General features: G+C 40.4%; 1 long non-coding RNA gene across 1 annotated transcript; it reads right to left on the reverse strand.

The window, feature by feature from the left end:
- Positions 1–84,981: 84,981 nt before the first annotated feature.
- LOC122465587 lies at positions 84,982–219,757 on the reverse strand. Its single transcript, XR_006290530.1, has 3 exons — positions 219,348–219,757; positions 86,249–86,782; positions 84,982–85,422 (listed from the first exon to the last, which is right to left on the reverse strand). It is a non-coding gene; the product is annotated as an uncharacterized LOC122465587 (long non-coding RNA).
- Between the last annotated feature and the right edge of the window lie 68,601 nt (positions 219,758–288,358).

Raw genomic sequence — 288,358 nt, forward strand, 5'->3', positions numbered from 1 at the left:
CGGACCTCAGTTTGTGAGTTTTCTTCAGGTGCTGTACGCTTCCACGGAGTGTCTGGTTAGGCTCAACTGGACCCTGACCAAACCGGTCAGCTTCGGGCGAGGAGTACAGCAGGAGTGCCCCCTCTTGGGCCAGCTGTACGCTCTGGCGATCGAGCCCTTCCTCTGTCTCCTCCACAGGAGGTTGACGGGGTTGGTGCTGTGGGAGCCGGAGCTGCGGCTGGTCCTGTCGGCTTACACCGATGACGTGCTCCTCGTGGTCCAGGACCCGGGGGACTTGGCACGGGTTGAGGCTTGCCAGGCCATCTATTCAGCAGCCTCCTCCGCCCGAGTCAACTGGGTCAAGAGCTCTGGCTTGGTGGTGGGGGACTGGCAGCAGGTGAGCTCCCTCCCACCCGCGCTTCAGACCATCCGGTGGAGCGCGGGTCCACTGCTCTACCTAGGCGTTTACCTTTCTGCCACGCACTCTTCTCCACCGGAGAACTGGCAAAATTTAGAAGGCGGGGTGATAGAGCGGCTCTGGAAATGGACGAGGCTACTCCGATGTCTCTCCCTCCGAGGGAGAGCACTGGTGCTTAACCAACTAGTCCTGTCCACGCTCTGGTACCGGCTCAACACCCTGGTCCCGGCCCCGGGTTTCCTGACCAACCTCCGGACATCGATTCTAGAGTTCTTTTGGTCAGGAATGCACTGGGCCCCTGTTGGGATTCTTCATCTACCCCTGAAGGAAGGAGGGCGGGGTCTGAAGTGTCTGCACACTCAGGTCCGTGTCTTCCGCCTCCTGGCCCTGCAGAGGCTCCTTTATAGTGCAGGTAGTTCGACGTGGAGCATATTGGCGCACGCCTTCCTGCGCCGCTTCCAAGGGCTCCGATACGACCGGCAGCTCTTTTATCTTTGTCCAAGAGGTTTTCTGCGAGACCTCTCCGGGCTACCGGTCTTCTACCAGGACCTCCTCCGGACCTGGAAACTGTTTTCGACGACCAGGTCCGTGGCGGCCACCGTGGGAGCAGATCTCCTCGCGGAGCCCCTACTACACAACCCCCAGCTCTGTGTGCAGGCGGCGGAGTCCCGCTCGGTGCGCCAGAGTTTGGTCCTGGTGGAAGTCACGAGAGTCGGAGACCTCCTGGACTATGACCGGGGAGACTGGCTGGATCCCCTGACGCTTGCTCGGTGCATGGGGCTCTCCAGACCTCATACCCCCCGGCATGTACTTCAGGAGGTGAAGGCCGCCTTGATGCCCGCTGCTCGGGCTTATCTCAACCGAGCCCTGCATGAGGGCGCACCCCGCCCACCCTCTACCCCAGGCCCGCCGGACCTTTCAATTGGGCCCCTACCCCGTAGATCCCAACAAACCCCTCACCCTTTCACTGCGAGCCGGCTGCATGAACTGCAACCGGTCAGCTTCCAAATCGCGCCACGGAAATATCTATACACACTCACGCTTCACACCCTGGTGTCCCGCTCCGATACAAAGTGGCGGGACCTCCTGCCACCTTTGGAGGGTGAGCAACCCCAGTGGGCCAGCCTGTATTCCACCTTGGTCCCGAGGCCCATCGGGGAGATTAGTTGGCGGCTCCTTCATGGAGCTGTGAGCATGGGCGTGTTTTTGACGCAGTTCACCCCCATCCCGGATACTTGCCCTTTTTGCAACGTGAAGGAAACCCTGGCGCACGTATATTTAGAGAGTGCCAGGCTGCAGCCCCTTTTTCGGCTCCTCAAGAATATTTTATTATGCTTTTGGCTCCACTTTTCCCCTCACCATTTTATCTACACACTCCCCATCCGTGGCCCCACAAAATCGTGAGATCTCCTGGTTAACCTCCTCCTAACCTAGCTAAAACAGCCATTTATAAAACCAGAGAGGGGAGGTCGGCTAATGAAGCGTCCTGCGATTGTAGGGCCGTTTTCCGATCCTCAGTACATTCACACATCAGGGCGGAGTTCCTCTGGGCAGCGTCCACCGACTCCCTTGACGCCTTCGAGGAGCGGTGGGCGCTGGCCGAGGTTCTCTGCTCGGTGACCCTGTCCGGTTCCCTCCGTCTGATCCTTTGATTGAGGGGAAGAGCGAGAGACCCCAGCCCCAGCTGTTGCCGCTGTGGATACCATCACTGTCACCTAGGAGGGGTCCTATTACGCGTGGGTGTACGTCCCCCCCCCACCCCTAAACCGTCACCCCACAGCCGTGCCCATCTTGTCGGGCACTCTCAGGAGAGGGATAATCGGTGACACTGGGCGTGGCACTAGGTAACTCGAGGGGGTGGAAGACCACGAGTGTCGAGGAAGACCCCCCGCTCTGGGCCCAGGCTAGCCTGAACACTTCTCCCTCCTGAAGGCTGCTGTGTTATACCTTGTGTTTGCCTTTGTTTTGTTGCATAGTTTTGCAACTTTTTGGTGACTCTTGTAAGTGTTACACAAGTAAAATTCTTTTCTGCTTCAAAAACAAACAAAACAAAATAAAACAAAAGCTTCTTGAGTGGCTGCAGGTGTTCTAATCAGCCTATCTGCCTTAATTGTTTCCAGAAAGATCCTGATTGTTCTGGAAACTTCCATGTGACCTTACCCAGGGAAAAGGGACCTGTAGTTCTCTGGCCTAGAGGGAGAGGGCTCCTTCTCCTCCTCCTGCCAGGCCCTAGGCTCTCCCTGCTGCTACTGTTGTTGCCGCCGCTCTAGCTGCTCCCGTGGCTGGGCCAGACGCCATCCCCCTTCTCTGCTTCCTGGTTGCTGGCTGGCTGCTGAACCCCCCACCCTCGGGTGCTGCTACTGCTCTAACTACAGCCCCTTGTGGGGGCTGCTGGTCTGCTCCCCAGAGGGGGGGAGTGAGGGACCCCAGCCCGAGCTGTTGCTGCTGTGGACACCACCACCACCACCACCTGAGAGGGGTCCTTTCTGCCTGCCTGGACCACCACCTGGAGCTGCTGCTACGGAGCTTGCTGCTTGGAGCTGCTGGAACCTGAGAGAGGAGGACGAAGAGGACCATCTACCAGTGGGGGAGCGCCTAAAGATTTTGCAGACCACCGTGGAGGGAGCCATCATGGACTGAGTATCTTTCAAACTGTGCTCTTGTGGTGGGGGTTTTGACTGTGTTTGTGCGGACACAGGGGGTGTGGCATGGAGCTGCCTCCAGATCCATCTGCGTCCCCCCAATTGCTCCCCACCACGACTGCTGCCCCCTCCACCACCCCTACTGTTTACCATCTGCCTCAGCTCCTGCCTCTGGACTCGACTACTTGCTTGGCTTGCAACGCTCTGCTTACACCATTTGGGCCTGAAGCAGCAGCCAGCCCACACTGACTTTGTGCAGGTGCACGTGGGCGCACGTTTCCCTCCCAGAGCTTTGCCCCTTGCTACCTGCCCCATTTACCCCTTGCAGCCTTCTGCCCCTCCCCTTTGCCCCAGCCCCCCTTACTAGCTTCAGTTTGCTTGCCTGCCCCGCCCTTTTCCCTCTAAAGCTTTTGTTTGTTTGCCCCGCCCCAGCCTTTGAAGCTAGCCCCTTGGTTTCCCTGTCCTACCTCCAGCCTGATTAGCTCCTCTCTCAGGGCACCCATGACCCCTCCCATGCACTTGTGCCCCTCCCCATTTTAGTTTGACCTTAAAAACTTCTAGGGAAGGAGATTCCACCACCTCCCTAGGTAAAGCATTCCAGTGTTTCACCACCCTCCTACTGAAAAAGTTTTTCCTAATATCCAACCTAAATCTCCCCCACTGCAACTTGAGACCATTACTCCTTGTTCTGTCATCTGCTACCACTGAGAACAGTCTAGAGCCATCCTCTTTGGAACCCCCTTTCAGGTAGTTGAAAGCAGCTATCATATCCCACCTCATTCTTCTCTTCTGAAGACTAAACATCCCCAGTTCCCTCAGTCTCTCCTCATAACTCATGTGTTCCAGTCCCCTAATCATTTTTGTTGCCCTCCGCTGGACTCTTTCCAATTTTTCCACATCCTTCTTGTAGTGTGGGGCCCAAAACTGGACACAGTACTCCAGATGAGGCCTCACCAGTGTCGAATAGAGGGGAACGATCACGTCCCTCGATCTGCTGGCAATGCCCCTACTTATACATCCCAAAATGCCACTGGCCTTCTTGGCAACAAGGGCACGCTGTTGACTCATATCCAGCTTCTCCTCCTCTGTAACCCCTAGGTCCTTTTCTGCAGAACTGCTGCCAAGCAATTCGGTCCCTAGTCTGTAGTGGTGCATTGGATTCTTCCATCCTAAGTGCAGGACTCTGCACTTGTCCTTGTTGAACTTCATCAGATTTCTTTTGGCCCAATCCTCCCATTTGTCTAGGTCTCTCTGTATCCTATACGTACACTCCAGTGTATCTACCACTCCTCCCAGTTTAGTGTCATCTGCAAACTTGCTGAGGGTGCAATCCACACCATCCTCCAGATCATTTATGAAGATATTGAACAAAACCGGCCCCAGGACCGACCCCTGGGGCACTCCACTTGATACTGGCTGCCCACTAGACATGGAGCCATTGATCACTACCCATTGAGCCCGACAATCTAGCCAGCTTTCTATCCACCTTATAGTCCATTCATCCAGCCCATACTTCTTTAACTTGCTGGCAAGAATACTGTGGGAGACCGTGTCAAAAGCTTTGCTAAAGTCAAGGAACAACACGTCCACTGCTTTCCCTTCATCCACAGAGCCAGTTATCTAATCATAGAAGGCAATTAGATTAGTCAGGCATGACTTGCCCTTGGTGAATCCATGCTGACTGTTCCTGATCACTTTCCTCTCCTCTAAGTGCTTCAGAATTGATTCCTTGAGGACCTGCTCCATGATTTTTCCAGGGACTGAGGTGAGGCTGACTGGCCTGTAATTCCCAGGATCCTCCTCCTTCCCTTTTTTAAAGATGGGCACTACATTAGCCTTTTTCCATTCATCTGGGACCTCCCCCGATCGCCATGAGTTTTCAAAGATAATGGCCAATGGCTCCGCAATCACATCCGCCGACTTCTTTAGCACTTTCGGATGCAATGCATCCGGCCCCATGGACTTGTGCTCATCCAGCTTTTCTAAATAGTCCCGAACCACTTCTTTCTCCACAGAGGGCTGGTCACCTCCTCCCCATGTTGTGCTGCCCAATGCAGTAGTCTGGGAGCTGACCTTGTTCGTGAAGACAGAGGCAAAAAAAAGCATTGAGTACATTAGCTTTTTCCACATCCTCTGTCACTCGGTTGCCTCCCTCATTCAGTAAGGGGCCCGCACTTTCCTTGACTTTCTTCTTGTTGCTAACATACCTGAAGAAACCCTTCTTGTTACTCTTAACATCTCTTGCTAGCTGCAACTCCAGGTGTGATTTGGCCTTCCTGATTTCACTCCTGCATGCCCGCGCAATATTTTTATACTCATCCCTGATCATTTGTCCAATCTTCCACTTCTTGTAAGCTTCTTTTTTGTATTTAAGAGCAGCAAGGATTTTGCTGTTAAGCCAAGCCGGTCGCCTGCCATATTTACTATTCTTTCTACACATTGGGATGGTTTGTCCCTGTAATCTCAATAAAGATTCTTTAAAACACAGCCAGCTCACCTGGACTCCTTTCTCCCTCATGTTATTCTCCCAGGGGATCTTGCCCGTCAGTTCCCTGAGGGAGTCAAAGTCTGCTTTTCTGAAGTCCAGGGTCTGTATTCTGCTGCTCTCCTTTCTTCCTTGTGTTAGGATCCTGAACTCGACCATCTCATGGTCACTGCCTCCCAGGTTCCCATCCACTTTTGCTTCCCCTACTAATTCTTCCCGGTTTGTGAGCAGCAGGTCAAGAAGAGCTCTGTCCCTAGTTGGTTCCTCCAGCACTTGCACCAGGAAATTGTCCCCTACATTTTCCAAAAACTTTCCGGATTGCCTGTGCACCTCTGTATTGCTCTCCCAGCAGATATCAGGGTGATTGAAGTCTCCCATGAGAACCAGGGCCTGCGATCTAGTAACTTCTGCGAGTTGCCGGAAGAAAGCCTCGTCCACCTCATCCCCCTGGTCCGGTGGTCTATAGTAGACTCCCACCATGACATCACCCTTGTTGCTCACACTTCTAAACTTAATCCAGAGACTCTCAGGTTTTTCTGCAGCTTCATACTTGAGCTCTGAGCAGTCATACTGCTCCCTTACATACTGTGCAACTCCCCCACCTTTTCTGCCCTTTCTGTCCTTCCTGAACAGCTTATATCCATCCATGACAGTACTCCAGTCATGTGAGTTATCCCACCAAGTCTCTGTTATTCCAATCACATCATAATTCCTTGACTGTGCCAGGACTTCCAGTTCTCCCTGCTTGTTTCCCAGGCTTCGTGCATTTGTATATAGGCACTTGAGGTAACCTGCTGATCGCCCCTCTTTCTCAGTATGAGGCAGGAGCCCTCCCCTCTCACGTGCTCCTGCTCGTGCCTCCTCCCGGTATCCCACTTCCCCACTTACCTCAGGGCTTTGGTTTCCTTCCCCCGGTGAACCTAGTTTAAAGCCCTCCTCACTGGGTTAGCCAGCCTGCTTGCGAAGATGCTCTTCCCTCTCTTCGTTAGGTGGAGCCCGTCTGTGCCTAGCACTCCTTCTTGGAACTCCATCCCATGGTCAAAGAATCTCTCCGACACCACCTGCGTTGACTTCCATGTTTCGATGGTCTCTACCCAGGCCTTTTCCTTCCACAGGGAGGATGGACGAGAACACCACTTGCACCCCAAACTCCTTTATCCTTCTTCCCAGAGCCACACAGTCCGCAGTGATCCGCTCAAGGTCATTCTTGGCAGTATCATTGGTGCCCACGTGAAGAAGCACGAAGGGGTAGCGATCTGAGGGCTTGATGAGTCTTGGCAGTCTCTCCGTCACATCACAAATCTTAGCTCCTGGCAAGCAGCAGACTTCTCGTTTTTCCCGGTCAGGGCGGCAGATAGATGACTCAGTCCCCCTGAGGAGAGAGTCCCCGACCACCACCACCGCCCGCCTCCTTCTCTTGGGAGCGGTGGTCGTGGAACCCCCAACCCTAGGACAGTGCATCCCATGCCTTCCAATCAGCGGAGTCTCCTTCTGCTCCCTTCCCTCAGACGAATCATCTGGTCCACTCTGCACATTAGTACCTGTGGAGAGAACATGAAAACGGTCACTTACCTGTATCTGCCCTGCTGGTACATGGACATTCCCCTTTTTTCTTCTCGAGGTCACATGATGCCAAATTTCTTCACCATCCTTCTGTCCCCGATGTGTAACCTGCTCTGAATCTTCAGAACCTTGTGCCCGTAGAAGCCTATCCTGACATCCGTCTAGGAAATCTTCAGTTTCTCTTATTTAAAGCCCCCCCCGCCTGCTGCTAAGTCATCTCTCCCGCCCACCGCCTCCGCTACCATCTATAGCGGCCAGGGCCCCTTCCCAACCTTGACCAGGAAGCACGGCTTCCGTTGCCTCCTGGTACCCACCTCGCCCCACGTGGAGACCTACGTGCAGGTGTTGGCCATCGTGGCGGCCTCCAAAATGTATGGAAAGGTCGTCTTCTTTTTAGCATTGGAGGCTGCTGGTGGAGATGGTGGAGATGGTGGAGAAGGGCCTGGCGGGGGGTGGAAGGTGTTCGTGCCCCTAGAGGACCTGGGCGTCCGACTAGTCCTGACCTCTGTCCCTCCCTTTCTTCCCAATGTCGCCCTGTTACCCGCCCTCTCTACCCTGGGGAAACCCATTTCTGTTGTTAGCCCTCTTCCATTGGGCTGCAAAGACCCCGCCCTCCGTCATGTCCTCTTGTTCTGCCAGCAGGTGCAGCTTCAACGGCGTGCAATGGAGAGGCGTTCGAGGGGTCTTTCCTGGTCCCCTACCAGGGGGTCCATTACCAGATGCATTATTCTACGGTGAAGGCCTGGTGCTACCTCTGCCAGGCGATGGGGCACGTAAGGAGGGACTGCCCCTTGGCCTGGCAAGAAGGGACATCCAGGACCCCTGAGCCCTGGCAGGGCACCGGCCCCCTCATTGCCGGCGCCCCTGGCTACCCAGTGCCCGAAGCCACCCCTCCTCCTTCCCAGGCCACCACTGCTCCTGCTCGGGCCCAAGGGGCACCTCCCCTACTACGCCCAGATGAGCGGGAGAGCCCCACCTCCGCTGCACGCAATCTGGCGGAGCCTGTGGAGGAGGGTGTGGCAGGGATACCGCCAGGCATGGGAGAGGGCCCGCCCCAAGGGGAATTTCCCTCCCTTGTGCTGCCCCACCACTACCTCTCCGACTCCCTGAGCCAATGCCCCTGCCTCCCGACCCCTGCTAGCCAGCCCCCAGATGATGCCATGGAGGGGGAAGCGGGACAAGCAGAAGGCTCGAGCTCCGCTCCTTCCATCAGATGCGGAGGCTCCCTGGAAGAGCAGAAAGGGGGGCACCGATGCCGAGTCTTCTGCCTTGCCCACAGGTGCGTTCCATCCACCAGTACTGGCTGGGGAAGACTTGGCAGCACCGGGAGGGCAGTATCGCCCCTCCATGGGAGACCCTTCCCTCCAAGGCACCTGATGGAGCCCCTCCTGCCCCGGTACTATCTGAAGCCCCTGTGAGCCGCAAGGCAACCATCACTTCAGGTGCAAGTGGGGAGAACCCCGGGATGGTGGAAGGCAATCTCCCCTCCATTTATGAGGAGATCGAGGCCCTGGGTCTGACCCCGGTCACCCAGGGGGAGAACGACCCTTGCCAGCGGGCCTCGATCTCTACAACCTCACTCCGGCCCCCGTTTCCCCAGGCTCCCTCCCCCTAACTGTTGCTTCCGCTCCCGCCTCCGAAGAGCCCCTGGACTCTTCCGTCAACCCGGCCGCAGATGGCACCCCACTGACAGCTGCCAAGCCTGTTGAGACAATAGCCGGTGCCACGCGGCCGGGACCTCAGCCACCAAGGGCACCCCTCGTTGGAGTGGAGCAATCGACCTCCTTCCCAGGCAGGGGCCCTACAGAAGCCAGTCCACCTTCTGATGCCATGGCTGCCAAACCCACCATGGAGCCTGCGCCAACATCACTGAGAGCCCCCTCCCCACCCCCCGAACCGCTGAGCCAGACTGGGAGGTGCAACCGCCCTGTTGCTCAGCTTCTGGAGCCCAGAATCTCACCCCTGCCCCTGTCCCTGACCCCAGCCCTGCCCCTGATGCCAACCCTGTCCCTATTCCTTCCACCTCCTGTGATGTAATTGCCACCCCTGGGGCTGTCTCCTTCCCTTTTCCAGCAGATGACCCCCAGGGAGCAGCTTTTGTGTTTCCCTGTCCTGACTCACTAGGGGCTGCTATCTTCCCTCCGCCGCCCCCTACTGAGCAAGGGTTTGAGGCAAGCCGAGTGGCACCAGCCCATCGGGCATGACATCGGGGGTCCGCACCTTGCTATGCCAGGGCTCCACCAGAGGATGGTCAGGAGCCAGTAACCCCACCCCACCATGCGCTGCGAGAGGAGCTGCGGGAGTTTCTTGAAGATGCCCGCATCTCCTGCAACAAGGTACAGCTTGCTCTCCAGTGCTGGGGGGACTTTAATCAAATCCTGCAGGCCACAAGGGCCCTTATGGGGGAGGGTAAAAGGACCAGGAAGCAGGCCACCACAGCCTACCAGTGGGTCTGCGGCTTCCATGACTCCTTGCTTATCTACGGGATAGGTCGTGGTTTGCTGCATAACCCAATGGGAGCCGCGAGCATCCCTGAAGGTGAGGATCTCCCACCGCCCTCCTGATGGCACCTATCATCATCGAAACATTGAACACCCAGGCCTGTAGGATGGGTCTCCGCAGGTCCCAGGGACTCTCCTTCCTTCGGGAGGGGGGGTACTCTGTGGTTTTCCTGCAGGAGACCCATACGGATCTGGCCACCGAAGACAACTGGCGGCTGGAATGGGGGGACAGGGTCTACTTTAGCCATCTCACAGTTTGTACGGCTGGAGTGGCAACCTCGTTCTCTCCTGACCTATGAGGCTGTGCCGGGGAACCTGGAGACCCATATGGAGAGGCTCGTGGTCAACCTTATTAACATCTATGCCCCGACATCGGGCCCGGAGCTGCTGCGATTCTACCAGCAGGCGTCCGCATTCCTTGGCACCTTGGATCCTCGCGAGTGCCTGGTCCTGGGCGGGGACTTTAACACCACCCTTGAGGAGCAGGACCGCTCGGGGACCGAGCAGTGCCCAGCCGCCGCGGACGTCCTCCAGGAGATGTCCACCAGGGAGTGATGTTCGACTATCTGGTGCAACCACCACCCGGATGACATCAACGTTCACCTTTGTCCAGGTGGAAGCCCATTGGTAGCGTCACTCCCGGTTGGACAGCATCTATTTATCATGCTTCTACCTTTCACACCTTTTCTTCTCAGACCCCCTGCTCCAATTCAACAGTACTGACTCTCTCTTCTGCTGGTATCACAGATGTATGTGAAACTAAAGATATGCATTTTATATGCTGACAATTATATCATTAAAAATTCTATTGCCCGTATTTAGCTCATGTCCAGGCAAACATATCCTGACAGTAGAAATTTGCAAGCACAATATAGACTGATGAAGGGCCCATGTTTGGTCCATCCACCTGCAAACAGTCAGGGCACACCCTGACCGTTGTGAGGAGCAACACATTGCTCCGTCCAAGGACGAGGACCAGATATGAACCCTGGGAACTTGATTAAAGGTGGGAACTTGATTAAAGGACAGTAATCGTGGGAAGCTTCCTTGGCTTGGCCTTAAGGCCTGAGAATTAGGATTGTAGTAGATAGAGGCTTGAAAAATAAGAATATTAATCAATGTCATGCATTCCTTTGCGGTGAAAGTAGGTAATGTGCAGGGGGAGAAATAGAATAAAGGAGAAGGTGGAAAGCTGACAGGCAGCAGCCCATTTCAGCTGACCAGCTTGCTTACTTGAATAAATCTGTGTTCTGTCTCATCATTGAACCGCCACAGACTGAGAAGGATACTCTCCTTATTTTCCCAATAGGCTAATTTATGTTTTGTAAATGCATGTATTTGGAAGACTGTTTTGCTATCTTCCTTTGCTCACATTTGCAAAGTCATTTCTAACTTCTTCACTTTCAGTAATTAATATAGTATGTTTCTCTCTGATTAAGGGCCTCTCGTGCATTTCTGCATTTTTCTTTTTTGAGGGATTTGATTACTGGTTGTAAGATCCTGAAATGCAACCTTTTGCCTACAAGGCAGGGGGAATGGGGAAAAACAGACAATTGGTGGGAATTTCCTGGTAAATTGTTCCCCCCCCCCCCCCCCCCGCCATAGCAGGGTCTGAAAAACCAGTCTACTGGGAATAAATACAGTATTGTCAGTTGTGTGGATGGAATTACATTTGTGTCTATTTCCTCAGCTACTACCAATGCCTTTAGTACCAATAGCAGATTGTGGCCCTGAGAACATGGTAGTACTCTCTAGGCTACTGTCTTTATCAAATAAAATCAGAAGAAATGGTCCAATAAATCTATATTTTGACCAGCTATCTAGCAAAGATAGAGTGCACAGTGTAACTATTAAAATTATAGTGAGGTCTTTAGAACTGACTAACTTTTCTCTTATAATAAAATAGAAATTATGACTTGCATAATTGCATAGGGAAATGTTTTCAATGCCTTAATCACAATGAAACTGACTGAAAACTTTGAATTCCATGTGTCTAAGTAAGAATTTAAATAGAAAACATTAGGGCGGGGGAGAGAAAGAGTGGCATAGTCATGACCAGCTGCATGAAAGCCTGAGTGATGATAGCTCCTTCCTCCTGTTCTTTCAATATCCAAGAAAACAGCAGTAAGGACAGGAGCACTTTCACAGTTCCTCCTCATAGTGGGAACCTGCCCTACCCCAGTAAGTAAGGGGTTAACGAATGCCTCAGGACACAATCAGCTCCAACCCAGTGCACCTGTGGGTACATCTACACAGCCTGCAGCAGCAGTCCTCCCAGCCCAGATCAACAGATTACGGCTTCTGCTACTGCTATAAAAATACCAAGATAGGTGTGTATTATGCTAGAGCTCAGGCTCTGAAGCCCACTCCAAGCTGTAACTTCAAATCACAGTCTACACAGCTCTTTTAGAACTCTAGCGTGAGCCCTACAAGCCTGCGTCTGACAATCCAGGCTGGGGGCGGGGGGCTCCCTGTTGCAGGCTATGTAGCTATATCTTATGAGTTCTGCTGCACCTGCACCTTAAAATGGAGGATCCAAGCACTATGAGGGCTGGTACTCAGAGGGAAGTAGAGCTAGTTCACAGAGCTCTCTGAACCAACAGGGCTTGGGAAGTGCTGAAGATCCTCTGATGCCTGGGTGCTGTGGACAAATAAAGGGATCTTCTTTACCTTGTCTTTCTTCTTTTCCTTGAGTCCAAGAAGCTTGGATGGGACTTGTCAGACTGATAAGGGGTTAGAAAGCCAGTCCAGCTCAGGGACTACTGACCTGGTTACCTTGCAAGGAAAGAGATGAACCTGGATTGCTTGTGGGCTGCAGGATTGTTCTGTTTTGCCTTTTGGTTTGGGACTATTGTTAACCCCCAGAATGGGGAGCAGGAACTGCTACCCTGATACTTGTAGCTGGTGGGACAGAGCCTCTCAAGATCTAATCTACAGCAAGCCCAGCAGCAAGCGAAAGGCACTCTGGACAAAAGAAGCACTCATACTCTTCCTGCTGCCCCACATAGGGTTCCAAAGGTAAAGCTTATGGCCTCCTTTTCATTTTACTATACTTTTACCCTTACCCCAGTGCCTGAGATTTCAGAAGTCATTCTCTTAAAGAGAAGCTTACAGGCAGACTGTGAAATAGGCACTAGAAGAAGTCCACCTGACTTCTCACATGAGGTCAAGAGTCAGAAAATTCATGTTTGATTCCCATCAAAAAATGGTTTCAAATGCAATAAACTAAATTAGAGCTCACGCAAGTCACTGAGCTGTACAGAATGTAGCTGACTGAGGGCTCTGCAGAAAAGTACCTACCCATTACATTCCTCTTTCAGACTGACTCCTAACATCAAACCCAGAGCAACACATAATCATGATTTTGAATGTTGCTGAGGGCCCACTCAGGAACCCAAAGAAGTCAACACACACTGGGAAAATAGTATTTCTAGGAGCTCCCCTCTTCCCACTGTATGAAGGAAATTCCAGGGAGGCCCCATTGAGAATGCTGCCTTAACAAAACAAGGAGGTGGGAGACTGTTTTTTTTTTTTTTTCTTGAGGCATAGAACATAGGATTTCAGATGAGCTTCCATTTGCATACAAAATGTGGGATATAAAATAGGGTTTGCTCAAAGTTCAAGAGGCTAACATTTACGAAGGCTGTCACTTTACTCACCATGCTCCCCTAAAATTTCCATCAGACAAAGGAAGTAACTGCTTTGGCTCTAATTTTGTTGTAACCATTTCAGTTAGCGTTTGGTGGTTTCTTTTATCAGATCTAACAGAGTGTAGAGAGAAAAGGAGTACTGGTGGCACCTTAGAGACTAACAAATTTATTTGAGCATAAGCTTTCGTGAACTACAGCTCACTTCATCAGATGCATTCAGATATGATTTTGGAAAAAAAATACAAATAGAGAGGAAATTCAACCCCTGCATGAAGTCTGTAGATTTATAGAAACTTCTGAACAAGCTGGCACAGATCCACTGAGTCTCCATCTTTAAGATTTGTTTTCTCAGCGGAAGGTTAAAAGGCTTACTAGGAGTATGAGCTTACAAATGAATACATTGTAGGCTGCTGCACCTACACTAAAGAAGGGACAAATAAGTGAGTTGTAGGCTTAGAAAAGGAGAAAAAAATGTATAAGCCTGAATGGTTCATTGGTCGTGTGCCTGTTAAACTCAAATCTGTGCACAGATTTGAATCTTTCCTTCTCATTTCAAATCTATCTGCACAATTGTGTCCAGATCACATTAAACTTTTCCTTTAGTATTAATTGAGAGTCCTTCAGAAATGATGAGAAATATAAAGGGAGAGAGAAATGTGAAAGATTATTGGTGCTATTGGTAAATTTTTTCAGCCATGTACTTTATTATAAATGTAGCTTTTGCTTCAGTATATTTTCACTTTGAAAGGTGTAGTAGTGTTTGTATATATTATCTAGCTAGCATTCACTGCACAAGTCTTGTACATATATAAGCACAGTGTATTTTTACTTTGAAATGTCTAGAATCTTTTTTTTTTGGAATCAAAATGTATTACTTGTGAGATTGCTACTAAATTCTTCACCTTCAGTGTACTAATCGCAGTAAATTAAGATATCCCAGGCTTCCTTCTGTTTTTCTGCTAAGGTTTTGCAACATCAGCCCTTTTGCATATGGGACAGTTTTGCAAACCCTTATTCATTTGAGTAGTCCTTACTCATGGAAGTAGGATGATCTTGTGGTGAAGGTAAGGAATTGGGGGTATGTCTACATGACAGAGCCTGTGCCAGCATAGCCCCCTTGTTTAGACATAGCCTAGACCAAAATAAGGAAGTTTTTGGATCATCTCTCTTAACAACCAGAGCTAGGTTGACAAAAGCGCTCATCCACTGTCATAGATGTATCCACAATGGGGATTTGTTTTGTTGGCATAGCTATGCTGGTCATGTTTTGTTTTTGTTTTTTTTTTCACACTCCCGACTGATGCAGATATGATCATATAACTTACTTGTAGGCCAAACCATGAACTCAGGAATCTGGGCTCTAGTGTGAACGAGGAAGTTAATTATGTCATACCACTGTTATAATGATTTCCATTTATATTTGTGTGTATGTATGTGGGAATGAATACATGTATTTGTATATATGTGAGTCTTTCTAATTTTATGAAATGCAGTAACTACTTTCACCCAGGAAAAGAGGAGACCGTGTCTAATGAATAATCAGATCACTTCTCTTTAATCTTAGTATTTTCCAAGGAAATGGAACTGAAATATTTATTGTAGGGCTTTAATGATATTTTTAAGAACTTGGCAACAGCATCTGCTTGCTTGCCCTAGTGCTGGGAAGAATCCTAGATATATAGTGCTAACTAATATTTGTGTTCATCTACTGTAAAAATGTGTAAAATGTTAATAAAAAATTTGCTTTTCTGTACTGTGGTAGTCTAACAGATGCACATAGGGCTGCAGCAAAAAAAAAAGTAGGGACACTGGTTAAAGACTTAAAGAGCCATCTTTTCATAATTCTGCAACAGGAACGTTTGTATTTCCTGATCAGAAAATAGCAGATTTATCAATATTTGGATGCATATATAAATAAAAACATCTATATATAAATCATATTTCTCAGCATTAAATTTTGCTGGTTATGTTTTGAACACAAAATTCAACATAGTTGAACTTCACGGATGAAGGATGGGGAGGAATTTGAGCGATAGTTGGTGCATGCTACTTTCATGACTATGGTTCTCCCATGTATCTGTTGTTAGTTTAAGTATTGTTTTGTGAACGCTTTTACAGATATTTAAGTGAGTGTTTTATTGAAAAATATTACTAAAGACCAAATATCAAAAAGTGGATATGAAATTATCTGATGGGAGAGATGGAAGGTTCATTTTATAAAGAAAGAAAACTATGTGGTTAATTCCTCTCTCTCCCTTAAATAAGGGCCAAGAAGCCTGCAAATCTGTTTGAAACATCATGAGCTTCAGTATTTGCTATTTAAAAAATACATCAAAACATAAACGATACATCATTTACTACAGGTGAATTTTGGCAATGGTGAGGCTTAAAAACTGGAAGCTTTGCAACTTGTGTAGACAAGATCTGTCTGTTTTTTTCCCCCCGTATTTTTTTTTTCAGTGTCACTTTCATATTTGTGACACACAGATTAGGAAACCCCAGAAAATCCTTGAATTTTGGAGACCTCTTTGAAGGCCTGAGAAATTCACTGCAAATCCTGAGCATAGGCAGCTATGTACACTTGATTATTCTGTGTCCTCTGATTTCCTAGTAGGGTACTTAGAAGCATGTATTGTAAAGACACAGGATTTTTCTATTTGCCAATCCTTTTAAACATGTCATACAGGGGGTATAATTTGTACATTACCACTTGAGTTGCTATGTACAGTTAAATAGGATTTCAAACAATGAAAAGACCCATTATTTCTGTCTTGGCACCATATATTTTAAAGTAGAAATATAATTCAAGAATGTTGACACAACAGTCTATATTGGTATCTTATTAAAAGCAGTACAGTTTTCACATTTCCTTTAAAAACATTCAATTTGAGTCTGACAGAAACCTAAGAAATAGATTTAAAAACTGAAAAGCAGTCACACAGTTGCTAGGTATGACTTTTTTTTCTGTGCACTAGACTTTGCCTCAACACAATTGAAGACTATTCAGTGAGTGAAGTCGTGAAGGAATGAAGTGGGTGTTTCCCAGGTACCAGTCCATAGAAAAATGAGAAAAATACTAGCTGACTGCTAGTGTGTAGGAGTGAAGGATGGAAGAGTGAAAATGAAATGGCAATATACATGGTGTAAACATCTGCTAAGGTTGTTAAAGTAGTTAAAATACTTTTTTAAATCTTATGCTTTATAAGAGCAAAAAACTGCGTGAAGTAGACTTTTTTTATTGAACCACCTACAAAATATTAAACTCCACGTTTGTAACAAATTCTTCTTTCATATAGTCAATTTGTAGCATCACAGTATATATCTGATTGCTGTAGAGCTGAAATGCATTCATGATGTTATAAGGTTGGCGTTTTAATGGACAAATTTTGAGAAGCTTGGAAGGCCACTACAGTACTGGTGCCAACTTTCTGATTTCCCCGGGGGGTGTTCTGCCATTGCTCTGCCCCAGGCCCTACCCCCACTCCACCCCTTCCCACACCTGTTCCGCCTCTTTTGTCCCTGTCCTCTGAGCATGCCCCACCCTCACTCTGCATCTTCCTGCCTCCTCTCCACCCCCTCTTTCCCCAGCGCCTCCTGCCTGTCACTGAACTGTTGATCAATGGTGGGTGGGAGACACTGGGGGCAAAGGGCTGGAGCTGACTGACGGGACCCCCCCGCCCGTGAGTGCTGAGCCCTCACGGAGTCAGCGCCTATGCACTAAAGCAGGGGTCAGCAACCTTTCAGAAGTGGTGTGCCAAGTCTTCATTTATTCACTTTAAGGTTTCACGTGCCAGTTATACATTTTAATGTTTTTTAGAAGGTCTCTCTCTGTAAGTCTATAAATTATATAACTAAACTATTGTTGTATGTAAAAAACAAGGTTTTCAAAATGTTTAAGAAGCTTCATTTAAAATTAAATTAAAATGCTGATCTTTCACCGCTGGCCCGCTCAGCCCACTGCCAGCCTGGGGTTCTGTTCACCTAGGCCGGCAGCAGGCTGAGCGGGGCCCTGGCTGGCAAGGGGCCGGCAGCCAGAACCCCAGACCGGCAGAGGGCTGAGCGGGGCTGGCAGCCGGGACCCCAGACCGGCTGTGCACTGAGTGGCTCAGCCCGCTGCCATTCAGCCTGCTGCCCGTCTGGGGTTCCGTCCGTTGGCTCCTGCCAGCCAGGGTCCTGGCTGCCAGCCCCACTAAGCCCGCTGCTGGTCTGGGATCCTGGCCCTGCCCACATAGAGTGGGTACCTACCTTCTCCCTGGTTCTAGCCCATTCTCTTCCTCTCTCTCTCTGCACTGAGCTGAGGGTGGGAGTGCACTGAGCACAGGACTGGGGGTGAAGGCGCAGGCTGGGGGTTGGGTGTAGGGTCTGGCCAGGGGCTAGAATGAGGGAGGGAACTCAGGGTTGGGGTGGGAGGTTTGGGGGTGGAGTGCTTACCTGGGCAGCTCCCATTTGGTGCGAGGGGTGCAGGTGGGAATGTGGGGGGTGCAAGAGTCAGGACATGGGGTAGAGGGGCTGGGTGTGTGTGTGTGGGGGGCGTGCAGGAGTCAGGGCAGAGGTCTGGGGGCATGTGAGGGGGGTGCAGGAGTCAGGGCTGGGTGTGTTTGAGGGGGGTGCAGGAGTTAGGGCAGAAGGCTAGGGTTGTGGGGTTGTGGGGGTGCTCTCAGCCCCCTGCCCTGATCAGCTCACGGCAGGGGGCTGGAGGGGATATGCCCTGATTCCACCCCACGGCCCGTCCCCACCTCTTCTCCGCCTCCTCCCCGGAGCAGTGAGCTCGCTGCAGCTCCACTTCTCTCCCCCCTCGCAAGGGCCATCAGCTGATCGGTGGCAGGGAGGGAGAGGAGGAGGGGCAGGAACCCAGCATGCTGGGGGAAGAGGTGGAGGAGGGGGGAACTTGCCTGATCTGCAGCAGGAGCCGGCAGGACCAAGCTTCTTCACCCTGCCCCCCGGGGGCACAGGATTTTTAATGGCACGCTGCTGCCTGCCGGTGTCTCGGCCTGGGTTCGGCAGCGGGCTGAGCTGGGCTGGTGGCTGGGACCGGGCTGGTGGCTGGGACCTGGCAGGCAGCAGCGTGCCATTAAAAATCTGCTAGCGTGCCATCGGTTGCTGACCCCTGCACTAAAGATTACATGCTTACCTGAATCTATGGACTTAAGTGAATTGTAAAGGGCCACAAGATATCTAAAATTTATTATTTTGACATTAATAAGTAAAACAAGTGCAGGAAAGGCAGAGCGACGGGGGACTTTAAATAAATCTTCCCACTCATTGCTCAAAGGCTGATGCTAGAAACAAAGCAGGGAGATTAAGTTTCAAAAAGGGGAGTTTTTCCACATTTAGCGTTAAAAAGGAATTCACGATTCAGCCTGCAACAGCTGACAACTGAACTGGAATTCTACTACCTTCTCCTCCTTGAAGCCTATGTCTTCCGTAGCATGTACAAGGAATCAGCCAACCAATGATAGCCAAGTTGTGCAGCCATCAAGGATATTGTTTTTATTAATATAAAAAAAAATAGGGGACAGGTCTTAGAATCATAGAATATCGGGGTTGGAAGGGACCTCAGGAGGTCATCTAGTCCAACCCCCTGCTCAAAGCAGGACCGATCCCCAATTAAATCATCCCAGCCAGGGCTTTGTCAAGCCTGACCTTAAAAACTTCTAAGGAAGGAGATTCCGCCACCTCCCTAGGTAAAGCATTCCAGTGTTTCACCACCCTCCTAGTGAAAAAGTTTTTCCTAATATCCAACCTAAATCTCCCCCACTGCAACTTGAGACCATTACTCCTTGTTCTGTCATCTGCTACCACTGAGAACAGTCTAGAGCCATCCTCTTTGGAACCCCCTTTCAGGTAGTTGAAAGCAGCTATCAAATCCCACCTCATTCTTCTCTTCTGAAGACTAAACATCCCCAGTTCCCTCAGCCTCTCCTCATAACTCATGTGTTCCAGTCCCCTAATTATTTTTGTTGCTCTCCGCTGGACTCTTTCCAATTTTTCCACATCCTTCTTGTAGTGTGGGGCCCAAAACTGGACACAGTACTCCAGATGAGGCCTCACCAGTGTCGAATAGAGGGGAACAATCAGGTCCCTCGATCTGCTGGCAATGCCCCTACTTATACATCCCAAAATGCCATTGGCGTTCCTGGCAACAAGGGCATGCTGTTGACTCATATCCAGCTTCTCGTCCACTGTAACCCCTAGGTCCTTTTCTGCAGAACTGCTGCCGAGCCATTCGGTCCCTAGTCTGTAGCGGCGCATTGGATTCTTCCATCCTAAGTGCAGGACTCTGCACTTGTCCTTGTTGAACTTCATCGGATTTGTTTTGGCCCAATCCTCCCATTTGTCTAGGTCCCTCTGTATCCTATCCCTACCCTCCAGCGTATTTACCTCTCCTCCCAGTTTAGTGTCATCAGCAAACTTGCTGAGGGTGCAATCCACACCATCCTCCAGATCATTTATGAAGATATTGAACAAAACCAGCCCCAGGACCGACCCCTGGGGCACTCCACTTGATACCGGCTGCCCACTAGACATGGAGCCATTGATCACTAGCCGTTGAGCCCGAAAATCTAGCCAGCTTTCTATCCACCTTATAGTCCATTCATCCAGCCCATACTTCTTTAACTTGCTGGCAAGAATACTGTGGGAGACCGTGCCAAAAGCTTTGCTAAAGTCAAGGAACAACACGTCCACTGCTTTCCCTTCATCCACAGAGCCAGTTATCTAATCATAGAAGGCAATTAGATTAGTCAGGCATGACTTGCCCTTGGTGAATCCATGCTGACTGTTCCTGATCACTTTCCTCTCCTCTAAGTGCTTCAGAATTGATTCCTTGAGGACCTGCTCCATGATTTTTCCAGGGACTGAGGTGAGGCTGACTGGCCTGTAATTCCCAGGATCCTCCTCCTTCCCTTTTTTAAAGATGGGCACAACATTAGCCTTTTTCCTGTCGTCTGGGACCTCCCCCGATCGCCATGAGTTTTCAAAGATAATGGCCAATGGCTCCGCATCACATCCGCCAACTCCTTTAGCACTCTCGGATGCAATGCATCCGGCCCCATGGACTTGTGCTCGTCCAGCTTTTCTAAATAGTCCTGAACCACTTCTTTCTCCACAGAGGGCTGGTCACCTCCTCCCCATGCTGTGCTGCCCAGTGCAGTAGTCTGGGAGCTGACCTTGTTCGTGAAGACAGAGGCAAAAAAAGCATTGAGTACATCCTCTGTCACTAGGTTGCCTCCCTCATTCAGTAAGGGGCCCGCACTTTTCTTGACTTTCTTCTTGTTGCTAACATACCTGAAGAAACCCTTCTTGTTACTCTTAACATCTCTTGCTAGCTGCAACTCCAGGTGTAATTTGGCCTTCCTGATTTCACTCCTGCATACCCACGCAATATTTTTATACTTATCCCTGATCATTTGTCCAGTCTTCCACTTCTTGTAAGCTTCTTTTTTGTATTTAAGAGCAGCAAGGATTTCGCTGTTAAGCCAAGCCGGTCGCCTGCCATATTTACTATTCTTTCTACACATTGGGATGGTTTGTCCCTGTAATCTCAATAAGGATTCTTTAAAACACAGCCAGCTCACCTGGACTCCTTTCCCCCTCATGTTATTCTCCCAGGGGATCTTGCCCTTCAGCTCCCTGAGGGAGTCAAAGTCTACTTTTCTGAAGTCCAGGGTCCATATTCTGCTGCTTTCCTTTCTTCCTTGTGTCAGGATCCTGAACTCGACCATCTCATGGTCACTGCCTCCCAGGTTCCCATCCACTTTTGCTTCCCCTACTAATTCTTCCCGGTTTGTGAGCAGCAGGTCAAGAAGAGCTCTGCCCCTAGTTGGTTCCTCCAGTACTTGCACCAGGAAATTGTCCCCTACATTTTCCAAAAACTTCCTGGATTGTCTGCGCACCGCAGTATTGCTCTCCCAGCAGATATCAGGGTGATTGAAGTCTCCCATGAGAACCAGGGCGTGCGATCTAGTAACTTCTGCGAGTTGCCGGAAGAAAGCCTCGTCCACCTCATCCCCTGGTCCGGTGGTCTATAGTAGACTCCCACCACGACATCACCCTTGTTGCTCACACTTCTAAACTTAATCCAGAGACACTCAGATTTTTCTGCAGTTTCATACTTGAGCTCTGAGCAGTCATACTGCTCTCTTACATACAGTGCAACTCCCCCACCTTTTCTGCCCTGCCTGTCCTTCCTGAACAGCTTATATCCATCCATGACAGTACTCCAGTCATGCGAGTTATCCCACCAAGTCTCTGTTATTCCAATCACATCATAATTCCTTGACTTTGTCTTGTAGCTGAATAAAGGAGACAGAGATATGCAATTCTTTTTTTCTTAACAGACCATGTTATCCCAAATACTGGTGGGAAGGCTTGGAATTTGTAACAGCCTCACTTGCCTTTTAAGGCAAGCTGGGGTCAGTCTTGCTTTGCCTGTGACCTACTAGCTAGCCACAAGCTGATGATGTTATGGCAACTTTATGATTAGTGACCCTCTGCTGTGAAAGTCAGAAAAAGCTTATATAAACAGACTGGAGAACTCAGTTAGGGAGAGGAGACCCAGGAGATAAGAGTCAAAAGAGATTTTTTGGGAAGGGCCTGGGGAAGTCAGGCTGGAAGAGACCTACAGAGAGTACGAGTGTACGCTGGGAGGAGCCCTGAGCTAGGGCTTGTAAGCATTAGGGAGATTCCTGAGGCAAACTGCCAGAAGCCCTCGAGAGGGGAAGCAGCAGAGAAGGAACTCTATAGGAACAGGTTACACTCCTCTAGCGGAAGCTCTGAGGTGGGGCCTACAGGAGAAGGGAAATTCCAAAGGGAAACTGCCACAGTCTCTGGGAAGGGGAAACAGTAAGAGAACCTGCTAAGAGGAAGGAGCATAAGTAGGGGCCAAGAAGCAGATCTCTACTGTAACTAGAGGGGGAAAGAACTATTATTTGGATATTTGTTTGGATGTTCAGTTGGACTTTCTGTTGCCCCAGAAGGGGCCTGAACTTTTGGATGACTTCGCTAGAAGGCCATACCACAGGACACCCCGAGGGAGACCTGGGAGAAAACACAGACTGGAAAGGCCATCACAGGGCCAAGGAAGTGGTTGCTGAGGGCATCAGAGATGAGGACCCCTGCATTGCTGCCTTTAGGCATGGGGGCACACTATAACTGACAATACACACACACACACACAATAAATGCCTCAGTCAGGAACCAGTTCCTTTTGATACTCCAACATCACATTCTCCCACCTCATACGTTTTATTATACCAGTCAGACATAGGCACGAGGATGAGGCTTAAAGAGGACTGAGTTCTCCCAAGCTAAAAAGCACAGAAGGGGGAACTCCACATATTCTCCATCTTTGTGGCTGTAAATTAATAAACAAAAGGAAAGGTAGAACAAAATGTAGTTTTGGTGGAAAAGAATAAAATACATTTGAATGAAATTTGAAACAGCTGAGCAGTTAATGAAGCAGAGTGATATAGGAAAGTTGATCCATATCACAGAATTTGCAGAGCAGAAATTATTTGCATCTAGAACTGAGCAGGGCGCTTCTGCCTAGCAGCAGCAGTCTACCAGAAGCTACACATAGTGGTTATGGGGTGGGGAAGCCAAGCCCTCCCATTCCAGGGGCCCTCTTGAGCACTGTAATGCTGGAGTCAGCTACCCATGGCTGGCTAATGCTCTTCTCTGGGTCTCTTCATACTGCTCTGTTCCTTCCTTTGGGGCATGTCGTGGCTGTTTTCCATAATGACCTGGTCTGCAGGTCTCAGAGGGGTAGGGAGCCTCAGCTCTGTGCAGCAGCCCTCCCTCTGGGAATGCCTTCCTGACATAGTTCCTTTGCAGCAGCGAGTGGAGGTCTGCCTCTCTCCACCCACCAACCTGCTATGCTAAAAAGACTCCTTTTTAAGTCCTTCTACCAACAGGAGCATGCCCAGCAGGCCTGTCAGGGTGGGGCTTCTTGAGCCCAGAGTTGTTCCTGCACTCTTAGCTCTCCAGTGTATGGTTCATCCACCCCCTTACAAGGACATAGAGGATTCCAATGCTAAGAAGAGTAGAGTGAAAAAGTGTAAGACATGGGCTGGAAGAAGTAAAAATATTGTTTTAGAAAGAAGGGCAGTAATTTTAAAATGAATGGTGAGCAGTGGATTTGTGCTAGCATTGGGCAATGTGACCATGCTTCTTAGTAAATACTAACTTCTGAGCTGAAATTTCTTTGCACTTTTCCTAGAGACTATTGATCTTTAGCCAGTCAGAGGTAATTGAGGTTAAACAGCAGTTGTACATTCACAAAGTAAAGCTTTCAGCTGACCCATAAAATTGTGAATCAGATCATCCTGATACTGGTTTTAGTATATTTCTGTATATCAATAGCTCCCCACTTAGATATTGATAAAATTATTGAAAGCAGAAGAAATCCCATCTCATTTCAAATGAGGAGAGAGCTGCAACTTCACTCTCACTGATAGTGCTATCTATCTTCTGTAAGCTCTAGGACCAGTTGCCAGCACTTATCTTCGCAGCAACCACCCTCCTAACAGATCCACAACAGAGCCAGCCTTGCCACAGAGAACTTTCCTACAGCAGTGACTGGCAGCGCTTTTTGGTACTGAGTCCTAGTGAGGTTGTCCCTGAACCAGTCCAGGTTCTCTAGAGTGCAGCCTGTCTTGTATCTGTGTAACATCCTCAGCAGATAGACATCTCTGCCAAGTGCAGCAGGAATAAGTATAGGAAAGATGTGATGTTTCCTCACCTGGTAAACTAGTATTCACATCTATATGTGACAATGGTGAGACAAAACAATGAAAAATGGTCTAAGAGCTCTTTGTCCCCCCACCCCTTTTTCATAGGAAGACAATAGTCTCACATCCCAATTTGAGCTGAACTGCAGCCATGCTGCACTGCTTAATCATCCTCCAAATCTTCAGCCAGGGAAAAGTAAAAGGACACTTTCCTCTCTGCTCTAGGAAAGTGTTAAAAAGACAGCAATTTAAAGACGAGGAAAGGAGGCTAGTTAAGTACACATTATTCATACCTTATCACATGCATTCACCTATTTCTTTTTTTTTTTTTTCCAGGCTGGGAGAGACTATAACATTAAATGAGACTGGCCCAGTGTCATAAAGGAGTAAGAACTGGATTTTTGCACCCTCCCTCTCCAGAGTTCCCTTAAGTCCTTCCCTTTCTAAGAGGTAAAAAGGAGGGGGGGGGGATAATATTAATTTGAAACAATGTCATACTTCCATTTATTAATTTCATCTCATTACTCCTAGTTTTCACCGATCTGAATTAGGAACTTTTGGAACACAGAGGCCAAACACAACTCTAAACTCAGTGGTCTAAGAATGACCAACCCATTCCTGTTCTTAAAAGTGCTATTGTTCAATTTCTGCTCAGGAATAGCTCTAAGTCAAAACTTTAGGTGAGGCTTTAGCCCTCTTTAGCTACCCCTGAAGGGTAGATCCTTCTCCTATCAAAATAATGGCAAAAATCCTGTTGATCTCAATGGGACAAAGATTGAGCCTTCACTGAATTAACTGATGAAGATCAATTCTGAATGTCTTTCAGTTCTTTGGTTGTGGCATGAAGGGTAGACCCCTGATTAGCCTCTGCTTCTTTGGAGCTCTTTTTTCTGAGATAAGCACTACACAGTCTGGGATACATAGATCATTCATGACACTGACAAAGTGTGACATGTTCAGTAAACAGCTATGAATGACAGGCAGAATTGGGATGATGATAGATGTATTGTGTCCTGATCTTTGTCATTTATATTCTTTAGTGAGGCAGTAACCCAGGTGCCACAAAAGCAGAATTACCACTGCTTCTAAACTGCACTTACCTATGCAGCTGCAGTAAAAGGAAGAATTAGCAACAGCAGGAGTTACCAGGCAGAATGTGCTGGATGATTGTCACTTAAAAGCTTCCATCACTACCCATAGGCAATTGGGGAGGAGGAAGCATGCCAGGGGTCAGAGTTTTGACTAGGATTGCAGGTGCTAATCTGCAGGAAAAAATGAAGGTCTCATTCACAGAGCAGCCTGTGTGTGTAAAATGAGCAGATCTAGAATACAGTATATATTGCCAGTGGGAAACTTAACTGGCCTACTATCATAAGAGCATCGCTTCAACATTACATTTTTGGGTCAAATGATTGATGGATTTTAAGCTTTAAGTATTCTCATTGCAAAATAAGTATGTGTCAAGACAGACCAAATCTCCTCCTCACTTACCCACTACATAAGCTTTCATAAATTTCTATTTTTCCAAAGGGAGGGTTTTGTATGTGTGTATATTATTATATATATATATATTATATGTGTACACATTATTAGCTTTTTTTAAAAAAAATGTAAAAACTTTGTTACACAATTATTAGGTTGAAAAGTCTAGCACTTAAGTTAGGAAATGCCAGAATTAAGGTTGCCTGCACAACCGAAAGTCAGCCCCCTCCTGCATATGCATTATGATACAGTCTTTAATTACATGATCACATACCATTTTTCACCTTTTCAAACATAATGTTCTTTTAATGTAACTTCTTATGCTTAAAAAAGTGGAACAAACTGATTCCGTCATGTGGAACCATATTGGCTTCCAGGTTGGGTGATCAGCAGGATTTTGAATTTAAGATTACAGCACAGACAACCACCACTCAATCTAATGAAGTAACTTGTAGCAGTAGTAGGATGTTATCTGCTGTGCTAGCTAGGACAACTTTTACTAATGGGTTTCACAGCCATTTCTGACCACAGTGGAATATAGAGACCATGGACTCTGAGCTCAATTCCAGGTTCTGTAGGGCAGTGTGCTCTAGTGGTTATAGATAAATCTGACATCTTGTCTGTAGTCTGTAACCTTCCCCTTTCCAAACCTCCCGCATCTCTTGGCTTCTGCCCCCATCTATCTAACTATGTGAAGTTCTTAGATGTTCGCTATTACTGAGGGTCTCTCAATCATTAATTCATTTCTCCTCTCAACACCCCTGTGAGGTAGGGAAGTGCTATAGTCTGTCTATTACTGATGGACAACTGAGGCACAGAGAGGCAAAGTGACTTGTCCAACATTACAGAGGAGGTTTGTTGTAGAGTAGGGACTCGAATCTGGCTCCCTGGGTCTCAGGCTGGTGCCCTAACTACTGCACCTTCCTTCCTCTTCCCCTCCCCTTCTGCTCCTATCTGCCCTAGTTATTGGTGTCCTCTGCACCTGTATGCCTTCCCAGACTCATTTGCTCCTACCTACTGCATCCACCAGCTCCTGTCGCCCCCGCCCCGCCTTTTTCTGCTTTCCTTCATCCTCTAATTCCTGTAATCTCCTCCCCCACCACTCCATTCCTCAACCCTTTGAATTCCAGTGTGACTAGCTCCTTCACCTCCAAATTGCCTGGGCACCAGCTGTCAGTTACACTGCTGTATGCCAAACACAACAGTCGGGAACAGCAATTGCAAGGAAAGTTCTGTTCAGTCCCTGCAGGCCCAGACTATGGCATGCTCATACCTGTCATGCGTAGGCTCTTGGAGGTAACCTGTAGAAGTTGCGAAGGGCTGGAGCATGCTCAGTGAAGATGAGCTCTTCAGGAGAACTTCTCCTTACAAACTCTAACATGTCTCTACTGAGCATGTGCAAACTCAAATGTTTCAAAAGGCTTATAACTTTGCCAAATTTGGGCAGATTTTTGCAAGGACAGCAAACATCGACTGAACTTCAAATCCCGGCCCCCAGACATGCGGGGCACTAGAACTTCTCAGTGAAACAATTAAAGATTTTTTTCATATGGGCAAAATAACGTTTTCCTCTAGTCTTAATCTTGGAAATGATAAATTATTTTAGCTGACACTTCCCCCCCAAAATGTTACATAAAACAGACATGCAGTGTGGAAAATTTTAGCCCAAATGTTTAAAACTTGGTAATGTTATAAACTACTTAATCACAGTAGAGACAGAAAATGTTGGGACCATGGGTCGAATATCAAATTTAGAGTTAGGAGACCAGGGCTCTGTTACCGGCATTGCCACTGACTTTGCGTGATCTTGGACAAGTCACTTTAACTCTTTCTCAGGTATTCATTTTCTAAAATAGGAATAATAGCTATCCATCTTTGTAAACAATGAGATCTCTAGATGGAAAAGACAATATAAGTCCTAAATATCATTATTGCATTAGTAGTTCCCCAATTAATGGGGAAATCCAATATTTTTTATTTTTTTGGAAGATTCATTGGAATCCTTATGCTTCGTATGAGATTCATGTCCCACAAACCATTTGTCGCTTGTCTGAGTCCTGTATTTTTTGTAAGGAATTTACCTGGAAATATGGATGTACTTTCTCCACCCCTAAATGGAAGAAGCCCCCAAAGAGGGGTTAAATACATATTTTTCTCCTTCTAGTTGTAGTCTGTGTCATCAAAGGAGGTTGATGTTTTGCCATTTTCACTTCTTGTTACAATCTTTGTCATGAGAATGAGTTGTCAAAATTTTAATGTCATATACCCTGTGAATTATAGTATGCATGCTCAGTTTCTTTTTTACTGTATTTTGATTGACTCTGTCCATTCCACTCCTTCTCCAGGTTAAAGCCTCACTAACCTGTTGGGTAGGGGTGAAATATACAGCCACAAAACACAAAATATTTAAAGGTCAAAGTAATAAAGCTCACAGTTATCTTTCAATAAACTGTATTAGGTATTACAGCTCAGGCCCTACCTAAGATTGCATCAAGATACGGGAAATGTATAAATTTAATGCATTCTTAGTATAGTCGTGCCAACTTGGGATTCACCTTCTATACTGTATTGAAAGTTAATGACTTGTTGCTTTGTAAAGCTTTTTTGAGGAAAAATGTGTTTGGCATCTGTCATGGAATTTTTAAGGATCGTGTCTATATTTAAGTACTCTATCTTCAATTTTAAAATCCCACATCACAGCTATCATTGTTCAAACCAAAATAAAGACTTCTTCCAGAGCTCATTGACAGAAATTTGTGTCACAACAGTTTTGGTTTGTACTGAATAGTGCAAAACAATGCTCCTGCTGCAATTGAAAATGTTATGTTAATGAGGTATGGTCAACAAATGTAGGTTATAAGTGACTAATTTTTAGAACCCTTGGAATTACACTATTCTTACTGAAGACTGATGGTCACTGTTAACCCTAGGTATTTGCATATGTACTGACATTTGTGATGTTTGCATAGGGGTGGTGAAGCTTTTAATCTTACAATCTACCCCATAATTTGTAGTTAGTCTATATCAGAGGGCCTGCCATTTTGTTTTTATCTGTACTACAAAGAGGAATGTGAATATTGTATTCAGAAACAGGGTTACTTCCCAATCAGTGTAAAAGAACTAAAATTACAATTTGTTAAATCTCTGAGCTCAATCGAACATTGAATAATGCAAGGTCAGGTTTCAGTTGAAGCCTCAGGAAATTAGATATTTGTGCAACTATGGTCTGAAGTGCATATGAATTAATTGGCTTATACAGTCCAAGTGATTCAAAGACCTAATGTGCTTTATTTAAAAAAAGCAAACAAACAAACCAAAACAAAGCAAGCACCCTAGTCATTTTGGAAAACTTTTCCAGCAAGTTTTTTATTTAAAAAAAAAAAAAAAAAGCGCCTTCTAGCCATAAATGTTGGCATTCCAAAGTTCATACAAATCCTGCTATTTATCAGTTCAGTTTGACCTTGAGATGTTATCCTGAGTACAGCTAAAAATATTGTAGGCAAATAAAAAATAAAATGGAGGAAGCAGTGGAAAATGCGTAAGAAGAAAAGAAATAAGAAAAATGTTTTTTTTTTTCCTGGAGAGCTTGAGTTATAAGATTAGATTACAGCCAGCAGAATCAAGGGTACATAGGCCTGGCACATGATGATTATGATTTATGGGAGCATTATAAAGGAAGAAAATCAATATATATTTGAAAAGTTCTATTTTACTCAGATTAATCTAAATCCCCTCCCCAGATACATGAAGACAAAGGAAGGCTGTGTTAAAAACTCCCCTTATCCCCCCCCAATAGTTTAAATAACCGTTAATGTATAAACCCTGCTTTAGAAAATGAAACTCTAAACATTTATAGCATTTTCATTGTTTAAAAATAAAAATCAGAAGGCAGACTGTTCCATAAATTGCATAAACTGTCACAAAGATAGGCTGTGGCTTTAAACATGCACCTTATTAATGAACATTGTGATTAGCTACATAAATGAAGTATATGTTGGGTGAAGGCATTATTCCTTCAAACGATTAATCTCTTTGCAAAAAGAAAATTTTCCACTTCAGGTATTCTATCTAAATATTCGTTTTGTTGCAATGCATGTTGAAAATAAATCTTTTCAACCAAAGGTCTATTTGTTTTTGCACCTATGTTATACCAGGTGAGTCAGCCTACTGTATATCTAATACAAGCTTGTAGCAACTTTAGAAATAAATTATAAATAAGTTATAAAGTGTGTCTTTTTAAGTATGGTATGCATTGATTTGATACAGTTCACTAAATTGTTGTCTGGATATGATTATTAGAAAATTAGAAAGGTCAAGGCACAAAATTAAATTAGCTAGAGACAAAGAATAACAAGAAAACATTGTACAAATACATTATAAGCAAGAGAAAGACCAAGGTCAGGATAGGTGCATTACCCAATGGCGGGGGGTTAGCAGGGGGAGAGACAACAAAAAATGTGGAAATGGCAGAAGTGGTAAATTACTCTCTTGTTTCAGCTTTCATCAAAAATTGTAGTAGCAATTGGACATCTACCTTTGTGAATACCAGTGAAAATGATGTAGAATCCAAGGCTAAAATAGTGCAAGAACAAGTTCAAAATTACTTAGACAAGTTAGATGTCACATCACCAGTGCCTGATGAAATACATCCTCGACTACTCCAGGCACCAACTGAGGAGATATCTGAGCCATTAGCTATTATCTTTGAAAAGTGATGGAAGATGAGAGAGATTCCAGAGGACTGGAAAATGGCAAATGCAGTGCCAAACTATAAAAAGGGGAATAAGGGCAACCTGGGGAATTACAGACCAGTCAGCTTTACCTGGAAAGATAATAAAGTACATAATTAAGCAATCATTTTGCATACACCTACAAGATAAGGTGATAAGTAACCATCAGTATTGATTTGTCGAGAACAAATCATGTCAAATCAACCTAATAGTTTTCTTTGCCAGAGTAACAAGCCTTGTAGATGGGGTGGGGTGGAGTGTAAGGTGTGGTATATCTTGACTTTAGTAAGGCTTTTGACACTGTCTCCTATGATCTTCTCATAAATTAAGTTAAATAAAACCTAGATGGAGCTGTTATAAGGTGGGTGCATTACTGGTTGGTTGGAAAACTGATCCCAGAGTATCAGTGGTTCAAGCCAAGCTGGAGTGATCTGGACAAACTGGAGAAATGATCTGAAGGATGAAATTCAATAAGGACAAATGCCAATTACTCTGTTTAAGAAGGAACAATCAGTTGCACTATTAAAGGTCTAGAAAATGACCTATGAGGGAAGATTCGAAAAAATTGGATTTTTTTTTTTTTTAGTCTGGAGAAGAGAACATTGAGGGAGGGGACATAAGTTTTCAAGTATGTAAAATGTAGTTGCAAGCAGGAGAGATAAAAATTGTTCTCCTTACCCTCTGAAGATAGGACAAGAAGCAATGGACTTAAATTTCAGCAAGTGCAGTTTAGGTTGGACATCAGGAAAAACTTCCTAACTGTCAGGGTAGTTAAGCACTTGAACAAACTGCCAAGGGAGGTTGTGGAATCTCCATCATTGGAGATTTTTAAGAGTAGGTTAGACAAACATCTGTCAGAGATAGTCTAGACCAGTGGTTCTCAAAGCCAGTCCACCACTTGTTTAGGGAAAGCCCCTGGCGCGCACCGGTTTGTTTATCTGCCGCGTCCGCAGGTTCGGCCGATCGCGGCTCCCACTGGCCACAGTTCACCGCTCCAGGCCAATGGGGGCTGCGGGAAGGGCGACCAGTACATCCCTTGGCCGGCGCCACTTCCTGCAGCCCCCATTGGCCTGGAGCAGTGAACCGCGGCCAATGGGAGCCGCAATCGGCCGAACCTGCAGATGCGGCAGGTAAACAAACCGGTGCAGCGCGGCAGGGGCTTTCCCTGAACAAGCGGTGGACCGGCTTTGAGAACCACTGGTCTAGACAACATTTAGTCCTGCCTTCAGTGCAGGGGACTGGACTAGAAGGCCTCTTGAGGTCCTTTCCAGTACTACACTTCTATGATTCTCTACTGTGGTTTGTTTATGCTTAAATGACAGTATAAAAGTCCATATTTCTAATGATCTAATTTCAGTGTTTTATGAAAAAACTAATAGAATAATAAATAGCTAAACTTAAAGTCAAGAAGCCTAATCTGTGGTCCCAATCCTACAAACTGATGTCAATGGGGCAATTTATATTGCAGGACTGAGGCTTATATGAGTAACAGCTAATGCTCTTCTTACATAAATAGACTTGAATGCTTTGACCTAGGAACACTGAAATACAGTATTTATTTTTTGATGGTGCTTTGATAATACTGTGTTGGGGGAGGGGGGAACTCTAGCAGCAATATAATAAAATAGACAGACAAATGGCCATTTCACTGCAGTAGTTTTGCACCTGTTGGACTAACTTCTAGATACTCTGGAGTTTACAAGGAAACATCTGGCTGAGTATCTGAAGAATTACTTCCTGCAAGGCAGTAGCCAATTAAAGGAAATTTCCAAAGGACAAACAAATGTCAGTCATAAATCTACTAAGAAAGCACTGCTATAGGATTTCCTAGCAGAATAGAATTATCACTCTTCTTACATTATTCATAGAATTTAAATTTTTGTTTATTTTTGTACATTCTGTTAATGTCCTATTGACTCCTCTCTTCCTAACTATAATAATTATAGAAAAACCCCACTAACAAAAAAACTGAAATCTAAACTGTTTGCTAAATAATTCTCCACTTCCAAAAACAAACAGCTCTGAAAGAATTATCTAATTGCCAATGCTTGAAAATGAAAAGACTGAGAAATTCTCACAAAGTGTCAAATTCCATTGAAAACTCTTAGAATACAAAAACAATAATAGAGTACTTTGAACTAAATGATATAGCACTTTTCATCTGTGGATATCAAAGCATATCATAACATCAATTATTTAAGCCTCTCAACACTTTCTTAAAATAGTTTATTTTGCTATTTCTCCATCTTACCTAGCACATTGGTATCAAGTGAATTGCAATATGCAACATGGTGAGTCAATGGCCGAATAGGGGCTAGAACCAATGGGTCCTGACTGCCAGTCCACTCTCACAAAATAATAGTTCTTAGATGCAGAGAGTTGCCATCTGTTAGTAAATTTTACAACTTAACTACTAAACTGTTAAATGTCAACCAGTCATGACAAAAATTAACCCTAGTTGTATGATTGTTTTATAATTGTGAGAGATCAATTATTTGAAGCATTTTTTTATTTTTTATCCATGTTAATTTTTGGTTGTGTGATACATTGCAATTCAAAAAGTTAAAGCTTTATAAACTGCTAAAAACAGATTTTCAAAATTGTAAAGTAAATATCCTTATATCAACAAATACATGTTCTTACTATTCTTTCACTATTCTGTTTGTAACAAGCCTAATTCAAAAATCTAATTCACTGGATTGTGTCCATAAAGTCTTACTTTGCCTGCAAGTAAATTTCCATTATTATGGAAAGAAATATGTTTCAGTTGGTTTGTGTGTGGATCGTGAAATTGTCATAAACTGATAAAAAAAATTAATTCCTTTGAACCTACATACATTTTGTGATTTCACGAGATTACAAGTTGTAATGCTATTGTATACCTTTACAGTAAAACATGAGCTGGGGTGGGAGTTGAAAAGTGTATATAAACCAGTAGCATAATTAAGACAGAAAAGGACAGCTCATGCCCTAATGCATCTCTAGACTGCTAGTGCAGCTAGTAAAGGATGCCTTGAGACAGACGTGCAGAAGGCCACCCCATTTCACAGTCAATGTGCAGCTGAAATCACAGTAAGGTAAATCTAGTCAAAACAGGCAATTGGCAGGACACTTAACACATCTTTACTTTTTTTTTTTTTTTTTAAATTGCACAGTAGAAACATATTCATTGTGCGAATACGGGAAGAAAACATGAGTCCCAAATTAGGAAACACAACTGATTAGTGTTCTTGTGCAATTCAGAACCATTCTGCTGGATCAGCACATTTTTATTTAGAACATTGAAGGGCTGGGAAATATATATAGCATGTAATGTCTAAGTACTTAAATGCCTCCACCTTTCGTAGCTGAGCGTTTCACAGATTTTAATGTGCTTATCCTCGGAACAGTGTCATGATCTTGAAAAGTAGCATTCTCTCCAGAGGATCAGATTTGTGAAGATATGTAGGTGTTGCTTCACTAAGCATTGCAAGGCCTAAGTCTGTGGCTAAGGACCATTTCAAAAGTGACTTAGTACTACTGACTTTCAATGAAAGTTAAGCACTTTTGAACATATTACCCTAAATGACTTAGGAAACCAGGGGCAGATTTTTAAAGGTATTCAGGAACCTTAATATGCAGATAGGTATCTAGCAGGGTTTTCTCAGGTGCCTAGATACATTTTTTTTCCCCCAAAGCACCTACGTGCATCTAAATACCTTTGAAAATCTGGCCCCAAGTTACTTTTGAAAAATGGGACTTGAACTCGTAAGTAAAATTCAGGGCTTCTGATAAAATTTCAGGACTACCTAAGTGGCTTTCCCAAGATGACACAGGAAGTCTAGAATAGCAGGTAATTGAACCTGGGTCACCTAGCTGCCCTAACTACTGGGCAGTCCTTCATCTCATACATAATTAATGGTTTACTATTTATTATAAAACTATCTAACATCTCCAACCAAGATCAGGGATCTTTTTCAGTAGGCATTGTACTAATACCTAACAGTTCCTTGCTGGAAGAGTTTGTAATCTAAATAATCAAGACGGGGGAGGGCTGACAGAATACCAGATGTGAAGTGACTTGCGTAAGATCAAACAGCAAGTTGGTGCCTATGGCAGGATCAGAACCCACATCTCCTGTCTCCCACTGCAGTGTCATAGCCACTAGATCATAGTAATATGATGTTAGAACCTATAGGCCCAAATCAAGGATCAGGACCCCACTGTACTAGGTGCTGTTCAGACAAGTAAGAAGAACACAGTCTCTACTCCTGAGAGTTCAGTCTAAGCTGATGTTGAGATGGATTAGGTGGATAAAATAGAGAAAACAAAAACATTTCAGAGATGTACAAATGACCCTAGGATGAATGCAATATGGATTTGAAATTTCTTGAATATCCTCACCAATGTGCATAATTTTGGGCTGGTCACATTAATTTGAAGATGTTATGTAACAGATTCCCAGGTATCACTGATTCATAGTCGGTCTTTATTTTTGGTCATTTCATTAACATGATTTTTTTTCCTAATTGATATAACACTGTTCTTAATGTGTTTAAATATAAAAGTCCTAACAAATAGATACACCTAGATGACTAAGAAGGACACTTTTGTGCATGGAAGGAGCATAATTAGGCAGGCCCAAAAAATTGCGAAGAGCAACTAACAAAAGACACACACAAACATTCAAAAACCAGTTGGAGAACACTTCAGTCTCTCTGGTCACTCGATTACAGACCTAAAAGTGGCAATTCTTCAACAAAAAAAAACTTCAAAAACAGACTCCAATGAGAGACTGCTGAATTGGAATTAATTTGCAAACTGGATACAATTAACTTAGGCTTGAATAGAGACTGGGAGGAGTGGATGGGTCATTACACAAAATAAAACTATTTCCCCATGTTTATTCCCCCCCCCCCCCGCCCATTGTTCCTCAGACGTTCTTGTCAACTGCTGGAAATGGCCCACCTTAATTATCACTACAAAAGGTTTCTCCGCCCCTCCCCCCGGCTCTCCTGCTGGTAATAGCTCACCTTAAGTGATCACTCTGGTTACAGTGTGTATGGTAACACCCATTGTTTCATGTTCTCTATGCATATAAATCTCCCCACTGTATTTTCCACTGAATGCATCTGATGAAGTGAGCTGTAGCTCACAAAAGCTTATGCTCAAATAAATTTGTTAGTCTCTAAGGTGCCACAAGTACTCCTTTTCTTTTTACACAAACTGACAGCATCTGAAGTAAGAAGACTGCTAAACAGTGGGGCCACTGGACAATCAAGTTGCTAATGGAGCACTCAGGAAAGGAATGGCCATTGCAGAGAAGTTACTTTAATTCTTTGCATCATTCTTCACTGCAGATGATAGGAGAGAGATTCGAAAACTTGAGCCATTCCTTTTAGATGACAAATCTGAGGAACTGTCCCAGATTGTGATGTCAGTAGAGGAGGTTGTGGATAAATTAAACAGTAATAAGTCATCAGGACCAGATGATATTCACCCAATAGTTCTGAAGGAACTCAGATATGAAATTGTAGAATACTCACAGTAGTATGTAACCTACGTCTTAAATCAACATCTGTACCGCATGACTGGAGGACAGCTAATGTGATACCAATTTTTTTAAAAAGGCTCCAGAGGCAATTCTGGCAATTACAGACCAGTAAGTCTAATTTCAGTACCAGGCAAATGGGTTGAAACTATAGTAAAGAGAAAAATTATCGGACACATAGATGAACACGATATGTTAGTGAAGAGTCAACATGGCCTAGGTACAAGGAAATCATGCATCATTGATCTATTAGAATTCTTTGGGAGGGTCAACAAACATGTGGACAAAGGTGATGAAGTGGATATAGTATACTTAGAATTTCAAAAGCCGTTGACAAATTCCTCCCCAAAGGCTCTTAAGCAAAGTGGACAGTCCTGGGACAAGAGGGAAAATCCTCTGAAGGATCTGTAACTGTTCTTAAAATAGGAAACAAAGAGTAAGAATAAATGGTTTTCTCAGTGGAGAGCTGTAAATAGCAGTGTCCTCCAATGATCTGTACTGAGACCTGTGCTGTTCAACATTCTTAAGTGATCTGGAAAAGGGTAAATAATAAGGTGGCAAAGTTTCCAGATGATAGAAAATTACTCAAGATGGTTAGCTCTAGAGGAGACTGCAAAGAGTTACAGAGATCTCACAAAACTGGGAATCTGGGCAACAAAATGGCAGTTGAAATTCAATGTTCATAAATGCAAAATTATGCACATTGGAAAACATCCAAACCATATATTCAAAATGATGCGGGGTCTAAATTAGCTCTTACCACTCAAAGATTGTGGAATCATTATGGATAGTTCCATGAAAACATCTGCTCAGTGTGCAGTGGCAGTCAAAAAAGCTAACCAAATGTTAAGAACCATTCGGATACAGATAAATAATAATACAGTAATTATCACACTGCCACTATATAAATCCATGGTACACCCACCCCTTGACTACTGCGTGCAGTTCTGGTTGCCCCATCTCAAAAAAGGATACATTAGGACTGGAAAAGGTAGAGAGAAGGGCAACAAAAATGATTAAAGGTATGGAACAGCGTCCATATGAGGAGAGATGAAAAAGACTGGGACTGGGGAAATTGTTCTCCTTAGTCTCTCAGGAAAGAAGCAATGGGCTTAAATTGCAGCCAGGACAGTTTATGTTAGGAAGTTTTTTCTAATGTCCAACTGTCAGGCTAGTTAAGCTTGGGAACAAATTGTCTAGGGAGGTTGTGGAATCTCCTTCATTGTCTAACTTGTTCTTAAACTCCAAACACCTGTCATTAATGATATAGTAGTTATTACTTAGTCCTGCATTCAGTGCAGAGGGATGGATTAGATGACCTACTGAGGTCTCTTCCAGTCCTATAGTTCTATGATTCTATGACTGTTCAGTTTGGGAAAGAGATGATTAAGGGGCGATATAATAGAGGTCAATAAAATCATGAATGCTGTGGAGAAACTGTATTGGGAAGTCACATAACTGAAGAACCAGGGGTCATGCAGTGAAATTAACAGGCAGCAGGTTTAAAAACAAACAAAAGGAAGTACTTCTTCACACTACACAGTCAACCTGCAGAATTAATTGTCAGAGGATGTTGTAAAGGCCCAAAGTATAACTGGGTTAAAAAAAGAATTGGACAAGTTCACGGAGGATAGGTCTATCAATAGCTATTAGCAAAGATGGTCAGGGGTGCTACCCCATGCTCTGGGTGTCCCTAAATTTGACTGTCAGAAGCTGACACTGGCTAAAGGGATAGATCACTCAATAAATTCCCCTGTTCTGTTCATTCCTTCTGAAATATCTGGCACCAGCCCCTGTCAGAATATAGGATACTGGGCTAGATAAGATGAGCCATACTGGCTCAGATCAATTTTTTATGTTCTTATTGTAGTCCCTATTTAAACCCACAGAATTCCTCAACCTCCTTCCCCCTCACCTTCTCTGGAGAGGTATACCCAATCACGTGACACTTTCAAGCTCTCTGGACAAATTAGTTTAACATCTCTGTATTTTGGAATACACTCCTTTCCTGCCCTGTTGGAAGGGATGTTGTTGCTTAATTTGGTGTGTGCTGTGACCTAAAGGCCTAATTACCATTACAGCTCCTTTCCAGTTTAAAAGAGCAAGAAAGAGAATGTAAATTAGATTTAGCCATGTAAAGGGGACTTTAGTGTAAATGAAACTCAGGGCTTAATTTGTTATCCCTTATGTGTGGGCAAGAAACTTAGTTGCTCTTCAAAAGATTTTCCATTGAGATAATGAAAGATCGGGTTATTGATCTGGTTTAAGTCGCTCGTCTCAATATTTTACTCAGCCCAGCACTCTGAGATGAACAGATAGACTTTGACATTTTTCTTATAAACTTTTTGTAGTTTTCCAGTGCCATCATACATAATGGCATACAGCATTCCAACTTACAGAACGTGCCTATTCTGTCACATTTGTCATAGTTTCATGGGCTGGTTAAAAAATTACAGTGGGAAATGTAAATCAACAATGAGTTTTAAGAGCTGAAATAGCAGCTTTGATAAAATGAAGATGTTAGTTAAACAATAACTCTGTATGCCATAAAGCTTTACTACTATTTTACCATTTACATTAATCCTGTGTTTTGTTTGCTCTTTGTAGATCATGCAGTGTTTATTTCTTTTTGGGATTGCTCTACTGTACATTAAGATAACTAGAAAGAAAACACTTAAGTCTCATGTCATTAATTTTTTAGTAACAGTTGGCATAAATTGTAGGCTAAACATTTCAGTTGTAGAAATAATAAAAAGCAAAACAAGACAGTGCCATAGTAAATATCTGCAGTAATGGCTCTCCTGCCTGAGTGTTACTATCATTGAATATCTCTTTTCTTTAATTTTTGAATCAAAGTAGTGCTTGTGAAAGATGCTGAATTCATATCACTGAAGATACTCTCTCTCTTACCACAGGAAAAAATACATCACAAGCAGCAGCCATGCAATCCAGTTGCATTACCAATGTGCCTCAATTCACTTATAATGTAGATTTTTTTCATGTCACATCAATCCTTGGTTCCTGCTCAGACTGCCAAAGAGTGTGTGCCAGTTGTGAGAATGCTGTTTGTCTAGACATCAGTTTAAATGGAAATGGATGGAACAACACACTCATTTGACAGACATTATGAAAAATACATTGGCCTAATTCAACTGCCATGAATGAGAACTCCTATGAAATTATTTTTGGCCACTACAAACTCGGACCTGAAACTGAACTGGTGACTTATAGGTGCTTTAGGTCTTTATTCCTTTAGCAATCTCTGCAATTCCCCCATAAATATTGTGCAGCTTTACATACACAGTATCTGGAACAAATATAAATCGATAGTAAAACAAAACAATAAAAATGCAGAAGATCTGCCTCTCAATGACTAAATATTGAAGCTGGACAATATTTTTTCCAAGTTTGCCAAAAATTCTTGCCATTCTTTTTTGAATCTTTTGTGAAAAGTTTTTGCCATTTTTAACAACTCAGTATTGTGTACTGTGTCATCAACATATGGGCTACTTGCAATCTATAGTCTAAAAGAAGAAGAATTCTAGAATTCTGAAAAGAATGAAAACAGAAATTGAATACTAGAGTGCTTGTTTCTTAACTGAAGCAGTGGTAGGAAGCCAAGGATGTTGGCATGGCCTGTAGCACTTTGTTGATGAAATATCTGTATTGCTTATGAGGCAGGAATTTCACACATGGATTCAACACCACATTAGGAGTCATATCCTCCTATCGGTTGTTCTACATTAAACACGGTGTAACTCTTTGTCTTCAGTTTTACCTGAGTAACTCAATATAATGTCACACATGCAAATGAGAGCTGAATATAGCCACAGAACACTGGCTCATTCCCAGTGTTTATTTGAAGTACTGCACTCAGGAGTGCTATATTGTTACAGAAACTGTCCATGGGGAGAAAAATTAAACCGAGGTATCTTCCATGTTAAGTCAAGAGTAACAATTAGAAGTTGAAGATCATATTATGGTTTCTAAATTAGCAGAATATAGTGCCAGCGTTCTGGCCAACATTAGCTTTATGAATAAAGCAAGTAGTCACAGATTGTATAAGAGCCATTGATCAGTGTGCTGTGTTATGACTGTTGCTTTTAGGACTCTAATTATTGCACTGCTGGGTATAAAAAGTATGATGTATGCATATGCACTGAACACTTTCATTTTATGCTACGAGCACCTGATTCCAATTATGTACATTTGCACTGTATTAAAGTGTGCTACATGTCTAATCTGTCTTCAATATTCTGGATTTTATTATATAAAAAATGAAGCTGTAAATGATTGTCTTCTATTGTCCAAACTCTTAAGGTCCCATGGGACAAAGAACCAAATTTTGAATGGTCCTGTCTAGCTTTGAAACCCAGCCTTTTTGATTTGTTTCACTGTTTGACTGGCATAGCATATTCAAACATAATCATTTTTAATAGGGATTGGGCCAAATCCTATGGCCTGAAGTAATGCTCCAGAGATTCTAAACCTGGTTCATCTACGTTGGATAGATTCCCATCTGTAAAGGCCATTGTTCCATGCAGATGGATTATGGTCCCCTTGTACACCATGGAACAATGCTCCATGTGGCAAGTGGTTCCATGCCACTGCTCTAGGGAAATGTCAATGATTCACAACTACATGGATTGTCTGGCCAACACTCCATATGGAGGGAAAGGATATAGTAAATTAACACTACTGCAGTCTCAAGATGATGCTTTATAATGTGTGTACATGTGCATGTGGTTACAGGCATGCATGCAGGGTATAGTAAGATGGTCATAGAAAATTAGGCCTGCAAGGGACCTCAGTAGATCATCTAGTCCAGTCTTCCACACTAAAGCGGGACTAAATATCACCTAGACCATCCCTGAGAGGTGTTTGTTTAACCTGTTCTTTAAAACCTCCATTGACAGAGATTCCACAAACTCCTTAGATAATTTGTTACAATTAGGAATTTTTTCCTAATGTCCAACCTAAATTTCCCTTGCTCAATATGCCCATTACTTCTTATCCTGTCCTCAACGACTAAGGAGAACAATTTATCTCATTACTCTTTTATAACTGCCTTTTATGTACTTGAAGACTGTTATCATATCCCCCCTCAGACTTCTCTTAAGATTAAACAAAAACAATTTTTTCAGTCTTTCTTGGTAGGTCACATTTTCTAGAACTTCTGATAATTTTTGTTGCGCTTTTCTGGTCCTTCTCTAATTTGTCCACGTCATTCACAGAGTGTGCCCAGAAGTTCACACAATACTTCAGTTAAAGCCTTATCAGTAGTAATTAGAGTGGAAGAATTACTAATCATGTCTTGCTTACAACACTCCTGCTAATACATCCCAGAATGACTGCTTTTTTTTTTTCCCCAAAAAAGTATTACATTTAGTTTGTGATACACTATAACACCCAAATCCTTGAATCATTAACTATATCATTTCATTATCTGTCACCTAGGCTGCCTTCTACCTTCAAATTCTCAACCAGTGCCTCCTTGTTTGTCAGAATCAAATCTAGAATAGCCTCTCCCTTAGCCACCTTCTGTAATAAAATAGAAAAGGAGTACTTGTGGCACCTTAGTCTCTAAGGTGCCACAAGTACTCCTTTTCTTTTTGCGAATACAGACTAACACGGCTGTTACTCTGAAACCTGTAATAAAATATTGTCTCCAATGCATTCCAAAGACTTTTTGACAGGTTTCAGAGTAGCAAGTGTTGCCTTGTTTATCAAAGATGTATACACTTGCACTGAGGTTGAGATAGAGGTGGGAGGCAGACCTGTTGAAAGTTTATCCCTAAGCATGAAAGTGGTTGCTGTGTTAGTCTGTATCCACAAAAAGAAGAGGAGTACTTGTGGCACCTTAGAGACTAACAAATTTATTTGAGCATAAGCTTTCGTGAGCTACAGCTCACTTCATCAGATTTTATATACACAGAGAACATGAAACAATTGGTGTTACTATACACACTGTAACAAGAGTGATCAGGCAAGGTGAGCTATTACCAGTAGGAGAGAGATGGGGAAAAAAAACAACAAAACAAAAAACACATGTTGCAGTGATAATCATGGTGGGCCATTTCCAGCAGTTGACAAGAACGTGTGAGGAACAGTACGGGGGGAATAAACATGGGGAAATAGTTTTACTTTGTGTAATGACCCATCCACTTCCAGTCTCTTTCAAGCCTAATGTAATGGTGTCCAGTTTGCAAATTAATTCCAATTCAGCAGTCTCTTGTTGGAGTCTGTTTTTGAAGGTTTTTTGGTTGAAGAATTGTGACTTTTAGGTCTGTAATCGAGTGACCAGAGAGATTGAAGTGTTCTCTGACGGGTTTTTGAATGTTATAATTCTTGACATCGGATTTGTGTCCATTTATTCTTTTATGTAGAGACTGTCCAGTTTGACCAATGTACATGGCAGAGGGGCATTGCTGGCACATGATGGCATATCACATTGGTAGATGTGCAGGTGAACGAGCCTCTGATAGTGTGGCTGACGTGATTAGGCCCTATGCTGGTGTCCCCTGAATAGATATGTGGGCACAGTTGGCAACGGGCTTTGCTGCAAGGATAGGTTCCTGGGTTAGTGGTTCTGTTGTGTGGTGTGTGGTTGCTGGTGAGTATTTGCTTCAGGTTTGGGGGCTGTCTGTAAGGAAGGACTGGCCTATCTCCCAAGATCTGTGAGAGTGATGGGTCGTCCTTCAGGATAGGTTGTAGATCCTTGATGACGCGCTGGAGAGGTTTTAGTTGGGGGCTGAAGGTGATGGCTAGTGGCGTTCTGTTATTTTCTTTGTTGGGCCTGTCCTGTAGTAGGTAACTTCTGTGTACTCTTCTGGCTCTGTCAATCTGTTTCTTCACTTCAGCAGGTGGGTACTGTAGTTGTAAGAAAAAACTTGATAGAGATCTTGTAGGTGTTTGTCTCTGTCTGAGGGGTTGGTGCAAATGCGGTTGTATTGTAGAGCTTGGTTGTAGACAGTGGATCGTGTGGTGTGGTCTGGATGAAAGCTGGAGGCATGTAGGTAAGGATAGCAGTCAGTAGGTTTCCGGTATAGGGTGGTGTTTATGTGACCATCGCTTATTAGCACTGTCGTGTCCTGGAAGTAGATCTCTTGTGTGGGCTCGTCCAGGCTGAGGTTGATGGTGGGATAGAAATTGTTGAAATCATGGTGGAATTCTTCAAGCCTTCTTTTCCACGCATTCAGATGATGAAGATGTCATCAATGTCGCGCAAGTAGAGTAGGGGCATTAGGGGACGAGAGCTGAGGAAGCATTGTTCTAAGTCAGCCATAAAAATGTTGGCATACTGTGGGGCCATGCGGGTGCCCATAGCAGTGCTGCTGATTTGAAGGTATACATTGTCCCCAAATGTGAAATAGTTATGGGTGAGGAAAAAGTCCAGCCACCAGGTTTTCCGTGACATTATCGGGGATACTGTTCCTGACGGCTTGTAGTCCATCTTTGTGTGGAATGTTGGTGTAGGGGGCTTCTACATCCATAGTGGCCAGGACGGTGTTTTCAGGAAGATCGCCAATGGATTGTAGTTTCCTCAGGAAGTCAGTGCTGTCTCGAAGATAGCTAGGAGTGCTGGTAGCCTAGGGCCTGAGGAGGGAGTCTACATAGCCAGACAATCCTGCTGTCAGGGTGCTATTGCCTGAGATGAGGGGGCGTCCAGGATTTCCAGGTTTATGGATCTTGGGTAGCAGATAGAATACCCCTGCTCAGGGTTCTAGGGGTGTGTCTGTGCGGATTTGCTCTTGTGCTTTTTCAGGGAGTTTTTTGAGCAGATGGTGTAGTTTCTTTTGGTAACCCTCAGTGGGATCAGAGGGTAATGGCTTGTAGAATGTGGTGTTGGAGAGCTCATATTCCGACCTATTCATGATGACGACAGCATCTCCTTTGTCAGCCTTTTTGATTATGATGTCAGTGTTGTTTCTAACGCTGTGGATGGCATTGTGTTCTGCACAGCTGAGGTTATGGGGCAAGTGGTGCTGCTTTTCCACATTTCATCCAGTGCACATCAGCAGAAGCACTCTATGTAGAAGTCCAGTCTGTTGTTTCGACCTTCAGGAGGAGTCCACCTAGAATCCTTCTTTTTGTAGTGTTGATAGGGAGGTCTCTGTGGATTAGTATGCTGTTCAGAGGTGTGTTGGAAATATTCCTTGAGTCAGAGATGTCGAAAATAGGATTCTAGGCCACCACAGAACTGTATCACATTCGTGGGGGTGGAGGGGCAGAAGGATAGGCCACGAGATAGGACAGATTCTTCCGCTGGGCTAAGAGTATAGCTGGATAGATTAACAATATTGTTGGCTGGGTTAAGGGAACCACTGTTGTGGCCCCTTGTGGCATGTAGTAGTTTAGATAGTTTAGTGTCCCTTTTCTTTTGTAGAGAAGCAAAGTGTGTGTTGTAAATGGCTTGTTTAGTTTTTGTAAAGTCAGGCCATGAGGAAGTTTGGGTGGAAGGTTTTTTTTTTTTTTTTTTTTTTTTTTTTTTAAAACGAGTATCCAGTTTTGAGAGCTCATTCTTAATCTTTCCCTGTTTGCTGTATTAGATGTTGATCAGGTGGTTCTGCAGTTTCTTTGAAAGTGTGTGGATAGTCTGTGCCCTGCTATATTATTTTCCCAACTGATGTCTGGGTAGTTGAAGTCCCCATCACCTGTGTTTTGGATGATTTTGTTAGTTGTTTAAAAAAGCCTCATCCACCACTTCATCCTGGTTAAGAGGTCTATAGTAGTCATCTGCCATGACATCACCTTTGTTTTATGACCACTTTCATCCTTAGGGATAAACTGTCAACAGGTCTGCCTCCCACCTCTATCTCAACCTCAGTGCAAGTGTATACATCTTTGATATACAAGGCAACACCTCCTCCTTGTTTCTTTGCCTGTTCTTCTTCCTAACCAACTGTGTGACTGGGTGAAAGGCATAGACCACAATGAAAATGCCATACTCAGGGCAGCCTGAGAGAAATAGGGCAGACAATCCCCAAAGTTGGTGGTTTACTCTAAAATTAGATTCCCTAAACCAGCAATAAAAAAAGCATTTGTGATTGGCTTCTGATTAACCAGTATGGCAACACAGTCCCCTTTAGGCATTCCAGCCCTTGGTTCCCATCAAGGTAACCCAACCTAATAAAGTGTGAAGTTAACAAAAACATATGTGAGGTTCTTTCTAATCCAAAAGGATCAGAAACATATCCCCAAGTCAATATGAATCTCAAATCAAATCCAAGTATCACACTGTCAACCATTCATTAACTAACTAAAGATGTAATAATAAAAGAAAAGGAAGACTTATAAATGGTTAATAGATCATATACATACAAATGATTGCAAAGTCTTTATGTCAAGGTTTTAGCAGTGATGGAATGGTCTGCTGGCTTGTGAAGTCTCTCTAGTAATTTCCAAAAGATTGGAAGGTCCTCAGTCCATAGTTCAAGATGCTCATTTTAGTTGTAAATCCACTGTCCAGAGAATTGGAGCAGGAAAGAGGCAAAATGGAGGATTCTCTGAAGTCTTTTATATCCTTTGCATGTGCATGGAAATTTACTGTCCCAAACAAAGACCACAGCCTCTGTATGTGGAAAATTACTGGCCCAAGATGGAGTCTAGGGTCACATGAGCATTTCACAGCATCATGTCAATATTTATCACTGGAATTCCTGTGATGCCAATTATGTCATAATTATAATTCAGTAGCTTTTTCTAGGTCTTCCTGTTTATTCCCCATACTTCTTGCATTAATATACAGATATCTAAGATATTCATTAGATTTTTACCCTGTATACTGCCTATTGTTTCTTCTTTGTCCTTGGTATGATTGCCCATGTCTCCCCCTCCCCACCGCCCTTGCATGCGTGCACACAAATTCTGACCCTTCATGCAGGTCTCAATGTTTTGGATTTACCTCTGGGCTTTTGTCTCCTGCCTCTGTCAGACCTAGTGTAAAGCCCATCTCACTAAGTTGACCAGTCTATATATGAAGATACTCTTCCCCTTCTTTGATAGGTTAACCCCCTTTCTGCTCAGCAGTACTTCTTCTCAGAACAGTATCCCACAGTCAAGGAAGCTGAAGCCCTCCTGGCAACACCATCCACAAAGCCAGGCATTCACCTCCAGGATGCATCTGTCTCTGCCTCAGCCCCTACCCTTGAGACCAGAAGGATCAATTAGAACATCACCTGCACCCCCAACTCCTTCACCTTCATTTCCAGAGCCTTATAGTCACTTCTGACTTTTCCCAGGGTCATACCTTATAGTATCATTAGTGTCTACATGGATGAATAGTATGGGGTAGTAGGCAGAGGGCTGGATGATCCTTAGTAATCCTTCTGTGATGTCTTGGATATGGGGCCCAGGCCAGCAGATGGATGTCTCCATCCTGCTTTGAAGGGAGTTAATGACCACCACCATCATCCTTTGTTTCCTCTTGGGAGTTGTGGATGCAATCTTCACAGCAATGGAGGTATAGGAACTCCTCACTTAAAGTCGTCCCAGTTAACACTGTTTTGTCATTACGTTGCTGATCAATTAGAGAACATGCTTGTTTAAAGTTGCACAATGCTCCCTTATAACGTTGTTTGGGAGCTGCCTGTTTGGTCCACTTGCAGTAAGAGCAGCCCGTTGCAGCTAGCTGGTGGGGGTTTGGAACCAGGATCACAGAATCATAGAATATCAGGGTTGGAAGGGACCTCAGGAGGTCATCTAGTCCAACCCCCTGCTCAAAGCAGGACCAGTCCCCAATTTTTGCCCCAGATCCCTAAACGTGTGGGGGGGACATGACAGGGCTCAGGACAGCAGGAGCTTCTGTCGCAGAGGGAGACAGAAGCTGCTGCCAGGAAGCTCCCTCTGCGAGTCTGGCCAGTTGCCTGTTTAGTGGGTCAGGAAGGATTTTTTTCTCCCAGGGGCAGATGACCAGGGAGATTTTTTTTTTTTTTGCCTTACTTGCAGAACCTTCAAGCCACAGTGCTTAGTAGGAATGTGCTTAGTACCTAACTGAGGTACTAGGATGGAGTTATTTACTTGTCACAACTTGCGTCCAATTCCCAGTGCAGTTGACAGAATTAAATGAGGTTAAAGACCTAGGATTTTGGTGTTGGGCCTTGGGCTCATGTGATAGGGTGAGACCTTGCAGCCTTTGCAGGCCAAAGTCAGATCTTATGGCTCTCATGGAACAAGGTCCTCACCCTGCTGTACCCTCTGTCACCCTCATTGGCAGGAGGGCCCTAGAACTCAAGAGAACTGAGTCCTGGGGCAATGAGAAAAGTCTATCACACATTATGGGTTCTACAGCAAGGAGCTCTGTAACCCTGGTGCCAGTTATGGATTATATAATAAGGAGCCCTTGAACCCCCTCACTGGAACCAATTAAATGCCTGGTATAGAAAATGTGGATCATGGGTGGGTAGCACCCCACCCCTGTGTTAAAGTTTAATAAAAGTTGCGGCTTGCTGTTTAATTACATGCATGTGTCTGTCATCAGTTTGCTGCTGTGTCCACATCCATGGACCTCATTTCTGCAAGAACAAAACTCTGATTTCAAGGAAACAAAACCCCTTCTTGTAAAGCCAAGTTTTTCTATTTATGTGAACAAAAATATACAATCATAGTTCTTAATAACTGGGTGAATAGCATATGGTGTTAATGTACTAAGTCACTGCATGCCATCACATGAGATCTAGGAGAAAAATAAACTTGCATTTCCTGCTGGTTCAGATAGCTCAGTCAAACTGCAATCTCCATCTGTGAGGAATAAAGTGGAAAAAAGCCGCTTCTGAGTTAGTCACATATGAAGGGCTCAGTCAGTAAGGGACACATAAGAAAGCCAGATGACTTGCTCCATATGATGTATCCCCAGGCTTGAACCCAGGGTGTACTGCAAACAGCAACTTGATAAAATATAGAGCTATCCATACAGAACACAAAAGGCAGCAAGACGCTTTCTGGAGGCTTTGTGGAAATGAACACAATTTGAGCAGAACACTTCTAGTTGGCAGATGCAGCTTCTGCATAAAGCATGGCTACTTTCACAGTTCAAGTTAAACAGTGTATACAGCTCTAGTTGTAAAGAAACAATCTGCCTACAAATTACTGGCCCATCAGCTTCAAGGATTCAGGTTAGAATTTCAAAATGCAAAGCCTGTACTGATCATTGATTGCATTTGGTTGATATGAACTGCTTGTTTATAGCAAATTAAAGCTGCCTTAAAAGTAAACATTGTTTTTTATTTTTTATGAATTATTAAAATTAATAAACATAAGGCATCTTCTATTAGGCTGCTACCACATGAAGCAGCAGACGTCTCCAATCTGAAAACTACAAGCCAACAAAGATAATTCACAGAAAAAGAATGGAAATATGGCTCACATAAAATTTTGGAAGCCTTATGATTTCTTTAACTTCCCTCCTACAAGCCATTCCCATGTATATGGTATTGGTCTTCCTCTCCCACACTAGTTGGGTTGTGGGTGAATGTGGTTTGAGAGAGAGTTGCGGGGGAACCAAAGTTCTTTTGGTGGGTGGTGCTGACTGTCTCCGGTACAAGGGGAGGAAGGCCAATGCTGTGTTGGGGTGGTTTTTTTATTTTATTTTTTTTTATTTTTGCACAATGTGGTCTTGCCTCATTCTTTCAGATACCTTTGATGTTATGCTGGTGTCAGAATTGCAGGGTGGTCCTGGGATAAGCCCTTGTGGGCAAGGAGAAGCAGAGTATACTGAGCAGCTGCCTCAGCTGCAACTGGGAACATCCAAGAGGGACTAGGCCAGAACACAGCCAGGCTATAAAGAGAACAGGAGGAAGCAGAGACAGGAGCCTTTCTGAAAGGTGAGAGAAAAAACTGCAGAGCGGGAGGAGGGGGGGGGGAATCACCCAGCAATTGAGAGGGTCAGAGAGGAAATGGGGCAGGGATACAGTCCACTCCAGTGACAGTAAAAACAGTGGAGGACAGCAGTGACCCACATGAGGCAGAAGGCACCCAGATTAGATGGGAAGTTGAGCTGGGAGACTTACCTTCTATTTCAAAGTATCAGGTAAGTTGAACTGCTGGTCAGAAAAGAGGAGGCATACTGGCCACAAGCCTGATGGGGGCAGCCCTGCCAGTTTTTGTGCTTGTCAGCCTGGCTAAGGGTTGGATTTTCCAGGCCCTGTGTAAGGCCTGTGCTATTGGGTTTCAGGTGGAGAAGAAGACAGAAGTTGCTTGCATTCATTTCTGGAGATAAAGTAGAGAGACAGCTCATGTTCCCCAAAATTCACTGGGGATCTGGAGAAGGTGTTCTAGAGCTCTGCAACCTAATGCAAACCAGAGAGGACCTGTCTGCAAGTGTCAGGCCTGGAGTGGGTGGGAAAAACAACTGGATTCTCTCAGGCTCGGGTCAGATCAGGTTTGCTCAATCTCTTCCTTCTCTTGTCCATGGTGATAGCGTGCCCTGCTCCTGCTGAGCACCACCACTTCACTGTACTGTGTATGCTGCAGAGTGAGTGTGGCAAGGACTCACAGCACTTCTCACTCCACAGTGCAGCAGGGGGCAGCAGCTAGCAGGAACAGGGCATGCAGCCACTACCACAATGACACCACAGGCAGGAGGAAGAGGGCCAACTCTCCTCCTCCTCGGCAGGAGGTTGTGCCAGTGTTGACTCAGTATTAGGGGGAAGGATCAGGGCAGTTTGGAAAATGACACAACTCTCTTGTGTTCAGCTGATCAGTTTTAGGTCCAATTCTGGTGCAGTCTAGGCTTAAAAACTGGGCCTGAACAGACCTCTAGGTAGCTTATCCAAACTCCTCTGGGAAATGATTGAGCTGAGGTTGCTGGAACAGTTTGTGATGGGCTTGATGAATCATATCTGTGGATACAGGTGAAACTTGAGGGGTCCTTGTGATGGGTTATCAACCTGGGGTGCAGTCTGGGAGCTGTGGGAACCACAGCACCCCCAATCTCTCAGATGGGCAGGCCTCTCTTACACTGCTTTGCTGATGATTCAGCCAACATAACAGCAGGTGGTGCCACACTCCCAACTGAGCTACTTGAGTGCTTTTATCTAAGCCACTCAAGGACAGACATCCAATTTCCCAGCTCCCCAGTCTTGTACCCTCGCTGGAATATAAACCCAGAATTATACAGTCTTACACTGCACAGGGATCTGTACAATGCAAGCTCATTAATATATTTGCTTCCCCCTCAGTGTGGGAAAGATATGCAACAGCCTTTGTACAGAGCTGAGATTTTCCCAGACACTTCACACAAAACACACTGGTTATGATAACACATAAAAACAACTTTCTTAACTACAGAAAGATTTTAAGTGATTATAAGTGATAGCAAACAGATCAAAGCATTTTACCTAGCAAATAAACAAAAAACTGCAAACTAAGTCTAATATACTGCAGAGATAGGACTTGAATTCACAATTTCTCACCCTTACTGATGATACAAGCAGTCCACCAAGTTTCCATATACAGGGTAGAAATCTTTTTAGCCTGGGACCAGCTCTTCCCCTACAGCACTTCCCGCAGGTCAGTCTTTGTTCCTTAAGTGTTTTCAGGTGTTCTCTTGTGTGGGGAGTGAGGCCCTGAGAGGATATCACTCCTCACCTTATATACCTTTTCCATATGGCAGAAACCCTTTGTTCCAAACTCAGTTCCCAGGCCAGTCTGTGGAAAAATACAGGTACCAAAATGGAGTTCTGTGTCATTGATCTGGTCACATGTCCTTGCATGCCTTGCTGAGTCATAGCAGCCATTATTTAAAGTCATAGCAGCCATTATTTATTATTTATGTTGTCTGGTGTGTTCTCATGAAGGTTCACCAGGTGAGGAATAAGCTTCTTTTAAGGTCTGTTGTTTCCCCAAATGGCCCATTACCTTGAATAGACCCTTCACAACCAGCTGTCTAGACTGGAAACATCTTGCCTAGTGGGTTGGTCACCCAGGTGTAACTACATTTGAAATAAATACATAGTCAATATCCCTAACTTCAGATACAAACATGATACATGCATATTAATAGGCTAATTATATTCAGCACATCATAACTTTTCCATAGATATCCAACAAGACATATCTTGTACAGAATGCATCATAATTGTCATGATCATATCATAATCATAAACTATAAAGAATACGGGATGCAGTGTCACAGTCCTAAATTCCTGAAAGAGGCCTTGTGAGCAGCTCTGGAAATGGAAATAGTGTACTTGGCTGAGAGACAAGTTGGGACGCTGAGACTGCCTGGGATATAAGGACTGGACTCCAATGAAAATAAAAATCCATTAACCTCTTCAAAGATTAAAATTAGGCTAATTATGGTAGTACATGGTTTTATTTTTTCTTTAGCTTGGTAAACATGTCTGGAATGTATTGTTCAGGTTTGTTTAGCATTAGATACCGTGGCACAAATTTTCAAATGTTGGCAGTTTGGTTATCTAAATCCTACATTTCGATGCTCAGATCAAAATGTGCGCTCGCAATATGAGCATTTATATTCCAAAGCGCCAATATGGGATTTTGGCAGAGTCTTCCAGTAATATTAAAACAAACCAGCACCAATCCTTCTGGCTCTTTGAACCTTTAGCCTTGCTATCTAAAATCAAACAAATGGTCAAATATGGTTTCTTTTTGCTGGCTCTAATTATGTCTCTTGCATACATAATTTTCCAAAGGATTTCATTACAGTTCTACTTTCCAGAAATGTTTCTGTCATGTATTTGGAGTACCTCAAAGATCAGTGCTAGGGTCACTTAATTTCATTCTTTGTATTACTGAGCTACTGAACAAATGACAGAAATCTAAGCTGTTTATGTATGCAGATCACACTGTTCCTCTGTTTACTGCAAATGGTATTTCCTCTCTCCCAAGTACCTTTTTCTCCAAACTGGCATATGTGATCAACTTGCTAATCACCTTCTTTCAGTTTAAAAAAAAAAGTGTAACATTTTGTCCAATGTCAAATTCAGTCCAACTAATTAGTGTTTAGAATGATGCAGGTGTTTTAGATTATTATATGCCATACCATGGTTCTCTTTCTCTCTCTCTCACACACACACTCTTTCTCTTTTAGGGAAATATTGATGACTTTATCAGAAATAAATGTAAGATAAAATTATGATCCCCTTCATCATATCACTCCAATAATTGTCACTGGATTGAATAAGTATTGCATATAAAGATTGATTTTTATTTCCTCTTTTCCTGACATCCAAATGGTCTCAGCTTGGAAAATTTAGGAAGAGTAATCATTAAATTAAAGGTTTCAGAGTAGCCGCCGTGTTAGTCTGTATTCGCAAAAAGAAAAGGAGTACTTGTGCACCACAAGTACTCCTTTTCTTTCATTAAAATAAAGTACTTTGATAAAAAAACAGAGAGAAATAAACTTATTGTTGGATCTTTATTGTACCATCCATCTTGAGTATTCTGAATAATGACATCATATCTATCCAACAAATTTTAAAGATGTTAATTGTTCTTATTAGTTTGCTAAAATAATACTGAATGTAAATATAATCCTGTTGATAGAATATGATTATAGGCTGAATTAAACAAAGAACTGGAAATTACTTCCACCTAACCAAGACAAACAGTGGGCCATTGTAGTTTATAGATCATTGAATTACTCGTTACTTTTAACTTTTGACTTTTAAACTGAAAAAAAAATCACAAGATAAAGTTTAAATCAAAACCAACACCTTTATATCACAAAATATGCTAATGTGATCAAGCATAGAAGAATGTTATCTTCTCTTTGATCTGTGTAATCTCAAGAAATTTGTTTAGGCAGATCTTAAGCTGAGTGCAGCTGGACCTTAAATCATAAATGTGGTATACATGCTAAGATGCTGGCAAATGGTCATTATAGTCATTTTCGTTTTGGAGTGTTGTGTTCTGAAAATGTTTTATAGTAATTCACTTGTTTACATTGCAATCAATTAAATTTCTTGTATTTTATTTTGAGCAAGGGAAAGAAATGCTCTTTAAAAAAAAAAAAGAAAAAGAAAAAAGAAGATTTCTCTTAACCTCCATAACCTGATCACAATGAATATACAAAAGCTTTGTGGGCAACCATAATTTTTGAATTTCATGACTATTGTTACCAAGCTCTCAATGCTTAGAATTTATCTAGTGGTTTACAAAGCACTTATTCAAGCATCCTACATCTTCTAGAAGTGTAAAATAAGATTTTCAAAAATAGGTACTTAAAGTTAGCCTTCCAAGCCCATATTTGGGCACTTAAATAAGATGCCTGACTCCAAAAGTGCTTAGTGACAATCACTAGGTGCTCAGCACTCCTGAAAGATGATCATCTTATTTAGGTACCTAAATATGGTTTTAGAAGGCTAACTTTACAGACCCAATTTTAAAAACAGAATGTCTAGCTTTGGTATAAAATATTTGAAGTTTTCTTCATATTTAGTTATTTGTAAACTTTTTTGCATTTTACCCAAATACCAAGGAAACAATACTGAGAATTTCTACAGAAGTTTCAATAGAATTTCTATCTCATTGATGTAAAAGAGAAATACATAATCAAAGTGCAAACAATATGATTTTTACATGAATTGTACTGTAAGTGAATACTAATATACACACTATGATGAGTCTGATTGGTATTTTTTGTAATTGTTTTTCCACAAGCATATTGAGTTCTGAGCATAGTAAAAAACCCAGATGAATTCACAAAAAGCTTCCATATCAGCTGATATTAGTTTTTTCTCTGTTAATACCTCTATTCAAGCAAAGATAGAATACATTTCTTTACCTGTTGCACTTAGTCTTGTATTGATAAAATGTGATTAAAACAAATATTAAAAGTAAATTGTATTGACTTCCATTGCATTTCTTAGACAATGGTTTTGCAGTGAGCAGTGACTTTGAAGGATCAGGATCTTAGGGTATGTCTATACTGCAATCAAGAGTGTGGTTGCAATTTGTGTAGACAAGCCTGAACTAGCTTTGATCTAGCTAGTTTAAGATATAGTGGAGGCAAAACAGCACTGGATTCAGTGTAGACTAGCCACAAAATTGATTACCCATGGTTCTGGGTAGGCTTGTACAGCCCACGATGAAATCACGCTACAGTAGATTCATTGTGCCAATACCTGAGCTAGCTTGATTAACTACAGTCACATCCCATGATTGTAGTGTAGACATATCTTTAGACTGTAAGGATATATCTACCTGTTCATCTTCATGTAATTTCCAGGTGTGTATTCCGCTCAGGTGTGCATGTGATCAGTGCACCAAAGCCAGAGAACTTTGCCTAGCAGGATCTGTAGAGGCAGTGCTTGTGACCTGTGGCCCTTAGCTTCCAACCCTCCTGCTCCGCCCCCCCGGCTATTTAATGGCAGCATCGTCATAACTCACCGTTCATTTTCATCACTTACTGCTAGAAAAAGAACATTCTGTGTGGTATTTACCTCACACTTTTCTATCTCAGTCTTTCTGGGATTTTGTTGTATATAATTAGTTAGCTTAGTGGTACCTTAGTTTCAGTTTAGTTTAGGGTTAATTAGGGTAGACAATTATCCTGGTGGGATGCCCCACCAGAGTTTCTGTCATGTAGGCTAGCTAGTCCAACAGTAACCCCACATGATGCTTATGGCTGGGAGAAGAGCACATTAAAGACAGGAGACATAAAAGACATAAAGACATAAAAGACAGTGTTCTGTCTGGAAATCTCTCAAGAAAAGAACACAGGTGGCCAGGAACTTGTGAAGCAGGCCACAAGGCCCAGTTCAGCACTGGGGACCTCTGTGGATCATTCGGCCCCTCAGACAAATTTGGAGCTGGAGCAAACCAATATTCCTTGGCCAGACTCTGATGTCTTCCCCAGGAGGAGGAAACAGTGTTCTCCTTCCTCCCAGTGAGGTAGCAACGCTGAGCACACTGGTGTGGCTGCTCTCATTGGGAGTCTATATTCCTGGCCTTGGGATCACCTGGATAGACCTGTGCTTGTGGATTGGCTGAGCCCTGGTTGATTGATGTGGATCCCACAGGTAATCAGGCTGAGGGATGACTCCTCAGGCTCAGCAGCACTTATCAGACTCAGCCAGCCTGTGGTATCCCTCACGTCAGCCACCTGTGCTGCAGACTCAAATGGAAGCTTCTTTCTCAGAGCAGGTAAGCCTGAGCTGCTTGTACAGGGATCTGTGCTGTTGCAGGACTTTCCAATGGCTTTGCTTCTTACATTTTCCTCATTACCAGATGACTCTGTGGTACCAGACTCTTTCTCTGAAGTGGCTGTGGATTTTAAGTCACATCAGGATTTCCTAAGGTGAATGGCTTTAGCCTGGGATTTTTAGGCAGAGTTTTTGTGCAGGAAAATATGTACAACTTGCTGGAAATTCTTCCATCCTCAGCCCCGGTAAGAGTAGCTCTCCCTATAAACGAAGCACTGTAGAATCTGCTAAAACTTTTTAGCATATCCTAGCTTTCCTTGATTCCTACAGGAAGCATACTGACATGCAGCCTTATATTCCTATGCAAGGTTTTGAGTGGTTCTTTTCCCATCCAGCCCCTAATTCTCTCATTGCAAAGGCAGCTAATGAGAGACTGTAGCAAATGAAATACAAGTCCACACCCAAGAACAAAGAGAGAAAAGTTTGGTCTACACCTAAAAAGTTAGGTCGATAGAGCTACATTGGTCAGGGATGTGAAAAAACCACATTCCTAGCCAACATAGCTATGCCGACCTAGCCCCAAGTGTAGATGAAGCTATATCAGTGTAAGTCACCTGAGTGGAATACACATCTGCAGCCATTCAAAAAAGAAAATAAAAGAGTACAGATAAATAACTGTTGTTGCTTGAGAAGTGGGTGCAGCTGTGTATTCAGGGACCTACCCTCCATTCCCTTTCCATAGGAGTTTCTACTCATGACATTAGGTGCAAAGGAACAGGGGAGATGGAGGCAGCACCTCCCTTAAATAGCCTGGGGAGAGGGTAAGGATCACAGGATGTGAATGCTGACTCGTTGGCAGCTCTCCGACTTTGGTGTTTTGGGCGTGAACACAGCTGAGTGAATACACATCTACTCACATCTTGAAGAACAAAAGTTACCGTACAGAGAAGAGACTTTTTTTTCTTTGTACAGTGAATAGCACAATGGATTTCACATCTTGATGTAGGCCTCTAGTAGTAGATTTAGCCTTACTATAATATAAGTAATGAATGATAATATTTTGAATATGTTTACCTTGCTTTACCTTTTACTTGCAAGCAGTACAGTTAATAAAATTCAGTATTTACTGTTTTATTAAAATATGTGGGATAATGCCAAATTCTTACATTTTGCAGATAGACTTCCTGTTACTGTATAAGGAATTTACTTCACAAATGCATAAGAAAAGAAATAGGATGTTTTACAACAGCGTTTTAATAATAATCTAAGTAATATTGCAGAATTCTTGAAAAATATACTGCTTTTCTAGTCATTAGATAAGCAACACTCCATTTGACTTCACTGAGAACTTTGACCATATGGACTGTAGGATTGGGATAATACTAAATTACGAAATTTGAAACATGGTCTAGATTATATTGAAAACAGAAATAATTGAAACACAATGTTGTTCTCACTGAGAGATTTGTTTAATTGTTTCCTTACTGCATATGGTGAAAAGCGGTTGCAATTGGGGGCTGATAAACATATTGCTTTTACTCCAGCTGGACTAATCTGTGGATCTGCATTTATATTAAAAATGCAAACATTTTCTTTGAGAATCAGCTCAACATTATCCCGGGAGCTAGAAATGTTTTTTCTAGGTTGATTTTGCTGCTTCATTTTTTTTCTGTGCTCCCCTGAAGTGTTTAACTGCAAGTTAAGGAACTATTTGTGCACAGTTATTTGGGAGAATGAGAAATTTACACAGATCTTTTGAGTAAAGTTGTTTTTAGAAAAGTCTAACCTTGTTTATTTGTAGCCAAAAGGAAACATAAATGTTGCATAAATATTTAAGTGAATCCAGCTTGAGAAAACAGATGTAAATTAGTGAGACAAATTGCCTTTGTTATTAAATACTTTTTTCCAAAAATATTTTGAGTGGCTCATTAAAAATACCTTGCAGGTACATTTTCTGCTAAACCAACATCCTTCAAACAATGGCTAAAACAAAAACTATTTCAGAAGTTCTGAGCTTCTTCATGACTTTTCAAGTTCAAATCTCTAGCTGTAGCATAAATCTGTATGTTTTGAATAATTTATATATTAATATGTTGTTAGAAGAAAATAGTATTTGACTGAACTGACTTCATCTCTATTATTTATGACTATGTTAAATTCCACACCTGAGAATATATTCTATTTGAAAGAGTTTATTGACAGTACTCCTACTACATAGTATTTAGCTGTCTTTGAATAATATAGTAAACGCAAAGAATGAGTAGAGTGGCAAAACAAAGGAAAAAATTGTGGACATTGTGAATAAAGCGTAGTGTCAGTGGACTGATGATGTCCTTATCAATGGGCCATCTGTTCCACAAGAATAGACTTAGATCTGCCATATTGCTGAGAACTTGAATGGCAAATATGTAACAAAGAGAACTCCATTTACATTCTGTTCTCTCTCTAGAGGGATTAAACTAATAATTTCAACACCAATAACTGTCTCCCCTTCTTTCCACACAAGTCTCTGTGAGCAGCACTGCTCACCATGGAATGGAAGACAATTATAAGAGCCTCATCACTGATAAAGAGAGAATTCGGTACTGTAATATATTCACCAAATACTGTTTTCAGTTATTCAAATGTATAGTTGGTAAATGCTCTTAATTGAATCATATTTAATTAATATATGTGAAATTCAGTGAATAACGTGTTTACATAATAACCATTCCGTTCTAGCTTTGAAATTGGTGTAACTCAGTTGTCTTCAATGGGTACATGCCAATTTTATATCAGCAAGGAATTTGAATTGTACTCTTTTCTTGTATTCAAACATCTCCACCTATTAATTATGCATTTGCCATGAAAAAATGAGGAATTCCTATTCCAAAAACAAACGGTGAAATAACGTTTGATATATATGTTTGAACACACTAAGTGCCTATTACTGTTCCATTGCTGATGGAAATTTGCTATGTTAGATGTCTTTTGAATGGATAAAATTGATTAAATCCTTGTGTTTCTTGCTAAGGCGCCAATCTATCAAAGCTCTTTAGCACTGTCATAAATATAAAGGGAAGGGTAAACACCTTTAAAATCCCTCCTGGCCAGAGGAAAAACCCTTTCACCTGTAAAGGGTTAAGAAGCTAGGATAACCTCGCTGTCACCTGACCAAAATGATCAATGAGGAGAAAAGATACTTTCAAAGCTGGCGCGGGGGAACAAAGGTTCTCTCTGTCTGTGTGATGCTTTTGCCGGGAACAGAAAGGAATGGAGTCTTAGAACTTAGTAAATAATCTAGCTAGATATGTGTTAGATTCTGTTTTGTTTAAATGGCTGAGAAAATAAGCTGTGCTGGAGGGAATGTATGTTCCTGTTTTTGTGTCTTTTTGTAACTGAAGGTTTTGCCTAGAGGGATTCTCTGTGTTTTGAATCTGGTTACCATGTAAGGTATTTACCATCCTGATTTTACAGAGGTGCTTCTTTTACTTTTTCTTCTATTAAAATTCTTTTAAGAATCTGATTGTTTTTTTCATTGTTCTTAAGATCCAAGGGTTTGGGTCTGTGTTCACCTATGCAAATTGGTGAGGATTTTTATCAAGCCTTCCCCAGGAAAGGGGGTGTAGGATTTGGGGAGGATTTTGGGGGGAAAGATGTTTCCAAGCGGGCTCTTTCCCGATTGTATATTTGTTAGACGCTTGGTTGGCAGCAAAAAAGTCCAAGGTACAATAGTTTGGGGGAAGTTTTAACCTAAGCTTGGGGAAGTTTTAACCTAAGCTGGTAAAAATAAGCTTAGGGGGTTTTCATGCAGGTCCCCACATCTGTACCCTAGAGTTCAGAGTGGGGAAGGAACCTTGACAAGCACATACATAACTTTTAGAACGTGTACTCTCATTGACTTCATCTTAAAGTTAAGCACACACTTAAGTGCTTTGCTAGATCAAATATAAGCTCCATATTCTACACTTCTTATTTCAGCAAACCATCCACAAAAGTCTCTTGGAAACTCCGCATAAGTTTTTGGTCTCAGATTTTTGTCTAGGAATTTACTTAATTTTAATTTGCGTCTTAAATCTCCTACATGCACACTTAACAAAATGTCCAAGGAGAATTCTGCAATGCATCCTTTTAAATGAATGAAAGTTATTGCTATTATTATTATCTTATTAATTATAACTTTTTAAGGACAGTTTCACTGGTACAGTAAACCAGTGCCCACCAGTTAAGCGAACAGAATGCTGGGAATTATTAAGAAAGGGATAGATAATAGGACAGAAAATATCAGGTTGCCTCTATATAAATCCATGGTATGCCCACATCTTGAATACTGCGTGTAGATGTGGTTGCCCCATTTCAAAAACAATATATTGGAATTGGAAAAGGTTCAGAAAAGGGCAACAAAAATGATGAGGGGCATGGAACAGCTTCTGTATGAGGGGAGATTAAGAAGACTGGGACTTTTCAGCTTGGAAAAGAGACAACTAAGGCGGGATATGATAGAGTCTATAAAATCATGACTGGTGTGGAGAAAGTAAATAAGGAAGTGTTATTTACTCCTCCTCATAACTCAAGAACTAGGGATCACCAAATGAAATTAATAGGCTGCAGGTTTAAAACAAATAAAAGGAAGTATTTCTTCACACAATGCACAGTCAACCTGTGGAACTCCTTGCCAGAGGATGTTGTGAAGGCGAAGACTATAACAGGGTTAAAAGAAGAACTAGATAAATTCATGGAGGATAGGTCCATGAATGGCTATTAGCCAAGATGGGCAGGGATGTTGTCCATAGCCTCTGTTTGCCAGAAGCTGGGAATGAGTGACAGGGAATGGATCACTTGATTACCTTTTCTGTTCATTCCCTCTGAGGCACCTGGCATTGGCCGCTATCAGAAGACAGGATGCTGGGCTAGATGGCCCTTTGGTCTGACCCAGTATGGCCGTTCTTATGTTAAGGTGGGTTTTCCCTTTTTGAGCATCACCAGGGGAGCATAAAACAGCAGACACATACTGATGAATCTGTCTCTTGTCCTGGACACACAGAAAGAAAGACAAGATATGAGGAATGTGATTTAATTAGGCTGCAACTTTATGAACTCACCTGGGACCTATCTGGTAATTAGTCATACGGTGCAGGTCATCATTCCTTCCTCACTCATTTCCACTTACCTCGCATAGCCCCCAGGCCCTTCTCCCCAACCTGGTTCTAGCCCACTGCTGGAATACACCACCCTTCTTAGTGGTAAGGGGCTGGGAAAAGGGGGTTGTCTCCTCGCTATACTAGAGCCTCAACCTGTTCTTCAAGAGTTGCTTCTTCTAAATCCACTTCCTGCTCCTGGTATCAGGAAACCAGACCCCCATGGAATGAGTGCCTGCATTGGATAACTGACATCTGCTAAGTTGCAACATCTTGAACCATTCCTCCTGAATTATCCAGCTGGGTGGCTGATCTGCCATGGGAAGGTGAAAAATCTCACCCCACTCTGGCCAATCTGGTAGTGAGGGAATAATTCCTTACAGGTCTCAAAAAATGTGATTAAATTTAATCACATCCCACAGAAGGCCACAAAATCCAGTCCTATTCTAATCTGGGGTGGGATGGTCTGGGCTGCTGATCCAGGATTAAGAGAGAGCTCTTAAGGGACAGGGCATATAAAGCACTCTCCTCCAGGTGTGCAGAAGCTACTGGTCTCCCTGGGAGCCTCCAGCCAGATCCCGGATCAGGTGGTGCTCCTCCATCCCAACCCATGGGAGGAGGGGAAACCCTTAAAGGACCCCCAACACTTCCTTCCTGCCGATCAGACAACCTCCCATATACACCTTTGAGGTTTCAGGGAATACATTTGCATTTGCCTTACTGGCTTAGATAGTTCTGTTAATGAAACTAGCACTGTGTGACTGGGAGGCAGAGAGAGCCGAGTCTCTGAGTATCTATATAGGTGTGGTGTAAGGGCACCTACTGTACTCCTGACTCAGTTTCCCCAGAAGTGCTGCCTCAATGTACAGTGGAGTTAAGGCAGCAGTGCCATGGTGATCCTTTCAAACACTGATGCCCAAAACTAATATGCAGCCATAGAATCTTAAAGGAGCAATGTCAGTCCAGCCAGACCATCTACCTAAGAGAACTCTTGATATGTTGCTAATAATTTACCAAAATTTGCAATTTAATTTCTTCAAATATGGCATACTGTGCAGAAGATTTTGATTAATTTTAACTGAAACTTTGAAGTCTCTGTATTGTTCTGTTAAGTTTATTCTGGACAAAGAAAAGGCTGACAGATTCTAAATTTCTTAAAGAATCTAGTTTTTAATTATTTTAAACTTATAAAGTAATGGATTTACTTGTAAAGTCAGATAATTTATTTTCTACACAAAATTACAGCTGTAAATTTGGGGCGAAAACACTGTAGTTTTGACACCAAAGTTAGGTTGAATTCCTGCTTTACGTGCAAAATGAAACATAATCCTAACTATGGAGTATGGCCATTACTTCCATGATAATAGATCTTCTCATTCTGTAATATTATTCAGATGTATAGTGTGTCAATGCTTTAGACCTCGTGCAGGGAACACAGTTTAATATTGCCTAAAATATGCATGATCAGAACAATATAGATGGTTATTGTTGTTGAAATTTTAAAATTAATCAAACAATAAGCCATCTATTTTTTTTCCAGATAATGGGTAGTTTTTCACCCTTTAAAAATTATTCCAGCATTTTTTGTCTATCCATAACCAAAAACTTCTTGGACTAAACATATTCAAACTATTTTTTCAACACTGTTCTCCCCTGAGAATTAAAACCTATATATAATTATCAAAGCCAGTCAAAAAATTTCCTGAGAACAGTTTTTGGCTGAAAATTGGGTTTTCCACAAACATTTTTTTTCCCCTGAAAAGTGCTTTCCATAGATTTTTTTTTTCCAATAGATTTTTTTTTAAACTCTACTTTAAAAAAATATGGACAAAGTTAAATTTTTCCATGAGGAAAAAAAATCTGATTAGCGCCAAACCAGTTTAAAGACCATAGATATTATATTCAAGATACAGATGGGGGCTCTCTGATATACAAATAATCAGGAACAACATAGTGATGGGTATCTAGGCTGATAAACCAATCCTATTGAGACTGGTCAAGACTTCAATGCAAGCAGAGTAGGGCTAACACTGAGCCCTTTTGAAAATCCCTTCTACCAAAGAACTCTAAAGGACAAAGGACTTGGTTGTGGAGAGAGAGCCTGGGAGAGAAGGAAGGAATTGTTGACAGCCTGTTTCTGTCAGAGAATGGGCTTTGACTTCCAGAAGCGTAATGTATTTTCCTTTTATTATTCTGTAATTAAGCAAGTGTGCCTTATTAGGTTTAGTTTATGAGATGTCCAATACATTTGTGCTTTCTACCATTTTTCCTCTATTTTTAATTAATCTTTTTTACTAAAATGAGTTGTAGGCGGTTGCTTGTATAATTACGTGCAAGCTGTACCACAAAAGAACAAAAGCCCTCAACCATGAAAGAGATGTAGTGATGGGTAAAAGGTTTGTACAGCCTTACTCTCAATATAAGGCCACGGTCAAGAGGGGACAGTTAAACCTAGTAGGTGTTTAATAGGAGGCTGCAGTCAGACCTACATAACAGGAAACTAAGGATCAAAGAAGAGACATGGGTTGGCAGACTAGCTTATGACAGAAGGTTCTTGAGGTATCCAGCAGTCAGGGAAGATCTGGCACCACAGACCTAATTGAGCCAAGCTACCAGGTGGCTGGAAGGGGATCAGTGCACTTTCTCCCTCAGTGCAAGAACTCATATTTTCTGTGTGGAGTTTTTCTCCTTCTGGGCTGATTTGTCTGACTGGACTTGTAATATTTTAAAATGCATTTATTCTTTAGCACAAGATGTGAATATTATCATAAACTTAAAATCCAGGACGCAAATTCCAGCCAGGATGCAAAACTATAAGCTCCATTTAGGGAACCAGTGACCAAACGTAGTATTTTCGAGTACAATTAGCTAATATTTATATTACAGGAGTGACCAGAGACATCAGTCTGGATTGGGGGTCCTAGATTTCTGACTATTGATTTGTAAATGAATCAACAGGAGAATACATCTCTCTCTAGTTCAATTCTTAGTGAGAATAACATAATAGTTGTATATAAATAAATGTTTTTAATGAAATAATTGATAAGAAAATTACCTAAATGGAAATTAATTTTAACATGCTCCAACCCAAACACACTCAAAATATTTAAATTAACCCCTGAATTTTGGTTAGAGGAAGACTTTCAAGATCATGGGGGAAAAAAGAGAATATCTTTCTAATAAAATTTTAAGAAATGCCTAATAATCTATTGAAACAACGAGGAGTCCGGTGGTACCTTAAAGACTAACAGATTTATTTGAGCATAAACTTTCGTGGGTACAAAACCACTTCTTCAGATGCAATTAACTCTGCATCTGAAGAAGTGGTTTTTTACCCACGAAAGATTATGCCCAAATAAATCTGTTAGTCTTTAAGGTGCCACTGGACTCCTTGTTGTTTTTGTAGATACAGAATAACACGGCTACCCCCTGATACTTAACAAACTATTGTAGCACAGTGAAGCAATAGGCAAGATTAAATACGTTTGTAAAATGAATTTGCGAGGACTAGGTGCATAAGGTATAAGAGAAGGAAATGCAAAAGTGCAAAATGACTGGATCAATGAAAAATATTCCCCTTTGGTGGTAACGTATTAAAGATATAAAGAGGTGATTATTAAAATGTCAAAGTATACCTGAAATACAATTGATTTAAATTTCTAACCCTCTTGAGAAGAGAAGAACAAAGGCTGAATTGACTTAGTTTGTACAGCATAATAAAAAAATGAATGATATTGAGAGGAGCAGTGTTTGCAATCTTGATACTTGATATTGGTCAAAAAACACTTAGAAATTATTGGTCTGACAGTTTTATTTCTTTTTCAGAGTGTTTCATGCATATCTCTGAGTTGTTTGTAATTAATCAGAAAGTGCTGACCCATAATCCACAAAAATAGCATAAATAATAAATTCCAGTTTAGTGTATCTTGTCCTGGCGACAAGCTTTCGTGATAATATATGTATTATATTATTCTGTCCTCTTCATTACCCTGTCAGTTTATGTGAACAAGCAGCCTTAGTTCTTCAAAGCTCCAAAGCACTACTTACATTAGTACTTCTACAGCTATCCAGGTCTCTAAAGTATTTCAATTATTTATCTCTGTTCAGTGGGGCAGAGAATGACCATCATATATCTTTTGTAGATTTAAATAATCACAAAGGTCAAAACTTAGTCTGTCGTAGACCAGCAAATCTGCTAACATACAATTGTTGTTAGATTTAGTGATGCCTTCTGATCAATCTATAACATCTTTTATTCAATGTGAAGTCTTGCTAATATTAGGAATTGTAAAGATTCATTGTGAAGGAGGGGACAGTCTCCTTTCAGAAATTAATTTACAGTTTTTTGTCATTTTCCCTTATAGTTACAACTCATCTTTCTTAGTATGTTTTTGAAAGGCTAAGGCTAACACTTTCATATTAACATTTGTGAATATGGTAGTGTGTCCCATATTAGAACTTTTAATAGAAATAAAATATTCAAAATAGAATATAGTAGTCGATATTGCAATCAAATCATTGTATCTCATTACAATAAAATTATATCACTATGTTACACACCAAGAGTAAGAGAGAATTGAAAATTATTACTTTGGACCTTTGAAGATTTATGCACATGCTTAACTTTAAGCAGCTGAGTTATCCCATTGATGTTCCTTCAGTGGGACCACTCATCTGCTTAAAGTATGGGTGTAAATCCTTACAGGATTGAGACTCTCAAATATGCATACTTATCTTTAATTGTTTGCCACAAGAAACATTTCAAATACTAAAGAGTGAAATGTAATAGGTGAATATAATTTATCATATAATTTATCATATTATTTACATAGTGAGTTCACCCCAGGAAGTCTTCAAATGTTCTGCCTATGTGATACAACTTTAGAACTATCTAAAACATTAAAACGTTCTCACAGACATTTGAAGTGCTGAAAAATGTGTTCTTAATTTTCAACGAAGAAAGTAATAAAACTTTCAAAGATGTATGGTACTTAGCTATAGGATCTCTGGGCTTTCAGAACACTATAATATTCTAATTACAGGAGCTTCTAAAGAGGTATATTCTGAGTAACTCATATAACTCCTACTAATGTTGACAGAAGTAACATACATTAAGGGGAGGTAAAATGTATCTTTTAAGGCTTTAACATTAGCAGCATACATCAGGATTTACTCTGAGACATTCCACAACATATCACTTCAGAATAAAATCTAAACGTTTGGATATTCATTGGGATGAAATTCTGTATTCAATCAGCCTAGACAAGTTGGACTAAATAAATCTTCAGGTGTGATGAAGCTCTGCTCAGGGCAGCTGAGAAAAGAGCAGTGGCCAAGGTGGTTTTAATGTGTTGCCACCAATCCCCAGAATAATTTAGAATAGCCTCAAGGCTGCTCAAATTACACCTGGTTGTAATAGCCCATAAGGTTCCATTGTGTTGTCCAAAGACCACTGAGGCACTGGTTACAATAGCCCTTTCGCAGCACAAACCCTTATACTGGGGGGAGTCAAGAGTGTTGGGTAGGGCTTGAACTATGCTAGCTTTATAACTGAGTGTCATACCGGTGGCACTTAGGGCACCTTTAAACCCTTTTTTTTGCCACTGGAGCAGTGGAAAGGATCACGATGTGGGCTAGGATCTGTCTCATTTAAGAAGAAAACTATTGCAAATGGTTTTGCTATTTTAAATTAGAATAGCCATCACTACTGCCTTCTGTAGTTTCTAGGGCTTGGTTTGCCATTGAATTTATTCATTTTTGAGTAAATAGCTATGTGGCTTTTGCACTTTTGAGATTGCTGGTACTACTAAGCCAAGTTCATTAGTTCTTTCCATGGGAGATCAACTCCAGCTGTAGCCTTGTTGCATTCCGAACAAGTGCATCTCCATATTTGTAAGCAGTCTATCTGATGACTACAGATACTGTGTTCTGTCACCTAAAAACTGTCAAAAAGTTGCTCTGCTCCATTTTATTTTGATATTTATTTATAGGGACTTTGTCATGTGAGTGTATACAGCACCTAGCACAGCTCTATGTGCTGTTGCAATGCAAAGTAATAAATAATAATAAACTTGGTCATGCTCTATATTAACTTCCGCTTATAAATAGTTTATAAGAGTTAAAAGACATGAAAGACATGTTACATACGTAAGCTGTATGGGTTATAATTGGTTATAAGCACATTAGTAGATTGTTAGTAGATAAGCCATTGTTATAACCATATATTAACTATTTAGTAAAACATATATTAATCATTTTAGGAATTGTTTAGAAATGGAACCTTAATATGAGGTGTGACAAAAATAGTAATGAGTGCCCACTGAGTGAGCTTTAGGGAAGGGAATTTGGGGCTGGGTAGTCTGTAGAAGCAGTATTGCATTTTTTTCTTTTGGTCTGTAAAGTTCTACTACTCACAAGGCCTTTGTGCCAGGAGAGGAATTTGTAACATCCTAAGAAGCATTTTCAAGCTTACTGACCAGAATGGTGAAATAACCAAATTCAAGCTGTTTGTTTGGTTGTGATTAGTCTGATAAATCACGTTACTGTGTCTGTTCCATATACATAACTGTTATAATTGAGTTTCTGGTCCAAATGCTCATGAAGACATTTAAAATTAAGTTTGCAAGGACATTGAAAAGTATTGCATGAAAAGTTCATTTTAAGAATAAAACTAAATCACAGGAATGTTTGCGGAAAATGAGCACAAAAGAAATGTGCATACTGCTGAAATGAACTTACTTAACACTTCAAATAAATATTTGCAAATGTATTTGACTTCAGTGGAAGCTACCAGGTACTCAGTACTTTTGAAAATCAAGCCATTTATTTAGCTGCTTAACTATGAGCTTTGGAATCTAACTTTAATCACTGATGCCCAGATCCACAAAAGTATTTGGGCTCCTAATTGCCATTGATTTCAATGGAAGTTAAAAGCCCAGATACCTTTGTGGTATGGGCCCTACTATTTAAAGATTTGGCTACAGTACATATGATATCAGTGTGTGTTATGTTAAACAAAGCCATAATGTTTTATCATGCAAAAAGAAGTAAAGAGTTGCTGCAATAATTTTATGCAAAGTCATATCCTTAAAAGCTAGTTTGAATATCCAAATGAACTCTATGAGACTACCCGCTCATCAATTTGGCCTTATAGTCCTTGAGATGCAAATACAAATTACACAGAACTGAAGTATAACATTTATAAAGGGAGTCATAGCAGAGCCAAAAGTTGGCCAGAAAAGCATGGAAAAATATATGCTAGCTTTTAGAAAAAGAAAGACAGTAAACAATGGACAAGAGAGCAAACCAAACTGAAGGATTTTTTTAAGATTATGAAAAATGTAAGGTCCTCACTTAGCAAGGTACTTAAGCATGTGCCTATTTTTAAGTGTACAAGTAGTTTCACTAAAGTCAGTTCAGACAGCATTGGTCATATTGCAGGAAAATATGGGAAACCTGTTTATAACTGAATTGAGTGGTTATTGGATGATAGACCTAATAAGAAACACTAGAAAGGTCTTTAAGTTGAGTTGTTTGATTAAAAGGTGTTCATTTAAGTTGGTATTTCTGTAAGTGTTTGTGTGACTCTTGCATTGCTGCAGAATTACATCCTATAGTAAAAGCAAGTAAAAGTAGATACATTTCAAAATGGTATAAATAGCTGGCACTTCTCTGATACATGTACTAGTAATTGCCCAACAGAAAATGGATGATTATAACTTTACTATAGATGATTGAAGTTCACTAATAATTCAAATGCTTCTGATCTGGTCACTGAACTCAGAAAACACTTAACAGTTACTCTTGACTTGATTTATTGCTGTGTTTCAGGTGGAAGCAACAACATATAAAGTTTTATCAACTGAAAAAAGAAAGCAATAAAGCTAAGCAAACCAAACATACGCAATGAAAAATGTCCGTTTGATGTTCATTAAGCAGAAGTAACACATATTGCTACATGACCTGTTTCACTTGTAACAACAAATGTCTATCACTCTTCCTTCTTTGTTTGTCTTGGAAGTTGCTTTCATTTAAAACATGGTCCCGAATTAAGACAGCTAAAGTGAAATTTAGTAGATAGACATAATATACAATACAAGTTTGATGGAAAATAATTTCTATTAAAACTGAAACAAAAAGCATATGAAACACCACATCATATTCAATAAATCTCATGATATTCCCATGAAGCTTGGAAACCAATGAGCCAGCATGTAATGTGAGCTTCTCCATTAAAGCAGAAAATTGCATGGAAAAAAAAATGTTTCTGCTCCAATGCCAGAGTTTCACGTATGATGGATTACTTTGGATTTCTACTGGCAAACCTAATGTTGCTCACTCTTTCAATGGATATGAACTCTGATATTATTGTAATTAAAAGTCATGGTTTTATTATATATGTACATATATTTGCAAAGGCTCTGCTAACTTTATAAATTCTTTCCCTTTCTCATTATAATCATCGTCATGATAACAGATTCATGGTTTATCATTTCCTGTTCTTGTTACAATCACTGTCACAGAAATAAGAGTAGAAATTTAATGCATATAGAGTCTTAGAAACAGTAATTGGCTGTACTAGTGAGTCATTTCAATATTATGCATTAAGATTACCTGGCCAGACATTTTCTCTCAGGATGCCAAAGGTATAAAAGGGACTAGGAATGCCAATCATAGTGTAAAACACTGAAAAAAGCAGTAGAGTTTAGTATTAGTACAAGAGGCACTAACTTTCTAGTACTTTCTATTTGTGAAAAAGAAAACAAAACAGAATGACATACCATGAGCCAATTTGTGTGCTAATGGACCAACTTTTCAACACTTTGGCAAAGGCCATGTTGTAAGTGTTTTAAGAAATAATAGTTAAACATAAAAATAACTTAATCTCTTGTGTAATGCCAATTACATTAATGGAGTTACACCACAAATTAATTTGGCCCATTAAACCCAGAAAATCAATGTTTTCACAATAGTCTCTAGCCTCTTCTGAATACAGTAAACATCAGAGTCATTTTTAAAAAAAATCTTTGCTGCACGGTGAGTGGACATCTTTGCTGAATTATCCTCATTGACCAGAATGGAATAGAAGCCAATTACTAATCAGTGACCTCTTGGGATATGCCTACACAACAGCCATTAGCACACTTCCTGGTGCAGGTAGACAGACGTGTTCTAACTCTGCTTGAGTTAGTGCACTAAAAATAGCCTTGTGGCTATGGCGGCATGGACAGGACACCATGAGTACAATTCCATCCAACCCCCTGTATATGTACTCAGGTGGCTAGCCCAACCTGTTGCCCATGCTGCCACCCATGCAGCTGCAACCATGCTGCCGGTGCATGTCTGTGTGTGTGCTCCCATCTGCTATGTAAACATATCTGTAGTTACTAGGGTTGCCAACCCTCTAGGATTGTCCTGGAGTCTCCAAGAGTTACAGATTAATCTTTAATGAAAGATTATGTCATGTAATGCAACCTCAAAAATACGTCCAACCAGAATTGGCAGCCCTAGTATTTACATGGGTGTAAATTCACAGTAACTGTCTTCTATGAAGTTTCTCCACTGTAACTGATACCCAAGTTAGACCCTGGGTGCTGGGGTCTCACCCTCCCTAAACTCAATAGCAAAAATCCCATTGTTTATATGGGGCTAGGATTTTACCCCATGTCCTTTCCCACAAGAGATTACTATAGCCAATTTAGAATCCCTCAATGTGCATAAATAGTTTCAATAATTCTGCAGATATGCTATACCCGGCATTTGTCTACACTATATGTTAGTAGTAGTCCCCTTCTTTGGAGTTCAGCATAATCCTGCCTAATCTTCACTATTCAAAATGATTTTGCATTGTCTGCAAATGTTCCTACCTCACTCTTCACACCATCTTTTAGATCTTTAATCATTATACTTATTAATCTTGAAATCCTGGATCACGTCACTAAAGCATCATACTCTAATCTTACTCTTCAGAATCTGATGGAGTTCCAGTTCTCTATATTTCATACATCTAAAGGAATAATTCCTGAAATGTTATTGATGCTATTAAAAAGATATTATCAGATTTAATAATGTAATTGTCACAAATAAAATGATTGGAAACAAATGCTTTATTCTCTAGCATTGTGTGAATTCTTGGATAAAAGGGGAGAAAAAGACATTTAGAAGGAATCCCATGGGGTAAGTTATCTACAGATAAACCCGCTGTGATGTCCCCATCCTAATCCTGGGTGAAGATGAAAAATTGAATGGCATTTTAACTGTGAGTCTGTTGAAACTAATTTGACAGCCATCTCTAAGAAACAACAGATGGTGGAAAAATACTCTAAGGTGGATTCTTTCCCTCCCCACAGTACATTCTTTGATTCCAGTGAACAACTGGTGTAGAAAGGAAATTCATGCCATACACTACTTATTAGAATTATTAAGTTCTTTCAGGGACAAAAAGACACACTTTTTATTATTATGAGCCAAAACCAGGAATTAAGTGTAAGGATAAGGGACTGTGTTTTGACAGTTCAAGTCTGAGGTACTGTACTCCAGGTATGTGTAATATATTTGATTCCTTTTTAAAGTTTCAAGGAAGTGGAAATTTATCTTGTACAGCTGAAAAATTAGTCAGTGAAATGGGGTGATGATACCAGAACCTAAAAATAAGATGCATGTTTTTATTTAAAACTTCAGCTATCTTCCAGAAATAATGTGCCAAATATAAGAATAAAACAGGCTGACATTTGTTTTTCTCTAACCATGTAACATCTTAGCAATAATATTAGAGAGATAACCCCCCCATTTTATGCTAAAAATATTAATCTAAGTTTTTAATATTTGAATGCATTGGATAACAATGTATTTGCTAATACTGTATATCGTATGTATTGCTTTGTATGTATATACTTCTGAGGCAAAACATGAATTAATGATGAGAAATATCATTTTTCCCATAAACATAAAAGGATATTTTGGGAATTGAAAGTGAAACCATGGGAGGGAGGAAAAAAAACAACCCACTATTGGCACCAATTAAAATGTTTTTGGTTAGCCAAAATCAGCAGGCTCCATTGCAAGCCAATGTATTTTGGGGCAAATGGTAGGCTGAGGAGTGGTCTGAACATTTTCAAAGAATCTCTGAGTCAAAGATTTGTGAGAACTTGAAAAAGCTTTTCTTTCATAGTGCGACACCAAATCAGGTGAACTTTGAATCTTTCTTTGTTTTGATACAAGACTTTCCTATAGTGGTTAGAAGGAGTAAATATATCTATGGTTCCAGGAGATGGCTTACAGCCAGACAGGAGTCAGGCGACTTCAGTAAGATTGCTTATGTAAATATAGAATCATTAAACTGGAAGGGACCTCGAGAGGTCATCTAGTGCAGTCCCCTGCACTCAAGGCAGGACTAAGTATTATCTAGACCAGGGTCGGCAACCTGCGGCACGCATGCCAAAGGCGGCACGCAAGCTGATTTTTAGTGGCACACTGCTGCCAGCCAGGGTCCCAGCCGCCGGCTCCGCTCAGCCCGCTGCCAGCCTGGATGGACGGAACCCCGGGCTGGCAGCGGGCTGAGCAGGGCCGGCAGCGGGGACCCCGCCTGGCAGGGGCTGGTGGACAGAACCCCAGACTGGCAGTGGGCTGAGCAACTCAGTGCGCTGCTTGTCTGGGGTTCCATCCGCCAGCCCCTGTCAGCTGGGGTCCCGGCCGCCAGCCCTGCTCAGCCCGCTGCTGGCCTGGGGTTCTGTCCATCCAGGCCAGCAGCGGGCTGAGCGGGGCTGGCAGCCAGGACCCCAGACCGGCAGCGCTGGCGGCAGGTGGAACCCCAGACCGGCAGCATGCTGAGTGGGGCCAGCGCCCGGAACCTGGGCTGAGTGGGGCCGGCGGCCAGGACCCCAGACTGGCAGCAGGGTGAGCAGCTCAGCACGCTGACGGTCTGGGGTTCCATCTGCCTTCCGCGCTGCCGGTCTGAGGTTCTGGCCGCCGGCCCCTGCCACCGGTCTGGGGTTCTGGCCACCAGCCCCTGCCAACCGGGGTCCCGACCGCTGGCACCATTCAGCCTGCTGCCAGTCTGGGGTTCCGTCGGCGGGGGAGGGGGGACTGTAAATGTAAAATTTATTACTGGGACGCGAAACCTTAAATTAATGAAGACTTGGCACGCCACTTCTCAAAGGTTGCCGACCCCTAATCTAGACCATCATGACAGGTGTTTGTCCAACCTGTTCTTAAAAATCCCCAATGATGGAGATTCCACAACCTCCCTAGGTAATTTATTCCAGTGCTTAACCAGTCTGACAGTTAGGAAGTTTTTCCTAAAGTCAAACCTAAACTGCTCTTGCTGCAATTTAAGCCCATTGCTTCTTCAGAGGTTAAGAACAACAAGTTTTCTCCCTCCTCCTTGTAATACCTTTTTATGACTTGAAAACTGTTATCGTGTCCCCTCTCAGTCTTCTCTACTCCAGACTAAACAAACCCAGTTTTTTCAATCTTCCCTCATGGATCTGTTTTCTAGACCTTTAATCATTTTTGCTGCTCTTCTCTGGACGTTCTCCAATTTCTCCACATCTTTCCTGAAATGTGGAGTCCAGAACTGGACACAGTACTCTAATCGGCATGGAGTAGAGCGGAAGAATTGCTTCTCATGTCTTGCTTAAAATTCTCCTGCTAATACATCCCAGAATGAAGTTTTGCTTTTTTGCAACAGCGTTACATTGTTGACTCATATTCAGCTTGTGTTCCACTATGATCCCCAGATCCCTTTCTGCAACTGATTGTTCCTTCCTAAATGGAGTACTTTTCATTTGTCCTTATTGAATTTCATCCTATTTACTTCAGACCATTTCTCCAATTTGTCCAGATGATTTGGAATTTTAATCCTATCCTCCAAAGCACTTGCAACCTCTCCCAGCTTGGTATCATCCGCAAACTTTATAAGTGTACTTTCTATGCCATTATCTATTGACCAGTGAGAGTTATTGGGTCACAGTCTGGTCCATAGAATCACAGAAATCAGTAAAGATGGTAAAATAGCATTCATCAAACAGAATCCCCCCTCTTCCCCCATTCACAAATCAATCCTGGTAACTGTGAATGTACTCAGAATTCTTAAGTATTCAGCAAATTACTCAAATGAATGTTATTCATATGATAGGTTGTTCATGAGATGTTCTCTTTGATTTTTGTTGTTCTTTATCGCTGTTTGTTTGTGATATTGTTCCAAATTACCAACTAGCTGTTTGAAACTTTTCACTTCAAGACAAGTGAACAGCAAACAATAAATAGCACAGTGTGTTCTTCTACCATGAGTTTATTAAACTTTCAAATTTCACAAATATATTCATAAACACAGCAGTCATCAAAACATTCATGGATAGTGAATAGTAACAAATGGTATTTCAGGAGCTTAGTCGTGTATGTGGCCCAATTCAAGCATCGCTATTCAGGACTATGATTAGCCAGAAAACAAGAGGTTCATTTTGCAAAAAATATCAAGGTTTCAAAATTTGATTTTGTTCTGACTCATAATACAAACAAAACGTTTTGATTTTTTTTTTTAACAAAGAAAAAAATGCCTGAGAAATACCTCTACCCAAAATAACCAGTCCTGGTGCTTAGGAACTTCCTTTGGATGTGGGAGGCCAAGGTTAAAATCCCTGCACTGCCTGAGTCAGAGTTAGTGCCCTAACCACTGGGCTGTTGATTATCCTGGGGTCAGGCTCACTCTCATTCTCCTTTTGACCAGAAGTTCCATCCTGTGCTTAAGAATTCTTCCCAGTGAATTTTTTTTGGTCAAAACCAATACATTTTTGTAAAACATTTTGTTGTTGATGAAATGGCATTTTTCCTTGAAAAAAGTTTCCTTGTCAATTGTTTTGACCAGCTCAGTTCATAACTGCACTTAGATTCATAGATTCATAGATATTTAGGTCAGAAGGGACCATTATGATCATCTAGTCTGACCTCCTGCACAACGCAGGCCACAGAATTTCACCCACCACTCCTGCAAAAAAACCTCACACCTATATCTGTGCTATTGAAGTCCTCAAATCGTAGTTTAAAGACTTCAAGAAGCAGAGAATCCTCCAGCAAGTGACCCGTGCCCCATGCTACAGAGGAAGGCGAAAAACCTCCAGGGCCTCTTCCAATCTGCCCAGGAGGAAAATTCCTTCCCGACCCCAAATATGGCGATCAGCTAAACCCTGAGCATATGGGCAAGATTCACCCAGCCAGATACTACAGAAAATTCTTTCCTGGGTAACTCAGATCCCACCCCATCTAATATCCCATCACAGGCCATTGGGCCTATTTACCATGAATATTTAATTAATTACCAAAACCATGTTATCCCATCATACCATCTCCTCCATAAACTTATCGAGTTTAATCTTAAAGCCAGATAGATCTTTTGCCCCCACTGCTTCCCTTGGAAGGCTATTCCAAAACTTCACTCCTCTGATGGTTAGAAACCTTTGTCTAATTTCTCGTCTAAATTTCCTGGTGGCCAGTTTATATCCATTTGTTCTGGTATCCACATTGGTACTGAGCTTAAATAATTCCTCTCCCTCTCCTGTATTTATCCCTCTGATATATTTATAGAGAGCAATCATATCTCCCCTCAAACTTATCCATACTGAAAATACCTCTCCTGATGCATCCCAAGACCGCATTAGCTTTTTTCACAGCCATATCACATTGGCGGCTCATAGTCATCCTATGAGCAACCAATACTCCAAGGTCCTTCTCCTCCTCCGTTACTTCTAATTGATGCGGTAGCTTATAACTAAAATTCTTGTTATTAATCCCTAAATGCACTTCTCACTATTAAATTTCATCCTATTACTATTACTCCAGTTTACAAGGTCATTCAGATCCTCCTGTAGGATATCCCTGTCCTTCTCTAAATTGGCAATACCTCCCAGCTTTGTATTATCCGCAAACTTTATTAGCACACTCCCACTTTTTGTGCCGAGGTCGGTAATAAAAAGATTAAAAAGATTAGTCCCAAAACCGATCCTTGAGGAACTCCACTGGTAACCTCCCTCCAGCCTGACAGTTCACCTTTCAGTAGGACCCGTTGTAGTCTCCCCTTTAACCAATTCCTTATCCACCTTTCAGTTTTCCTATTGATCCCCATCTTATCCAATTTAACTAATAATTCCCCATGTGGCACGGTATCAAATCCCTTACTGAAATCTAGGTAAATTAGATCCACTGCGTTTCCTTTGTCTAAAAAATCTGTTACTTTCTCAAAAAAGGAGATCAGGTTGGTTTGGCACGATCTACCTTTTGTAAAACTATGTTGTACTTTGTCCCATTTACCACTGACAAAGTTTTTAAAAAGTATAGAAACTCTGGCAACTCACAGAAGCTACTAGATCGCACGCCCTGGTTCTCATGGGTGACTTTAATTTTCCTGATATCCGCTGGGAGAGCAATACAGCGGTGCATAGATAATCCAGGAAGTTTTTGGAAAGCGTAGGGGACAATTTCCTGGTGCAAGTGCTAGACGAGCCAACTAGGGGGGGAGCTTTTCTTGACCTGCTGCTCACAAACAGGGAAGAATTAGTGGGGGAAGCAAAAGTGGACGGGAATCTGGGAGGCATGACCATGAGTTGGTTGAGTTCAGGATCCTGACGCAGGGAAGAAAGGTAAGCAGCAGGATACGGACCCTGGACTTCAGGAAAGCAGACTTCGACTCCCTCAGGGAGCGGATGGGTAGGATCCCCTGGGGGACTAACATGAAGGGGAAAGGAGTCCAGGAGAGCTGGCTGTATTTCAAGGAATCCCTGTTGACGTTACAGCGACAAACCATGCCGATGAGTCGAAAGAATAGTAAATATGGCAGGCGACCAGCTTGGCTTAACGGTGAAATCCTAGCGGATCTTAAACATAAAAAAGAAGCTTACAAGAAGTGGAAGGTTGGACATATGACCAGGGAAGAGTATAAAAATATTGCTCGGGCATGTAGGAATGAAATCAGGAGGGCCAAATCGCACCTGGAGCTGCAGCTAGCAAGAGATGTCAAGAGTAACAAGAAGGGTTTCTTCAGGTATGTTGGCAACAAGAAGAAAGCCAAGGAAAGTGTGGGCCCCTTACTGAATGAGGGAGGCAACCTAGTGACAGAGGATGTGGAAAAAGCTAATGTGCTCAATGCTTTTTTTGCCTCTGTCTTCACTAACAAGGACAGCTCCCACACTGCTGCGCTGGGCATCGCAACATGGGGAGTAGATGGCCAGCCCTCTGTGGAGAAAGAGGTGGTTAGGGACTATTTAGAAAAGCTGGACGTGCACAAGTCTATGGGGCCGGACGAGTTGCATCCGAGAGTGCTAAAGGAATTGGCGGATGTGATTGCAGAGCCATTGGCCATTATCTTTGAAAATTCATGGCGAACGGGGGAAGTCCCAGATGACTGGAAAAAGGCTAATGTAGTGCCAATCTTTAAAAAAGGGAAGGAGGAGGATCCTGGGAACTACAGGCCAGTCAGCCTCACCTCAGTCCCTGGAAAAATCATGGAGCAGGTCCTCAAGGAATCAATCCTGAAACACTTACACGAGAGGAAAGTGATCAGGAACAGTCAGCATGGATTCACCAAGGGTAGGTCATGCCTGACTAATCTAATAGCCTTCTATGATGAGATTACTGATTCTGTGGATGAAGGGAAAGCAGTGGATGTATTGTTTCTTGACTTTAGCAAAGCTTTTGACACGGTCTCCCACAGTATTCTTGTCAGCAAGTTAAAGAAGTATGGGCTGGATGAATGCACTATAAGGTGGGTAGAAAGTTGGCTAGATTGTCGGGCTCAACGGGTAGTGATCAATGGCTCCATGTCTAGTTGGCAGCCGGTGTCAAGTGGAGTGCCCCAGGGGTTGGTCCTGGGGCCGGTTTTGTTCAATATCTTCATAAATGATCTGGAGGATGGTGTGGATTGCACTCTCAGCAAATTTGCAGATGATACTAAACTGGGAGGAGTGGTAGATACGCTGGAGGGCAGGGATAGGATACAGAGGGACCTAGACAAATTGGAGGATCGGGCCAAAAGAAACCTGATGCGGTTCAATAAGGATAAGTGCAGGGTCCTGCACTTAGGACAGAAGAACCCAATGCACAGCTACAGACTAGGGACCGAATGGCTAGGCAGCAGTTCTGCGGAAAAGGACCTAGGGGTTACAGTGGACGAGAAGCTGGATATGAGTCAGCAGTGTGCCCTTGTTGCCAAGAAGGCCAATGGCATTTTGGGATGTATAAGTAGGGGCATAGCGAGCAGATCGAGGGACGTGATCGTTCCCCTCTATTCGACATTGGTGAGGCCTCATCTGGAGTACTGTGTCCAGTTTTGGGCCCCACACTACAAGAAGAACGTGGATAAATTGGAGAGAGTCCAGCGAAGGGCAACAAAAATGATTAGGGGTCTGGAACACATGACTTATGAGGAGAGGCTGAGGGAACTGGGATTGTTTAGTCTGCGGAAGAGAAGAATGAGGTGGGATTTGATAGCTGCTTTCAACTACCTGAGAGGTGGTTCCAGAGAGGATGGTTCTAGACTATTCTCAGTGGTAGAAGAGGACAGGACAAGGAGTAATGGTCTCAAGTTGCAGTGGGGGAGGTTTAGGTTGGATATTAGGAAAAACTTTTTCACTAAGAGGGTGGTGAAACACTGGAATGCGTTACCTAGGGAGGTGGTAGCATCTCCTTCCTTGGAAGTTTTTAAGGTCAGGCTTGACAAAGCCTTGGCTGGGATGATTTGATTGGGGATTGGTCCTGCTTTGAGCAGGAGGTTGGACTAGATGACCTCCTGAGGTCCCTTCCAACCCTGATATTCTATGATTCTATGATTCTATGAAATGTTTCAAAATTTTCTGCACAAATTAATGACTGTTTTTCAAACAGCTCTTGGTGGGTTTTGTTTGTTTGAGGGGTGGAGGTGCTGTTGTATTCTTTTGGTTTGTTCCCCTCCCCCAGCATTCAGACAATAAATTCATGGTTGGTTTTAAATATCATGGTGGGTTCTCTAAATAATTGCTATGTATACTGATCATTATTAAAATGTTGGATTTTTTCCACCAAACTGTTTCCATACAGTTATATCTTAAATACTATATATATCCTATTTTAAGGATAGGGAAACAACATGACTTGACCATGACCACTATAATGGAATGCAAATATTGACTTTTTAATGGATAACTTTATGAACATGAAATATTTACAGATGTCTGTTTGGTCTTGTATCCTCCCTGTTTGGTTTTTGATTTAGCAAAGCTATGCATAATTAATTATTTTAATCACACTTGATAAATCAGCCTCTCCAGGCTGTTAATTAATTGTGATGATCTTCCTGGAACTCCCTACAATTTTGTAACATTTTCTGCTGTTGAGATGCACAGAAATGTGTAATTTTGCCAATGCTACATAAACAGAAACTATTAAGCTGCCTGACCCATGATATAATGCCTCTACACAGGCAGCCCAAAATAAATGGTGGCTTTCTTGGATCTAAAACCATAGAATATTTCTTTTTAAAAGGGCCATTGTGTTCAGCCCATATGGTACAAATGACATCTAAAAATAATTTTGTTCCTGTTGTCCTTTTTAATAAATAAATAAATAAATAAATAAAAGTACTCTGATAAGCTGCTATGGTAATTTTCCTCAAAGTCAGTCATTTTTTATATATAGGTTGATATTTCTTCTGATTTCTTAGGGTAGACAAAAACTGGAAGGTAAAAGCATTAAAGAGGCAGTGTTACTTCCTTAACATTAATCCCTGTGAAAACTTGGAAGTCTCTTTATGGTTGCTAATGGACACTAAGGGGTTGAAAGTGGTGAGTTTGAGTCTGGGAGGACCAGCGGGCAATGTACCTCTTTAAGCCATGCCTCTGTGTTCAATGGAAGAATACATTGGAAACTCAGGGAGGGCAAATGTAGTTTCCTCTCCTCTATGTAGGAGCAACTCATATAATGGACAATAAATACATCCTACACTGTACAAAGAAATATATGCTCAAAATCTCACTTTTATGATACACACAAAAGTGAGAACACAAGGTCTTTATTTACCATGGATTTTTCTATTAATAGGGTTTTCTTCTTCTTTCTTCGGGTATTTTATTATTTTTTTATTTGTACAATAATGTTTTCTGGTCCCAGCTGTGCGAGGCACAATACATACACCTAGTAACAGACAGTTCTTTTCCTGATGAATTTACAATCTAAAATATAAGCTTGTTGGGACAGGGATCAGCTTTTTGTTCTGTGTTTTTACCATACCTTGCACAAGAGGCCTCAGTCCATGACTGGGTTTCCTAGCTATGTCTGTGATACAAACAATAAATAACATTTCCTTCTTGCACTGCTTATCTGCTAGGTTTATCACCATTTTATATATGGTGAACTGAAGCACAGAGTGGTAAAGTGATTTGCCCAAGACTACCCAAGAAATCTGTGCCAGAGTCAGGAGTCAAACCACAGATTTCTTGATGCCTCAACTATAAGATCATCCTTCCTTCTTCAGTGTCTATAAACCCTAAATTTACCTCTATCTATATATTTATCTTCACTTTTTCACTATTCCCATCCATACCCCAAACTTGTTGTAATTGAGACAAGTGAAATAAAGCTTCCATTTGACCATTAGCTTACCTGACATTTTTATCATGACACTGTATCAATCATATATTGAATATATGTTCCAGTGGTTTCATAGTTTAGTGTCTTTACACTTGAGGAGAACGAAATCACACTAACAGATTTACCAACTGTTCTTGCTGTTATCTCAACTGGTTATAGTGCTCAGCAGGGGATTGCGTTCCTTCATGAATTATGAAACACTAATACAACCCATAGTGTTGTACTGAGATTTTATAAGAAGTGCCAGGTGGTTTCTCTGGTTTTATCTTGGTGCTTTGGTGGTTTTTCTAAGAACCCACGAGTGTCTAAAAGTGTCTGATTAATTACAGCCTTGGAAGCTGATGACCTTCTAGGCCTCAGTAAATAAACCCACAGAGCCTAATCTAAAAATGTTGTATGATCTCCTATGACACATAAATATATATAGTGTAAAATAAAGTGTTACTCTTCATTCAAAACCCTATTTTTGCCTGCTGTTGTACTTTGAAAGCAAGGTTTGAGTTCATGACTATTTGAGTATCTCTATTTACAGGGTGTGTGTGTGTGTGGTGGGGGCGACTATGTCTACACTGACTACTGGATTGCGTACCTGACTACTGGATTGCTTCATGCTTGTGCATGCTCCCCATACCTGTGCTGGACACAGATATAATGCTGTGTACACACATCTACTCCCATCTATACTGCCACTCATGGATGGCGTATATAAGAGACAAATGGGGCAAGAAGCGACAGATATGTCACACTGCCTTTGGAGTGCCGCCGCCGGAAGCTCCCGAGAAGTGGGGGGACCACCAGTGCCCAGACTATGGCCCTGCCTACACTCCGCCTCCTCTCCAGTGGCCCTGCCTGTGCTATGCCTCTTCCCCTGAGCTCCCCACTCCCGCCACTCATACCTCCCTACCCCCTCCTCTGAGACTCCCCTACCTGCCAGAACTTTAAAAAGTGGTTCTGTCTCTCACTGGTTGGCCCAGCTGTGGGACTCCTGCTGTGCTGATGCTGGAGCAGCTTTGCTAAGGGGTGAACGGTATTGGTATTGCCCCATGAAAGCTGGCTACCCTGAGAACTGTAGGTCTATTGCTAAGTGCTTTGGGGTTGAAAAATCCATAGCTGAAGTTATGGTTTTGTAGATTTGAGTCAAGTAACACCCTAGTTTTCCCATGGGTGCTTGGCCTAAGAAAAATTCCAGAACTACTAGCTTTATTCAAAGGCTGGGGTTTCTGAACTGTTCAGGAACAATCAATGGCACTCATGTACCAATAGGTTGCCTACCACAAGGTGTAAGTGAATATTTGAACCAAAACGTCCATCCTTCTTCAAGGCTTAGTGGATCACAGAATGGTGAATACTATCAGTGTCACCATTGATTAGAGCGCAAAATCGCACGTTTCACTACTACAGGTACTTTACCCAGGAGGCTACATAACAGTATTATAAGGATGGGACTGAAGATGTTACTTAAAATCGAAATAGTATACAAATAACTGCAATGCCACAATAAATTGATACAAATATGAGAACAACTTTCAGTTTTACCATACTCCCAGACTCCTGAGATTGGTGGAAAACAAAGATAGAAGACTAAAGCTGGTGGAGTACATCATAAATGAGATGTGATGACCCAGTTTATACCACCTTCTGGACCTTGAAGTTACCCAACTAAAGATTGGACAACCACATATTTTATGTACCTTTTTGATTCCACATGTGTGTCCAGGACCATATTTGATGAGGGTTCAGCCCTTGCCCAGGTGTGGTATTCTGGGGGCTCATGTTTGGTATTCCAGCTAACCATAATTAACCTTCTGACAGCTAGTACCCCTATTTGAGGCAATTTATTTGCTAATAATTTTGAAACAAAATGAGGATAGTACCACAGTTACCTTATTTCAAATCTTGCTTTTTATTCTTTGTTTTTTTTTTTTTGTTTTAATTTTTTAGACACAAAGCACATATTACTACATTTCATGGCCTTAGAACAAACACTTGTGCTAACTTAACATGAGGTGTACATTGGTCTTTGTCTTCTGTCAAGACTAATATTGACATTATTTTTGCTTTCCTACTTGCATTACAGGTTTAACAATGTCCATTCCCCTCTGTTAATGCAATTTCAACATTTCTTTGCATATATCTTACATTTTAATCCAAAATCTAAACCTTCCAAGAGCATGTCACAGGTCAACAATGGGGAACACTGAAAAGTTTTGTGATGCCAGCATGTGGATGAAATCGGGATTGTACTTGAAGTGCGAAAAAAGGACTTTATTCCCCAGAAATAAAATTGTTCTATATAGCATGTCTGGGCCACATGTTATTTTGGGTGACTCCCTCCCCGCAAATCTGCTCCTGTTTTGGCTCATAGAACCATACTCTGACATCAGTGGCCTTAGAAAAAGGGAATTCAATTTCAAGGTATGCAGCTGCAGAATGGTCATGAAATACACATTAGATAGGCTACAAACCTGTCTGGATGCCAATGTGGCAAATGCCATTTGTATGATTGGGGCCTGGTGCACACTGAACAACATTTGTGAAGGTATGGTAAAGTATTTTCATCCTAAGTGGGCTTAGGACACATCTGGTTGGCAAACTCTGTACAGACCACCAGGTCCTCCACATGAGCACAGTGGTTCTGGGTCCCAGCAGGCAAGGGAAATTAGGGGTGTCATATGTGCACATATCCTGGCACAGCAGGGAGGCAAGGGATGAAGTCTGCCTTGTACTTATGCTGAAGAACACTTTCTGTGAAGCTGCTTTAAATGAACATAATGTCATCTGTGTTCCCTGTAAACTGCGCACTTGTGGGGCTGCCCAGGAGAGATTCAGATCCTGCCCAGCTGATTAGTAGAATATGCACAGCCGGCAGCATGTGTTCAGGTGCCCCTCCCCCCACATTGCTCCATCCTGCAGCTGCTGCCCTCCCGGGACCCTCCTGCTGGCTGTGCAGAGTGGAAGAGTGGGAGGGTGCTGATGTCAGGGTGCCCTCCCCCCACCTCTGTACCCTATCTCTGCAGGGCAGAGGGTGGAACAGCCTGGCTCAGGACTCGGAGCTGCTGTGGTGAATGGTGAGTGACTGAGCGCCTTTCTTAAAGAGTGCACTGTTTCTGAGATTTCCCCAGCAGCCAGCTCACATAGTCTTGCTGTCTTTCTTCCCGTCCCCATGCAGCCCACCTCTGCAGAGTGGGGAAAGGGAGACAACAGGGCTCAGGACAGAGCAGGAGAACTTTCAGTGAGTGTCTTAAAGGGACAGTGCACAGCATCTCTCAGAAATGTCCCCAGCAGCCAGCACACGCACAGTCTGTGTCTCACACACACATTTTCATGCAACATACTGTCAATTTTCATGCAACGCACTGTCAACCTCTGGAACTCTTTGCCAGAGGGTGTTGTGAAGGCCAATACTACAACAGGGTTCAAAAGGGAGCTAGATAGATTCATGGAAGATAGGTCCATCAATGGCTATTAGCCAGGATGATCAGAAATGATGTCCCTAGCCTCTCTTTGCCAGAAGCTGGGATTGGGTGACAGGACATGGATCACTTGATGATAACCTGTCTGTTCATTCCCTTTGGGGCATCTGCCATTGGCTACTGTCAGAGGACAGGATACTGGGCTTGATGGACCTTTGGTCTGACCCAGTATGGCCATTCTTATTGTCACACTGTCCCTGTGTCACACACATATGTCTCTTTCACACTCCCCTTCCAATACATGTATTATAGTACTTCCTGCAATGCACATATATTCTCTGTAATTTTATTCTTTCAAAGTGTGTTATTTTAGTGTTATGACTGGTCTATGCATTTCATAATTTTTATTTCTCTTATTACTCAAAGAATTAAATTTAAGTGTGAGTTCTAAAATGCCTAACTTGTCCTGGCTGGAGTAATTATCCCTATGGCAACTTTTTAAAAATATATATTATATCTAGGTTTTTTGTTTCTACTGGTGGCGCACATACCTCAGTGCACATAACAAAATTTATTCCCCACATGGATGGAAAAAATTAGAGGGACTATTGGATGTAACAAAACTACATACTTAGGGGGATGATAGCTTTGCAAGGCTTTCATTTCCATTTGCTGTGCTGCAGCTGAAGTACCTTATCCATTCCTGTGTATCACATGGTATGCATTAAAGCCAATTACTTCTGGGTGCCTACACTGTGTTAACAGCTTGGGGTTGGGTTTCTGCTGTGGCAGGTGGTGACCGTGTTATGCACACATTGTTCAATGTGTTTGTTCTTCTCACTGTTGACACCTAAATGTAAGCCAATTCATCTATTGTGATTCATTTTTAAAAAGAGTGGGGTAGATCTGATGATGGTAAAGTATCGGGCATTGCTTTTATATATAACTTTTTTCTGATTTTGCATTTTCTTAACCCTGTTTACAACTCTGTGGGGAACTCCACTTTCCACAATCGTTTCTGGTTTTGCTTTGAATGGGTGAAGGACGCATTTGCACTTCTTTTGTGAAATACTGACTTTCAGAGTACTTACCTGAATAACACAATTCAATGCTGAATGGAATCTGTAATTTCAGCCTTTCGAGAACCATTTAAGATGTGTTCTCCCCACACCCCCATCCCATCAAGGCAACAAATACTGTCATTAGTGTACCTGCATAATTTTCAGTACCTTAAGCATCTGACACAATTCACACCTGTTTTGAAATCCCTGTTTGAAGCACTTAGTTTTTAATGTGTTTGAGGCATTGCTGGATGGGATATGAAGTAATTGTGTAAATTTAGTGCTTTATAACAATCAATTCACAGCTATTAGAGACCACTAATCTCTGGTCTGCTTGAAAGTGCTTAAAGGTTTGGGGTGGATTTTTTGGGGGGGAGGGGAGATGGGCAGGGATTCATTATAATGTACTGGCAGGCACTGTGTGATTGCCTGTATATTTTTTGTTATTTTGGTTTGTTATGTTTCATAAAGGCATTTAGAAAGACAGTTATCCACCCTTTACTGCCTGTGTGTAGTAAGACATCTGATATATTGAAAAGCAGTGGTGATTTTCACAGCACAGACAACGTATACTCCACTCATCCCTCCAGGGTATCCATAGGACTTCAGATATTGCTTAACCTGTAGGGAGACTCAAAAAGATTTCCACTGTCATAGCACCAAAACTTCACACACCACTCAGTTACATGAGGTGTGAAGCATGGGGCTCATTTCCACACCAAAACACTTTCAGTTTAACTGTGTGTGTATCCTTCTTCCTAAGTATGGTAAACAAATTATAACATTTACTCCAATTGAGAGGTAGGTTTATTTCCTGGAAATACATAACCAATTAATCAAAGAACAATTGAGGCAAGATACATACAAAATAAACTGTTAACTTCACTTTGGAAAATTTTTTTTAGAATATGTTTTAATGTCTTTGTTCCCATCTCCTTCCCCACCTCCATCAGAAGGGATGAACAATAGGGGAAAATAGCTCTCAATGAAACTTAAGAATATTTCCTGCAAGGGGTTTTGGGAGGGCAGTACATGCAGGTCTAGTGTTTGTCCTCTGGCTGGTCAGAGAGGTACTTAATGAGGATTTCCAGGCCCTAAAGAAGCAGCCAGAGGAAGAGGAGGAGGCAGTTGATGGGCTGGTTCTGGGACCTCAGCCACCAATCCAATTAGCATTTCATTAGGGAATGTTCAGGTTCTCAATGTCGTATCCAAGAATTGGTCCAAAAGCCTCCTCCTGCTGAGGAGCGACCCCTCATCTCTTGCCCTGAGGAACTCAAATTGCTCCTGGTTTCGCCTCTTCTTTAAACAGGTCCTCCAGGGCCCTCTTCCTCCTACTCCTTCCCTCTCTGGGGTGTTGATTCTGCCATCTTGCTGGCATGGTTTCACTCTCACAAGCTGAAGCTCCTGCCAATTCAAAGAGAAGGAGCATTATATTTTGTGCCTTTGTAACAAGCTGAGAAATGCCCCCACAGGATATAACTTTGCTGTAGAAGGGCACAATTTTGATGTTTTTAATCATTTGAGGGATTTAACTCTCTGAACAGCCTCATTTTTCAGGAACCTGTTGCAGCCCTTGAGGAAGGAGCAAAAAAAGTGAGAAAAATTTAGCAGTATTTTTTTAACAATTTAAAATGTTTATCCTGTTTCGAACAGGTAACTGGGAGGCAATTACAATTAGCATTCTGATCTAGGTTGAGGAGATTTCATGCAAAAGGTGATCTGAACCATGAAACTCCTCCCCCTCATCCTGCCCTCAGCTTTACCAGAAAATCCTGCTCCTGTGCCCGCCTAACAATGGGAATGAGAGACACACCATAATTTTATTAGGTTTCCTGAAAATCCAGCTCAGCACCGTAAGCCTTTACCTCAGATAACTGGAGAGGAATATTGCACTGCATTTTTATGACTGTGATACTGGACCTGTTTCCCCTGCTGTCTCCTCCAATTTATGCAGTTCGGTTCTCTGTGAAGTCAGGTCGTAGGAAGGCAGGGGCTAGACGGAGGCGGGGGGTTGGGGGGGGAGTTCAAGGAATTTGGTAAGGGGATAGGATATGACAATGGGGTGGCTTCAGCACTGCACTTCACACACACACAGCCATAGAACAATGCATGGCATGTAATCCAGGGAGGAAAAATAAACACACATTACTTCAAATGCCTGGGATCTTAAAATTGGGAATTTAGCATCACAACAGGAGGGGATACTGGAGGAAAGGGCATTGTAACTTACCAGCCTGGGGTCCTGGTTCCTGCTGTAGCACCATGTCCTCCTGGAGTTGTTGTCAGAGGTTTCTGCAAAGTGGACCTCTGGGTAAAGGTGTAGAATAAATTGCTCTTCACCCTCTGTGTTTTCTAGGAGAGTCTTCATGGTCCCTGCTGCTTCCTATTGGACAATGAGGCCAGCTCCTTTTATCAGGGCAGTGTGAGACACTTCAGGCTCAGTACTGCTGGCTCTTGACAGCATCCAGTCAAGCTCCTAGTAGAAGAGGCATGTGTGATGAGCCCTCCTGGTCTGACTGATTCTTTCACCTTTCTGTATAGGAGCCTTAGGCTCTTCAACTGTTCCTGGCACTGGGACAGAGCCTGCTGAATGCTCATCAGATCCAGCCTTCATAACATTTCCTGGTACACATGAAATTTCCTGCTGCTTCAGCTGAAATCATGGAGGACAATGTACTCCACCCAGATGTTGATCAGCACCCAGGTATTCTTGATGTGACAGGCAGCTGCTTTTGGAGCTGTATCCATTGTCACCTGTATTCATCTGTAAGGAGTGCAACAGAAAGCTGTACTGATGTGGTTAGTGCAGCACGCTACTACTGGTGAAAATAAGGGACAGGACCTATATAGATTGTGTAAGGGTCAGGAAGAAAAGAGTTCAGTGCATTGTGGGAATGGGGCTAGAGCACTATTGAAACTGGACACCTGGGACCTGCCCCTTACTCCAAGAACAGACTGGACTAACTCTCCAGTCTGTATGGCCTGCAAAACTAGACAAATTAATAATAATAAGTAAATATGTGAAAAAAAATCATGACATTCTTATATATTAAGACACACACACACACACAAGTGAATTATTCATCGAGCTCTAAATACTGGGTGAAGAATGAACATAAGGTATTAAAAAAACCTCACAAAATTCACTGAATAAATGATCGCTGAACACTACATAACCAGCTTTAATTCTTACTTTTCTTTTTGTTCTCGGCCTCTCTCAATCATTCCTGAACACGTATGTGTGCATCTTGTATGTTCTTCTTAAAGGACCATTACCTCCCAAGTGAGTAATATCCCACACTATCATTACAGAACAACAACTATAAACATGCGAACATTAGCCTCAATATTTATGCTAATATTTAACATGTCTTACTAATTACTGCTCCTTTCAATCTGTTTAAGGCAATTTCTGGAACATTTTAAGATAGACTACATCTTCTGGTATTCAAACAACCCCCCAATGTCCCCAAGTTCATAATCAGAAGCAAGCTCCCCACAGATCAGGACACGCCAACTCAAAGTGGCACCAGACCTTGGTAGAACAACAGATGCAAAACCTACAGACATATCTCCACTGCTGCAGTGATCAACACCCCCCCCACAACACACCTTTCAAGATCTATGGATCTTATACATACTATCATTACATATGGTGTACTTCATCCGGTTCACTAAATGTCCCAATAGCAACTTTGTGGGTGAAAGCAGACAATCGCTACACTCAAATGAATTCTCATTGGAAAATGATAAAAGACAAACACCCTATTACCTGTGGGTGAATACTTTTCACAAAACAATTGCTCTGTATCTGACCTTTCGATCCTGACCCTCAAAGAAAACATGAACAACACTTTCAAAAGATGAACATAACTTTGGTAGACACTAAAAATCATGGACTGAATAGAGACGTTGGATTTATTTACACTAATCTATAACCCACTAGTAATGCCCCACCCACCCACCCACCCACACAGCTGTTTCCCACTCCCCCTTCCTTTCCTTTGTGTGACTGGGGAGTTGTTAATGGGCCACTTCACCTTGAATGGTCCCTTGAGATGTGTGTTAACTACTTATGCTAAACAATCTGGTCAACCTTGTATTTAGCTGTGACACTCTAAGGTCATGTCTATATGTGCAGGATGCAGTGGCGCAGCTGTACCGGTATAGCAGTGCCGCTGCAGCCCGTGGTGAAGATGCTCTGTGCCAACAGTAGTGCTCTCCTGGTGGCATAAAAAACCTACCTCCACGAGTGGCATCAGCTATGTCATCAGGAGAAGCTCTCCTGCCGACATAGCGCTGGGCACACGAATGCTTACATCAGTGTAACTTATGTCGCTCAGGAGCATGTAATATTCACACCTCTCAGTGACATAAGTTTTGCCAGCATAGGTTATAGTGTAAACATAGCCTAAGTAAGGTCTCCTGTATGCCACAGACTTATATCGTTTGAACTGCATCATTCAGGGGTGTGAAAAATCCACACCCCTGAGTGACATAGTTATACTGACCTAACCCCCTGCATAGACAGCGTGATGTTGGTGGGAAAGCTTCTCCTGCTGACATAGCTACTGCCTCTCAGGGAGGTAGATTAACTCTGCTGATAGGAAATTATCCCCTGTTGGCTTAAAGAGTCTTCATTAAAACTGTGCATCTGCACCAATGGAATATTTTAAGTGCACACTTGCCTGAAGTTTCCCAGACGTGAAGAAGATCTCTAGGTAAACTCAAAATCTTGTCACTCTCACCAACAGAAGTTGGTCCAATAAGCCACCTACCTCACCTGTCTTTTCTCTCTAATAGGCTGGAACTGACAGGACTACAACAACACTACATACATAGCCATGGTCAATTAAAAATGTGAGGATGTTTAACATGAAACAAATACGACAGCTTTTTAATAAACATAGGTCTGAAGACTAGTGCTGGGAGAGGAACAAAAAGATATGGGGTAGCGATGAGATAAACTTAAACTTAAGTTTTGGAGTTTAAATTCATTTTGCATAAATTTCTGAACATTTGGATATTCTTGAATCTGCAAAATTAGTGGAGAAATCTTGGGGCAACAGGATTCTTGAAATAATTCCAGCTTTCTAATTTTGTTTTCTTCTCTCTTTTCCAGATTATTTTTAAAGTCATTCTTTTATGCTCTATGCTTTTTCTAGGCTTTCCATCACTCTACAATTATTGTGACTAATTCTTTTTTATAATATGGGTTATCTATGTTGAAATAACTAAATACATAATACAAATGAACCATGGCCTTAGAAAAGAACTGGAAGAAAAGAATTTCTGAGTTCTAATCCTTCTCTGACTCTGATTTGTTGCCAGTATTGGGTTTAATTCCACGCTTTGCCTAATTCTTCTTGTATGACCTTTTGGCAAATCAAATAGTCTCTCTGTGGTTTTGGTCCCCATATATAATATGTATGTCTCAGCTTTTCCTTTTATAAACTGGGAATAATGGTGCTTCCCTACCTCATCAGGGTATTGTAAGAATTCATTAATTAATATGTGTAAAGTGTTTTGAAAATGAAAAGTGTCAAGCATTGTTAATATACTAATTACAGCAAATTATTAGATTAATTTGGCAAATTGCCAGCTGCATGAGTTGTTCCTGTAACACTGTGCTTATAATCTATTTCAGCAAGTGGTAATGCTACTTATTTAACCATCCATATGGATCATTTTTGAGCAACATAAGACATTCCCCTTGACCATCATTGCCCAGCAGTGATACAATATACTAATTATACGGCACTCCCAGTTTTCATCGGCCTCTGGCATAAGTTACCTGAGAATGGAAAGTAGGTTACCAACTGCTCCTGGCAGTGCTGATTTTGATTAATAAGTCACTGGGCCAAAACTGATGTTTTTATATTAGTCATTTCGATTTTTGTCCATAAAAATGTAATGTGATATTTCTATTGTGGTTTGTTTTCTTCAGAAAAAACATTTGATCACAGTTATTTGTAATGGTAAAAAATAAAACACCCCAGAAAAGTCGACTTTAACCTGTGATTATGTCATACTAACAAGCTCAGCATCTACGTTTTTCATTTACAATCAAACGCTTAGCACATCCTGTCTATGTTTTGTAGTTGTTTTCACCCCTTCCCTATTAAACACTCCATTAAACTCTGAACCTGCATTGACTTTATCCTCAGTCAAATGCATGATAATTCTGACCTGCTACTACAGCAAACCTATAGATATTCGAATGAGAAGAAAAAGGTAACGAGGTTTTTAATGAAAACATAGCATAACTTGAAACCTTTACCTCTCACACCAAAAGACAGATACCATTGCAGGTTATGAATATTCTTTTGCCGTGGGCCTGATCCTGCCATCAAGCTGCCATCTATGGTACCTTTGACTTCAACTGGTGTTCCACAGGCAGAATAACAGAATTGGAATCTCAGCCGTGGAGGGAGCCACATGTTGTTATTGTGCAACAAGAAGCTAAAAAACCCAACCACCACAATAATTCTGAAAGTGATCCATAGCTCAAGGGTGAAATCCCAGCCCCAGTGAAATGGCAAAACTCTGATTCACTTGAATAAGGCCAGAATTTCCTCCCCACCTCCAAGAGCTGAAACAAAATCAGGAAAAATCAGGAGAGAGGTGCCACCTCGGCGACTCAAAGTTTAAAGAAACACTGAGCAAAAGTGAGAAACCCAGCTTGCTACTCACGCACAGTCCAGGAACAAGAGGAAGCTCATCAGATAGATCAATAGATAAAGTCAGAAAATATTTTAAACCACCCTATTTGTTTTAGCAGTAAAAGAATACAATGAAGTTTGAACAAGCAAGGACAAAATAAGTTGCTTGTGCATATATACAAACATGCACATTCACCAAGCAATACAACCTAAGGAAACAGATCACTAAACAGATGGCGGAGGCCTGAGCAAAGCTGGAGAAAGACAAGGTATTCAAGCGAAATGAACAGACCTTGTGATATGTCCAAGCTCAAATAGACTCAGTGATACAGTGAGGCAAAAATACTTAGTGAAAGCATGCAATGAACTCCAGATAGTTCTCCTGACCCTGAGGCTGCTTACTACTGTTGTCACAGCTTTGGTTGAATGGGTTTTGTTTTGAACCTTAAACATAAGTTCAGCCAAGAAATGGAGGTTAGAAATGCACTAAGATGATAGCTTTTCAGATATAGCTCTGACAGGAACAGGCTGACCTAATATGTTGGTAAAAGAAAGTAAAAGTTGCTTGCAGTTTCGAAAGAACTCAATTACCTTATAGCTGAGTTCACTTGATTGTACAAACCAAAGTGATTTCTAACAGAAAATTAACTTTCAGGTAAAGACTTTGAGAATGTATGAATTAGTCATATCAATGGACTTAGATCAGGTTCATTTTAGGTAAAGATCTGAAGAACAGGAAAGGACTTCCTTTGTCCTATAAATGGTATGGGCTCCTCTGGAAATACCTATTCTTCATCTCCCTCGTTTGTACGATTTTTATTCATTCTCCATTTTCTTTCACAAGGTCTCTCATAATTTTAAAGTAACAAGAAAGACAGAGAATGGAAGGGCTTGGGCATTTTCCTCAAATCAATTCAATTGAACATCTCTGCATCACCACATAGTTATAGTCCGTCTCTCTCATTCTCTGTCTCCAAAAAAATGGCTAGCTGTCCTCTACTTTCATTCATAATTGCTTTGCTTACTTAATATGACACACTAATCCCATGTGTTACAACTTTAAATGAAATAGTTAAAATTTAAATAACTAATGTAATTTAAGTTAATCATTTATATATTATGTGTTCAGGTTTCCTAAACTTTCACTAGGCTGTATGGTAAGTATGCATATTCATTCATAAGTATGAATATTTCTAGTCAGTCGTTTAGAAGCTTCCCTTCTCATGTGAGAATAAGTGATCTCTTTAGCCTTTCCTCATAAAAAGGTATTTATAAACCTGGAAGCAAGCTCCTGCTGCATTGAAGTTAATGGCAACATTCTCATTTTCAAGCCCTCCTCTATGGGGACATGCAGAGATAATTTAAAGCATGCCTGCATTTGCAAGAAAAGAGTCCAGAAAGTATTGTTTTGAGGAGTCTTATGATTTCAAACAAGATACACTGATTTATAAAATTCTGCAATGTCACCACTGTAAACCCAAATATTTTGATATGCTCTAGTTATTGATATAATATAGCAAGATTGGAAATGTAACAAAAAAAAAATTCTTCCAGGCCAATTGTCATTATAGCTGTGTAAAATATTCAAACAAATTAATAATATTTGAAATTTGCCTAATTGTGAGCCTCTTTGCTAAATGTGAAAGTTTGCATGCCAAATTTGTTCTTGTTAGCAGTGGGGGAGGTTTAGGTTGGATATTAGGAAAAACTTTTTCACTAGGAGGGTGGTAAAACACAGGAATGCGATACCTAGGGAGGTGGTAGCATCTCCTTCCTTAGAAGTTTTTAAGGTCAGGCTTGACAAAGCCCTGGCTGGGATGATTTAGTTGGGGATTGGTCCTGCTTTGAGCAGGGGGTTGGACTAGATGACCTCCTGAGGTCCCTTCCAACCCTGATATTCTATGATTCTATGAAAAATATCTTTGAAATTGGAATAACAATTTGGAGCTATTACATATCCATGGACATTTTAATGCAGTTTTTCATAGGCATCTTGAGTTTTGAGCCAGGACTTGTCAGGAGATGAAATGTACATGGCATTTCTTCTGTTTCCCTGATTGATTAAGCGATGAGAAGTTTGTAAAACTTGATTTTTAAGGTCCAAAAGAGTAGTAATCCAAATTAGATAGTAGAGTGGGGGGTTAATTATTGTGTTCTTGTACTTTAAAAATTTCAAGCTTTTCATTTTGCACAAAGTGTGCTTTTTTAGTAATAATCTTGTAAGAGTATAAGGGATTTTTATAAATACATGCTTATGGAATGAACCACCAAGCATAGGGATTATGTTTTATTTAACAAAGTCCTCATGGTTTTCCTCCTCTGTTTCCCCCTTAACACATAATATTTTGCAGGGTTTGAGAAAAATCACAACAATCCTGCTTTCACCCTTTTCTGTGTCACTGTTGAGGTACAGAGGTAGAGCCATATAGAGAATCTTGCACAGATGCTGCCTATTTACAGGTACATCTTCTGTGGCTAAAGAAAGGAGTTCAATTTCCATCTTGTTACACAGCAATTCAAGTTTATTCAAACAAATAAAACATCTATTACTACTTTAAAGGCACTTTTATTGTAGAAAAATATCTTCTTATGCATGCAGTACTGTTCATCTACTGTACCTTTAATAGTAATAATCTTGTAAATGGTATAGTGGTACTACTTCTATCCATGCCTTATTATTTAAAAATCTTATTTTAGCATGAAAACTTCTTGAAAAAAGATATGCATAATACATTATGAACAAGCTGAAGAAATCTCTCATGATTTCCAGCATCAAAGGTCATCTATTCTTATGAGATTTTTTTGACCTTTAAATTAATTTTCTATTTTATGAATTTTTATGAATTACTTAGTAGTGTGGAAGAGTGCTTAGATCACTGTATTTTGAGTTAATTTAAAAAAATTAATGTCCATAAAACATTAGTAAATATTAACCTAAGGAATTATTTTGTTTGTAGTGCATATTTAATACAAGTCAGAGCTGGAGATGTGGCTCATTGAGATTACCTGTTACTTGGATAGTCAGAAATAGAGACATGGCTAATATTTGTTAGGAGAGCAATACATTTACCAAATTGCAAACAGATTGAGTACCTATAACACTACTTTTTTGTTAAACTAAGCATAAATGTGAATAAAAGGAAAAATGTAAAAAACACTGTCATGATCACAAAAAAACCAACAACCCCACAATGCAAAAGAACTTATCTTAACTATGCAACCCAGGATTCAAAGCATGGTAAGGAGGAGAACAAACCACAAATCCTGTTATCTAAGAAATTGCAGAGACTAGACTGTATTGAGTGCTAATTAATGTACTTGTGCTACAAGTACAAGGCAAAGGTGTGCATTTATCAGCGTTAATGTTTTTCATTGTCTGAAGTGTTTTAATGCATTTACAAAATGAGCATGTAATTTTTTAAAGGTGATATTTGAACTTTTGCCCCAGTTTTTATGTGACTGCTGCCAACCAGACTCTATAGGTGAAACTGAGGGTAGAATATAGGAACAGACTTATTATTTATTGCATAAGAGGGATTCCTTCTCCAAGTATGGCCTATGTCTGGTCCATACACAGCTCACAATATCAACAGTTCTCCTGCTGGTAATAGCTCATCTTAAGTGATCACTCTCCTTACACCCATGTGTATGATAACACCCATTTTTTCATGTTCTGTGTGTATATAAATCTCCTTACTGTATTTTCCACTGAATGCATCCGATGAAGTGAGCTGTAGCTCACGAAAGCTTATGCTCAAATAAATTGGTTAGTCTCTAAGGTGTCACTAGTACTCCTTTTCTTTTTGCGAATACAGACTAACACGGCTGCTACTCTGAAATATCAACAGTTGTTTACTGTTTGTGCTTGGATGCAAAACTCATTGACTTAAATTGCAGTTGGATCTGGCCCTGTGACAGTCAGCTGTTTATAGGAAATATAACTACCTTGGTATTATAAAAGATTTATTATGAAAATGAATGCTGCCTTATAAGAACTCAGAAGCTGATGAGCAATATGCCACAGATTACTGTTGCATTTACTGTAGATTCAACATTTTAAAAGGATAAAGGGCTGGATTTTCTCTCACATGGGTTTTACACTAGTCTATCTCAATTGATTTTAATAGGGTTATTCTTGATTTATTACAGTTAAATCAGGCCCAGCATTTTTCAGTTTTTAAAAATTCATTCATATGAAGAATGCACTGAATTGGGGATTGTGTGTGTGTGTGTGTGTGTATCCACACACACACTGCAAAACCTGCACTTTCCAGCACCATCAAGACAATGAACTTCAGACATTCCTATTGAAAACAGGACAATAATTAAAATAAAAATTCAAATTACAGATGTTGGAACTAGTACACCTATCTCTCCTCTAAATTAGACTCTCAGTGCAATATGATCCCTCATCAAAGAAATAGGTTTTAAAAGATATAAAACTCCCCCGCCCTTTTTTTAAAATGACTATTTTGTGAAGACAGAAAAGGAACTGCACCCAGGACTAGGAGGTTTTATGACAAAGAGATGGCTGAATGAAAATATAAAAAAATAGACTGCATGCGAAGGAGTTCTTTTCTCTTAAAATGAGATCATTATTGTTCAATTCTTCCAGCTTTAGATCTATTCTTGAAGTGTATGTCTTCTTTAAAAAATTCAAAAGGCATTTCATGAATCTGTAACAAAAGCAAAGTTTAAAAAATTAGACTCTCTCAAATGAGCATCACAAACATGCTTTAATCATGAAGGAGGCAAACTACTGAAGAGAAAAATGCAAGAAAGGCCCACAATAAAATTGAAAATAAACTAACAAACAAAACGATATTCTAAGAGGGGAAAAAAGGCCATCAGAAATGAAAACTAAAATGTGGCAAAGGAATAGAGATTGAAGATAAATATATTTAAACCCGTGGGATGAGATGACAGAAATTCAAAACATAATGAGTCATGAGCGTCCTTAAATGCTTGTTAGAAGTTCTCGATGGAAGAGTTGAGAAAATCCTGTGTATAAAATAATGAACTGAAAAACAGAAACTTTAAAGCAGCCTTCACTGTTGTGAAGAATTCTCCCACTCTGCCAGAGATCTGTCTGCTTTCCTAGTTTTCATGGGGTGATATAGTTTCCAAAAAGGTAATAAAGTATGGCTTCTATTCAGCAAACTTCAAGCTCATTTACTATGATGGAATCTAAGGATGTCTCACTTTAATCACATGTGATCCAATAGAAGTGAAGTCCCAGTAAAGTTAACTCAAGGTGAGTGTAACTACTTTGCTGACTCAAACCCTTATCCTTCTGAGTCTTTTCCTCTTTTTATTTGTTTCCATCAGTTCTATATAGTTTTCCATATTTTCTCCATTAAATAATACATACAAGATGTGCTAAATGTGATCATCATATACTCACCTTCTACTTTCTTATATTTATTCAGAATGCCTATCTTTAAATACTGTAAAAACTGCAAGAGATTAATTTCGTCTAATTTTGTTCATTTTCAGTCATCCTAGGAACTCTTTTTCATATAATTCAGCACCAGTTGTAACTCTAAGGCTGAAAGCAACCTTTTCCACTGAGTAATAGTGTCTGAACCTGTGTAGAGAGTGAACAAATCTCCTTAGCCTACAAAAAGGCATCATAGACCTTTAAAAAAAAAAAGTTAAAATAGATGCTCCCAATAAGACTTTCTACAGTGCCATATTTTACCATATAAAATTGAAGTAATGGAAACAAGGTCAAGGACCTCAATAGCTACCTAGAGAAAGTATACTCATCTGTAATAATAGCTGTTACAAAATCACTGCAAAAGGCTCAGCTAGTAGCACATATTTTTTCCATTATATTGTATTTGCATTTATATTGCATGTTTTATATACTGTGTCTTGAAAGTACTTTTAAGTGAATTTCCTGCACAGGATAGATACAAGTTGTGACTGTCATATCTTTGGTATTAGGGCAAATGTATTAATCCCAATAAAAGTAATATTCAGTGAGCACATGAGTGACCCATATTTATTGTGGCTATCTATATTTGAAACATGCTAAGTATCTTTAATATACTACTAGCAGCTAAAGTACTTGGAGGTCAGATGTTTTATCCACAGAGAGTGAGAAGTTTTCTGTTTTGTACTGACTACAGACAGTTCTTTGTACCTTTAATTAAAAATATAACACCCATAATTCTTTATAAAACCAGTCTATATTAAACTTTCCTTATTAACTTTTGTGACTTCACCCAAATAAAGGTAATTTTTATCCCAGATTTTCCCTGTCCTTGAAAGTTACCAAACAAAACCCAATACATCACAACCTTTCTGCCCTTTCATTCTACCATATCTAGATTTATCATTCTGTCTTTTGGCACATGTATGAAAGATTCAGCAGTCCTGGATTTGCAAACAGCTCCAGGGTTACTCTGCAAAGACAATTTTAAAGTGAATCACTACCTTGGTTTCAGATCTCTGATCTTGAGACGTTACAAGGCATCAGTGACCTAATATACAATTCAAAACTTTCTCTTCACTCACATTTTTCACAAGACAAGTTTGATAATTCGGGTCTGACTTTATCTGGTTAAAAAGGTCTTTATTACAGTACCTCTAGAAAGTGAATCAGTTACACAGGAACAAAGTTGAGGCAATATAATTTATCATTACAGTAAGACACACATGATGATATAATGGTCATATTATATAAGTAGTATGGATTTAAAGTCCGTACAACAATTCAAATACCTCAGCTCAGTGTCCAGCTATGATGTGAATGTGAGAAGTAGCATGAAGAGCACTTGGTGCAAGCTGAAGGACTTCTCTGCAATAAGAATATGCTAACTAAACTAAAGAGAAAAGTTTAAGATCATGATTAGGCCAACCATGATATACAGTTGAGAATGCTGATGTGACGTTTCCCAGGGTTGTGAGGCACCTAGCTACTACCTTCTCTTGGAGAGAAGAAGTCTTGTCTATGCCTTCCTGGAGTCAGCTTCCCACTACACCAGACACAGGCAACACAAGCGTTACCTTGTAGGCCTTGTTCTCTTTATATAGATTAGCAATAGGCACACTCGAAGCACCGAGTCCTCCAATCATTTCCCTGTATCTTCCAGCCAGTGTTTCACTGAACATTATCCTAAGGAATAGTATATCAGCTAAATTCCTTCCATGTTTACTTTGGTTATGTCTATACTGCAATCATGGTGTGTGACTGCAGCTCATGCAGACATACCCAAGATAGCTTTACTTTAGCTAGCTTGGGTACCAGAGCAGTGAAGCCATAGCAGCACTGGTTTCAGACATGGCTTTACTGCTCTGGTTCCTGAGCTAGCTAGATTATAATTATGGGGTATGACTGCAGCTTGTGTAGACATTCCTGAACTAATTTTAATGTAACACAGATTAGTTTTACCTCTAAATGTACCCTTCTGCCTTTATCATAGTAACATTTTGGTAGTTCATGTTTTAATACACCTTAATGTAAGGAATTCTGGACTGTTTTCAATCATTTTTATGTGAAGGTTACTTTGTTTATTTTCTGTCTTGACCGATCCTTCTCAACATTGGAAAACAACCACAGTATTTGTTATGAAGTCCAGCCCATGTATGTGGAAAGCTCTCAGTAAATGTAGGTAATAATTTTTGTATACTTCACTTTACCATACTTCTTCTAAGTATCATACAGGCATTAATTCATGAATTTATCATCACAATACTACTTTGTGGTAGATAAATATTACCCTTATTTGTTTTGCAGATGTGGACATAAAAACACAGCACAGTCAAATTGCTTGCTGAAAGTCACACAAACTGAGATGGGATTAGATTGTGAGCTGCAGTCTTTGATCAGTCTACTAAACTAATACTGTGAAAATATTACATAATTGATTCTAGGAGTGACTATGAAACCGGAGAGGATAAGTGTTTGTATTTTAACTGCGGAAATATACTTTTGAGCTCCAATTTTCATTTCATCATGTATAATGTTCAGTTTTGCTCATGGAAAGGAGTTATGTCTTTTCATTTATGTCTAAGTTCGGTAATGTGAATCCTTGTTTCTTAGAAAAAAATATGCTATTATTTTGCTCCTGTCAGAATATTTATGTTTGTTATTTTCAGCAGATATTTTAGAGATAAACTGAATGAAATCCAAAACTTATTTTCATATATATTGGCACTTCAGTTGTTTTACTGTGTGTGCAATAATTTAACAATTCTTGGAAGAATGGGATGATTATAATAAAACAGTAGATTCATTCTAATATACATAAAATTTTTGGCATGGCAACAGAGCCAATACTATACTTACAAACAAAGACTGATCATGAAAAGTCTTTGAAAAAAGTACTTGAGCTGAGACTCAAAACACATTCATTTTTTCCCCAAAGATTTTGTTCTGGAGGAGAGGATCTGAACTTTTATCCACCTACAAAACACCCAAGCCAGCTGCAGAGACTTGCTATGACTTTATTCCTCCGATCATTTGTAACCAGATCACACAGTAATTTGTGTCTGCCAATTTCTAATTTGCAAATTTTAGGCATTCAGAGTGACTACTACTAAAACATACAATAATAAACAGCATCTTTTTTATAAAAAAAGGTCATGCTAAATAAATACTGCTGGTTGGTAGTGATGATGGGGGTGCACTGTTGAAGAACTGTGTCACTTCTCTCCAAAAATGAATGGAGCGGTGTGATCTCTGAGACATTTTCTATTCATTTAGCCACATTGCTGGAAAGCCAGTCATTCCAAGAAAGTGGAAACAGCTAAAACAACTCTGGATAGTTTGTCTGTCAATCATCTTTTACCTATGATATTGATAAGGTGCCTCTGACTGTTGTATTAAGTATGAAACTACATTCAGCATCGGTATAATCCTGCCCAAAGGCACCTCAGTTTACTCTTTCTCCAGGTTCCAGGCAGTTTTTTTCATATTTTCTTTTCTTCTTCCTTCCAGAGCTCCAGTGGGGGCCATGGCTTTCCTGGAGAAAGACTTATCAAAGGGGGAGTCTTGCAGTAAGATCTGAACTTGATCTGATCTCTAAGTCAGCCTGATCTCTGGTAGTGATCCATACTACAGCCATGTCCTGTCATCAAGTATGCTCTGTCTCCCATGACCAAAATTAGAACTACGTTTAGCTGCAATGGCCAAGTAGAGTGTCCAATGTCTTGATGAGTTGTAGACAGATAAACAGCCTCTGTTATAGAGCACTCCTACTAGTAGCTCATCTAGCGCCCTTAAGCATTCCGATATCTTGGTGGTAAGCATGGAATAAGAATCTATATAGACATTATAGATTAGGTGAGATTTTTTTAATTCAGTTCAAACACAGAGAAAACAGTGGTAGATAAAGGGCACTGTTATGTACTCATGCCAAGTTTTTGATAGGACATGATATTCCAGCTGTAATTTCCACGTGTTTTTAACCTTCATTTTCAAGTGAGTTGCATTGTTACTTTAGAAACCTTCAGATGACAAGGGCTTCCAAGAGGACACTGCCTGAAATTGTGATGAAGTTCATGAGACTTGGGAGACCTTCCTTAAGCTTGGATGATGCTTCTGAAGCGTCAAAACATCCTTTCTAAAGTCTCTATTTTAGGTTCCTGATTGATAATCTCTGGACAGCTCCCTCCTTCCCCCACAGAGCGGACCATTCTTGAGCTGGATGTGGACAGAACATACATACACCCACCCTCTTTTTATCAGAACAATTCTCCTCCAGGAGGAGATTAATGCTCTCCTTTCAGAGGCAAAAGGAATCCATCACCATGATTCCTCCACCAAAAACTCTTGAATCCTGCCAAATTCCAAAATTTTCATATTGAAGATTCTACCTAACTAAGAGACCACGGAGTAGAAGAATTACTGAGGCACTACAACCACTCCTTGACTACTACCAGTAATGCTGTCTCACACCAAATTCTCCTCTCCCACCCTACTTCCCATAATTCGTGGATGACCTGCTAAAAAAAATGAGTAAAAAAATGAGTGGTGGTATTGAAATATGTTCTGATACAGACTGACTCAGAATTTTTACAAACCTATGTTATTTCCTTGAAAGAAGCCTACCTCTCCTCTACTAAAGAGTTAGCAAAGAATTTTTGGACTTTAAACCACTTCATAAACCCAGAAATCCTCAATTCGCCTTCAGGCACAGCACCCTCTGCTGCAAGAAACAATCATCTTATTTCAAAGAAAAGATCACTCAGACTTCATAGTATACCAGAAAAATGAGTCAAGCAACACTACCACCTCGTTTCTAGAATCCGGCCCCTTCACATAAAAAGAAATCATAGAAGCATTACTGGCAATCAGGACCACCACTCTGAGTCTCACCCTACTCTTCTTGGATAGAACATGAATGTTCAAACACTGTTTTTGCATGGTTTGACCAGCTCTAGTTCATATTATCGTGTAAAGACTCAGGCCACATCAATATGTTTAAATGGACAGTCTTTTTACAATAATTTGTCTCACAACTCCTTGTTTTCATTGTGGCTTGCTTTGGTCTTTAAAGAGACTATACAATATTACAAAAGTAGTATTTTAAAACTGTTCCTTCACATGTATGTCAATTGATATTTCTTTCTTTTTGACAACAGAGTATAGTGGCTACTGTACTACACATTTCTGAACCACAGCATGCTAGAAAAATTATATCAGTTTAAAAAAAACCTGTTTAATGAAACTAGTATTCTGGAATGTAATTACTAATGTGCCACCTTTAATAATTATAATATTAACAGAAGAAGATATGAAGTGTATCTACTGTTATACATCAGTTCACATCACTGCCCCACTAATTTATAATATAAATCCATTAATTGTAGAATTTGTGTATAATATTACTGATCTCTGATGAGCCTTGCTAATTAATGAGTATCCCAATATTTAAAATGCATATGCATTAATGGTTGATTTAAGCGATATACTTTATCATCTAATTTCCTTTGATGTTTAACTAACTGACTGCAGTTTAGGCTGTGTATTGTCATTTACTAATAATCTGGCAAAGATGAGAATCTGAAATGTATTACACTTAGAAAGGGGGAAAACACGTCATAAATTTATTAGATGAATTCAGCCTTTTAGCTTGAATGGAAATTGTTTATAAACAGTGTTTTTTTTTCAAATGTATTTACTATTGGATAGGTGCATGTGTGTATGATTTGAATTCTGGTTTGTTTAGCAGTAGAATTTTGTTATGTCTTATGGTCTCCTGCACTGCGTGCTATGTAAATAGATTTCTTATGGAAAACTGATTTAATTTATAATTGATTGGATTCTTTAGCTATCACATCTTTTGATTTGTTATTGAATTAATAATCTTTTGAAATTATGAACATCTACAGGACTTTCAATGAGATTTAGAGAATCCCAAGTACCTAAGTGACTTTTGAACATGGGAAACAGGCTTTTGAAATTTTTACCCTAAGAGAAAAATATAGTCCTCATCGTAGTTTTTACAGAAAAACACTCTGGTATAAATAAAAAAATTCAAAAGTATAGTCGTTGTACAGTCTAAAGCAATATAAAATCAATTCAATTTATTAAAAAAAACATAAAAGAGCAGTAATGAGGAAACTGATATACAGATAAATACATGACATATCTCTTCAATATTTAATTCAATCTAGATCCATAAAATATGCATCTTCACAAAAAATGTGAAAATTAGTCTGAAATGTACACTTGGGCAACAAAGTACATGAAGCCTCAACAGCTAATAGGCATTTCTGTTGGCAAAGCACACTCACCTAGTGAAGTATGCAGCTCAATTAGCATATATGTGACAATGCAACTTCTTTAACAAGCTGCATATTTCAGAAAGCATTGTAAAATTCAACAGTTAATGTGTATACAGTAGCTCAATCTAGAAAGTGCAGGCAACTGAATCTTTAAAAGAAGAAAGGGATCAACAGAACATGGATCTTCATTAATAAAATATGCAAAATAAAGTAGTGAATTATGCATCCTGATTATTAAAATATGTAAATTTTGATCAGCAGCATGCATAACAATTTGACTAGAAAAATATGTACATAAGTCACTGAAAAATCAGCAAGCTGCGCAACTTGGAATATGCATTATGTAACTTGGTCACAAAAGTAAATGAAATATTAACTACCAAATGCATTATTTAGTTGAATCATTAAAGTAAACCAAAATTATTTAGGGCCCAATCCCGAGAAGTGCTGGAACTTCCAATGACTTCAACAGAGGTTATGGATATTCAGAACCTCAAGGGTTTTATCATGGGTGAAATCTTGGCCGCATTGAAGACAATCGCAAAACTTACATTACTTTCAATGGGTTCAGGATTTCACTTCATAGCTTTGAAATTACCTTGCTGGTGTGTTGAAACCAGCATTTGGTGAATACTAGAGCAAGATGCATAGCACATTTATTTGATTTAGCATTTGTTTTCGATTTTCTGTTCACGTTTAGTTCTTCATTTTCTGTTTGTTTTTAATATTCCTGATGTGTCATATGTAGTTATTGTACAGTGCATACCTGTTATGAATGTGTGTGTTATATATATATATAATTTGCATTTCTGAAGAAAATAAGCTCCCTTTACTATAAGATGAGTTGGATGTGGACCATTCTGAGGGAACAAATCCAGTGTTTTCTCTTCTTTAAAGTTACCTGGGTCTAGATTCATAAGGAGGATTTAGGCACTTAACAGCCACTTTGAGCATCTAATTCCAACATTTAGGTGCTACTGGCATTCACAAAACCAACACTCAGCTGCTGCCTAATCCTGTAGGCGCTTAGAGTCTTTAGAGTAGCAGCCGTGTTAGTCTGTATCCACAAAAAGAAAAGGAGGACTTGTGGCACCTTAGAGACTATCAAATTTATTTGAGCATAAGCTTTCGTGAGCTACAGCTCACTTCATCGGATGCATTCAGTGGAAAATACAGTGGGGAGATTTATCTATAGAGAGAACATGAAACAATGGGTGTTACCATACACACGGTAACGAGAGTGGTCAGGTAAGGTGAGCTATTTCCAGCAGGACAGTGAGGCGGGGCGTGGGGGGGGGGGAACGTTTTGTAGTGATAATCAAAGTGGGCCATTTCCAGCAGTTGACAGGAATGTCTAAGGAACAGCCGGGGGGGGGGGGGGGGGGGAGGAATAAACATGGGGAAATAGTTTTACTCTGTCTAATGACCCATCCACTCCAAGTCTTTATTCAAGCCTAAATTAATTGTGTCCAGTCTGCGAATTAATTCCAATTCAGCAGTCTGTCATTGGAGTCTGTTTTTGAAGGTTTTTTTGTTGAAGAATTGCCACTTTTAGGTCTGTAATCGAGTGACCAAAGAGATTGAAGTGTTCTCCGACTGGTTTTTGAATGTTATAATTCTTGACGTCTGATTTGTGTCCATTTATTCTTAATTTGAAAACCGGATACAATTAACTTAGGCTTGAATAAAGACTGGGAGGGGATGGGTCATTACACAAAGTAAAACTATTTCCCCATGTTTAATCCCCCCCGCTCCTGCTGTTCCTTAGATGTTCTTGTCAACTGCTGGAAATGGCCCACTTTGATTATCACTACAAAAGGCTCCCCCCCCATCCCACTCTCCTGCTGGTAATAGCTCACCTTACCTGACCACTCTCATTAGAGTGTGTATGGTAACGCCCATTGTTTCATGTTCTCTCTATAGATAAATCTCCCCACTGTATTTTCCACTGAATGCATCCGATGAAGTGAGCTGTAGCTCACGAAAGCTTATGCTCAAATAAATATGTTAGTCTCTAAGGTGCCACAAGTCCTCCTTTTCTTTTTTTAGAGTCTTTAGGTTCCTAAGCTTCCACTGATAAAGACCCCAATGTACTTAAATTTCAGTGGCTGAGTATGCGCACAGCTGCCTAAAGCCTGACACCATCCAACAACTCAGCACCTAAACTCCAGCTGTATTCACAAATTAGGTGTTTCCTTGCCTTTAGAGCCCAAAGCAATAGATCTCCTCAGAGCATACCTAAACCCACACAAAATGCACTATCAGAGGAGTACTCATCCAGGCCATGGGAAACCTGGGTTTGAACCCCCAACTCTGCCTGCTCTGGAGCAAGGTCTTGAACTTTATCTCCCATCTACCAACTGGGCTCTCTCAGTCTCTCTTGTTGAAGCTCTTCCACTGTATATAAATACTGAAATATTCATTGGCAAAAGGGGACTATAGACCAGGAGTGTCTCACCTCCAAAGTGAGGTGCTGTAACCACTGAACTGTTGAGTCATTTTCTCTCTAGCTCAGTGGTTCCATGGGGGTAGATCCCAGTGCCTAACATGTAGGTTCACTTACCATAATGTATGAAGTCTTGCCTTGGTCTTTACATAGGCAGTGGAGTTTGGCCCTAAATGACCAGCTTGGGTTTTTATACTTATAAATACACCATTAACCTATATTCACAAACCAGAATAAATGTAAAATAGCATATCCCTTGCTCTGCATAGTTTATAATTGACTTTCCTTCCTTATGGAGTCCAAAATATATAGCTTATAAATTAGTGGGGCAGTGAAGTGAAACAGAGTTTCAAAGATTGGAATAAAACTGAACACTTTATATCTTCTCTCACTATTATGATCATTACCAAAGATAGTTATTAAATCTCAAAAGATTACTTTAATTGAATTGCTTGTATAATGATAATTTACTGTTTCTAGAATCCCATAGTTTTAAAAATATTTAAAAAATGCACCGCAGCTTTTTTTTTAATCTAAATTTAGCTGTAGCATTGAATTTTCACACAAACAAAATCTTGTCTCTGTTATAGTCAGACTAGAATCTTGTGGTAGCCAATTGTTTAATACAGTGTGGCAGTTTATTTATTACCATTATCTCTAAAGTAGTATAAGGTTAATGCCATTTTATTGCGTTTAATGTAGTTGCCCATTTGTTGATACCAGCTTGAGATGTGACAAATGGTTTAAAAGCAGCAGCACAGGGAAAATCTGCAAACTGATCATCATATTTAAAAAGGCAGTTGAAGAAGTTAAGTGTGTTTCAATCTGGCCTAGTCCTCTCTTCTAGACAGGCACCAGTCTGTTGTAAGTGAAACCAATCCTGGGTCCCACATGCTTCTAAACCTGCTGGGGCTGGATATGGGCCAGTAACTTTCTGACTCTGGTTTGTACAGTGCACTGCCAGACCTTTTGTCTGAGCCCTTCCTTGGTTTATGGGCCTTTAAAGACTAGCCACCCTAACCTCTGTGAATTCACAGAACTCCACCTGGCTGTTGGTACTGTGCCTCTGTGGGTACTGTGCCTTTAGTTTAACACCTTTGAGGGACAACATGGCAGAAAAACAAACACAGGATTCGCAAAGGAAATTTTTAACTTCCCTCATTTTACTTTTAAAAAGCACAAAAGAGGTATACATCTTTGAAAACAATAAAAATCCTGACACACATTCTGCCCCACCTGTCCTTAGTCTGATCTCATCCCTTCCATGACTCCGAGGTCTAATCTATTATTCAGTTTCGGCAGAGTTTCCTTTCTTCAAGCCCTTTCTTCTGGCATGTGGTGATAGACTTACCTCTCCTTCACAGAGATCATTCCTATAAATACAGCCTTTCACTATTTTTGCCAGATGCCCAGGCAAAAATCTCTACCCCTTCCTCCAGTCAAGGCAGATGTACACTTAAAACAGTGTAGCACTGCACCACTGTCATGTTTCAGTGAAGACGCTACTATGCCAATGGGAGAGCTTCTCCCTTTGGCATTGTTAATCCACCTACATGGGAGGCAACTGCTATGTTGATGGGAGAAGCCCCCCCCACACACACCCTCCAGGGCTAGGTCTGTATAACTGTTACTCAGGGGTATGGATTTTTCACACCCTTGAGCAATGTAGTTATACCAGTGTAAGTTTGTAGTGTGGATCTGGCCTTAGTCTTCTGTGATCCATGGGGCTGGACCAGCAGTCAAGAGACACATTTGATGGCCCTTGATTGCACTGTGATGGCTTCTTTCTCATAGTCATTCAAGTAGGTGTCACCACCTTTCCTGGATCAAGCATCTGGAATGAACATAAGACTGAACTTTTCAAGGTCACACAAAATGGTGGTCAGCACAAGATACAAAAGTGGAAATCATAATTTGATACAAAGCCGTGGTTCCCACTAACTACCCAAGGGAAGTCCTTTCATATGCTTCTTAGGTAAAGCATCTGCCATTATATTGGCATGCCCTTTAACATGAATCACCAGCATGTCATAATCTTGGAACACCAAATTACATTTTGCTATTGACCCTTTCATTTGATGTAACCAGGTAGAGATGAGTGGTCAATGCCAACAGTAAAATGTTGCCCAGATAGATTTGGCTTCAATTTCTTAAGGACCCACACAATGGCAAGACACTACTTTTCAATAGTTGCCTATTTTTATTTCTTGGGTGAACAATTTCTTGCTCAGGTACAGTATTGGATGCCTCTCACCCTTTGCATAAGTTTGTATCAGCACAACACCTAGCCCAGTGTGAAAATATTGAAGGATATGCAAAGTGTGGGTTTAATACAATTAGGTGTTTATTCAGGGTTTCCTTCAGTTTACACAAGCCCCTTTAACACTATTCAATCCAATCCACTTTCTCAGGCTTACCCTTTTTATGTAGTTCAGTGAGGGGAGCAGCTATGGAGCTAACATGAGGGACAAATCTCCTGTAATAACCTGGCATTTCAATAAAGGATGGTGCCTGTTTTCTGGTCTTGGGAGATGGTCAACTTCTAATAACCTCCATCTTTGCATATTCTGGCTTGATACAGCTAGTTCATACTGTATGGCCCAGATAGATCATGTCTGCTCCTTTACAGTCAGTTCTGCAGTCTGAATTCAGTTGAGCACTCTTCCACCTGGGAATCATGGTCCACCCAGATCTGACTAAAGAGATAGATATCTTCTATATACAGTGAATAAATTTCTCCTACAAGCAAAAGAAGCTACAGTGACATAAGCGCCAATGTGGACTTTGCTATGTTGGTGGGAGAGCTTCTCCCGCTGACCTGGTTACTCCCGGGGCAGAGTAGCTTAGCTGACAGGAGAACTCTCTCCTGTTGGCTTAGAGCAGTTACACTAGAGAGCTTACAGTGGTGCATCCCAATGTGGATGGATTTAAGCCTGGCATCAGTATCCAAAGGCACTGCAGATATCCGTTTGCAAAGCCAATAATGGTAAGGTATTGAGCACCCCCACACATACTTGTCTAGTACCTTATCGATCCTACAAATGAGACACGGGTGACACATTGTGATGACAAACTTTCTATAATTCACAGAGACTCTGACAGTCCCATCCTTATTAGGTACCAGCACAAAGGGTAGTGCCCACAGACTGAATTATCCAAAACATCAGCATATCTTCAATTTCCTTCTTGAGGTTCTGAATGCCTTTCCCAGGGGTTCTGAAAGGAGAACTACAAAAGGGAGCTTTGGGTGCCATTTCAACCCAGCAAGTGAGGTGTTTCCAGGCTTACTGGAGAACAATAATTTGTAAGTCTTCAGCCCCCTTCTGATCAATGATTATTGTGCATACGTCAAGTGTTGAGAATGGAGTATGGAGTCCAATGAAAGACTGACCCGTTTCTAACACCAGATCCACTAGGGGATCCTCTTCCCATCTCCCAGAACCAGATATAGTGCTGTGGGGCTTGAGAACTTTAAAAATACAGTTATGGCTACTTCCAGAGATGTAGCAATATTCAGATGGACACAGAACTTCAAATTCAAAGTTTCTCTCCTTTCTACATACTAAATTTGGAAGTTAGCCATGCTCCTTCTGACACTGATCCAAAGTGCCCTCAAACTACAGTGCTCTCTCTAACACCTTGACTACTCCAAATTCCCTCTTAGTGGGTCTGCCAATAGTATCTTTCAGTAGTGTGATACACATGAAAGGTGGAATGTCATTTGAAATAGCTGAAACCACCGAATTTGGATATGTTTCAATGTGTCTTCTTTTCCCTCATTAAAACAGCAGTAGATGAAAAAGAAATAAAAGCAGATTAACAGCAGCACATATGACATAAGTAATCAGAAGCTTAGTTAATGGACCATTGCAAATATGATCCATAGACACATTATTGGCATATAAACTGGGCACAACAAGGATTTTAATGAGACTTGATAGGTTAGTTAAATCTGATTCTTGACAGGTTATCCAAATGCATTCAAGCTGAAAAAAATCTGGCATCAAAAAAGTTATCACAACATTTATGACGGCAAATAGTTGGAATTAATAAAACATGCAAATACTAGAGCACATAGCTATCAAAACACTTTTCTATAATGAGAATTACATCTTCAGTGGAGAAGAGTTCTGTTAGAATTGCTTCTTCTCTTTATTAAATATGAGCTTCACAATGTGTACTTTAGTAGCGAAAGGAGAGTGTGTTGTAAATACTGGAGAAAAACTAACATGCATTAGGTATCTGTGGCGCTCACCCAATTCCTTATTCGAAAACACATTTTAGCCAGAGGTCATATAATAAATAACATCACCTCAAGAGATGAACAATAAGGTAGGTGATAGTACCTTTCTGTATGTGTGAGGGACAAGGAAACCAATAAACTAAGGAGCATGTATCCCAGGCAATCAAGGCAGTTTAGTAAAATAGTGGTGTCATAGGACTTGAGTCTAGTGCATTTCTCCATTTATGTTCATCTGTCAGCACAAACTAGTAATTACTTTCCCCATCAAAACTGACATCAGGATTTACAGTCATATGCTTTATTCTCAGAATTAGTCTGATTTCCCACCTCGCTAATTTTTATATTTGTTATCCATCTTTCTTTCTTCCTGTGACATATAATCATAACTTGCTTCCCCTCACAGAGTGTGTAAATTGCTCCCTGGCATTTACATTGCAGAAGTTCAGAACATATAAACTCAAAATTGTTGAGTCATAATTCAGCAGTTCCTCAAGCTGAACTGGAGTGTGATGTCAAATTGTCTTTGCTTTGGCCAGCAACAAAACTTCTGTTTTCTATTATCTCTTTTCTACTGTCCATGTTTGCTATAATGACACAGGAGACCCCAGGGAGAGTGATAAAATTGGTATTGACTAGCTGAGCCGTATATATTGCTATAGTAAAGATGGCCAACAAAAAGACCAAACAACCTCCCCTTTGAAAGACTCTCTCAAATAATGTGAATATTTCTGTCAATCAAATGATTGAATTTGATTCACTCTTGATTCATTTATTCATTTAATTAAAAAAAAATGAGTGTCTGACAGGTGTCTAATTTAGATCTTTATGGGAACTGAGAAGAGAGAAGAGTATTGTCCTGCCTTGTTAGTATTTCAGTGTGTTTATTGTGTACACAAGTCATTAGAAGTGTGAATTCTCATCTACACTACCTGGAGCAGATTACCCCCTTCCCTTATCCTTATCCTACGTAAGGGATGTGATGTAATTGAGCTGCAACTTTAATAATTAATCCACAAATAACCCAAAACAGTGCAGGCCATCATTTCTTCCTTAATTGTTTCCACCTAGTGGAGGGCTGCCTTAGCCCACTGTTGGGATCCCACCACCATCTCCTCACATGAAGTTTGAGGTTTAGGGGGAAAGGGTAGCCTCCTTGCTGTATCAAAAATTAGAAGCCACAATCCTGTTTTCCAGCTTCTTTAAGGGATGCCTTTCCATAAATCCATTTCCAAATCCATTTTAATCAGTGAACCAGACTCCTACTGGCCTGCACAGGACATCTGACACAAGTAGGCACAAGAAATTAACTGGGCTGTGTTGCCTTTCTGAAGTTAAGGACGATTAGAGCTTGTTGAATAACAGGCTCAAATTGGAATTATGTAATCAAAGATTGTCAATCAGAGATTAGGACCACACTATACAGAATACAGAAAGAATACATACATTGCCACCGTTGATGTAAGGTAAAGAACTGGCTCTGTGTCTCCTCTTTGCTGTAACTGGTGGGATGCGCACTTTCATTTAAGTTCCATAACTTCTGTCATTATACAAGGCTTTTAGACAAAGATACCCCTATTTGTCAAAAATACTCTCCCACAACCATATATTCTGATATTACTTTGCTATTACACACACATGGTCCATTATTACCTTTATGCAATTTTCCACAGCTGAGTCCACAAGTCAGCCACATTTTTTTTACAATCATCCCACAATTCAAGTAGTTCCTTATAATTAATCAAAGAGACAAAAGGAAAGGACTAAAAGGGTTAATATTTATTAACAGATGCCTCCCCTGTCCCCTTAGCCAGGTTTCCAGATAGTTAACAATTCCTCCCTACCATCAGCCACAAATATATCTGCTCCCCATATCTCTTGAATAACTCATATATCAAATAAATTTGGTGTGTAATTATCAATCCTCCCTCTTCCTGATGATTCAGGCATCTTCTGGCCTTGCCCATCTGTAGAGGTCTGGTGGCTACCTGCCTGTTGTAAAATGATCAACAGGGGTTAAATGGGTTATGCAGCGTTATGAGTTGGAGTCATACTCCCCTTCTCCTTTATTTCCTGTTTAGTTGGTGGGTGCTTTCCTCCACTCTATGTAGTTGAACAAAGTAGCATGTTCTAAGCCCGCACTGCACTGCCTTCTGCAATGAGCAGCCCCTTTGCAAAACAGCCATACCCTCTACTCCAGCATTTCAGATCAGTTTCAGTCAGTCATCCCTAGGAAAAGGTCTTGGATGTGACTCTGTGGCCTGACGATTAAGTGAATCCCCTCATAAGCCCACAATGGCATGGCCAATAGCTCAGGTGAATCATAGAATATCAGGGTTGGAAGGGACCTCAGGAGGTCATCTAGTCCAACCCCCTGCTCAAAGCAGGACCGATCCCCGACTAAATCATCCCAGCCAGGGCTTTGTCAAGCCTGACCTTAAAAACTTCTAAGGAAAGAGATTCCACCACCTCCCTAGGTAACGCATTCCAGTGTTTCACCACCCTCCCAGTGAAGAAGTTTTTCCTAATATCCAACCTAAATCTCCCCCACTGCAACTTGAGACCATTACTCCTTGTCTGTCATCTGCTACCACTGAGAACAGTCTAGAGCCATCCTCTTTGGAACCCCCTTTCAGGTAGTTGAAAGCGATTATCAAATCCCCCCTCATTCTTCTCTTCTGAAGACTAAACATCCCCAGTTCCCTCAGCCTCTCCTCATAAGTCATGTGTTCCAGTCCCCTAATCATTTTTGTTGCCCTCCGCTGGACTCTTTCCAATTTTTCCACATCCTTCTTGTAGTGTGGGGCCCAAAACTGGACACAGTACTGCAGATGAGGCCTCACCAATGTCAAATAGAGGGGAACGATCACGTCCCTCGATCTGCTGGCAATGCCCCTACTTATACATCCCAAAATGCCATTGGCCTTCTTGGCAACAAGGGCACACTGTTGACTCATATCCAACTTCTCATCCACTGTAACCCCTAGGTCCTTTTCTGCAGAACTGCTGCCGAGCCATTCGGTCCCTAGTCTGTAGCGGTGCATGGGATTCTTCTGTCCTAAGTGCAGGACTCTGCACTTGTCCTTCTTGAACCTCATCAGATTTCTCTTGGCCCAATCCTCCAATTTGTCTAGGTCCCTCTGTATCCTATCCCTACCCTCCAGCGTATCTACCACTCCTCCCAGTTTAGTGTCATCTGCAAACTTGCTGAGGGTGCAATCCACACCATCCTCCAGATCATTTATGAAGATATTGAACAAAACCGGCCCCAGGACCGACCCCTGGGGCACTCCACTTGATACCGGCTGCCAACTAGACATGGAGCCATTGATCACTACCCGATGAGCCCGACAATCTAGCCAGCTTTCTATCCACCTTATAGTCCATTCATCCAGCGCATACTTCTTTAACTTGCTGGCAAGAATACTGTGGGAGACCATGTCAAAAGCTTTGCTAAAGTCAAGGAACAACACATCCACTGCTTTCCCTTCACCCACAGAGCCCGTTATCTCGTCATAGAAGGCAATTAGATTAGTCAGGCACGACTTGCCCTTGGTGAATCCATGCTGACTGTTCCTGATCACTTTCCTCTCCTCTAAGTGCTTCAGAATTGATTCCTTGAGGACCTACTCCGTGATTTTTCCAGGGACTGAGGTGAGGCTGACTGGCCTGTAGTTCCCAGGATCCTCCTTCTTCCCTTTTTTAAAGATGGGCACTACATTAGCCTTTTTCCAGTCATCTGGGACCTCCCCCGATTGCCATGAGTTTTCAAAGATAATGGCCAATGGCTCTGCAATCACATCCGCCAACTCCTTTAGCACTCTCGGATGCAATGCATCCTGCCCCATGGACTTGTGCTCGTCCAGCTTTTCTAAATAGTCCCTAACCACCTCTTTCTCCACAGAGGGCTGGTCACCTCCTCCCCACGCTGTGCTGCCCAGTGCACTAGTCTGGGAGCTGACTTTGTTCGTGAAGACAGAGGCAAAAAAAGCATTGAGTAATTAGCTTTTTCCACATCCTCTGTCACTAGGTTGCCTCCCTCATTCAGTAAGGGGCCCACACTTTCCTTGACTTTCTTCTTGTTGCTAACATACCTGAAGAAACCCTTCTTGTTACTCTTAACATCTCTTGCTACATTTCCCTGGTACCTTTCCTTCCCATTCACAGCCACCCCAGGGAAGGACCCTTAAAGGAGCCATTGCCCTTTTTTCCTGTGGATTCAGACAAATACACCACCACCACCACCCATTCTACCTGCTTTCAAGCAACTGGGACCTTCAGGAGTGCTTGCAGGGCCATTGTTCCACAGCCATGTTTTAGCTTGTCTCTACATGAGGCACTAGAAGGGTAAGGAAGCACCATATTTACCCATATAGGGTTTAGCCAAAATCTGGACCTTCAGCCTGTTTTATTTACCATCCCCCAACGTTACTGCAAATAATCAATGGAAAATAGCACACAATGTTGACATCAGTGCAGATTATTTTCATTATGTAACACAGAGTTAAACACGGATGCAGTAACGTGATGTTTTCCCTGAATGTGTATGTAAATAAAAAAGGAAGTTTTAATATCATGCGTGGTCAGTAAGGAGCTAAGCCTGAGACCATAAGACATTTATTCTGACTCTTGGTTGGTTTTGGAGGATTATGTTGTTCATTATACATAATTCATGGGATTTTGCCTGTGGAGTGCAGATTGTAATGTAAACATTTTGTATATTGCATGTGCAGTCAGTGAACTTCAGTGGGAGATTTGCCTGAGATATGTAGGATTTGTTCCATTGACTCTTTGGGGAAAGGAGTGTCCTTCCTGTTCAGTGTTTGTACAGTGCCTAGCCCAATAAGATCCTGGTGTGTGACTGGGGTTCCTAGATATCACAGACATACAGATTAATAAATAATAATGATAGCAGAATTTGTCCATTGCCATATAAATAATAACCTAAAACCATGTTTTTGTCTTCTGCTTGATTTCTACAACATTATTAGCAGGCATAAAGTTTTTAACCTTTCTTAAATGTCAGAATATGAAAAATAGGCACTATGCTTAAACACATGTATACTATTTGTCCCTGTTAAATATGCTAGAGAGAAGTTTGGTTCAGTGGTGGGACTATCAAGGAGCCATAATGGAGACAGCCCTGTCCCTGAGACCATTTAGAGCTGCTTCCAGGCAGCTCTTAGTTTCACCACTGCCTTAGGATCGATTAAGTCAACTGGAGGGAAGGTTCAGATAAACAGCACTTTGCCACACTCTCTGCAACACCTGACACATCCCCAGACTCGGGGCCCAGCAGAAGCCTGGATGTGCCAAGAGAGCTCCCAACAACAAGGCAATTCCTCACTGACAATTTCCAGCTGGATTATGGACCCTTGTGGAATAGTTTAAAAAAAATCACCTTTTTCAAAAAAAGGTTTCAAAAGCTGAATACTTTATAGGTGGTCATATATTTCACTACTCCTACGAGGCTGCAGTACTAATGAGAAAACAGACCTTGCACTAATGTCACCAATGATCCACCTTACCATTAACAGTATGTCTACTACTCCTTTTCCTGAACTCTCTCTTAGTTTTACTCTATAGTTTTCACTTATTCATTATGTCCCACAGAAAATATCTACTTTTCTGTTTCTCTTCTTTAAATGCCTTTGCTTCATGCACTAGGCTCTGTACAAATCTGTAGTACTTTGTTTTCTTACAATCAAATAAATATTTTGAATTCAGAAATAGGTAGATACTTCCTTCTATCATCCACTTCACATTCACAGCAAAAAGTGGCCTAAAATCTTGAAGGGAATGAATATTTTAAATTCAAGGAACAAAATGTTAAAGTTTCTTAAAATTAGACATAATTAGCTTGATTCTAGATGTTGCATAGGGATTGTTGCATAACTTCAAGACATAACGTTTGGCTTTGGTTTCAGTCAATTATTCAGCTTCTTAATATCTTAGTAATTGGTCTGATGTGATATAATTAAATATACTAGAAATTCAAATAATTGTATTTACAGTTGCCAAAAAAAAAGTTTCACGCTTTACTGAGGCCATATATAGTACTGACGCTTATTGCTTAATATTTGTGTAGGAGCCAGATGAAAGGAAGGGCAAGGTGACATATTTTCCCTACTTTGTTAAAGTTTTGAAATAATAAATTATAGCTTTTAATAATCCAAATTTATTAAATATTTATTGGAAATAATTTTAAAAATAATCTGGCAGATTTATTTTAGATATCTAAATATATAATCCAGAGAAGCCATCAAAGTTAAAGCTTGATCATGCAGCCATTGAACTCAGTGGCAAAATTCCTGGGCTTTGTCTTTAACTGGGATTTAAAGCTAAGTTGTTGGAACATTTTAGGGAACACATGCTCTGAAACACTTATTTAAACACTAACACCGCTTATGTTAATGCTATTTCACATAAAATCTCACGAGCACTGGACTCCTAGTCCATAAAGAATACACCAAGAAATGTGTCCGTAAATGACAAATCAGTTTGATATCATCCAAATTGCTAGCAGAAATATGTTCCATAATGAAAAAATGCAAAATATAATAAGTTGTTGGACCAACAATTATATCTACTCAAGAGATGCCCAGGAATAGCAGGGCACAAGAGGGTCATATATGTGTAAGGGGACCGTTGCCCCCTTACTAACATTCAGTGGGGGTGTTTTAGTTGCTAGCTCCCAGTACTAAAAAGGGGGAAGGGTCGATGGGGAAATCAGGACCCTGAGACTGACAGCCCCCAGGAACAATGGGGAGAGGCCAATGGTCCAGGTCAGCCTGAATGAGAGGGCGAGCAGGCTAATCAGAAAGTCAGGAGGCCAGGGAGGTCCCGTCCTCTGCGTGAGCTGAATTTGTCTGGGTCAGACAGAGTGGGGCCGAGCTAAGGAGAAAGCAGGGGCCCAAGCTAAGCTGGGGAACAGAGCCATGCCAGATCCAGAGGGACCAGAAAAGCAGCGCAGAGAGAGCAGACCCTGTCCTGGGAGCAGAGCTGCAGCAACCAGAGGCAGAGGGGCCAAAGAAGCAGCCCAGGGAGCTGGAGGCAGAGCAGCAGAAGCAGCAGCAGTGCTGAGAGAGTGGTGGAGCTGGGGCTGGAGCAGTCTGGAGCTGGGTGCGGTGAGCAGCTGGGGAGACCGAGGGGGACCCTGGGCAGCGGGCCCAGCACAGGGAGACGCCTCAGCCAAGGGGCTCTGCAGGCCAGGCTTGGATCTTAACCCCGACAGGGCAGGGGCGACACTGGGAAGAAGGGTCCTACCACTTAGAGCCTGAGAGCGTGTGGCCACCACCAGAGCAAGTATCCAACCCACAGCATCCCTACAGCACAGCCAGGGCCTGAGCAGGAGGCCTGGGACTTACAAGGAACAGACTGTGAACTGCCCTGACGTTCCAGAGACACTGTTTGTGATGTTCCCTGCCACAGAGCGGGTTGATGTGTTTCCTTTAACCTTTCCCATTTTTCCTTATTCTTTTTTAAAATTAATTGTTGATTAAATAACTTGCATTTGCTTTAACTTGCATGTAATGGTCAGTGGGTCAGAGAAGTGCCCAGGGCAGAGAGAGTACCCCGGAGTGGGGACACCCTAGCCCCTGTCCTAGGTGACCACAGCAGGGTTGGGGGTCGAGCCCCCCCAGGAATCCTGGGCCCAGCCTTGTTGGGGTTACGAGGACTCTGCCAGACAGAAGAGTGGAAGGGAAGTCCTCAAGGGCAGGGAGGCCACTGGGTAAAGGAAGTGGGAGCGAGGACTCAGATTCTTTCGCTAGCCCACTTCACCGGGGTAGTGCAGAAGCCAGGAAAGTTCCCCACAATAGCGGGACTATTCCCCCACTTACATATGGCTTGATCTGCTAGGTGCGAGCTCTCTGGCCCCAATCTAACAAAGCATGAAAGTATGTGCTTACATTTAAAGCATGTGTGCAGTCCTATTGACTAAAACAGGACTGCTTTTGTCCTATAGACACATGCTTAGGTGCTTTACTGGGTCAGGAGCAGAGTGCTTGGGACTTTGATGGACCAAGGTTCTACTGGGTCAGTGGGCAATTTCCACCCACTTTGCAATTAGCCAAGAGTTTTAATTCCTTTTTGTGGACCATCTGGCATTCTCCTGGTTTCCTTGGGGATGAGAACCAAGAATTTGAAAATTGTTTAGTGAGGTATTTCAACTGCTGAATAGCATAGCCATAATCACTCTCAGGAAAGGGGAGCTGCAGACAGAAATTTTATATGATCCACTTAACAAAATGGATCAAAGGTGAGTGTGAGGTGATTCTTAACAGGGCTTATTGATAAGATTGTACTGCAGAGAGCATATCCAGTAAATAGGATTGTCTACAGGATAACAAGATTATCTCCTGCTAAATTCGCACTGAAAAGACCATCACGACACACAATTGGGGAAACTAATGGGGATGATAGAGGTTTGAACTGGATCTTGGATCATGGCAATGCTAATTTTTATTTATAACAGTCATGTGCCACGGTCCAACGATACAGAGGTAGGACAAGTTGCAATATGTCAAACAAAGACGCATACTGAAAATGGGTTTACTTTGCTTCAAGGAAGAAATAGTAGTTAAGATTAAAACCTTTATCTAGGCACATTTATTTTGTACACTTTAATCATGCCATGTGTGATAAATACAGAGTCGAATTTTTAACACACACATTCAAATAATGATACCTATCAGTTAAATTACACCATTAATAGATATTTTTTAAAATCTTTATGAAATGGAAACTTCTTTTTCATAGTCTGTGCCTGTCTTCATTCTTAGAATCCTCCCAGCCTGTTGACAATAACTATGTTTTTATTTCAGCGAGTAAGGGTTTGGTCTCTCTGACATGTCTATCACAAAAGAGAAATTATAATATATTTTTTCTTATTAAACTATTTGGAACATTTACTCAGTGGCTGATAACTGGCACCTTTATTGCAAAAAGAATATATTACTGCTCCATGTAGACAAGCTCTGATACAAGTAATCATTTACGGTGTTTTCCCAATGTTTATTAGATAAATACTGATTTTTATGTATGTATTGCATTGGGGGTTGTCATAACCATACAGCTAAGGGTAGCCTAGAATTCCTCCTTACCTGTAAGGGGTTAAGAAGCTCAAATAACCTGGTTGGCACCTGACCAAAAGCACCAATGAGGAAAGAAGATACTTTCAAATCTGGGGGGTGGGGGAAGGCTTTGTTTGTGCTCTTTTTGTGTGTGTGTTCTCTTGGGAAGCACAGAAGCACCAGGTCAGAAAACTCCTCCTCCTATAAACCATCCTAAAGTGAGTCTCAGTATTGCAAAAAGAGTAAGTAAATAAGGCAGGGCGTTTTAGATTACCTTTTGTTTTCTACTTGTGAATTTTGCATGTGCTAAGAGGGAGGTTTTATCCTTGTTTTTTGTAACTTTAAAGTTTTGCCTAGAGAGGAATCCTCTGTGTTTTTAATCTAATTACCCTGTAAAGTTACCTTCCATCCTGATTTTACAGAAGCATTTTTTACTTTTTTTTCCTTTATAATAAAGTTCTGTTTTTTAAGAATCTGGTTTACTTATTTGGTTGGTATATTATTCCTAATCCTTCCCAGGAAGGGGATGTCGGGCTTGGGGGGATATTTTGGGGGAATCAGCCTTTCCCTGATTCTTTGTCTAAATCACTTGGTGGTGGCAGCATACCATCCAAGGACAAAGGATGTGTGTCTTGGGGAAGTTTTTATCGTAAGCTGGTAGAAATAAGCTTAGGGGGCTTTCATGCGGGTCCCCACATCTGTACCCTAGAGTTCAGATTGGGGAGGGAACCCTGACAGGGGTATTTAATCAGTGTTTATTGGTTAAAACCAAAAATCAGAAGCCCTATATATACTTGGCACTACTTGTGAGTGGGATCCTGTTGATGATGGCAGCATATGAGTTATGATTCATATGCAAAAGACTCAGTGGTGCAAGTTGTATAGGTGTTGGAACCTATTGTTCTGGTCCCACATGTTAAAGCCATCGTCAGTTGGATAGGTGACTGTGGCATCAAGAGCAATGTGTTAACATTTTAAAACATATAAGGCCTGATTCGTCATGGCCCTCATCATGTACACCATCCACTGAATGCATCTGATGAAGTGAGCTGTAGCTCACGAAAGCTTATGCTCAAATAAATTTGTTAGTCTCTAAGGTGGCACAAGTACTCCTTTTCTTTTTGCGAATACAGGCTAACACGGCTGCTACTCTGAAACCTGTCATCACTGAGTGAGTGGAAATTGAGTGTAAAATGGTACCATTCTGATTTGGTAACATTTTACACCCCCTTTGCACTGGTGTCAGTGACTATGCAAAATGAAGGCCAATGAGGAAACAGAGAATCACTCTGTGGATGATACATATCACAGCAATGGAATATTCAAAGCTCCTTTCCAGTTGCTCTCTCACTGAGCTCCTTGGTAAGCATGACTATGGTCACAGAGGTATTGGAAGTCATGGAATCCATGATTTCCAGAGACCTCCATTATATTTTTGCCTCAGTCCAGTGCGGCTGGATTTGTCAGCAGTTCTGTGCCACTGCCATGGTTGGGGGGGACCCCACATGCCCAAGCCACCACTTCAGGTATGGGACCCCTGCAGCCCCAAGCCGCCACTGCCAGCAGTGGGGGGACACCCACATCTCCCAGTCCCACAGCAGGTGGCAGAGGGACCCCGCACTCTCAGCCACCATGGGTAGCAGGAACCCTGGAGCCTCAGCAGCAGTCGGTGCTGGACTCCCCTTGTTCCCCATTTTGTCATAGTTATTTTTAATAAAAATCAGGGACAGGTGACAGGCTTCCAAGATTTTTTGGTTATTGCCCATGCCCTATCCCTGACTTTTACTAAAAATAACCATGACAAAATCTTAGTCTTATGCCTGGCCTACTGTATGGGGTCAATGCAAGGAGGGAGATATCATGTCTCATATTGACATCCACCTCATTTGGGATGGATGCCTTGCATCCCAGGGTTGGCAGAGAGAGATCTCCTTATGCCTCAAGGGTTACATGGAGGGAACTACCTGAGTGCAGAGAATGCAAATATGACTTGCTTTATGCAGCCATAGTAGAGGAAGGCTGCTGTACACCTCCCTCCAGTACATTTACACCAGATACAATCTAGCCCTCCTTTCTAAAAGTCTTTATCTCTTTCAAATACCATCATCACCACCAATAAGATTTCTTCTTGAACTGTGATGTTATCGATGGACCAGCTTCTTAAGAACACTTTCTTTGGTTCATTTTTTCCACTAGGGCACTCAGTATCAGTAGTACAAAGCTTATTTTAGTAAAAGAAAACAAGCCACTTCCAACCTGATGTCTAGCAAATCTAGAAAACAGAGTCCTTTTTAATTGGATATAATGTCTTTAACATAGAGTCTCACAAAGGGATTCAATAATCAAGAGAGCATAGAAAGATTTTACATCAAGATTTAAAGAAAAGAAGAGACTCAAAGGTTTCAAATCCAGATGGTACCATCATGATCCTCTAGTCTGACCTCCTGCACATTGCAGGCCGCAGAACCTTGCCCACCTACTCCTGTAACAGACCCACAACCTCTGGCTGAGTTACTGCAGTCCACAAGTCATGATTTAAAGACTTAAAGTGACCTAGAAAGACTTCAAGTTACAGACTCACCGATGCTCAATTTTGCCATCATTTGTCTAAGAGACAAATAGTACCTAAAGACCTAATCTGTGTATCAGGGGAGTGGGTGGTAAAGGAAGAAGCATGATATCAGAAGAGAGCAAGCCAGTCAAAGGCTAAGGAAAGAAGAGTTGCAGATATTGACAGATGGATCAGGGAAGGGAAGCAGTGACTGAAAGAAATGATTCACTGAGATGGAATTGAAGAGTTCATCCAAGTGAACCAAAGAAGAACCAGAGACACAGCAATAATGATCATATTAGACATGTGTACATGGGGAAAGTTTCTCTCCCTTCCCCCAAAATTTGAATCAATAAAACCAATTGGAAGTGTATTGTACAGGCTTCTACTGAAACGAATACAAGTCCAAAAAGCATCTTAGTTGATCCAGTTTTAAAAACATTTAGGATTTGGGAAGAAATTTCCCTTCTGTAGCCCTGTAAAATTCCCTGTATAATCTCGAATGTGAATAGCACCATATTGAGAACCTGAAACGTTGCCCAGGAAAACTGCTTTGCGAGGCTTTTGTTAGCTCAATGCAAGCTTCAAAATGATGTGTAGTCTCCCTTTCAAATGAAAGAGAGAATTGTTCATGTCACAAGGGAGTCAGAGCTAACTTGTGCAAAGCGGGGATACATAATGGTAAGGACTAGACAGGGCAATAATTCCCACCTATTTCACACCACCTAAGGAAACTAGCTGGGTGGAAGCAGAATTCACATTAGACATTTTTAAGAGTAGATGGCTCCTCTTGAGATTGAAGTCTCTATTTCTGTTTCATAAGCTGTCTGGCTCATAAGAAGCCTCTTCACCATGCATGTGTGGCTCTACTTGTCACCTTATAGGTATTTTTCAGCTAATAAAAACCCAAACCATCCTGTGGTTTCAACTCACTATTGCAAGAATTTAACTTCATTCCCACTCTCCCCAATCCTGGTTGTAGGAGAAAGTCACTGTAGTGACTTCTTTGCTTTTCATTCCTTGTATCCTTATTCAAAAGAATTCACCACAACACTCCTCATTGTTGTATTGTAGCTTGCTGTCATGATAAATATTTTATCTTATAGAGACATTCCCCAACCTCCAGTTCCTTTTCTATCTCTCCTTTATCAATTCTATCTATTTGTATACACATTCCAGGTGTGAGAATTAGACCACGAGATATCAGTTTTGCTTGCTAGATCCCCTTCTCCATCACTCAGTAACGGTTGTGGTTCTGATTGCTTATTTCCTCTAAGTCTCTTGCTGTTGTACACAAATTTGAGAACCTTAATATTGTTCAGCTATACCGAAAGAAGGACAGGAGACACTTGATATAGATTTAATCAGGCCGCAACTTTATTATTAGATGCCTGGGACTACCCGGCAGATAAAAGTGTACAGGGCAGGTAACCCCGGTTTATTCTGTAATTACTTGGAGGGCTTCCACCAGTTACCCCAATTTTCTTTTCATGTCCCTCCAGCACATCTATTGCCAGGACCTTACCAAACTCGGTTGGGGTAGGGGGGTGGGGGTCACCAGCTCCCCCTCTTTTTCCATCCAGGTCCCTCCAGAAAATCCATTGCCGGGGTCTTACCATCATCCCCCCGCATAGGAGCAGTAAGGTGGACTATAAGAAAGGAGGGATTGACTCTCTGCTGTTCCAACCATCAGAGCCCTAAACTTCATGCCGTTCCATTCCTTTAACCAGCAACTCCTTTTAAAGTCCTTTACCAGGCCATTTATCTAGTCACTGGATGGCTTGCACCTTTAAAGACTTCCGGCCTTACATTCCAAGGGGGTGAGTCAGTGCTGCAAAGCTGATCAATCCACCTTTTTGCAGCAGTTTCTGACCTTGTCTCCCCCTCTTCCCCCTCCATAAAGCACAACTGCCTTCCTCCAGCAAGTCTGGGCAATGCCATCCCCCATTTAGGTGTGGTGCGGTCATTCTTCCTTTTGTTCACCTTTGTTTCAAAAGAAGTCCATCTTCTACCTTAATTTTGTTGAAGGTACATACCAAATTATTTTAGTTAAATAAAAGTTCTCCTTCTCTTTCGTTCCTACCTAATTTAAATCCTACATATCAAACCTTGCTAATAAAGGTGGACCACATTTTTTGCTCAGAAATGTTTCCTGCTGAAAAATATGATTTTGTTTAAAATATTTTTTTCTGGCAGAAAAATGACAATTCTAATGAGAAATGTCAGTTTTCCCAAAGAAAAATTACAAAACAAAATTGTGCATCAAAATTTAGAAACAGAACAAAAAAATAATTTAATTTTAACCTAAAGTATTGTTTCATTTCAATTTTTTAAAACCAAAATATCTAAATGAAAGAACACTAAGATGAGACTAAATGAAAATTTTCATTTCAAATTCTTTCTAAAACTTTCTATGGAAAAAACAAAATTTTGTCAACCAAAATATTTGAATCCAGATTTTTCATTTGAAATTTCCCACAGGAAAAAATGGCTTTTCTGACATGCTAATTTTGAACCTGGAGACCTGAACTTTCATTCATAGAATATCAGGGTTATAAAGGGACCTCAGGAGGTTATCTAGTCCAACCCCCTACTCAAAGCAGGACCAATCTCCAACTAAATCATCCCAGCCAGGGCTTTGTCAAGCCTGACCTTAAAAACTTTTAAGGAAGGAGATTCCACCACCTCCCTAGGTAACCCATTCCAGTGCTTCACCACCCTCCTAGTGAAAAAGTTTTTCCTAATATCCAGCCTAAACCTCCCCCACTGCAACTTGAGACCATTACTCCTCATTCTGTCATCTGGTACCACTGAGAACGATTTAGATCCATCATCTTTGGAACCCCCTTTCAGGTAATTGAAAGCGATTATCAAATCCCCCCTCATTCTTCTCTTCTGCAGACTCTTCTGCATTAACCCCAAACGCCCTTTATATCATTCTGGCAAAGTAAAGGAACATTAAAGTGAATGTAAATTACATTTACCTTGACTTTAAAGCTACTGTACACCGTGAAAGCAATGTAAAAGAGCCTCACTGTAAATGATTAACAGGGTTTGTATCCCTGCTGCTGATATTCTCTAATTCAAACAAATTCTCAAAACAGAGGCACATGAATTCTAAATTCTGAGCTTGCTTCTATTTGGAGTGTAATGGATGGGTCCCCCTCACCATTCTTTAGGATTAACTAATGAATGGTCCAGATCCACAGGTGTTGTCAATTGGCATAACTCCACTGTCGTCAGTCGAACTATGTCTCTACACCAGCAAAGGATCTGACATAATATTTGTACAAAACTGAAAATTTACATAATTGTTCTCATTAATTATAATCATTATATTCATCATTACGATATCCAGCACTCTTAAGATAAAGTGTCTTTGGGGTCAGGAGAAATTATCTGGATCATGTGTCTTGGTCCAAGTTCATCACTATAGAGTTCCCTATCAGATAGAGTCCTTCTGAGACATGATCCTAATGAGATAGTTCACAAACCACTGATCTTCTGCTGTAGTTTCTGCAGTCCATTTGGAACACCACTATTACCTTGTCTCTTGTTGCTCCCCAGACCATTAAAAGTCTCATTTTTTAATTTATTTATTTTTGGAAATTGGTTATGAGAAGGAATGAATTGAAATATACAAGATTTGTTTACAACTAACACTATTATAAGTAAGTGCACTTCTTACACGGAGCTTTGTTTCCCACCATTCTTACTTGAACGGACTGATGATTTTTCAAGAACAAAATCTTTTGTTCGTTGAGTTATCATATAGTAAAAAAGTGAAGAACACCCCCCCCCAAAAAAAGAGAAACCCATTACCCTCAGTTCTGATGGAAGTAAAAAGGAATGTTTCAGAAGCTGAAGAATTTAACACCTCGAAACTCTCAATTGAGTAGCATTTTTATCTTATACAACATATAAAATTCAAAAGGCACTGGATGATGGAACTACACTGGCAAATTACAGCAGTTATTAAAAATTCCCTTTCCAGCTAATATGAAGTCATGAAAAAATAGAGTACTCCTGACCCTTTTACTAAAGTGTAAATTAGTAGTCTAATAGCAATATTCAGATGGGCAAAAAAGAAATATAAGCTCTCTTTGATGAAAATATACAAAAAGTGCTTCCCTACTGTGAATCATCTTAGCTTGTGAAATAGCATTTTAGTACAGTGAGCTCTGTAAAGGGCATTGCAAGCTGGCAAATGTTGAAACAGAAAAAGTCATTTAGCGCATTTCTCCATTATTTCATTCTCTTTTTAGTGATCATTTAAAACTTGAGCATCTTTGAGTATCTCCATGAAGCTAGTTTAAAAACAAATGACTAGTCCAGTCAACAAATTATTTCTCCTGCAGATATCTCAGATAATTATATATGAGTTTAATAGAGTTGATGAAAGTAACATGTATATAAACATTACCATAACAGGATTTCTATAATATTTTCTGAAACAAGGATTGGATCTCTATAGCTATTCTTACTATAGTATTAATATTTCTTGTGTTATAAAAGATAGCAACATCTATTAAATAAAATAAAAAAATCAAGTCTGAGATGCTACGTTTCCTCTATACTCAAGTACTCCAGAAAGATTTTAAATAATGGAGCAAACATAGTTGTTTAGATGGGGAAAACAGCACTTTCCACAGTCCTTCAAAAATGCCCTTTGAAAATGATAAGGCCACTCATAAAATCCCCCAAGAAGTGATAAATGCACTGTTCAGTAACAAAATCCTCATCATACTACAGCTACCTCTCTTTGAGCTATGATAGAAAACTAGCAACTACTTAGAATGTCCAGTAAATGGAGACTCTCTCCTTGGTGTAAGGAATGGTTTTCATGCGGAAGAGCAGAAACCAATCCCTTTTCCACCATTTGTTTTGTTTTACATTTTTTACTCATTTTTTCATCAATTATGTATTTTAGCTCATGCTGAGCCACTTTTATAGGCACAGATTCAGCAAAACATTTAACCATGTGGATAACTCTAAGCAAACAACTTGCGCCATTGAACTCTATGGTACTATCAGTGAGCTGAAGTGCCTTGCTGGGTCAGAGCTACAGACCTGAATCCACTCCTCCCCCCAACTTCCCCACATTGAAGTCAATGGAAAGGCTAACACTGACTACAAGGGAAACTGGTTTGGGCCCTTAGGTTCCTGATCATATGTGGAATTTACCTTGGGAAGTTGGGAGAGTCTCACTTTTACAGCAAATCTTTACCACACAGATGTTTTCACTAAATATTTTTATTTAATATTATTCCACGTTTTCCCTTTTTCTTGATGCTAGTACTTAAATTCACAGTTTTTATAACTATGTTGTCTCAAATTCTCTGATACTATCTTCAGTGGTATTAATAATAAATAATAATAATAATTAGCCCAAGTTTTTCCTTCTTTCAAGACCTGGCTAAAATGACAAGAAAATATCTATCCATATGTGAACCTCAGTGGTCATGTGAGAGTCCTATTCTTTGGTGTTTCATTTAATTGCCCCTGCACTACATTTGTCTAATCCAATTGCTAGTTCAGATAATGATGAATCCTTCCATCCTTCACATTCATTTAGGAGTCAAAGCCACTCCCACTGAAGACAGTTGATGACAAGACTGTTGATGCATTCAAAGTAAGTTCACTCACTACTCCTGTTCCATCCTCCCCCACATTCCTGTACACTCCCTAAGCTTCTGATCCCACTAGCTCCTGCCCATATTTCCCCCCTTTCCACTAACTTCTGCTCTTGCCTCCCCTGCTCTTCACTCCTCTGCATCCAAGTTAGCATGCTTCTTTCTTCTCCTCCTTGCGGGCTGGGCAACAGCAGGAGACACACGGAGAGCAGAGACACTGTCTCTCCGCTCTCAATTCTGGTGCTTGGCACCACAGCAGCCCCCAGCATCTGGGAAGAGCAACTGCAGGAATAGATCTGCTCAGCCTCTGCAGCTCTTGGATGAAACATGCTCAGTTGCTTTGTGGGGATGGTGGGTACCTGCTCAGTGCTGTCAGCATATAGGAGATTTGTGAGGCTGGAATACGCTCAGAGCAGATAGAATCTTTGGATAAGTTCTCTGTCAAACTCTAACAAACCTCAACTGAACACGGGTAAACTATGATTTTTCAGAGGTTTGTAACTTTGTCAAATTTGGGCAGATTTTCATGGGGACAGCAAAAAGTGCTCTCTTGATCCACAGATGAACCTCCAGCAAAATTTCAAGTCTCTGTTCCAAAGTATGGAGGCACTTCAAAAATATCAACTTAAGACAAACACTTAACATGGAAAATTTCAACCTGTACGATTAAAGCTTGGCAACATTATAAGCAATGAAAAACAAGGACTTATTATGGAAGGCATTAGGCCTGTCTACACATAGTTTAAAACTATTTCAATAAAGGTGTAATTTTTTTACTAAAATAGTTAAATAGCCCACTAGTATTGACTCAGTTACACTGATATATTTAGATGCCTTATACCAGTGTTTCCCAAACTTGGGACGCCACTTGTTCAGGGACATTGCTGGACTATTTGCTGGTGGGCCGGGCCAGTTTGTTTAACTGCTGTATCTGCAGGTTTGGCCGATCGCAGCTCCCACTGGCTGCGATTCGCCACTGCAGGCCCACAGGGGCTGCAGGAAGCGGTGGCCGGTACGTCCCTCGGCCCACGCCACTTCCCACAGCCCCCATTGGCCTGCAGCAACAAACTGCAGCCAGTGGGAGCCGCGATCAGCCGAACCTGCGGACGCAGCAGGTAAACAAACCGGCCTGGCCTGCCAGGGGCTTTCCCTGAACCAGTGGTATCCCAAGTTTGGGAAACACTGTCTTATACTACTACAGCTTATTCCATTTCCATTATGGAAATAAGCTGTACCAGTGTGAGCACCTTTATACTGTCATAACTGTGTTAAAACTGGAGAGGGGGTTTACTGATTTTACTATATGGGTACAGTTATAGCAAGACAACTTTACGTGTAACAAGCCCTTAGGCAACTTTAACGATAGGCACACCCACTATCTCAGTCTACAATAACCACAATTGGTGCTGGCACATGGGCCTCGTATACACTACAAAATTAGGTTAGTATAACTACATCAGTTGAAGGTGTGAAAAATCCATACCCCTGAGCAACACAATTAAACCGACCTACCCCGGTGTAGCCTGTCGACCTAGCTACCACCTGTCAGGAAGGTGGATGAACCCACGGGAGAACCCCTCCAATCAGCATAGGTAGCATTTTCACGGAAGCACTACAGCAGCACTTCTGTGGTGCTGCAACGTTTTAAGTGTAGACAAGCCCTTAGATGTATGAAAATAATAGGATATTTGCTATGAAGACAATACTTTAGTAGTCAGCTAGCCCACTGTGCTAGAACACCATGTGAACTCACTAGCCCTTGGCACATTTAAATCCTTTTTGACCCTGGATTGGCTAAAAATATCAAACAGGAACTAAAGCGCCATAGGTATGTTTATATTATTTACTGTGTATCAGGTTTATGAGGTTGGAGGACAGAATGTTTTTGCTAGTTTTAGCAGTGGAAAAAGGCAGATTGTGGTCATGAAACCAGTTTTTGACTCATCAAATGTTACAAACAATAATGTTTCACACAGATCTGCATAATTTAGCAAGTTGATGAGCACTAAAAGTAGCTAGCAATCTAGAGTATCTGTTCTGTTGCCTATTTAGGGGAACTGTGCATGATGCCATGAGTGAATGCATGAAAATGGGGAGTGGAGGGAGAGAGTCATTGAGAACACAATTTAGACCCACATTTTAAGGAAATTAGCTCACAAACAGTTTAGGATTATTCACACACATCTGGCTGACACTTGTAATGTTATAATCATTCTCCTTTTTTCACTCTTAAAACAGCTTGTTTCACAGAATTACAACTTCAGTCATTATTAGCAATCTTATTTTTCTCATTATTTAATGCAACTTTCGTTGGAACTTGAAACTCATTTGCAATTAAAGGATGTCTCAAATATTACACATGGCAATATTCATCATGTAAAATGAGAAAAATTTGGTCACAGGATTTTAAAGAGCAACATTGACTTTGCAGCAGCACAAAACTGGAGGGCAAAGTCCAGAAGTAGCATCGTGCTCAAAAAACCCCTTTCCTGTAGCAGTTCATTTGGCATTATGTTAATTAGATCATCTGTCTAAATAGGGTCCATATGGTGATTTTTCTGTAAATGTTTTCTTTATTTGAACACTGTGTATTAATCAGTGTACAGCTCTACATTGAAATTAACCTTGGAGACTGGATAATTAGAATCTGAGCTGAGTAGTGGACCAGTTTCTCATTATTCAGAGTAAAGGTGTCAGAAACACCAGCCACATAACCTACAACTATAAAGGCGAGGACAAATTTAAAGAGTGAAATGAAATGTTAAAGAGTGGAAATTTAAAGGAAATGAAGTGAACTTGGGAAAAGCCTTAATTCTGAAATTGTCGTATTTCAGTTTATCTGTAATGATAAAGAAAAGAAATATTTCAATTCAGGTAAATCAAACTGTATATAACATACAAAGAAGCTTTTCTTTCTAAAAACTGGAGAGGCAATAACTTGATGTTAGACCAATCAACACTGCGTCTGTTGAGTGTATAAAATCAAGAAAAAAATATTACTCAGACTCCAACATTTTTTTACATCTTTTGGGGTATTTTTATAAGAAGGTTTTCTTAATGACAGGTTGGCTTTTATATACTATAAAGCCAAAGAATGAGAAATGAAATATTTTGACTAAATGCTGAATATTTGAATTGTTAGAAATAAGCTTAGAAGGTATTTTTGAATTTCCCACTTTTATTTTGTACCTTTATTTTCTTATGTATTTCAGTTTAGAGTTGGTTGCCTTGCACATAGTTAGGTGCAGTTGCACTGAAAATGCTCACAACACCTGATTTGATAAAATGAGCTAGATTTTCAGAACACTGAATGCACAAATGGGTGCTAACATCCACACCTGAGTACATGCTGAAGTGCTTTGCTGAATCACAGCCCTAATTTGCATGATCACGGATTGTGCTTGCAATGTACTACTTGCACAAATAATTGACCAGTTTGAAAAACACACATGGTTCCAGTCTCAGATACCATTGTAATGGATGCAGTAGAATACCCTAAACAGAAAATAGCCTCTGAAGACAGAGCAATAAAACAGCCCCTGATGCTAGCCAAAAGTAAGTGTTGACCTCAAACCAAAGAAACAGAGCGGTTTTTAAAAAATGGACTGCTTCCAGACAGGACAATTCTTTACATACTGGCATCCTCTAGTTCAGCAACAGTAGATATTTCGGAAGAAAGGCTTGGAAAGCATCAGCAGCAGAAGCAAGCTGTGGTGTCTGATGCCTCTCCTGCCTTTTTAAAATTTAATGTGGCCTGAGGCTTCCTCTTTAGTGATGCCTCAGAACAGGCAGCATTTGGAAGTTTCCAGGTGCCACGTGCACTTTTGGATACTAATATCAGGAAAGTCCCATAGCTGACTGCAAATGTATGAGGAAGAGAAAGATCTTCTACCATTAAAAAAAAGGACCTGGTTCTACAAGTCCATGTGCGGTAAACAGTGCAAGTCCTAGTTTTGATACTATAAGAGCTACTAAAATAAAGCATTCCTTTCACTGCCTCTACCTATAGGGTTGAGGGTTTTCAGCTCCTTTCAAGACTGAGCCCAGAAGTGGGGAAGGGAAGGAACTGCTTGGCTGAACTAAATTCAAACCTAAACCAAACAAATCTGCTTTATTTTGAGTAGAGTCATAAATGATGGTTCAGTCCATTTCTTTCTCCAAAATAACTCTTGTATAGATGTGCATGAAATATGTTCCACTGACAGCTCTAGAAAATGAAATCTGCTATTTATCCACAGGACAGATACTGCACAGGCAGCAGCAGTTCAAGCTTCCTTGCACTGCTTTGCCAATGAGCAGAGAGAGGGGCCAGTTCTTATTCTAATTCACTAGCTCATCCAGCCCTAATTACCGTTGACCTTGAAGTGCTCAGACATATTTCTTTCCTTCAGAAGAATGAAAAGTTGTTACCAATCTTGCTGTGTCTGCCTGGGCCACTGTTTTTTAATGCTGGTTTTTATGGGATCCTTTAATCAATCTTTCCTTTACTCCTTTTCATTTTTAGTTTTCTTTTTTTCTTCCTCACCTGAGCAATATATATTTTCCGCGTAATTCAACTCTCTCTTACTTGCATTAAATAGATTTTTTTAAAGCACCCAACTATTACTGTGAGAATGTAAATGCAATTTCCTCCCCCCCCCCCCCGCAAACCTCTTAGAGATATGAAATAAAAGAGTGAGGGGTACATGATGGAAGGGTGGAACTTGAGTGATTTGATTTTTGAACTAAACTCTCTTTCGAGGCTGAAGATAAATGACAGAGGGGCAGCATTATTTCAGATTATCCAAAATAAAACTGAATAGCACAACACTGAAGGGTTGAGATACAGGGAAATTAATAGAAAGGATAGAGTGCTCAACAGCAAGGAGAAAATTACCCATTTTGCATATAAATGATGTAATTACCCCCTCAGTTTCTCAGGCAGAAATGGGCATCCCTAATTAAAACATTTTATTATCCTCTGGGGACTGACATATGAAATTAATTAATTAGATAGATAGATTACATAGATAAAAGCAAACAAAAAACCCAACTGCCACCACCACCATTTTTACAAAATAATTTTCTAATAGAACCTATAAAGTACGCAGAGTTTAAGTTTTGTAACAAGTTATCATACACATACTTTATTTCAAATCATTCATAGGGCTTGATATAAAAAGCCAAAATCAGATTACAATCTTTACAGAAAAAGCAAATGATGGTATAATATGAAGAAAGGGAATTGAAAGTCTAATGCTCTGAACGTCATTGTTTCTTTCTGATTAATGCTGGAAACTCAAGAGCCATTGTGTTTAACCTGTGCTGATGCTACAAGTGCTGTAATTAAGCATGAGAATATGATTTTACAAATTCTGCATGCTGACTGTTTTCTGCAGATTCACCAATACACTGTTAAAACCATAACTGTGGAGTCCTGGTACTAAAGATCAATATGGCTATTTCTTGCTGTGTTTTATTGATCAGCAATGTTCCAAGCCATCCTCTCTTCTCATTTGTCAAGTGATAAACAAGTTAAGAAAACTTTCGCAGATTCTGAGATAATGAATGTACTGTATTCAATCATTTGAAATGGTATTGTGCTTCAAAGCAAGACAAAACCTGAAAGGTATAATGAATTTGAAAAATCCCATTATCATTCATATCATCTGACTGATTGACTGAATGTTGGCAAGAGACTTGGCAGACCAGCTTGTTAGTGCCCAGTACTGTGCACTGATGATTGATGAATCAGCTGGCATCACTGATGCTACTCAAACATTCATTGATATTCAAAATTGTCAAATGTTCTCTAGACAGACCTTCATGTTTCATTTAACTTTTTTTTTCTGTTGGTCTCCACTTTGGCTGCCTACATAATTCTGGAAATAATACAATAGAATGATCATCTACAAAATGAAGAGTACATCTCTCTCTTTCTCTCTCAGAATTGGAAGACTGATGCACAAATGCAGCAAAAATCAGACTGCAAATCTCACAAGAACCAATGTTCTTTTCCTATTACCTGTACTTTTAGATTTGACTAAGTTAGAAGTAGTACAAGAATGAGATTTCTTGCATTATTTCCATGGCCATACCTGATTCAAATCCAAAACAGTAAGTGCACTTAAAAAAGTATTAAAAACAAACATCTGAACCTCAGAAAAGATTCAGGTTCAGTTCAGGTTAAGGTACGGACATAGATTAAAGTCAGGCCAAGAAGTCTGGAATAAGTGTTGTGGTTTATGGGTTAATTAAACAATATCTAGTGCATCTCATCCTTAGTTCTTAAACTTTATTTATTTTACATAAAGAAAGTATATTTATTTATTTTCATAAAGTGCAGGGAAACTTTAAATTACAAAGCCAGTTGTAATCCACCTGTTATATGACTGGAATCTATATACTCTAGAAACTGGTATGTTGATCAACCATAAACAAACACTTTTAAACTAATGTTCTGATGTTTTTAGCAAAGAAAACATACAACATTTATTTTACATAACAGAAATAATCATATAAACACCTACCATATTGCTTCAAAGATAAAACTTCATTTTCTCCATCTTGTCTTCTCTTTTGTCTATGTTTGATTTTGGAGAAATTGAATTCACAAAACTGATACCATTGATCTAGCATTTGTCTCAGAATTCATAGCTGCCCAGATCATAAGGGGAAAGTAATAAAGTACGTACACTGTAGACCAATAGGTACCATTTAAGAAGCAGCCTGTTACGCTTATACCAAACCCATGAGTGTATTAGGGTTTCAAACTGTCTAGATCTGCAACTGAAACACTATATGTTTGCAGGAACAAAATGGCTTTTAACCTTGATAATGTGAATGAGAAAATGACATAATTATATTAATGTTGCTGGAGAAACATGGGTAAAAAATAAGCATAGGACAGGTAGTATGTTTCAGAGAAGCTAAAAATATCACTGATAGAAAATGTGAGAGAGCTGTGAAAGATGGTTTATTCATGGACACCAATGTACTGATACTGAAAACAATTTTTAACAGCAAAGCCTAGTTTCATCTTGTGTAGAAAGTAAAGCTGTTGAGTAAAGTATGGGATTATTCATGATGATTCAGGGTCTGCTAGTGGTTAGGAAAAGATGCATAATCTACCTGGCTCAGTGAATTCCTTTGGTTCAGAGAATCAAGTTTTACTCAAAGAATGTGACTTTAAAACAAATGTAGGGCTTTCCAGTTTCTCTTTTTCTAAAGAAATGTATTCTCCCACCGCCCAACATATACAGTCTATACTAGATACACAATTCTTTATTTATTTATAAAGTTTTAGACTGTGTAGAAATTAATCTGTCTTTATATCTATTTATAAATAGATAATACATATATGCTCATATGCGAGCATTTATCTTTCTGGTTCACTCCACTGTGTAGGTAATACATCATTGGAGCAATGATACTAGTTATGATGTATGACATTAACACATACATATATGTGTTATGTATGACATAAAAACATGGTCACTTATGTAATGTATTATTCAAAACATAGAATTAAACAGAAAGATCAATATACTGAAGCTCCCCCACCCCCATGCTTAAGGTAAGTTAGATGGATTTAGAGTAAAGAATCTATGCTTAGCATTTATCAAAAAGGTTCATCACATAGGAGAATTAAGTGAAAAATACCTTACTTTTCAATATAATCAAATTGCTACAATAAAGAAAGGGGGAAAATTCCAGTTCTATTACCCCTCCCGCACATATTTTTAAGCTCACTATTATTTTCTATTAATAATTATTATTGCTTTCATGGATTTAAAGGTGCATAAAAGTATGTCTAGAGTTAGGTAAAGTTATTCTGTTTGGGCTGGCAGCATTGCCAGCCTCAAGCATTTAAAAATCATGAGACAGGCCTAAAAAAAAAACAAAAAACCCATGAGATTTTTAAATGGTAGTAAATTTGAGGTTAATTTTATTTCGCTTCCTGTTTCTGAGCCCTTTAGGGTGCACTTGGGTCACGTTTCAAGCTCTTCCTGACAACCATGAGAGACTGGAACCTGCTATTTTCAAAATTCTGAGATTCACATGACTGCAGGTGCTCTCTCTTTATGAGAAACAGCAAATATTGCAAAACTTGTGATAAAATCTCAAGAGTTTGGGTTTGTCCAAACATCACATGAATATCCTACTTCCTGGAAAACAATCAAACACACACACTGTCAAGGTTCCTTCCCCACTCTGAACTCTAGGGTACAGATGTGGGGACCTGCATGAAAGACCCCCTAAGCTTATTCTTACCAGCTTAGGTTAAAAACTTCCCCAAGGTACAAACTTTGCCTTGTCCTTGAACCGTATGTTGCCACCACCAAGCGTTATAAACAAAGAACAGGGAAAGAGACCACTTGGAGACATCTTCCCCCAAAATATCCCCCCAAGCCTTACACCCCCTTTACTGGGGAAGGCTTGATAAGAATCCTCACCAATTTGTACAGGTGAACACAGACGCAAACGCTTGGATCTTAAGAACAATGAAGAATCAAACAGATACTTAAAAGAAGAATTTTAATTAAAGAAAAGGTAAAAGAATCACCTCTATAAAATCAGGATGGTAAATACCTTACAGGGTAATCAGATTCAAAACATAGAGAATCCCTCTGGGCAAAACCTTCAGTTACAAAAAGACACAAAAACAGGAATATACATTCCATCCAGCACAGCTTATTTTACCAGCCATTAAACAAAAGGAAATGTAACACATTTCTAGCTAGATTACTTACTAATTTAACAGGAGTTGTAAGGCTGCATTCCTCATCTGTTCCTGACAAAAGCATCACACAGACAGACGAACCCTTTGTCCCCTCCCCCCCTCCAGCTTTGAAAGTATCTTGTCCCCTCATTGGTCATATTGGGTCAGCTGCCAGTGAGGTTATCTTAGCTTCTTAACCCTTTACAGGTGAAAGGGTTTTGCCTCTGACCAGGAGGCATTTTATAGCACTGTTTACAGAAAGGTGGTTACTCTTCCCTTTATATTTATGACACACAGAAAATAGAACATACTTCTGCTACGGGGAGAAGTCATAGAGACTTTGATGAGAAGGCCAGAAAAGCGCTCTTTGGTTATGAAGGCCTTGAGCCTACTGCCCTCAGTAGAATCAGAGCTGGGTGCAGACATTGCTTCCCTGCACTGTACTGAGCACTTCACTACAATATCAGCTGCAGCATATTAGTTATTGTATTCGTGAACCCCCTCCAGGTACTTCACCTCCCTTCCTTGCTAGACTACTCTATTTACTCTCTGATCAAAGAAAGTTTATGCTAGCATCTAACCAGCATTTTCAACTTTTAACTTTAGGTTACTACTACTTTCTTACCACTTTCAGATACCACACAAAATCCCCTTCCTTGACATTATTTTCTTGAATCCTTTAAAATACTTATACAGTTTTATATCCCCTTAATCTCTTTTCCTCCAAGATGTATAAATTGAGTTCCCTTGCTTTTTCTTCTGCTGTCATCTCCTAATCCTTGTATAATTTCATTTGTCCAATGCACCAGAACCACAGTCATGTAAGTTTCATAAAGCCTTGGCCATTAATTTGTTTTCATTTATAGAAGCTGAAGTGGTCTCAGGTGCTCTGCCACTATTTTAGCTTTAACCATGCTTCTCTTGGACATTTCTAATTAGCCTCAAGGAATTTTTATCCTTTTGCCTGAGGTCATTACTTTTTTTAATTTCTATTTGTTTCCCATAGCATCCACAAGGTGCTAGGATCTTTCCATACATAAAAGAAGCCATTGTCCGTGCCCAATTGCTTACAAGAGAAGCCTCTGATCCTGTATGAGGATCATCTCCAGCATTGACCCCTGCACCCTTGTAGATTCCCAAGGAAATAAGTGAGACTCAGTACAATGTCATGGGTCTATACCAGTGGCTCCTTATGCAGTAATGGGGCTCCAGAGATACAATTTCAAGACAATGTATGTGGTGGTGTTTTGTTTTTAACATCAGTCTTGTATCTGAGTCAACACTTTTGCACAACAGTATGAGAAACAGGTGAAATCCTAAATTTGTTGTGATGTATCAGTTCCATTATAATCAGTAAAGTATGTGCACAAAAAGATTTGAAGGCATGTAATATTAAGTGATCATATATTTTTAGGTCTTTTAGTGGATTTTGTACTAATACTGCTTTAATAAGTGATTTACTAAGGTAGTAAAAAGAAGGAAATTGTTCAGATGGAAAACTGAAGTTTATAGTCTACATCTATTGTCCCATGACAGTGGCCTTTATATTTATAAATATATATTTATATCTTCTACTTCATAATTTTAAGCTGTTATTTTTTATTTTAGCTACACTAAGCTCAGAACAAGTTCATAACCTCAATCTGTAAACCAGTTATTCAGAGAGGAAATTACTGCAACCTTCTGCTCCCAGTGGGGAGCTACTAAAACTGCCATGAGCTTTATAAGAACTGTGGAAGCTGAGGAGAAACAGAACTGACATGTAGGGTGGCAAGCAGAAATCAAAAAGTATCATTAGTACTAAGGAAAATCAGTATGGGTAGCTATGCATCTCAAAGGTCTATGTATACCGAGGAATTCCCCATGAGGCTAGAAAGTCCAATCAACATGTCCCATTCTTTAGCCTCGGAAGAGATGATGGATTGATTTAATCATTTTAAGTGCAATATTGGTACCATCATATCTTATTTTCTGGACTCTCTTTCTTGAGAGCATACATCCAGAACGATGCAGCAGCTCTTGCAGTAGCACTCAGATGTGGACACTGTCTCTTCCAGGCCCTACCTCAGATACAAGGATAATTTATTTGGCACAGTTTTACACACAGCTACCAGCCTAACACTTTTTTTTTTTTTTTAAACTGAGCATTCTAGTAATGCCTAAAACCTGCAAACAGGAGCAGGGCCCCTTTGTGCAGGGCCATATACAGACATATGAGACCACATGATCCCTGACCAAAGAGATCTAATTTATCTTAGAAATGACCAGCGTTGACCAGTTATTTGTGCTAATGTTAAATACCACAAAGTAGAAGGGGGCTTGCCATGGGCAGCAGGAGCCCATCGTCACTTTTCATGGGTATTTAACATGATCGACATGATCTTCCCCTCTTCTGCCATGGATTGGTCCTACTTTCATAGTCATACACTTTTCAGCATGCCTCTTTACAAAATCACTATGATGCTATCTCTTACTATTTTAGTCCTGTGATCTATGATTGGCTCAAATTCTATTTTATTTTTAAGACTGACTAGCTGCTTATCTGGATCTTTACAAGGTCCTAATAGGATATTTATCCTATAGAAATGTTACATGATGTTATGTTGAGGACATTCCAAACCCCAGTTTTTTAAAGTAGTAAAATATTTTAGTTTTAGAAATATGAAATATAATGAAAGTCAGATGTTATGACGACAGGGCCTATATAACTAAACAGACAAGGCGGGTGAGGCAATATCTTTTACTGGATCAACTTCTGTGGGTGACAGAGACAAGCTTTCAAGCTTACACAGAGCTCTTCTTCGGGGCTGGAGAAGTGCTCTGCCTAGGTTTGAAAGGTTGTCTCTCTCACCCACAGAAGTTGGTCCAATAAACGATATCACCTCACCCACCTTGTCTCTCTATTATCCTGGGACCAAAAGGCTCCACCACTACTGCATGTATAACTAAATAGGCTGGTAGACAGACAGGTGGATGGATAGATAATATTCATAATGAATATGAATCATAAGTAGAAATTGCAATTTAACTTTATTTTTAAGAACTTGTGTTAAAGAGAGAAAAAAAAAAAACATCTAGAGAGAAGCCATTAAGCTTCAATGATCTTTAGTGGTTTTAAAGATCCCCAATACATAAAACAAAAGAAGAGGAAAGGGTGTTTTTCTGGAATTCAGAGAATGTCATTTCCATTTAGTCAGAAATATATATTCGGAGGCTTTTATCTGTTTATAAACACAAACAGATAAAGGAACAATATTATGTAACTTTTGGCAGTTGCATAGTTAAAATAAGGTCTGTTCCCTCAGCAAATATCAACATAGGCCCATGTCTGAATTCAATATATTGGCTTTCTCAGATAAAACATATATGGAATAGTTAACAGGTTTCTTTTCTTTTCTTTTTTTTGTTAGCAGACAATGCTTTCCAGTGATGACTAGCATAAAGCAAGTCCACACAGCATATATTCTTACATTGCAAAATAAGAAAAATAACATGGAAATATATAGAAAGAGAATGCTAAAGTGAGTCCAGTATGAGTCTTAGATCAGCCTAACAGTGAGCGACTAGCTCAGATAAAAATCTTTGAAGGTAGCATATGCACTAGGAATTGATACCAGTTTCTCTCTCTTTTTTTTTAAAATGGTGTCCCTCCACCTTAACAAGAAGGCCTTTGATGTTACCTCAGCACATACATAATTGACAGGCTCTCAGCACCCCAGACTGCCAATATCTCAACATAACTATCGCTAATCAGGAATCCTCATTCTTCCTTCCTTCTACGAATGGTAACATTTTATGGTATCTGTCTTTCATTTCCTCTACACATTTTAAATTTTTATAAGTTTCTTCTTTTCAGTTTTCTTACATCTCCCATGCCTGTGTCTGTCCCTTTAAATCGGTTTCCTTTCCCTTTTAGCTTTTTTGCTATTCTTTTATCCAGTTTTAATCTCTTTCTATCCTGTGTCTTCTTGTCTCTCTCTTCTGACTTCTCCTTATGTCAATCTCTACAGCCTTCTTCTAAATCTACTTCTTACTGCTCTTACAAGTGACATTGGCCAAAAGGAACTGACCTATTTCTTGTTTCGTGGGGCTATGAATTTCAGTAGATCGGTAAATTCCCTGGAATAATTATAAATAGTAATTTCTAGTCCTTATGGTTGAGAAGAAAATATTACAAATACGATATAATGTGGTGTTGCCTATCTTAGTCTGTGGATAGACAGACAAAAAAATTTCTGACCCAAGAAAGTGAGTTACTGTAGTTTAAACTGGTACTGAACACTTGGATGAAGGGGTCTAATTTGGCTTCAGAATCAGATTTACTATGGCCTTGATTGAGAGGCACACTATAGAAACTGAGTCTTGAACAAAGCCCATTGAACTTAATTGAAGTCTTTGGATCAGGGTCTAGAAGTTTGCTAGCCAACTCTGTATAGTGATCCCCTCTTTCTACCCAAACTGATATTAATCTAGCTGCTCTTCATAGATATGTTTGTTTCACTGTTTCGGACTTCTGGATGATGCCATTTACGTCCTATTAATACCTTTCTGATATTAGATATTTGTCAGAATTCAATCCCAAGGCATCAGTGTAGTGTGACTCCATGGACCTCATGAAAATCTACTGACAGGTTTCAGAGTAACAGCCGTGTTAGTCTGTATTCGCAAAAAGAAAAGGAGGACTTGTGGCACCTTAGAGACTAACCAATTTATTTGAGCATAAGCTTTCGTGAGCTACAGCTCACTTCATCGGATGCATACTGTGGAAAGTGTAGAAGATCTTTTTATACACACAAAGCATGAAAAAATACCTCCCCACCCCGACTCTCCTGCTGGTAATAGCTTATCTAAAGTGATCACTCTCCTTACAATGTGTATGATAATCAAGGTGGGCCATTTCCAGCACAAATCCAGGTTTTCTCCCCCCCCCCCCCCACACACAAACCCACTCTCCTGCTGGTAATAGCTTATTTAAAGTGACCACTCTCCTTACAATGTGTATGATAATCAAGGTGGACCATTTCCAGCACAAATCCAGGGTTTAACAAGAACGTCTGGGGGGGGGTGTAGGAAAAAACAAGGGGAATAGGTTACCTTGCATAATGACTTAGCCACTCCCAGTCTCTATTCAAGCCTAAGTTAATTGTATCCAATTTGCAAATGAATTCCAATTCAACAGTCTCTCGCTGGAGTCTGGAGTTGAAGTTTTTTTGTTGTAATATCGCAACTTTCATGTCTGTAATCGCGTGACCAGAGAGATTGAAGTGTTCTCCGACTGGTTTATGAATGTTATAATTCTTGACATCTGATTTGTGTCCATTTATTCTTTTACGTAGAGACTGTCCAGTTTGACCAATGTACATGGCAGAGGGGCATTGCTGGCACATGATGGCATATAGCACATTGGTGGATGTGCAGGTGAATGAGCCTCTGATAGAGTGGCTGATGTTATTAGGCCCTGTGATGGTGTCCCCTGAATAGATATGTGGGCACAGTTGGCAACGGGCTTTGTTGCAAGGATAGGTTCCTGGGTTAGTGGTTCTGTTGTGTGGTATGTGGTTGCTGGTGAGTATTTGCTTCAGGTTGGGGGGCTGTCTGTAGGCAAGGACTGGACTGTCTCCCAAGATTTGTGAGAGTGTTGGGTCATCCTTCAGGATAGGTTGTAGATCCTTAATAATGCGTTGGAGGGGTTTTAGTTGGGGGCTGAAGGTGACGGCTAGTGGCGTTCTGTTATTTTCTTTGTTAGGCCTGTCCTGTAGTAGGTGACTTCTGGGAATTCTTCTGGCTCTATCAATCTGTTTCTTCACTTCCGCAGGTGGGTATTGTAGTTGTAAGAATGCTTGATAGAGATCTTGTAGGTGGTTGTCTCTGTCTGAGGGGTTGGAGCAAATGCGGTTGTATCGCAGAGCTTGGCTGTAGACGATGGATCGTGTGGTGTGGTCAGGGTGAAAGCTGGAGGCATGTAGGTAGGAATAGCGGTCAGTAGGTTTCCGGTATAGGGTGGTGTTTATGTGACCATTGTTTATTAGCACTGTAGTGTCCAGGAAGTGGATCTCTTGTGTGGACTGGACCAGGCTGAGGTTGATGGTGGGATGGAAATTGTTGAAATCATGGTGGAATTCCTCAAGGGCTTCTTTTCCATGGGTCCAGATGATGAAGATGTCATCAATATAGCGCAAGTAGAGTAGGGGCGTTAGGGGACGAGAGCTGAGGAAGCGCTGTTCTAAGTCAGCCATAAAAATGTTGGCATACTGTGGGACCATGCGGGTACCCATAGCAGTGCTGCTGATTTGAAGGTATACATTGTCCCCAAATGTAAAATAGTTCTGGGTAAGGACAAAGTCACAAAGTTCAGCCACCAGGTTAGCAGTGACATTATCGGGGACAGTGTTCTTGACGGCTTGTAGTCCATCTTTGTGTGGAATGTTGGTGTAGAGGGCTTCTACATCCATAGTGGCCAGGATGGTGTTATCAGGAAGATCACCAATGGATTGTAGTTTCCTCAGGAAGTCAGTGGTGTCTTGAAGGTAGCTGGGAGTGCTGGTAGCGTAGGGCCTGAGGAGGGAGTCTACATATTTGTGCTGGAAATGGCCCAACTTGATTATCATACACATTGTAAGGAGAGTGATCACTTTAGATAAGCTATTACCAGCAGGAGAGTGGGGTGGGGGGAGGTATTTTTTCATGCTTTGTGTGTATAATAAGATCTTCTACACTTTCCACAGTACGCATCCCATGAAGTGAGCTGTAGCTCACGAAAGCTTATGCTCAAATAAATTGGTTAGTTTCTAAGGTGCCACAAGTACTCCTTTTCTTTTTATGAAAATCTACTGTATCAGCTTCAGTGAAGACATGGAATTTAAAATACATGAATTTCTTCTAGATAATTAATTTAATCTCTCTGAACATATGGTGTATGGAACATATGTTTGAGAAAAACTGTTGGCTTTTAATATTGATTTTTAATTGTGAGACAGAACAATTATTTGTCATGGTGAATTCAAAGTTTTTTTTTGTCTATGAAAGAAAAACATTTGCACTTAAAAGATAGAAAAAAAAAGTGCTTTCAGGAAATCCCAGATTAACCTGGATTATTGAACATGTTTTTCTTTCTGTGTTTTTTTCTGTTTCTGTAAACTATAACTTTAGGCTATCATATATGTTTTTATTTATATATTAATGTTATAAATTACTGAGTAGAAATTAAAAAACTAATGATTGAGTTACTCCAAAACTTTATCATGTGGTTCCTCACAAGGACAAGGCAGGAGAGATTGGTGCTTTAAAGGGTGGTGCTGGAAGTAAGGGACACACTGTTTGACACACTGACAATCTACCTTTGCATCCTCTCCATCAGATAGAGCTCCACCTAGTGATGTTTCATAAGCTCTCAGGTATAAGGTTGGGGGTGGGAAGAAGGTATAGCAATTTCCTAAACTATAGAAATACTCTGATGCATTCTAATTCTGTTCAAGTTTCTGGAAACATAGGCAAAATCTTGGCCCCTGTTGAAATCACTAGGAAATTTAACATTGGCTTCAATAGAGTCAAGTTTTCACATCTAGTTCATACTGATTATGGTCAAAAATATTAACATGTGGCCTCTTTAAGCCCCTCCTTAACTACCTATTAGTCAGTCATAGAGGAATCATGGTGTACTACCAACTTTATGTCATACATGTGTACCCAGCTGGAGCAGGGTCCCTGATTTTGCTTATGGGCAGATGTAAAGATGGGCATCTTTTCTAAACCTCCCTAAATTAAATACAGGGGCCCTCAGTGCCAAGTTCAGCTAGGCCTGGGCTCTGTGCCATGAATTTTTCTCTAAGGAAATAAGGGGATTATATTTTTAAAAGCTCATGTAAGAAGACTGGAGGTTTAAGGATTGGCCAAGGGGGCACATTTATATCTTTTTCATTTCAAGATCTTTTGGCTCCAAGGCCAAGAAGATTATGCAAATGGTGAGACTAAGTTAAACGTCACTTGCAGGTTTAAAGCACAAATTAGATATAATTTTTATTGGCCATTTGACCTTTTAGTTGATTTTCCTTTCAGGTGGATAATTTGAAAAACTCACTCCTGGGGCAATTTCTTTCTATTTTCCTCAAAAATCATCCCTTTTATTCACTCCCCTCATATTTATCCCATGGAAAAGTGCATTTAAAAATCACACAGAACAATTTGGATGAACTATAACAAAAAGAGAGTTTTAGTGACTCCTTGTTTAAATTTGGGGGTGGGGTGGGGGTGGAAACATGTATCAGGTATCAGAATAGCAGCCGTGTTAGTCTGTATCCACAAAAAGAAAAGGAGTACTTGTGGCACCTTAGAGACTAACAAATTTATTTGAGCATAAGCTTTTGTGAGCCACATCTCACTTCATCGGATGCAGGTAGTTTCTCACTTGGTATGAAGGCAACACTTGAACCAATCATGATAACTCTGAGTATTTATAAGTCCTGGTCTTTTCATGGCGTAATTTTCTTCTAAACTTCTGATTTCAAATTATCTACGGTTTGAGAAAGTCAAAGGGAGAGGGAAAAGTATTGATCAGACTATACAGAGAAAATCTAATCTTCATATAGGAATCAGTTCCTAATTTTCCTCCACAAGCCTCTTGCCATTATACTGTTGTCATGTAAAGTTATTTTGAAATGAAAGTAAAGGTGTTAAGTCAAAAGAAGTAATTTTAAGTTTTTAATTATACCACAAGTTATGCCCTACAGCAATTTTGATATTGTACCTTTTGTTCAACACTAATCTCCATGAATTACTTATAAGTTAAGCAGATCAATATCTCAGAATGTCTTACAAATAATAATTTAATTCTGCTGCAAACATTTTTTGTTCATTTACCAACAACATTATATTTTCACAATGTTAATAGCAAAAAAATAACTTGTAAGGAGAAAAAGCTGTTTTCAGACAAATGTATGAGTTCAAGGAGAAGGCCAACAGTTCCATACAGACACCACCACACTACTGGTTCAAAGTCAAAGTTCTCAAAGCATTAAAGGATGTTTGAACCACCGCATAAAACTCTGATCTTTGCCAAGCAGAGCTGGTAAAAGACAGTGAAGAGACACTAGGTCATATGCTGACAGAGATGGTCACCCCATTCACCTCAAGCCATGTAATAGTTTGATTGATTCAGAAAAAGCTATATTTCATAATACATGACCTCCCCAATTGCTGCCCTTTATCTAATCTTGGGTTCATGAGGAAGGCCACTGAAAAGCTGGTGAAGAACTATTGCTACTTGACTTCCACATAGCATCTTAGAGCTCTCAAAGTGCAAGAGAAGGTGAATGGGGTGAATGCTACTAAAAAAAAAAGTCATGAATTAACTACTCTCTTTTCCAGTGGTAACATTTAACATCTGCTTTTGGTTTCAATATGAATCATAGCATATATTAACAAAGGCTTCTATGGAACCTTAGAGATATGAAATCTATCAGCAGCATCTCTAAAAGTAGCTCTTTTTTTCTTAAAGCACGGGGACAATGTTAAAGTAACAATCATGAAAAGGTTGAAAATGCCACATTCTTTTACTTTATTTATTGTTAATATCTCTGGTTGGTATAAAGCACTGGCTTGACAGCCATTAAGTCCTCTGTTTCTCCACAGAACAAGTAAAACTGGAATGCAGTGCTACATGCTTCTTCGAATTAGCACATCTTAGGACATCACCTTGAACTTTTAGTATAGTTTATGCTTACCTGTAGGGTGGTTCAGGGATTAGAGCAATTGACTGAAAATCAGATTCCCAGTCTTTAATCCTCACATCATCACTGTCTAACTGAGGCATTGGGCAAGTCACTTAGGCCCAGAGTTTTAAAGGTATTTAGGCATTAAAAGCATTAGATTTCAATGGAAGATAGGTACCACATACCTTTGAGGACCTGGATCTGAGGCACTTGAGTTCCTATACTCGTCAGCCTTTAATCCGCTGGGTTTTATTATGTGGTCACATTATTTTTACAGGCCAAGTCCATGGATGAACATGAATGTGCTGACCTCCAAAGGTTCAGTACAGTGCCAGAGTGGATAGTGGCACACACATCAGGTTTAAGACTTACAGGCGGCTGGCCACCTGGAAAAACTTATTTGCATCAAGGGTGGGTTTGAGAGAGGATAGAAGTCTGTTGACTTCATTGCAGGTTGGCTGGTAGGCAAGGAGTACTGCCAGAAAAAGAAACAGAGCTCCCCCTGCCCCCTTTAGCTAGGAGGGCTGGGTCATCCAACAGGATTACTTTGCATGCAGTACAGGCTTGGCCATCTTCAGTTTCACACCCTGGCAAGTGCCGTTGTGATGGATATTTTGCTCTTGGCAGTTGACTGCCTACTCAGTCATGACTAGACCTAATTTATTATTAAAGGACAAATTAAGAGATGGAGGATTTATTGAGTGAAGACCAGTTCCTGAATCAGAGCAAGAGGATTGTTGTTTAAGGGAGGATTGGATGCCAGAGTTGGATCTGGAAGCTTAATCATCTCCATTGGGGAGCATCATGCCTGGGGTATCCAACAGGGCAAGTGGCCCTTCGTAGATCTGGGAGGAGCAAGAGAGGTGATTCTGAAGTACAAACCAGGCAGTGGTCCATATTGGTAATGACCAGTTCCCCAAGTCATTCAGAGTCTGAAGTGGGTGGATTTTGAGAGTTAATGCTGGGAACAGTGAGGAGGCCATCTGTGTACAGCTAACCCCACGACAGTTTTAATTCTTGACCAATTCTGCCTTAGTACAAAGTAAATACCATCTTGCATATGCAGGTGAATATTACGGGTGTGGAGAAATATACTGAACTCCTCTTGAGGGGAGGATGAGTTACTGTGGGCTGTCACATTGGCTAATTTGGGTTATTTATTGAACAGCACACTTTGCAAAAGGATAGCACATTATCAGAATCCTGGTACCAGGCCTTACGCTATTGGAGGGAAGATTTCCTTCAGGGGTATTGGCAGCAAGAAAGGATTCAGATGGGGTGTGGAGTTTAACAAATAGAAACTGGAGGAGAGAGATCTAACACCATGACTCAGAGTCTACAAGGTGAATTATGGTACTACAATAATGCAGGGAAGCTGGTATTTGCCCAGTCTAACCCCTATAGACAGGGGTGGCCATAGACCAAATGGCGCCTAGGTGAGAAGCATCTTTGGCACCCCCTCCCCATTTGTTAAACTTTTGAATACCTTTTTATTGCATTTGTAGCCCATTTCATGACTTTGATGCATGATCTGCATGCTTGATTTATCCCTGTCATACAAGATAATAAACCTGGTCTATGTTGTTCTGTTTCAGATATTTTCCAATCAAATTTGCCCCTTGCTGAAAACTAGATTGCAATTGAGCTTTTTGCTTCCTATATTGAGCTCCTGAAGGCTTCTTTGGGGGCATCATTTATTCCCTATGTTAGACAGTGTTAGAGAGCACAAAAATCTATGTTCCACAATCTTAGTAAGTCATCAAACATCACGTGATAAGCATGGCAAAAGTAGTATAGATATATTGTTGTATAGATAGGGGTTTGATAGATCTCTCTGGCATCTCATTAAATGTATCCTTTATTAGTTGCTACTTACACTCTTCAAGTCTTAAAAAACAAGTACATTTTCACAATTACACAATAAAACAAGGTGCACAATACCGCAGCTGGGAACCCACTTCACTTCAGTTTGTTCTTATCTCTCACTGACTGGCTGGTAACACCCTGCCTCTTATATACCTGTGAAGGCATGGCTGACAACATTCAAGAAGAGGAAAATGTAGTTCTCAGAAAGCCTAAAAGGTCCCACAAGATAATACAAAGGTCCAGAACATTCTAGGAGGGTAGTGAAAAATGAATGTACATATGGAATACCTGAAACATTTTACTGCAAACATTCTATTTTCCAGTTTGTCACTAATAACTAACACCAGTACTCCTAGCCTGGGTGCCCTGCAACCCTGGCACCCCAGGTGATCAACTGCCCCTAAATCCAGCCCTGAATATAAACTTGTCTCGTGTGGAGAATGTGGATGCCAGGTCATTTTTTGTTGGGGAAGGGAGTTACCTCAAAAAAGGAAATTTCCATTAATGGTGATGTCAAAGACTTTGTATTGTTGAGGTTGCCTGGTAAAGTGAAATCCCATTCATTTGGGATTGGGGAGGTAACATGTGCAGCACAATTTGGAATAGGAGTCCAACTGGTTATGCCTGTCAGTAACATACATGAATGCATTCCAGGGTAGGGAAGAATCATAGGGGTCTGTTTCACTGACACCCGAACTGGAAGTGTACTTAGTGGAAGGCATCTCCTAAAGAAGCTGGAGATCCTAATGACTAATACATCAAGGAGACAATCTCATTTTTCCGGCGTTCATGTGTGGGGGAGAACAATGGGGCCACAGCAACGGGTTGCAACCAGCTGTGGAGGGCGGACAGCAACTCTCTACCAGGTGGAAGTGATTAAGGAAGGACTCAACTTGCACTGTAGAAGATACTGCTGGATCTTTCCCACATGAGTTAAACTAATAAAGCTGTGAGCTAATTAAACCACATTTCTTGCATTTTGTTTTTCTTCCTGTGCATCTAAGACAATGGCTCCTGTGTCTTACTCTGCCAAACAGTAGGTTTTAAAAGAAGGCTTCCTAAACTGATTATCTTAGATGCTTTTTCCCCAGAAGAGATTTCTTTCATATTGAAAATATATATTTTCCAGTTTTCCTCCACAGAATCAGGAGCTCAGGTCTGTTTACAGTTACATTGTATATATCCAGAGCAGTGCTACTGATTTCAGTGGACTTACTCAGGCTTTACACTGGTACAATTTCATGATCTGAATTTGGATTATTTTCTCCACTTTATTAAGATGTTAAGTATGGAGATTAGGACACAATGATATTTCCCTCCCACCCTGTTCACTTCAGTCAACTTGGTCAAAGAATCATTACTATCAATATGTGGGTGGACAATTTAATATTTATTCCCAATTATATTTACAACACTACAAATCGATTATTAGTATATGTATCCTTTATTTAATAATTATAGCTTGTGTGTGTGTATATATTGTGATACAGGAGGGCCAGGGAGCAGTGGGAGAGTACTAGATATAGAAGCTGAAGGCTAATTAAGGCTTGGTTCCCTGTAGACTAGGGAAGGTGGCTGCAGGTTAATGGGAGCACCTGCAGTCAATTAAGGCCCTGTTAGAAATCTAATAAAACCCCCTGTGCCAGGCAGAGAAGGAGGAAGAGGAGAAAGGAGAAAGGAGAAAGGACTGGAGCTTGGAGATGTGTTGAAAGATTTGGAAGACCTGAGAACTGGAGTAAGGGAGACCCTTCCCAGCAGGATAGGGAGACTCCCTTCCCCCCACAGCATCTAAGGACTGAGGGTAACCCCACCTAAGGGGGACAAGGGTAAGAAACCCACAGGGGTTGAGAGGGGCTGAGACTCAGAGCGAGGAGCAAACCCAGACCCCTCCTCCGCTTCCCTCCTCTACCACCTTCCTGGGTTAGTAGCAGGGCCCTTGGCACCCAAGAGCAGGGGAAGAGGGTGGCATCTTAGCTCCCTGCCAATAAAAATGCAGGACCCACCAAACTAAAATCGGCCATCTTGCTACACGTGGTGTGAGAAGTAGGATTTCTGCGCCGTGAACATAGTCCAGGGGAGTCACAATCACACTGCCTCAAAATAGAGAATGTGATCAAAGCACTGGTGCAAGCCACTGCCACCCAGCAGGAGGCTACCCGAGTCCAGGCAGCTGCACAGCAGGAGGCCATGCGGCTGCAGCAAGAGACCAATCGCCTGCTGATGACCCAGGCCACCCAAGATCGGGCCATACTGCAGGAACTAGTGAACCAGGTGAAGGCCCTTATGGAGAGGAGTCGCGGGTATGATCGGATGCAGACCTTACGGGCCAGCTACTGTCTGCAGAAAAGGACCCGGGAGGATGATGTGGAGGCATACCTCCTGGCCTTCGAGAGGACAGCCCTGTGGGAGGCCTGGCCCCGAGACCAGTGGTCAGGCATCCACGTGCCATTTTTGTGCAGGGAGGCCCAGAAGGCCTACTATGATATGACTGCAGAGGAGGTGGCAGATTACCCCCAACTGAAGGCAGAGATCCTGACCAGGGCTGGGGTAATGACGGCCCTGCGAGCCCAGAGGTTCCATGAATGGCAGTACTGCCAAGACAAGACACCACAGTCACAACTATTTGACCTAATTCCACTAGCCCGAAAGTGGTTACGCCTGGAAGCTCTCAGCTCAGAGAAAAATGATGGAGCTCCTGGTGCTGGACCACTATATGAAGGGACTACCCTCAGGCTTCTGAGCCTGGGTAGGCCAGAATGACCCCTCTACCTATGATGAACTGGTCACCCTTGTCGAGAGACAAGTGGCAGCCCATGAACTGTTTGAAACCCCAGGAGGTGGAACATTGCGTTTCAGGAAACCAGTCCCGACCCTGAGGACCCAGATCATCAAGAACACCAGGAAAGCCATAGCCAGAAGAGCAGGCCCCAAGGAGCAGCCTGAGGCCCCAAGAGGACCTGGAGGCCCAGGGGGAGAGAGTTGGGGGAGCGAGTCAGAGGGTCTAAGACAGAGGGCAACCTCCGGGATGAGATATCGCTGTTATGAGTGTGGGGAGTTGGGGCATATAGCAGCCCAGTGCCCCAATAGGGAGCAGCCCATGCAATGTAATCTGTGGGATCCCGGGGACCAATGTGGACTAATCAGCCTGGTAGGGGTCGCAATGGCCCCACATGAGTACACAAGGCCGGTAAAAATGAACAGCATCCAGACCATAGCTTTGGTGGACTCTGGGAGTGCTGTCACATTGGTCTCAGGGAAGTTAGTGGGGCAAGACCAACTGAGCCAGGCCAAGAGCACTGGAGTGACATGTGTCCATGGCACAATAAATTTCTACCTCACAATTCCAATACAGATCGAGATCCAGGGAAACAGTACCAAGATGACTGCAGGGGTGGTCCCCAAGCTCCCCTATCCAGTCTTAATTGGCAGGGACTTTCGTGGATTCGAGAGCTTACTCCCCCCGCAATGAGTTAGGGGAGGGAAGTAAACCCCAAGCAAAGTCTGAGCCACCCATGGATGAACCTAGCACAATTTTTGCTGGATTTTCCCCAGAGTTATTTTCACTCCCTGGGAAGTCTTGGAAATCCAGACGGGAAAGGAGAGCAGACAAAAGACTAGGAACCAGGATTTTAGCAGCAAACCAAAGAGCTGCCCTGGTTGGGAGGAGGTCCCGAGGAGACCCAGAAACGGCCCCCAGCACAAACGGAAGCACCCCAAGAGAAGGAGGGGGGCCCCTTCCAATAGAATCAGGCCAGATCGGTCCTGCACATGACTGTTTTGGGCAGGACCAAGCCAATGACCCACTGTATGCAAATGTGAGGGAGGAGGTAGTAGAAGTAAATGGCGTGCAAGTAGAAAGGAAAACCAAAGGCCCAGGGCCCTACTATATAATCAAGCAGGATCTGTTGTACTGGGTAGTGCCAATACGGGGGGAAGTAGTAGAACAGCTCTTCGTGCCACAGAAGCACACAAGGGCCATATTAGAGTTAGCTCACAGTCATCTGTTTGGGGGACATTTAGGAGTAGACAAGAACCTGGATAGAGTCCTAAGGAGTTTCTACTGGCCAGGGGTATGGGCAGAAGTCCAACACTATTGCACCTCCTGCCCAGAGTGCCAGCTGCATATCCCCCGACCTCAGTTAAGGGCCCCGTTGGTACCCTTGCCTATAATTTAAGTACATTTTGAAAGGACAGCAATGGATCTAGTGGGCCCACTTGAAAGAATGGCCTGGGGCCACCGAAGCATACTCGTCATTCTGGACTACGCTACATGGTACCCTGAAGCCATTCCTTTAAGAAACCCCACATCCAAGGCAATTGCAAAAGAACTGGTGCAGGTTTTTGCTAGGGTAGGCATCCCTAAGGAGATCCTGACAGACCAAGGGACTCCCTTCATGTCGAGAGTAATGAAAGACTTATGTACCCTGTTCCACATCCAAGACTTGTGAACGTCGGTCTACCATCCCCAAACAGATGGTCTGGTTGAGCGATTTAACCAAACTCTCAAAAGCATGATCCGAAAGGTGGTGGCCCAAGACGGAAAAGACTGGGATACCCTCCTCCCATACCTAATGTTTGCAATATGAGAAGTTTCCCAAGCATCTACTGGATTCTCCCCCTTCGAGTTACTGTATGGACACCACCCACGTGGCATATTGGACATTGTGAAGGAAGAATGGGAGGAACAACCCAACCCGGGGAAGAACGTCATTACACATGTAGCCCAGATGAGAGATGGAATACCCTAAGTGACCCCCATAGTACAAGAGCATTTGGAAAAAGCACAAGAGTCCCAACCAACCTACTAAAAACATGGAAATTTCAACCAGGAGAACGGGTGCTGGTGCTGGTACCAACAACAGAAAGTAAGCTCCTGGCCAGTTGGCATGAACCCTATGAGATCGTGGAAGCCGTTGGGGAGGTGAATTATAAGGTGAAGCAGCCAGACCGCTGAAGGCCAGAGCAGATATACCATGTCAGCTTACTGAAACCCTGGCATGATCGGGAGACGTGCCTGGCTGTCCTGCCGGTTCCACAGCAGGCAGATGGCCCACAAGGGCAGGTAAAGATATCCCCTGAATTAGCTGCAGAACAACGAACAGAGGTTGTCAAAATGATCCAGAGGAACCAAGACGTGTTCTCCACACAACCAGGCCATACGATGCTGATCCAGCACATGGTCACCTCTCCTGGAGCAAGGGTGACAATAAAACCCTATCGCATACCAGAGGCAAAAAGAGAAGAAATTAGGGCAGAAGTAAAGATGATTCTGGAACTTGGGATGATTGAGGAATCACACAGCCAGTGGTCCAGTCCTATTGTCTTGGTCCCCAAGGCTGATGGCAGCCTGAGGTTTTGTAATGACTTCCAGAAGTTAAATGAGGTATCCCAATTTGATGCCTTCCCAATTGTCAAGGTTCCTCCCCCACTCTGAACTCTAGGGTACAGATGTGGGGACCTGCATGAAAGAAAAACCTCCTAAGCTTATCTTTACCAGCTTAGGTCAAAACTTCCCCAAGGTACAAAATATTCCACCCTTTGTCCTTGGATTGGTCGCTACCACCACCAAACAAATACTGGTTACTGGGGAAGAGCTGTTTGGACACGTCTTTCCCCCCAAAATACTTCCCACAACCTTGCACCCCACTTCCTGGACAAGGTTTGGTAAAAAGCCTCACCAATTTGCCTAGGTGACTACAGACCCAGACCCTTGGATCTTAAGAACAATGAACAATCCTCCCAACACTTGCACCCCCCTTTTCAGGGAAATGTTGGATAAAAAGCCTCACCAATTTGCATAGGTGACCACAGACCCAAACCCTTGGATCTGAGAACAATGAAAAAGCATTCAGTTTTCTTACAAAAAGACTTTTAATAGAAATAGAAGTAAATAGAAATAAAAAAAAATTCCCCCTGTAAAATCAGGATGGTAGATACCTTACAGGGTAATTAGATTCAAAACATAGAGCACCCCTCTAGGCAAAAATCTTAAGTTACAAAAAAGATACACAGACAGAAATAGTTATTCTATTCAGCACAATACTTTTCTCAGCCATTTAAAGAAATCATAATCTAACACGTACCTAGTTAGATTACTTACTAAAAGTTCTAAGGCTTCATTCCTGGTCTATCCCCGGCAAAGACAGAATATAGACAGACACACATACCCTTTGTTTCTCTCCCTCCTCCCAGCTTTTGAAAGTATCTTGTCTCCTCATTGGTCATTTTGGTCAGGTGCCAGTGAGGTTACCTTTAGCTTCTTAACCCTTTACAGGTGAGAGGAGATTTCCTCTGGCCAGGAGGGATTTTAAAGGGGTTTACCCTTCCCTTTATATTTATGACACCAATACCATGTATTGATGAGCTGGTAGATCAGTTAGGTAAGTCCCTATACTTAACCACCTTGGACTCGACAAAAGGCTACTGGCAGATCCCCCTGGCTGAGGACGCTAAGGAAAAAAACTCTCTCTACGCCCGATGGCCTTTTCCGATATACCGTCCTCCCCTTTGGGCTCCATGGGGCCCCCGGTGACTTTCCAACGATTGATGGACAGATTACTTCGACCCCATGCCAAGTATGCTGCCGCCTATTTAGATGATGGGGTAATCCATAGCCCTGACTGTGAGATGCACCTAGAGAAAGTGAAACGGTACTAGATGCTCTTAGACAGGCTGGCCTCTCCGCTAACCCATCCAAATGTGCAATAGGGTTAGCCGCGGCCAGATACCTCAGGTATGTAGTCACAAGGGGACTGGTGAAGCCCCAGTGGAACAAAGTGAAGGCAATACAGGAATGGCCTCACCCAATCCGCAAGAAGCAAGTCAGAGCATTTTTAGGGATAGTGGGGTACTATCGCCGGTTCATCCCTCACTTCGCCACAAGGGCAGCACCTCTGACGGACCAGATAAGAGCTTGGGGCCCGGAGACAGTTAAGTGGACCAAAGCGGCAGAAGAAGCTTTCACAGACCTAAGGATGGCCCTTTGCAGTCATCCAGTGCTCATAGCCCCAGATTTTATAAAGGAATTAATCCTACAAACAGATGCCTCGGAGGTAGGACTTGGGGCCTTCCTTTCACAGATGGTGGGGGATGAGGGGCACCCAATCCTTTACCTTAGCCGAAAGCTCCTGCCCAGGGAGCAACAATACACCGTAGTAAAAAAAGAATGCCTAGCGGTTAAATGGGCCATGGAGATTCTACAGTACTACCTGCTTGGGCGGCGGTTCACCCTTGTGACAGACCATGCCACATTCCAATGGATGCACACAAACAAGGAGAGGAATGCACGAGCGACTAGATGGTTTCTATCCCTACAACCTTTCCACTTCCGGATACAGCATAGAGCCGGAAGCCAACACGGCAATGCGGACAGCCTGTCACGACAACACTGTCTCTTGTCCCAAGTAGCCCAACCCCGTGGTGTTGAGCGGGGGGTGAATATGTGACACAGGAGGGCCAGGGAGCAGAGGGAGAGTGCTAGATATATAAGCCCAAGGCTAATTAAGGCATGGTTCCCTGTAGACTAGGGAAGGTGGCTGCAGGTTAATTGGAGCACCTGCAGTCAATTAAGGCCCTGTTAGGAACCTAATAAAACCCCCTGCATCAGGCAGATGGAGGAGGATGAGGAGGAAGGAGAAAGGACAAAGGACTGAAGCTTGGAGGTGAGAGAGAGATTTGGAAGACCTGAGAATTGGAGTAAGGGAGACCCTTCCCAGCAGGTTAGGAAGACTCCCTTCCCCCCCACATCATCTAAGGATCAAGGGTAACCCCACCTAAGGTGGATGAGGGTAAGAAACCCACAGGGGTTGAGAGGGGCTGAGACTCAGAGCGAGGAGCAAACCCAGACCCCTCCCCCACTTCCCTCCTCTACCACCTTCCTGGGCTAGTAGCGGGGCCCTTGGCACCCAAGAGCAGGGGCAAAGGGTGGCATCTTAGCTTCCCGCCAAGAAAAGCGCAGGACCCACCAAACTAAAATTGGCCATCTTGCCACAATATATTGTGACAGGGTCGGGCCAGATGGCTACAGGAGAGTAATAGAAGGCAGATATATTAGGCCCAGGTTTAGTAGGTCCCTTTTCCCTGGGTAAGGTAACAAGGAAGGTTCCAGAACAATCAAGAACCTTCTGGAGACAATTAAGACAGACAGGCTGATTAGAACACCTGCAGCCAATCAAGAAGCTGCTAGAATCAATTAAGGCAGGCTAATCAGGGGACCTGGGTTTAAAAAGGAGCTCACTTCAGTTTGTGGTGTGTGTGTAAGGAGCTGGGAGCAAGACATGCTAGGAGCTGAGAGTGAGAACGCATACTGTTGGAGGACTGAGGAGTACAAGCATTATCAGACACCAGGAGGAAGGTCCTATGGTGAGGATAAAGAAGGTGTTGGGAGGAGGCCATGGGGAAGTAGCCCAGGGAGTTGTAGCTGTCGCACAGCAGTTCCAGGAGGCACACTAGACAGCTGCATTTCATAGGGCCCTGGGCTGGAACCCGGAGTAGAGGGCGGGCCCAGGTTCCCCCCCAAACCTCCCAACTCCTGGTCAGACAGAGGAGGAGTTGACCTGGACTGTGGGTTCACGAAAACAGCCAAACTGCGGGCTGCCGTGAGGCTCCAAGGCTAGCAAATCCACCAATAAGCACAAGATCCACCAAGGTAGAGGAGGAACTTTGTCACAATATAGAAAAGGAGTACTTGTGGCACCTTAGAGACTAACCAATTTATTTGAGCATGAGCTTTCGTGAGCTACAGCTCACTTCATCGGATGCATACTGTGGAAACTGCAGAAGACATTATATACACAGAGACCATGAAACAATACCTCCTCCCACCCCACTCTCCTGCTGGTAATAGCTTATCTAAAATGATCATCAAGTTGGGCCATTTCCAGCACAAATACAGGTTTTCTCACCCTCCGCCCCCCCCCCCCCCCCCCCCACAAACTCACTCTCCTGCTGGTAATAGCCCATCCAAAGTGACCACTCTCTTCACAATGTGTATGATAATCAAGGTGGGCCATTTCCTGCACAAATCCAGGTTTTCTCACCCCCCCACCCACATACACACACAACCTCACTCTCCTGCTGGTAATAGCCTATCCAAACAACGTGCATGAAAATCAAGGTGGGCCATTTCCAGCATAAATCCAAGTTTAACCAGAACGTCTGGGAGGGGGGGTAGGAAAAAACAAGGGGAAATAGGCTACCTTGCATAATGACTTAGCCACTCCCAGTCTCTATTTAAGCCTAAATTAATAGTATCCAATTTGCAAATGAATAACAATTCAGCAGTTTCTCGCTGGAGTCTGGATTTGAAGTTTTTTTGTTGTAAGATAGCGACCTTCATGTCTGTGATTGCGTGACCAGAGAGATTGAAGTGTCCTCCGACTGGTTTATGAATGTTATAATTCTTGACATCTGATTTGTGTCCATTTATTCTTTTACGTAGAGACTGTCCGGTTTGACCAATGTACATGGCAGAGGGGCATTGCTGGCACATGATGGCATATAGCACATTGGTGGATGTGCAGGTGAACGAGCCTCTGATAGTGTGCCTGATGTTATTAGGTCCTGTGATGGTGTCCCCTGAATAGATATGTGGGCACAGTTGGCAACGGGCTTTGTTGCAAGGATAGGTTCCTGGGTTAGTGGTTCTGTTGTGTGGTATGTGGTTGTTGGTGAGTATTTGCTTCAGGTTAGGGGGCTGTCTGTAGGCAAGGACTGGCCTGTCTCCCACGATTTGTGAGAGTGTTGGGTCATCCTTCAGGATAGGTTGTAGATCCTTAATAATGCGCTGGAGGGGTTTTGGTTGGGGGCTGAAGGTGACGGCTAGTGGCGTTCTGTTATTTTCTTTGTTAGGCCTGTCCTGTAGTAGGTGACTTCTGGGAACTCTTCTGGCTCTATCAATCTGTTTCTTCACTTCCGCAGGTGGGTATTGTAGTTGTAAGAATGCTTGATAGAGATCTTGTAGGTGTTTGTCTCTGTCTGAGGGGTTGGAGCAAATGCGGTTGTATCGCAGAGCTTGGCTGTAGACGATGGATCGTGTGGTGTGGTCAGGGTGAAAGCTGGAGGCATGTAGGTAGGAATAGCGGTCAGTAGGTTTCCGGTATAGGGTGGTGTTTATGTGACCATTGTTTATTAGCACTGTAGTGTCCAGGAAGTGGATCTCTTGTGTGGACTGGACCAGGCTGAGGTTGATGGTGGGATGGAAATTGTTGAAATCATGGTGGAATTCCTCAAGGGCTTCTTTTCCATGGGTCCAGATGATGAAGATGTCATCAATATAGCGCAAGTAGAGTAGGGGCGTTAGGGGACGAGAGCTGAGGAAGCGTTGTTCTAAATCAGCCATAAAAATGTTGGCATACTGTGGGGCCATGCGGATACCCATAGCAGTGCCGCTGATCTGAAGGTATACATTGTCCCCAAATGTAAAATAGTTATGGGTAAGGACAAAGTCACAAAGTTCAGCCACCAGATTAGCCGTGACATTATCGGGGATAATTCGATTATGATGTCAGAGTTGTTTCTGAGGCTGTGGATGGCATTGTGTTCCGCACGGCTGAATACCGTATTTTTGCGAATACAGACTAACACGGCTGTTACTCTGAAACCTGTCACAATATAGATCTCTCATTATTTTATAGTAACTGTACTTTTACATTGATCCGGTTGTGCAGTGATTTTAGTTATAGTGTAATGATTTAATACCAAGAACACCAGTCTATAAAATAATGCAATATTACATAATGCTCATAAAAACATTTGATTAACATTTTTTACAGCACTCTCAACTGAAATAAACAGACTATACTAGATTTCAACATCTGGTCCCCAACAATTCTTGCAGGGGTGATAACATTTTATTTTTTTCCCCCTTTGCAATTGTTGGCCCTTCTCCCCCATCAACTTTTCATCAAGTAACAGCTGTTACTTTAGATCATCATGTTTTCATGTCTGAAATGTGGCTGATGCTCACTTCTGTTTATTTCTACATGACAGTTTTGCATTGGGTACAATTCAAAAAGACAAATGACTTCATATGCTTTGAAAAGATGACATGTCACCATTTAGAAAACCACCTCTTCTTTGTGTTTATTCAATACCTGCACAAAAAATATACTTCAGTACTATGTCTCATCCATAGCAATCTCTCCCCTCAAGGGAAAGGACAATGCAACAAAACCCCTTTGTGCGAACTTGTACTTCCAGCCACTGTCATGTTATCCTTTAAACCAAGCCTTCAGCTCCTAACAAAAGCTGTCTTCACTTAAATTGGTCAGTGGGATACAGACCATAGCAATTCTTGAAGTATTGCAAAAATACCCAAAGGATGTTTGTGCTATATAAAATCTACCACTTTTCTTGCTTGCAGCCAGAGATGAGAATCTTTGGTTTAAAAAAACAAACAAACAAAAAATGTTTTAGCACTTAAAGTCCTTGTGTGTCAGACTTGGTGATTGCAGTTGATATTTTAGCACTGCATTATTTCTCTTCTATAAGAAGCAGCTGTCTCTTGAACAATAACTCAGTTATTTTTTCAGAAAAAAAATGTATGACTAAATTGTTGTGTTTTTCTATTATGGACAAATGGGATTGCATGGACACAACTGGACTATGAAGTGATTGAATAGTTTGGAATTGCACAAACACATCACAACCCTGAAGTGATTCAGCAGCATCAGCTACAGCAGGCACCAACTACTGGTAATTAATTGTGTCTGTTTGGTACAATTCATTTGCATTTGATTCACAGGATCACAACTGACATGGTTGGTGCTGGCCACATGGGTTGGATTCCCCTGAACCAGGATACATAAAAGTGGTGGTGATTGGTGTTCCTAGTCTCAGAACTGGGATAATGCCCTTCTCTGCAAGTTGGGCAACAGACCACTCACACTTGATAGTAGGGATTGATTCACAGGGGGACATGGGCATTTGCTTGAAGCATGGTGGTAACCTCATACAGTGGTCAGTCCTTGGAATGGCTACAGGCCTCAGTATTCGCTGGCATAATATGCAGTAGGTAGACCCAGGAAAAGTTAGGATTGTCGGGATTTAAGCAACAGATAAGGGGAAGACCCATAGCTGCTTAGAGCAGCAGCAGTCTTCCCTTTTTCACTGCTGCCAGGACTGGGTGCCTCAAAGGCATATCTTTTTAAATCAAAGGTTTCATAAAGCTTAGGCCACTTGACCAAAAATTATAATTCCTGTTTCCATCATTATTGCCTCCTAGCATCCTCACTGGAATGGCCACACCAGCTAGGTGTGGGGTTCTGTTCACTCCAGTTAAAGTGTAGTTTAAGATAATAACATTGCAGCTCCTGCATTTAACCACACTGCTGTGTCTGTGTCTCATTGTTTTCATGTCCACGCCATTGGGATCTTCAGGAGAAAGGTAGCAAAGTGCTTGATAAATATTAATTTGAGATAAGTAAATATTGTCCCCATTTTACAGACAAAGAAACCGAACACAGATCTGTTGAGTGACTTCAGCCAAAGATCACATACTGAATCCACTGCAAAACCAGGAACAGAACCTGACACCCAGAATAATGTTGTAGTAAGTATTTCACACTTCCTCTCTGATGTCACAAGCCATTGCATACAATATGATTAATATAGTACAAACAATTATATATGGAGTATAGTATCAATATAAGATCTAATGAAAAACAACCCCTCCCCCCCAAAAAACAACCAACCTCCCCCCCCCCCCCCCAAACAACAAAACAAAAACACAAAACAAAAAAAACCCACAACTGCCAAAATACGAAATATCACTCCTAGAAAATTCAACATTTTATGGAACAGGATACATGTCATGTGCCTGCCGACTCTGCACCTTTGTATATTAGCATTCATCTTTTATGATCTCATTGAAAATTCAAACTAATCCTGTTTCATGGATGTCCAAGATATATCACACTCCATTTTTTTGTTTTATGACTGACCATGATTTATGACCAACAGCACTTTGGGTTTCTCAGTTTTAATGAGCATGACAAATTGCAGTACATCAAGGTAATTTAATATGCTTATGTCACATCCAAACTAAAAAAAGTCTAAATTATATCATAATTACAAAGCACAACTTTAAACTCAATCTCAAGCAACAGGCTATTTGAGAAATGTTGCAACAACAAGCTGCTAGTAAATACTTTCTATTCTTATGTGAAAAATGGGACTATTCTTATGGGTAAAGACCACTCACAAAATTAGATCCTGCAGGACTACCTTTTGTCACATCTAACCTTGTAATATGAACTCTTTGAGCTCAACTTCGCTTCATCTAGCTTACAACTTTCTACTTCCCAAGTTCTGGACCAGATGGGAGCCAAAATGGTCTCCAACATAACACTGAGCAGCCCAAGGGCTCCTTTTGGTTATATCAGCTGAATTACTCTGATAGTACTGTCTGATGATTAGATTAAGGGACAAACACTTGTCCCCATGCCCTCCTTCTCCCTGGCACGCCACTGCTTGACCCTATCTGTCCATGGTAGAAACTGGGAAGGTGCAGGGGCAGGGTGAAAACATGTGGACTAGTCTAGGCCAGTTCTATAGCAGCTAAGGAGTCCCCTGTATTATCAGAAATCTGCTCTTTCAGAGTATTTTATCGACTGTTTTGCCTCTTTTGAGGCAGCACCAAGAAGCAAATTTGGAACTGAAGATCTTCATTTTTTTTTTAAAGGGATGATGATTACCTTTTTATTACCATTATAAAATTTTAATGGTTTCACTAAACATTTTTGTGAAATCCTTTCTGTGGTAGAGTTACTGGGCAGAGTTTTATTTTGGAACACAGTGTCTGGTGCAAAACTCCTACTACTGTAATTACTTTACAGGAATATGATGAACAACGAATAGTGTTCTTTCAACTTTTCCTCTATTTTTCTATCCAAGTTTTCATTGTTGCTTCTTGTCAGCTGTTCTCCCTATTGTTGCCTAACGCACACCCCACCAGCGTATCCCCACTGACAGAAAGCCATGATGCTCTTACTCCACAGAGTCTTGGTGGAAGGGATTCCATAGATTGTGGAAAGGCAATCACAATATCAGAAAGGTGACATACCTCCTCTTCACCTCAGAGAACTCTGACAGCTCAGGTTCTTCTCAACTTTCGGAGTAAAGGTAACAATTAAGACTAATTTCTAAGATATAATTGAAGATTACTAAATTGTGGGCTAGATTATGACTGGGCTTGGTTGGGAGTGCGAAGGGGGGTGGGGTGGGGAAGAGATCCTTTCTCCCTTTATGCACCAGAGGAGAGAAGGTTTTAAATCACATTTCTTTTCACTCAGAGAGCACAAAGCATATATGGATATAATGCCACTGCCAGCATGAAGGACCAGATTTTTAAAGTATTTAGGCATCTAAAGATGCACATCTGGTGTGATTTTTAAAAACTCCTAGGAACCTAACGGCCAAAATGGGAGTTTGGTGACTTAGCATTTTTGAAAAACCCATTAGGTGTCTATCTGCATCTTTAACTGCCTAAATACCTTTAAAAATCTGGCCCTAGCCTTTTGAGAGGTGCCCCTTCTCTTCCCCCTGCACACAGGAAAAGAAACTTGGCCCCATTTGTCCAAGAGCTGAGCAGAGCTCCACACCGTATTTTTAGCATGAACTGTGCCATAAAAGCACAGTCTAGCATTAGCGGTATACAGGACATTTTTTAAAACTGCTTTCAGGCTTACAAATTGGGCTCTGACAATGGGAACAGCATCATCATCTTTTCCATGCAGAGCACAATACACATCCCATTCTTTTTCTTCTTTTATAAAGCATTAGCTTATAAGGTCACTAAAAATATGCAATTTTAATGCCATCAGTGTTGTTTTAATGTTTTGTAATCATAATGTTTAATTTGCACAGCTCTTAGAACTTTAATTACAAAGCTAAATTGTACTAATATCCATTAGGTACTTCCTAATTGAAGGCACATCATATCTCTGATGTGGCAGTACTAATTGGTGTAATTAAATTCTAATATGCATCAGTAGCCCATTAAAAAAAGTATAAAAAAACCAGAGGAAGGAAGTCGTCAGTTTGAGAAATTTCACAAACCCAGAATAATCTTCACAAAAAAGTGAGTGCAGGCTGCACTTCTTGTCTATTTTATCTTCACTTGTACTCAAAACTTAAACACTAACTTCCACAATAGATCCTTGGTTGATCAAAATTGACTTTTACTAACTGTAGCCTCAGACTCACATTTACTAACTTTATTTCAAATAAGTGTATAGCCTCCCCTCCATTACTCTTCCCTCCCTTCTTATTTTGTGCTAAAATATTTTTGGCTAAATCTATAGCAGAACTTGGAGCAAATGAGGATGGGGATATATAAAGGCCATTTTTGAACACAACCACAATCTCTAAGGGCCATTTTTTGGTGAGGAATGGAGCATTGCAGTCTTGACACAACTGACCAACCCATCCAGTCCCCCAAATGCCTCCTTTCAACCCCTACACCAGAGTGTGGTAAGAAGGCCCAGAGCTAGCTATGCCAGCTTTAAAACTAGCTGAGGATCCCTCTACTTTGGGGACAGCATTTAAGATGTTTTTCCTATGACGAGAATAGACTAAAAGAAATTTAACATAGACTAACATTTGTCCTTCTATATTTGAAGTATGTGAAACAAGATTATTTCAGTGCATATATGTCTTCCTATGAAGTATGACAGCAGCACAAAGATTCATGCAGAGATATACTGGCTTTAGTATATGTAAACAGTGCCACTGTTTAAACTGACTCTGAATTTTCTAAATACATTTCACTTTCTCTCCTCACATTGGAGAATTGATATTCAATCTGATTTGGTTTATATGGCCCTATCTTGCAAAGTGCTGGTATTTAAAGAGGATCCCATTGATGCTTTTAATGAGTGTAGCTGTGCGAAGACTCACTGGCGTGGCACCCCCTGCTGGTTGTCCAGGAATTAGCTCTTTCCAGCCTTGGCGTACCGCCTGGTGGCCAGTGTCTTACCTGCCTCAGACCCCTGTGTCCCTCCCAGACCCTGGTGCTCTTTACCTTGGGGTTCTGTCCCTGCAGTATCCCCAAACTCTGGGTCTCCCCTCCCAGGGGAACCCCCAACCCTCGAAACCTACCTTGCCTCAGTGGCTACTGCCAGTCATCATCTAGCCCCTGTTCTCTGGGGCAGACTGCAGTCTGTAATGGCCACTCATCACTGGCAAGGGGGTAGGACCAGCTGCCTCTGCCTATCCCTGGGCTACACCTCTTTAGCCCCAGTACCTGCCTTGGGCCTTAAACAAGGCCTCATCCTGGGGAGTTGCCAGGCTAGAGCTCCTCTTGACTTTCCCCAGCACTGCTCTGCATCAGGTACCATCTGTTCCCAGGCAGCTAGGCCCTTCTCCCTCCAATGCTATATAGAGAGAGAGAGAGACAGATTTTTCCCACTCCTGGCCCCCCAGCCCTCTTATCAGGGCCAGCTGGGCCCTGACTGAGCTGGTTACACTTGTGGTCAGCTACTCCCTCAGCTGCTCTCACTCTTTTCATCCCAGCCACAGGACAGCCCTCTTCAGGGCTGCTCTTAACATCTGCTGCTGGAGTGGGGCAGTTGCCCCACTACAAGGAGATATCCTGAATTACTCAATTTTTGGGTAACCCATTTTCAAAAGGGAGCAGTGATGTCCTATTGGGAAGAGGATCACTGTGCGGGTATAATTAGCTAGATAGTACAACAAATATCCTGGCATCAAGATATCTGGATATTTACCTATGAAAATTCTTAGAGAAACACGCTTTCAAAACTTATATGTTCATTGACTCCCTATTCACAGAGTGTTTATGTCCCCAAGATCAGAGATGACAGACATAGGCATAATCTCCTCCTGAGGAGTCACGTGGGGATACTATTTGACTTGACTTCAGTCCCCAGATTGTAGTAATCAAAGCATTTAGCCATCTTCTTCCTAGATCTCTCTCTCTTTTTTTTTTTCTTGGTTCAACTTTGTTGAACTTTCTTGGTTCAATTTTTGCTATTTAAGCTTGACTCATTTTTAAAATAAAGTTATTGATGTCTTGTTGGTTTTTTTTGTAATAGGAATCTTATGTATGATTTGTAACAATGGTAAGACAACATTTTAAGACCCACATGTGATTTAAAGAATTTAGTGACCCTTTAATAGAAAATGTTAATCTTTCTATAGGTTTTTTTTTTCAACTCTCCTAGTTATATCTTAACTGTATAATTCTAAATTATATTTCAGAAAAAAAAACCCGAAGGGCATATTCCTCCTTTACAGTTTGTAGATTTTAAGTCTTGCATTTATAAAGATCTTTTCTGATTTAATCCCATATTCGACGTGTCTTTTCCATAAGAGCTAGTTGTTAAGAGACAATTTGAATGTTTGTATTGCTTGGAGGGGACATTAGAATGTCCCAGTCCAGCTTCCATGCACAGCGTCTGTGGAGGAACATGGGATTCCAGCTTTAAACTCAAAACAAGAATGGATTAGCTTTCAGAATTAAAAATGAAGTAACTTGCACCAAGAAGGCCCAATCAATGTGTTGCTCAATTGACTGAAGGAGGATTGATGAATACCAGAGTGTGTCTCACCAATTTACATCATTATGGTACTATTTTCCCCCTTTTTACCATAAATATTTAGGGTTGGGGTTTTTTTTTTTTTTTTTTTTGCTATATCTACCATAAGAGCAACTTCTCTTTGCAGCGTTGGAAAACCCTTTAATTGTGGTATAAATAAATCAGGAGGATTGACATAATTAAAAAAAGTAAGCTTGTTGAATGATCACTTCTGCAATTTTCTCTTTTTTGATCGTCTGCTGTTTTAATGTAGTTCTCCTTTCTCTGCCTTTTGACCTTTCTAAAATGTTGTTTTCTCCTTTCACTTGCACTATTTCTTCACTTCTCTTTTTCTCATTTCTATTTTTGTTCCACTATTAAAACTAACACTGACATATGTTGGGCTTTTCGATCAGGCAAGGCTGGGAAAGCCTAACTTTTCCTAGAAACTGAAATCAGAACTAATATTTATGAAGATGGCAGCTGCCTCTAATTCCATTGTTCAGCACCATGCATTGCAGCACAATGGCAGGTTTATTATAATAATGGCAGGTTTAATAAGTGAAATGCCAGAAACCAGAAAATCATGGAGCCTGCTGAACACTATGGAATCTACAATATTCTTTTGCTGATGATTTTCCAACAGCCTTGAAAATCTGTCATCGATCTCATTACAGCATTTATTTTTGACAGATTTTTTTACAGCTATCTATATCAGAATTGCTTTTGCAGAGTTGATATTTTCATGAAAATTCAAATTGAAAATTCCAGTTGAGATTGAAGCTTCAAATTAAATACAGATTGAAAAAAAATTTCATCTGATTAATGAGAAAAGCCTCAACTGTACCATATATTTTCATTTTATTGTTACTGTAATTAGCAGTATCTTGGTGTTAAACTAAGATTTCATGCTTTATGGCAGCATTTTTTAGAAGCAGTTTATCCTTAAAGTTTAATAATCACACACACACACACAAATATAAGTGATAATCTCTATTTAAGAGGTTTCAAGATTAGATACTGGAAATGCAAAGGCAGATGTGGTATAGTGGCATTTTTTAAATCTTAGCCTTAGTTAGTTTCTACTAACAGGAATTTCAGTGTCAGCCTTATATTTTTACTCATCCGCCTTGGCCTTTTCTCCTCTTGACATGTGTTGACATCAGAAAAACAATACTGCTTACAAAAGTCTATAAGCAAGGCATTCTGACATATCACATTTCACTTTGGTAAAAAACATCCATCACATGTGCTACAGACCTGTTGACACTACAACACCCCCACTGAAAAAGAAAAAACGGCTCTCTAAAACAAACACCTGAAATATACATTCATTGTATAATTGCAGTCACATTCCTGCAGCTACAAATTACTGAGGGTCAGAAAAGTGATAGCAAATTACTAACTATGTGCTATTCTTGCAATAAATTTTTCAAGCGTGGGCATCTAAATCCATATTTAAACAGGTAAGTGCCTGACTAAGCAACTGGAGCAGCATTTAGGTGCCCACGTTTGAAAACTGGATTCATTGATTCTTTGTTAAGCACTAACTGTATGCATGGTACTGTACAACGAATGCATGAATACGAGCACATTCTATCCTTTGAGGAATTTATCATTTAAAAGACAAGCATCCGATGAGATGCAGATGACAGAATTGTTTTAAGTGATATTGGCATTACTTTGACTTACACTGACAGTCGTGATCCTCACAGAAAAAGAAGTGCTGTGGGCTGTTGAACTTGCTTAGAATCTCTGTCATTTCTAGGTTACTGAAATCATACAAGGAGTAGGACATAACCACATGGCTCTCTGTAATATATGATGCTCACTTCAGATAAAACAACATCCCTCTTCTCCAGGTCCCCCCCGATTCAGTGTTAGGCAAAGATTGTAGATATCACCATGCTGAATTGCTATATACTCAGGGCCAAATCTTGCAAGGTGCTGAACACCCTCCACTTCCATTCAAATCACTGAGACAGGGACACCATGAAAGGGTGGGTCCCACTGCTCTTTCCTTTCAAGCAACAAACTGTTCAAAGACCTTCTTCTGATCAAACACCTTGTGGTTTCTTTCAGTGTTCTACCCACCACCTATACAAACTCATGCAGTTCTGTATTTACAGTATTATAATCCATAGCTCACTTGGTCAAAGAGGAAGGAAAACAAAAGGTATTGTCCCCCATCAGAGATCTCACATGGCTGAGAGTCTGAACAGCCTGCCAGCCTCTCACTTCCTTCCTCTTGGGTAAGGGCTAATTAGACTTTTGGGCTCTCCTCAGCCCATCCCAGTCCACCAATTAGGCACATATTTTCCTAATCAGGGCTACTCCAGAGCAGCTACTTGTAGTTTCAGTGACCATAGTGCTGCATCAGTTGCTGTTTCTCGCACTCTATCACAGATCTTAAGTGTCTTGCCGAATCATGGCCACAGAATCTTAAGGCAGCATTTGAACAGAGTAAGAGCTAGTTTCCAATTGGGAAGGTCTAACGAGGCAAATCTGAACAAGACAATCAAAGCAATTTTATATAGAAGAAAGACAGCACGTAGTCACTGGTGAAGAGTGTATCAATACTATTCGTTTTCCGGGATATATCACTCAAGTATTCGGTCATTTCAAAGCAGTACAAATAAAGAGGGGTTTTATGTCTTTTCATCATTTGGCATTGTAATCTCATTACATGGAAGCCAAGTTTTGCTTTTTTAATTAAAAAGATTTCTATAGCAATAAGAGTTTTGAGGCCTCAGTAAATGGTTGTGCTGCTTGTAAATGTAATAGACTCTGTGCATGTGTACTGTCAGTTTTCTGGGGAAAGTCCTGAAAGAATGAAGAAGAAAACAGTCTAATTTTTATGGGTTATTTGCTATTTCGGAGGATGTATAATTAAAGCAATATACACACAAAACTGCTCCAGCAAGCATACATAGAAATAAACAGATGCATGCAGTACAGTTTTGTTCAGTGATTCTATAGTAGTATGATTTAAGGCTTACAACAGCAAATACATTTCCAATTGTTAATAATTTTGATGCACACACACTTTTTAGGCTTTAAAGGAAATTCAGAAATGTACTTTCCTACTCACTAGCCAGCTTTCTTTGACAATATCAATCAGGTCCTCTCAAGTTAGTTTAGACACAAAGATTTGGATTTTCAAAGCATTTGGCATCTAATTCTGCTGTCACTGAAGTTCATGATACTTTCCACATCAGTTTAAACAGAAGAAAAGCTAGTCCAATGCTTTTGAAAATCCCACCCTAAATTTAGATTAATGGGATAGTAGTGTGGTGACCCTGCAAGGCATGGAGCTTGTTTCCACAGGCACTCTTTAGTTCACGACAGAAGACCTGGATGGCTTCAGTTCTGAGTTTGTAAGTCTAGGTAACAAACTTCTGAAACCTGCCCAGAAGTCATAAACCCTTTGATAGCATATGGGTAGGATTTGTGCATGAGTGATGGCCCTCGTACGAGTTAGAGCCATCGGATTTGATCCTCATTGTACATGCAAAGCTCCCATTTAAGTTAAAAGGAATTTTGACTGAATTAGAATTACAGGATTTGGCATTGATGACTGAATTGCATAAATTATATTCTGGACTATTTGTAGCAAAATAAAAATCATCCTTAAAAAAAGGGGGGGAGGGGGAAATGCTTTACCTAGTTGTAGGCCTTTTTAGGATTATGTAATGTAAAACTTAAGGCTAAGTCCTGAAGAATTTAATAGAAAAATATAACTTTATAGAGTTTTGAACCATCCCACAGAATATAACAGGGACATATGTCCCTACATAGAATTCCATAGATTCTAATAAAACTGTAATCAGTATGACTTCTTCAGTAAGTTATTTTGGTTTTTTAGAATAATATATTCAGAATCCTACTTGTTTCATGCCTACTAAACTCCACAGGATATTTGTGTCAGAGAATCCTTGCAAGTGGACTCAGCTTGAGTTGTACATTTCTGAGACCAGAATTGTAAGCTCAAAATTTTGCACACAAAGTTTGAGACATCTAAACTCATGCATTTTCACACATACCTGTCGTGTGCCCATATAAAAGTAGGTAGTTAGAGCTCCTGGGTATTCAGGCATGTAAACACATGGGCACGCAATATTAGACCTCTAAATTTAGAGATGCCTTAAAAAGCCATATCCCTTAAAGTTTTTAACTTTGACAAGGAATTATATGTCAGGAAAGTTTAATACAATTGTCCTCTATGGCATTAACCAAATATAGAACCTTCTGAAGAAAAAAGTAGTTGCTTAAGGTGTTAAGCTATATGTGTATCAGCATCCAATGTTGCAAACATCAAACAGATGAAGCCGCAGCTCATGAAAGCTTTTGCTCAAATCAATGGGTTAGTCTCTAAGGTGCCACATGTCCTCCTGTTCTTTTTGCGGATACAGACTAACACGGCTGCTACTCTGAAACCAGACAAATGAAGTTATCCTGCATGTTATCTAGCTCCTGACTGAAGCTTGAAGCACCTTTGAGTAAACTTAGGATCATCTCTGTGGCAACTTGCATGGACAAGGTGCCAAGTTTGGCATGCTGTACTTAGTTTCTTTCTCATAATAATTTTTCATACAATAGAGGTCCATGACATCTGGCTGTTACTGCTGCAATACCGCAAACATGAATGGTATTCTGTGAAAGCAGATAAGTAAATAAAAAAATCTCATATATATAAATCTATATATATATTTAAGAGAGTTGTCAGAACTAGAATGTTGTCATAAGACAATGGTATTGTTCTACTTTACCTTGGCATTTCTCATAATTAAATGTTAAGCCTAAGTCAAAGTACAAGAGACAGTCTGTTGCAATGGCTGTATTTTGTTATACCAATTGATTGCATATTTGATTTTCTGAGGCACATACTTTTTATTCTTTGCAAGTTGTCACAACACTCTGAAGAGTAAACTTCCTTTATGTTTTGGCCAATGAGAGAATAAAATATCAATACAAGATCAGGTTCTTAACAAATATTAATAAGGTTAAGTTAAAACAAACAAGAATGCTGTCAGCTAAAATAACACCAGTGATGCAGGAATCATAGAACTGAAAGGGAACTCAAGAGGTCATCTAGTCCAGTCCCCTGCACTCATGGTAGGACTAGGTATTATCTAGACCAGTGGTTCTCAAAGCCAGTCCTCCTCTTTTTCAGGGAAAGCCCCTGGTGGGCTGGGCCGGTTTGTTTACCTGCTGCATCCACAGGTTCAGCCATTGCGGCTCCCACTGGCCGTGGTTCAGCGCTCCAGGCCAATGGAGGCTACGGGAAGCAGCGTGGGCCGAGAGATGTGCTGGCTGCCCTTCCCGCAGGGCCCACTGGCCTGGAGCAGTGAACCGTGGCCACTGGGAGCTGTGATTGGCCGAACCTGCGGACGCGGCTGGTAAACAAACTGGCCCGGCCCGCCAGGGGCTTCCCTGAACAAGCGGCGGACCGGCTTTGAGAACCACTGTTCCGGACCTTAAATAATTTTTGTTGCTCTTCTCTGGACTTTCTCCAATTTCTCTACATCTTTCCTAAAATGTGGCACCCAGAACTGGACACAATACTCCAGCTGAAGCCTTATAAGTGCAGAGTAGAGTAGAAGAACTACTTTTCGTGTCATACTTACAAGACTCCTGCTAATACATCCCAGAATGATGTTCACTTTTTTTTGCCACAGTGTTACACTGTTGACTCATATTTAGCTTATGGTCCACTATGACCCCTAGATCCCTTTCTGCAGTACTCCTTCCTAGGCAGTCATTTCCCATTTTGTATGTGTGCAACTGATTGTTCCTTCCTAAATGGATAACTTTGCATTTGTCCTTATTGAATTTCAGCCTGTTTACTTCAGACCATTTTTCCAGTTTGTTCAGATCATTTTGAATTTTAATTCTATCCTCCAAAGCACTTGCAACCCCTCCCAGCTTGGTATCATCCACACACTTTATAAGTGTACTCTCTATACCATTATCTAAATCATTGATGAAGTTATTGAACAGAACCAATCCCAGAACTGATTCCTCTGGGACCCCACTCATTATGCCTTTCCAGCATGACTGTGAACCACTGATAACTACTATCTGGGAATGGATTTCGAACCAGTTTTGAACCCATCTTATAAGTAGCTCCATCTAGGCTGCATTTCCCTAGTTTGTTAATGAGAAGGCCATGTGAGAAAGTATCAAAAGCTTTACTAAAGTCAAGATATACCACATCTACCACTTTCCCCCATCCACAAGACTTGTTATCCTGTCAAAGAAAGGTATCAGGTAGGTTTGGCATGGATTTGTTCTTGACAAATCCATGCTGTTACTTATAAACTTATTATCTTCTAGATGTTTGCAAATTGATTGCTTAATTATTTGCTCCATTATATTTCTGGGTACAGAAGTTAAACTGACTTGTCTGTAATTCCACGGGTTGTCCTTTTTATAGATGGGCATTACTGTATATTTGCCCCCTTTCCAGTCACCGAGAATCTCTCCCATCTTCCATGACTTTTCAAAGATAATTGCTAATGGCTCAGATATCTCCTTAGTCAGCTCCTTGATTATTCTGGGATGCATTTCATCAGGTGCTGATGACTTGAAGACATCTAAGTAATTTTTAACTTGTTCTTTCCCTATTTTAGCCTCTGATCCTACCTCATTTTCAATCTGACCAGCTGGCACAAGTTATGTTTGATTCAATATTAATGTGTAACTCTGTGAAACCATTTATTTAGCATTTTTGAATTTTTAGCTTATTTATACAAAATAAATGAGTATAGATTAACATATCTACATCTCCAAAGTGTTGTGAGGTTTCATTACTGATGAAATTAACTGATCCATTGTGATCCTATGCAAAAAAAGTCCCTGCCTCAAAGAGATTATGATACAATGCCCTGATCTAACTCCTATTAACTTCAATGGACATTTGATTAGTTCCTCAGAAGATAAGAAATGTGAAGCTGGGTCAGGGATGAAATATGCAAGAGTGTGTAAGAGAGAGTCAGAGAGAGATTTTGGGAGCCTCAGTAATTTGGACACTTAAGGACACCTGGTTTTCAGAATGCATTGAACATCTACCCTCTGAAAAGCAGACCCCTTTAAGTTGGATAACCAAAAATCCCTAGTCGCTTTTAAAATATATGAAATAAATATCAACTATACCCAGATAGCATCTATTTAACTGTGAATAATTCATTTATTTCAGGCATGTTGGTTTTGTGGAGGAGTTTGAAGCAGACAGTAGTAGCCTGTTGGACTAGTTCAAGGAGCGTATCTCATGCTTAAGGGACAGTTCAGAAGAAAATATCAAGGTGTATGAAGTATGCATCATTATCCTAATATTTTTTCATATAAGTGAGCAGCCTAATTCCCAATGGAAAGTTATGGGATTCCAAATGGGAACAGGGAGGTGATTGTTCTTGTGCGGTTCTTGAGCTTCAGAAATAACCCAGAATATTAGATTTCAGTGGGGTAGCTGTGTTAGTCTGTATTAGTAAAATAGAGGAGGCCTTGTGGCACCTTAGAGACTAACAAATTTATTTGGGCATAAGCTTGTGTGTGATATAACCCACTTCATCAGATGCATGGAGTGGAAAAATATATGTGCAGTATATTTATACCTGCTAACTGTATTTTCCACTCCATGCATCTGATGAAGTGGGTTATATCACACACAAGCTTATGCCCAAATAAATTTGTTAGTCTCTAAGGTGCCACAAAGACTTATTGTTTTTACAGAATATTAGAGCCACTGCACTAGCTACTAGGTTAAAGTTATGCGTACACTGTACCACAGTTCTGACTATGGGAGAGTGAATAGCAGTACATACCAAAAGTTCTGCAGTGTAATTTCTTCACATGGACACTCGGTGTGAACCAAAAGGTTTTTTTTTCCCCTCATTAATGTAGTCCTGAAGATAAACTAGGAACCTTTTAGTTCACACTCAGTGTCCACATGGGGGAATTGCAGCACAGCACTTTGGTGAACACTGCTATTCACCAACACATAATCCAAACTGTAGACAATGTAGATAAGCCTTAAGACTAACAAGCACATTAAGTTTTATATTTTAAAATGTATTTTAGCTGGAATTCTGGAAACCTAGTGCATTACTGCAAACCCAAGCCTCACAGGTTTTCTTTTACTGTTATCTTTTGCATGTAAGGAGATGACTTTGTTCTTTAAGAAAGTCACTACCTTCAGACATCTTCACAAAAAAAAAAAGAGATTAATTTCCAGTATATTTTTGGTCTTTAAACTATCCTGACTCTTCTTACTGCTTAGTCCATCATATTGTGACCTTCTCCATAGAAAAGGTAAATGTAAATCTTTCAGATAGCAAAGAACAAATTGAATGAAAAAGAAAACTGTAATTTGTTTTGACAGAAGTCCTAAAAGTTAACCATAGAACACAGAATAAAGCAGAGTGTGTTATAACTCTTTGTGAGCTTAATAGTAAGTACTCATTTTCTATCCACTTCATGGTGAGGAAGTTGGCCTGGAAGTTTCACACAATTTGTGGTTCCCCTCATCTTACCTCACCTACCTCTGGCATGGAGAAAGGGAGTGGGTCAGGACTCTGGTTTCCCTGGGCAGGCCTGAAGCCATAGAGGGAACATGGCCTTCGTTCACTCTCAAGTTTATAATCCACCAGGGATCGTGGTACAGCTTGAGAATCCCACTAGACCCTCCCTGCTGGGTAGCATGAATGGTTACCCCAGCTAGATATTTTTTAAAAAATGGTGGCATCTGCATTTAAGCATATTTTGATGTTTGGGTATCTTTCCCTCCCTCCCCCCCCCCCACCCCATGTCTGCATCCAAAAAATATTATTACAGTTAACAGGAATACTATGGTTTTGGGATAGAAGTAGTCACACAAAATCTAAACTGGATCAAGTTGGGCATGTATATTATGGACCCTTTTCATTAGCATGTTCCCCTTTTTATGCACCTAATTTTTATCCTGTTCTTTTTTCAGTTTCTATTTAGTTTGTACTTGGACCACACTTTCCTTTTTTGTTCACTCTACATTTTCAATGTCTTTTTTCTGTCTCTCTCTCTCTCTCGCCTTCCCCCACCTCCGCTGTCCCCCTCCCCGCCCAGGTCTCTCCACAGCAAAGGAAGAGCTCAGTAACATTTGAGAATGTTACATTTTAAATTCAAATGGGGTTAAAATTAGGTAAAGTCACTTCACTGAATATATACACAGATAACACACAAACACATATGAAATTATTCTCTCTGTGCATGTCAGAAATTTCTCCTTACTTTGTTTTAGTCATTTTATAATTGACTCCTTTGCTAAAGAAGAACTGTGCACCCCTATTGCACAGGTCACCAACAAATTACTTACTGGCAATCAACTGTCATATTTCATTGGGGATGGTCCTGATTTTGTGGTTACTTTCAAATTGTCATAACATTTGTACCCAAAGGTGAAAAATGCCTCTGTATGTAATTTCAGCAACTTTCATAATACATCAATGGGTCACAGAGTGCAGCACATAACTGGAGAAACCTAAGACTGCCTCGTAGGAAATTAAGAACCCCTACCACAGCAGATTTTGATTTTACCTACACTGTTGTAGATTAAGGGTAACTTCATATGAAGTCAGTGCAGTTACATGGATATGAAACCAGTGGAATTGAATAGAATCAGTCCCAGTGTTTTTGCGTAGAGACATGTGGAGAGTCATTTAGCTTCAACAGTTGTGGCCTATAAAAGGAATTATCTGAGTCACAATATTAATTGAATTTAGGAGTGGTATGAGTGTACTTTGAACCTGATCCTATGAGATGCCAAAGACTTCTGCCAAATGCAGTGTTCTCAACTCCCATTTTATTCAAGTTGAAGCTGTGTAGCACATTACTATATCTTTCATGGTGGCATGTTAAAGAAACAATCAGAGGGATACAGAATGCTGACACTGATGTTCAAATGAAGTTTTAAGTACATTCTATTTCAAGAATGGGCAGAGAGGAGAGTAGTTGTAGTGGCAGCTAGACAGAGGCCACTATTTCTGTCTTGGTACATACTTCCTTTCCTTCCTTAAGTGTCCACTATGAGGTTGATCCTCCTCCTTCCTATAGGATAAGAATATGGGCCTTACCAAATCTGATGCCTGTGTGTGAACCACATGCCGGGGGAATTTACAGCAAGAGTCTGCCAACCCCACTTCATTTAATACAGAGACTTGTGACAGCCACCTCTGGCAAGTAGAAAGTAAAGCTGCTCATTTATTCTAATTTCAAACATATTTATGTAAATGAAAGGGTAAAATTTAATATTCATTTATTTTCAAATGCCTATGGCTATTATACTTAGATGACTTCATTTTATGTAATTTCTTTCTCTACTCACCTATAATTTTCAATTGCAATAACAGCAAACCTCCACTTTAAATACTACTTCTCTTTCTCATCACTTCTCCTGTCTCTCTCACCTATCTCAAGTAGAAATGATATGACAAGGTGGTTTATGCCACATATAAGGGTTTACAGTAGGAGTCACTGTCAAGCTGTCCTTCAGTGACTCAAGAGTGTGACTGTTAAGAACTAGGGCACAAAACATAAAATTGGTTGTGTGAGTTCTGAACTTAGATTTCACCAACCAATGATCAAGTGTAAACTCTTCAGGCACTATAACTGTAGTGGGTACTCTGATCTATCTTGCCACCCAGATAAGCCTACCTTTGTGAGAGATGGTCCCTTACACCAAGGATCACAGCAACATCCAAAGGACCCCGTCACTTACTCCAGGTCAAATATACTTTAGCTCTCTCACCAAAAGGCAATGCTTGTAGTCAAACCTATAAACTATCTGAAGATTTATTCTATAGGGAAAGGAAACCAGAAAGTTTCCTTGTTAACAAGGTTAAAGCAGGTAAACATTTTTAGAGAGAGAGAGAAAAATGAGTTCCAATCCTGTTTCAATAAGTAATAGAAGCTTCTATAATAAGCAAGTTTTGTGTGTCCTTTAGGGCTAACCCTGGCTAAGCACTGGAGATCTTTTTCTTATGCCTAGTAAATGTTACCCCCAGGATTCCGAGTGGTATAAAGATACATTTCCATTGTGTTAGGGGTTTTTATTCCCTTCCATCCACACCCTTGGTGGAGTGGTGCCTGCAGCCTATAAACTCCTGCAGGTGATCCCAGATGCCATAGCTGAGCAACTAATTGCCAACTCAAACATCCCCGTTGACAAAAGCACTAAGTACAAAGTCCACAAAGAACTCTATAATGCCCTCAAACAACGCCAACCATTTGCCCAATTTTCTGTGCTCTTGTCAGTGGAGGTGGTTGACAATGATATCACCCAAATTAAGTTTGAAAAAGCAGCAGGGCTTGATGAAATGTTCCCTGAATTCCTAAAGCATTTAAGCCCAAGAGCAAGAAAATGGCTAACTGCTCTCTTTACCAACACCCATTTTTCAGGGAGAATACCGAAAGAATAGAAAGCAGCAAAAATTATTGCCTTTCTCAAACCAGGAAAAGATGCAACTAGTGTGAAAAGTTATAGACCTATAGCAGTGACTGCTATAAGCTATTGGAATGACTTCTACTTTTCAGAATGAAGTCATTGGTAGAGGAACTAGTATGCAAACAACAAGCTGACTTCAGAACAGTCAGAAAGTGTTGTGATCAAGTCTTTCCATGGACCAGCTATATAGAAGATGCTACTAACACTAACTATAAAGAGCAACAGCATTGCTGATCTTAGTTCAGCATATGATACAGTATGCTGGAAAAGACTTCTACTAAAACTTGCAATAGCCCGGCCCTTATGCCCTACAATTAGGTTCATCGCAGAAATGCTGAGCAACCATAGATTCACAGTGTACCTTGGTGATGTCAGCAACCCATGAAGACTGAACAATGGACTCCTGCCAGGGTCCGTTCTAGCTCCAGCACTTTTCAACCTATATATCAGTGAAATTCCACCAACATCCTTCTACATGTACACAGATGACATCCGGCTGGCTACACAGCCTTCCTCATTAAAAACCTGAGTAAACTCTGAACAGGTCCTAAAAAACACTAGAAACCCATTTTAAGGCATGGTGGTTAAAGCCATATGCCTCGAAAACAGTGGTCTCCACTTTCCATTTGAATAATACCCAGGCCAAGAAGAAATTAAACATCAATTTATGCGGGTCTCCGTTGATGCACGAACATAATCTTCAGTATCTGGGGATAACCCTGGCCTGCATGCTCAGCTTCTGTTGCTATCTTGAGCAAACCAAGAAAAAAATGAAAGCAAGGGTCATCATCATACAGAAACTTGCAGGAACATCCTGGGGAAGTGACTCCCACTCTTTCCAAACATCAACACTAGTCCTGATCCATTCCACAGTGAAATATTCTGTCCCAGTTTGAAGTGGAAGCCTACACACCATTTTAGCAGACACTGAAATTAACATTGCTCTGTGCATAATTAGTCCCATTCTCACATGAATTCTACTTCCATAGCCAATACCGATAGCTAACATTGCACCAGCAAATATCTGGCAAGATGATGTGACAGGGAACACAAAGATCATGGCAAATAGCACACTACCACTCCACCATGACCTAGAACACCCTCTTGGCCCCTGACAAAAAAAAAAAAAAAAATCAAGAAAGCCCTTCTGATCTCATGCCACAGCCCCGCTTCCAGAAGATAAGGATATTCACAGAAGATGGTCTGAAGCTTGGTTGGCTGCCGATGTACCAAAACAATAATCTAATAGACAACACAACTGTCCATGTGCCAGGCTTCTCCCCATAGTGTGAGTAGACAGGTCTAAACCATATTAACACCCAACATGCAAGATGTGCATAATTAATCCATAGATGGAAAGTTAGGGATTGTGGCACGCTGTAAACTGTCAGATACATCATAGATGGTTCATCCAATTTATGTTCATCCTGGAAGCAGCACAGCCATTCACATGTCTACCTTTACTTTGGACTGGATAAGATATAAAAGAACTTAAGGTCCAACTGTAGTCATACTGTTGTTTCCACTGTTCTACTATCACTGTATGAAGAAAGATTCCCTTCCCTCCTTCTGCTCTGAGCTTGCATGACTCTTCCCACCACTCCCAACCCATGGAAGATGAGTAAACAAAGTCTTTTGTCCTCTTTAATGTTTCTTACTAGTCTGTCTGGGGTTGATTGGCCTTCCTTGATGGGCAGGACTGAACACCATCTGCTGGAAACCAGCATTCCACATTAGTTAATGTCTCTCTCTTGGCTGGTGATTTACACAGTTACTGAGTTACACAGTTTACAATGCAAATGCTCAAATATTATCTTATAATATGGTATACAGATGATGTAAGTGAGATTATTACTTGCAGCAATTTCCAAACATTCCATTAAGTCTAAACACACTCTTTATAATCTTAATACCTATTTTAACAATATTAACACACAGGTGACAGACTGGATCCAGCTATGAATTTGTCAATGTTCAGTGAAGATATGGACAACCTTGGCATGAGCTGACACCTATTCTGCCAATGTCACAGTCATCAACTGTACACTACTTCTCTGAAATAACAAAGGGCATTGGAATTCAAATGCATTAGTATAGTGAGAAGTGAGGGAGGGAGAAGTGTACTTTTAACAACTACTCATGAGATAGCAGAATGCAGCCAATTATCTCCTCCACAAAAAGAGGAGATGGAGGTAGCTAGAGATCAGAGCCCAGGAAGGATAGAGGATGATTCTCACTCAAATGAGAACCAAAGGAATTGCAGCCAGAAAGAACAGAATGTGGAAGTCTAGAGAATTGCACCGACACAGGAAGAAGCTGGTCTACTTGACTGGGGACTCCCTACTAAGAACAGACAGGCCTGTCACCAGAACAAAATCAGAGAATAGAAGAGTGTGCTGTCAGCTAGAAGCTAAGATATGGAATGTGGACTTGAGGATGAAGAGGATCCTAATGGGAGATGGAAAGAATCCACTGATTGTCCTTCATGTGGGAACAAATGATACAGATAGATTTTTGCTGGAACATACCATGGGAGACTATGCCAGGCTGGGGAAGATGCTTAAAGAAATGATTTTCAGTGGGATGTTATCTGTCACTAGCGGACAAGATCATAGGTGATGCAACACATGACTTAGGCCGTGGCGCTGTAAAGAGGGATTTGGGATGCTCGATCACTGAGAACAATTCATGGACAGAGGACTGCTCTTATGGGATGGACTCCACCTGAGCAGGGAGGGAAATAGAATTCTGGGATGGAGGTTGGCACAACTAATTAAAAGAGCTTTAACTAGGAATTCAGGGGACATGGTTGAGAGATAGTCATGTAATCTCTACACCTCATTCTAACATTGAGCAGGAGGAAAATCAAGTAAGAGTATACTACAGTGAAGAAAGGAACAACAGAAGGAAGGAGAATGGGACATCAAAAGGAAAGATAGTGCCAATACAAATGACCCTAACAGACAAATAGGTGATACTGGTAGTAGAATGACTGTACCAGATCAATGTGGGATCTAAGTAAAGCCAAGCAGAAACAACTAAGATGTTTGTACACAAATGCAAAGACCCTGGGTAACAAAATGGAGGAACTAGAACAACTGGGGCAGGAAATGAAACCAGATATTATGGGGATAAAAGAAAGATGGTGGAACAGTGTCATGACTAGAGTACAGGTATTGAAGGCTATGTGCTCTTCAGGAAAGACAGAAAGAGAAAAAGGTGGTGGAAGAATATTGAATATTAATGATGATGTAGACTAAAGAAATCAGAAATGATGGAATAGATAAAATCTATCTGTTTAGCTCAAAATCACTGTGGGGAAGAAGGAAACAGAGGCCTCACTGGGATAGTGCTTGGGGTCTGCTACGGACCCCAGGTGGAACCTGGATAGGGATAGAGACTTCCTTAATATTTTAAATTAAATAAATATTACTGGGAATTGAGTGATTATGGAAGAATTTAATTTTCCAGATATAGATTGGAGAACAAATGCTACTAACAATGTAGAGTCCAAAAATTCCTGGATGTGAGAGAGACAGATTTATTCACCAAATAGTTGCCAAACCAACAAGAGGTGATGCCATATTAGATTTAATACTGGTAACTAGTGAGTACCTCATAGAAGAATTGGTTGTAGAGGAGAGGCTGGGTTTGAGTTTCATAAGCTAATTCGGTTTAAACTAAATAGAAAGAAACAAAAATAGGTCTACAATTAGGGCTATTGATTTCAAAAGGGCAAACTCAAAAAAGGAGGGGGGGAATTAGTTAGGAAAGTGGATTGGACAGAAGAACTCTGACTATGGAAAAGGTCTGGAGTTATTTTAAGTCAAAGTTGTAGAATCTGTCTGAAGCCTGCATCCCAAGCAAGGGGGGAAATCAAAGAGAAGTTTTGGAGACCAAACTGGATGAGCAAGCATCTCAAAACAGGTTAAGAGAAAGCAGAAAGCCTATAAGGAATGGAAGATGGGAAAGATCACCAAGGATCTTGGAGGTCAGAAAAATGTAGGAAAAAATTGAGGACTGTCCAAAGCCATGCAGAGTGGGACCTTGTAAAGGAAATTAAAACCAGTAGTAAAAGATTCTATAACCATATAAATAAAAAGAAAGAAGTGGGATTGCTAAACACTGACAATGGGGTGGAGATTAGAGATAATCTAGGCATGGCCCAAAACCCAAACAAATCCTTTGCCTCAGTTTTTAATAAGGGTAGCGAGGAGCTTAGGGGTAGTGCCAGGATGACTAATGGAAATAAGGATATGGAAGGAGAAATTACCACATCCAAGGTGGAAATCAAATTAAAATAGCTTAATCGGGCCAAACTGGGGATAATTGTCATCCAAGAATATTAAAGTAACAGGTCAGACTAGATGATCACAAGGGTTTCTTCTGGCCTTAAAGTCTATGTACATAAGGAGTTGATATAAAAAAAGTGATCAGTCACATTTAGACACTGATTCTAAGTCCATGATTCTATCAGATCCTACAAACATAATTCTCTAACATCAAATCACAGCTATGCTACAATTTAAAAACTCCTTCCTAAAACACAATTTAATTAACACTTCTTTCCATTCGTTGAAAACCTCTACATCTGTTATACCATCCAATCACAACTGCACTGTGTCCTGTGATAAGGGATGATTTTTGTGGATGTCTCAGCAACAAATGAGTTGGGAATAGGATCTGGAAAAGGAAGTTACAAATTTTATGTAAGACAGTTGTTATAAGGAGGCCTTTTGTGAGCATGCCAAAATCTTATTAGAGAATAAAATGATAAAAGGAGGTTAGGACAGTTGAGACTGAAGCTATATTTACATTTTGGAGGAAGGCAATTTTTTTTAAATTTAATTGACACCAGAGCCTATTTGCCTTACTCGAAATCAGTACAGTTACACCAATATAAGTCTGGAGTAACACAATCAGTCTCATACTTCAAAATATCACTAATATTCAACTATGGATAAGATACATGTGTGATTGTACTATTGAAGTATTCATAACTGTATTAAATATTTGCAATGTGTTGCATAAATCAATTTTATTTGATAAATAAAATACTCTGTAAAGGTTATACTTTTTTTAAATGAACAAAGCATATCTATATGTGCTTTAATGCTGCTTAGAAAGAGATTTACTCTTCCCCAACGAGACCAATTCATTTTTCAAGTAATTTAAAGCCAAAAATCATATTTCTCAATAGTATTTTAAGGCAAAATCTATCAGAACTTTTAAAGCCTCTCTCGGCAGCTCTGAATATTCGGAATCCAAAAGATAACAAAAAAATTAAGCTAATTTTTTTAGAAATAATTGTCATGGGCTGATCATATGACAACACTGTCAAGCATTAATGCCACATTATCCCCAGTTTGGTACAACATAAATGTTTTTAATCCAGAGCCCATTGAGTAGGCATCCCATGTTTCCTCCCCACAACCAAGCAGCTGATTGAAACCAACTTTTGGTGAACATAAAGTTCATTGTTCATAAGTCAGCCACCCAAGATCTGGGATATGTGAAAACCATGGCTACAAATTCCTGCACTTTGAGGAAGATCCCAGATGAGTATGTACAGAAAGGTCGTGCTGGGGGACCTAAGGATACTACTACTCACATGTTCTTTCTATATAATGAATACAAATTACAGCTGGGCAATGTTCCAAAGAACCACCTTGCTAGCCCTCCCCATTGTCTTCAAGCTGCTGCTTTGTTAAACTGTGTGATCACTGTGCATAGAATGGAGTCTTTTACTTTTGGCATGAGGCTGTTAAATTAATTCTTTAACAGAACCACCCCAAAATGCTAACATTGCTTCTGCAGTCTACTGAGGAGCCTCACTTGCTCCCTAACCTTAACTTGCACAGTCACAGGTGGTCAGCAGTCTCAGTGATGTGCCAGAGACAGCTGCAACAAATTAGTTCCTATCCCTCCCTGCTGATCTAATTACTGTGGAAGTGAGCGCTGTGGCCTAATGCTGGCTGGCTGCAAATGTCCATAAAAGTAACACTTTATTGCTACACCCTGTTAGCCGATGGCCAAGGATGTTTGGTGAGGTGCCAGCTATGCCCGTTTTATACCATCCGTGACTTTAACCGCTAGGACACACTGTCCCTTCGCGGCAGGCAGCCCGGGCTAGGCTGACGGATGCCCCAAGGTCCTAAACACCCGTGACTTTAACTGCTAGAGCTCAGAGCTCCTTCGCAGTGGGCAGTCAGGATTGACTGACAGGCGCCCCAAGAGTTTGCCCCGTGGAGGCGGCACAACTCAACGCTAGGCTCTTAGTACTCTCACCTAATGGCCAGGCTTTATAGCCAAAACGGCTGAGGTTCTTTAATTGTGTTGGCTGCTTTACAGTAAACCAGAGAAACAAGTCAGGCTTATGCACAAATGGTTACCAAAATTTATTAAACTAGATTCTAATCATGTGGTTACAAAATTGCTAGTGCCTACTTATTTAAGTACATTATTTAAATGTAGAGATGTTACACACACAAACAAGTTACAAAACTGAAGCCACAATCCCAAAGAAAGAAAACAAAGTATAGAGCTCTATTTCAAAATATGTGTACACTAAAGATAGGAGATAAGGTGTGGGTGCTTCTTACCGTCCTTGCATTCTCTCGATTCCAGCGGTGCCAAGCCAGGATCGGTCACTCAATTCCGCGGAAAGACGAATAAGGGACAAGGCTTAGGGACCCTCTTAGCTGCAGAAGCCTTGGGAGGCTGTCACTTATCTGACCAGCAGATAGTGAAAAGCACTCAAAAATCATGGTGCTGTAGGTCCCATACTTATACCTCTGTACTCCTTTATTCTCTTTCTCCTTTCTTATGCCAAATTGGGGCTGGTCTGTCTGGGTGACGCCAGCTCTCGCAAGAGTAGTTTACACTTGCAAGGGAGAGAAACAATAAGTTTCGACTACTGGACATTCCTTTTATTAGGGTAAATATTTTCCCACCTAGGATGTTGGGGTGTGTGCATCACGCTATTTAGTAGGGGCTAAGAGCCATGTCTGTCACAGCTTCTCTGTCTGCTGTGAGCCTAATTGTTGTATATGTTCCCAGAGGCACATTGTAGCAGCACACTTGTGCTTCTAAAGGCTGTGCTGGAATTTATGTTAAGTGCCCTGTTGTTTTGGCTCCCGTGTGTTCCCAGCAATGCTGGTCTGGGGGGGGGGGGCTGGCTGTCTGGCTACACACCCACAGATGAGTGTGTATGTGTGTGAGTACATGCATAAAACTCTTTGAGATCTACTAAAGACAAGACCTAGGTATTTGTGGCAGATGTGAGATCTTAGAGTATAAACTTCAGAGACTATTGTATTCAGCTATTGAGATGTGCCAGATGCTATGCACAACTGGGATATTCATATTATATCAATAAATGGTACATGTATCTTTGTATTCTTGGATCTCTGTGTGTATTTCCGGTGAAATCTAGAGTCAACAGGGGTGGGAGTCGGGAATAAATAATGCAAATTCCCTGTGCTGGTTATGGAGGTTCACCTCTGGTGGGGGAAGTAACATTTCATGGTTTTACCTTGTTCAGCAAGACTATGAGACAAAAATCGGACCTACTGCACAATGAGTTGCAAGGGTCCTGCAGCCCCCAAACTCTGATCTAGAGAGAGAGGAAGTGGGTTCTCACTCTGGGAAAGGTGACTGTTAGAGTCCTGAGTCCTAAAGGAATCTTGAGAAGTCCATGAAGGGAACAGAGGTGCATTGATTCCCAGGACTGTGACAATTATTATGTTATTGTGATGGTCAGACATGCTTGTATACAGGCACCCTATTAGCTGATAAAGGATGACAGGCTAAAACTCAGTAGCATTATCAAGGGTTACGTTCAGAAGGATGGAGGGAGGGATGAGGTGGGGAGGAGTCTTAAAAAAAAAAAATCTAGCCACTACGCCAGTAGTACTGTATCCCCCTTCTGCTCACCAACCCAGCTTTGGGTCATGAACCTACACTCAAGGAATCTTTGTGCAGAATATTGAATAATATAAATTTGAGAAGTCAAAAAGAAATGAAGAAAACCTTGCCAGTGGGGGTTCAAGTCAAAAGTACATTTGTTTAATCTTGTCAGCATTCATTTATAACACAACATTTGAAAGAGTCAAGATTTAACCCATTTTCCCCCATTGCACAAAGCACCAGATAAAAGAATCTTTTCAATAATAGTATTTCATTTTGAATTTCACCAGTCCATTTAGTTTTGATATTACAAGAGGACTATTAGCTTTATAATCTTGTGCTGAATGTTGATGGGTTCTGACAGCTGTCACTGAGAAGCTGAAAGAGAGGAGACTTTCAAGTTGAATAAAATCTGATTTTATTGAATAAGGGTAAAATTTATTCTGCCTGCATAAGTTCCAAGAATCAGGCTATACATGGGTGAAATGTGGCTGGGATAAGGAGCTGAAATACATCTCTTCACCCTCCCACATCTAGTCCTGGATGGGAAGCTGAAGCACAGATGCCTTATGACAGGTGCTCCATGCTATGCAATAGAAGAGTAGCCTCAACCTCTCTGTACCACTTGTCCACCAGGTGCTGGGACTCCTCATATACTGGACTATAGATGTTATGGCCCTAGGCTGGTCTGGCTTCTTCATCATTCCTCATGGTAATCTCAATGGTGAGGCCACAGTGTTTGAGGGATCTTGAAGAAGACAGAACTCTAGCTCCCAATGCCCCACTAAGGGATTTAGATGGTGTGGAAGGCCCTCCAGGGGCTTTTCACTAGCTTTTTGTATCACTAGCAAATTCCACTCTATGTACACTGCACAGTTCCATTTCTGACCATTATGGAATGTTCAGTAATGCTTAATTCTCTTTCCAAGGAGTTATCCATTTGTCTTAGAGGTAGTGGATATTTTCTTCGGTATATTTACCAGATAGTGAAGAAAAGGAATTTCCAAATGTCTATGCTTGGCTTGTCTATAAATTAATACTTACACTGACACTCTCAGTTCAGGGACCAAAGCATCTCAGCTTCTCTTCACAGCTTAGTGCCTAAACTGCTCACCAGAGTATATTCTTATCCATAACAATGGAACCATTATGTTATTGATTAATCCATTGTAAGTCATTTCAGGGTTTTTTTTCATAGTAGCATTGATGTGCAAAAGTCATTTGCATGTGATTTTGATTCATTAAAAGAGTATTTGTTTACAAAATGGACACTATCAAGGGTTCTAGGCCTAACATTAGAGACAGCAGCTGCCTTGTAGCTTGCAGGCATGCATGCTCATGTCTCCATGTCTCCTTCTCAGACTGTCTGCTATGTTTGTACCAGCCTTCATAGAACCTGGAGAAAAGAGCAAAAGTTGCAGGAAAGAACAACTTTGAGGAAGCACCATAAGGCCAGTCTGTTGGCTCATGGTTAGAAGGCTAGTTGCCATTGCAGCATAGCCTACGTGAGGAAACTGCCCAACTTCCTCCCCCCAACCCCCAGAGAGGCACGGGGGAATTTTTGAGGGGGCAAGCGGTGATGCCAGGTGCTCTGTGCCTTCAGGGCAGTTTCCCCATGTGAGTTGTGTAAGGGGAGAGCAGCAGAGTAGCGACCCTCACAGTAGAGCTCCAGCTTGGGGCCATTTTCAGTGAGGAGAGCCAGGCGGCTGAGCTTCTTCCAAAGCATCTGTGCAGCATACAGCATTGACTGTGTCAAGCCCAGGTGAGGGACAGAGCGAATTACTCCTGGGGGAATCCTGTGCCTGGCTCAGCCGCTAATCCCAGGTGAGCGGGTGGGGGAGGGTGGAGAAGGATGGGATTTCCTTTTCTCCAGCACAGAGCAGCAGGGACAGAGTCAGACCCATTTCCAGGAACCTCCCCCAGCTGCAGAAAGCTACACCCCCGCTTCCTGCCTCCATCACTCCTCAGCTGAGGGGGGAGGGGTCACTGTATGGGGAGCTGCGCCCCCACATCTGCCCAACCCCCATGCATCGGGACCCTCCAGAAACACCCAGCTACCATTATCTGGTCTGTAAAATAGAGATTATACTTACCTCCCTTTCTAAAAGCCAACTACAATCTACAGATGAAATATTAAGCAGGAGCAGGATTGGGATGTGATTTAAAGTCACCTTTGCAATCTCCTAGTGCTAGCCTCCAGGATGAGTCAGAGAAGTCTCATGGCTCCTCTAACTTATACCAGATAGATACACCCTGATAGGGCTGTTACACAGCTGCAGATTGGACGGACTACAAGGAACTCAGATCATGATTCTAATAAACCTGTATTCCAAGAGGGACAGGGAACAGGTTAGAGCACAGGCAGCCACTATAGGGTACTTGGGACAGCTTAACACCCCTGTTGTGCCATGCTGCAGTGCAAAGGAGACATCAAGTTAGCTGAAAATTAATGGACTATAAATGTAAGACAATTCAACAGTTTTGTTCTATTGTGTTACATTTACAATGCTTTTCTTGAAATATTAATTATGTGTAATTAGCATTAGTTCTATATTGTATCCTTTTAAGAAGATAAGATTCCAATTAAAAATAGCAACAATTGATTTATATGACTTATTTTAATCTCTGGGAAAGTTTATAGGGCAAACCTAATGCTTTTTATAACAGAAATTTAACAACAATTTCCCTTCAGCATAAGAAATGAAGCACATAACTATTATTTTCAACAGAACATGATGCTCTGGTGATTAGATAAAATCGTGAAGTGCTCTGCCATTTAAATACAGAGTTATAAATACTACCAACATTTCTTGTCTTAACTGTTTGCAACCGTTTCCTGTAACACGCATAACCAGTGTGCCAGACAGACCCCTACAGAATCAGGTTATATTTATAGCAAAATTTCAGAATGATCTGGGAACCCAGAATTCCTTAATTAATAGCCCAGCTTTGGCACAAACTCATGCCTTGAGTACATCTTTTAGGTTCTGATTGTGTTAGTATGGCCAACTGGAAGCATTAAAAAATCATGAGTCGCCCCCCCCCCCCCAAATCATAAGATTTGAAAAATAATAAAGTGTGGGCTCTTTTTATGTTTGTTTTGGTTTTTGAGCCCTTATGGTTTACTTTTCCAAGGTTTTTTATGATCTATGAGGCAAAGGAATTTGCTTACCCCTCCCCATCTAAGATTTCTCCAGTAGTCACCTGATTCCAGGAGCAGGGATTTTAGGAAAAACATCAAATACCATGAGACTTGCAATAGAATTGAGAGAGTTGTCAATATTATTGGCCCCTTCCCCTAACAGAGGGGCCAGTATGAGTGCTAATCACAACAACAGGCCCTGGGAGCAGTGATAGCTTTATTCTTCTGGGAGCAAATCATCTGAAAAGGAAAAGAGGAGGTGTGGCCATGGGTCCACCCACCTCTGCACCAGTTTGCAGTATGGGCCTGGCACACTGGAGGTAATAATCTGTACTATCCTAATGGATGGATACTTAAAAGGGATATCCAAGCATAAGTAGATCCTAATCAAGGAATGTATACTTCCCTACCTCACAGGAGTGTTGTGAGGATAAACACGTCAAAGTCTGTGAGATGTTAAGGTACCACAATAACAGGAGCCACATAAGGACCAGAGATAGAAATGTCTATATTCTGTAATACAAAGTTCATCACAAAATTCTTGTTCTGAGCTATGAAGTCTATTCTGCTGTATTCCCATCTGGTGCCACAGCCTCAAGTTCTATCGTTTTACTCTATTAGTAGCAACAGACAAGGGCTGGGCAGCAAAATATTCAACAGCTGAATATTATTGTAATTTTGAATATGTATGTAGCACTCAAAGTATGCCAATTCCAAACAGAAGGCATATGCCCTGTCCAACAGAAGTTACAATCTAAGCCCTGACTCTTGCAAACACTTACGCTCATGATTAACTGTACTCACATTCATAGTCCTATTCAGTTCACTGGTGCTACAGATAAGTAGAGCTAAACATGTGCATAAAAGTGTCTACAAGATTGAAACCTAAGTATAGACTTAATAAAATTAAAAAAATAATCAATGGACAGGGGAAAAGGGTAGGGAGGGATAGAGATGTAGAAAAGGGTATGATTTTGTATTTTTGAATTTTAATGTATATTTCTCCAGGTTTCCAATGAGGGGTATGTAAAGGTAGCCTGGTTGAGCAGGACTGATAATGTTGAATTAGGACAATATAAATAGCAATACGGGCAAATTGTAAACTTGCTAGGGAATACCGAATTTCAGAAGACAAAGGCTGTCATTTGAAAAAAAAAAAAGTCTCAAATTCTACCAGTCCCATTAAAGAAACTTGATTGCTTCAGGAAAGTGATAGTTCTCAGAAGGTAATCAGGCAGCAAGTGGATAATATTGAGGTGCACCTTTGCTACTGCTGTGAGACTTCCCCAAAGTAGTAGTCTTTTACATAAGACCTCCAGAAGGCTCAGCTATCCCATTGTCCCACATAACTGGGGGCTGCAAGAAGAAGAGAAGCTGGTGGACTGGGTACCCAGACCCATAACACATTGTCATCTTCCTTTAATAGTGTTCAGATTATGTCACTCCTCTTTTCCAGAGCATATCCATGAAAAAAAAAAGTTTGCTCTCAGTTCATCTAAAATTTTAGTCCTACATAGGCTCATTTTCACACGAACTCGAGCTACTGGATTCACTCAAAATTTTGTGAACCTTGTGGAGTGGTTATAGAGTTTGTGATCTTCCTCTTTGGTAACGGTGATACTCATGGCAAAAATTTTGAGAAATTAGATTGAGTTTCATATTAGTAACAGATATTCAAATAAGGAAATGCTGCTTGGTTTACTTAATTCTACCAGTAGCCAGCCTGCAATAATACAGCAATGAATTTCAGAATGAAGATTAGAAGTTTATCACTAATCACGTGGCGATACTCTGATACTTAAAAGGCAGGCGTGGGGGTGGGGAAGTCTCCCCGTTAATAAAGAACATTTTGATTTACTTTAAAATACGTTTCAGAGTAGCAGCCATGTTAGTCTGTATTCGCAAAAAGAAAAGGAATACTAGTGGCACCTTAGAGACTAACCAATTTATTTGAGCATAAGCTTTCGTGAGCTACAGATCCGATGAAGTGAGCTGTAGCTCACGAAAGCTTATGCTCAAATAAATTGGTTAGTCTCTAAGGTGCCACTAGTACTCCTTTTCTTTTTAAAATATGTACATCTCAGTGCTTGTAATAGTACCATATGTGGGCAACAAGGATTTTGTGTGTTTAACCTCATTTATATTATATTTGGCTGATGCTTTTAGATGGAACAGTTCTATTCCTGCAGGGTTACTTTAAAAAGGCTGTCTTTATTTAGACTGGATCATTTAATTAAGCTGCAGTATTTTCTCCAAGTAAAATTAATCAGTGTAGGTATATTGCTTTTATGAGGCGCAATTAGTAGGCAAATAGGTTAGTGCCCAACAGAGTTGTTATAATCTGAGTGTACATGACCTCATAGAATTTAGGGACAAGCTTTGTTTACTCTTAATTATACCCTGTGTCATTTACTTCAGATAGGTTATAGCCTACGTTTCAACTAATTAATTTATGCAGTTAGAAGACTTCATTGTAATAGCAATGTGTGACAATTTGAGGTAGAACGGTCTGTCCTATGACTGGAGGGAATAATTAAAGAAATATATTAATTAAAATGAGCTTATTAAGCTATATTTGCATTATAAGCATGTTTAACCTAACCTCCAAAGGTCCAATCCTTATTCTTGGCCTTAGGGTTCTTACTTCATAAGTAAATAGAATATATTCTGTGACTGATACAGTAAATAGCAATAGACCCTACAAGGAGAAAATATTGATAAGATCATGATTTTCATGATGTAGACATATAGTGGGGGATTTCTTTTTATTTCTCATTAAATCTGTTAGAATCAGATCATTTGTTATAATAGCATGAAAAAACAATGACGGTAAGGACACAGTGAGGAAGGATGTCCAGTGGTTAGGGTTCTAGCTGATCACTCAGTACACCAGCATTCAATTCCTTGTTTTCCCCCCAGTCTTCCTGTGTGATCTTAGTGGTGGAGTTTCCCGAAGACCTCTTTCACTTAGTTCCACAAGAACTCAGTCTGACTGCAATTTTGTAAATTTTTGGATTTATTATTTGGCGTATTACACAGCTATGCAGCCTTAATCAGACTCAAGTTTAGGGGGTGGGTATATCACACTTCCAAAGTTTCACAGCAAATTGTATGTATATTTACAAAGTACATTGCATTTACTACACATTACATATTATTGGATTGGCTTGGTTACTTTGTAGGAACCAGTCCCTGTACAGCATGCTCTATCCACACTCTCTCCATGTACAACTTACTCTTTACCTCATCCTTACGTTCCCAACTTATTTTATCCATTGTTATCTTGTCTGTTGTAAGTGGTTCCCTGGTTGTTCCTCCTTAACTTAGCTAGTACAGACATTCTGTTTCCAGCCTGCTGATCCATTTACCGCTCTAATCCTGTGTTACAATAAATAAGACCTCACCCATGTCAAGCCAAAAATTACACTTCAGCAAAACACTCAGGAACAGGCACTGCTCTGCTCAGCACTGCAACACCCAAGTCTAATTTTTATCAGTGTTAAAAGCATTCAGTGAAAGTGGCACAAGGTGCCCTTCTGCTGGTTTAAAAACAATTAACCACCTTTTGGATGAGTATTGCAGGTATCAGCAAAAAAAATGAGTTTGCAAATTAATAATGGAAAGTTTTGAAAATCACTACAAAAATAGCTATTATATGAGAATAACTAAAATTCAGTTGTTGGGAGCACTCACAAGTGAGGTGAGCAGAAGCAGCCCACTAGGGCTCAGAAAAAAAAATATCATCATTAAAGGCAAGATTGTCAGCCAACAATCTGCCCAAGTAATGGTCAGAGAATATGTGCACCTTGGTCTATCCTATTCTCTGTCAGTGGCACATAATAGTCTAATCTCTTGTGGGTTTTATTTCCATTGTTAGGTTTAGTGTGCGGGTGCTGGGTGATGTTGGTGACCTGTGATACACAGGAGACCAGACTAGATGATCTAGTGGTTCCTCCTGGCCTTAAACTCTATGATTCTAATGATTGTGCTACCCCAGAAGTGGGCAAAGGACCCTATAGTGGCTCAGATTACTTCCACTGCTGCAGTTGCTTACCCTCCCTCATTGGCACATGGGAAGAGGGGACAGAGTCAAGGCCCCAGTCACTCCACAGTCTGCCCCTTACCAATTATCTATCTTACCTATTTGTATGACTCCCATTACATAGTATCTAAGTATCCACAATTCTTAATATATTTGTTCTTACTACCCCCAGATGCAGTAAGGAAATACTATTATCTCCATTTTACAGATGGGCAATTGAGGCACAGAGAGACTAAGTTCTTTCCTAAGGCCACACAGGAAGTCAGGGGGAGGGGAATCAGATTTGATTTTGGCTCTTCCAACTCCCAGGTTATCACCCTAACCACTAAGCTTCTTTTCTATTCCTTCTTTCCTTTCTATTCTTTCTTCAATCTGCATGCGAAAGAGCCCTACAAGGACTGCTCTTCTACTTGGGCAATAAGTAGCCTACATAGGAGAGTAAATGGGTGCCTTATACCCCATACTATCCTTGGCTAGCACAAAGAGTGAACAACAATCTCACCTGAAGGTAGATGGTGAGTGGGGGAGATTACAGATCACAAAAGCCTGAAGTACCAGTGTAGGTTTGTACACCAGTATTTGTTAACCACTATACCACCGTGAGTGTATGTTCTTTAATAACTTAGGCACAAATTTCTGTGTGGGTTAATACCAGACCATGGACATTATACAAACATTTCTACATACCACAGTTAGTGTTTAGTTCAGTATATCATATTTCCATATATTCTAATTAGAGTGTAAAGCCTCTAGATTTTTGTCATATAATGTCATACATGCAACAGTGAAAAATAATAATATAATAATCACCTCTGGGAATCAGCTTCATCTAAAATTCCCTACCTTAGCAGAAAAATCTATTCAGACATATGGATTTTGCATAACAGTCTGAGTCTCAGTAAAAGCAAATGTGTTTTTCACAAATCAAAACAGTTCAGACTTTAAACAATTTTAAGGCTAATGGCAAACTTTGGGATGTTTCAGTGATGTATGATAAATATTTATTTTTGCTCTGTAATTTAAATGATTTAGCATCTCACATGCTTTTCTGAATTCTATAGTGACCATAATAAATCATGTTTCGGATCTTATTAGTGTTGGCATTGGCCAAATGTCAGTAATTATATCTAGAAGTAAAAAGTTAAGGAGCTGATTTGTCAATGAATGCTCCTGATAAATCAAATGGCTTATCCTGCTCTATGAAATGTTGGAATGCTTTCTTGACAAGGCTATATAAACTTTAATTATACATTGGTCCCCCAAGTAACATAAATAACCAGCCTCTCTCCTTTATATCCTATCCTTTGTCTTTGGCAACATGTATTTCACAAAAAAACAACAAACATCTAAATGAATATTTTCACATCAAAATAAGGTAAAAAATTCATTTTTATATTTGGGGTTTAACTCAAAACATGATTCAATGATGTTTCATAAAACTAGAATATGTTAACAATACTTCAGATATTGCATTCTTTTGACCAGGGATTTATCATAAAGTATTTGTGTAATTAAGAAGAAATGACATATGCAGGAAGGAGACATTTTGTATTTAAAGTTCATTTATTAGAGTGTCATTGATTCCTAGCTGTAATCAACAGTATGCAGTATCTGTCCAAGGGGAAAATGCAGTTACATTGAGAAATTAGATTCCACGCCCCCCCTTCACTGCTTAAAGAAAAAGCTACTCGATTGCACACCATTACCATATTGAGATACATTATAAAATTTATGTTATCAACACCTTACATTTATGTTGTGCTTTTCATCGCACAGGATCCCAAAGTCTTCCATAGATGATCAGTTGTTAATATTTGGTTAATTAAAATAATAATTTGTCATGTATTTTAAAAAGATGTAACATTTGTAAGAAAATAAGTTATTGAGGTTAAAATTATAGATGTGGTACACTCACCAAAGCCAGAGTAATCTTCAATAAGCCATTAGAGAATACATCATCAACTCTTTAATACTCATTTTTTTCTTATTCTGTACACTAATGTTGTTGAAATTGAGATCATTTCAATAGATGCATATTTATAACATTTTGATTGCTTAAGTGTTTAACATCATGTGATTAGTCCCTAGAGTTTGTTTTTTAACCGGGGGGGAAAACTAAGATCAATTTAGAAAGCAAAAGTTTAGTTTATATTTTATTCATATGAAGCAGGTATATTATTGGTGTGAAAACTACTGAAGACACTACCCTTGGGCAAATTAGGCCATCCTCAGTCTTTAGTCAAATAAAAATCCCATTGAAATTTGTTGTTTCTATACCCAAAGAAAAAGATGAACTTTCAGTCTAAAATAATTTATTTTAGATTAAGGAGAAAAACAAGAAGCAACTAAAGTAAAGATTCCATGAGAGAATACAGTGAGGGGTTTCCTCTGTTGCAGGCTCTAGCAACATTTTGCAAAATGATTGCATGCCACTATAGAGATGTAAAGGTGAAATGTCTAGAAAACAAAGGCATAACAGCTCAATAGCTGAGTATACCACAAAGTCAATTGCATGTTTTAAGGACTGTAAAAAACCTCACATTTTGTGCCTTAATGATTCAAACTTAAAGAGGAATATGATAGGAGGTGAAGGATAAAAAAAAGTCTCCGTTTTGTGGCAGAATTCCCACTTAACACTGTGAGGACCTAAGTCAGAATCCCCTACACAAAGTGAGTCACAACTTAAATAAAAAGTCAACAGCTTTAATTCACTTAAAAGTTTATAGTGAAAGATTCTAAGTTGCAATCCAAGACGACCCACAATCACTACACTGCTCTAGGACAGTGGAGATCACTAAGTCCACAGTGAAGTGTATGAGAGCTGGGGATAAAGCTTTCTCTGTCAAGGGATCCAGCTATGGAAGAATCTTCCAAAGGAGATCAGGTGAATGCAGCATATGAATGTCTTAACAAAATGTCATAAAATCTTCCTCTTTGAGAAAGCCTTCCCTCGAAAAGGGATGCTCACAATATGAACCCCTCTTATTCCAACAACCTCCCCACAACCCTCCCAAAATATAAAAAATAAGACCTGCTTCTCTAAGTGGAGTTTTTACCCTAAACAGGGAGAAGTTCCTCAGACTCCTTGAATGAGCTAGGGACTTCACTACTGGCATTGATTTGATATGAAAGGTGCTCAGATGTTATGGTGACAGTAAAACATTCTAAAATAGACAGATCCTTGCAGTAGGGTAGAATTTATTACCTCCTGCCAACACCTTCCTCTCCTTAATAGATGGTGAACACTTACCGAAATCTACCTGGGGAAAAAAAGGTTACTCACCAGCTCTCCACAAATACATCATTACAAAGTCAATGGAAGTTATACACTTGGATCCTATTAACTTTTAGTAAAGAAAATGTTTACTGAAGGTAGGAGGTGGAGTACACTATTTTAGTGATTTGGCAAGTATATTTGTGGGGACAAGCAAAATGATTCTGGTATCTATAATTGATCAAGTATTAATGTGACTATAGTTACATCTGTCTATGTATATGCATATTTGGGACTCTTCTGTTCTAATTAACTCACTCATTCTTACATTTACATGTAGAAGCCAAAAAACTAGTCAAAGGTGGCAATATATTTTCCTGGCATACAACAACACATGCACTTTGCATCAGGGATTTCTGTAACCCAGTCCCAATAGGAAAATCCATAGATTAATACATCAGCAGGCCAAAAGGACCAAAATCTAACCTCCTGTATAACTAGGCTTGGCAGGATTCCATTTTGATTGATAACTGTCTGTAAACATAGTTTTCAGCTGACACTGAAAATATCAATCAGTAATCATCAGCATGCCTGGATGGATCAGGTGTCACTGACCCTGCAGCCCTTCACTGGAGTGAGTGGGTCTGTGACCACTGAGGAGCAGAGGGCTTCTTACGCTGCTTCAGGGCTAGTGACACCTGATCCGTCCAAGCACAAGTTGCATGAAAGGTTGCAGTCCAGATGGGGCAGAGCAGAGACCCCTGGAGGAGGATGAACCCCCTGCTACTATGGGGGAGGCCACTCAGTGCTGAATGTCTCCTGCAGCAGTACAAGGAGCCCTCTGTAGCCTTGCTGTCACAGACCCACTCACCAGCTGGAAGTGCTCTGCACCTTGCACCAGCACAGACTAAGCATCAGTGGTCCCATGGCTGTGCAAGGAGCCCTCTGAAGCTCTACCGTTACTGGAGTGAGGAAGCATTGCCATGACAGTGGAGCTGCAGAGGACTCTCCATACAGCTCCATGGCCAATGACACCAGATCTCTCCTGGCACAAGGTGTGGGGTAGGCTGTGGTCATCCTGGCACAGAAGAGCAGAGACCCTAGGCCAGGAGCAGGAAGAGTCATCCCGAGACATCACCCCACTGTTGAATGGCTCTGTCCCCAGCTGTGGATTAACTCCCCAATAGCTGGGGGCTTGTCCTCTTCTTTGTAGTCTCTGCTCTGCCAGCCCAGACCAACAGCAGCCTTCCCTGAACCTTGCAACCCGGTGTCTTGGGTACCTCAGCCGCACAGGGTTCCCCCTACAACCTTGCTCTCACCACATTCCTAACCCTACTCCCAACTCTCCCCTCCCCAATTGTAAAAATAAAAATAGATTTAAAAAAAAAATTATAAAAATCTGAATTGAAAAAATAAATAGAATTCTGCCAAACCACCGTATAACACACACTGAATTAATTCCTGTTTGAATTAGAGCATATTTTAGAAAAAAAATCTTGATTTAAAGACTTTTAGTGATTGGGGAATCCACCACAATAAGGTAAGGTGTTCCCATGGTTAATTACACTGTTACAAATTTGCACCTTATTTCTAGCATGATTTTGTCTATCTTGAGCTTCCAGACTTTGGGTATTGTTATTCCTTATCTGCTAGCTATCAGAGCCCTCTATCAAATTTCTGTTCCCCATATAGGTGCTTATAGATTGTGATCAAATTGCTGCTTAGCCTCCTCTTTGTTTATCACTAGACGGCATGTTTTCAAATCTTTTAATCATTTTGTGGCTCTTCCATGAACCATCTCCAATTTATCAACATTCATTTTGAATTCTGGATACCAAAACTAGACAGTATTCCAGCACTGGTTGCATCAGTGACAAATACAGAGGTAGTATAATCTCCCTATTTCCAATTGATATTCCTCTGTTTATTCATCCAAGGATCATAATAGCCATTTGGGCAGAGAGCCACATGACCAAGTTTTTTTTCCCTCCTCAGAGTCACTGCTTCCCACAACAGAATTCCATCCTTAAGTATGGCCTACATTCTTTGCTTCTAGAGGTATGACTTCACTTTTGACTGTATTGACACATACTATTTGCTTGCGCACAGCTTACCAAAAGATCCAGATCAGTGACCAGCCCTCTTCATTATTTACCCCAACCCCAAACTTTGTGTCATCTGCAAACTTTATCAATAATGATTTTGTGTTTTCTTCCAGTTCATTGATTTAAAAAAAAGTCTTAGATAGGGCCAAGAACCAATCCCTGGAGGACTTCACTGGAAATTCACCCACTTGACTCCTCATTTACAATTACATTTTGAAATCAGCCAGTTTTTAATCCATTTAATGAGTGCCATGTTGATTTTTATTGTTGTAGTTTGTTAATCAAAATGTCAGTCATTACCAAGATACATGCCTCACAGAACTCTATTACTTTTATCACTCAAATTTATAATTTCATTAAAAATGTTTAAGATAGATCTATTCTCCATAGAACAAGCTGATTGGTATTAATTATGTTACCCTTCTTAAATTCTTTGTTAATAGAGTCCTGTATCAGCCTTTCCATTATTTTGCTTGAGATCAATGTCAGGCTGACAGTCCTATAAATTACCTGGGTCATCCGGGTTACCAATTTTAAATATTGGCACAACGATAGCTTTCTTCCAATACTATGGAACTTCATAAATGTCCCAAGACGCATTGAAAATCAACATTAACAGCCCTAAGAGCTCCTCAACTAGCTCTCAAATTCTTCAATGCAAGTGATCCAGATCTGCCGATTTAAACATGTCTACTTTAGCAAATGCTCCTTACCATCCTCCCTAGTTACTGTTGGAATAGAAAGTATTTTATCACTATGATCATCTGATAGGACTCATCTGGCTTTTTTCTAAATACAGAACACAAATATTTATTTAATACTTCTGCCATTTATTATTTACAGTTCTATAATTTCCATTTAGTAAGGGACTAATATTGTTCCCAGTATACTTTAAAAACTACTACTTATTGTTCTTAAATCTGCTGCCAATAATTTGCTCCTTGTATGCCTTTGCAACCTTTATCAATTTTCTGCAGTTCCACAGGTTTGGTTCATCCCTGCTGCCAAAAAGGTGTGAAAATGAAAACCCGCCTTGATGTCAGCATTACTGACCGACCTTGCCTGGGGACTCCTGGCTTTAAACTTCTCTCCCAGGTTGCGTAGGATTCCAACCACAGACGCTGCCCACTGTATGCACTGAGTCAGCACTCTGCTAGTGTGCCAGGGCCACACCCCTGCCCAGCATGGACTGAAATAAACAAACAGTCTCAAAAGTAATTCAACAAGAATAAGATACAAACACAAAAGTACCAAAGGAAAGAATATATTTATGCAATAAAGAAATGATCAGCAGTTCATTGCGTATAAATTAATATCCTATGAAGACCTCAGTTAAGAGATGGAATTAATAGAGAAACCATTAGACACATTACTAAACTCTAAATCAAATGTAGACAGCATCTTTTTGACAACTAGATGAAAGCCCAGTTAAAAACAAAAACTACATAGTGTGAACAATCTAGGGCAGTTTTTGAAATGGTATGTTTAAATTGCACCCTTTATATATTTGCACAATGTGAGTTGTGCATGAAAATTCTACATTTGCTTGTGGAAATGAATCTGTGCATGCAAAACTAGTAATTGCTGACAGAATGGTAAGCACACATCTCCAGTTTTTGTATGAAAACACCTTTTTTGTTTATTTAAATCCAGACTGTAATGTAAGGCTGGATGGTTAGGCAATTTTTATAGGCACATTTTAAGTGGCCATCCTTGAAGATGTGGTTTCACAGTCTAAAATAAAAGACTAGAAAATACTTAATCACAATTGCACTTTTAATTTCTACCTATCATTTGTAGACTGTCCTTATATTTCTATGGGCACTTAACTCCCACTGACACTAATAGGAGTTACATATTACAATGGTGCAATGCAATGGTCAAATTAAGATTACAATTGACATGTAAATCAGTAAGTCAATAGTTCAATTTATCTGGCTTGCCAATTACAATTAGTAATTAAATCAAATTAAAAAGAACAAATTAAGGAAAACTATTTTCTTAACATTTTACAGGAAGATTGGGGGAGAAACTGTTCTCTTTGATTTAAGCCATTTAGTTAAGAGTCGATTAAAGCTAGAGGCTGTTACTTGCCTTATTTGTCAGGAAGTATAGTTCTTAAAATAATTTTCTAGTAACTTTTTTCTTTGTCTGCTTTCTCTTCCCTAAAGCTTCACACATCCACAAAAAGTACATCAAATTCTTGTTTATCTAATGTATTTCCCCTCCCCACTTTAATACAATGCTTGCATCGTTCTGGTGGTCTGGCATAGACACAGAACAACTAGAATCACATGCTTTGAGCAGCTTTAGGATGACACTGGTTTAACCCAGAGATCTCTTACTATTTCAGTAACAGACTCAAATGTTTAGTTTCTGCTTTGGGGAATAGTTACCAACACACAAAGACACACACACACACACACTAATGGGTGATGGAACAATTTAAGCACCCTTGAAATGCTCTACAGAAGGATTTCCTCATCTTCTCAAAGTCTTTAAGAGCAATCATGGGAGCTAGTTTGGACATAGGTTAATGTTTACTAGTATCTTTGTCAGTGGTAACATGTACCTTGAGCTCTTTCATATGTGGCAGGTTTTCTCTATCTTTTGGGTTTGGCTTAGCTGATGGTCAGTCTTTTACTTCTCCTTCTCTGGGTGGAGCGTCCACGGAAGAGAGAAGGATGCCACTTCAGGTGTCAAAGCGAGAGAGTCTCCTCATTTATTTCTTCATGGTTAGCAACTTTTGTATGGATTTACTCCACCCCAGGGAACACTTTTGTCCATATAGGGGTTCCAGCATGTTGTCTACATCAGCCTGGTTCAATGTCTTGGTTGGCACCTTGATCATGAGATCACATAGAAGATTCCAATTAATATGTACATGTCTTAGGCTATGTCTACATACCTCTTATGTCAGCAAAACTTATGTTGCTTCTACATACCTCTTATGTCAGCAAAACTTATGTTGCTCAGGGGTGCGAATATTCCACCCCTAAGTGATGTGGTTTTACATCAACATAAGCATTAGTGTGTGCAGTGTTATGTTGGCAGGGGAGCTTCTGATACTCACAGAAGTGGTCTTATTACATTGACAGGAGAGCTCTCCCATCAGCACAGAGCATCTTCGCCACATGTAGACATGGCCTTACTCAGGACACAGTAGTGTGTCATGTGATAAGTAGCTGGTGAGCAAACTTCTGACTTAAACAATTAAGACATTTGTTTCTTGAGCCTAAGTATAATTAATGACTAATCAGCGTTACATATTTCCACACATTCTTGTGACACAGGGCAAGTAACTAAGAGGTGAGGACAGAGTTTAGGGCAAGCAAGTAACCTACCCTAATGACCTTTTGCCTATAAGCCAGAAAGCTTATTCAAGCATTTCCTAGTAATGCTAACAAACATTTGGCCAACATTACTGAGGTAGATCTACATTCAAAATGGCTTATGTTCCCTACACTTTATTCTGAACCCCTTCCAATTTTTACATCATCCTTTTTGAAGTGTTGGCTACAGAATTGGACACAGCAATGGTTTACAGAGGTAATATCTCCTTATTCCTATGCAATACAACCTCATTTATATATCCAGAAATTGTATTTGCCATAGTATCAGACTGGGACTACATATACATTCAAGGTGGAAGGAGCGATTCTGAGCTCATGTAGATGTATCCGTGCTGCTCTGCTCAAGCTAGTGTACTAAAAATGTCAGTGTAGCTGGGGTAGCACGGGCAGCGTCTTGAGCTAATCTCCAGAGTGGAACCACCTGTGCTACCATGCTACTATCATGTGTAAGCGGACCGTTGTCCTCTTACTAACATTCAGTGGGAGTGTTTTGGTTGGCAAGCTCCCAGTACTAGAAGGGGGAAGGGTCAATGGGGAATGCTCCAGGTCAGCCTGAATGACAGGGCGGGCAGGCTAATCAGAGAGCCAGGAGGCCAGGGAGGTCAGCTGGATTTGCCTGGGTCAGACAGAGTGGGGCCAAGCTAAGAAGAAAGCAGGGGCCCAAGCTAAACTGGGGAGCTGAGCTGTGCCAGATCCAGAGGGACCAGAAAAGCAGCCCAGGGAGAGCAGACTTGCCCTGGGAGCAGAGCTGCAGCAACCAGAGCCAGAGGGGCCAGAAAAGCAGCCCACGAAGCAGGTCAGTGCTGGGAGCAGAGTCACAGAAGCAGCCTGCAGAGCAGACCTGTCCTGGGAGTTGAGCTGTAGCAACCAGAGGCAGAGGGGCCAAAGAAGCAGCCCAGGGAGCTGAAGGCAGAGCAGCAGCAGCGCAGAGACAGAGTGGTAGAGCTGGAGCAGTCCAGAGCTGGGTGAGGTGAGCAGCCGGGGAGACCGAGCGGGACTCTGGGCAGCGGGCCCAGCACAGGGAGACGCCTCTGCCAAGAGGCTCTGCAGGCCAGGCTTGGATCGTAACCCCAACAGGGTGTGGGCGACACTGGGAAGAAGGGTCCTACCACTTCAAGCCTGAGAGTGTGTAGCCACGACCAGAGCAAGTGTCCAACCCACGGCAACCCTACAGCACAGCCAGGGCCTGAGAAGAAGGCCTGGGACTTACAAGGAACAGACTGAACTACCCTGACGTTCCAGAGACACTGTTTGTGATATTCGCTGCCACAGAGCGGGTTGATGTGTTTCCTTTAACCTTTCCCATTTTTCCTTATTCTTTTTAAAATTAATTGTTGATTAAATAACTTACATTTGCTTTAACTTGTATGTAATGGTCAGTGGATCAGAAAAGTGCCCAAGGCAGAGAGAGTATCCCGGAGTGGGGACACCCTAGCCCTTGTCCTAGGTGACCACAGCAGGGTTGGGGGTCGAGCCCTCCAGGAATCCTGGGCCCAGCCTTGTTGGGGTTACGAGGACTCTGCCAGACAGGAGAGTGGAAGGGGAGTCCTCAAGGGCAGGGAGGCCTCTGGGTAAAGGAAGTGGGAGCAAGGACTCAGATCCTTTCGCTAGCCCACTTCACCAGGGTAGTGCAGAAGCCAGGAAAGTTCCCCACAAGAGCGGGACTATTCCCCCACTTACACATGCTTACAGCTACATAATCTGGGAATCACATCTCCAAGTTCACATGTAGAGATTGCCTGGAAGTTCATGTTCAGTTAATTGCCACCCATGACACCTAAGTCCTTTTCAGTCTCTTTTTTTGAGATTACTGTCTCATGTCCTGTCACTGACCTCTATGGTCCTTTTTTGCAGAAAGCTATACTTGCTTACATACTTTGCTGGACCAGGGATAGAATTGTGAGTACATTGCAGGATTGAGCCCTAAGATCTAACCTCCTAGGCACCAGGGCCTTGTGTGACTAGAAGATGCTTGGCAGGGTCAGAGAAAAGAAATACACATGTAAAAGCATGGCGGTGAAGACTTTTTACTTTGTGACTTTAAACCATGTCTTTTCCCAATATTTTCTCTTTTGCCAATTAGTTCCAATACCTGAGACTGGACAGAATGACATTGTCACCACAACTTCTTGGGTAGTGGGGGGGAAATTCAGTAATTCATTTTTTTCAGGCCTGAAAAGCAGTGACTAATTTGTTGACTACAAAAATTAAGTGGAAGTCAATGGTTTTTATATGTATAGGCACCCTTTACTAAAGGGGCATCTGAACTTAATTGAGAGTGTCCAAGTAGGAAGATCCTGAGTTCTGCAATCCTGCCTTGGAGACATCTCCCATGATGACTTGGGGAGGAAGTGCTAGGATCCATTTTGGACAGGAGCAGAGATTGCTTTTGTGTAGCTCTGTCCATATCAGGAGCTGCTGCAAAAATGCTCCTAGGAAACCAGCTGCTGCTGCTGTGAGCCTGCAGGGGATCTGATCAAGCAGGGAGCCTCAGAAGTGGTTGGTGACTTCACTTGAGCTAGAGCAGAGACCGTTGCCACCCCTAGAGCTGACTGAGGTGGGCCTGAAGTGACGGCTGCGTGAGTAACCACTACTTTTGTTTGGGAAAGTACTTGCAAGGGAAGGGGGACAGCAAAGAAACTTTAAGGGTTATCTGTGTCCAAGAAGAGGCAGAGTGGTCTTCTCATTTAACCAGAACTCAGGGCTGCTGACATTTGGCTAAATCAACTCCAATCTTCAGCAGGTGTGCGTCTTGTTGCCTTGGCTGGACTGATTCACTGGACCAGAGTGCTGTCTCCAGCTTTAAGATCTTACACCATGCCCACCCAAGCAAGTGTTTAGAACTCTGAATCCCGGAGGAGTGTATATTCAGGGGTGGGGTAAATAGTGGCAGTGTAAATGCAAGTTTTATACTACTCTAAATTGTATTTAATTGATTTATTGAACTGGCCCCTGGTGATTTAAATTAGTGGTGATATTTAGTCTCAGTCTGTTGTATCATGAACCTAAGAACAGCCATACAGGGTCAGACCAATGGTCCGTCTAGCCTAGTATCCAGTCTTCTGATGGTGTCCAAAGCCAGGTGCTTCACAGGGAATGAACAGAAGAGGTAATCATCAAGTTATCCATCCCCCGTCACCCTAGCTTTATTTGGCAGAAGCTGTGAATGGGACACTTCTGAGCATAGTTTTGCATCCCTACCTCTTCTGGCTAATAGCCTTTGATGGACCTATCCTTCATGAACTTATGTAGTTCTTTTTTTTGAATCCTGTTATTGTCTTGGCCTTCACAACATTCCCTGATAAAAAGAGCTCCACAGGTTGATTGCATTATATGTAGAAATATCTTTTTTTTTTTTAAACAAGCTGCCTATTAATTTCATTTGGTGACACCTAGTTCTTACGAGAAGAGTAAATACTTCATTATTTACTTTCTCTATCATATCCCCCCTTAGTCATCTCTTTTCCAAGCTGAAAAGGCCCAGTCTTATTAATCTCCATTCATATGGAAGCCGTTCCATACCCCTAATAATTTTTGTTGTCCTTTTCTCTGCCTTTTCCAATTCCAGTATATCTTTTTTGAGATAGGGCGGCCACACCTGAATGCAATATTCAAGATGTGGGCATACCATGGATTTATATAGAGGCAATAGGATATTTTCTGTCTTACTATATATCCCTTTCTTAATGATTCCCAACATTGTTAGCTTTTTTTTTTTTTTTTTATTGCCGCTGCACATTGAGTGAATGTTTTCAGAGAACTATCCACAATGACTCCAAGATCTTTGAGAGGTAGCAGCTAATTTAGTTATATGTATATTTGAGATTATTATTTCCACTGCACATTATTTTGCATTTTTGTCTTTGCATGTTATCTTTACTTAATATAAACTTCAATCTAAGTGTGTATTGGGTGCATATTGTTTATAATTGGTATTCTGAGTTAGACCCATTGCACAGATTAATTTAAGTTTGTTCCTCGAGGCTCCCAAGGGACACCATTGAGTGTGTACAGAGCCCAGCTTGGTGGTGGCACCACCAATTTAATTTTTTTTAAAAGTAGGAGAACTGCAGCAGAGGGGTGGATAGAGGATTCCCACTTACCCATCTCCACCACTGGGATACTGAGGATATCCTTCACTGACATACTTTACTGCGAGCATTGCCTGCTCCCAAGTTACCCAGGGATAAAAGGGAGGGGGGGTTACATATGAATTAACTATAACGATCCCCAGGATTCTGCTTATATTCTATGTTAAACTACACAGAACAGTTCATTAGCTCGACTCTTTTGCTGTGGGAGCAGAACAGTTTTCAGGAAGCATCCACTTAGTGTTACAGTAACTGATGCAGAGTTCCACAGAAGGTGCTATCCCAGCTCTTACCATGTAAGAGAATGTGGCGTGACTGAGACTGGATAACCAGGGTTCTGTGGATTTCCGCCACGTAGGGACAAGGAGTTACAGAAAAGGAAGTGATCTTGAAAGAAATTCCCATACCACATATAGATTGTAATCATTGACTAGCTGATATTTTCTCAAAGCTATTTTACTCATTGTCCTGGCTGTGCAACAAGAGATATATTTTAATTAGGCCTCAACTTTATTAACTCAGCTAGGAATTATCTGCAAAAAAGTGTACAGTGCATGTCATCATTCTCCCCCCGCCCCCGCACAAGCGTGGTCCCAGGTTATTGCTGGACCCTGCTGCCCTACCCTCACATGAGGGCAAAGGGGAGCGAGGCCTCCACTTCACTGCTTCTTCTGAGAGGGGATGTCTTCCCATAAGTGTTTCCAACTCCAGTTTATCAGGGAACCTGACCCTTAGGGAATGAGAAGTTCCACTGGATACCTGCCACCTGATAAATATTGGTAACTTTAACCATACCTCCTAATCTCCCCACCCAGGTCCCTGACCTGCTGTTGGAAACAAAAACAATCTACCTCACCCCAACCAATCTGCGAGTGAGGGGAAAAATCCTTTCCATTTCCCCCAAAAGTTGACTAGCCCAATGCCCATACGAAACCACAAAAAAAAACAAAAAAACATTCAGTCCTACTCTGACACCCTAGGTGGTAGATGCTGATCTGGGGTAAAAGAAGGCTGTGACTGGAGAGGTGTGTGTCTATGTACTCTCCCTTTCCCAGGTTTTCAGGCCATTTGCTATGCTCTGAACTACTTCTACAGATGGCAGAAAGCCTAAAATTCCTCATGTAAGATGAGACACATGGGCCCATTGATGCCAATGGGCAAAAGGTTCACTGTTCTCTACAAGCAATTTCTGTCTCACACCTGACAAACTCACTACACCTAATACATAGCTTTCACGCTATTTATCCATGAAGGGTATCATGTGAAGTCTCAATTTACAAGATTTCAGTAATCATTGTGAGATGGGAGTACAATTAAGGAATAATATAACTGTATTGAACACTAACCTTTTGATGTGTAAGACACTAAGATGAAGTGTAGGCACAATCAAATTCTTGAAATACCTGCCAGATCAAGAGTCAGGTGGTGATTTTCTTTTCTTCAACTGTACTTGCTTAACTGTTTATTTAGATAGGCAACCCAATCATCAGTTCTAGAGAAATTAATAAAGGGGGGGGACATCTAATATTTCAGGTGCTTCCTTCACTTGGAAAAAAATCTAAGCACGTTTTCCATTTAATTTTACCTCACTAGTACTCAAGGACTTAGTAAATAAACGCAAACTGATTATCTGAGTGACAGCCCAAGGGCCTCTTACCATGAAAGTAAAGAATGCTTTGCTATTAATTTCCACGGGGGGGGGGGCGGGATTAGACTCCAAATGATAATTTTACACTGAATTGGGTAACCACAAGGGACTAGACAATGGCTATCTATTCTAGAGTCTTTTGTGAGTGAAGGAAGTAGAAGAATGTGTGAGAGGGTACAAAACGTGCATAATGTTTGGTGAAGGAATTCATCTTTGGGGAAAGGGCTGGAAACCTTCCCTCTGCCAAACTACAATACCAGGAATGACTGAAGTGTGAGGAAATGGATAGATTCATAAGTGTTAAGACTAGTGAAGACCATTGTGATAATCTAATCTGACCTCCTGTGTAGCACAGACCATAGAACTTCACCCAGTAATTCAGTATTTCTAGTAACACGTGGTTGTCCTACACTGTATTTTGATATCCAATATAGGCTGAGTGAAATAGATGAAGAATGAGAGAATCTGACAGAATTCATTAAAATAACTTGGGTATATATGGGTAAAGAATACTATTTCTCTTCTTGATAGTTTGCCACATGGCTTTGACACAGGATGAGCTGTGGACAGGGTGAGACCCACTGTTACCAGAGGGTCAAATCTAGAGAGGTTTTGAATATGTCACAAAACACCTGAAACTCCAACTGAAGTCAACAGGAGTTGTCTTAGTGTAAAAGAAGGAACAGATTGTGTAAATCACTTTAAGCTGTCTTTGGTTCTGGTCTGACAATGAAAAGGCCAAAAAGGCATTTCAAAACCTGGACTGTTTTGAGATATGCTTTTGTCAGCTAGCACAGAGATGGCCAATTTTTGACTGCCTGGTGGCAGGCTAACCAAGCACTCACAGAGTGACTTTAAGGTGAAGTGTGTGCAGCCACGGAGGAATCTATGAACAGTAAGGAAAAAACAAAAAACAATCCTGAAGGAAGAGTGTCCAAAAAGAGAGAAAAATAAGGGGCATAAGCCAGACATCAAAGTTGCCCTAAAGTCAGTAACTGTCAAAAAAAATATTTCCTTTTCAAGGAACACACAGTCTTAGGAATTGTCAGTATCCTCAAAGTGTGGGCCAAGAATCTCTCAGGAAAAGGAACAACCTGAATCTTGGAATATATCTCCCACTCGAAATAGATGCTCTGGGAAACCAAATATGGTTTTGCATACAGAACACATGAAGATCAGAGTTTTATAGTCACCAGTGCAGAACTGGCTGCAACTACCAAAACGGTCAGTCTGACTCAAAAAAACCACCAAACAAACAAAGCCACACCACACAAAACGCCCCCACCTCAGTTAAAATGTCCTGTGGGTTAATCTTTAGCACCGTTTGGCACGTACTGAACTTAAGTCCCTTTAGTAAGGAAAGCAAGTTTCACATTCAGGTTGCATTATGTTTGGTGGGCCAGATCCTTTGGTTTGTTAAGGCTGTCTTACAGCTCCCAGTCCTTCTCAGTGATTCGTTGTAATGGGGAGTCCTGCTTTGTGCCTCTCTGTGAAGGGGAATTTGTGTGGGGCATTGAGCCATCTTAAGAGGCTCACATGCCAACCTCCCTGGCATTGGTAAAGAAGATAAAACTAGGGAAATGAGGTGTGGCTTTGGTATCATTCTAGCGTCCCACCATCCACTGTGCCTTTGGATCTCAAAATGCTTGAAAACTGTAACAACTGTCACAGTTCAGGGTAGCTATACTTGAATTTCCCCACTGGTGGTGCACCAGTGGACACTCACCCTAGGCTCCCAGCTCCTGAGCCAGCATTGCTCTTGGGTGGAGGTTGTATCTATCTCCCACCTGACTTTTCTTCCAGGGTGCACAGTTCCCTGTATACACTGATTTCCCTACTAAGTCAGACTGCCTAAGCAAGCCTGCATCTATGCTTTGCTTTCTCCTCAGACTATGAAGAGATGTAATTGTCCAGTTATAAGTTATCACACAGCCCCTCCATTTATTTTAAAGGGTGTTTTTTTGTGACATGCTTCCATACTCTTGCACTCCAACATGCCACACTGTCTCCCACAGAGTTCCTTATGCCCACTAACTGTGCATAGTTTAGAAGTTGCTCCTTGCTCACCCTTACTCCATCCTGGGCAGTAAACCTCAGGGAGACCCCCTCCATGTACAATCCAGGATCTGGGGTTAAAAGTTCAAGTGGTCTTGTGACCACTCATCCTTTGCACTGTTCTCATTCTGGAGGAATTTCTCTTACTACTTCTCAAAGGTTGCAGAGCAGGAACAGCACAGGAAATACTTTGTGATCCCTGTCAGGGGAAGTCACAAGGAAGAAGGCAGAAGGGAAAATCTCAGGCAGAGAACTTCAAGGGAATAACAACATATTTGTCAATGTATGCAGCACAAACAGGGATTTATAAATTATAAATGGTGCATCAAATGCCAGTCTTAGTGCCCGGAGATGGTGGGACACCTGTATGTTGGTCTCTCCCAACACCATCTATGTGCTTTTCCTCCTTGTTCCCCTCTAAACACTGAGTACCCATCCTTCTATGATCTAACAACCTTACTACACTGAACCCTCAGCATCCAAGTCCCAACTTCTGGCTCACTTTTCACAGGATGCCTATAAGAGGGGAGTCAACAATAATACTAACACGGCTGCTACTCTGATACCTATATCTCCTCTCCTTCCCCAAATCACTCCACCAGGGCTTGAGGAGCAGCCCTCCTTAGCAAAGGACAAATCATTCACTACCCAATCTACTTCAGGCCCCAGCATGTGCTAGACAGAGATCACTCCTGCATTTTGTAGTTTGTATCTGTTTACTTTACTTAATATAGTGTTGGCAGAGCACCTTTGTTCACCTTGTATAAAATGGTTTCTTCTGTTAAACTTTGGTTCACAAAATGCTGCAAAATATCACCTGCCTTAATTTGCTTAATTACAGATAACGCTCATTAGTTTAACCTATTTATTACAATAGTCCTATAACCCTCTCACCAATAGGCGATACACATACATGAAGGAAACAAAACAATGCACCCCATCCCATTTATCCCGTACAAGAAAAAGAAGGTGTCACCTTGCTTTAACAGCAATAATCTGGCACTTTCATCCACAGATCTTAGAGCACTTTAGAAAGCTGGGCAACATTATCCACCTTTTTCCATCATTTATGCCTTATGTAAAGGGAAATCATGCATCACAAATCTACTAGAATTCTTTGAGGGGGATACAGTGGATATAGTCAACAAGCACGTGGACAAGGGGGATACAGTGGATATAGTGTAATTAGATTTTCAGAAAGCCTATGACAAGGTCCCTCACCAAAGGCCCTTAAGCAAAGTAAACTGTCATGAGATAAGACGGATGGTCCTCTCATGGACTGGTAACTGGTTAAAAGGAAACAAAGGGTAGAAATAAATGGTCAATTTTCAGAATGGAGAGAGGTAAATAGTGGTGTCCCCCAGGAGTCTGTACTGGGATCAGTACTGTTCAACATATTCATAAATGATGTGGAAAAAGGGGTAAACAGTGAGGTGGCAGAATTTGCACAAGTACTCCTTTTCTTTTTTTGGTATCTGACTATTTTCTTAAGAACCAAATGTAGGTCAGAATAAATAAAAAAACTGAGACAAATAGAATGCATCTTATATTTCTACTTCATTCCAGAGATGTATTTCAATAGGAGGAAATCAAGGCTAATATCTAGAATATTAAGTTTTGTCATGCTAGAAGATTTTTTTTTTTACACTGTAATTATATTGCTGAAACAAACAACTAAATTCCTCCCTGATATGACCTCATTGGCTTCACTTTGGTCCAGCTTTTAATATACAGGTTTTCACCCTGTAGTACTCACTTTGGAACGATAATTATTCCAAGCGGAAGAGAGGGCAACTCCATTTAAGTCAATAAAATTGTGTACACTTAGAACAAGGCTGAATTTAGTCCACAATCATGTGCATAATTTGCATGTGGATCTGATCCAAAGGCCATGGAAGTTCATGAAAAGATTCCATGGGCTTTGGATCAGGCCCTTTGTCAATAAAGGAAAATAATGCTTAATTCCTTGCACAGTCTAGTTATTTCATTGCAGTACTTACCAAAACCCCCTCACTTATTATGCAGGAGCATCTCATATAACCAGGAAGGAGTAGCTGTACAAGCTATAGTAACATGGCTTACTTAGCTTTGCATTCAGTTATCATTTATTCATTATGCTATACATATTTACAGAACTTGTGATTTATATCAATGTGGAAATGCACACTCCTTCACGAGATATTCTGGTTGTAAATTCCATATTCCATTCATTGTATTTTTGTTTTTAAATGCACTACATTCCCCAAAGGCTCTCCTTTAACTAGTTTGCTTATTGTGAATTCAGCAGTGATATTCTTTAAATAAACGGAAGAACAAAGCATAATTTCCTAACAACACTTTATAAAATGGATCTGAATAAGACCCCTAAGGTATTCTGAAGATGAATTAATTATAAGTGCATGGGGGGGGGGGGGGAACAACCTATGTTGATGCGTTACAAGTTTTGGCATCTAACCTTATATATTAATTCCCACTCAAATTTCTTTCGATGTTTATGATATGGAGTTATTTTACTCACTAGGATTTCAGGTATGTTTCAAAATAAATGTAAACTTCATACAAAATAATAATTGCTTGTTTTGCTCATTTATTTCTCCATTACAATTATTGGATCTATATTATAGAAACATGAAAATGTATTGCAAAAGCACTGGGTTGAACAAAACACATCTCTCTATGCCGGGAGAACATTAAAAGGGGATTGTCATTTCCTCTCTTGAATTTAAAGTTTCAGTATCGGATAGATCCATTGCTCTTAACAGTAATCGGGGTTCAGTTTTTATTATTCAAAATGGTCAAGAAATTGACTTATAGTATGTTTCAAAGTGTTATTTCATCAATGGTCAATTTTCTGCCTATTCCATAATTATGCATTTCTACAATTGATAACATTCTCACCTCTACGTACCTTTGCTGCAAAAGAAAAACAGGCAAAAAAAAAAAAAATCCATGGTACCTTAGTAGCTGAGCAGCTTTCAATTTTTAATATATTTATCTGTACAACACTCTTGTAAACTAGGGAACCATTATCCCATTTTACAAAAATGTGGAAATGGAGCCAGAGTGTAAGAGCCATGTTTTCAAAGGTATTTAAAGATACAGCTAGGCATCTAGTAGGATTTTCAAAAGTGCCCCGGCATCAAACGCCAGTTGAAAGCCTGCTCAGGTGAGTATGGACTCAGTGACCACACTGCAAAACATCACTTGAGTTACACAGGTTAGATGAGCAGCACAGATTGGATTAGCAGCTGATGAGCTGTTGTAACTGGAGATGCAACATCCACACTGTTTCCTAGCTTGAGCATCATCTCTCAAGCTGCAATCCTGACAGGGCAGCTAGCTCAGACTTAAAGACTACTTGAAGTGAGTTAGATATTTTTGTACGGTGGTCAAGATCAGAGCAAAGAACATGTTATAGCTAGAACTAGCAATGTAGTGAAGGCAGGCCCTGAGAGATGGTGCGACACTAGAATGAGCCTCACTTGTATTCAGGGCTGCAGTGCAGGGGGCTTCATGGTATTTCAGTGTTTCTGTACTTCTGCATATAGTCCTGGCCCAAGGAGTGGAGAGGGAGTGAGGAAAAAAAGAAACTTTTTAAAAAAAAAAATGTGTTCATAAAACTGGAGAGTGTGGGACAAAGATTTTAAATCAGTTATCTTATCTTATCTGCTTTGGCTAACCCTGATATGACAACTTTGGAGATGGTCTTGCTTCTGATGTTGCGTGGAGGCCCAAATCCTCCTACATACAGACAGCGTACTTTGTTATATACTGGAGCCCATCCTGCTGATGGAAATAACTACAGTCCTACTCCATGGACACTATTGTAGCTCTGAAGCAGCAGTCGCTTATGCAGCCCTAATGCATTCGGGTGGATCAGCAGGAGAGGATTTGTGTAGCTGGCTGCTTAGTTTCAGTCAATAATACTCTGCTAATGACAAGCTTTCCTGATCAACCAAGTTTATTTATAGATAAAAAATTGTAATGCTGCTTTTATTATCTTTGACCATGTTGATGCTGAGGACAAACGCAACATACACAAAGAAAGTATAGTCAAATTCAGCTGTGGAATAAGTGAATACAAGGAAATGGGGAATTATGCCCCCTTATACAATGGCTAAATTTGGCCCAGGTTGTAGCAAATAGTATACACAACATTTTTCTAACTTTTAATCCTAGTAGATTTTTTCTCATTCCTTACATTAGGGGCAGAATCCAACACTCATTAAACCATTTGTTTCAGTGGAATTTGATAAATCCTTCAGTCCTTTGCCTGATTATTTCCTTGTGCTTCCCTCCCGTTGTTTTCTATATGTTCCCTCGCCTATTTTCATACACTTCAAAGACTAATAATTCTCTTTGCTGCTTTTCAACAAGATCTGCTGTCCTCAGTTGGGATTATTGTTTCCTAATTAACTCAATGGACAGGAAATTTAAGGTATCAGATGCAACTAAAAGCCTTTCTGGCAGATACCACAGCCTCAATGTTTATACTTTTTAAAGCATTAAACAGACTTGTGAGAGTGTTCAGTTTTTCTCATGTTCTGCTACTTCACATGACCACCACCTGACTCCACAGAAAAGCATTAATGATCTAGAAGGGAAAGGGTAAGTGAATGAAATGGGACTCTGGAGATCTGGATTCAATTCTGCCATAATTTCAGTGAGAGTTTGAACAAGCCATCTTATGTGCACAGTAGTTCTGTTAACACATCCGGAAGTATCTTACTCCAAGCCAAATCCATGTTTTGTTTAGGATTGGAGAGAGTTCAGTTAAGGATTTTACACTACGTAGATAGGAAAGTCCCAACATTGCCCCATGACTTTCTAACATTTATCCCATCTTCTCATCTACCTAAGTATTCATATAGTTTCCCATGATCATAGTACACAAGTGCCTCCTGAACACTAATAGATCTTCTGCCATCTGTCACCCCAAGGTGCTCAGTCCCTTCTGTTTGGCATTTCCCATTGGATTCAGGGTTTTTCATACTCCAAGAGAGTGTTCTGCAATTTGCAGGACTGGGCTGTTTACCTTGTGTTGTGTCATACATTGACCATGAGAGAAAGAATAATTGCATAAATTGTTACTAAGAGCAGATATAAGATTTTAACTAGACTTGTCTGCTTGAAGAAATAGCTTGACACTGTGACATGGTGTACCTACCCTGCACCAGCCCCGAAAGTATAACTGCTTTGCATGCTGAGGAAGTCCTCCCACTCCAAACCTGCTGTGCATGCTCTGCTGGAGGCAGAGTATAAAAGGAAACAGCCCAACTCAGTCTGGGTCATGCTGCTGAAGGGGGAGGATGCAGACAGCAGGCTCTCTTCAGGGAGCAGCTACAGGCCCTGTCTACAGAGCTACAGCACACAGAGCTGCAGACGGACTCCAGGCTGCCTGACAAGCCCAGAGAAGAGACCACATTGGCAGGAGCTACGCCACTTGAGGGCCACAGAGACTGGGGGGAACCATGGAGCATTGCTGAGGGACAAAGGGTAGGAAGCAGGCCAGGGGACTTAGACTTTTCTCCAGTGAGTGAACCAGGGAACCAGTCAGCGTGTTTCAGGAGGATCCCTGACGACTCTGTGATGAGCACCCCCACCACTGCCAGGGCCCTGGACTGGGACTCTGAGGAGCAGGAAGAGCTCGAGTCCCCCTAGCCTTCACACCACATACCCTCTACCTGGTGCCCCACTCCCCCAACAAGCCATTAGACCATGCTACCCTGAATGGAAGGGCCGCTTTGACTCTAGCCATTGGGCCATTCAGCCCTGCGCAGAAGGGCAACTTTGACTCCAATCACTAGGCAATATGACCATATTTTATGGTAAGGGTCATCAGTATGTGACCTAACTAGCTGCGGTACTGCCTCTGCCCTTTCTTTGACCACACATGACCTGACACCCTGTGATGGGGTGCCCCTACCCGATGACACATTGACTTTATATTTATTTAAACCAAAAGGGGGTTTTGCCTTTGTTTTACTCCTAAGATCCTCTGCTTTTATGGTTTAAATAAAGACCTATGATTATCTGTAAAATTGATTGCTGTAATTATTAATGTACTCAGGAAATTTCATAAGGAAAAGTGATTAATCTTATAATTTAAAAGTTTCTCTCATGTAAATGGAACATGCTGAGACTAGTTTGAAAAACAAATGCATTACCAAGACCTCTAGAACAGTTTCCTTGTCTGTTTTTATCCTTTTATCCAAAAGCTCTCTCCCAAGTAGAAGCAAGGATTGCAATTGATTTTTTTTTTTTAAGACAAAGATGTTGAAATAGAATATAAGTATTAAATCAGGGAGTTAAACACATTGTAAAACAGAACAAAATTATGATCCCTGCTCTAAAGTGTTTACACCTCTTAACCAGAGACAGGTACCCATACACACAGACCTGAGAACTGAAAACTTCCTCATATATTGGACAACCTACAGACGGGACTACTTCGGAATTCAAAGGGAGCTGTTATTCAGACATATATGGAAGGACTAAGTAAAGATAAGTGTTAGATTAGGGCAAATAGCATTACACTGGCTTGAGTATGTAGTAGTGCTGTTTCTCAAGCCATGCAGAGAAAGGACAAACTCCTTAACGTGATGGTAATAGGAATATCGGTGAATTTACCGGAGGATTGTCTAGCCAGTGCAATAATATCCTGATCAGAAACTGCTATGGAACAGAAGAGACAGGAGTTCTGGATTTATGGTCTGAGTAATGTGAGCATCCCGTGGTGGCAGCTGAGCACCATTACTGGTCTATGGACTCGGCCTTTGCCATCTCAGAGCTCTGGTGGCCAGTTTTTATTTTGGCATTTACAGCAACCCTAGTTTTTGGAAGATTTCAATTACAGTACAGTAATGACACCCAATGGCTTTTTTCCCTCCTGGTGGTCGGGGAGCATGTGTTACCTGCGGTTTTGCTGACCCCAAGGCTCTTGGTAAACTTTACTCTTTGCAAGGCGGTGGCAGGAAACAAATCAACGGGGACACAGCCATCTGGCCAATAGATAGGTGATGCAAGCAGTCAAACAAAAGTACTTTCACTCAAAACTTCTACATTAGTCTTTAGCACTTTTATGCGTCCACAACAGGTTACTAGAGCACCCAGGTTCATATTTACCCAGGGCATTGAGTCGGTCTCGAAACTGTAGACTTCCAGTGGCCAGCTTTCCATCTGCAGGGGAACTTGAGGGGTTCGAGTGAGCTTAGATTTCTTCCTCTTTTTATACTGCATGTGTTAGTATTACATATCTTGTTCATAAAAAAAACACTGCTGAGCAGAAGTTAAGTGTGGAGATTTCCAGCCTGTCAGGTGCAGAATTTTCCATCAGCTAACTAGCTGTCCAGCAATAGTTAACTATAGCCAGACTCTCCATCTTGCACAACTGCATGCTTCAGAAAAATAATTCTAGGCAAGAGGGCAGAGGGTCATCTTTACTCTGTGGAAACTCACTTCACCCACCCCGCCTGCTCTGTTTGTTGTGCTAAAGTTTCAGAAAGGCCTCCTTTTGGATGCTTTCAGCTACAAGCATAACAATTGGTATGGCAGTTGTGAGCAGGGGTCTGAGCATGTTACTGGACTCTGGGCTATCAAAAAGCTGTTCTTACATGTGGACTGTAGAATTTTTTTTTGAGCAAGCATCGATTCTTGTGCTTATTTCTTCAAAAAAGGACATGATCTTCTAAAACATTTCTTATCAGAATATCTCATCTCTAAGGAAAATATTTGTTCTCTTCCCTACTGAATTAACCCTTGCCTGAGGTAGACATAGCTACTGGGAAATACAACCACAAGTGGGTTTCTGGGTCACTTTAATGTGCAGATAGGAGTGATCAGGTATTCATAGATTCCAAGGCCAGAAGGGACCATTGTGATAATCTAGTCTGACCTCCTGCATAATACAGGCCATAGAACTTTCCCAAAACAATTCCTGCAGCTTATTTTAGAAAAATGTTCAGACTCCACCACAATCCTTGGTAAACTATTTCAATGGTTACTCAGTAAAAAAAAATTATACATACATATATATATATATACACACACACACACACACCCACCCACCCACCCCCTATCACTTTTTTCCCCTATATTAAGGGCTGATAGATGTGTATTTTTGCAACTGTAAATACGTATCTTCCCATTTCTGTGTAAGAGCCACTTCTAATCCTTACTCGATTCACATTTCATTTTTAAAATACTGATTTACAGTTGAAGAAAAAAAATACAGGAATGACTACTAATGATTTGAACTGGATTCCCCTCCCTGCATCAGAACTCCTGAAACCAAAGTGAGATGCTAAATGCAATAGATTTGAGGCTCCTGTTTTATCTCATGCTTCTTATACTTTTGTAGTTGGATGAAATGTTGGCGCCATTAATAAAGATCTTAGATTTCTATAACATTTTAATTTTATAAAGCCTTAATGCAGAGCATAATCTGAAGGTGTATCCTAATACATAATTTAATAGCTATTTTATATGGCAACCCAGCCATCTGCTTTTCAAGGTAGGATTGCTTACCATAAAGGCATGTTACATATTGGTGTAGTCTTTTGAGGGAAGAGGAGGGGTTCAGTATGGACAGCACCTTATATACTTTCTCCCACATCGTAGAAGCTTCAGGACCTTATTCAGCTTTGATTTACATTGGTGCAATTAGGAATAATTCTACTGGGGTAAATGGAGATACACCGAGGCCCCTATGTGTTTATTAGGTTCAAATAGTCTATATAAAATATTCCTCGGTCTACACGGGCTGTCAGTAGGAACAAGACAAGGCTGCCCTAAAAAGGTTGATTTAAAAGAATTCTGGAACAGACTTCTCAGGATAGCTTTAAATCAGCAGAAACAAGACATTGCTTGTGGAATGTAGAGGGAAGAACATTAACATAGGAGCAAAAGTTAGTTGAGCCGAGTTAACTAAAAGGTGCCAATAGAGCTAGGTGGAAATTTTTGGAAAATTGGTGTTGATTAATTTTTTTGTGCAACGAGTGTCTTCTACATTGAAAATTTAGAGCTAAATTGTAATTGTTCCGGCTGAAAGCCAAAACATTCCCCCAAATGTTGTGCTTTGGTTTTTCAATAAAAGCATTTTTGTTTTCTGCTAAGTTTTCCCCCAGAAAAAAAAAACAAACACCCCTCCCCCTGACTTTGGATCATCTCTAGGCTTTGGTATGAACTTGCAAAAGTTTCTCTATAAAATACCTAGCTCTATGCAGAGACAGAGTTTAGTTTCATTAAAGTGCTGGGCAGTGGTCTTTGCCTAGAAATAAGGTTGGGATTTTCAGAGAGCCTAAAGGAGTTAGGTGCCCCATTTCCATTAATTTTCAGTGGATATTAGGTGGTGGACTCCCTTAGGCTGCAGGGATGGATGGGAGAGCATTTGGCACAACTAATATCTACAGAATAGAAAAAAGGAAAATAAGCCTTTCTATGCTCATTGTTCAAAAATCTGTAGTAACAAATTGTCAATTCTTATAAAAAATAGTATACATACTAGACCACTGTTATCCGAGTAGCATATGCAGTGAGTACACATGGTTTCAATTGTCTTTATTAATGTTTGATTTATTTTAAACTTTGTTTAACCACATTCTGTTGCATAGCTGTCACTCTGCACTGTCTGGCTGCTTTTGGGGTAAGAGTTTTCTCCTCTGCTGCTTCTGCCATCTGGAACAGCTTTCCTGTATCTCTGCCTCATCAACTCTCCATTTCTTTTCAAATCTCATCTGAAAACATATCCATATCATTTCTTCATTGTCCTCTAATTTGTCTCTTCCTCTATCATTAAATTATTATTATTAAATAAAGCATTTTAGAATGTGATTTGTATGAAACACAATATCCCAAATCAAGATCCATCATACTGTGCCCCATTGGATTACACTGCAGGCTCTGATTGGTTAAACCATAATTATATAGATATTGTACTTATGAGTAAAATATGTATTAAATGTTGGTGTATTATGTGCATTTCCTTTGTGTGGTGCACTTGTGTTGCTTACTTGTAGAACATAGTAGGACCTAACGACATCAGCCACACCATCAGGGGCTCATTCACCTGCACATCTACCAATGTGATATATGCCATCATGTGCCAGCAATGCCCCTCTGCCATTGGCCGAAACAAAATTGGACAGTCTCTACACAAAAGAATAAATGGACACAAATCAGACATCAAGAATTGTAACATTCAAAAACCAGTCGGAGAACACCTTCAATCTCTTTCGTCACTCGATTACAGACCGAAAAGTGGCAATTCAAGAAAAAAAACTTCAAAAACAGACTCCAACGAGAAACTGCAGAACTGGAGTTAATTTGCAAACTGGACACCATTAAATTAGCCTTGAATAAAGACTGGGAGTAGATGAGTCATTACACAAACTAAAAACTATTTGCCATGCTAATTGTTCCCCTACTGTTACTCACACCTTGTCAACTGTTTGAAGTGGGCCATCCTGATTATCACTTCAAAAGTGTTTTTCTCCTGCTGATAATAGCCCACCTTAATTGATGAGTCTCATTAGAGATGTTATGGCAACACCCATTTTTTCATATTCTCTGTGTGTGTATATATATATTTACACACAGATACACACACCCTTCCTACTGTATTTTCCATTGCATCCAATGAAGTGGGTTTTAGCCCATGAAAGTTTATGCCCTAATACATTTGTTAGTGTCTAAGGCGCCACAAGTACTCCTGGTTCTTTTTAGTGATATTTTATTCATTCTCTGCAGTCTTGACTTACAGTTTACTTAGGTAAATAGATACAAAAGGTCCTAGGCCAAATTTTGGCTTCAGTGACACACTTGCTAAAAATGAATCTATGATGAAATATGCTCCACCACAAATATGCCAAAATTAATGTGTTCATGAGACATCACATACAGTCAAGGAACAGGATGATGCCAGTGTAGAAGTGGGTGTGTTATGCTCAAAGCTTGCTTTGTGCATACAGACCCTAAAAAGAGGGAGAGAGGGACATCCAACACCATGTTTGACCATATTAATTTTGACAACATGTTTTTCTAGCCAAGTGCTGAGAACTCATACACAGACCTGCACAGATATCATTAATCCCTTGCTAGCACAGGAACACCTCTGTGAATCTGGTAATGCTTTCCAATAAAGGAACAACTCTGCCATTCCAACACGATCCCTAGACAGAAACACTGCTCCCCTTTGGCATGTTTGAGTGAGAAGCAGAAACACACCTCAAGCAAACCAGGCATTTGAGTAGCTTTTACATAGATGGCTTGGCACCACAAAATGCAGACAGCATCTTTATAATATAGTTACCTGCCTTCAAAAACTTACATCTTTTCAGCTTTTTATGCACAGGCAGAACAATTTGGAAGCAGAAAAGCCCTATGTTTAGTCTATAAAAAAACCTTTGCATTATTTTGAGCCAGACCTACCAACCTTGTTCACACTGAGTTCTAAGTTACTCTGCAAAAAGCCTAATGGAGATCAATGGGACTACAGGTGAGCAAGAGTGGTGGAATTTGGCCATCAGGTTATGCTAAGGGAAAAGAGAAACCAAGGACAGCACAAACAGCCCCAGACCCAAAGCCTATTGAAATCAAGGACATTATTTCAAGCTAATACAGCAATGATAGTCAGGTTCTTATAAATATGTATCTATCAGTGATGATAAAATAAGTCAATTGTACAAATTATCATAATTCTCTCTTTGGAAGAAATAAAACAAGCCCAAAAGAAAAAGAACGTAAAGCGTACAGCAAACAGCTACCATTAACAGTTTACATCTATATTTATCAGGGCTTTGGAGCGGTGCTCCGGCTCTGCTCCAGCTCCAGGCAAAAACCTGCAGCTCCACTGCTCCGGAGCTACTCCGTGCTCCGACTCCAGGCTCTGCTCCAAAGCCCTGATATTTATAACTGAAATATATAAATAAGAAATTCCTTCATTGCAATATCTTTATTTGCTATCAAGACAAATGAAATCTAAGAGACATATCAAATACATTATTAGCACTAAAAGGAAAAGAGAGCATTAGAAAGAGGGAGTTTTACACAACGCAAATGAGACAAGCTAGATGTTAACAACTCTTCAGGCTCTCTTAGCATATTCCAAAATGGGTTGCTGTGATGAGATTGTTCTACTCACTGCTCGATGGGGCCATAAGTTTCTCCTCTTACTCTCGGGAGCTGCAGTTGTGCTCTCTGTGATGCCACCCAGGTCACTATTGTTGCTTCCTCATTTGGGGTGTGTGTATCAAGGTTCCCGCTCTCCAGCAGTCTCCCATTTCACTGCCTCTCAGTGCCACTCAGGTCCTAGCTGGCATGGGATCCTGGGTCCATCCTCTACTCCAGGTGCTGGTTCAGAGACCCTCTACACAGCAGCTAAGGTCCAATCCTTGCACCTTGGTGCCTTTCCCAAAATCACTCCCATACCTCCTGGCCTTCCCTGCTCCTGTGGGTTTGCTAGTCTCTTCACTCCCTCCTCCTCCCAGGGAGGAACTTTAAAGCAACTTCTTTGCAGCCTCTCAGATACTCCTCCCTCTTCTCAGAGAGTGAAGGTAGCCTTTCCCAGCAGCCCCCACTTTCCTGTCTTTTGTAGAAATCCCCCTTGACCCTGGCAGGTGTGCTTCTCTCTAACTAGCTGCCTTCAGCCTAAAGCTCTCCTGTTTGCAGCCTAATTAGCTGATCGGGCCCACCTGGCCTAACTCAGCTCTTGCAGGGCTAGTGTGGGTAAGCATACCTCCCCACAGTTGCCATTACAGCGAATAAAAATGATGGGAGTGGGAAGAATCACAATTTTTTTTGACATTTTCAAAGTTGTTTCTGTTTTGCGGAGTTTGAAATGGAACAGCTTTCCTGCCGCCCCCATTCATTGTATTTTGTTCATGAAATACTTCAAAGAAATTAGAATATTTGTAATTTAAATTTTTCATTCCCCCATATCTCCCTATATTAGTCCCTACTTCCTCATTTTGCCACTGAGTGCAAAAAAATGAAACACATTGATTTTTACACTTATTTTTTCCCTTTGCTAAGTTACAGGATGACACAATTACAAAGTTTCATTTTTTTCCATGAGCCACTCTAACTTTTCCAAAGTTGCTGAAGATTTGAATAGTTACAGACTGGGAAATAGGAAAAAAAAAATGAGAAAAATAAATATAAAAATAAACAGAAGATATTCTTGATTGTAGTGTATTCAGTGGCAACAATTTTAAAAGAAGGAGGAAAGGAAAAAAACAAATTTGAAATTTCAGACATTTCAGTTTCAACTGTAAATGCACATTTTGAAAATCTGAAATCTTTTAATGGAATTTTGCTTAAAAAATGGAACTTGGAAAAAAGAACTAAAATTTGATAAGCTATAGTTGCCAGATTTCATGATATAGCAAGTCTATTCTTTTATGAAAATTTATTTTCTGCATAGCAACTGCAGCTACAAGATTTTCAATAAGTAACTTGTTTTAGAGTGGTGTATAGTTTCCAGTTAACTGTTACTATTAGACCATCTGCAAGTAACAAGCAGTGAAGACTTGGGAAAACGAAAATAAACCGAGGTTTTCTAAGGACTGTTATACTCATTTTGGTTAGCAAATTATTTCCGTGGCTTATTGGAGTATTTGGCTCATAGTTTTCTGGATAAGTTTGTTCGAGTTTGTGATCTATAGACAAGCTTTACCAATGTGTGCAAAGTGTGACTTTTATGCACTCACAGTCTAATCCAATCCTAATTGACGACAGTGAAAATTGACTCCAAGAAAATACACCTTAGAACAACTTCGGCCATTCTAAGGTATGGAAATGAACAGTTAGACTCCCAAAATACCCAAACTGTAGTGACACCATGAAGATGAAAAATTGAAATAAAAGAGCATATCTGGAGCCACAAACACTCTGGTGCCTTAATCATAATTGCATGCTTGTCGCATGGTATTACTTCAGGGCAGAGTTAAAGTTGTTAGGATGTATCATTTGTGCATTTCCATACCTTAATGGGTTTGGAGTTCTTTGAAGTGTAACCTTAATTTTGAATTTCTTGGGTTTCTAATGCTAGTTTTAGATTAATTATAAATGGGTAAAGTGATAAGGGTAAAATGATTTTTATCCTTAAGTTACTAGTATGTATACCCACTCTTTACAGGTTTTGTTGGTTTGTTTGTTTTTGAGGGGGAGGGATATGAAAAAGCTTCACTGATGCTGGAAAGGATAGAATACTACAGCGTTTGAAACTGGTTAATGATTTAGAATAAACATCCAAAGATTTCCAAATAAGCTTCAGTTAAAATTGTTCAGGGGCAGAAGCTGTTTTCTATTCTGACTTTTATTTGACTATTTACTTTGCAGTTCAATTAAAAAACAACATTTACTGGAATAGCAGCAGCTCTTCTTCATACATATGCTACCTTGGAGACTCAAATCCTCTTTCAGCAACTGGCAATAGGTGATCTTTTGTGGTGTTCCTTTTTGCAAAATTTTAATAAAGCTTTCTAAATGGCAGGTGTCAAGGTTCCTTCCCCACTCTGAACTCTAGGGTACAGATGTGGGGACTTGCATGAAAGACCCCCTCCTAAGCTTATTCTTACCAGCTTAGGTTAAAAACTTCCCCAGAATACAACTTTGCCTTGTCCTTGAACAGTGTGCTGCCACCACCAAGCGTTTTAAACAAAGAACAGGGAAAGAGACCACTTGGAGACGCCTTCCCCCCAAAATATCCCCCCAAGCCCTACACCCCCTTTCCTGGGGAAGGCTTGATAAGAATCCTCACCAATTGGTACAGGTGAATACAGACCCAAACCCTTGGATCTTAAGAACAATGAAAAATCAATCAGGTTCTTAAAAGAAGAATTTTAATTAAAGAAAAGGTAAAAGAATCACCTCTGTAAAATCAGGATGGTAAATACCTTACAGGGTAACCAGATTCAAAACACAGAGAATCCCTCTAGGCAAAACCTTCGGGTACAAAAAGACACAAAAACTGGAATATACATTCCCTCCAGCACAGCTTATTTTACCAGCCATTAAACAAAAGGAAATCTAACACATATTCTAGCTAGATTACTTACTAATTTAACAGGAGTTCGAAGGCTTGGATTTCTGATCTGTTCCCGGCAAAAGCATCACACAGACAGACTGAACCCTTTGTTCCCCCCACCCTCCACATTTGAAAGTATCTTGTCCCCTCATTGATCATTTTAGGTCAGGTGCCAGCGAGGTTACCTTAGCTTCTTAACCCTTTACAGGTGAAAGGGTCTTGCCTCTGGCCAGGAGGAATTTTATAGCACTGTATACAGAAAGTTGGTTACCCTTCCCTTTATATTTATGACAGCAGGCAAACTCACTTTCAGTATTTCTTCCATCATGAAACTTTAAAAGAGGCTTTTGTCCTCTTATAAAATGAGAGGGGGAAAATGCTTCCCTGATTTATGCTCCATGCAATTCCATTGAACTTTATGCAACACTAATGGTCTACTGTCTTTGACAAAGTACCAACTTATGGCAAGAAACAAGAGGATAATCATATTTTCTAAAGTGATGCACTAGTGGATGCCAAAGACACATGGATTTTCCTGACAGTTAAAAGGTTGCCAGGTAAAAGTAAATACTAAGTAAAAGGGGGTTATATTAATTGATTTATACATTTTATTTACTTATTTTCAGATATCTCACCCATGTCTTCTCTGTTGTACTAGTTAATGTTATTAAAGCCTAATCATAAGTACACACCTGTAGCTATATTTACATTGCACATGTTTGTTGGCCACTGTTAGGGTATGTTTGGCTACATGCCACAGTGAAAAACAGACTTCACCCACAGTGTGGTGTGGTAATGAAAGGCACTGCAGGCAGGAGGCAGTAGGAAAGGCAATGGCAGCTCCCTGCTTCTGAAGCCTTTCCCCTCCATCTCCTCATGTGTAATTACACACCACAGTATGAACACAGCCTGGTTTTCACTGCAGTGTGCGGCTACACATACCCTACATAGTGTGTGCTGTGTAGACATACCTTAAGGGTTGAGGCATGTCTTTACTCACCTAAGCAGTACCTCAACATCTACACTGCTATTTACACTCTTGCTTGAGAGACATGCAGTGCATATATTCTACACACTGCCGTAAGGAATATGCACTGTAGACCCACTCAGAGAAATAGAATAACAAAGGGGCAAACGTCTAACATTTTTGGCGATGCTTTTAAGACTATGGAGGAAAGCTTATTAGCATTGATTCCAGACAAAAAGAGAGTGAAGCCAAAAGGTATAAGGATTTTAAATGGGTGCTTTTATTTTCCCTTGCTGTTAACACCACATAAAGGATTGAAAACACGTTGGGTATGAAGTTCACTCTGACACACACAGCCACCCACCCTGTCATGTAATCTAAGTAGAAACAGACAAGAAATAGCCAGTAGAATCAATCAAATGAATATTCTATGTATTAAAATTCTATTTAGGGGAGGTCTCAAGACAGCTGCAAGTGGAATAGAGAAAGTCAGTAAAACATCTTGGAAAACCTGACCTGATCCTGCCTTTTGATCTGATTTTTTAAAGGGCATCAATTTTAGCTCTTATTTTACGTGCACATTTGTTTCTAGGTATGGCTTAATCATAAAAAAAAACATTTTAAAAGAACTTTCTTTAGTATTTAAGACACATGAATTTGTTTTAAAATTGGTCAGATATTGTACTCAGATAATATAGTGGTGGGTGGCAGCATAAAACCCTAAGTTAGATTGGAATAATCCTTTCCTTCTCCTATTCCTCCCTGTGTTACTGTTGCAAACCTTTTCTCTTTCTCTTATGATCATATTCAGTTAGGCAAGCAGTGCCAAGAAGAGAAGGCAGCATAAGTTTAGTATGTGTAAATATTATTATTGTAAAAGATAGGTCAATTTGCTGATAACCATTCCACTTTACATTTTTTCTAGTTAGTTCAACAATTAACAATGTCATTTATCCAAAGAATTACTGTTTGTGATCCACTAGAAATTAGTAATTCTAACTGTGCTGTTACCTGAAATGTTATCAATAATTTTGTTTTTGTGTTGCCATTAATACAATATATATTTTTTAAAATATATTTTATGGTGTACAAAGTGGAAGTGCAGATGAGGCACTCATACTGATTTATATTATTTCTTTTTAAACAATGGGTGTACATGGTTAATTCATGTCTACAATATAGCTCATAAAGTCATGTCTTTGTGACACTAAAACAAAGGACATTGGCCTACTTGTCTACAATATTTACTAACGGCTGTCTTCCCTGTGAAATTAAGCTGTGCTGATTCGGGTTGAAGAAGTGACTTGATTGTGTGATTTTTCTCATAGCTGAGAGCGAAGTAGAGTGACAGAAAAACAAAATGTGCACTTGTCTCTCCTGCCCAGCATTGTCACATGCCCTGAGTAACTTTTTGATCTTTTATTTAATTTCCATTGTTTCAAAATATCTACCCTTTTGTTCTCCCCCCTCCCAAATATATTCAGGCTTTGACACAAACTCATGGGAAATTTAATCACTTTAGTATCAGGTGTAAGAAAATATAATAGCACTTGGGTTGTATTTGGTGTAGGTTAAAGAAACATTTAATTGTAACATAACATCCAAAGATGATGGCCATAGGCACTGCTTTTTCTTGAAGGCTCTGACACAGAAGGTGTCTGTTGGTATTAACATCTAGCTGTAACTCTTCCATCTGTTAATCATCTTAAGTTTGACATAGCAGGTTATTGGTAACCGAAGGCTAGAAAAGTCAAAGGATTTCATTCTTTATAGTAACCTTCCACAAACACAGGATAGTATTTTTTGTTTTTATTTTATTTTGAAAATATGAGATTTCGAAAATGTTTACCTTAATATGACCTTTCATTTAGAAAAACCGACTTGTGCTTTCCATGGTATTTTTCTCCTAAGAGAATTTATTCAAAACCAGGCAAAGAATTTAAAGTTTGACAGACCCATCTTTCAACATTCCTTTCAGTGGCATTAAATGAAATACAGAGGCAAATTAAGAAGGAGGAAAAGTTCCTTCAGCTGCATGGAGAGAGTGCTGTTGTACTGGAAATTAAGTCTGTGGACCAGATTCTGGGCTCAGTTAATAGTAATAAATAATAATAATAATAAAATATGGAGTAATTCCACTGAAATAAATGGAGTAAGCCTGTTTACTAATCTGGGAGATAGCTCATTTGCATCCCTTCTAAAAATTAACTGCTGCTATCTCATTATGACACACAAAATATTGTTTTAAATGATCAAAATCATTAAAAACTAACCACCACCTTCACCACATAAATTAATGGAACCATCAAGCACATAGATATACAGTAGTAGTCAGCTCTCCAATTCTCATTGGCTTTGAAAGTCTCCCTGCAGATGCTTTGGGCAGCAAGTATGGTAAAAACATTTTAATGTACCTCAGTGACAAAGGACCCTAAATTGCATTTTCAAAAGGCACTTAGGAACCTATGTCTGACTGACAGTAAGTGAGGTGGGAGAATATTAGATTTAAAAATCCCCAGTTTAGCTCATGTCACAAAAGATACTCTTTATAATGCACAGGATGGTGAGAATAGGACCTCAGTTGCCAGCTTTCACATGGTAAATAAGCACCCCTGACTTTCACAATAAGCCAAAAATCAAGCTAATCCCATTTCAAAACAAGGCCAAAACAAGCCAATCCCTAAGAACCCCAACACTCTATGTAACTAGATCCCCCCAGCATGCAGTCTGGGATTGTGGTGGGCCTGTTGTGAACCCCTGACTCTCTCTCTCGCCCCTCCACCTTGCCCCTGCTTGCCGGGAGCCAATCAGAAAAAAAGAAGCAACAAACTACAAGCCAAACAAGCAAAAAGCTACAAGCAAAAATTAACCAACAAGCAACCCACAAGCCAATTAAGTCAAAAACAAGCCCAATTTCTGTGGTTTTTCCGCAGGTTTGGCATGTCTGAATAGGACTCAATGCTAATGAAGTCAATATATACAGAAGTTTTTCCTCACTGAACACCAGTTTAGGGTTTACTGCTGTAAAGAGTTGAGCACCACCTGAAAATAATTGACAGCTCAAACTCCCATTCAGGAAGTTATTTGTCCCCTTCAGAAAATAGAAGCCATGTCCAAAAGTTAACCCACTTCAAATGGATTATTCAAGAAAGCACTATTCTATTTAAAGGAGGAGAAAAACAAAATTAAGGAAATAGAATCATCTTTCTTTGAAATGTATAATTAATATCTTCTTGTTGTTTTAAACTCTTAAAAGAAATTAGAAAATACATCCCACATTTTCATCTAGTAATCTGAATATAAAGGAGCTGCCATTTCTAGAATTACAGCCAAGAGTGAGACTATGAAAGATGCCAGAGACATCTGAGAAGAGACACAGAGAGAGCCAGACTGAGTGAGGTGTTGAGAGTGCCCAGTGGTTCTAGCTACCAAACAGAACACAGAGCACTGACAAAAAGGCAGATAGTGACAGGGAGATCACTCGCACCATCAGCCTGTCGCTATCCATAACGTGGTCCAGTTTCTGACCTTACTTATGCCATCTGTTAGAACCTGGCCCTGTACTCCACTATATGGTCCCCAGTCAGTTGTGAATGGACCCAATCACTGAGCCACACAGGCATCTATACCAACTGGGTCTGTGTAGATTCTATTCACTGTTTCTAGCTCTGGGAATATAGGACACACTTCTAGGCTCTGACCTCTTGTCTGACACCCTTCTTTGAGACATGGGGGGCAGCTTCATTGAATGTGTGAGACTTCCTGAGTCTTCCCACCACTCTCATACACACATTTTCCCAGAGCTCCACTAGGCTGTGACTTCTAGTTTAATCTTTTCAAGGAAAGCAGGGAAAACAGAGCTCTTTGAAAAACAAAAAAAGTATCCAGAGACACACCCTCCCCTTGTCTGATCTCGTCCCTTCATGACAGTTCAATGTTTATCAGCATTTCAAGCTAGGCAGAGTCCCTCCAGCTCTCACCCTCTTGCAAGTCCTTTGGTTATGTGTATGTGGCAATGGCTGACCCTCCTTCACAGAGCAGAACACAGTTCCTAAGTAGTTTCTCTCTTTAGCATGTTCTCCACTGGGACACTCCACCTCTGTCCTTGTGATGCCTGCCACATCCCCCATGTGGCCCCTGTGTAGAATGTCCATTGTGCTAGGGGGAATGGCCGGTAGTTTAGAGACAATCAAGATCGATGGCCTAGATTGCAGTCTTGATGGTTTCTCAGTGATTGACACCTCACTGAAGGACTAACACCTTTCCTGGGCTGGACATTTATCTATAATGCAGTATAATAGGTTGTATTTGGGTGTGCCCAGTCTTGTGTAGTTTTATTGTCCAACATTTCCATACAGAACAATGCAGACTCAAAAATATCCTTATCCTACTATATCACAACAGCTTTACACTGGTGTAAGTATTGACTTCAGTGGAGATACTGCTGAATCTCAATGATTCATTTGAGATCAGAAGTACACCTCTTGTTTCTGGAAAACAATCCATCCAGAGAGTATTTTGTAGGAGGAATGACATGTTGTGCCATCTCTGGAGACATGTTGTGTGTTATCTCTTTGTGCTCTTCCATCCCCATACACAGGCCCTGAGCACAAGAACAATCTGGACCTTATGTTATGAATTCTTCTTTCTTTACTTTATTTTCCTGTTCATTGCCATGCAGATAGGGCCCTATATAATTAATTGATTAAAAGTGAAAGAAGCTCTGGGTGGTCAACTCACAAGTGAAAGATTCCGGTGAGAAAAAAGCATAAGCTGAAACTAATAAATGTATAATTCCCCCAATGTAATGACACCTGAGCTCCAGCACATCTTGAACTCAGTCAGATTCAAATTCCTTTGCTTCAAAACATTTTTTAATATCTACCAAGTTTTAAAAGTGCCTTTTGTATTGCAATTGCTATGAGGGGGGAAAAAAAAGATGTATGTGTGGTTTTCCCAATGGAAAATGAAGCAATAATACAGTAGAGCTCCATTTCTTTGAATTGCCTGACACAGTAGGTGTTTCTAAGTCCCTGGATTTTTTTTTTAAACGAAAGGCTTCCAATAGTAAAAAAAAATCCACATTATATATAGTGAACAATATCTTGTAAGAATCCTGTCTTAATGGATACATCACTCTGAGCATTCACATCTGTTCTGCCTTTTAATTACAAATTGTAAAAAACCATAATTCACAATTGCATCATAAAATGTAAGGTAAAAAGTCTAACGACCTACACATATTATTTGGCTAATCTGGCATGTATCTGTTATACTTTTTCTTAGTATTAAACAAAAATCTGTAGAACATCTTTTTTCCCCCCTTACTGTAAGTCTGATTTTTCCATCCTTATTCACACTAGGTAGGACCTTATACTGGATAATATCATTAGCTGTGGCCAACATAAAACTGATGCATCTGAGATGTGGAGGAAAGGAAATAATGGCAGGAAGATCTAAGCCACCTTTGTGTTCTCCTGATCCTTGGGCCAGTCAAGGCTGGCTAGTTCCCAGAACAACATATACCAGACCTGGGCTATTCTAAATTACATCTGGCTGTCCCTGGTCCACCCTTCTAAAGTGCCCCCTGTCCTGAGAGAGATGGGTTGTGTGGCATAGACCTGCTAAACCTGCACTATACCACTCAGGGATTCTCCTTGCACCACCTCAGGGAGCCAGTTAGGTTAGATGTCTGGTTGCTTTGCATCACTCTAGCAGTACAAAGCCCGACCTGAGAGCTTACTATCACTTGGGTAATCCTGCTGAAGTCTATGGGACTATTTGTATAAATAAGTGCACTTAATAACGCAAGTCAGAGTGCCAACAAATAGTGAATGTCATGATGTTATTAATCTTGTTTTTCAGGTACTCAATATAAGATATTTTCACTTCAGTTCTGTAGCATTAACCTTTTCTACTCTGCTTATACTGGAACATACCATTATTAAAAAACTCTTACCTAGTATGAAACTGGGACTAGAATATAAATGAGAGGAAGGAAAGGTAAACTAACATTCAGTAATGGAGCCTGATCTAGTAATCTAAATCATGAAAACAATACAAACAGTTTACAGGTATGCTTTATGCTCTGATACACAAAGTAATGGAGATGCCCAGGGGAATAGAATGTCATATGCAGTATACCTGAGAGAGCTGGCTGAATGGTACAATGGATTCATGTTTATTTTCATGAATAAAAAGGACAAGATCAATCTGTTTATTAAATTGTCCACAAATCTTGAAAATTTTAAACAAAAATTAGGATAAATCCAAAAAGGCATAGTAAAATTCTGTTATTTGGATTATTGTTTACAATGAGCAATTCAGCCAGTTCTACTGACCAACATCAGTTTCTAGCTGTGTGGGCCAATCAAGTCAAAACTGAACTCTAGACCTCTCTGGCACATTTATCTTTGTCTGTTGCGGTGCCCACAATATGGCACAGAATAATGATTGTCTGCCTTTACTTGTTTTTCTATATAAAGTTGAGGCCTTGTTTAGCTCATAAAACATGTGTCTGCCTCTCCCTGGTGTTATATCTTTAGTTCAAATATATCAGCCAGAGATGTGTTATTAAAGTACCGCTGTGATTCCACACTAACAATTGCTGCCTTAAGAGACTAATCTTGTTTTGTAAAGCCTCTATTCTGCAGTACTACATGTACAGTATAAACAAAATATAAAATGGCTTACAACTTAAAATCAGATTTAGCAGAAACCATTAAACACCAAAAATTAGGTTATTACAACCTACTTGCCACAGTTAACTGCTATAGAAGTTTAGAGTTCAACACATCTATCATTTGTGCCTCTACCCGTGAAGCATCATTTTCAGCTGTTTCCCAGTAATGTGTATACAGAATGAATTTGGAAAATTGCTATGAAAGCAAGATCAGACAAAAAGCAAGTCCAGTTTTAGGAGAACATTGAGGTTATTATTACAGACTTTATGAGAAATGTAGAGATTGTCTGCAAACAGATAATCTGGAGCAACTCTGGGTTATATGTGCTTGGAAATAAAAAGTTAAAAATGTTATAAATTCGTGGACAAAGAAGGCTTTAGAAATTAGGAGGTGAAATTAAAAAGCAATTGTTTAGATCATATCTACCACATAAAAGTACTGTAAGCCTGGATCAGCAGTGTTTGCAGCCAGCCACAGATCATATTGTTTAACATTTTGCTAGAAAATATATTTTCAGTTTTTGACCTGACTTAAATAATCATTTAATGACAGGATATTGAAGTATAGCATAGAAAAAAGAAATTCTTTCAATAAGTTAATTTCCAGATTTCTCCTAGAGATGAAAAAGTCATTGTTAACAGACAAAATTAGTCACTTACTTCATATATGTCAGAGCGAAATGGAAAAATCTAAAAGATAATTGCATTTTAAAATATTACTAAAAAAGTACATATTTTTCTAAAAACAATCCTAAAAGAAGAAAAATAGGTTTAGATAAATGAAACTGACAACAAAACAGAAACATTTAAACAGAATACTTTTCAGAACATATTTTAGTTTGATAGGGTTTTGTGAAGCTTTAGCTACACAATCACCATTACAATTAACATAAGAGGAGGAAAAAGAAACTGATACTTCACTGATGATCTGAGATGTGGAGTCTCAGATGTGGAGATCTGAGATGTGGAGAATGTCATCATTCTCTAGGTGTCCTATTCTGTACAGAATGACTCCTTTACCATCCTGCCCTTTTCCAATAATGTGTGTAATGTTCTGCATTATTATGTAATCATTCTGTCAGGTGCAATAGCAGCAACAAGGACTGGGTTCAGTCTGTGTGGATCCCTTTTCTAAAATAAATAAAACTTTTGCTTGTTTCCCCACCCGAGACCACACTCCTACTTTTGGGAAATTAAAATAAATATTTGCTGATGCCTTTGCAGTTGATTCTTCCCTACTTAAACACACTCAGAGTCCTTTGGGAATATGGAACACAACTCTCTTTATATGGAGATGTATGGAAGAACAAGAAATACTAGTGAATAATCACAATTATGACATACTTGGAATCGCAGACACTCGGTTATATAATTCACATGACTGGAATATTAGTATAGAAGACTTGTTCAGGAAGGACAGGCAGGGAAAAAGGGAAGAGGTGTATATCAGAGATGTATACACTTGCACTAAGGTTGAGAGAAGTGGAAGGCAGATGTGTTAATAATCTCTGGGAAGGAAGAAAAGGTAAAAACCCCAAGGCTGGTGCCATGGCTGGAATCTACTGTATACCACAGGAAGAAGAGGTTGATGGGGCTTCATAGGCAGAACTTTGGTGATCAAGAACTTCAACTAGACATCTGTTGGGAAAATAATACAGAAGGGCACAGATTATCCAAGAATGCATTGGAGTCAACATTTTATTACAGAAGGTGGAAAACGTCAGTAGTGGAGAGGCTGCTCTAGATTTGATTCTGATAAATAGGGAGGAACTAGCTGAGAATTTGAAGGTAGAAAGCAGTTTTGGCGAAAGGGATCATGGAACGATAGAGTTCATATTTCTAAGGAATAGTAGCGGGGGAAAACAGCAGAATAAAGACTTCAAGAAGGCAGAGTTTAGCCAACTCAGGAAATTGGTAGGTAAGATCCTGTTAAAAGCAAATCTAAGGGGAAAAATTTCTGAAGAGTTAGCAGTTATTATTATTAAGGGCAAAAGCGCAAACTATGTGTAAGAAAGATAGGAAGCATGGTAAGAGACTGCCCTGGCTTACCCTGGAGATCTTCATTGACATGACATTAAAAAAGGAATCATATAATGAATGGAAACTAGGTCAAACTATGAAGGATATATATAGTATATATAAGTATATATATAAAACCCACAAGCAAGTACAAAATTAGAAAAGGCCAAAGCACAAAATGAGATCATCCAGCTATGGACAAAAAGGGTAACAAGAAAACATTTGAAGCAAGAGGAAGACAAAGGACAGGATAGGTGCATTACTCAATGAAGAGGGAAACACAAAAACAGAAAAATGTAGCAATGAACAAAGCGTTAAAAGTCTTTCTTGTTTCAGTTTTCACCAAAAAGGTTAGCAGTCATTGGACAACACAGTGACCATCAGTGTAAATGGGGTACGTGGTGAGGCTAAAATAGGGAAACGAAAACTTTGGAATTACTTAAATATGTTAGTAGTCTTCATGTCCGCGGGGGTCTAACAAAATACATCCTAGAATACTTAAGGAACTGGCTAAAGACATCAGAGCCATTAGTGATTATGTCTGAGAACTCATGGAGGAGAGATCCCCGAGGAATGGAAAATGGCTAATATAGAACCTATATATAAAAAGGACAACCCGATGAATTAGAGACCAGTCAGCTTAAATTTGGTAACCAGAAAGATAATGGAGCCAATAATCAATCAGCCCCGCTGATCAACTTCTCCCCCTCTCTCCCAGCACCTTCTGCACACCGTGGAACAGCTGTTCAGTGGTATGCAGGAGGTCCTGGGAGGGAGGGGGAAGAGCAGGGTTGGGGTGCTCTCAGGGGAAGGGGTGGAAAGAGATGGGAAAGAGGCAGGGCAGGGTGGATTGGGGCGGGAAGAGGTGGGACAGGGGTGGGGCCATGGGGAAGGGGTGGAGTGGGGAAATGAAAAAGGGGGGCAAAGGTAGGGGGTTGGGGGAAGGGTTAGAGTGGGGGCAGGGCCTGGGGCTGAGTGGGGGTTGAGCAGCCCGGGGAAAATTAGAACCCAGCACCTGTGATGTCAAACTAACCTAATGTCCTCCTTTGATGGAGTTACAAGGCTTGTGTATGAGGAGAAGCATGGACAGTAGGTATCATAGGCTGGGGGAGGCTGAGCTTCCACAAATGGCTCGGTATGGCCTCATCCACGTGCCACGCACCGAACACGCCAGGGCATGGGCTGCGGGGGCTGCGGTCACGCTACCCAACTGGCGCTCCACGGCTGTGGCACTTCTGGCACTGCAGGGCTGAGGGCCCTCAGGAGATCTGGGGATGGGGTGGGGGTTCTCTGGGCTCTGGTGGGGATGGGAGAACAGAAGGGGAGTGGGAAGGGCATGGCCTCAGGCAGAAGGGGAGGGGCCTGGGGTTGGGCTCTCCCAAGAGCCAGTTCACCCGCCGCCCATGGGGGGAAGCAATAGTTGTGATCTATATTGAATTTACTATGGCTTTTGATACTATCTCACATGACCTTCTCATAGGCAAACTAGAAAAATATAGCTTAGAAGAACCTACTATACGGGGAGTACAGCACTGGTTGAAAAATCATACTCAGAGTTATCAATGGTTCACAATCAAGCTAGGAGGGCATATCAAGTGGGGTCCTGGGTTCAGTTCTATTCAGTATCTTCTTAATTTATTTAGATAATGGTATAAAGAGTATATTTATAAAGATTGCACAAGATACAAAGCTGGAAGGGGTTGCAAGCATTTTGCAGAACAATATTTGAATTCAAAATGATCTTGACAAACTAGAGAAATTATCTGAAATAAATAGGATGAAATTCAATAAGGACAAATGCAAAGTATTACACTTGGAATAACCAATTGTACAAATACAAAATAGGAAATGAATGCCTAAGAAGGGGTACTGCAGGAAAGGATCTAGGGGCTATAGTGGATCACTTAATAAATATGAGTCATCAGTGTAAAACTGTTGCAAAAAAGCAAACATTTAGGGATATATTAGCAGGATTTTTGTAAGCAAGACATGAAAAGTAATTCTTCCACTCTATTCAGCACTGATAAGACCTCAGGTGGAGAACTGTGTCTATTTATGAATACCACATTTCAGGAAAGATGTGGACAATATGGAGAAAGTTCAGAGGAGAGCAACAAAAATGACTAAAGGTCTAGAAAATATGACCTACAAGAAAACCGACTGGTTTTGTTTATTCTGGAGAAGAGAAAACTGAAGGGAAGGATAGCTCAGTGGTTTGAGCATTGGCCTGATAAACCCAGGGTTGTGAGTTCAATCCTTGAGAGGGCCCTTTAGGGATCTGGGGCAGAAATTGGGGATTGGTCCTGCTTTGAGCAGTGGGTTGGACTAGATGACTTCGTGAGGTCCCTTCCAACCCTGAGGCTCTATGAGACATGATAACAGTTTTCAAGTACATAAAAGGTTGTTATAAAGAGGATGGTGATAAATTGTTCTTCTTCTCCACTGAGTATAGGACAAGAAGTAATGGGCTTAAACTGCAGCTAGGGAGATTTAGGATAGGCATTAGGAAAATCTTCCTCACTGTAAGGGTAGTTAAGCACTGGAACAGTTTACCTCAGGAAGTTGTGGAGATTTTTAAGAACAGATTAGACAAATACTTACGGCTTGTACACACCAGTCTGGTATAACTTAAGTTGCTCAGGGGGTGTGAAAAAGCCACCTTCCTTCCGAGCGACATAAATCACATGGACCTAAGTGCCGGTGTAGACCATACTATGTTGGGGGGTGTGGAGGAGAGAAGCTCTAGACTAGCCATTAGTCTAGGTAATACCTAGTCCTGCCTCAGTGCTGGGGACTGGCTTAGATGACCTATTGAGGTCCTTTCCAGTACTACACATCTATGGTTTGGGGGGCGGGGAGGGGAGAATGGGAAAACAATCAAAATAAAAATGAAAACCCAGTTTAAGAGTGTGTGTGTGTGTGTAAGGAAACGAGCAACGCAAATCAGTGAATCAGAAGTTTGGTCAACCCCATGGCTTCAAACATAGTTGTCCAATTTATGGAGATCCAAAACTCTTAGTTTCTCCTGTAACCTCTGCTTCCTCCCTCACCCATCTAAAACCATATATATGTATATATAAGAAAATAAAAGCTTGCAGAATTACCAAACTACCTCTTCACTTGGTAGTTGATCCAATTTATTTGTTCATGGTATGGTACAATTTCTTAGCAAGGATAGTTTCTGGTAGCAAGAGTCTGAAATCACGCATAGATGTATAATTCATGTACTTTACATCAACATACTTTTGTATTCTGAAATACATCAGCATGCTCCCTCAGTCCAAGGGGTTCTACTTGATGAAATAAAGACTATCAGCTTGTGTTTCCTAGTGCATAAGATTGATCAGAGTAAACCATTAATCAAATAGATATGAAAATTAGAAATAATAATATGAGGTGTTCAGATAACACGGCCTGCATGCAACAGCAACTTGATCTCTCAGGAAATTAAAATAATTTAACAAAAAGGCCACATTTAACGGATTGCTTGATGGAATTAAGAATGAAAATCTAGCCTATTAATCATGCAAGAAATTGCAATTAAATTATATTTGTTAATTTCATAGTGAAGGGTTTTAAAATTAAATCATTAACTATTTGTTTGAATTTTTTACTTCCATGCAGTTGTAAAGCAGATATAAGTAAAAATAGGCTTTTAGGGAAGAAATGTTGTTTTCCATATAATTTACTAATTTCTATGCAGCACATTAGTTATAAAAAGTGTTCAGCATGATCCTCAAATTATGCATCACTCTCTCTCTCTCACAAGGCTTTTCCCATTGCCCTTCTGCGCCAAATCTACGCCAATCTGTATAATATTTCTTGTCATTAAAGATATTTTAATATCAAATGTAATTGATTTTTATGCTGTCTTCAAATTTAAATTGTTAATCATGCTGCAAAATTTGTGAATATGTGAAAGCTGGAGGTTTTCATACCTGTGTAGGACACAAGCGAGTCTTTTGGCATCCAGGAATATGAGGCTTTTTGTTGTCTAGGAGATATTTAAGGTTTGCCACTCAGAACCCTCGTCACTTTAAGTTCTGAGAACAGAATTTGAACTCTACCAACAACTGATAAATTGCTGCCTCAGTTCAATATCTGGAATGAAAGAAAATTAGGGTAAACTTATTAACTTGATGTTTTTCTAAAATTATCAAGAATGACAGTCAATGCTAATACATAAATTGCCTTCCTTTCAATGGAGTGTTTATTCTAAAGTCTGAATTATGTCAATGGGTGTTGTGAAAAGCAAGCCTTTTTATTTTGGTGCCTAAAGGTGTATTGAAGTGTTTTACCAATAGGTACATAAGTCTAAAAATGTTGACCAAAATTTATAAGCAATGTTTACTTACACTTAAATCAATCAAAATTGCACCCAGATAGGCTCAAAAGCAGAGATGGGCAGAGAATGACATTTCCATTTCCCAAAGGAATATGAGATTTCGAATCTGTTTTCATTTTGATTCAGAACTAAACACAAAATTTTGACAAAATTGTGGCAAAACTGACACAATGTTGGGAAGCATTGAGAAGAGTTTTGGTTTCAATGGAACTGCGTTTTCCAATGCAAAATGGTTCCATCCAAGTTTTTTTTTTTTTTTTTCCAAACAGCTGTACTCAGAAGGTTCATAAATATCAATGAATCTTCTGACAAACCCCAAACCAAAACTGCTGCCTTTTTTTTTTTTTTTTAAGGAGTGGAAAGAAAGGGGAAATAGAAAACACAAGCAAAAAACAAAAAAAGTGAAAACCTGAAAAACAAAAATGTGTCCGTTTCAATTTAAAACTGAAATGCTTTCAAGCTTTTGTTTTCTGTTAAAAACACTGGAAATTTTTTTGAAAAATGAATTTTGTAGGAAAATATTTGCTTTTTGAAAAATATCTTTTCCCATTGAAAAAATCAAATGAAAATAAAATCAACAAGCTCTGGTGTCAACTGTGTAACAATGTGTGATCTTAGGTGAGTTTCACATGATTGCAGGTTTCATCTTGAACATTAAATAATAAATTGAATATTAAAAAAAATCTTTCAATACACTGGAATCTTCATAGTTCAATATAAAAATAGCCCTCCTTCTTTCCATTTTATCCTTGACCAAGGATATGACTGTATGATGTGCTGGATGAATAAAAAAAAATTGGCTATATAATTTCAGAGAGTCATAACTAGTTCAATAAGAAAATTACAAATTATGAAGCTGCCATTTCTCATACCAAAGGCTCAGTGCTAATGTTTTTTGCTGCACATATTTGGGAGAATGAGTTAATGTAACGCATATCCTCCAGTTCTTCATATATTGAGTTTCATATACAATAGATGAATAATAAATTATTAAAAAAGCTAGAATTAATATTTAAAGTTTTTCTACTGGTGCCCAGTAGGGAAATCCTGAGAAAAGAAAAGAAAAGAAAAGAAAAGAAAAGAAAAGAAAAGAAAAGAAAAGAAAAGAAAAGAAAAGAACTACTGTAGGTGTAAAACAAAGTCTTCCTTTTTATCTTTGTCTTGGCTCATTCAAACTTACATAAAGTGGCATTTTCTAAAAGAAGTATTGAAATATGCTGGAAGAAACATTGTTAGTGCCAAGAACATTGCCATAGTTCTAAGTGCTGAATTTTAAACTTAAGTAAAGCTAAATAAATTAAAGCATATTGTCAAACATAAGGGAAAAAATATATTTTTTTCAATATTCCAAAGCGCTGAAGTTGGTGTTATGTCAAATGAAAGGGAGAAGAAGTTCCTGTACAAATATTTCATCCAGGGTTATATTAAAATAAATGAAAGTCTACGTTTGTACTTTTATTTGAATAGTTAGCAACTGCAAAATTAGATTAGCTGCCAGTTACTTAAATATGCATATTTTAAAAAAAAAATCCTATTTTCTTTTGGTTTCCTTCCTGCCCCATTTCACCCCCATCCTTTTACAATGCATATCTTTATTGAGAGACAAAGGAATGGCCATCCGTCTAGTATAAAACTAGTTTATATGGAGAACTGAAAGTGGTTTTATATATCCCTCATCGGTTGTCATTTAAATTTCTAAATCACATTCAGAGCAAATGTAAGTGAACATAATTCTACTGATTTAAATGAAGACCCACTGGTTTATACAAGGTGTGAATGTAGACCTCGGAAAAGCAAGACATGAGAAGTTATAAATATACAAGAAACATATTGTGGATCTGGAAACAGTGTGAAATTGTTTGTGAGTAAATATTTAAAGGCCAAGAAATATAAAAAAAATGTCTCATTGTTTGTTTGTACTCTCCTATCTGTATCCATCTGTTGTCTCTTGTCATATTTAAACTAAGCTTTGGGGGGCAGGGACAGTCTTTTTACAACAGAGTCCTGGTCCATGATGAGAGCTCATAGGCACTACTAGGGTGATCAGATTGCAAGAATAAAATATCGGGACACATGCTGGGCGGGGGAAGGGCAGAACAGCCACACGCTCACAGCTCCCTCTGGAGCCACAGGGGAGGGGTGCGGACAGCCCTAGGAAGCTGAAGGTTGGGGGTGCAGAGACCCGACAGCAGCCCTTGCCACAAGCCATGGGTCTGTCAGGAGAGCCCAGCACTGGCTCTGGACCCCCCTGCAAGCCGTGGGAAGGTCGAGGGTGCATGGCACCAGCTCCAGCCCCCACTGCAAGAGGAGGTCTCAGGGCTGGGGTAGGGGGGTGGGATGCGGGAGGGGGTTTGGGGTGCTGACTCCAGGATGGAGTTGGGTGCACAAGGGGGCTGAGGGCTGGGATGCAGGAAGGGGTGAGGGCTCCAGGTGGTGCTTACCTCAGGCAGTTCCCCAGAAGTGGTAACATCTCCCTCTGGGTCCTAGGCAGAGGCGCGGCCAGGTGGCTCTGTGCATTGCATTACTCACAGGTGCCGCTCTTGCAGCTCTCATTGGCCACAGTTCCTGGCCAATCTGAGCTGCAAAGCAGGCACTCTTGGAGGGGGCAGCACACAGAGCCCCTCTGGCTGTCCCTGTGCCTAGGACACAGAGGGAAATGTTGCCACTTCCAGGGAGCTGAGCGGAGCCAGGTAGGGAGCATGCCTGCCCTGCACCAACCAGACGCCTGGCAACCTTACAATATCAGGACAAATGGCGTCCCGATCGTACATCAGTTGGGACATGGGACAAAGAGTTAAATATTGGGACACTACTGACTTTATCGGGACATCCAGGCACCATGGGCACTACAGTAATATAAATAAAAACATAAGAATGACCTACTGGGTCAGACCAAAGGTCCATCTAACCCAGTATCCTGTCTTCCAACAGTGGCCAGTGCCAGGTGCCCCAGAGGGAATGAACAGAACAGGTAATCATCAAAGTATCCATCCCCTGTCACTCATTCCCAGCTTCTAGTTTCTATTTAACCCTCATTTTTGTGTAGTTCCCCTTTCTGAAATTAAATGCTACAGTGTTGGGCCACTGTGGTGTTTTTCCTGGCACAGGGATATGAAATTTAATTATTCCTTAGTAGCAATCATGCAGTTGCCAGCAGAGGTCTGTGAAAATTCACAGGATTGCCAAGAATTTACATCCATCCTGGCTTCAGATAGATGTAAATCTTAATTGTTAAGAAGACACCTCTGCAAACAAATATATACACACATACACAGAGAGAAAAAGAGATACAATAATGGAGCCTGTTAGAAAAAGGTAATCTCACCATATTCACAACACTGGATTCTCAATTGCCTTTATGGGACTGTTTTGCCCTGCTTAAATAACTTCATAAGTAACTGAAACAGAAACTGAATTGTCCTTCTTCACTCTATATTTATATAGCTCAGTTACAGAGGCAAAGATGACAATTCTGTAGCCATTTAATAAACTGAATTTAAATGTAGAGATTGAAATTTTAGGTTTTCATAAAACTTGCAGTGTAACTTGATGGCTCTGTTTGAAACCAACAAGTTTTTCCACAATTCCCTTCACAACAAGTCCTCCTAAACCCAACAGGCTCTGAGATTCCCTCTTACTAAGAGGTTTCTTCTGGAAAGTCTGGGCAACCGGCTACCTTTTCCTGTTACCTTCATGTTATAGCTTTGTGACCCCTGCCTGCATTTTGGAGGATCCAGCTTTTAGTATCCTGCTCCTGCCCTGCACATCCTTAGGGCATTGAGAAGGGAATAAGGAAAAGGACTATTCAGCAAACAGGCCAGAAAAATGATTCCCAGTCCCACTTTTCTTAATATATTTCTAAAAGATGCATGGATGGGTGCAGGGAACTTTAAGGAAGGTAGATGGCTTACTGGCTAACTCAGAAAAATACAAAAAATCCAGGCCAATAAAATACTTCTGGAGAGCCCAGGTATGTTAAGGAGTTGGGCAGTCACGTCCTGAAGCTTTAGAAGGAAAAGAGATGGGCTTGTTTCTGGAGTTTGCCCGGCACTTGCACTCATAAAATAAATTAAAATAAAATAAAATAAAAACTAATGATAAAGGAATATTGTTTCAAGTTTGGGGAAGAGATGGGCCTAGGATTATTTTGGTCTGATTATACATTGCAATGTGAGTGGTTCTCACAGCCCTACTTAAAACACAAAAGTGTTGTTGTACTTTGAAGCTGCTAAATGCTACTTGCACGTTGTCCAATAGTAACAGTAAAACAACTTCCCTCCCTCCAAACAGTTATTTATTTAAATCTTTGCAATCTGTATGTTCTCTTTTTGTGTATATTACTAGTGCATGTTTACCATGACATGCATCTATGGTTTTAGAAGAAACAAAAGTGAATTGTGCCATATATTTTAAAGTATGCATAATTGTAGCACATCATCTTCATTATACCAATGTCGTCAATGAGTTTTCATTCATGCAAAGTATTTTTACTAGGAGGCTTACTCTTTTATCACTGGAAAATAAAGACTATATTTCAAAACATTCTCAAATATCTTCAATCTTGAATTTAAGACATATCCCCCCTATTCATAACACTGAACACTTATTTTGTTATACTAATAGAAGCATAACATTCTGCACTGTATCCTTTATCCCAGTGCATTTTTTCCATCCAATTTACACGTGTTTCTACTCTGATAACAGAATTCAAGTACTTATTTCTAGGGGATAGAAAGTGGGAATATAAAGTTAATTTTCACTATGAGTTGTAAATGACCAAGAAGTTGCTGCTTACTATATTTCCCCACCCTGCTTCAGAGTGGGAAATGAGATTTATCATATTAGGCTGATTAGAAATTCACTGATAATATATTTTTTTTATTTATTGAAATAATATTTTCACTCTTTGAAAGTCATAAGATATCTCTAGAAAGGCAAGTATGGTCAGGATACCAATCAATATCAGCATATATGAAATTGAAATGTGTTCTGAATTACATAAAGCAGTTTGGAGAATGGTTAATCATTTTTGTTTTAATGGACCAAATTATGCAGTCAGTTACACTGGTATATATCTGGAGTAAATTCTGACTGCAGAACAACTTGAGTAACTGATACTCAAGGCTTACACTTAAGTAACTGACAGCACAATTTAGCCTCATAATAATATATTCAAACATTCTCTTTTCTTATTTGTTTACTTATACGTATTTACCAGTTATGATGTTGAGTGAGTTTTTGAACTCTTAATATCCTGAGAACTCCCAACATGAGACACATTCACACCCAGCACTAGTAAACAATAAGTACTCACTGCCTTCCCCCCCCCCCCAGTCTATCTGTGCCATAAGAATATACCTCCTCTTACGTGGGATGTTTGTGTATGGACTGTTAGTTTCTGAAATGTCAAGAGTAAGTTACAGATCTCAAAGAGAACCAATGAGGAGGTATGAAGGATGATTTCAGTTTTCATTCAGAAGCTCATTTTTTAGACATTTTGGATTAGATGGCAAACGACATGGCTGAACCTGTGGCTGATTTCTTCAAACTGCTTTGAGCAGTGAGACTGCTGCTCTCAAAAAAGAAATGGTTTCTACTATCCTGAAAAGTTCTGAAAAAAATATCAGGCCCAGTGGCAAAATACCTTCCCCTGAATGTGGGATCTCTAGTCTGCTGTCTTCTGTCCAAGAAGGATTGTGGACAGTGGTGCCCTTGAGAGGGTGGATTAGACTTTGACCCAGGAACTAGAAAAGTTGGGACAGGCTTCCTGAAGTGAAATCTAAGGCAGTAGGAATAAGCTCAATCACAAAAGAGCAGATTCTTCTATGGAAGAACATAGGACATTTGTCCCAGCAAAAGATATTTGGCATGCTTGCCTGTCCTGAGGCACAAACCTCCACTGCAGAAATCACACATATTAATAAAACTGCCAGGCTGGACCCTTTCCTAACTGAGGGGAGCATGCAGCCCAGTCTTCTACTAGCTTTAGAGGAGGTGGATTTTTAGTAGATTGTGTCTAAACTAATGGATGTGCAGGCCTTTTCCCAATAAAGCCCTCTCCTCTTAGAGCTTCAGGGGAAAAATAAAAGGGACAGAAGTGAAGGATAAAAAAATAGAACACGGAGATAAAGATAGTTTAAGGCATAGTTATGCTAGTTTTGTTCTTTGTTTGGTACTTAGTTACCATTCCATACCATGTATGACAATTAGATATTAAAAACTACCTTGTTTTTAAATGGATTTCTGTTTGCACTACAATACTGGTGAACATACTGAAAGTACAGTATCTTTCTTATTTAGTGAAATACTTTTCTCCATATGTACATATAGTGTTACATTTTTTGTTTGAGAAAATTTGTAAATTCCAGCAAAACTTGCTGTTGTGCTGAGCAGATGACAAGAAAGAATAAAGTATGTATTTCATCTGTTTATGGCTATTGAAAACATATCTTTCCAACCATTAGTATATATCCTAACTAGACCTAGTGTAAATCTCATGTGTTGTAGTAGAATATATAGCTTAGAACTTGGTATACGATTTAATCCCTTTATATTCAACATAATATATTAAGAATAATGTATTAGAAACCCTGTAATACAAATCTATAATTACAATAAAGGATTTTGGTGATATTACTGAGTTACAGTGGCGAGATGTTGTAACTAGCTATAGTTAAGTTCCAAGAGACTCCATAATTCATCACCTGCTCACAGCCACTGAAAACACTACAACTTTTGCCTTTAGGGATGGAAATACTCTATTCATTTTATTTTTAACTGAAGTTCAATCTTTTTGACGAATCTGAACAAAAACATCATTAATTTTTGAATCACAGAGTGGGGAAAAGCACACTTTTTCATTATAAAAAAAATCTTGTGATGCTCTTTTTGAATAACCATACAGCTAAAACTGCTTATTATATGGACGGGAAATATTACCATATTCTGTTCCCTTTTCATTATGTCATTCTGAGCCAGACAGTCCACAAACATACACAACATTAAATCCCCCTTACACATCTAGGTCACAGAACGTCAAGTACAAGTACTTCAAGTACTAGTATGGTGCTTATTTACTGTAATGGAGGGAAGAGTCACCAGTCATTCCGGAGATTATATTACATTTCCATTTGAAGGCAATTATTTAAAATTTGCTAAGGGCTTCCTTACAGGCACTGGTTCATGCTGGGAATAGTGCAGAACAGTACCATTCCATTGGAAACTCATAACCGAATTTGGTCTGATGGAAGCAGAATCTCCCCTATAACATACTGGCACACAGGAGGAGAGTATTTACTCATACTCCCCTTCAGAGTGTGGAGAAATCCCAATCTGCACACCTAACTAGCTTTGCTGGCCAAGTGAGAAGAATGCATCTGCTTGCTAGCCTCACTCCTTTAGTGAGTCTTGCAATTCAAATGACACAGAAGAAGCAATAACTGTGGTGTCCCAGCAATTGTACCTTACTGTTGCAGAGGGGTACAAGTAATAAGAGTCTTCTAGTTCCTTCCTTTCCCCTATAAGGTCTGACCCTAAAGTTGTGGTTATCATGGTATAAGTGTATACCAGTGAGGAGCATGTTTGTGGCTAGGCGGGTACAGAGTTAGGATAAGGAGACTGATGTAAGTGTAAACCAAATTTGCCCCTGAATGAGGTACAGATCCACAGGATCCCCTCATTATTCACTGAGCACCCTTAAACTTGTGACCTGAATGAAGCAGGCATTCTGTGGCACTAATACCTTTTGATCATATCATTAATTGGAAATACACCTAATTTAAGGTAAGATGAAATAAAACAAATATAACCAAAGGCTATCACATTTCATACACAAAAGGGGACAGAGTTAAGACTGGATATGCAACTTAAATTTGGCATTTCCTGACTGTTAAGTACTTACATTTATGACAGTAACATTCTCTTAGCATAGTGTGCTAGATTCTCACATGGTGTAATCTGCTGTAGCTGTATAGGTATGTCAATTTACAGCTGAATATCTGCTCCAGTGTTTTAAAATGTGTATATGTTTTATCAATAGCAGTGGTCCCATCATGAGAAATCATGTTAGTCCACATGGCTGTAAGGGGCAATTAAGGAAGATAAGGATATTGCTGAGAATTTAATGATCGTTTTAAAAGTATTTTCCCTACATAGCATGTTGGGGAGATAAATACTAAAGCCCTGGCCTTTTCTGGAAATAAAGACGAGGTACTATCAGAGATTGAGGTTTCAGAAGAAAAATAAATGTTGGGATAAAAGGGGTAAAAAACAAGGGTGATGTCATGGAAGGGGACTACTACAGACCACCTCACCAGGAAGAAGAGGAGGAGGAGACTTTTTTTTAAACTAACAAAATCATCCAAAGCCCAGGACTTGGTGGTGATGGGGGACTTCAACTACCCAGACATCTGTTGGGAAAATGACACAGCAGGGCACAGATTATCCAAAAAGTTCTTGGAATATATTGGAGATATTTTTTTTATTTCAGAAGGTAGAGAAAGCTACTAGGGGAGAGGCTGTTCTAGATTTGATTTTGACAAATAGGGAGGAACTGGCTGATAAATTGAAAGTGGAAGGCAGCTTGGGTGAAAGTGATCATGAAATTGTAGAGTTCATGGTTCTAAGAAATGCTAGGAGGGAGAACAACAAAATAAAGATAATGTATTTCAAGAAGGCAGATTTTAGCAAACTCAGAGGGTAGGTAGGTAAGATCCCATGAGAAGAAAGTCTAAGGGGAAAACAATTTAAAACAGTTGGCAGTTATTCAGAGACATTATTAAGGGCACAAGGGCAAACGATTGCACTGTATAGGAAAGATAGGAAGTATGGCAAGAGACCACTCTGGCTTAACCAGGAGATTTTCAAAGATCTAAAAATCAAAAAAGAGTCCTACAAAAAGTGGAAACCAGGTCAAATTACAAAGGATGAATATAAATAAATAACACAAGAATGTAAGGAGAAAATTAGAAAGGCCAAGGCACAAAATGAGATCAAACTAGCTAGAGATATAAATGGGTAACACGAAAACATTTTACAAATACATTAAATGCAAGAGGAAGACCAAGGAGAGAGTAGGCCTGGTACTCAATGAGAGGGGAAAGTAATAACAAAAAACACGGAAATGGCAGAGGTGATTGGATGTCTAACATAGTAAATGTCTATGAATATGAGGTAGGATCAGAGGCTGAAATAGGAAAAGTACAAGTTAAAAATTACTTAGAAAAGTTAGAGGTCTTCAAGTCACCAGGGCATAATGAAATGCATCCTAGAATACTCAAGGAGCTGACTGAGGAGATATCTGAGCCATTAGTGATTATCTTTGAAAAGTCATGGAAGATGAGAGAGATTCCAGAGGACTGGAAAAGGGCAAATATAGTGCCAATCTGTAAAAAAAGGAAATAAGGACAACACAGGGAATTACAGACTAATCAGTTTAACTTCTGTACCTGGAAAGGTAATGGAGCAAATAATTAAGCAATCAATTTGCAAGATAAGGTGATACCTAACAGTCACCATGGGTTTGTCAAGAACAAATCATGTCAAAGCAATCTGATAGCTTTCTTTGAGTAACAAGCCTTGTGGATGGGGGGAAGCAGTAGACATGGTATATCTGGACTTTAGTAAATCTTTTGATACTGTCTTACGTGACCTTCTCATAAACAAACTAGGGAAATGCACCCTAGATGGAGCTACTATGAGATGGGTTCAAAACTGGTTCGAAAACTGTTCCCAGAGAATAGTTATCATTGTTTCACAGTCATGCTGGAAGGGCATAATGAGTGGGGTCCCGCAGAGACGAGTTCCGGGTCTGTTCTGTTCAATATCTGAATCAATTATTTAGATAATGGTATAGAGAGTACACTTATAAAGTTTGTGGACAATACCAAGCTGGGAGGGCTTGCAAGTGCCGTGGAGGATAGGATTAAAATTCAAAATGATCTGGACAAACTGGAGAAATGGTCTGAAATAAATAAGCTGAAATTCAATAAGGACAAATGCAAAGTACTCAATTTAGGAAGTAACAATCGGTTGCACACATACAAAATGGGAAATGACTGCCTAGGAAGGAGTACTGCGAAAAGGGATCTGGGGGTCATAGTGGACCATAAGCTAAATATGAGTCAACAGTGTGACACTTGCAAAAAAACCAAACAAACCTCATTCTGTGATGTATTATCAGGAGTGTTGTAAGCAAGACACGAGAAGTAATTCTTCCATTTTACTCTGCACTAATTAGACCTCAGCTGGAGTATTGTGTCCAGTTCTTGGCGCCACATTTCAGAAAAGACGTGAAGAAATTGGAGAAAGTCCAGAGAAGAGCAACAAAAATGATTAAAGGTCTAGAAAACATGACTTATGAGGGAAGATTGAAAAAAATTGGTTTGTTTAGTCTAGAAAAGAGAAGACTGAGAGGGGACATGATAACAGTTTTCAAGTACATAAAAGGTTGTTACAAGGTGGAGGGAGCAAAATTGTTCTTCTTAACCTCTGAAGATAGGACAAGAAGCAATGGGCTTAAATTGCAGGAAAGGAGGTTTAGGTTGGACATGAAGAAAAACTTCCTAGCTGTCAGAGTGGTTAAGCACTGAAATGAATTGCCAAGGGAGGTTGTGGAATCTCCATCATTGGAGATTTTAAAGAGCAGGTTAGAGAAACACCTGTCAGGGATGGTTTGGTAATACTTAGTACTGCCATGAGTGCTGGGGACTGGAATAGATGACCTCTCGAGGTCCCTTCCAGTCCGAGGATTCTATGAGTCTATGATTCTGTGGATCACAGCTGTGACCAGGATGAGAATTCCTATGTTCCTATGTTGTTTAATCAGCTGCTTTATATATTATAGTTTTATATGTAACATTTAGTATATTGTATCTTCAGTATTAAAGAACTAAAAGTTAAGTATTTGCAGCTTTTAAGTAGAGGGAAAGAGAATTTATGCAGTATATAAAGGTACAATAAACTGACAAAAATAAATCTTTCCTTCTTCAATGCTTTTATCCCATCAAATGCAGATTACCAGAGAACGTTCTTATTTTAATTAGCAGTGAAATCCAGTTAAGCATAAGCTTCAAGAGCCCAAGGAACATTTTTTTTTTCTTGAGTGAACAACTGGTCTTTGTTTATGTTTCCTTATAAATCTTAATCACTATAGAAAGAATTATGGGTAATAAAAGAGCTAAAATAAATTTAATTTCCTAAATGCTCCTGAATACAATGTATGAAGAAAAACCTCATAAGGATATTGTTTATAAAACCTAAATTGTCATGTCCGTTAGGGGGCTTATTCCTTCACCCACTTACTTCCCTGGTCCTTCTCGCATGAACAGAGAGCAACAATACCCAAAGTCCAAAGGTGCAAACAATTCGATGTTTATTGGGGTGAACTTCCAGCAAGCATGATTCCAGTTTCCTTCCTTAGTATCCTCCTTCCCAGCTCTGACACCACAGAGCCTTACACCTGTGTCCTTGTTCCCATTCCTGCCCTTAGCCAAACATGATTCCAATTTCCTTGTCCCCATTCCCTGTTCCCATCTCCCCCTTTAGCAAAACATGATTCCAATTTCCTTATCCACATTCCCTGTTCCCATCTCCCCCACCCATACACCCACCCCCACACCCACTCACTTCCTGTTTCACTGCAGACTATATAGTAAAACTTGAGTTCTACTTTGCTATACCTTAACCAATAATTTTCCTGAAATTTAACTAACCAATCCTAACATATTGTAACATGATTATGTAACCAGTTATATCCCACCACCTTAATTAGTTTACACCCAGCAAAATTAATTATACAGCAGACAGGAACAATCACAGAACCAGACAGAGATTATACAGACAAACAATAGCAAAGTGGGAACTATAATGACAAAACAATACAGAAGTGAGGATTTCACATCCCAGCTATTGATAAGTGAGTTCTTGCCAGACAGGATGCTATCAAACTAAGTTTCCTTTTATATTTTCTAGGCACTTCCCTTTCTATGGAGGTGACAGGATTGTATTCCTAACAGCCCAATAGCACCTTCTTTCAATGTGACTAGTTTGGAATGTGAGGATGTGACCATTCGCTTCCCAGCTTATGGCTGCCTCTGCTGCTTAGCCAAAGGCCTTAGCCTAAGCACAGGGCCTCAAACTGTCACAGTAAGAGAAGGCCCTTACACCGGCAGACAGTGATTTTGATTCTTTCTTTTGTACCTCTATAACTAGCCAAGTGATAAGAATACACCTAAATTCTTAGAGTATAGGCCTTTACAGACAGGCCTGAATATCTATATCCTAACAATGTCATGGCAGTGACATTATCAACCAAACTGCGCTGGCATGTAAGCAGTGAAAACTTCTACTGATGCCATGGCATGAGCTATGGTTACACTTGGCCCTATACAGTTACATTTGATTCCTTCTCCTATTATCTTATTTCTCAGGGTTTCAATGATTACAATGGCAAGATATCACAAACCTGAAGGCATAGATTGTAGTCTTGTGAGATCTCTTAAAGTATGTTGGATTGAGCCTAGTCAATGCCTGGGTGTGAGGCTTCTACGGGAAAATATGAGTGTGCTCATGAGGTGAATTGTGTATTGTTTATTTATGCCTATGCAATTCCCTTGCTCTAATTTATATACAGATTATAGATTTGCATAGGTTTCAGAGTAGCAGCCGTGTTAGTCTGTATTCGCAAAAAGAAAAGGAGTACTTGTGGCACCTTAGAGACTAACCAATTTATTTGAGCATAAGCGTTCATGAGCTACAGCTCACTTCATCGGATGCATGTAGTGGAAAATAAAGTGGGGAGATTTTATACGCACTGAGAACATGATACAATGGGTATTATCATACACACTGTAATGAGAGTGATCAGGTAAGGTGAGCTATTACCAGCAGGAGAGAAAAAAATCCTTTTGTAGTGATAATCAAGGTGGGCCATTTCCAGCAGTTGACAAGATTTTTATACTTATATGTAGTATTTTATATTAGCTCATGTATTTTGAGTGTTTTTCATGGTAGATCTTAATCAATTCAGTTCTAAAGTGCACTTTGCCATCTCAGAAGAGGGGCTGGTCAGGATTACAGAGAGAATCTTTCCCTCTCTTCCCCCTATCATTTTGGTTCCTGTGCTTGGGTAATTAATATGTTATTTTAGTTCTATTATTATAGCTTTCAATATTTAACTTTATCATTTAGTTCAATTGATTCTGCCATGGTTCTATTTCTTTGGGTTTTTTTTGTTTGTTTGTTTATTTGTTTTTTTAATTGTGTAGGTTCCTCTTCTTGTGCTACATTCTTTGAGTTTTTGAGTATTTCTGTGGTCCAAAGATATTTATTGTTTTTGTTTTCTACCCCTTCAAATGGAGGTTAGAACATGGAAATCATTATGTTGTTTCCTATTTCTCTGTGTCAGTCTTAGTTTTATTTTCCTTTAAGGAATTTCTGTTATTACCTGTGATGATTTGGGAAATCTGTCTATACAATTTATGAATTTTGGTTGATGTTCTGAAATTGGTATTCTGAAAATTGATGCATCGAGGTGGCTGTGTAATGCCACATTTACTGACACGTGGTAATCACCATCTACAATGGAGAGTCATTATCATTTATGACTGCACTCTGGATTGAACAGTTGGTATGCAAAGGAGGTTGGAGTTGGTATAAGCTATTTCCTCCAGCTTGTCTGTAGGGGAATGGTGAAGTGGAGAGTGGGAAAATGCCAGAAGCAAAACAAAGGAACTGGGTATTAGAAGGGGGACATATAAACTCACTGAAACAAGAACAGAAAGCTTAGGGTAGAAGAGGGGAAGAAATGGGCATGCTTTTGTAGCAAGGGGTTCCTGTTTAACTGTGGACCAGCCAAGATCAGAGAAAGCTACCTGCTCTGGAAAGGATCCATGATTTGGAACAGAAGTCATGAGATGCTGGGGAAGGACCCCATAGAACTCTGCCCAAACCTATACAACTCTCTAGAGTGGTGAGGAAACTGAGGTAGGGAAATGTGTATTGGTGTGTTTATTTTTTTATAGATCTGTGTATTTCTCATAGATAAAGTACAGAGTAATGGTGTTAAACTGTCCTGTGCAAAATGTGTTTGTATCTCTTGGCTTTCACAGTCATATGTCCCATAAAAGAAACTGTAAACCAGAAGATTCTTACTTTTTGTGGATCCCTGGGGAACATACAAGATGCTAGGAAGGCTTTGGGGAAAAGGAACTAGTTTCAGGGCCTACTGCCTTGAACTGGAGTGGTGTCTCCATCCAAGAGAGACATCGGAGATCAGGTCTGCATGTGGAGTTTGAGCCAGAGGCTGAAAGCCAGTAATAATGCCTAAACTCTGCTCAAACCCAGCAAGCACAAAGCACATTGTATTCAGCATTCAGATCCCTTGTTGCAATTTGGTGACTGTCCAACAGGGGAAGCTGAAACAGAACATGTGACACTGCCTTTTTTTTTTAAAGTAGCTCTATATTAGCATTTTTTAAATTGAGGGGAGAAACAGTACAAAAGTTTCTGGAAGACAGTAATTTCCCTGAATGATCGTTGTGCCAGTTTCATAAAATGTGCTTCTGAGTGGTTTGCTCCCTATTCCTCTTGATTCCTCTCTAATTATTTGTGTTCTTATTTATATTCCTTTATGATTGTATTATCAGAGTAATTACAGAAATTTTTATTCCGTATCTTTATTCTTTCTTAGTACAACAAAAGGTTTGTTTCAGATAGAGTAGCTTTACATGGGTAAAATCTGGGACTAATACTTCAGGGTTTAGTAACAATATTTTTCATTTGGATTCTCTCTTTCCTCAGGCTCTCTGTATATGAAGTGGTATATAGATTTCTTCACCGTATGTTACAGACAAGTAGGAATGCTGTTGGAAATGTTAGTAGTTTATTTGTATTTATCACTTTATTTTGCTCTTATCTATTTCTAGCAAAGAGTGCTTTACTGGCTATTTAGATAAAGGATGGATCACTTGGGTAAAAAACAGCAAACAAACCAAAAGTACTCTTTATGCAGAGATTGGGTGGGGTGAAGTATAAAGTAAGAAGATAATAATTGAGTAATTTGATTATATCATTACACACAATTTATGTGTTTGAAAATTGAGAGGGACTAAGCGCTTATCTATATGGCCATTTAATGCGAGGCAAACTGGGTTGTAAATCTATAGCGCATCAGCCTGCCTTGCACTAATTGGCTGTGTGAACCCTGCTACAATGTACTATAAGTTCTGTATTGCACTTTGATCTACTGACTGCAGTCAATCAATGTGCATGATGGAATTTTTAGTACCCAGTAGCAGGGGCGACATGGCCATCTATTGCAAGGCTCTGTAGATTTACACCCCCGCTTGCCTCATACTAAGTGGCTGTATAGATATACCGTAAGCTGTCTGCTACAGATGAAAGAACCAGACTGTCGCACTGACTAGTATGGGTCACAGCCGAGAATGCCAAATTCAGGACAGACTATAAGAAATAGGGCAGACGCACCCTGAAACTGGTGGTTCATTCTATCATTAGAGGTCACCAAGCCAGTAACAAAAGTGAGGTCCTGTATCACCACACTCGTTAACAAGAAGCCAAAACACAGTCCCATTAGGCATTCCAGTACCTGGCTTACCACCGATAACTGGACTTTTGTGATAAGCAATTATTAAAACCAGAAATCACGTATAATAGGTTCTTCCTACACCAAGGAGCTGGCCACTCACACCAGGTCAATATATGCTTTCAGGATCTCTCCAAATACCATTCTGTAGCCAATCTTTAGTAAACTAACTTAAAAAAAGAAAAGAAAAGAAGAATTGTTAAATGGTTAAAGGAATTATATACATGACAATTGATTTCAGAGTCTGTAGGTCAGGATAATAGTAGTAATGGTAAGTCTGCCTACTTGCAATAAGTCTTTCAATCACCCAAAAGATTGGGGGTCATCAGTCCTTTGTTCAAAGCTTCCTTGTTGTTAGAAATCACAGTCCAGAGAAGTGGAGCAGGATTGAAGACAAAAGAAAAGTCTCCTTTTCTACTTTCAGCCCAAGTTACTGGCAAAAGTTACTGGAAAGTTACTGGCAAAAGATGTAGTCTTAGATACTATGTCCTTAGATGCTTTGCTGAATCATGGGGCAGCCATTGCCTCCATGGTTTCTGAAACGTCTCCAGGAAGGGTGCACTGGATGAGTCGAGTCTTTTCAATGACCCGTCAACATGTGGACGGCCCATCAACACAGGGATGGCTAGTCGGGATCAATTTGTCTTGAACAAGAACAAAACATATTTGAGATACAAATGCATAGCATATATTCATAACTTCAGACACATTGATGATACCTGGATAATCATAGATAATCATACTTAACAGGATAATGATACTTAACAAATTATAACTTTCCCATTGGTACCTTACATGACATACTTTGTACCAGATTTATTGCACCTTTCTAACAGTGGCGACTGATGGAGTGCAACTAGTTATTTTCCATTTTATACAGCATCACACAGACAGTTTCCTACTTTTTGTATTGTCCACAAGAGAGGGGGTAGGTTACAGCAGGTATTTCTGTAAGGATTCATTGTGTGGCGAAGAAAGGCTATGTATTATCTCTCTCTTCCCCAGATACTTAACACAATTAATATTCAACAAAAAGAAAGAAGGAACTCAATCCAACATAGGGAAAGAACAGGTTAAAGAATATTTAGGTAGGTTAGATATATTCATGTCTGCAAATTCTGATGAAATTCACCCTTGAGTACTTAAGGAACTAGCCTGACACAATCTCTGAACCTTTAGCGATTATCTTTGAGGACTCATGGAAGATGTGTGCAAGCCCAGAGGACTAGAGAATGGAAAACACAGTATCTATATTTATAAAGGGGAACAAAGAGGACCCAAGGAATTATAGATCTGTCAGCCTAACTTTGATATCAGGAAAGACACTGGAACACAATATTAAACAATCAGTTTGTAAGCACTTGGAAGACAATAGGGAATAAGTAATAGCCAACATGGATATGTCAAGACCAAATCATGCCAAACCAACCTAATCTCCTTGTTTGAAAGGTTACTGGTCTAGTGGATAGGGATGAAGCTGTATATATGATATATCTTGATTTTAGTAAAACTTTGACATAGTCCTAAATGACATTTGCATAAGCAAACTGGGCAAATATGGTCTAGACGAAATTGCTATCATGGGAGTGCAAAACTGGTTGAAAGACTGTACTCAAGAGTACAGTATCAATAGTTAGCTCTCAAATAGGCAGGATGTATCTAGTAGGATTTACAGGGATCTGTCCTGCATCTGGTACTGTTCATTATTGTCATAAATGACTTGGTTAATGGAGTGGAGAGCATGTTTATAAAATTTAGAGATAATGCCAAGCTGGAAGGGGTAAAACACTTTGGAGAACAGGATTAGAATCCAAAATGACCTTGACAAGTTGGAAAAATGGTCTAAAGATCAAGAAGATGAAATTCACTAAAGACAAGTTCAGAGTACTACACTTAAAATGAAAACATCAAATGCACAACTAAAAAATGGGGAATAACTAGCTTGGGAGTAGAATTGCAGAAAATTATAGTAGATCACAATCTGAATATGAGTCAACAATGTGATGCAGTTGTGAAAAAGGCTATATATCATTCAGTGGTATATTCACAGAAGTGCCTTATATAAAACGCTGGATGTGATTGTTCCACTCTACTCTGGGTACTGTGTACAGTTCTGGGTGTCACACTTCAAGAAATAGGTAGACAAATTGGAAAGAGTCCAGAGAACAGCAACAAAAATGATAAAAGCTTTTTAAAACCTGACCTATGAGGGAAGTTTAAAAAAACTGGGTGTGGTTAGTGTTGAGAAAAGTAGACTGAGTGGGCATCTGATAACAGTCTTCAAATATCTTAAGGGCTGTTACAAAGAGAATGGTGATCGATAATTTTTTATGTCCTCTGAAGTTAGGACAAGAAGGAATCAGCTTTATCTACAGGGGAGATTTATATTAGATATTAGAAAAAAACTTTTTAACAATAAGGATAGTTAAGCACAGGAATAGACTTCCAAGGGAGGATTTGGAATCCCTATGATTGGAGCTTTTTAAGAACAGGTTAGACAAATACCTGTAAGAGATGGCGTAGGTATACTTTGTCATGCCTCAGTGCAGGAGCTAAACTAGATGAGTTCTTGAGGTTCCGTCCAGTTCTTTATTTCTATGATTCTATTGCAATATATAATATATGCCCAAAAGGGTAGAATTAAGATTGGTATGAGAACCTTCTCAATTCTGAATTCCCCAACTCCTGCATGATGAAAATCTCAACCTTTAAAAAAAAAAAGCCAAATTGTTACAAGTGCAATGGAAAGTAATATATTTAGTGTTGCACATACTTTGGTTTGTTAGCCAAAGCTGGCAATTCCATGCACAAAATCAAGTAACGGGATATTAAGATTTTTAAATCAGATGAGCAAGAATGGATCTGTATGCATAAATGAGTGTGAACATATGTGTATAATATTGTGGTCACATTAAAAAAAACATTTTCTTCATTAAATAATATTTTAATGAAATACAAAAGGAGACTACACGGTTATTTAATTATTTTGGTTGATAGGTACATTGTATTAGAGGTATGTTTATGAAGACAAGACTTAAATGCACTGAAACATCTTTCTGGTCCTGGAATGGAAATGTAGACATCCTGGAAACATGAATAAAAGTCTAAACAGAATTAGAATTAACTGTGAACTCTATTACATGGAAACCCCCCCCCCCCCCCCCAGCATATTGATATAATTAATCAAACTAAATCTTTACCTTTCAGATTTAACAATATTTTGTGGTTCTATTCAATTACCAATTTGACTTTCAAACACAAATGAGCTCAGGACTCATCTATAGTTAACATTAAAAAAAATCTGGCCATAAGAGCTTTGACTAAAACTAAGAAGAAGAATTGACAATATAAGCTGTTTTTAGATTATTAACGCCCATTGACTTCATTGGCCTTTGACTCAAGTTATTAGTGTAGGTCTTATGACGAGTTATTTCACCATCTTCTGCTATGCAGAAACAGACTTTTTCCTGTTTTTATTTTCTAGTTTTAGAGTGCCCTGTGCTGTCAGGCAGGAACACAATTTAATTTATTTGTTATTTGGTGTATGGCGATCCACTCTCCCAAGAAAGAACAGAGTTAAAACAAAAAAGGTCTGAGCCTACACTTTCATTTTGTTTTAATCTGTAGTCAGGAAGAACCCCAGTCACTGCTTTCCTATTTTTTTCTAGGTTAAGATGTTTAAGGCTTTGATAAATCCCCAAGATTAATAAGTGCAAGAATGAATATAAAATATTTCATTGCACTTTCTGAAGCTAGTCTTTTGCAACTCTTTAAGAATGTTAAAGGCCCTTTGTCTCTGCAAAGCAGAAACTATTTTATCTCTCTTTTACCAACAGAGCTGACAAATAGTTCTCCATAAAACTCTGACATATACTGTATTTTCTGACAGTGTAATTATTAATTCTGGAAAATATATTATTTGAAAGAGTAACAGTATATCAAATGAATTATTTGGGTGATCAATTTGAGAGGCATTATAGTTTCCTTTATTGTTTATTTGTTTCGTACAAATGATGTGTCACCCTACAGGTCTTAAGATGAAAGTTAGCTGTAAACTGATGGAAATAAATATGAACTAAAAAAAGGTTAATACTTTTCCTTAAATACCAAGTATATACAGAGTGCTATATGTAGTGGGCTAAATTTTATTATATTAGGCTTGATCCTGCAGAAAAAATAAGTCAATGGGAGTTTTGCCATTGATTTCAATGGGATGAGGTTCAGACCCATTGTTGCATTTAAAATATTTTTTAGACCAAGCCACGTTTTATTTGGTTGGAAACATAAATTAAGAAATAATATCAGTGAAGAGAATCAGTATGAAATCCTTTCAAATAGATGTATTCATATTCATGATGATGTTGATTATTTGACTGATGGACAAGAGTAGTTGTGATTTAGAAGATTCCCCAGTTTAACAAAAAGAAAAGGAGTACTTATGGCACCTTAGAGACTAACAAATTTATTTGAGCATGAGCTTTCATGAGCTACAGCTCACCTCATCGGATGCATGTAGTGGGGAGATTTTATATACACAGAGAACATGAAACAATGGATGTTACCATACACACTGTAACAAGAGTGATCAGGTAAGGTGAGCTATTACCAGCAGGAGAGCGGGCTGGGGGGCGGTACATTTTGTACTGATAATCAAGCTGGGCCATTTCCAGCAGTTGACAAGAGCGTGTGAGGAACAGTGGTGTGTGGGGGGAATAAACATGGGGAAATAGTTTTACTTTGTGTAATGACACATCCACTCCCAGTCTCTATTCAAGCCTAAGTTAATTGTATCCAGTTTGCAAATTAATTCCAATTCAGCAGTCTCTCATTGGAGTCTGTTTTTGAAGTTTTTTTGTTGAAGAATTGCCACTTTTAGGTCTGGTTGCTGGTGAGTATTTGCTTCTGGTTGGGGGGCTGTCTGTAAGCAAGGACTGGCCTGTCTCCAAAGATCTGTGAGAGTGATGGGTAATCCTTCAGGATACATTGTAGATCCTTGATGATGCGTTGGAGAGGTTTTAGTTGGGGGCTGAAGGTCACATAAACACCACCCTATAACGGGAACCTACTGATCGCTATGCTTACCTACATGCCTCCAGCTTTCATCCAGACCACACCACACGATCCATTGTCTACAGCCAAGCTCTACGATACAACCGCATTTGCTCCAACCCCTCAGACAAAGACAAACACCTACAAGATCTCTATCAAGCATTGTTACAACTACAATACCCACCTGCTGAAGTGAAGAAACAGATTGACAGAGCCAGACGTTACCTACTACAGGACAGGCCCAACAAAGAAAATAACAGAACACCACTAGCCGTCACCTTCAGCCCCCAACTAAAACCCCTCCAACGCATCATCGGGGATCTACAACCTATCCTGAAGGATGACCCATCGCTCTCACAAATCTTGGGAGACAGGCCAGTCCTTGCCTACAGACAGCCCCCAAACCTGAAGCAAATACTCACCAGCAACCACCCACCACACAACAGAACCACTAACTGAGGAACCTAGCCTTGCAACAAAGCCCGTTGCCAACTGTGTCCACATATCTATTCAGGGGACACCATCATAGGGCCTAATCACATCAGCCACACTATCAGAGGCTCGTTCACCTGCACATCTACCAATGTGATATATGCCATCATGTGCCAGCAGTGCCCCTCTGCCATGTACATTGGCCAAACCAGACAGTATCTATGTAAAAGAATAAATGGACACAAATCAGACTTCAAGAATTATAACATTCAAAAACCAGTTGGAGAAGACTTCAATCTCTTTGGTCACTCAATTACAGACCTAAAAGTGGCCATTCTTCAAGAAAAAAACTTCAAAAACAGACTCCAACGAGAGACTGCTGAATTGGAATTAATTTGCAAACTGGATACAATTAACTTAGGCTTGAATAAAGATTGGGAGTGGATGGGTCATTACACAAAGTAAAACTATTTCCCCATGTTTATCTCCCCCCTGCCCCACTACTGTTCCTCACATGCTCTTGTCAACTGCTGGAAATGGCCCAGCTTGATTATCACTACAAAAGGTCCCGTCCCCCCCCCCCCCCCCCCCCCCCGCTCTCTGCTGGTAATAACTCACCTTACCTGATCACTCTTGTTACAGTGTGTATGGCAGGGGTAGGCAACCTATGGGATGTGAGCCAAAGGTGGCACATGAGCTGATTTTCAGTGGCACTCACACTGCCAGGGGCCCGGCCACCCATCCAGGGGGCTCTGCATTTTAATTTAATTTTAAATTAAGCTTCTTAAATATTTTAAAAACCTTATTTACTTTACATAAAACAATAGTTTAGTTATATATTATTGACTTATAGAAAGAGACGTAAAAACGTTAAAATGTATTACTGGCATGCGAAACCTTAAATTAGAGTGACTAAATGAAGACTCTGCACACCACTTCTGAAAGGTTGCCGACCCCTGGTGTATGGTAACACCCATTGTTTTATGTTCTCTGTGTATATAAAATCTCCCCACTACATGCATCTGATGAAGTGAGCTGTAGCTCACGAAAGCTTATGCTCAAATAAATTTGTTAGTCTCTAAGGTGCCACAAGTACTCCTTTTCTTTTTGCGGATACAGACTAACACTGCTGCTACTCTGAACCCAGTTTAACAGTTACCCTTGGAAGTAGTAATATCTTCATCTGTTTTAGTTTATTCTTTTATCAGTTGCTCCACTTGTACGTGAGGTGAATGGCTTTTAATGACAATTTGTTAGATTTCTTTTACAATAGAAATTTTGCTTGTTAACTGGTGTGTAATGTGTGCTAGACTCTGTAACTAAACTTCAACAGATTATTTTGACTGAACACAGAGGATGTAGTTAATGAATTCAAATGAATTGTTTAATCAAGGCACAGCTAAAAATAAAATGGCACAATGACAGAAAATGTAGCCATTCATGTAAATGAACCATGTAAATTATAACTTGTCGGGGCTCTTCCTGTGTGTTTATACAGCACTTAGCACAATGGGGCCCTCCTCTCACCTGGGGCATATAGATGCTGGTGTACAATAACTCAACTGAAAAACTTGCTAGTGAAGTCTAGGTATTATGCTGTATTTATAGCAGAGTAAGTAGAATAGAAGCTGAAAAAAGTATGGTGTATGATGCTTTGAATTATTGAGCAGCTTTTCTAGATATATTTTTATCATGATATAAGTGATGCTATCAAAACAACTTGGAGAAAATACACCATAACTTAACTAATGATTCCTAACATATGCCTCATTAGCGTGTCTTTGGTTATAGCCATTACTAAGTTGAATTTGAACCTTAGTTCTCTCCACAAAATTTTTAAATGTGTCTCTTTTTTTTGTTTCAGGCATTTTGTTAATTAATTATTGGACAGAATCTTGCCTAGTATATCTTGCAAGAAAATAGAAAGTCTTTGGATTGCATTGTTTATATTTTGAGTTAATTAGTTAAAGATGTTGTAACATTCACTGCTGGATTGTAGGGCATCTGTGACAGTGGTTGTACTAAAATTTAAGATCTCTTTCTATTGTATCCTACCTCATTTACCTGTTGTCTAATGCACACTCAAATAAGTGAAACTGGTAATGCCCTTGTGATAAAAAAGCATGGCTACCATATCTAAACATCTTATTTCCAAAAGAGATGTCTGTTATTTTAGTGAGACTAGCTTGTTTTCACACAGAAAATAAATGAAATAATATTGGAGACATTCACTGTTTCCTGTATTACTTTCTCCCTTCCATCCCAGGTCAGAAGTACTGTGCTTTAAAATTATATTAAAAAGGGATCAGTCACTATATGAGTAAGACTAGTTTATACAATTACACTAATTAGTTGTGCTAACATAACAAAAGTTATTGATCTTTAGGTTTCACTGCATAAACTGATTAACAGCTATCAGGAAGAAATCTCATCTGCCCCATGATAAATAATTGGTAAAATGATTATAGGTTAATTATAAAAGATTTGACCCTTTTTTTGGTTCATCTGGCATTGACCACTGAAGTCAGAGGAGTAAACAGACCCTTGGTTTAGTCTTCTAATATAGCAATACTTTTAGACCTGATTCTGTAAACACTTAGTACTGAGTGAATTGCTAAGTATCAAGAACATTCCCAACTGGCAATGGGACTACTTCTGGTAGTATGCATGACAAGTGGCAACTTGTAACAGGGTAGTAACTTGATTTATGGTAGTAAGTGTTTGCAGTCAGGCACTCTGTTTCTATTTCATATAATTGTACATATGAATGAAACCCAACTAATTTATGACAGTAGTACCAACACCCAGTCCATAGCCTTGATAAAAGACTGAATACGTTTTTAAAAGATTAACTAATTCTAAGAGACTGTTTCATGAAATTGAAGGGAAGTGAGCTATTAAACTTTTCAGCTTGAATTGGTATTTATCTGAAAAGATGCAGTCTACTAAAAATCACAATTAGATAAATGGTGTTTTAAGATGAATATGAAAGCCATTTAAATGTTCAGTGAATGGGTCTAGATATTCCGTTTTTACATACAATTCTATGATGCAGTGGCAGACCTTGTGTGCCCTGAAACTTTTTATAGTAATAAGGACCAAAATCTCTTGATGGTTCAGAACAGAATATTTGCACATCAACTGCATTTTTTTCTATATCTGGGAACAAATCAGTTGATAAGTGCTGTAGATGGAGGCAGGATTATGATAGAGTTTGGTTAAAAAATTTAATAAAATACATATTTTAAATTCATCAAATTGAGATTCACCAACAAAATTATAGCTGTTGCCTTATAAACACCTGTTCCACTTTCAATTAATCTTTTTAATTTTCCCAAAGTGAGCTATCAACTTTGCTGTTAAAATGCATGAAAACAAATATAAGAAGCAAATGGTGTGTATGGATTGTTAGAGGGCTTTCCCTTCACCCTCTCCCCTGGTTCTTCTCATGCAGGCAGAGAGCAGAAAACCAGAAGTCCAAAGTGTAGACAATGCAATGTTTTTTGGGGTTAGTTCCAAGCAAACATATTCATAACTCTACACACCAGCAGAGTCTGGTTCCCAGTGTTCCATTTCCAGCTTTGACACTGCAGAGCCTTTTCCCTGTGTCCCCCTTCCCAGCTCTAACACTGCAGAGCCTTGGGTATGTCCCCATTCCCTATTCCCACTTCCCACCTCCTTCTCCTTAGCAGGCCCAGATATACCTTCAGTGCACACCCCTAGTCATACCTCTTATGACTTATGGTCATGTTTTGTTTTAGAGGTTTGTGAGTTGGGGTCTTCGTCCCACCTCTTTTGTATCCCATGGTGGGGAGTAAGGAGTGAGGTGGTGTTCTGGCCAAGGCCAGGCTTTTCTTTGGCTTTTAGTGTGTTTTATGCCTCCCGCCATCTCCTTTTGTCCCTCCTAACTGGTTGCTTGACTTTGGCTTGAGAAAGGAGCCAGGCAGCCTTTCAGCGTATGCTCATATATTACACTTCCACCATGCCCTGTAACACTTTAGGTCCATGTCTTATCTCTTTTCACCCCATCTGATTGTGGGCAGATGTAACACAGTATCTTTGTCCTTTGTTTACACATATTAGTAAAAGATATAAAAGTATCAAAAAGTCAAAGCCAAAATTCTATCTCTGGCTGACAGTCTTATATACTAACATGGATGACGGGCACTTTTCAAGTTTAAACTGCTCTATTGCTTTTGCCATCTTAAAAATATCAAAGGACACAAATCCTTGACAATGTTAAAAAATCCCATTGAAACAATGAGGGAAAAAAACAATTAATTTGAGCAGTTGGGATTTAAAATAAACAAATAAACTATAATGGTGAGGAATTGTAAGAAGCCTGAGATCTGTATGATAAGTTTTATCCAGGAAAACAAACAAGCAAACAAACAACCTTAGATGGATGAGTCATAAATCCTTGCAAATGAGATTTCTAATGGAATCATCAAATTGGGCTTTGACCATAGTGTCATGAGTGTGACATTACCGTAAGTGTATTGATGCACCTATATTTGCCTTTTGCAAACATAGTGAAACTAACTGGGCACAGGGAGGGTGCTAAGATATACCATCCACATCTATATGTTTTAAAATAAAATATAACAATATTCACATAATTGTTAGGTGTTCGGTATTTTCACCAGAATGGGAGAAGAGGCAGGACTTTACTTTACTGATGAGGAAAGCCACAATCTTGTAACTGGATCTGTGTACACTGACCTCTTCATCTGCATGAAGCTGAAGCCAGTGGAGATGTGTGAGGACACTGGTGTTCTTCCATATGCGACCAGTTGCAGGACAGGAGCTTCACTGACCCTTAGGTACCTAACACAAGCAACAAAGTGTTTCTGTTTTCTGGATTGGGTCCCAAATTTGTAAAATTGGCTTGATTAAGCAATTTACATTTAAGGGATTTAGGCTAACTGCTCTTTCTGAGAATTGAGTGAAGTAATCTTGCTCTTGTGGTTAGCCATTGGTGGTATGGGACTCAGGAGAGCCAAATTCAATTCTTGGACCTGCCATTGACTTCCCATGCAACCTTGGTCATTTCACTTAATTTCTCTATGCCTCAATACCCAGTCTGTAATACAGGGATAATGAATGGAAGGTGTTTGAATGCTCCAGTGATGGGAGCTATATAAATACTACAGGTGAGTGGAAAATGTTTTTTTCATCCCAGGAACAATTTGAGATTTAAAAGTTTTTTCACTCTGGACTTGGAACAAAAAGTTGAAACCTTGAAAATTTTCATAAACCTACCATATGAAAAAAACAAATGAACAGTTCCGCTCAATCAATTTTTTTTCAATTTGCTTTGACTTTGTTAATAATTATAATTATTTAAATTTCAAAGAAAAAGTTGATGGAAAGTTTTATTTTGAAAATGTCAGCACTGGACATATCAGCAATTTTTTTTAAATGAGAAATTTGTTGAAACTGACTCTTTCGTGCAAACAGTTTCAATTATGACAAATCAGCAATTTCTGATGGAAGAACATTTTGTAAAAAAAAATCCCAATATATTTACAGAGATTGTGCAAATATTGGTCCTAATTCCAAGCTTGGACGTAGTAGAAAATAGGAGCCATAGGTAGCCTTTTTGTGGACATCTGATCTGTAGCCACCCAACCCTGGAAGTTAGGATAGCAGGATATGTGCTCTAAGTTCTACTATTGGCATAATGGAGCTTACATTGGAGGAGGATCATGGATAGCAGAGCTCTACTTCTCACCACCTTCTGTCCCATGCCCTGTTCCTAGACCAGCCTTGCCCTTCTTTTACCTTGGGAATGGAGCTGCCTCAGCTATATATCTACCAGATCTTTCCAACCATTTGTGGACTAGAGAATCAACTTATTGTGTATACTTCTACCACAATTTGACCTAGTGTCAGAACATTTTGATTGGGATTTAAATACGTCCAATCTAAATGTATTTTTTTCCAGAAAAGGAACATATGTATATCTTCTCTGTTAATCACAACTGAAGCTAATGCTCTAGTGAAAATATGTTGTGAAGAATAATGATTGTTTGGTTTAATGGGAGGGAACAAATTGTATCTAATGCATTGGTGTAGCAGTGTGCAGCAGGGCCCCCTTTGGCTCCTGCCTTTGCTTGGTCCACAAATTCACTCTGAGACCCTGGAGACCATTGGTGAAGTTTATTTACAAGCTTGTCCCCACCACTGTTTTGCCATGTACAATTAGCTCTTCACCATCTGCGGGCGGGCGGGGGGGCGCGGAGCGGAGGAAAGAGCTCCCTCCCTGCTTCCACTCCCTGCCTTTCCCCTTTCCTTCTGCTCCTCCTGGCTTCCTTTATACAGTCCCTGTCTAATTAGGCAGCAACTGTCTTTGCTTTTATACAGCCCCAGGCTAATTAGGCAGCATCTGTCTCTGCTTCCCCAATTAGGGTCAGGTTACCTCCATCCAGCTCTAATTTATTCCCCTAAATGGGCAATGGTGTGACAGAGGGCTAAATCAGCCACCCTTTGCCCAGGACCCTGTCACAATTGGATACAGCACAAAACAAATCTGGTTAACTAGAGACATTCTAATAAAGGGGACATTTGCTCTGTCACTGAGTTGTCCCTGTTAATAGGCTACAACTATCTTTATAAGACAGAGTTATTAGTTTTCCCCATTTTCTTACATCCACTTTGCACAGTAAAAATGTTTCCCCAACTGAGAGATACTGTGCATGCTAGTGTGCTATCATCTTTCACTTACAACACTGGCGTCTTTCATTGAATGTTTCTGTGAACCAACATTTAAAAAAAAATTTTGGGTTTGTCAACAAGTTTTGTTCCTAATTTAACTTTTAAAATGTTATATGATATTTTATAATATGAGATTTCAAAAAAGTTGAAATAAAAGGTCATTTCAAAATGAAAAATGGAAATATTCTTTCCATTCTGAAAAGAAACAGAATGTTTCAACTTTTTCTTTCCCTCTCTCTCTTCTTCCTAAACAAATTTTCCTTAAAGTTGGTATGTTTCCATGAAATATTGATGGAAAATTATTCCAATGGAAAATTTCCAAACACCATTACTATAAAGGGCTTGATCTAATGACCACTAATGTGAGTGGTTGTTGTGTCATGTCTCAAAATACTTAATTATTTCAGAGATGTTTTATGTGCTTAAATTAAATTAATGTGTGTACATCATTTTGAAATATCTTCATATGGCACTATAGAAATGCAATATATGCTTATTTTACTATTATTTCATAATTCTTTATTGTGATATTCCAATAACAAAATGAAATGCTTTCCTTTTGTGATGCTTGTCTCAAAATGACCTACACTATCAATCCATGCACACAATTCCCATTGGTAAAGGTAGGAAATCTTTTGAGAAAAAGCCAAACGTGACAAAAAAGATCCACATCTGGACTTTTGCAACTTAGAAAAAACACAAATAGAAGGATTATCTTCCTCCAAACAGACATTAATGGGCAAAGAAACAAACATTCTAAACTATTGTGCAATCCAGATAATCGTTACACTTGAGAACCAATAATGATGGGTGGCAGGCAGAAAGTATAATTACTGCTTCCACAACTCTGAATGTTTGGCCTTTCAAATACACATAGAGACAAATGTTTAAAATAATTCAGAAGTATTTTCACCTGTTTTGAAACATTAACTTTTAGACCTTCTCTCTCTCTTTCATTATAGTTTTATTTTATTTATTTGGGAAGCTCTGGGAAAGATATTTTCATAATTACAACTTTCTGACAGAAAACTTAAGTAACACACCACACAATATTAGCATTAGTATGTCAATATTATTTTACTAGTGATGTGAAGCATGATATTATTAACTGCTTTCATATTAGTGAATTTAATTGTGCCAATATGATGAGTCACTATGGTATTCAAACAGTGATAACACTGCAATAATTTAAATAATTTAAATCCATACCCAGCGGTCGTGTCCAAAATACTCTCCCACAGCTTTAACCAGAGCTTTCTTATACCATTGATGAGAGTGAATATTCCCCAAGGAAACACTAAACCTAGCACGTAAAAGAGATTGAAAGAACAGTAACAGCCTGATAGAACATTCGCATGTTCCGGAAAGCCTGGCTTATATTAGTCACTACTGTTGTGTCAATTCATAATACTTCTCTCAAGCTGCCTCTGTCTAGGAGAAAGGTGATGTAACATTTGTGCCTTTAGCCACTGGCTAGGGTTAAAGATGGTGTCATCATATCTCAGGGAGTTCAGGAAGAATAACATGTATATCTAGGATGTGGCAGGAGTACTGTCCAGCAGGATGTATTGAACTTTGACTGTGCCATATCACAGCATGGAGCGAGAGAGAGGTCATGGCCACATCTCCTCCCCAATCCTTTTGAAGCAATGTGCAACAGTGGGGATGCACCAATGGAGTACTTGGCAAGCATGAGTGGCCCTTATGTGGATCTGCCTTTTTTTCCCTGCACATCCTCATATCAGAATGGGGCCTCAATACTATACAAAACATAAAAGAATGGAGCTCATTCTTTAACACCAATCAATCAGTAATATTAACTAAAGACTAATTAAAATATCTGGGTCACCACTATCATAAAAGTGATGTAAAAAGTTGTGGGCAAAATCTTGCCTTCCTCTGCAGCCTCAGAACCCCTGATCCAGCAGAACCAGCGCACATTTTCTGCAGAATGGGTGGCAGAATCCAGGTAATCCATGAAATATAAAATCACCTGAGACAGAGAAGAGGTGGAATTAACTTATGAGGAATATAAAGTGCATGGGGAGGAAGGATGACAGAGTCCTAGCCTAGGATTCAGGAGACTTAGGTTCAATTCCCTGCTTTACCACAGGCTTCTTGGGTGATCTCGGGCAAGTCTCTCTGTGTTTCAGTATCCTGTCTGTAAAACTGTGACAATAGTACTTCTTCATGGGGCGTTATGAGGATAAATACAAATATTTTTAGGTGCTCAGATACTATGGTGATGGGGAACTAGACACAGATGTGAATAGTTCTACCCAATTACCTAGTGGATCTCTCAGATGTACAAAAATAGTCTATGCTGCCCAATGTCACCACACAGGATCTCTCCAAATCAAATCTAACAAGGACAGGGATGTTAACTGTGCTACTGGCCAACCCATATGCTGTGTAATCTAGAAAAGGATTTAGGCAAACCATTTATGGTAACAATGTACAACACAAGCTATGTTCCTCAGTCTGCAATCTGGAGAGAAGTGTCGGCAGATCTGTGATTACACAGTGACATCAGTTATTCTTGTGAAAAAGAATGAAACTGGTGCAGGATATACTGCAAAAGTTCTTATTCAGCAATTGTACCACCTTGTTTGTGGTGATGGAAAATTCTCTTTCTCCAGCTCCTGTGAAGATACTAATCACACACCCCAGTTGCCTGAACAGCCTTCTGGGTTATAGAATGTGGCCCTATGTGAATAGCAAGATCTGTCCTTGTACAAGTCACAAAGAGGTCACAGAAATCTCGTTAGGTCACTATCTTCCCTAGTTTAAATGAATTAACTCTTTCATAGCAAGAAAGAGGATTTCATGACCTGACAAAATAATGTAAAAGATAGCCTGTAGCTGAGCCCAAGGAGATAGGAGACAAGTTTACTTATTTCTGTCTAACACAGGACTTAGAACGTAATTCACTTGTCACAGTCACATGTGAATCTCTGCCAGGGATTTTTGTGTTTAGTTTAAATGTAATTGGTGTATGCAGCATAGCCAAGTGGACCTTTTTCTTTTTTTTTTATCTATTTTTTTCTAGATCTAGCATCAGTGAAAAGATGAAATAGAATCTATGCTGCAAATTATCCTGAAAGATAGAAGAGGCTCATGGTATTGTAAACACAGTAACACATTTTCCCTGTTATAAGCTTTTTATTTTGTTTATAAGAAAATCTAACTCAATCTGCAACAAATTGATAATGATTCATTTTTTTGCCCAGCTTTTGTCTGGTACTTATTTTGTTTCACATGGAGGGGGGGAACAATAGTTTGTTTATTTTCCTCTGGGTCTTTCAATAAATATGTATGGTTGCTTCCTTTTCTTCAGTAAAGCTAAGAAAATATTGTATGTAAAAGCAATCTTAATGTTTTGGTTTAACTGCCACTTTTCAGAAATTAGGCTTCCCATACATTAACAGTGCATTATATTTCTGAGATTACATCAGTAAATCATACACGATCAGTCCCATGGGGTTGGAATAATGAGGAAAACCTTTTCAGTGGGGAAGGTCCAAATTCCTATCCTGAACAAAAACAGAGCTTTGTGTAGGGCTACTTCCTGGGTTCTAAACTACTGTCCCCAGCCCACTCTGTAGCTGAAGCTACATGGATTACAGTACTCTCTTCAGCTTCTGAGCCAACCCTACATTGAAGGTTGTCATAAATGTAAAGGGAAGGGTAAACCCCTTTAAAATCCCTCCTGGCCAGAGGAAAAATCCTCTCACCTTTAAAGGGTTAAGAAGCTAAAGGTAACCTCGCTGGCACCTGACCAAAATGACCAATGAGGAGACAAGATACTTTCAAAAGCTGGGAGGAGGGAGAGAAACAAAGGGTCTGTGTGTCTGTTGGTATGCTGCTTTGCCGGGAATAGAACAGGAATGGAGTCTTAGAACTTTTAGTAAGTAATCTAGCTAGGTATGCATTAGATTATGATTTCTTTAAATGGCTGAGAACAGAATTGTGCTGAATAGAATGACTATTTCTGTCTGTGTGTCTTTTTTGTAACTTAAGGTTTTGCCTAGAGGGATTCTTTATGTTTTGAATCTAATTACCCTGTAAGGTACCTACCATCCTGATTTTACAGGGGTGATTCCTTTACTCCTATTTACTTCTATTTCTATTAAAAGTCTTCTTGTAAGAAAACTGAATGCTTTTTCATTGTTCTCAGATCCAAGGGTTTGGGTCTGTGGTCACCTATGCAAATTGGTGAGGCTTTTTACCAAACCTTTCCCAGGAAGTGGGTTGTAAGGGTTGGGAGGATTTTGGGGGGAAAGACATGTCCAAACTACGTTTCCCAGTAAACCCAGTTAGAGTTTGGTGGTGGCAGTGGTTATTCCAAGGACAAAAGATAAAATTAATTTGTACCTTGGGGAAGTTTTAACCTAAGCTAGTAAAAGTAAGCTTAGGAGGTTTTCATGCAGGTCCCCACATCTGTACTCTAGAGTTCAGAGTGGGGGAGGAACCTTGACAGAGGTTTATCCACTGGCTCTGCTTCGTAATGCCTTATCCTTTCCTGTTCCATTCCAATCCCTGTTTTACCTCTGTGGACCTGTTCTAGGGACTACTACTGCCTTGTACTCTGTGATGCTCAGGGTTTGCCCAACTTTTCTGCACCTTACCCCTCTGTGTCCAACGTTATTACATCAAGTCCACTTCTAAGTAACAGTGTGCTCTATTTCTGAGTAATAGGTACTGTTTTCATAATTTTTGCAGCACTGAGAATCAGAAGACATTGGGTTTTGTTCCTGGCTCTGCCATAGATACATGGTGGGCCTTTTTTAAGTCAGTTAGCGGCAATATAATCAAAATTATCTGCTCTTGCAAACCACTCCAGCCTCCCCAGTGATTTCTTTTTCCCTTAAGGAAAAATAAAAGGAAACAACATGTGTCAGAGTGTTACTTATTATGGTCTCTGGAGAAGATATATCACAACTGACTATCCAACTGTCGTACTCTTGTAGAGAGACGAGGGTGAGGTTATATCTTTTATTGGACCAACTTCTGTTGGTGAAAGATATAAACTTCTGAGCTTACATAAATCTCTTCCTTGTGTCTAAAAGAGCTCTGTGTAAGCTCAGAAGCTTGTCTCTTTCACCAGCAAAAGTTGGTCCAATAAACAGATATTACCTCGGCCACCTTGTCTCTCTAATATTCTGTGACCAAAATGGCTACAACACTGCAAATATACTCTTGTAGGTCAGTTCCATCACTAAAATTAAATACTGTACATTGTCCATGATTTATTAGCAAAACATCCCACCATCCATTTAGTGCAAATTTAGGCACAGATTTTGGCCTCCATTCTAAGCCTTTTTAAGGCACTGTAAAGAGACTGCAAAGCTGGTTTAATTGACCCTCAGGGAATAACCTTGGCTGGTTTCCCAAGTAGTAGAGGGACATTATATTGGCCCTACACCATCCTCCTGCATGGGCCCCATGGGAATGGCCAGATGTGTAATGGGTATGTGTGGCTGGAACACATTGTGCTTTAGCTCTTCTGGAGTGGCTCACAGGAGACTGTTTGAATGTCCAGTAAATTAGGGGACCTCTGAGGTGGTTGTAACTTACATGAGTACTTGGGACTATAGTTCAAGAGGCACAAAGGTGGCTTCTGCCCCACTACCGTCCAAGGTTGCAGTGCCTCAGAGAAGCAGGTAATAAACAAGGTCTTACTCTGTATTCAGTCCTGTGAAGAGCTGCCAAAGGGAATCACATTTGTATGACTCTGATGTCTTAGAAAATGCAATCATTTTAAAGTTTGCAGCTGCTAGAAGAATATTGCTTCCTTTGGTTAATTCATCGTAACTTTGATGCAACATGTTTCACAGTAATTTAAGGCTTCATTTCATTGTTCTGCTATGTAATAATAGGGTTTATAATAACTTTTGTGCCCTTTGATTGTGACTTATCATAGCCATAAATACTTTAACTCCAACCCACCCCAATCCTATCACCGTCTTGATAAAATTGACATGTCTCCTCTTGCTAAAGTAATAGAATTTCCACTTTTACCAGAAGAATGAACTTTAGAAAGTGTTTAATCAGAGATTTTGTGCTCTGGAGCACCTTCAGAACTCAACTAATTTAGAAAGTTTATATTCTGAAGTCAAAATAGCAATTTAGTTATTAAAGGCAATTATCTGTACAGGAGAAAAAAAGCTTTAAAATCTGTTCCTTCCAAATCTCAAGTGGTTAATGCATGACTCTGCATGAATCACAGGGATTCTTTTGATTCCCAAGCTGACCTCTTCCAGAAAATTTAATTTCTCCACCTCAAACATACTATTTTTCTCTAATACAAAAGAGTACCAACCTGAACCCTATTGTGCCCCTTTTACAATTAGTCACCCTTTTGTTATATTAATCTTTTAAAGTAAATGGAAGGATTAGTGTTTGAACACAATACAAAGAGAAGTCTGAATACAAAATAATTGTGGATGTTGTCTGTGTTTTAGTTTGTATTATATTGTGCTACTGATTAGTTTTTGACTTCATTTAATCTCCGATTTTCATTTGTATCCCAAGGGTCAAGAATTAAGAGAAGTATTCTGTTTATACACTTAATGGAGATCAGGAATACATTGTAAATACATCTGAGAATAGCAGATAAGCTTTTAAACTTACGAAGTCTGATTATTTATAGGAATTCTATGATTAGCTTAGTAACAATAATTCTAAAATGTAAATTTCTAATGTAAAAGAAAACATGGCCTATTTTGCTGTTATTTTTTCCAGAGTAACAGTTTCACATTTCATGAAGTCACTCCTGAGACTCAGTGATGTAATTAAGAGCAGAATCTGTCCTCTATTTTTTTATGGTATTTTATTATTTATATCAAAATTGATCTGAGTAAACAATATTAAACAATAAATATTAAGATGGAATTGTATGCATATACTAAATGTAGAGATATAGATCATGTGTTTTAAGCTTTCAGTTAATTTTACAGTAAACCTTTAAATGTGACTACCTCCAAATTGCTACATGTTTCATAGCTATAAAGAAGAGTTAAACAATGTTTTTGTCCATTCAGCTCTGGCCAAGTTGAAGACTTACCACACTATTTATTGTCTTGTAACCTGTACTTCCAGCCAAGAAATAAATGATTAGCTACATTCAACCTTAACATCATTCCATGTTGCTTCCTCCACTCTCTTCCTCTTCTCTCTCCCCACCCCCTCCATTCTCAATATGATTTTAGCTCATGGTAATGCATGAAATTTTAGAGTGAGAGTAATGGCTTTATGCCATTTGAAATCTGGAAACCCAAGCTGTTTACAGGTGGTAGAATATATTAATTTCTAGCTTTAGCATTTTTCTATGTACAATAATAGCTGCTAAAATGTCATCAGAATTCAATTGGAAAAAGTAATTGAAGTAAGTGGAACTATTCACTTGAGCAAGGTGAGCAGGATTTGGGCTTAGAACAGAAATATCATAGAAAGTAATTTAACGCTGGTTGTCTTGAACACAGTTGGCAAGTGCTTCCTCTGAGTAGATGTGGTCAAATGTTGCTGAAGGGTTCCGGATTATGTGTGTAGATAAATCCAGCTAATCTGATTATATATTAATTTTGTTAGCTGTTAGTAAACATTTGGACAGTCAAATTTTTGTCCATATGAATGTTCAGAAATCTTCAAAGTCAAACTAGAATATTACCATATGAATATGCATGTTCATACATCGATTTGTATATTTGCACAACAACATATGTCTGCACTAACAACTATAAATGTTACAATCATCCAATCAGTCAGGAGGTACAGTATGCTTATCTTCAATGACCAATCATACAGTTAGAATAGGAAATGATTACTGAATACAACACACAGGGCATGAAAAATCCATATGTTGATGTTTGTTCATTAAAGTATCAAACAGTTGTGAATACCGAACCAATTAGTAAAAACTGAATACAATTTTCATTCAATATGCAAAGAAACAAACAAAATATGCATTCATCAAATACATTGTTTGCTGTGAATAGTTCACTTCTGAGGACTTCTGAGGACAATACCTGAAAGAGAAACAGGTACATATGCTTTAGACGTGTAATTTACATTTGTTGAAAAGAGTGAGTTCATTATTTTTAAGTACTGTATTAAATGGGTTTCTACAAATTACATTGCTTGACTCCAAGCTACAACAACAACAACAGTACAAATACCATAAAATCATAGGATTGGAAGGGACTACAAGGGTCATTTAGTCTCATTTAGTCATTTAGCCAAGATACAGGATTTGTGTCTAAACCATCCAACACAGGGGTCCAGTGAAGGACCTTCCACAACTTCCCTAGGCAGTTTGTTCCATCGTCCTACTATTCTTATAGTTAGGAAGTTTTCCTGAGATTTAATCTAAATCTGCTATGCTGTAGTTTGAACCCAATGCCTCTTGTCCTGCCCCCTGTGGCAAAGGAGAACAACTTTTCTCCATCTTTTTTATGGCAGCCTTTCAAGTATTTGAAGACCGCTATTATGTCCCCTTAATCTCCTCTTTTCAAACTAAACATACCCAGTTCCTTCAGCCTTTGCTCATATGGCTTGCATTCCATCCCTTTGATCATCTTTGTTGCACCTCTGATCCTTTCCAGGTCCTCTACATCCTTTCTCTATATTGGTGACCAAAACTGGACACAGTACTCTAGCTGAGGCCTAATCAGCACCTAGTTGTCACCCTGCCTAATGGTTGCAGTTGCTGGTAGTCACCCCACCTCATGGTTGCAGTAGGAGGGGTAGGGAAACCTGTGCCTTCCACTCCACCAGGTTCTAATCCAGGGCCCTGTGACACCTGTCCAACATCTTCCACCCTGGGGAACCTGAAGTCAGCCTTCCTGAGTCACTTCCTATGTCCCTTTTTCCTACAGTGCTTATAGGGACCAACTGCAGCATGCTACCTAATTTGTCCCTTTAAGTGCTATCTCACAGATTGCGTACCTCACTCTGGCCCGCAAGGATTGCCACTCACTGATGTTCCTTTTCTCAGTCTGAATTTGGCTATGTCCCCCTCTGGAGCTCCCAGAGCAATTCCTTCTCCCGGCTCTGTCCATCCCCAACTGAGCTGGCCAGCCCCTCTTAACTCCCACCTCCTATTGGAGCATGCTTTGCAAGGGCAGAGTGGCAGGGCCTCCTGAGACCAGAACTGCCATTTAACCCTTTGCTGTCCAGTTACATACTAGCACAGGTGGTTATTAGTGATATTTGAAACTGTAAGATAGGAAAATATCATTGACCCATAATTAATATGGTTGCTATCTAAATTTAATAAGTTTATGCTTTGGCAAAATATTACAAGGTAACTGAACATATCAGATATGATAGACTGGGACAATCAGAGAAAGGAAATAAGAAGTGTGCTGGTGATAACTTCTATTCTTCTTTATTACAACAGGAAAAATGTACCAATCAAAACAAGGTCCTGAATACTGGAAAACACACTATGAATGTTTAGTCTCATTTGTGTCACATTTCTAGAGTGAGAGAAGACAACCTTCTGTATTCACTTGGTTAGCAATTGGTCTACTGCTAATTATAGCCATTGAATTACTGAGCAAACTCTAATATTTCTAACTACTCTGTTTCCTCACAAGCCTCAATTTCTGAATGCCTGATTCCATAAGGCTGTTGAAAAGCAAAGGTAGCCAGAAGAGAAATCTAACAACATTTGTTTCAGAAAATATTTTTGGATCATATTTATTTATCTCTGCAGTGTTGCAATTGGAATTACTACTCATACTAACATAACTAATGTATTTTATGTACTATTTAGCATTACAAACTGAAAGATGTAAAATTATGTTACATGTTCACTTACTAAAATATAGTTTCAGATCCCTAATTACTTCCATTCTGTAGTGTATTATTTCGAAAGGGCTGATATTGAGCTCAGTATTGTAAGAAGAAATAATCCAAAAAACACCAGCCTGGAACAAAAAACAAAAAAAAAAAAAAAAAAGAAAGATTGCTAGATAGCGACATCCAATTAAGTGAACAAACAGCTACTTCAAATGGGATCAAACAGTCAGAAGAACATGACCTCACACTGATCAAGACAGTGCCTATGGTTCTTGAATCCTATGCTTTTATTGCTGATGAGTCATCTGATTTGTTGGTTGCTGGACTAGTGTTACCTTACTTCAGCCCCATATGATACTCTATTCACTATACAGCTGAACTCCATAAAATCAAATCTGGAAGTGGAGCAGCCATTCTGTTTTCCTCCAGATTTGATGCAGAAAAGGCTCACTTGAATAAAAATATATCCAGTGCATTCACTTAATCTGTGACCAAAGAGACAAAACTAATTTTGATATTCTGCTAATCTATTAAATCTCAAATCCCAAGTGTTCCCAGAGACACGTTGTCTGACATGGTGATGAAGTTCACAGATTTCATCGTCTTTGGAGACTTCAGCATCACTGGGTTGACATCTCCACACCAATATGATAGCCCCAAATCTCCTAGGCAAATTCTCCACGGTAGGTTTCTCAAAGGAAGCATTGAATCCACACATACAAATGTACAGTCAGCCATTCCATAGAATGGACCATCAGAGTAGGTGTGGATGAAAGACATGGTGGAATCATGCTTTTATTCTAGTCAGATCACTTTTTCTTCCGGGGGAAATAAAAACCTCTGTTAACATGGCAACATCGCCACCAGGGACTGCACCCTAAGAAGTCTCCTAAATTCAAAATTGTATGATTAGAAAACTACCCAACCAAGAGGTCAAGCAGAAGAAGAAATGGTGAGTAATTGAAGCCACTCCCTGACTACAGCTAGAGACATTCTCACAGCAAAACACTCTGTCCCATCCTGAAAGGTCATCTATAGCAAAAAGCAGAAAAAGATTGGAACACAAGCAATAGGTACTTGCATGTGCAACACTGGCGTCAGTGAGAATTTTGCCAGAGTAATCTTGAGAAAGACTGGAGGATTGGATTGTTGTGGTAAAACTACATTTCTCATTTTCTTTGATAATGTGGCTTATGGACAATTTCTTCATTTTTCCAGTACCACTTATCTCTGAAATTAAGATTAGAAATAGCTCAGAAGAGCCTTTTTTTTTAGGACTTTTTCCCAGGTCCTGTATGAAATGCAACTTTACAGCTCTACATTTCAAGAATTCACAGGACTTGGACAGAATGCCCTGAGAAAGTCCAGGATCTACTGTAACACTTTGGAGCTGATTATATTTGTTTCATTCATTTTAGTATTACTAAAGATATTGTATCTACATGATGACTAACAGAATAGAATTGTCAATAGATAAAAGCCAGTTTACATGAAATACTGAAGAATTTGCATATAAATAGGATTTTATGTTTAAATCTCCTGTGTGGAATTTGATCCAATATCCCTGAGAAATCAGAGTTCTGAAATGTCTCGTTTAACTGACTAAAGTTTGCCTGCTACCAAAAATAAACTGAATGGAACAGTCCTTGATTGCCAAGACATTCCTTTCTAGAAAGAGTTTACAAGACTAACAAATCACAATTCAATTATATGGTGCTGTGTAAGGTATTTTCAAAATGTTAATTGTAAAATACACTCATTTCTTGTGCTACTTTGTTTTATGACTTTCATACTTACTGTGTTTTCCTTTTCTTTCTTTTAAACATGTTTCCATGTAAACTCCATGAGAGTTATTTTAACCAGGAAACTGTAAGATTTAAATGATGCTTGATTGTAAGTCATCTTGCTTACAGTAGAACCTGTATCCCATATCTGCCATTATGCTAGCTAGCTGTTTAAAAAATGAAATAAACAAACAAAAAAAAACAATTAGGCTATATTTACATCTCTCTAGTGGCATTATTTTCTCCCCTATAACAAACGGATCTGCTAACTTTTCAATTATGAATTCCTATTTTTAGAGCTTTGTAAATTTAACACACAAATTAACTCAGAGGTTTTTTTAAAAAAGTAAAAACACAACCCATTTTGGGCTGTGCATTTTATGAATACCCCTGAGTAAGGGCCAGTGCATAGCTACGCCTCACAAGAAGGATCCCCAGAAAACACAATGCCTTCTGGAGAACCCTTAGTTATACTGTGATGGTAATAATTAATAACAGGCATATTCAGGGTCCAGCTTATTTTCTCTGCCTCCCTGGTAGGGCTGGCCAATTCCACTAGGAAGTATGTAGGGAAATAGAACCATAACTCCCCTTTTTCCCCTACCCCTTCATTCATTGGAATATCAGCAGTGCAGCCCTTGCAATTCCCTGATGAACTGGAACCATCTCTCTCAACAGATAAGAGGACATAACTCATTTTAGTCTCAAAGTTATCTACATTCTGAACCAATTTGGTGTCCTCAGTTTAATCATTGAAAATTACATCAGACATTAAAAAAAAAAAACAGAAGGAATGAATCCCATCACATTTTAAGTTACCCCAAATAAATTTTCCTTTATTGCTCCTATAACCCAAAATTATATTCATGTTTAAAGTGAAAATCTGAAGGTGTCTATGGAGGGTTCAGGTCTCAAAAAAGCAGCCTTGTTAGTCTGTATCCACAAAAAGAACAGGAGTACTTGTGGCACCTTAGAGGCTAACAAATTTATTAGAGCATAAGCTTTCATGGGCTACAGCCCACTTCATCGGATGCATAGAATGGAACATATAGTAAGAAGATATATATATGCACACACACAAAGAGAAGGTGGAAGTTGCCATACAAACTGTAAGAGGCTAATTATTTAAGAACGAACTAGCAGTTAAAAAAGTGGCCCAGATGTTCAAAAATAAGAGCCTACATTTTAGGGTCCTAAATCCATATTTAAGTACCTGCCTAATTTTAAAAAGTGGAGGGCATTCAATAGTTCTCATTAACCTTAACGGGAGTTGTTTCATCAGCATTTTGTAAGACATGCCCACTGCAGTGTGAATAGGAAATATGTTCTCATTGCCATTTTAGAACAAATGTGTTTGTTTACTTATTTTGCTCTTTAATCAACTCAAATATCAAAATCCAATGCCAACCAGGAAACAGCTGTAAGGATGATCTGAGAGGGATTTTTAATTGCAGTTCTTTTCTACAGAAGCACATAGAAGTAAACGCACGTGTGTGTAAAATTGTTTTCTCAGTACTGTAATTTAATTCTTATTTTTCATCTAATAAACATTTTGATGTCAAGGGGCAACTGTGAGATTAAAATTCAACTTTTTAATTTGAAGAACATGAGTGTATACACACACTTTTTCATCTTCCTCATCATGAACTGTATGTAATGCGATAAATAAAGATGGGAGGTGAAATCCTAACCCCTGTTGTGATCATTGGGAATTTTGCCATTGATTTCAGTGTGGGGTCAGGATTTCAGCCTAGATTGTAATGTAACCATAGCATGAGGCAGAGTTAATGTTATATATTTGTAATTCATTCTTAAAGTTTATTATCCTACTGAGGCACAGAGGTCCATTGGTTGTTCACTATGTGTCAGCAATTCTTGTCAGGCCTGACATATTCACTACACTTAACACACAGTTTTCATAATGTTATGCTTATAAGAAGCACACCAAATCTTTTTAAAGGAGATAAGGCAATATGCCACATTTATTGAGAGTACAATTTAAGCATTAAAATCAGAATATGCTTCCATTCACACACACACACACCCCCCAAAAGGTTCTCCAGCTGGATCTTATAGTTACTGGTTCTTAGTGTTGGTTGGTCAGTTTCAGTGGCCAGCTGAAAGTGCACATGAGGGAGGGGAGCTGCGCCTCTGTTGAATGCTCCAATGTTGATGCAGAACAAACCCAAAGTCCCATGGCAATACACCTTTATTTTATAGTAATAAATTCTCATACTAGTCTCTGGACCTTGTTGTTTCACACTGGAGCTGTTAATCACAAGGTAGTCAAGGTTGCTCCCAATCAGCATTATTTGGGTAGTTTGGGAGTATCCGCAGCTGTTTCTTATCTCATCCCTCTGGCTCCACTCTTTATCTTGTCCTTGGGGTGTATGCCTTTGCTTAGGGTCGTTAATCTGCCATCTGGTGATTCTGATAATGAAGTTGGTGCCTCTCTACTTCTTCATTCCCTTCTTGACTGTCCGGCCCAGCTGTCTTCTCAGTTAATTACCATACATTCTTCACTCACATACCAAACAGTAAATATGGCAATAATTACAGCCATAAAACTTCTGTCCTTCTAAGAACAGTCATTAACACAATCATCAAAGAATAAACTCAAAACAATTTCTTCTTTCTAATTCAAAGCTAGCAAAATGGTGTATAAAGCAAAGTAGGCAAAATGGAGTCCAATTTACTTGAGACAATTTCTTCTCATTAGGCTTTTTCCTACAATGACATATACCCAAAAGGTGTCATATGATACATCACTGGAAAATTAATGACTCACTGATTGTGACATACTCGGGTACAATCCAGACTACAATCCCTGCCCTCTAATCTGGTGTGCCCTTTACAATGTTTTGCTGCTATAGCCTCAAGCCTGGAATACTCACAAAAAGACTCCAGCATCCAAGTCACTCTCAGTTATGTCTCTGTGTGTGCTGCAGCCAGCCAGCCACATCTTGGCTCTTGCCAGCCTTGCACACTCCGTGTCTTAGATTTTCCCTCATGAATGTATGCACCGTACTATCCAGCCCTCTCCTGGGCAGTATAAATTTATATAATGTTCATTAGAAATATGCATACAACTTGCTACCCCAAATGGAATTTCACAAACATTTCCATTTAAACACACTGGATTACAAGTAATGAGCCATGAAAGTCAGAAATGGTTACAAGAAAAATAAAGATGCATAACTTAACAAACCAATTAAATTCAAAGCAAAGTTCTCACCACATGCTTTCAGCAATCTTACTGACCAAACTTTTTAAGTCATGACCCCTTCTCCTGGAATCCAATGAAGGCTTTCTTTGTCTGTTCACTTCAGGTGCAATGAATTCAATGGCCAGAGAGAAGGGGGAGGGGTGTATGCCCTTTTTATAAATTTCAGCCCCCCTTTTGAAAAAACATTTCCAGCTGGGGACCAGGAGACCAAAAAATAAAATAAATAAATAAAAGCTATGGGGAAGGATGTTCTCTGCTACTGATTTTTTCCTCACCTGTTTGAGCATATTTTGTTTCCCTTCCTGAGTTGTGACTCTATTTACTGCTTAAATGCAAATTAAGCAGAGCACACATTCCTTTGTTTGAGACAAACCAGTTTGCCAATTTCAGCTTGGAACATATGTTCATAATACCATGCAGTGGAATCTTACACCTTCATATGCAATGTTGCCACACACATTTTACTAGGACAATGACCAGCAAATTATGAGTTTCCAAATTGTAACAGAGCACTGACTCAGCACCACGGCACCTCCTGCTGGTTGGTCTCGGAATTAGCTCTGTCCAGCTGTGGAGTGCCCTGTGTAGGTGGTGTCTCACCCATGGTCTGCTCTGCTGTATGTCTGGGACCCACGTTGCTCCCTGGCTTGCGACATCCTCTTCTGGACACAGCCCTCTGGCTGTGCCCCACTTGATTATCTCCCCTTCCAGGGGAGTGTCAGCAGTCCTAAGTCTGCGCCTGGCCTCATGGCCAACTGCAGCCCCAAAGTCTAGCCCCTTGCCTCAGGGACAAGCCACAGTCTGTATTGGGCCACGTGCCTCCACAGCCAGGTGCAGTGTAAGGGGGGAGGAGGGGCTCAGGTCCACTACTACTGTGGGTCCCAGTCTAGGGACCCTCTGGAGGCAGCCATGTCCTGGCCTCCTTCTCTCCCCTCTACTGCTCATGCTCCTGGGGCCACTTCCCTTTGGTTCTTGCACCTTATCAGCCCTCTCTTTCAGGGGCCTCAGCCTGGCAGGTATCAGGCTGGAGCTTTCCCTCTGCTCCCCTGTGCCTGCCCAGGGCTGCTCTATCTAAGGTGCTATCTCTAGGAGCCAGTCCTCCTCCCTTGCTAGTCAGGGACAGACTGCTGTTTCCTCCAGTTTTACAGCCTTTATATAAGGCCCAGCCTGGCCCTGATTGGCTGCCTTTCTTCCCTTCTGTGATTGGCCGGGTTCTGCACAGGGTCCCTCCAGCCTGCTTTAACCCCTCCTCTGCCAAAGTGAGGCAACTGCCTCACCACACAAATAATACCTCAGGAGACATACTTTGTGCAAAGATTATTACAATAGTATATAGGGTGTGGACACAGGGATCCATTCTGTCACACTAATTATTAACATTCTTGTGTGATGTATCTATGGTCAATGCACAAAGTATTATACAGATATGCTGTAATTATGACTAAAACATGTGTAAACCAGTCATGTAAGGGGGAGTTGATAAGGTTTTTTTCCTGACATAGGAATGTGGTTCAGCCTGCTTGAATGTGTCTGCCACATAAATTGAGCAAGGTGTGACCAATGACAAAAGTACAGGCAAACAATGCCATCAGGAGAGCAAGTGGTGAAAAAGTGATCACTTAATCTCAATGGGTGATAGAGACTGCACACCAGACAGCCCTCTTGCCTCTTCAAGCAAGGTCAATTAACTCTGAGACCTATCCCTTTCAAAAGTTTACTGGCCTGTAAAAAGAGGGACAGAGAACCCACAAGTTATCCTTCATCTGATGAAACAAGGAAAACTAGCACCTTAGACTCTGTGAGGGATCCTGACTAAGAACAAGTCAGCTATTGCTAGAAAAAGAAGACTCATGAGGAAACTATCTTGAACATAGGTTGGAGTTTGTTAAGTTAGGTCTTAGCCATTAGCAAGCATATTTTTATTTTTGTGTGTTTGTAACCTAAGACCTCTTTTTAATTCAATAAACTTGTTGTACTTCCTATCTAAACCAACACAGTGCTTTCACTGAAGTGATTGTTCACACCAGTCAAGATAACAAGCTGCTAGTTCTGTCTTTTTAAAGGAACAGTGAACTTAATTATTTCTGTGAGTGTTTCAGGAGATGGCTGGACACTGCAGGGAGAAAGTTTGGGGGATATTAGGGACTGCTGTGGTGTTGAGATCACTCTGCAAACAGTAACTGGGCAGCAAAGCCCGGGTGTGACTTCATGCATGTATGCTAGCTGTTAGCGTCCAGGCACAATTTAAGGCACCCAGAGTTGCAGGGCAGGTGGTGTCACAACCCCTTACTGGGTTGGATGAGCCCCCAAAAGTATTAGGCCGACGTTTGGGTTTGATAGCAGAAGTGGAAGGCAGTGCAAGCTCAGATGGGAAGTCAATGTTGCTTTCTGCCCTTCTAACACTGCTGCTTCTGCAGATCTAAGGGGGTCCAATGTATGTGGAACCTTTGAAAATAAAGCCCATGGAATTGGCTTTTGTTTATTATTATTATAACTGAAAGACTTTTCATGTATTTGAATTTAATTTCAAAGGTGAATTTCGAGGAAATTCTGGTTGATTGGTTATTTTTGTCTTTTGCCTATGAAACCTTGCAGTGAGAAGAAGCCAAAGAAAGAAAAGTATTCAAACCCATCATTTTTCTGTAGTTTTTTTACATGTGGTGCTTGCTGATTTAGACACTTGTGATGTGTAATTAGAGGATTTTTAGTAAAAACAAAAGCTAGGAAAGTAGGTATCCATTAGCAAAGGAAAGCTGCAAGATTTTAGGAAAATTGTAACCATTTTACAAAAAGAAAAGGAGTGCTTGTGGCACCTTAGAGACTAACAATTTATTTGAGCATAAGCTTTCGTGAGCTAGACTAACATGGCTGCTACTCTGAAACCTGTAACCATTTTAGTCACAGATACAGTATAATCAGATCTATTGTAGAGATAAGAGCTGAGATCTATGCACACGTAAGTTGGTGGCACACATATCTCAGAACAAAGAATTGTGACTTGGAGATCTGCAATATCATTGCTTAGGAAAGTAAGCTTTGTCTCTTAATGTTCTGACACTATAGATTTTTTAAATGGCACTTGGAATCTTTCACAATGAGGATTAGAAATCAGTATTATCTCATTTGGGAACAATGCAGATGAGGAAGGAACTGTCAGTTTTATCAGACACATTAACAACTTCCGAGAGACCTGCCAAGTGGTTGAAGATAGTAGTTTCTAAACAAAAGACACTGTCTGTTCATTGATGCTTCTGTATGACAATGTTATGGGGAATATTTTCAAGATTTTTGATGGCCAAAAGAGTGGATATTGTGAATAATAATAGCATCATTTATATTATACTTTACACCTTTTCATCCAAAGTGTAACTAGAATTTGCAATTAATGCTGAGACACTAAGCAACAAGAGAATTGTATCAGACATCTGTAAAATAAAGAGTGGGGATTCTCAAAATAAATACACAGAAGAAGAAGATTATGCAACAATATTATTGGAAGCATGTGAGTTCTTAAAGCAACATATACGTAACAGGGCATGCTACCAGTGTGGCCACGGCTGTTGTTGTAGCTATTCGTGCACTGGTCTTTGGGTCCATATTAAGGTCAGTGGAATGACGTGTGAAATAAAGGCACCATCCCTACTAAAATCAAGCAAGATGTTATACAGAATCCTGCTCGTTGATCTGTCTGACCAAACAAAGTACCAGCTACAGTCTATCTGGGCAGCCCATACAGGTAAATGTCATGATGAGCAGCATGCTATTCATAGAGCCAGTCTCACATGATGATCATGGAATTCCCCCTTGTCACTATCTGCTGCCTCAGATGATGGCAGGAAAATTGATGCTTTAACTGAAGCGCTCAGAAAATGATATATATTATATGACTGGCTAAAATGGGTGCATCTTTTGTGGGACAACAGAATTATTTACCACTAGATGGAGGCACTTTGCTATCAAGCACAGGAGAACAGATTCTCAGAGTGAAGTGGTCTTTAGGCTTCTAGAATATGGTATACCATAATTCAATGATATTAAGATGGGGAGGCATGTTCTTCTCAAATCTATTTTGCTTTAATCAGAAGATTAAACAACAAGGAAACTTGTTCCTCTTGCAACATTAATGTATACATTATACTTTTTGACTTGCCTCCCTAATCATGTTTTGGCATTTCCATTTCTGTTCTTGTCTGGAACAAGGAAGGAAAGAGAAACCTGAAAGGAAATTTATAATAATAATTTTAAAAAGCTAATCCCACTCAGTTTGAGTTTTGGATTATGGCTGAAGGAGGTTCTTATTCCATCTGACTTGATTCATACATGTCTAATCATTCTGTGGGCAAGCTTTCTTTCCCAGTTCTGAAAACACATAGGACCATATAGTGCACTGAATTTGCACTTGATGGCAGTAGGAGCTGAATGTAGGAGCTCAAAATAATATCTGGTCCTAAACGTTTTTTTTGTTTTGTTTTTATGAAAAGGGCATAAAGGAGTGTCTGCATATATTTCCCCAGCAACTGAGAACTGCTTAGCTCAGGAAGGTGGGGAGCAGAGGCCTGCCAGGGAACCAGTTTCCAAATTTGGTGAGCCACTATGCACTGGTTCTGACATGAGTTAAGGTACACCTACAGTGGCAGTGAGTCTCAGAGCCTGTGTTAACTGGCATGGGCTTGCACTACAGGGCTAAAGATAATAATGTAGATGTTCCTGGTCAGGTTGGAGCCTGGGCTCTGAGTTAGAGATCAGGAGCTGTTTTAAAGTATGCAAATAGTGTATGGTTTCTAAGGGAACATACATCAGCTGAGAGTTAGAGTGGAGCAGAGCTGTGTCTTGTCACCTTTCATCCCCCTCCTCCCCCCTGAAACACTATCTCACTTCCCTGACATGCCCCTACTTTGGAGTGGGTGAAGAGGCAGTTGATGCCGGACCTGGCTCTGCAAGCTTTACAGCAGCTGAGAGCTCTGTAACATTTCTCAACTGGCTAGTTACAGCTAGAATCTGGATCCTTTGCACAAATTGATCTGTTCAAAGGAGCAGGATCAGAGATGAGAATCTAGGCTTGTATTTATATGCTGGAAGAGTGATTGCAGACAGAAAGTAGAATACTGAATAAATATATATTCATTTGTAAATTAATGTATCATATACTTTTTTTTTTTGGTTCTACTCCATTATGCTTTCACATGGTAGGCGTCAGATGCACCCTATGTGGACGATCTTAAATGAATGTATAGTATGACATACATCTTTAATCCATAAGACTATATTAATGCTTTTTCGCTGTGTATGTGCTGAGAATACGAGAAGCACTCAAGCTTTCATTAAACTAAATTCAATCCCTGAGTCTTTCTAATGAACTGTAAAAACTCACTGTAATTTACATTCAAACATCACTGTGCTCTCCATTCTGTAATTATATTAGTAATGATCTATCTGACATCTTCTTAAGTGTTATAGGACTTTTGCTTGCAATTATAAAAGATAACTGTGGAAAAGAGATAAAAAGGAGAAAAATGAGGGAGTGAGAAAGAAAGGACAGGAAAAGAAAGAAGAAAGGACATGAAAATGGAAGAAAGGATGAAAGAAAAGCAAGAGTAAAAGGAATTACAGCAGCATGCCAATGTGATGTCATGTCAAAAGCAGTTTCTTGGAAGGATAAATAATAAATATCAGGAAAAATAAGGAGGAATGTGCTTGTTTTTACTGAATTAACATTTCCACATAGAATTCCAATCTCCCAAACATAAACCTATTGGGCAAGTATTATCTTTATTATTGTTATTATTATTATATTGTGAAAGCAGTATACAGGCCATTCTCATTTAAAATCCACAAGGAGTTAAATTTAAACCATGGCTATGAAATTGCTTCAATTTTAAGTCAAGCTCCTGGGATAGGTTTAAGATTCTAATCCTTTTTATTTTTTCTCTCTACTTTTGATGAACAATTTCTCATGTTCATTTCAATGAGCAATAATGTCAGTGTTCAAGAAACAAGCGTTTCAATTCCAAACATATCCCCAGAGATAGCATTGATATAAAAGTAATTTTTTATCCAGTTAGGCTTTGAATTGTGACTCTTTGTAGTTTTTAAATCAAAAGTTGAAAATAAATAGTAATCGTTATTATGGTATCTTGGCAGCTTAATGTAGTATGTCACATCACATTTGTGTTCTATGGCACTATATATAATACATGCATTTCATTGTTATTTAAAATAGTTCTGGTGCTTTTTGATATGCATTACATTGTAAGAAATGGGAGATAAACATTAACAAAATTGCCAGAATGTTTTGGGGTTTTTTTGGTCCAATTGTAAAGGAAAATGATAAAAATGCAAAAAACAAGTATTATTTTCTGACTTCATTTTTTATGTTATATAATGCTTTTTCTTTACGTTTATTTAAATACACAAAGAAATACTGAGTTTTATTCTAAAACAGGTTTCCTTCTTCCCCACCCCGAACGTATCCCTTACTGCGTTGGGGATTTTGGACGTGTTTTCTCCTAATAAAAACATGTGGGTTGTTTCATTATAAGCCCTCTGCATGCAAAAGGTGAATAAAGCTGAGCAAAAAAGGTGACACTCTTAATTGGTGAACAATAAAAAGATTAAGGCTGTTTTGATACTATTCTTCTAACACATTACATGAACTCTTCATTATTCTCCATATTATTATATTCCCAGTATTTGCCCCTTCTACATAAAACCCTCTATCAATAAATAAGAAATAAAGAGTTCTTGAAGATTAACAAACTATACTTTCCCAAAGTATTTTGTCCTCTATTTCATTTTCATTCTCTGAGGGCTATTATTGTTGTGACAATATGCAGAGATTCAAAGCTACAGCGGGGAGTTAAAGAGGTATTGGCACAGCCAAAGGAGGAGGCAAAGATGAACTTAGCTACAGCATGTTAGATGAACATGAGAAATGGGAGGGCTGTGATAATAATATGTGAATAAGGCTTGGTGGAAAAAGTGAAAGACAGGTCTCTACCCTGAGAGCTTACAAAGGTGTTAGACATAGTTTTTATATTAGACATATGTATTAGGCATATGTAAGGGATGGTGCACAGTGGAGGAAACTGAATATCAGCATATGATGTACCCTTGGGGCTAGACTCAGAAAGAAACTTGGAAGTTACAACACTCAGAGTCATTGGACCAGAGTAAGAAAGCATGAGGCTGACTCTGTAACCTGATGGTGCAGTCACTAAGGATGTGGGAGACCCAGGATTCAGTCCCCCTGCTTCAATGATTCTTGATTTATTCACAGCAAAATAGCTTCAACAGGAGTGACTGAGGGAGGCTAATATCAGAATATCCCATAGCATAGTGATCAGGGCACTCAAGATGACAGATTGCTGTTCAGATTTCTTCTCCACTTTAGGCAGAAGTGTCAGTAAGTGAGAGAGTGTTTGTGTGTTTGTGTGTGTTGGCAGTGGGGGGTGGAGGGGAAGGGAAATGTCTCCTGACTCTTTAAGTACCTGAGCCACAGAGCTAAAGGTAATGAGGGAACCGTTCTCCTTCTGCTCCTCCATGAGTATGGCGAGTCAGATTTAACCCTAATCATCTCTGCCTTCTTTTATTTAGCATGTGAATACTGGAAATATGTAACTAGAATACAGTACAATCATTTCAACATAAAATAGCTCTATTCTAGTTCTAATAATATTCTTACAAAATAATTTTAATTCCATTAAAATGTTGGATCATATTAAAGAAGTTCTGTATTAAAATCACAAATGAGTATGATTCCCTATAGTTTAAATTCCAGGGTATTACTAATTAAGAGGTCTCTTGGTTTTTGGTACTGTTTCTCTCCCTCTATGTGTAAAACTGCAAACTACAAGCTGCTAATTGCGTTAGTACATTCTAAGACAGAGTCTGTTCTCAGAGCAATTCCTTGTAATAACAACTACTCACACAGAGAGAGACTCAAAGCAATACTCTGTAACAACAGAAACAGCACCCAGAGACTCCCCGCCCTTTTGTTGTATTCATCTCACTTTGTTAACAATTGTGATTAAAATAGAGATAGAGGATGTATGTGGATGGATGCTTGGCGTGGATAATAACTGAATGATCAGGGAGGTGCCAGCCTAAGAATCCAGTGTCCATCGGCTGAAGAAGGCGTCAAGTGGAAATAACCAGAGGACCCCTGGAGGGCAGACTGAAATCCACCCAACAGCCTCAAGAATGGGAGAACCAAAGAACAAGATAACATCTGGCAGCACGGAGCCGTCAGGAATGTGCCATCTGCCAATTGATTCAGCAACAGCATGATGAAGCAATTCCCATAGACTGTCGTAGGAAGAAATTCCTATAAAAATGGACTCTAGAAAGTGAAAACTTTGGGATCTGATTCTGCAAACCAACTTCCAGGAGCATCAGATGTGCATCTGACAAGGCCCTGCTCCCTCCTCATGTCCAGGCCACCTGGCCAGTGGCTTGGCATGAGCAACTCTAAGGCTGGTAACTATGGTAACAACCTTGCAGAACCTGTGTGTGTGTGTATATATATGAATGCATGTGTGAATAAATATGAGATTGAATGGAACGTTATAGCTATAACTAACTGCTTACTATGATTCTTTCTGTATTCACAATAAATGTGGTATTTTGCCTTTTCCCCTTTAATAAGATCCTGCTGGCTTTTGTTTTTATTGGTATAACAAAAAGGGACCCTCATTTGTGTTATATCCAAACATTGATCCATACAAAACCTATAAAACATTATCATTAAAAAGCTTTCACCAAGTCAAAATTTCAGAAATAAAAAAGTGAAATTTTGTTACCACAAAATTAGATGAAAATGTGAAGAAAAAAAGAATCTGGTCTATTTTGCTTCTTCAACTAATAAAATGTGAAAAAATAAGAAAAAGGGGAAATAATCCTATTTATGGATTATATAATAATAGCTATTAAAGGTAACTTTCATATGAAATGTTAAGAGTAAAGTAAGTCTAATACACAAAAAGAATAAAAAGTATTAATATATTTCAAGTTGTCATGTTAGCTTAATACTTTAAAGTTACCTATTAAACCAATTCCAAAAAAAGATTGCTGTGGCTCTGGCCCTTTCTCTGATGATGCTCAAGTTATTTACAGTAATCTCTGCAATTGGCTTTGTTTCTTCAAGGCTACAGAATGCCCTTCCTACGATTATATTCATGATTTGCTATATAAATTCAGGACACCAGACAGAGAAGGACAACATCCACTGTAATTTAGGACAAAATAAATACTAATAATTGCCAAATGCATTTTGTGCATAACCAATCTTTTTTCCATGGAAAAAAAGGAAGAACGAGACTCAACAATTAATAAAATATTTAAGGGAAGGGCAAAAAGAACATTATCCAAAATCCACATACAAATATAGACCTTATTTATGCACAAATACAAATCAACTTTAGAGTCACATCATCACTCATGAACAAATACCAATATTTGTTCAGACTGTCATGTAGTGGTTTGTGGCTGGAATTATAGA

The sequence above is a fragment of the Chelonia mydas genome, chromosome 4 (genome assembly GCF_015237465.2).
Source record: "Chelonia mydas isolate rCheMyd1 chromosome 4, rCheMyd1.pri.v2, whole genome shotgun sequence".
Lineage (NCBI taxonomy): Eukaryota > Metazoa > Chordata > Testudines > Cheloniidae > Chelonia > Chelonia mydas.